At 40.5% G+C, this 284,576-nt stretch overlaps 1 protein-coding gene across 1 annotated transcript; it reads right to left on the bottom strand.

The window, feature by feature from the left end:
• Positions 1–84,565: 84,565 nt before the first annotated feature.
• ZSWIM6 (zinc finger SWIM-type containing 6) lies at positions 84,566–264,342 on the bottom strand. The gene is made up of 14 exons (XM_020289985.2): positions 263,667–264,342; positions 151,959–152,315; positions 137,790–137,938; positions 134,348–134,498; positions 110,262–110,441; positions 105,642–105,818; positions 105,224–105,370; positions 101,730–101,876; positions 100,167–100,427; positions 96,026–96,161; positions 92,550–92,707; positions 91,742–91,905; positions 89,967–90,048; positions 84,566–88,484 (listed from the first exon to the last, which is right to left on the bottom strand). Exons 1-14 carry the CDS (start codon positions 264,325–264,327, stop codon positions 87,622–87,624), a joined length of 3,633 nt encoding a protein of 1,210 aa, XP_020145574.2. The 5' UTR covers positions 264,328–264,342; the 3' UTR covers positions 84,566–87,621.
• Positions 264,343–284,576: the final 20,234 nt, after the last annotated feature.

Raw genomic sequence — 284,576 nt, 5'->3', positions numbered from 1 at the left:
TGCAATCCTACACCCAGTCCTCTGGTGTCTCCCGCCCTCTTCCCCACGTCTCCATCCCCTGCTCTCCGAGGCAGCTGATACACAGACGCTGTGCATGTGACACACCCAGGCCACGCCCAGCGGGGCGGCAGCGAGCCAAGCAGCCGATTACGTGTGTGCCCGTCGCTTCCCCACGCCCCAGAGTGTCTTCCTTCTTTCAGAAGAATTCACTCATATCTCACTGCATTTCTTAGTTCAGTTTAACCCTACCATAGACTTCTGGCCTGGAAACTCTTTATTATTTATAAAAATAAAGAAATGACATGCCTTCACTTTGGCTCACACGCATTGGTCACATGAGTACTTTGCATCCACTTGGTGTCAAGCGCCGTGCTAGGAACTGGGACACGGTCAACCAGATAGACACAGTCCCTCCTCAGGGAGGTCACACCTAGAAGGAAAAGCAGACTTTAGGCACGAATCACTGTTTAGTTAAGATTGTGATTGGCTATAAAGAATCTGTTCAGGGTGACATGAGAGCTTGAAAGGAGAAACCTCCTGCATGAATGAGCTTGTTGTGGGGGTCAGGAGGGCCCCCTGAGGAAGGGTCATTTACAGGGGTCTGAAACCCAACTAGAGTTAGTCAGACAGGAAAGTAGAACATCCTGGGCACAGAGAGCAATGTACACAAGAGCCCTGAGATTTGAAAGAACTTCTAGAAACCACAAAAGCAAAAGCAAAAAAAGCCTAACAAACAGTAAGCATGAAGAAGTCTGCATGAGATGGAGCCAGGAGGGGCCTCCCCTACCTCACCTGCTTCTCCTTCTTCTCCAGGAAGAGCAAGAACGACAAGGCCATAACCTCAGTCTCACTCAAGGGCTTTAGCAGAAACATCACTGGCACTAATTTGCACCTAGAAAGATGTGTCATTACCTCTCGGCAGCATCTTGATAATGTCTTATCTTGGGAAAGTGTATAGCTTTCGTCTTCTTCCTGATACAGAACGGCCTTGTGCTAACCAGCCATTTGTGTCCACTCAGCAGTGGCGGATTTGCAAAGTTGGCTTAGTGGATGGGATCTGGCCACGTCTCCCTCCCAGGGAAACGTACCTTTTGCTCACAGCAGTGGGCTCTGCAGCGGTGTGCTTCCAGAAGCCTCCACGGGCAGTTGCTCTTCTTCCTCAGTTCCTCCAGGTTGGTGGTTCTCAGCGGGGACATTGTGGAAGCTGGCGGGGACAGTTTTGGTTGTTCCCAGGATTGGAAAGCACCACTGCATTTACTGGGCAGGAGCAGAGCTGTGGACACTCTGCAATGTGTGAAACAGGTGGTCACAACAAAGAACCACCCAGTGTCCCACATGACTCTGAAGTCCCACCAGATATGGATGTAGGTGAAAAACCTATTTGTGGCTTTCCGAGACTAGAGCCTGAGTTTTGCACATAAACACAAAATATTTTTTGCACAGTTCAATATACACTGAATTATTCAATAATGAAACCATGGTGGAAATGGAGGGAAGATTTACCTTGATTGCTTTAAATTTTTCCCCAGGGTTAGTCACCATTTCCAAAAGTCATATCACGGTGTTCGAGTCACCAATGGGGCACACCTGTATAAATCTGCCTTTGAGACTGTCACATGCGTGGTGAGTATGTATATATGCCATATTTCAAAATGCCAACTCTACAGAAAGTGTTGTCTATATTCGGTTAAATGTTTTACTTTTCTTAAACCCAAATGTGTTCTCTGTAAGAAGAGGAAAGTGCACGTGCTCCTTTGGGAGCCTCAGTCCCTGCCACTAGAGGACTGGTCACACACCAGCGGCATTGTGTAGCCCGGGACCTTGTTGGAAGGAAACATCTCAGGCTCTACACAGATCCACTGAATCCGAATCTGCATTTTAATCAGATCTCCAGGTAATTCGTATGCACATAAAACACCTCTTCTAGGTTCCACTGGCCTGAGCATTGAAAAAATACATTCTTTTATTACACTTTCCTTTTATTTCTCCTCTTTATTACAGTTAGGACATTACATTAATTTTTCTAATTATATGTAAAGGTGGATTATACTATCAATGAATCTCACCTCAAAAAAGTGGTGGGAGTCACCAAACGTATGTTAATGAAAGAGAGTGTTGGCTCTGACGGGGTTGAGCACGCTGCTCCAGGACCCCAGGAATCCAGTGGAACTTGGGGGCCTCCAAACAAGAATAGAACTTCGGAGTCAAATTTCCCTGGACTTTGCCATTTATAAACTCTAACGACTCCTACATCTGTATCTCCAGCTACAAAACGACGTGCCTCCTCTCAGTGCGCTCTGGACACAACCCTGCTTTCTAAATAAACACCGGCCACGTCACACAGGAAACCTTGCTGTTCCTACAGGGCCAGGCCACGCCCAGTTACTTGTTCTAGAAACGTCTGTCGATTCCTTTGCGCATGGGATGCAACGTCACAGGGCTATGAGCAGTAAGAAGGCAGAGTCTGCCTCTGTGGAGCTTAGGACAGTCTAGAGCAGAGCTAGGAGGCTCACAGACATGGGGATAAAGAGAAAGTGTTAAGTGCCCTGACAGAGGTACGAATAACACAAGACCCCGTGAGAGTGTGAGAGAGGCAGAGATCACTCACAGACTATGGGAAGGTCGCTGAAAGCCAGTGGAGCCTTCCACAGTCGCCCGGAAACCCAGTTTCCCTCAGCAGCCCCTGCTCCGTCCCCCCTATGCAGCCAGGTAAGCCTTGTCTATTTTTCTCAGAGCTGGTTCGATACATCTGCCCTCTCAACCTCATGAGTTGCCCTTGTTTCCTTCTTCTCAAAGTGAAATAATTCACAAGGCAGGAACTCCTTCTAATTCCCACCATTGTCTCCCCACCCCTCCTACCCACCCCCACCCCCACCTGTGGCTGCGCCAGGACTGTCCCCACCCCTAGCTAAGGCTTCTCTGCGTACACCCTGCTTCCTCCACACCTCTCCGCTCCGCCGGTCATTCTCTCCCTCCCCTACAAGGCCAGCATCGCCCTTTCTACGGGGTCCTCCCTGTTGACTCTAGAACACTCTTCATTGTCTTCCAGTGTCATTTTTAACCACCACTCAGGCCGCCTTCCAGCCAAACTGCTGACCTCTCCTCTCCCTCACGACCAGACTCTTTTAACAACACAGCACTGAGTCGAGTCTGCTCTCTAGCTCCTCTACTCAGGTCCCACACGTTCTTCAACCCTCTGCAACCAGCTTCTGACCCCATCATGCCACAGAAACCCCTCTCACCCACGTCCAAAACTAAACTAATTCGTCCTCTCCTCCCTACCTGATCTTCATCCCTTGACCTCCATGCAGCGGATGCCCCCCTGTTTACCTCTTTGCCACGACTAGAAACAGGGGCATCATCCTTGACTCTTCCCGCATCTCCATACCAAATCAGTCACCCTGGAGTCCATGCCTTGCACTATAGCCAGAGTCACTCACGTGCCAACACCATTACCTCACCACGCTGCGTAAAACCCACCCATGGCCTCCTCGGTATGCTCAGGATAAAGTCCAACCCCAGGGCACTTCTTCCAGTGCTTCACTTCCTTCTCATGCATCCTCCAACCCCAGACTAGCTGGATCTTTCTAAGGTATCAATCTGGTCAAGTGGCCCTGCCCACACACTTCCAGAAGCTCTCATGTGTCCCCCATTGCCAATAGAGCCAAACCGAACATCTTAACGTATAAGAGTCTGTTAGTAAAAACACGGAGCGCTCAGAATGGCTGGAGCGTTGCTCAGAAGGTCTGTGGCTCGATGTCCTTCAGGGAGGGAACGGGATGAGCTGAGAGGTGCACGGAGCCAGGACAGGGAGGGCCTTGATGGCCAAAATAAGGGGTTTGAGCTCGTCCCGGGAGCAGTGGAGAACACAGTTTCACAAGGGTTCAAGAAGGTGAGAGATTTTGTATAGCAGCCACCTTGGCTGCCCCACACCTGGGTTTCAGCCTGGGCTGCGGTGGGCCTGAACTCAGTGTGAATGCAGCCGTCCCTGAGAGCGTCCAACGGCAGGCATGACCCACCTCAGCTTGCACCATGCGCATTTCCGCCTTCCGCCTCTGCGCATCCTCCAGGACAAAAAGAGTCACAAACTGTGTAAAAATACTCTGAAGAACTGTGTGTGTGCACATGCATGTGAACACACATGTGCGCGCGCGCACACACACACACACGATTCCCAACAGCTACAGGGTAAGGGATGAGGGAGAGGCGAGGCTGAGTTCAACTGTTCAAGCCTGGATGACTGGAAAGACCCAGGTTCTGCTGACAGGAGCAAGGACAGAGGCAGCTTGGGGTGTTGGGGTGAGAAAATCGACTGGCACAAAAAACAGAGGCAGGGAACCAGGTCACAGGAGCAGAAGTGGAAGTAGCTCAGGAAGTTCAACCTGCAGGGGAGAAAACTTGGGGAGCACACAGAGCTCTCTTCAAACACAGGAATGTCTGTCAGGAAGGAGCATCCAGAAAGGGAGGGGTGAAGGATTGCGAGCGAAGGCAGAAAGCACACGAGGTGGCTGTGGCTTAGTCTGTGAAAGCACCTTGCGATCTCCGCTCTGACTATGAGGGACACAGCACCCCGTCCCAGGGCTCCTCACACGGCTTGTTCAGGAGGCCACAGGGCAGCCTCCAAATACCAGAGGGAGGTTGAGTTGGGAGAGGTCATGTCCAGCTCTGAGGGTCTGGAGTTCTGTTCTGCACCCTCCACTGCCTCCTCTCATCCTGCCGCTCCTCTCTTCACATTTGTGGTGAAGAGCACAGCCTTCACCACAGCCTCAGCTGGCCCTGCCCCAGGAGCAATCCTGGGCAAGTCAAGGAAAGAGAAGGAGCTTGCCCTGAGGCCCCACACACTGCCCTCCCCAGAGATCTTCCCTCCCCAGTGGCCCCTTCCACCCAGGCACCCAGCACGGTCCTCAAGCCCGCCCTTCACACCCCATCCTCACACCCCATCTGGGCCTGCCCCCAGCACTGCACACCCAGGCTCACTAGCGCCTCCAAAACATGTCTGTCTGGGTGTCCTGCTCTCTGGGGTGAGACACTCTGATAAACAGAGCTGTGCTCTTGACTGGAAAAGAAGTGACTCCATTTGCACACAATAAGATAGAACAACGAGACAGGCGCAAGTGGTCAGGTGGAGCTCTCAGAGCCCCTCGACCACAAATACACACACCAACCTATTCTCCTGGGACCCCCTCGTACCCTGAACTCTGTGTGGATATTTTCTGACAGTGGTTGCAGGAAAGGGCAAAGACTGCTTATGCAACATGCCCTTTGTTGTCCTTTTCTGGACAAAGGGGGGTCTTTGACTCAAAACATTTGTTTAGGAGAACAATACACACACACACACACACACACAGAGAGAGAGATAGAGGCAGGGGAAAGAGAGATCAATTTGTTTTAAAATCAAATTGGCAAATTCATGATCCAGTCTTCCAGGGAGGAAAAAGTGTCTTTGAACAAGTTCTAAGGAAAGAGAAATTATTTCTGGTCCTACATTAAATAAATATATTTTTTAACACCTACAGTGATCTAGGCACAAAAGGGGACAAAAAAAGAATTTCAAACACATCCCTTGTCCTTAGAATTGCATTGTGAAGAAGAGACACACAGGAAGCCAAGCGGCAGGAGAAGGTGAGGGTCATGTGTCTGGACAAACCCAGTGGCCTTTAACCCCAGGGTGCCTAAGAATCCTTGGGGTGCAGAGTCATTAAAAAGGGGGAATCATTAAAAGTACAGATTCCTGGGCTCTGCTCAGTAGATCAAATTCACTAGGTCTCTGGTGAGTTCCAGAAATCCACATTTTAAATATACTTTTAAATAATTCCAATACAGGTGGTCCACAGACCACCTCTGACAAGCCCTGATCTAACCAGCAGTCCTCTGTAGATGTCCAGAGGGAGAAGGAAGCCCACTGGGCAGGCCCTGGAAGAGAGCTGTTTTTGTGTTTAGACATTGAAAAGCTGACAAGGAATCCTTTGCATTCCTCCTCTGCACAACTGAGCATTTTGAAGGGGAGCCAATACCTTGCCATTATCTGGAGAATGTGCAATTGGCAGCAGGAATGAAAAGGGATGCACGCAGCTGAATCCAGGACTGACGAAACCAGTTTATCTGAACCTGATTCCAGGGCATTTTGATGCTGAAAGGTGGTGTTAGGACTCACTGAAGCTTCACTTCTATTGTTTTTCTTTTCCTGGGTGGCTCTGCCAAAGACCTTATAGATATCATTATTTTCAGATTACTGTTATTACACACATTCCTCTTAAATCAAATACTACTTTGTTTTTATCTCCATAGAGCGAGACCAAATCTCAGTTGTTTTCTTATCTTTATATGTAAAACAATCCCAGTAGTTCATTCTCAGATGGGAAGAAAAATTAGCTAAACCCTTGGGCAGAGATGCCCAGCCTGAAGGCTGACTTAACAGTTACCACATCACCAAGGGGACAGGGCGGAGCCCAGATCCCTGTGCATGTGCCAGACGCTGGGCTCAAACTGCATCATGAGCAAATAAAGTTGGATATGAAGAAAAGAGTTTCTGCAATTTAGCAAGAATGAGTGATTGACGAGTAACACTGTCCAGAAACCGACAGATTGTCAAACCCGCCTGCTACCTCTGGGTCACTTCAGCCATGGAATTTCTGGCCCAGTGAAAGCAAAGTCATTGCTTTCTCCCTCGATGGATTTCTCTACAGAGAGTGCAGGACACAAGGGAGAAATACCTGCAAGCTTTCTGAAAGCCATGGGGAGGCTGTGGGATTTTGTGTGCTGGGAATGCCTCAGACTCCATTTCTCTCTGCAAGGCAGCTCTAGTTGTACGTATTTACCGAATTGTTTAGGCTCTTGGGGCAAAGGGAGAGGGAGGAGACACTTTAATGAGTGAATTACAAGCTGAAAGTCAAAGGATTTGTTATGGCAAGTGATATTTTATTCAGTACAGAAGCTGCCCTGCTGACTTGGGACCTGGCCTTAGGAGGCTGAGTCAAGGGAAGACACCTGTCTGATTTGCTTTGGCCTAGAACTTGGGCTTGTCTCAGGCCAGCTGGCTCCACATGGGCCTTGGGAATAGGGTGGCCAGATAAAACACAGGGTGCCCAATTAAACTCGAATGTCTTTAAAAAGAAAAAAATATTTTTCAATGTAAGCTCATCCCATAGAATGTTTAGGATACTCATATGCTAAAAAAAGGTATTCATTGTTTTTCTGAAATTCAAATTTAACTGAGCATCATGTAGTTTTATTTACAAAATCAGGCAACCCTATACTGTCGTGGTATGTAAGTAAGCACCACACTTCCCTTCGTTCTTCCCCAGCATCCAAACCCTGCCAGGGCCTCTCAGAGTGGCTGAGTCAAGGGAAAACACCTGCCTGATTTGCTGAGTGGGGTTTTTATCCATTTGGGATGTCCTGAGAGCTGGCATTAGTCATGAAGGAGGGGACCCTGCAAGGTGGAGACCTCCAGGCCAGTTGTTTCTGCTTCCACCCTGCCCAGAACAGCATAGATGAAAGCAAATACCTAAAGGCCCTCTACAGGGTGGAGCCGGCCTGACACAGGAATTATTATACAAGGCCAGACGCAAAGACTACCCTCTGCTTTGTGGCTAAGGGATCCCAAAGCACAGGCCACTGCTAGCCTGACTGTACTTGCTACTGTACTTCTTAAAGATTGTGAGTTCCAGTTTTTCTGAGGTGCCCATCTTCTCAAGAGACATTTCTGAGCTTCCACTCCTGAGCCTCAGCCTCAAGCCCCTAGACCCAGCAGCCATCCACGGAGCGCTGCATATGGACACTCGGGGGTTTCCTTCAGACACTCCCCACCCCCAGCCTCAGTGCTACACTTCTGTATACATCAGCTTCCTGTGGTGCCAGGTGCTCTCGAATAGCACCCTGCTCAATCTCCTTCTCTTGCCTGGTACAACCTTGGTAAGCTGACCCCAGATCTGGGCTGCTTGCCCTGGGCACCAGTTGGCTACGTGTCAGGGCATTACTGCTGGGATTTGCTCTGGACTCTGAAATATGCCACCGCAGCCAGCCTAACTCCCCAGATCCCGCCAGCCTGCTCTGCCTGGAGACAAGATGAGACACTAGGACTATTCAGTGTCTGTCCATGCCTTCTCCTGGGAGCATGAATTCTACACTCTGTCACACATTGTAGGAATAATGCCTCCCTCTTTACCCCAAAAAGTCCCTTAGGCAAGTTCAACCCCATGTGCCAGTAGTTCAGAATTATGCAACCATGCTCTGTTTACTTGACCACCCCTTGGCCCCGGGTGGCCAGGGGTGTGATGGTGTGGAAGCCCAGGAAGACATTTCAGACTTGGCAATCTTCAGTCTCCTCTTCTTGCAGTCCCCCTCCAGCTCTGAGGGCACCCCCTTCTCTAGACACATCATCCTCAACTATATTAGGGATCCCTGGGGCAGGTGCACTAAGGTTTGATAGAAAGATGAGGTAATGTCACATTTTCTACCTTATTAACCTGGAAAAGCTTAAGCCTACCAAGTTTGGGGAGCCCGAAGCATATTCTAAACAGACAGCATCTCCTTCCTGACCCACTTCTCCTACCGAATCGTGGGAACCTGTCCGTCTTAGCGGCCACACTTAGCGGCTGGTATTTCTCAGTGTTATCTTCTAGGGCTGAAGCTGCAGTTTTCCTGATTTGACCCTTGCATATTATTTAATTGTTTATCTTGACATACAGGTTTGTCCCAGAGGGGGATGCTTAAGAAGCGTCCTGGCATCCCTGGCTATAGAGAGAAATGCAGCTACACTTACCTTGGCCTCCCTCCTGCCAGACTCCTCCCAATTATTCTGCAGGCTGCTCTGCCCCGAGGGCAGTTTGCAGCTCCAGGGGACTGGAATTGGCTTAAAAAAATTCCTTCCTCTCTGTGCCCCATGTGAGGGGGCATTGTGTGCTCTCTAAATAATAAGCCTGGCTTTGTGTGACCTAACTGGGCAGGGCCCTTTGAGAGATTTTTCAGTTGCAGAGAGAGCAGTCAGCTGCACCCTAGGAAACCAAGAAGTTTCCAGACCAAGGAGGGAAGTCAGTGACAGCAAGACATTTTTTTTTCCCCTTAAGTTGTATTGTGAACTAATTCCTCTCTCCCCCTCTCACTAGTGTTTAGAGTAATTAGGTTAAAGTGCAACAGAAGAATCCAAAGGATCTAACAAATCATCACATTTAATCAGATGCACCCTACCCCACCCATCACCACCAAAACAAAAAGCAATCAACAGATCACTTTAGGGCACTTCTATGTGCAAGGTGTTGTCACTGATCAAGGTAGTTATTTCTTACATTTGCTGTCAGGATGCAGCACTAGCTAGAAGCTAAACAGAGAGACGTAGAAGACACAGGCCTTAGCCTCTGGCTGACAACCCATTAAGAAGAGACTGGAGTTTTAACTGCTTCCACTGTGCTAGGAATTCACATGCATGAACTCATTCAACACCTCCATAACTCTGAGGGGAAGACAGTAGCTCTCCATTTCACAGACGTGGAAACTGAAATCCAAAGAGTGTGTATATAATAAGAGGTAGAATGATGCCTTCCCTCCTTCAAAGATCCCAAAGCCTGTGACTATGTCACCTCAAAATGGCAAAAGAGGCCTAACAGAGATGATTAAGGATCTTGAGACAGGTGGATCATCCCAGATTATCTTAGAGGGCTCAATGTAATCATAAGGGTCTTTATAAGAGGTAGAAAGGAAGGTCAGAGTCACAGTGATAGAGACGACAATGGAAACAGAGATTGGAGTGATGTGTGGCCAAGAGCCAAGGGATGCAGGAAGCCTCTAGACACTGGGAGAGAAACAGATTCTCCCCTGGAACCTCCTGAATATGCCCACCCTGATGACCCACTTTGGATTTCCAGAACTTTAAGGTAATTGTCTTAGTCCATTTTCTGCTGCTGTAACAGAATGCCACAGACTGGGTAACTTACAAAGCACAGAAGCATATTTGGCTTGTGGTTCTGGAGGCAGGGAAGTCCCAGATCAAGGGGCTGCATCTTGTGAGGGCATCTTGTGATGGCAGAAGGTACCACATGGTGAGAGAACAAGTAAGAATGAGAGAGAGGGGATGAGGGCCAGAACTTCATCCTTTTGTCTGGAGTCCACTCCCCTGATAACTAGCCTACTCCTATGATAACAGCATTAATATATTTGTGAGGGCAGAGCTCTCATGACCTAATCACTTTTTAAAGGTGCCACCTCTCAACACTGTTATAATGGCCACCAAATTTCAACATGAGATTTGGAGGGGACATTAAACCATAGTAGTAATAAATGTATGTTATTTTCAGCCACTAAGTTCATGGTAATTTATTGCAGCAATAATAGAAAACTAATATAGTGTGCCCCAAGTACATTCCACAGTAGAGTTAGGTGGTCATACAAGATTACTACAAAGTGGTAGAGCCAGGCAGGGCTGCCATACATCTAACTGGCCCCTGGAGTTCTGCAAGGCAAGGGCCCTAGAGCAGGAGTCAAATCAAGTCAGTGTGACCTTGTAGACTGTGTCCTTTCTTTTTTGCTAATCTACTTCTTAAAGACAAATTTGGGGGCTAAAATGAGTAAAATACCAGAAGAGAAAAATTCTATAACATGATGTTTAATGAATACGCAAGGAATTCAGGAAATGAATGGGTTCCAGAAAAGAGTTACTGGTGCATGCTAAAGTGATCGGGGAAGACCTGGTAGAGGTGGCACAGCTTACCCTGGGCCCCACAGCATGGATGGATTGGAGGTGCCACTAGAGGTGAACAGAAGGTCTCACAGATGAGGCAGTGACCTGATAGAAGAACTGCCCCAGAAACAGAACAGACAAACCAAACTTCCCATCCTACATCCCTTCCTTCTACTCTCACCCCATTCTCTGCCTGTGGGTTCCATTGAATCTTCCAACCAAAGTCTTGGCAAAGGCCTTGGACAACGTCCTGTGGTCTGTCTTGCCTTACGAATGTCAAATCTTGACCCAAACAGGCATAGTTTGTCTTTCTTGCCCACAGTTGCCCAGCAGATCAATCCTCCCAGGCCATTGCTCCCAGGAATCAGGAACAAAGTGTTCTCAGTTATTTAAGGGCAATAAGCATACACTTTGCCTGTAGGTGGCCAGTTAGATTCAGCATATCCAGATGAGGGATGTTTGGATTAGAATTCCAGACTTCAACCTCAGGGTGACAATTTCATAAAACACGGGACATAAGATCAGAGATATATTTTAAACTACCTTTACTTTATAATTAAGTAAATTATAAGAGAGGTGACATATGATAAAAATGACCCTAGAGCAGAAGACCCAACCTCTCCATTCCCGTGTTCTGCTGTCACCTGCAACATAACATTGAGCAAACTCTGATACATCATCTGTGAAATGAGAAATTTGACTTAAAATTCTCACAACCAGTTAAGATACTTTGGGTCATAGGCAACAGAAACTCTGCTGCAAACTGGTTTAAATATCACGAAAATGTATTCTCCTGGAGAACAGAAAGTTGAGCGGCAGGGCAGCTTAGGGGTTGATTAATTTGGTGGTTCAACAATGTCATCAAGAACCTGGATTCTTTCTATCTTTCCCTCTGCTCTTGCCACCTGAGTATCAGCGTCAGCCTCATGCTGGGAGTAAGGTGGCTGCTGTGATTCTAGCATCACATTCAGGCATGGAGCATCTGGAGGAAAAGGAGAGAGAATTCCCACCCCCAGGCCCCAGAAGACATCCCCTCACATGGCCACAATTGAGTGACATGTGCCCATTTCTGAACCAATCACTGCAAAGAAGACCCCTTAAGAGGTGGTATTTCAGCCTCTCCTGGAGACTAACAACTGAACAAAATCATACTGGATAGAAAATTTACAGTGACCTCTATTCTTTCAAAGGTCCCTTCCAGCTCTAAAAATTCCATAAATTAAAAGACTTCTGTTTGCCTGGTATGGTTTAAGCCCCCAATCTACACACCTACATAGAACCCCTGCGAGACAGGGGTACAGCAGCCATCGAGAGACTTTCGTGGAGCGTTTGGTCCAGGGGAGCCTGCCCACACGTCGCCATGGCGGTCAGTCACATTGCTCCAGCCCTTGCAACAAGTCATCTCTAACGTGATCCTGGATACGGCCCTGTAGTGTTGGTTGTGTAAACAAATAAGAGAAAATGGTTGCTATTAATTTATGCAAATTACATTTGAAAAACTAACCAACCAGCATCCCTGCTCTCTACCCTCAAACAATCTTAAAAAAACTGTATGGAATTGAACAGTGACAAACAGAGTGGTAGATGGGGCGTTACATTTTCTTAGAAGTAAATTCAAATTGGCTACTAGAGTTTTTGACTTCACATTGACCATTGGCAGACTGTGTCTTTTTAAACTCATTTCCAGAGCACTTGAATGAGGAATGACATTTTTTTCCCCTAGTGTAGACCTGGTCCCTGGAGTTATTTCCTCCAGCTACAATGACTTTTCTAAGGAAAAGAGAAAATAGAGATGGATGGATGTTTGATGGAAAATTTTACACTTCTCGTTAGTCTTTTTTTGTGGGGCTCAGTGTGTTTGCTCAAGTCCAATTACCTGTGTCTTTCTTCTCTGGCTAGATTAGTAACTATTCAATTCAACCAAAGCATAGAACACTGTCACTAAAATGATTGTTCTTCTCCCAGCAGGATACTTAGGTTTTGACTGAGTAATCAAACTCTGTAAGAAATTTCTCCAAGATATTTATTATACCAAGTAATGGGAACAGGAGGTATGTTTTGTTATATAATACATTATAACTAGCTAGAAGAATAGAACAACAACAAAAAAAAAAAACACAAAAAACTCTTCCCTTAAACATGAAAGTCACACTACCCATCTTCCTTAGCACACGTGGTGATAGATGAATGTGCCCCACCTCGCAACAGTTTTGCCAGACGACCAAGAGAATAAGAAGCATGCAAAGCAATAAGTGTATCTGAATGAAAGAATAAAGCATTTTTAAAGTTCTAATTTTTCTACCTAATCATTGCTGCCAGTTGTTGAACTATGGGTGGGGAAGGCATTCTGTCCTTGTCATGAGGCTTGGATTTGCCATGCAACACTGAAGTGAATTCTATCAGACCTGCAGTGACACTTAAAATCTCTCTTTCCCACCATGCAGCTTCTAAGCAGCCCCACTCGCAGATGCTACACTGCCTCACAGGAGGTCCTTTTCCATGTTCTGTGCTCGGTGGTGCTGCCAATAAGCCATGAAATGGCCAAACGAGGAAAAAAAACAAAGACCCAGGATCATATAAGCTGAATAACTAGTATTAATACTTGAAAAATGGTGGGCCCAAAAGTGACCACATGAGAATAGGCCAGATTTGTTCAATTTCTTTCAGATTCTCATTTCAGGGCCTGGCTTTGTCCTACCTCACAGGCTATCTCATTGAAATAGAAGAGCACATTAATTTGGTGGAGACTTCTTATTTCATGCCCGTAAAATCACATATAGCATTGATTTTTTTTTAAACAACATCTTTCACCTTTCTGCTTGAGGTCTCTCCTTGGGTGGAAGGCCTCTTTAAGGTCCTTTGCTTTCCATTCTCCTAGGATCTATGCTCTGAGCCTTGATGCATTAGTCACAGTTCCAAGGTGGGGATAGGTCAGATAACTTTACAATCAAAACTCAAACCTAAACAGATGGCTCCTTTATTCCAAGAAAATGCAAGGGCTTGTAGGGCTCCTGTGGTAATGGGATTCGACCTGAACATTAAGGGATGCCAGAGTCAGCAGCAGGAATTCAGGTCTGGGAGCCAGGCACTGCGGGCTTCCTGCTCCATTTCAACCAGGCCAAGTGACTGCAGGGTCTTCCAGCCCAGCGATTACCCCGGATGTGCTAAAAAGACAAATGCCTGAGAAAACCATAGACAGGCTGACCACATTCTCCAAGTGTATCCCTTGAACTACCACGTACATCAGTTCACCTGAGGACTTGTTAAAAATGCAGGTTCCTGGACCCCATCCCTGGCACTCTGAATCAGCCCTGGATTCTACCTATGCAAGAGGCTCACAGGGGAACTTTTATGCTCACTGAAGTATGAAGATCACTTCTAGGCTCTTGGTACTCCAAATGTGGTCCTGACATGAGTGGCATCGGCAGCACCTGGGAGCGTGTTGGAAATGAAGACCCTCAGGCCCCACCCAGACCTGTGGAATCAGAACTTGCATTTTAACAAGATCCCTAGACAATTCCTCAAAGGTTGAGAAACATGTAGCTAATATCGTTTGGCCTCATAATCTAGTTCTAACCACCTGGGAAGAGAGATGCAGCTAGGAAGATCAATGCAAAAAGGGGCTTCTTCTCAATCCTAACCTACATATTAGGATCACTAGAAGCTTTTTTACAATACCGACATCAAGACCCCACTACAGGCCAATTTAATCCAACCTCCCGATTAAGAGCTCCACGTCAATGCCAACATGCGGCCAGAGTTGAGAACCACTGTCTTCTTGAAGCAAAATTCAGAATCAAAGCTTAGAGCCCTAGATACTGACCATCTCCCCTAAAAAAGCAGCCAGGCATTTGCCTATTTAACAAGGGATTCTTAAAATATTTGCCCTTTCCCAGGAAGAGGCAGCATCAGCCTTCTGAATGGCTACTCATTGTCCACGCTTCATAGAAATATGCTGGGCCTCCCCTGCCCGGGAGCTCAAAAGCAGCGTTCCCATTCCCTTTGTTGACCAGCGCCTGGCTCTGGGCATCCTCGGGATGGGAAATGGCTCTTTCTGAGGCAGCATTTCTCTTTGGTTTTTCTGCCCCCGGGATTTGTGATTCTGGACAAGGCATATGCCTTCTCACCATGTCATTTTCCTCATTTGCAGAAGGAAAACACAGTGTCCATTGATTCCTTTGGTTAAGCTGACTGCTGCCCCTGGCTCCTGGCCAGTGACTATTTCTCTTTGCAGCAGCCCTCAACTGGGGCCGAGCCAGGAGGGCCATGGCTGCCCACTCGGAGCACAAGCCCCGAAGGCTCTGTCCTGTGAGCGCTCCAAATGCGGGCATGTTCAGCTGACTCACTTCAACGCAGGGAGGTCCATCAGAAAGCCTTGGAGCAAGTTTGAGAACGCAAATACCACTGGGTTCCTGTGAAATGTGTTAGTTCAGCTTATGTCCAGGCTCCAGTAGATCAAGGCTGTAGGAATAGAAGCCCTTCTTTTCACAGGAAACCCTCCTAATTGGTCTGATGAACTCTCTGAAACTCAAACTAAACTAGAGCCCAGGGACTTACCACTTTAGTGCCTGTAATCATTGATAAAGTCCGAATTACCTTTTGTTGTCTTCATGTCACATGCTGTTGCAGTCATCCTTGCTAACGTCTCTCCACCTGCCCACAAATAATATTGAGTGCTTGCTGTGTGCCAAAGCATTTCACGGTCAGAGTATCACTCTGTCCTCCCCATTTGGGGAGTTAGGTACTATCATTACTCCCATTTCACAGAGGCAAAACCAAAAATAAGTTAAATAAACTTGCCCCAGGTTCCACAGAGGAAAAGTGGCAGAAACTGGCTTCGTGCAGATTTTTGTCACTCTGCTGTATGTGGCTACAAATGGGTCTTGTTCCTAATGTTTTCCAAACTCTCTCCTCAAGTCTCGGTGCTTCCTAGGGGCAGGGTCTCCTGCACCAACCCCCACTCTGGCTCTGCTTGTTTAGGAACTGGCTATAGCGGACAGCAGAGTTGAACAGATTCAGAACCAACTGCGAGGGCAGAGGAGTGGGGCAGAGAGTAAATTTAGATTCCTGTTTCATACCAGATACCCAAAAAATGTCACATGAATTAAAAATGTAAATGAAACAATGGAAATACTAGAAGAAAATACAGGTGAATAGTTAGAAAATCCTGAGGTAGCAAAGGATATTACAGAATGTCCCCAAGGACAGAAGCCACAAATTAAACTAAGAATTTTGACTGCACAAGATTTTAAAATGTAAATTTAAATGTAAAAAGAAGTCGGCAAAAGGGAAATAATTGCAAAACATGTAACAAGGGATTAATAGATTTATTTGCTGGGGACAGTGACTCACACCTATAATCCGGTCACTTTGGGAAGCTAAGAGGGGAGAATTGCTTGAGGCCAGGAGTTTGACACCAGCCTGAGCAACAGCAAGACCCAGTCTCTACAAAAATAGAACATTTAGCAGGACATGGTGGCATGTACCTGTAGTCCCTGCTACTTGGGAGGCTGGGGCAGGAGGATCTGTTAAGCTCAGGAGTTTGAGGTTGCTGTGAGCTAGGTTGACACCATGGCACTCTAGCCTGGGTGACAGAGAGAGAGAGACCCTGTGTCAAAAAAAAAAAAAAAAAAGAAGAAGAATTAATAGATTGAATACATAAAATATTTTTACGAGCCAGTAAGAAGTAAGAAAAAGATTAATACTCCAATTTAAAAATAGACAAAGGGAAGAGGAGGGGAAAAAAAGACTAATATTCACAATGGATGAGGATGGAATTCTGGCAACAGACTTTTGCATTCTCTGCAGGTGGGAGTATGAATTGACACAACCTTTCTAAAGGTCAAGTTGACAAAATGTAGTGAAACTTTTTAAAAATGCAGAACAGTTGGCCCAATCGTTTTGAGGAATGGATCTTAAGGAAATAATTAAGAAGGTACACAGCGACCCAGCAGGAGGATGACCCTGGAATGGTGTGGACAGAAGTGAAAAAAAAAAAAAAAAACTGGCAACACCCTAAAAGCCCAGTAAGGGAATAGTTGAAAATATCACACGACATCCCTGCAATGAAAATACTGTATAATCATTAAGGAGAGAGTCTATTTATTAAACTATATTCATTGGAAAGATGCTCACATGGAAAGATATTCACAATACATTGTTTAGGAAAAGAAAAAAACAGTTATCCCACAGAATAACTGAGTTAGTACTCAGGATATCCAAGAAAGGTTTGTCTCCAGACAATGAGAGTACTTTATTTGGTTTTTATTTTCTTCCTTTGGTATGTTTGCATTTTTCATTAATTCTACAATAAATATGTACAGCTTGTAACGAGAAAGAAAAACACAATAGAAGTTGTAAAAGAGGAAACCTCACAGAGCCCCAGTTCTAGTCCCTGGGTGGCCAAGAGAGGGAGGGTCTGGACTTAATCACAGCAGGAACCCTCCCAAGAGGACGGCTGTGACCAGCCTGGGAACTAGTCTTGCCCAGTGTCCCCAGGGAGGCCTGCCCTTCTTTAAAACCAATCCAGGAATCAGCCCCAAATGTCCCCGCCATTCTGGACGGAGGTCTGGGCCAGGACCAGGTCCATGCCCTGCAGAAGGTACCCAGGAACTGGAGGAGTGGAAAGGGGCAGCCTGCGCCTGCGCCATAGGCCGGCAAGACCCCCCAAGTCCAGTCTTGGCCTCTCTCTCCACCACATGTGGGTAGCCATTTTCCAGAGACATGTTGTTCTCCTTTTCATCTGCCTGAAAACACCCTTTGACTCTCTGGCCCTTGGTTAAGATTAACCAGTGACGCAAGGTGGCTACCTCTCTGCAAATGCCGGTGGATCCCCCAGCCTATTGGCTTCTGCCTCTCAGTTTCCCTCCACCATCCAGGAACAAGCCTGACCACTCCTCAAATTGTCCCTAGGAGGCTCGAAAACAGATGTGCCAGCCAAGAGCCAGAGGGGCAGCGCCGTGGCTGCAGGGCGCAGGCAGGGCGCAGGCGAGCGGATTGCTGGGAGCCCATTTATATCCAGCGACTGGATCCCCGGGCGGGGGTCCCCGGCTGGAATCTGGAAGGTGCACCCCCGGGCCTCCTGCTTGCGGGGATCCCTGTTCTCCCACTTCTCATCTCAGGAACCCGGGGTGCCCCCAAGCCACTTGGACGTTGGTCAGGGGTCTCTGGGGCGCGGCCGTCCGGGAACCCCAGTTATCGCCGGCCCAGGATCCCCGACATCCTCGCTTAGGGAAGCCGCGCTCCGTGGAGCCCTGGGCTCTCCCGGCTCTGCCTCAGCCGAGGCAGCGTCAGAGAGGTGAGGACGCCCCGGCCCCGCCAGCCTGGGCTGCCCCGGCCCCGCCCCGCCCGCAGACACGAGGGCACCTCCTTGCACCCCTCCCCTCTCCTCGGCCAACCTAGGGGTCTGGGGCAAAGCGCAGCCACCACCACTGGCCCCCGGATCCCGCCGCCTCCTCGGGCGGGGCTTCTGCTCCAGGGCTCGCCGAGCCCCGGACTTTCGGGGACCGGCCGCCGGGGGTCCGCCAGGGGCGCTGCGGGGCCGAGGTCGCTGTGTCAGGTGACCTCTGCGCTTCCGCGGCCCCCACCCACCGCGGGACAGGAGATCGCCTTGGAGCACAGCGCCGCCCCCGCCCTCATGACCCCGGGGGGCAGGGAATGGGACACAGGGGACCCGACACAAGGCCTGCTGGGTGCGCCTGGAGAAACTGACCCGGGCCTGGGGCAGGAGGCGAAGACCCGCAATCCGGCCACCTCCGAGCTGCGGAGCTCACGAAAGGCTAGAACTACTTTACTAAAAGAGAAAATTTTAAGGGGAAATTTGAGACAGTTATAACAGCAACATCATCTCAGACAACTGCAGAAAAAAAAAAAAAGTTGTGAATCGGGTTTTCGCGCAGGGACTCCGATTTTGCTATAAGCGCTTAATTAAAAATAAAATATATTGATGCGGTAGGCAAGTCGCGTTCCTGGGAAGGTAAAAATACAGTGGACTCCCCCACACCCCAGATGCTCCACCTGCCTGCTGTAATTACAGGGCTTCAGAGAGGAGGGGAAAAAACACGACAGAGAGAAATCTGCTTGCATATTTTTCTTCTATTGTGCTGGGCTCATTTGAATTATAATGTGTTGCAGGCCAGAGTAGGAAATTTTGTGCGTTGAATAATGAATCCCCCTGGAGCCCAGGGTACCTGTACTTCTCTTCAGTGTCCACTGAGAATAACGTGTTCGACATTCAAGTGACAACACTGGAAAGGATTTCAAAGCCCTGGAGCCCCAGAACGCTGTACACCCCGACGGCTCTCCTGCCTGCCCTCTCTTTGGCTTCCAAATGCAGCAAGCTCTTTCTTTGCTTAAAATGTGTTCATCTTTCACACGGGTCCTGGATATACCACAGAAATACAGTACAGATCGGCAGGCTCTTGCTTCTGAAGCTGAGCTAGTGCTGCCACGCACAAAGCTTCAAAGCTGCTGAGGTCCAGGATACTATCCAGGTATTTTTTAAATGGATAAACTGGGAACAGAGAGGCTCAGTATCTCGTCCCAAGCCAAAACAGGCTTTTCTGGTCAATGATCGGTCCACTGGCTCAGGCTGGCTTTTCATAAGAAAAGGTAATAAACATTTAGTAATTTAATAAGACAAACACCATATAAGTCACAGTGCTATGCAAACCTTTGGGACACCCATGGTTCTGAATATCTATTTGGTAGAGGTTTTATGTTAAGGGGTAAATGCAGAAAAAAATCTGAAAATCCCAGTAAGATAAGGAAACAAAAGCTGTACAAAATGATGGAGGCAAGTGATCTCTCATGCCTACACTTCCAAACAAGTTTTTGTTTGTCTGTTTTTGATTTTTAGTTGAGCATTCTTTCTGGTTTAAAATAGATTCGGAAACCTTTTTACAAACAAGTTGCTTTTGGACAAATGTATTAAGGTATAATCACATAATGCCATAGAACCATTAAAAGAAAGTTCTTTACTGATATAGAAGGATTTCCAAGATACATTGCTAAGTAAAAAAGCAAATATACTACTATTTGTATAGGGTGAAAAAATAAAGAAACATGTGTTTACATATCTGTTTGTATAGCCATAGACTACCTCTGGGTGCCTATTGCCTTTGGAGAAGAGATTGTAGGAGAACAGATTTCCCCCCCCTTTATCTGAATCCTTTGTTGTTCTTAAACAATGTAAATGATTGTTTGTTTAAAAAAATAAATTAAATGTAATAAATATTAAATTCTTCCATGGATGGATGGAGAGAGGGGTGGATGGGTACTTGTTAATCTTGGTTTTGACAGGTAATTGTAGTCATCACGTCCTCATCTTTTCATCACGTCTGTTAACCACTTGCCAAAGGAAGCTGGTATGAAGTTTCGCCTCTACCTGCCCTCCGCTTGAACATAGGCACAAATAGGCAGGGAAATGACCCAAAAATGGGATATAGAAAGAAATGAAAAGCAGCAGCAAGGCAAGGTTTAATCAGCAAGTGAACAAAGACAGCTGACTACACTCATTTACTTTCTGAGCTAGGGACATTTCCTTTGTGTCCTGAGAACTATTTCAGGACTTTTTCTAAGTTTCTACTTATTAACATTCTAAGAGTTCTGAGCTGAAAAGAAGAGAACCCCAAGGCCTGGGAAAGGCAAGAACTCTGCCAGACCTTTTGGGTCTGGCTGAACCATTTTGAAATAGCTCTTCGGAGTGTGCTGTGCCACTTCCAGCAGCCACGAAGAGCAGGGAAACTGAGAGTGTCACCTAAATGATCTGAGTTATTCTCCCCAAGAGCTCCCAGTCCTGCTGTTCCGATGCTCAATCCTGCAAAACAGCTAATACTCAAGCTGTCCAGAGAGTGAGCCCAAAGGGCCCAGCTGGGCCCCGATGGGAGACCATCCTCCCTAAAGATAGCATATGACCATCCTCCCCAAAGACAGTATGTGACCCCCCTCTGGGATCAAGCCCGCCTACCCAAACAACAAAACACAAACACAAAAATCCACTTCTCCTTTCACCTGCTCTCCGAGTCCCTCTAACAGAGCCCAAACCTTTCCCCTCTCAGAGCAGTGTTTCTCCACCTCAGCACTATTGGCATCTTGCACCAGATAATTCTTTGTCATCGGGGGGCCATGTTGTGCACCATGGGGTGTTCAGCTGCAATCCTGGCCTAGCCTCTGACTACTAAGTGCCAGTAGCACCCTTCCCCGAGTTGTCACAACCTAAAACGTCTCCAGACATTGCCAAATGTTCCCTGGGGAGGGGGCCAAATCATTCACAGTTGTGAACCATTTAATTAGAGGCTAAAATCCAATACTTCTGAGAGACGTAATGACTTTCTTGCTTAATAAAATGCTGAAACATAAATAATATTTATTTAAAAATAATTACCAGACAAATAAAATGCAAATAAGAAGGCAAAACTATGGAAAGGGAAGAGGCACAAAGCACACATATGCAGGCCATTTGGGATGTACGAATTTGCTGGGAGTTAGAGATATGGTGGGATTTGGGTGCCATTAAGATGTCATGCTGGATACGATCCATTTACCCCATCTGCTCCTCCAAATCCTCTCTCCACCCCTGTCCACCTGCTCTGTGTCTCAGGAAGTCGACCCTCCTGGGCTGTATTGACAGGCTGCACCATCATGCTTTTTGGCTTTGCTTGAGTTTGGCCAATGGGAAGAACTGGCGCATGGGATGTGGGAGGAGGATGAGGTTGATTACTCCAGATGCCCCCTGGCCAGATCATGGTTGGTTCCCTCTTCCACCAACCATAGCTCCTGTGGGTCGGGCATCTCCCAGGCATGCAGGAACTGCTTCCTCCCTTGGCCCTCAGGCCTAGAAATGGCACGGGTTCCCTGCTGTTGCTAGCACCAGGATATTACATTGTCCCACACCGGTTTCCCTAAATTTTGCCTACACTTTTATGAATCATCCCTTTATCAAAACCTCCTCCAATTATTCAGTTTGAACCATCTGTTTCCTGCTCAACAATGACCAATATAGGTGATACAGAAAATCATTCAAGGAGAAGGTTGCCAGTCTGGGACAGGATTTAGAAATTCTTGGATCCTTTGACCAAACACCAAATAGGTTGCAATGCCTTGAACCAAGCAGGTTGCGGTATCTCTTCTCTCTCTGCTTCTCCTCCAGTTTCCAAAGCCAGGCCTGAGATCTCCCACTCACTATTTGCAATATGAGAAAGTATTTGCCCTTCTACCAAGAGTAGATGTTGTCCAAGCCACATTTGGCCTCCTCCAAACATATCAGGGACTTAAAACAGGCATCCAAGAGAGAGAAAAGATAAAAAGGCCTTCCCATAAGAGACCACGCTCTATCTCCTTTATCACTTAAGTTACAATAATGGAAGCAGAAAATATTGATATGTTCTCCCCTTTGAACATGCACTATCTGGAAAACCAGGGCAAATGAGTATCCTCTAAATTAGCACAAAATTTCTTCTTTAGTCATAGAGTTTCTATGTTAATATGTTAATTCCAACATATCTAGAAGGAGAAGTGGGAGCCCTCTTCACTGGCCCCCAGGGCTGTCTGGGATAGCCAAGGGGAGATCTGCTGTTCTAGGCCTCAGCTGCCAGGGGGTGGGAAGGAACAGAGCTCCTGTATGGTGCTCACCCACGAGTACCCAACGATGAGGACGGCAGGTGTGGCAAGGATGGGCCCAGGGAGCCAGCCCGGCGTCTGGCAGCGGTGCCTGTGGGCCAGGCCAGGACAACAACCTCGATTGTCCCTCTCAACAGTAGCCTTGCTGATCCCAGAGAAAAGAAAGGCATGGGGCCATTTGGACCAAGCCTCTGCAGGAAGAATGCTGCCCTTTCTCTGCAGCTCTGATCCCAGAGTCATGGAATCAACAGCTCAGAAGCTGGCAGCCCCCTCGGAGGCCTGGGCAGCCTCCCCCATGGTCACACGGCCCAAGACACTCTGTTCTTTGTGACAGCTGCTTGGCGGGGTGGGCTGAGGACCTCTGCAGACAAAGATGCTTCAGGTGCCCCCAAACCCCCTGGAAATTGATGAACAATTTCCTTATCTGCGCCCCCAGCACGCCCCACTCACCTGGCCCCTGGGCCTCCCCCCAGCCTGGTGCTGGACTGCTACTCACAGTAGAAACACAGGCAGCATCAGACTCGGGGAGCACGAGGGCAGCACAAACACCTCAGGGGCTTTTGCCTCATGCAGCTAACGTCAGAGATGTTTTATGAAAACAAGATTGGAGGTCACATTGCTTCTTGGATAAAAGGAACTTTGCTTCAAAGAAATTTACTTAGTAAACAGAGCTAGGAAACTTGCCAGGACATCCCTAGGCACAGCTCGCCACCTTCGAGGCCCCAGCGTTTCCAGAGTTGCTCACACTGCATCAGGCACCCAGAGGCCTGGTCGCTGAACCTCTGGGGCCCTCAGTTTCCCCCCCGTGAGAACACGAAGCTTGGCCTAAATGAACCCCAAAGCTATTTCCAGTTCTATGCTCCATTCATATTTAGGAACATCCTGTCTCTTGGCACCTACTACGGAGAAGTCAGCCAAGAAGAAAAGGGGGAGGCCGCATAACCCTGGAGCCAGACTGCCCAGGTTTGAATCCCAGATCCTTAACTTACCACCTGGGCCACATTGGGCAGGTTATTTAATCTCTCTGTGCCTCAGTTTCCCCATGTGAAAAGTGGGAATAACTTTAGTACCTGTTTCATAGGGTTTTCATGAGGGTTAAATAAAATAACATAGGGGAAGCATTTAGAGCAAACCTAGCATGGAGTGGGCACACTTAGCACTTGCAATTTTCATGACTCTTTTCACTTTCATAGAATGCCATCTGAGTCTTTTCCTGTCACTAGCTCAGCCTTGCTAAAAGCAGTTTGGCAAACAGGTTCTCACAGGGCAGGGAGTGGTATTTTTCCGGAGGAATTGAAAATAATGCCAACCGTGTTCCCTTCTGCGCTAGCATTCTCCCGTGCTGGGAAGGAGAGTTGGCAGGGGGTCTGTGGCTCCTCACAAAATCAGGCAGGACTGTTTCTCCCAGCGCAGAGACAGAAACGCAACACAGAGAAGGGCCTCCCCAGGGCCTCCGTGCAAGCCGAGGCCAGGGCCTCCGCCAAGCCCTGAGCCTGCGGCAGACGCCTCCACCCACCCACTGCGCCCCTCGACCTCCCCTCGGGTCCCAGGTCTGTGCTGACGGTACTCGCTGCCAGGGAGACGTCTCGTCCCATTTCATGAGACCCAGAGGCCACAGCCACAGCAGCCACAGTGCAGGGCAGCGACTGCAGCCGGGTGGAAGCTGAGGAATCACTGTCCTGAGAACCAGGAGAACAACCGCAGAGGGAAGGGCAAGTTCGGAGTCTGCCATGGTTAACTCCCAGGCAGCAGAGGGTGAGAAGGGACCGTGACCTTGGAATCCCAGCCCATGCAGGGCCTAAGAGTCCCTTCTAGTTAGCCAGTGGGTAGCCACCCCATTCACAAATACAGAGTATTTCAGCTAGGCGCTGGCTATGGCCACTTCCCCTCTCTACACCCCTCCACCATCCCTATCCCGCCCTCTATGCCCCCCCTCCCCACACTTTGTAGAAAGTGCCTTCAAGTTCCCTTGTCCTCTGGCTTCCAGTGGGTTTGGCCAATAGGAGGCAGGACCGTGAGAATGGAGGGGAAAAGGAAAGTGAAGTCAGTGACTTATTTCCCCCAAAAAGTCTCTTATTCAGCCCCCTGGGGTCTAGGAGCCAGGGAAGCCTCCTCTGTGACTAGCCCTGGTGTTTGTCCTTAACCTGGCCCACGCCTCTGCCAGGAGCCCTAGCCCCCCTCAGCCCCCGCCGGAGCCCGCAACTGCTTCCTGTGGGGACCCCAAGGTAGGCCAAGAGCTGGGCTCAGGGCTCATCATCCATCAGCTTGGCCTGCTTTTTTTCCTTTTCATACTTGTACCACAAAAGAGTACACATAGATGGAAGATGTGAAGCTAGGACCCACGTTAGACATATAGAAAAGTATCAATACCTTTGAAACATGCTGTTTTAAGACCACCTCCCCGTCCCCAGAGACACACACACGTGGGTGCACACGCATGTCCATACACGGGCACAACTCACCATAGCAAAAGGCTTGGAGAAAAAAATAATCACCTTCCTTTTCTACTTGTCAGGCCAGGGTTGGCATCTCAGCTGGCCCAAGACGCTGTATCCTGGGAGTGCCACGGACCCTGAGAGCCACACAAAGCCAGACCCTCGATGGGCAGAATGCTGGGGAGAGGGAAGGCTGGAGGAATTCTGATCGTCCCCTCTGCTTCCTAATGGGGAACTAGGACAGAATGTCACACACCCAGGGCTTTGGGGCCGCTTCCCTTCCTTCCTGCTGCGATAATCATTACTATATGCAGCCCAGCAATTTGGCGCCTCAGCAACCAGACTCCTGGTAGGTGCCCGGGCTTGACCATTATAGGGGGATATTATGATCATGATTACAGGATGACTGAGCCATCCAGCAAAGTGACCGGTAATTTGCAATCTAATGGCCATTCAGTGGTGGGTAATATTATGGACCTTACCCTGCAATTGTAAAACAACCAGCCCCTCTCTAATGTAGCAGTTTTCCCATCAAAAGCCCAGCCTTTGCTTTTGATTTCTGCTAATCAGTAGCTGTGCCAGCTCTGGCTTTAGATTTGGAAAAGCTAAACAAGGGAGCATGAAATGATACACTCCTCTTTAGAGCCCCTGAATGGGAAGTTTAGGCAGCTCTGTCAAGTGGAGGGGAAAAAAAAAAAACAAGTGCGAGAAGCATCTGGAAGGCAATTTCATTTCTTAAAAGAGCAACCGCAAAAGCTTTGCAGAATGTAGCAAGTGTTGCCTGGGAATCTGGGAGACCAACAAAGCCAGGCATAACACACACAGACAGGTGTGTGCACAGTTCCAATCAAGCGTCTGCCATAGCCCACGCCCACTTGGGTACACGCATGCACACATATGCACGTGTGTGCACACATATGCACAGAAGAATACAATTTCCTCCAACGCAGGGCTGCCTGCTGGCAGGCTCCCAGGTTAGGCATTGAGGATCTCTCCTGTGTTCTGTCCACAATTCTGCTCATGGGCATGGCTCAGTTCCATCTGTCCTAGGGTCAGTGGGCACTGTCAGGAGAGAAGACAGTCTGAGTAGAAGCTCAGGTCACACTTGGGTCACAGTCCACGGGGACATCTCAATTTTATGCCATTCCTCAGAAACTGCCAGGCACCCATGAGTTCAAATCCATCACTAATGACCAGCTTGACCTTGAGTGGTAAGCTTAGCCACGCTGGCACAGCGGAGCAAAAAGAATCCGTGATTAACTTACTGCACAGTTAATGGCTTCGTTTTTCTGAACCTCAGTTTCCTCAACTGTTAAACAGGGATGATAATACCTTCCCTGTCTGTGAACCAAATGACCTCTCTTCTGTGCAGGTGTTTTAAAAAATATAACAAGACTACAGAGACTAGAAGCATTGAGTACTGGCCAACGGGGGGAGTTGACTACACATTCTACTCAACTCCAGCCTAAGCCTCAAGCCCTTGCACTTATCCTGGCTCTTATGGAGAATGTCCCAGTCAGTGGTTTGTCAAATGTCACCTGCATTCCATGGTGACAGGACTGGCCCTCCAGCTATTCATCGCCCCTATTGTACATCACCCCCCAGCCACCACCACCAGGGGAATATAAGGAAGAAGGAAAGGAGAAGAGAGAAGAGTAACAGAACTTGGTCATCTCAGCCTCTGACCATGATATCAGAGCTAGAGAGTAGTGGCCTCTCAGCACACATGGTAGGGTCTTGTCTCTCCCATTACTGGCTTCTTCCCTGGGCAGAAAGGACAACTTGACATGTCCCTCACTGTTGCAAGACATGGTGGGATTCTCAACAAAGCAAAACTTCATGAGCATAGAATCGATATCCTTCATTCTAAACCCTGCACCAGGTTGCTCCCACAGCAAGGAGTTGGAAGGAGCAGGCTGTTGACCGGTGGTAACAGCTTCCATTGGTACTTGGTGGTAGGACTTAGAAATGAAGGTGCCTTCCAATTCTGGTTACAAACTATCCACATGGTCAGAAAAGAAAGGGAGGAAGAAGGGAATCATGACATGTAATCCTTCCCCCAGCCCTGAAGCTCAGCTCCAGCCTGGTCCTGCCCATTCTTCTCTGACCTGCTCCACTGGAGTGTCTCCTTCAGGGGCATGAGGCCATTGAACATTTACCCCAATGGGATGGGGACGTGGGAACAAGAGTCCAGAAGGTAGATGGATCAGGCCACGAGAAACAATGGACAAGATGTGATCACTGTCCTTCGTGACCTCACTGGAGTCTGGATTTGGGGTGTCCATCAGCAATAAATTCACAGGAGGGGTTGCAGTGGAGCTGGAAGTTAAAAGGGGAGATTATTGGCAAATAGCTACAGAAAAGGAGAATGACTGAGAAAAAAATCAGATTGATCACACTATCAAGAAAACAGATAACACTGGAAATCATGGCGAACATTGGATTCACTTCTCCAAATCCATTTCACCACAGATGATTAATCAAAGCCAATCAAGTAATCCCAGTAGATATGCGACTCAACCAGAGCCCAAGAGACAAGGGAGGAAACTTCCTTGCTTATAAGGGAAAGCACAGAAAGGAGCAGTCTCTTTTCTTCCTTTGGCGATCATCACATCCACTGTGATGCCTGGAACAGATGCAACCCTCTCGCTACCAGCCAGATGATGACATTGATATCCAAGATGGCAGCAGGGAGAAGCACAAAGAACATGGGTCCGTGGTGATGCCATTACTCTGAGGAACAGCCAAGCCTGAATCTATCCTACCTGGATCTTCAAGTTATGTAAGATAATATAAATGCTTTGTTTGAGCCAGTCTCAATGGGTTTTCTACTAAGTGCAGCTTAGAGCACCTTAATAGAGATAAGAACCCAAGATGGGGGAAACTGGAACATTAAGGCCAGAGTGGACCCACAGCCACACTCAGCACTGATCTGCTGGGAGCTGCTTCCAACCCACCCCTATAAACCCAGGTCAGCCCCGGCACAGCCTGAGCCAGCCGAGTGTACAGGTGTGGAGTTTCCAGCCTCAGCTGCCAGAGAGTCGAGAGGGCAAAGAGCCAGCCCATTATAAAAGCCCTTTCAAGGGCTTCTGGAACACAAATGTCCAGGCCAGTTGTGCACTTTGCCTTGCTTCTAGGAGCCTCCCCTGAGCCTCTGTGTCATCCAGACCCCACAGCTGCCAAGCGCAGAGGCCAACCCCAAATGGGGACAGTGCTCCATGGAGCCCCTCTCAAGACGCTATATCCCCTGAACAGCTGGGGCTTTGGGGCATCTGTCCCCTGTGGAAAGCCCCCATTCCAGGGCAGTGGAAATGCACATCTCACGGCAGCATCTCTCGGACCGTGTTCCGGGCGCACTGGGGATGGTGAAAAGGTCCCGTTGCGCATGTCTCTGGCAGGAGCCAGTGTTTCTGACTCCGTTTAAGCACTGAGTGCCTACGCTCTGTGGCGACACTCTTCCAAAGACACGGGCGGTGCAGGGAACGTCAGTGTTGACTTATCTACCCTTCAGAGGTGCGCAGGATACCAAGAGTAGAAAATCTCAAAAAGTACAACTCTCAGTTTTACAGGGGACTAAATAGAGGTCTAGAAAGGGAGAGAGGTGCACAGGGTGCCCTGCAATCAGCGACTGATTGTCCTTTCTTTCTTCTGCTGATACCGCCACGGCGGGGTGTCCAGAACGATGTGGGTACTGCCTCCGCATCAGTAGTGCCTCTCCGCAGAGCCCTCGGGGATAAAGCTCCTCCTTCATCTAATAATTTTATTTTTTAAGTCCTACGTCGGGAGCAGCAGCATGGGTGCATCGCGCTGCTCAGTGGCCAACAGGACCTGCTGCGAAGGCCGCTTCACACTTCCCGATTCAAGGGAGAGGAAGGGGCTGCGGCCAGCGGGGGTAGAGGCCAAGCCGCGTGCAGGTCGTGCGGCCAGTGCAGTGGGCACAGAGCCAGCCAGGGCGTCCTGGGCTGTGGCAGCCACACCTCCCCCAGGACAGGCTCTAGGAGCAGCCAGAGTCTCAGAGTTGACCCCATTCTGTCGGCTGGCTGCCCAGGAGGGGACGCCTGGGCCACGGCCGTGCTCACATCGTGCCGTGCTGGGCCAGCCTCCCAGAAGCCAGGGAAGCTGCAGCCCACCTTGCTCCAAGACAGGGGCCACAAGACCTAGCACCGTGGATCCCCAAGCTGGCTGCATGTTAGAATCGCTTGAGGGAATTTGGCCCTGGGTCACCGCTTCTTCACCGCTCTCCCAGCCAGACCACTGCAGTGGGACTGTCTTGGTGGGGCCCAGGCTTCTGGACTCCTCAGAGCAGCCCCAGCGATTCTAACCTGCAGCCGTGGGGTATGAATCCAGGGCTGGACAGTGTGGAGTGTGCACCCCCGTCAGTGGCATCCTAGGCAGAGTAGAAGGGACTCTTTCTACTTGTGGTGAAATGTCTCCTGGTCAAGAGGACCTGGGTATGGGCTAGATATGGCGTCATGTAGGCCTGCAGTGAATCTGCTAAATGCAGGTAAGAGTTGGCTCTGGCATGAGCACACTCCTCTGGGGGCGAGGGGCACCGTACAGAGTGGGACCACAGCTCACCATGGGATCTCCTACCTCCTGCTCCACGAGATCAGGAGCAATGTGGGCATTTGAAGTTCTTTATCCAGCGTGGTGTCACAGGACAGCAGGGAGAGGGGTCCCCATTCTCACCTTCTCCCTGGCTTCCTGGAGGAGCTGAGATTTTAGAACTGGAGGAAATCTTAGAAAAGGGGTCAGTGGCCCCAGTGCAGGACTCGGGAGCAGGATGAACTGGCTGCTTAAGTGTCAGAGACTTATGAAATCCAGGATTCCAAGCCAATCTCCAGTGATTCTGTTTCAGAAAGTCCAGGAAGCTGCGTGTGGAAGCTCTGTATGTGCTGTGGTAAGACACGGAGAAAGCAAGGCGTGGTCCAAGGCTGACGTCTTTACCTCTGTCCCCCTCCTGCCTCTTCGGTCACCTCATCCCTCTCCCTCACCCCTCACATCCAATAGAAGGCTCTCAGTCTGGTGGACTGCCTCTCACAAATGTCCCTAAATGCATGCCCTTCCATGCCCACTGTGCCAGCTCTGTGTGGACCCTGCCACAGCTTCCCAGTTGCTCGCTCGCTGCCTCCAGCCTGGCCCCTCCAGCCTGGCCCCTCCATCCTGGCCCTCCAGCCTGGCCCCTCCAGCCTGGCCCCTCCAGCCTGGCCCCTCCAGCCTGGCGTGTCCTTACACGCAGACGCGGTGGATCTCCTCCCTTCCACCATTACATCCCTGCAACCACTCGCCGTCGCCGGTGCCTTACCAGGGTATCCAGAGTCATTCCCCACCATGCTTGACTTCTCGCGCCTCCTCCCCTGCAGCATCCCGTCCTCCCACCATACAATGTGCAATTCTTAAAATGCACCATGTTTCCTCCCTTACCTCCCTCCCCACACCCCTGCGCCTGGCCACAGTCACACACTATTTAGCAAAGGTGTCGCCTCCTTCGCGACTTTTCCTCGACTCCCCTCCTCAAGCCCAAGTGTTCTCCTGCCGTCCGTCCCCTGCCTCCCCCAGCGGCAGGCTTCTTGCCACGCTGCACTCGCATGGCACTTCCGGTGCACCTTCCTTTCTGGGAGAGGAGGGCCTTGACCTGTTTCGCCCCTAGATCTCCAGAGCCCAGCACCGTCCCGAAGCAGATACCGAATAAAATATTTGCCTGGTGAACAAACAACAGCACTCACCACAATGTGTCAAAAACTATCTGAGCTCATCGATGGTAAACTCTGTGTGCCAGGTGCTGAAGACACAAAGGCGAATTGGACAGTGTCTGGAACGCAGGGAACACTAGAAGAAAAAGATGCCAAATGAGAGGACGGGAAGACTCTCCTCCTCTTATTGTCCACTGGACCAGCCCACGTTCCAACCATTGCTGATGCAATGCAGAACGTCCCACAGCAGTGACTCAAAGCTAACGAAATAGGTTGGGGAACACTGCTGAGATCATCGTGGAGGTCAAAGAACTTCATTGGTAATCTAATTTGCCATCAGAGAAACATAAACCACTTTGAAAGTTAATTCATTTTTTTTCAAGGTATGAGGAGTACACCCTAAGGAAAATGTGATTTGGAGAGGAATATTAGGTAATTTATGTGTCATTTATTAGTGTTGAGGACCAGCATTCCTCTAAACATATGTAGATTCCACGAAAGAATATAAGCGTCCTCTTCTTTGTCTTTATTGCACTAATCACAATTTGCAAAAGCTTATTTAGCTGATTGTTTGTTAAATATCTAACTCTGTCACTAACCTTTAAAGCTATGGTAAGGGCAAGAATAATGTCTATTTTATATCCCCAGCACCCAGCACAGTGTTCTAACACTTAGTAGGTGTTCAATAAATACTGGTTGTCTGAATGAATGAATGAGCACACAAGGAAGACAGCACGGGAGCTCATTCATCATTGGAAAGCTACTACTGAGCATTAGATAGAAAAAAGCCATCATGAAAACACTTTGAAAGACAAGGAAAACGAGCAGCGGGATAAGTCAAGGTCACTAAGGAATCAGATTTTAAAAGAAAGAGAGAGACAACTAAAAATACAGAAGCACGAAGAGACACGCTATAATAGACCATTGACTGATAAATTCAGAGCGCCGTCACACCACCGAGCTGTGCATAAAATCCTGCTTGCCTAAACCGCGTTAGCGAGTTCATGCATTGTTTGTGTTTTGCTCAGATGACAACACCACGGCTGCCCCGTCAGCCTCCATGCTCGCCTGTCCCAATCAACTGCCGACTGTAATTAGGGAGTGCTGGGGAGAGGACGTTGGAGACAAATCAGCTTGCATATTTTTTCTTCCATTGTGGTTGGCTCATTTGAATGATAATGTATTGCAGCCGGGTGTCACACTGACTACACTGAATAATGAGGTGGCTCCGGACGTCCAGCACCTGAGCGGCCAGCGGTTAGTGGCCAGGGACAAAACAGGAGCAACATCTTTGGGCGATAAAAGGCTGATCTCAACGTGGCAGGAGACAGATGCTGGGAAATACCCCATCATAGGCGCCATCCGGAGCTTCCATCATTGGAAGCTTCATTTGTTTTATTCATAGTCATTTTTCCAGCTGAGAGACCTTGAAGGCATCTGGCCAGCGGCATCCTGAGGTGATAAAACGCTGGGGTAGGTCCAAAAGAGGCTCAGAATCCCCATCCCTGGGGAGGCTGAACACCCACGGAGCCTGCTCCCTGGGTTCCAGGAAGCAGGGATAAATTCGGTTCAACTCAGGGGACAAAACCAGATGACAGCTGAGGGCCCTGCCAGCCTGGAGATTTTCAAATATCACTTTATTTTTAACAGGGAGATCCCTTGAGAGACACCCACATGTGCAGACACGGGGCTCTGGACACCTGAGGGCAGGTACCGGAAGCCGCATGGTAGGTCTCTGGATCCAGCCTGCCTGGGTCTGAAGCCTGCTCTGCCACTTCCCAGCTGCAGGACAGTTGTGTTCCTCAGTTTCCCCATCGGTAAAATAGAAAGATGATAATAGCACTCCCCTCATACACAAGGTTGCTGTAAGGCTTAATTGTGAACAGCAGTGTAAAGCACTTAAAACAGTGCCATATACATATTCAATGCCCAATTAGTATTAGCTATTATCAGTATTGCTCTGTGCACGTGCTAGGAGACACTTGACTTCCAGGTGACAAAGCATGACATAATGAGTCTAAGGGCTTAGCTCAGCAATCATGCAGCTGGGTGACCTTGGGCAAGTGACTTAACTTCCTGAGCCTCTGTTTCCTCATCTGATAAATGGGAATCCCTCATAGTAACTACTTCATAGCGTTGCTGTGACGGATTAATCAAACAATACATGCTCTCAACAGTATCTGGCACATAGTATGTACTCAATAAACATTGGGTAAGAATAATCATGCTAGTATTATGCTGCTATTATTGTGATTACAAACCACCGTCAGCAGTTTGATCTTTAGACAGTAGGCAATGGGCTGTCACTAGATGTCACTTGAGGAGTTTATCTCTCTGTGTCATGTGCTGGAAATCTCACTCCGGCAGCAAGTTAGAAAGGGGACTAGACAGTGTAGCTCTAGAAAGTGAAACCAGATCAGCCAGAAGCTTCTGCAATGGTCAAAATCCTCAAAGCAAGGGATGGTAATCGCAAAATCATCCTTAAAAATTCTTGAAATAACCAGGACCAAAGCACTTGCAGTTAACTTATTTTATTTCGGTTTGTTTTCCTGCTATGCCATCCCTTTCCCTGGGGTTCTAGTGGACAAGGTCTAGTTTACTTGGGAAGAGTGACAAGGTAAATGTCTCTTTCTCTCTTGCACACAGCTCACTCCAGTACCTATTGTTTAATTTGTCTCCGCTTAAATGTGTGGCTCAACGCTATTAACAATATATCACACGGAGACTTCCTACAGCCTTTCTGGAACAAGACATGGTATTGATACACAGATAAATCATGGCAGTGATTTGGGGTTGGGGAGTAGGGGAGGGAGTGGCAAGAGGCAAAGACGCTTTGAACCTGTACCTAGACACCTGCCCTAATGGGCGCTGTGGGTACCAACCCCGTAAGTCCCCTGGGCCCAGAGTCTCAGAAACCTCTGCAGCTGCTTCCCTGCCCCCATCTTTGGTGCCTGCCCCCACCCCATTTCCATCCAGCCGACCATCATCTCCAAGTGCTCGTTCACACGGGAAGTTTGGGCACATCCCATTCGCTCCCCGCTGCCTGCCGCCCCGCCCCCCAGCGACAGGACACACCTTCTCCATCCATCCCGGGCTTGTCGGCTGAGCCAACGCGAGTGGCAAAGCGTGCCGGCCCGGAGCCCGCACGGTGCTCATCATCCTGTCACCAGGACAAAGGGAAGGAATCCCATTATGTTACCTTCCACATGCAAGAGACAGCGACAATTCTCCCTGTAAACTCTGCACTGACACTGTGATGATGTGTCCCAAGCGCTCCTCATCAGTATGGAAGGGGAGAGACTGCGGAAGTTCCTCAGCCTGAAAGATGCCATTCAGCTGGAACTGTGCTCTCCTGTTGTTATTGAAATGACCTGGCTGGGAGCAGCCACCACTCTGCACCCATCACATCAAACATAAATGTCTGTGTGGCATTTTCTCTCTTTTCAAAGTACTCGCATGTTGTTCATTTCCTCTTGGTGTGCGCCGGAAGTCAAGAGTAGGTAAATTCAGCCACCACACCTTCACCTGTATTTACCCTTTGCCTTCTCTGTATTTTCTCCCTGCCAAACTTTAAAGAGGGAAAGGGTTTTTATTTCTCCAGGACGTGCTTTACTTTTTCTAGTTTGGAAGAGGGTGGAGACGTTTTTATTTTTATAACTTCTTCTTGCCAACAACAGAGATGGGCTTGAGTTTCTAAAGTGTGGTCAACACCATCCAAGTATAAATGTGTTCTTAGTTTAAAACCTATTTGCTCTTTCCCTACAAATTATTTATTAATTCCAAAGGAGTATTAGGTACCTGGCAGTGAAGAAGAAACGTGGCAGTCGCCACTTAAACCACGTGGTCAAACTTCACATCATCAGGACTGGGACACACTGACATCACGTGCTTCCTGATTCGATGCACTGAGGACAGAGCACCACGCCTGTGATGTTCCTGCCAAACATGTGTGACCTGAAGCAAATCATGAGGAAACACAAGACAAACAAAATTGAAGGACTTCTATAAAATAATGTCTCTATTCTTCAGAAATGTCAATGTTGCAAAAAAAAAAAAATTGAGGAACTAGATTAAAGGAGACTAACCAGGACTATATGACAGATTGTAGTCTTGTGTACATGTTAAATTTCAAGACTGTGATGATCGAATGGTGGTTTTATAAGAAAATGTCCTTGTTCTTAGGAGATGCATGCTAAACCATTTGGGAGGAAATGTCGTGATGTCTGCAACTTATTCTCAAATGATCTAGCAAATAATAATAAAAATGTGTATATGTTTGTATAAGGATGCATACAGAAAGAGAGGGAGAAAACAAATGTGGCAAAACATTTGAGAGTTGGTGGGTCCACCTGAAGGATCGATGGGGGTCTGTTGCACAATTCTTGCAACTTTTCTGCAAAAATAGCTGCAGATGTGGTTCTCTCTGCCTTTCCAACAACCAAATCCTGGACTCCCTGACTTTCTCTATTCATCCGCAGACACACCAACTGCCTCTTCTGTCAGCTCATCTCCATGGGAGAGTAGCAGACAAATGCCCAGGAGGACATTGGGCACGGTCAGCATGCAGACCCTGTCCCCGGGTCTATCCAAGAACCCAGGGCCGGGGTGGGTCTGAGATCCTCTGGGCAGCCTTTGGAGCCCACTCAAAGAAAGACAGGGTCCCAGGGTTGGGCTCATGGCTCAAAGAGCTCCTTTCAGAATTTTCTTTTTCTTTTATTGCCTTCCCATAGAAGATTATAGATAGCTGAAGTTTGTGAGTTGGATTACTTCCATCCATAAAATAAGGACTATAAAATCTTTTCACCCTAATCAGAAAAAAGCATCTTTTTGTCCCACTGTATTCATCAATATGTCATATTTAACAGTTACAATTATTGACAGGTATATAAAACATTTCATGACAGAGAAAATAGCTTCCTATAAAGTGTTTATTCTTTTTTATTGATAATAAGTTGGCTTCCCTAGCCCTACCAAGAGAATACAGACCACTAACAAGAGATCAAATCCATTTATATGACTTCCTACAATCACTCGTTTTACTCTGGGGCTCTGGTCTAGGCCCTGTCTTTTAAATTTCAGCATCAGTGGGAGCCTGGAGCCCCAAAGCAGGGTTATATTACTTCTGTAATGAGGAAAGTATAATTCTAATAGCATCATTTACTACACTCTTTCATTTTTCTTCTTCAAGACAGACTGTGCTACTGTGTGCCTATGACTTGAATCTTTAAAATAGAAAGATTTCGACTGCAGAGGAATATAAATCAACAGATCTGTCTGCATTCAGTGCCAGGTGGGGGCCGTGCATAATAATAACAATGATGCATTACTAATAACTATAAATATAATTCCTACTTTTATTTAAATGCCTACTCTGTGCAGGGCATTTTACCAAGGCCACGATTTACAGTTGTGCCCTGCACAAAAGTGTCTGGCTGGGTGGGCACATGGGGACTGAAGTTCACTTGCCAAACCCTTTGTCCTTGCACAGGCTGTGCTCCCCCAAAGCCAGGGGTGCCTTTCTGTAATGTATTACGCCACGTGCTAGTAGGTGCCCTGCTTAGGTATATGCTATTTCTGACCCCTAGGACACTGATGCATTTCACTAATAAGGAACCCCAAGTTTTCCTGACTCAAAGCTTACGTGCTTTCTCTCATGCACAGATAGAATTATTTTTTTAATTCTAAGGGAAGATCAATCAGAAATGGAATTGATTCTATTGGAATTGATGCTTGCATTTCACCAATACTTATTTAATCTATATATTGATATATGTATTGATCTATCTATTGATCTACTAGTAGTAACAGTTCATTTCCCAGATTCTTACTCACCTGCTCTGTACAAGATGTCTCTCAGCATAGTCTGTGGACGTTGAAACCCACTGTGGTCTTTAGGAGCTTACATTCTCAAGAGAAAGACGAGATGACTGGGCAAATAATTACAACTCTAAAGAAGATGGAGTTCAACAGAGGGAAAAATCTCAGCTCTGTGAAGCTCAAATTGAGTGAAGCCTTGAAGGATGAGAAAACTGTACATACAGAGACCGTGCTATGGGACGAATTCCAGCTGAAGGTGAAGAAGTTCCCCCGTGAGATAGAATGGACCCTCCCTCCTCCCTGCTCTGGCCTCAGCTTCCTCACTTCCTTAACACTGGTTCGGCTGGACCCTTTCCGTCTGCCTTTTCCTCCCCACCGGGCTCCATGGCCCCTCTCATTGCTCCGACACAACACCCTGCAACACTCTCGGCTTTGATGAGCCACCGGCCCCGTTCTCTGCCTCCACACCGGCCACTCTGAGGTCTGCGAGAGAAGAGGGCCACAGGGGTGCCGATGGTTTCCCCAGCTCTGTGTCCACCCTGCTCCGGCCCCTCAGCTGTGCCCCAGGTCCGTGGGAGCTCTCTTCCCATCCCTTATAACTGCTGAGCCCAGACGGTGGCTCCTCGAACTTCGTGTCCTTGGCACCTAACGAGAAGCCGGTGCGTAGCAGCTGCTCCATGCATGATAACGGAAGCATTACATACCCACATATAAAAATTGTATCAGTAGTTTTCATATGTAACTACAAGCCGGGCATTATTCTAAGCACAGTTCTGCTGCACATTATCTTAGCTCATCCTCTCAACAGTCATTCAAGACAAGTACTAAGGTGATCTCCACTCTTACCAAGGGAGAAACTGAGGTAAAGAAACTAAGCAATTCACCCCAGTTCACACTGCTAGAAAAATGCAGAGCCTAAATTCTACCCCCAGTATCTTAACCATCACTCAGTAGGACCTCTCCACATGGTAACATGCATAAGGAATGTTTTATAGACGAGCAATTAGTAAAAGAAAGGAGCTAACATTTGAATGCCTACTCTACACCGGTACCTCTAATACGTCCTCTAACTGAATTCTTACACTGCCTCCGGACCGCATACCTACTTGATATGATTGTGCAATAACTCCACTAATGTGACTGATATGCTCAGGGAAGTTAAGCAATTTGGCCAAGGTCACACAGCAAGTAAATGGTGGTCCTGATTGAATCCGGAGCTTTCTAATAACGAAACTCTCTTTCCAGCACAGGATTCAGTGCTCCCTGGCAGACACTGGGGGCTCAGCACCCTCTGGGGATATGTGGGCTGAGCCCAGCACTTTGGGAGGGTGGAAAATTCTCTCAATTTCTGCAACGTAATCAGCTCCTTTCAAAGTTCCTTTCACAGGAGCTTGAAAGGAGAAGAAAGCTGGCCTAATGCTTCCCCTTTTCACAGTTAACGGGCTTGGTTTTGTTTTGCCTTGTTTTGCTTTGCTTTTTGTGCCTCTAATTCTTATTGCTTTAAATACTAAAGTGTGTACTAGACCTCACTGGGTTTTTAACATAAACTTCTGGTTCTAAACTCAGGCAGTGGCTTCTCTGCCTCTAGGAGGCGTTATTTTGCCTACATAATGGTGCAGTCATCATGCTCAAGACCAGGGGTCCTCAAACTTTTTAAACAAGGGGCCAGTTCACTGTCCCTCAGACCGTTGGAGGGCTGTTGGAGAGTGCGGCGCACATTCCACACATGCGCACTGTGGGCCTGGGTTGAGTTGGCTGCTAAGCAGGACAGGCAGCGGCAAAAACACCCGGAGGGCCAGATAAATGTCCTCGGCGGGCCGCATGTGGCCCACGGGCTGCAGTTTGATGACCCCTGCTCAAGACACTGGGGGGACGGGTGATCACAATGCTCCCCCTTCCCAGATACCATCTGAGAAAGAAGGAGAGCAGAAGGGTGAAGCAGCCTCCTTAAGGGCTCCAACTTGAAAGAGATTAAATGTTTACAAGGCAGAGACAGTTCAAAATGAGCAGACAGAGCAACCATTGACAGGCACAATATGTTTTTTCCGTGCTGCCCAGAGGAGTGGGATGGGGTGGGAGAGAGGGTCTTAGGCTCACAAAGACATCGGTCTGATCCTCAAAAATAAAGAAGCCACATTTTCTTTTCTAGGCGTTGGGGAAGGGGCAGCCAGCATCCCCCAAGCCTCTGCCTTGGTTCAGGCTTACCAGGGCAGGGTGCGCTTGCCCAGGTGTGGACTTGGCCTCCCAACGTCCGCAAACACTCTCACTCGGGCTCTTGTGCCTTCTCCACCCCATTCAGACGGGCACTCCACCCCCTGGATCGTGAGACCCAGCTCTGCTGAGACTTGGCCGAAATCCTCTGCTCCAGGAAGTGAATAGTTTTCCTCATTCCCACGAAGTAAAAATGTCATGAGAAATGCAGGGGTTGCGCTTGCCCAGGCGGGCCGAGTGCTGACATTCACAAGTCATGTCCGGCGCAAGAGGGAGCTCCCCGTGGCCAGGGGGACCTGGCTTGGGTGGATGCAAGTCTGCAGGCTGGGGAGGGAATGGGCGGGCTCCCCTGTGCTGAGCAGTTGCAAACAGGCGGGCAGCAGTTAGGGACTGCGGTGCCTCTCAGCCCTGGCAAGCATCAGATACACCTGGGGGCATCGCAGAAACACAGACACCTGGGCCCCGACCTCAGCGATTCTGATTCAGCAGTTCTGGGGCTGGGCCCATGAATTTGCATTTCTAGTGAATGCCCAGGGTTGCTGCTGCTGGTACATGGTCCACACTTTCAGGAGCACAGCTTTACTGCTACACTCTGTCCCTCAGCCTAGAGCTACAGGAACCAGGAGGAGATTAAAACATTACAAACGCCTGCCTTGTCTGGTTGCACAGTTTGTGCACTGCCCAAAGGTGCCTGGATGAGAGGCTGAGAAGGATGCAATTGAGTTCATGCTCTACTAGCCAAGCTGTGTGCTCTGCCAAGAGGCAGTGTTGGCCTGGATAAAAGGGAGCTTGTGTGTCCTGAGAGGCTGCCTTTTTCTAATCCATCCACCCAAAGGCAGTACCTTTTCCTAATTTACACAAAAGCACACATAGGCAGTGATGGCCTCAAATAAATGCCGCTTCCTCACCAGTACACATAACAGGACATCCAATGCCATACCTACTCTAAGATCCCTGGAAAAGTCAAAGGTCACAGAAGATTCCGGTGTTCGGGAGATAGGGGGAGAGGGGATGGCATGCCAGTCTCAGTTCTCGCCTCACTTTGAAGCTCTCAGTCACAGGAGGGACAAGCCATTTCCGCAGCCTTAAGGATAGTCAAGGCATGTGGTTCTGTCACTTCCTGCACTTCCTCAGACCACTAGGCAAGGAATTGTTGCCCCAGACAGACTGTTCTATAGCTAAACTGTCTCAGCTTCCAGTAGCTACCACTTACGATCGATCGCCATTGGCTAATGCGCCCCTTCCTGTCCACCCAGCCCCTCCCCTGCTGCCGCAGTGGGTGGGCCTCCCGGCTGCACCTCCCCTCTAGTCTAGGACGTCAACTGGACAGACTTGTGAGCCGTGTGCCAACCAAGAGTCTGCCATGTGAGTCCCCAAGCCTCCTGATGCCAGCTGCGTGTGTCACTGTGATCAAATAATTTAATTAACTATCCTGTAAACCGGTAAAATACAAAACAAGAGAGAACTTTCTGTTTCCATGAAAATTAAGTCAATTGCTTTGGAAAAGCTCAATGAAGGCAAGTTTCCAAAAAAGATTACTATCAAATGAGATAGCAATGGAGGAGACAAATGTAAAAGATTAAGGAGGGGCATGTGAACATCTAGGAGACCTTGGGACTCAGATTGTTCACCAGGCGTGTTAAGTTCTCCATCTAGAGACACTGAGGCTAGAGATTGTAGGCAGGGCACTATGGGACTGGGCCACATGAGAGGGATCGGGGGGGGGGCAGTCTGGAGTCAGCAGAGCCCACACCTAAAACACAAGGCTTGGCCCCAAATCGAAAGGGTGAGGAACAAAAGTGCATGCATAAGTTTTAAGTAAAAATGCATTTAAGTTAAGAGAGGTAGCAGAGAAAGGGTTGGGAACAGCTAAATCAGGGTGCCCAGGTCGCTCTGCCCCTTTCCAGCTGAGTGACATTGGATAAATAACTGCTCGAAGCCTGGAGATCCTGGCCTGTAAATGGGGAGAAGGCCTTGTGGGAGGAGAAGCACGAATGCATGGATATGGAAGATTCTCGGCTGTGTGCACAAGCCGGGTCCACGCGCCTGCTCCTGGGGACTGCGGCGCTCTGTTTCTTTGTGAGGAACCACCCCTCCCTGCCCTCAGCCTAGGACCTCTGCAGAGCACCTGGCTCAGGATGGGCGGCCCTGGCACACGCCCTGCTGCCACCGGGACTGCTTCAAGGGTCTGCACAGTTGGGGACGATAGGACGCAGTTCTCTCCAGGACTCTGAGCCGTCAGGGAGTTGGCGCTCTGCTTTCTCCCCTGGGTAGGACGTCGTGATGATGTGAGCCCCCACCTGCCTGGAGGGACCTCTGGGAACACTGGAGGATAGAGGCAAGCCAGATGAGAGCCCGGCGTGGGGGGCGGGGAGGGGATATCTGAAGCCTGAATTGAGCCAATCCTGAAGCCAGACTCTCTAGTGCATGAGCTAAGAAATTCCTTTTTTACCTTGAGACAGTTTAATTTGGGAGTTTTAGTTTATTTTTCCCAGAAGCAGACCCTAAGGCAAAAGCTCCACTGCAAGCAGTTTATTTGGGAGACGATCCCAGGAAATGTAGGAGGCGGAAGCGTGGGGGAGTGGGCTGGGGACGCAAGGAAGCCAGGAAAGCCTCATTGTCGCAACAGTGCCGCTGGGTCAGCTGGCCCACAGCCCCCAGAGGAGCTCGGGGAAGCAGAGGAGAACACACCTCCTCGAGCTGTCGCACCTGAGGAGCATGGGAACAGGGTATTTACCCACCAGGCCCCACCTGTCATTGGCTGAGGGCTGCTCCGGGGCAGGGATGAAGGGCATTACCTCCCCAGCACTTCTGGCCTGACCCAAGCACAGGCAGAGTGGTCCTTGACTTCCAGAAAAGGCTCTCAAAGAGTTGCAGGAGCTGGCAGCTAGCAGCTGAGTTGGTAGCCACAGAATAATAGGCCAGGAGGGTACATGGGCATGGCAGCATCTGCTATAGCGGGCTTCTCTGTCGCTTGCAACTGAAAGACCTCAAGGCGCTTCGCTCCATGCCTGGGATGCAGTAGGCACTCAAAACTTGCTGTCATCATCTATATTAGTACTATTGCTACTGACCGGCAATCGGCAGTTATGACCCAGGCTGTTATATAATTACAGGCATTCGCTTTTTAACCTAAAAACTCTTCAGGTAGAGATAAAGAAGTGGTGTCTCACAAAGAGTCCCTCCCCAGCTTCCTGGGCACTCGGACCCACCACAGATCCGGGTTCAGGACACTCCAGCCATTGGCGAGGCCCTTCCTGTGGCAGAAGCCCTGAGCCAACCAGAGCAATCGGTCCCTTCCAGGGTTGCTTGTCGCTGGGCTCCCTAAGCAAGCACAGAGGAGACATGGAGGAGCCGGTTGAGGAAGGGGTTGGTTATAAAGGTTGAGAAGATGAGTACAAAAAAAGCCTTTTTGTCCTTTTTTCTTCATCCAATCTTGGTTGCCATTCCTGCTCTTCTTCTTAAAGCCTGGATGGAGAAACGGATAGAATGTTGAAGACGATGACTCATTAATAATTAATTGGTTAGAATAAACACAGTTAAATATTTTAAGGATTTGGCCTGAGAAGTTTTGCTACAGTACTCCAAAGATCTGTCAGGATCATGCCCAGTTGATCTGTTTGGGTCTTGGGCTGGGGCTGGGGCTGGGCGCCAGAGCGGCTGCCTGGGTTTGGGCGGGGCCCACGCACTCCCAGGCTGGCGGGAGAGGCTACCCTCCTCCTGTGTTCCATGGCTCCTGAGTCCCCAGGTGGCATGTTCCAGGCACTTTTGTAAGCACTCTAATGCTCTGTGAGGTAGGATTATTATTATCCCCATTTTACAGACGAAGAAACTGATGACAAACAGGCAGATGATTAGTGAATTATAAAGCCAAGATTTGAACCCAAGCATTCTGTTCCAGAGGCCACTAGGCTGTATGGACTATCATGGACTATCATGCTTTGAACACACAGTTCACACAAGCCTTCTCCACCCCACCAGGAGACTGGAGATGTCTTCCCGAGGTCCTGCTCTCCCTGCTGCCAGTAGTGAGTCTGGCTGACCTGCTGCTTTGGCATTCTTTATGTTTGAAGTGTCCTTCAAGGGGCCACCATTCTCCTGCAGTTTTCTCCTGCAAGCCCCACCTAAGTAAGGCAGGGTCTAGATTAGCCTAATGAGCTGTGTATGCTGTAGAAAAGCGGTAAGTCCCATATTTGAAGAATCAAGACAAAACTTTTTAAGGGAGGTTAGGGAGGAAGGAGGACGTTAGCAGGGACTCTCAAAGTAACAGGGAAGACCATGGCATTGAGTGCTCATAGAATCAGCCAGACATAAATTCAAAGGGCAGCTCTACTCAATAACATTGGGAAAGTGTCCTATTCTTTCAAAGCCTCAGTTTTTTTCTCAGCTGTAAATTGCAAACACGAGTGCCTATTTGGCAGGGGTGTTGCAAGATTTGAGTGAAAGAGCCCAGGCAAGAGTGGCGCTAAGCACAGGGCATGGCATACAGTGGGCTTCCAATAAGTGCTCTATTCCCTTTGTCTTTCTTGGCATAGCAAAGAAACGGGGCATGCAGAAGGTTAATTGTCCTCCCATTCCAGGAAGAGTAGAAATGGTTTTGCTGATGTCATGGGAAGAAAAGCCTCACTGGGAATGGACGGCGTCTGGGGAAGAAAGCCCAGCTCAGCATCTCTACGTCGTGTGTGGATGACCGGGCCCAGGCTTCCTGCGAGCCGCGGCTGCGAAGCGACCTACGGCAGTTGCTGACTTGGCCAGGGGAGGAGGGAAGGAGAACAGATCCTCTGCTCACATCCCCACATCCTCAGTCCACACGCTCACCTCCTGGGACTCCAGCTTTGGACTGGACATGAACCCTGCAGTTTGTGAGTTTGTTTGCTTTGGGCAAATAATGACTTCCTGTTTCTTAGAAGACAGAGCAAAGCTTCCCAAGCTTCTCTGCCAGGCAGCAGCTCTTACCAAACAACAGGAATGCGCGTGGGGTAAACAGAACGGAGACATCAGGATGGGGCCCGCCCACCGAGCGGCCTGAGAAGTAGAGCTGGGCTTTGAGAAACAGACCGGGTGTTTCAGCTTCCCCAACCTCCCAAGTTTTAATGGAATCCCAAGAGCGGTGGTTGGACTCCAAGGCCTTGCCCACACACACTGCATCTGCGCTGTGAGATTCTCGCTGGCCCTCCAGGAGTTGGCACAACAATTCCTCTGCCTCCCAGACCACTTGGCAGCTCTTCCTACCCACCGGGCAGTCTGAAGCCCTCTCTGTCCAAAAAGCATGCCAATCTCATTTCCATCTCCGAGCCTCATAAATTGTCCCATTTGCCTTCCCATTCTTCTCATATGTTCAGCTCGCACCTCACTTCCTACTGGAAGTCCTCTGGGATTGTTCCTCTGAGCTTCCTGTTCACAGCCCTTAGCACCCAGTACTGTTCACTAAAGTTAGTCTCATTTCCACAGCCCCAAATTGTAAATTGTCTGAGTGCAAGGGTTTAAAAAATAGCCAATAGATGCGAAGACCTTTACAAGTTTGACTTCATTTAAACCTTCACAACCCTTGTGAGGTAGGCACGCTCAGTGTCCCCATCGTACAAACAAGGCAGAGGCGAGGCCTCAGGAAACATAAACAGCACTCCCAAGATCAGAGTTAGGTGGTGGCAGAGTCGGGCGATGACCGGGCTCTGATTCTAGCACCTATTCTCATGAGCACTGCCAGGTGGTGCCTTCGAGAGCAATGTCTGTTAAATGATTGGTTGACTAGACGGGTGGTTCTCAAAGGGGGGCTCCTGACCAACAGCATCTGGAAACTTGTTAGAAATGCAAATTCTTGAGCCCCACCCTAGCCTTACTGAATCAGAAACCCCAGTGGTGGGGCCCACCTCTTTTAAAAGATGTGTTTTTAAAAGCCTTGCAGATTTGCAGACTGACTTTTCTGATGTTTGCTGGTATTTGAGACCAGAGCTTGCAAACTTTTTTCTTTAAGGGGTAGATAGTAAAAATTTTGTATCCTGCAGGTCAAGAGGTAAAATTGAGGCGAAAATGTAGGTACTTACAAAATAATACAGAAAACAAATTTCCACAAATGTTTTTTTGATAAAATTCAAAATATGATAATAATCATTGAGTGTGATTTTTCTTTTACAATACAGGCCTTAATAATGAGAAGAATGTAATTCATTTGCGGGGGCGGCGGGGGGGGGGGGGATGTAACATTTTGCTAAATTGGGCTTCAGAGTCAGTGTGTCCTGTGATCAAGTCAATTGCAAATGTTCCTTTGTGGAAACCTTCCTTCACTCCCCGTGCGCAGCAGGCAGCGGGGCAGATTTAGCCTGCAGGCTGTCATAAGCGACCCCGACTAGACCATCCCAGCTCAATCAATAACGCTGGGTACACTTGGGTCAATTCTTGTCTTAACTGAGCAGTCACTACAAACAACCAGTTTGGTGATTCCACACCTCCAAGCTCCCCACCCCTAGAACAGTTGCTCAACCGAATTGACAGATTTGACCAGGCGCTGTGGCATCCCGTGGCTCACGGCGAGGCTGTGCTAAGTCAGGCAGTCCTTGCCTTACATAGCTCTCGACAGGGAGAACAGCTGGTCCAGCCAGGTGGCTGAGCAGCTGCGAGAAGCCTCAGCCCTACTCCCGCCACCACCTGTGGCTTGCGTCCCTTCCTCATCTGGCCCCTCCCGGACTTCCCTGGGGCCAGCCCCATGGGGCTAGCCTCTCTCCTGCTCCAAGGGAAGTGGGGGTCTGGAGAAGACAGAAACTGACCTTCCCCTCCCCCACTTTTATCCTTGGTCCGGCCTTTTCAGCACCTGTCTGAACTCGTAGCTGGATGGGAGACTACAGGGAGCCGACAAAGAGAAGAAGTAGCAAGAAGCTCACAGCTTTTACAGGTCCCTTTAAAAAGGGCAGGTAGAAGTAATAGATGCACTGGGGTTGACTTTTGTCCCCTATAACAACATATTCAAGTTCTAACCCCCGGTGCCTTATTTAAAAATAGGGTCTTTGCAGATGTAATCAACTGAAGATGAGGTCGTGCTAGACTAGGGTGGGTCCTAATGCAATGTGTGGTGTCCTTTTAAAGGGAGGGAATTTGGACACAAAGATACACAGAGACACAGGAAGAACACCACGTGGATGGAGACAGATATTAGAGTGACGTGTCTACACGCCAAGGAATCGAAGGTTGCCAGATACTGTCGGGATTGAGGAGAGCAGCATGGGACAGATTCTCCCTCTGCGCTTCCAGAAGGAACCAAGCCTGCCTGCCCCTTGATTTTGGACTCCCAGCCTCCAGGACTGTGAGAATAAATTTCTGTTGCTTTAAAGTTGCCCAGTGTGTGGTACGCTGTCACGGTAGCCCTAGGAAGCTAATGCAACTGATAATAAGGGAACGGTAAAATACTGCAAGAGATATCAGAAAAATGAATGAAGAAAAATCATTATGCTTTCAAAATTCCTTAGCATTTGAGGCTGGGCTTATGACATAAAGTTAAGGAAAAGAAGCAGATTTCAAAATTAATTCTGCAATTTTAAAAATTAAATTTTTAATTAATTACATAAAAAATTTACAGTATATATTTATACATACATCGATACATAAACAGAAGATTAGATGAAAATGAAATATACTATTGAAACCTTATAATCTGTACCCCCATAATATGCCAAAATAAAAAAAAAAAGAAAATGTAATATGGTATTTGCATTATTTATGTCTGGGTGGGGACTAAGGTGAACATGGATTCTTAAAATCAGAGAAAAAAGGTAATTTAAAATTTTTTTTAATTAAGTAAAGTAATAATAGATGTTTACCCTGAACAGAAAACGAAAAAGCATGAAAGCAAAAAGATAATAGTCTAGAATCAGAGCAGTTGTGAAGCGGGGCTCCCATCAGCCTGAAGACTGGATTGCAGAGAGGCAGCTGGCAAGCTCCTATGAGAGCAGCTAAAATAAAACCAGACATCAAGACCACTTCTCAGCACATGTTGCACATTAGAGTCACCTGGGGAGGGTTGTTTTTTTTTTTAATAAATCAATGCCCAGGTCAACTGAATAACCCAGGAAAGGCCACCTAGGATTGTATGGAATTTAAATATTATTTCCATCAGTCTTTGTTTTGAGAAAATTCTGCATGAAAAACCCTGAGTTTGGCCTTAGCAGTGAGGTGAGGTGACACTATTTATAACAGGTACCATTTGCTATGTGGCTGGCACTATTCTAAATTATTTACATGGATTCTCTCCCTTAAACATCATAATAACGTCAGAGTTGCCACGATTCTGCCCATTTTAGAGATTAGGGAGCTGAGACCCAGAGGTGTTAACCGTCATGGCCAGGGCAACACAGTTTGCGAGTGGCAGGTGGGAAGTCTAACGCTTCACCACCACTCTGGGTTCCAACTTTAAAGCTTTAAAGCTTAGGACATGAGCGTGCAAGTTGGAAATGTCAAACGAGGTGGCAGCTGCTCAAATCCAGAATGATGCCTGGAGCCCTGCCTCCTCCGGGCTTTCCACAGCACGGTCAGGGTATGACAAAGCACCTCCTTTGGTGTGTGCGATTGATTCAAACATTCAAAATCAGTCGGTTTCCTGGGCAAGCTCCACACTTTCAGAAATGAAGACGCAGGACTTCTACCCTTAAAGATCTTCGCTAAGCTGCGCAGAATTCCCTGTTGATGGTGAACCAGCAGAGAAAGTTCTCTGTGATCTCAGGACCAGGGACTGCAGGGCTTCTCCTGGGAGACGTGCCCATGTCCCCCATGTGGACAGGAACTCTGGCGGCGTCACTTCACGCCTGGCTTCCACTTCCGTTTCCTGCCTGTGTTGCCCCGCTATCTGCATTTCCTCATCCATGTGTTGCTGATTCTCTTCTGCCTTTCCGTACTGTAGCTACCATTATACATCACTTAAATCAGTGACCTCAAAACTCGACTGCACTTAAAATCGCCTGAGGAGCTTTAAAAAGCCCGGATGTCCAGGCTGCACCCCAGACCACGGGCAGCAGGGCCTCAGCGTGGCATTGACCCTTTAAGCTTCCTCAGGGGCCGAGGAGCAGCTAAGTGTTTTCAAAATTCTTCCTGGAAAAATAGGGGGCAATAAATAAGTAATAATATAGCCCTAGGCCATATCAAGTTTCAAACAGCCAACTTACAATCATTACAAGCACAAATCATATATTTTAAGTGTTCTCCCTGCCCTTTGACCCTGAAGCATTTGTGTTAACAGGGACGGCCACAGAATTCTGCCTCGTCCAATTGACTGCTTCTCTTTGAGTCGAGCCAAGCCACGTGCCTCTTCCCATTCAGAAACCCCCTCCCCAACGTTTTCCAACGTCTGTGCCTCCACCAGCGACTGGAAGACAGCAAACCCAAACCACAGCAAGCCGCTCTCCTGTAATTTGCTGAGACGTCAGCCTAAAAATGAGACTAAATATCGCCCTTTTTCAGTTGTTTAAATGAACTGTGAAACAAACCAAAGTTGTGGTTTTGTTTTCCAGAAACAGTTTAGTTTAATGCAGAAGCAAAGACAATATACTATTTAATTCCTCAAGAAAAAAAATTCTCCAATAGAACTAACAGTGTATCCCTTTGAATCACACACACATACACACACACACACACACACACAGATAAAATGGGGAGGGGTGGAGCAAAGCCAAGTATAAGAATGACTAGTCTTTGAAAAGCACAGCAGAGGAGCCCCTGAAAACTGAAGCATAAACTAAGCATAAATGCATAGTCAGGGCAACACCTTAGTGCATAACTTTTCATAAATATTAATCCGCCCTCTCCCTTCCTCTAAAACCCTCGCCATCCTTCATGCCCTTGGCCTCCTCTCCTGTTCAATTCTGGCACATTCTTCTCAAGAAGTAAAGCTTAAGCCCAACTCACTGGGGACCATTCACCTTGAGGTAAGGATTTGTTGGTCATCAACTCTGTTCCCTTCTCTGCTCTGCAAGCCACAAAGAAGCCAAGTAAAGTGACATTTAGTCATGCAGACAGCATGTGTGCCTGTGACAGCTGGAGACGCCGAGACGCAGAGACGTGGAGCCAGGGGCCCCATCCTCCGGGCTCCCACGGTCTCGCTGGGGAGCACACCTAGCGTAGCTAAAAGAGTCACGGGCGGCATTAAGTCCTGTAGCAACATGGTTGAGCACCTTCGAGGCCCCAAGCTTACTGGGCTAGACAGTCTGTGCCGCAGGAAGTCCCGAGGCCCGTGTAAAGCCAGGCTGGCGCCACGGGAGGGTACAGGTGAGCTGGGCGGTGGCGGAGGCACTGCCACACCCAGCTCTCTCTCCAACTCGTCCTTGTCTTCTGCTCCCTTGTTCCGCTCCAGCTCCTGGCGTCGTCCTCCAGTTCCTCAAGCAAGCCAGGCTCTCTGTAGACTCATAGCCCCTGCCCTGCGATTCCTTCGCCCTGGAGGACCTTCCTCCAATCTTTGTGGCTGTGACTTTTTCACAATGTCATGTCTCAGCTCAGGTGTGTTATCAGATCATCCGCTGCTACCCACTCAGAGGAGAGCCACTCTCGTCATTTCCTGTGTCTGTTGCTTATTGGTTTTTTCCTTCACATTGCCACAGTTTTAGCTGACTGTATGCATTTGTCCTGTTCGTTGGATTTATGTCTGCCTCCCTCCTTGAAATACCTGCTCCATAGAACCATGCCCATCTTGTTCCCTGTGTCTCAGCACCTGGGGCAGTACCTGACACACAGTTGATGTTCTTTAAATATTTGTTGATTGAATGAATGAATGAGGTGATACAAATCTGAATACAACCACGGGTGATATCAAACATTTAAACAGTGCACGTGCCATATATGGTTCTAGATGCATTAAATTAACTCACTAACACTTGAGATGAATCTTGAAAGACGAATAGAAGCGGTTAGGAAGAGATAGGAGGTGAGGGTGTTCTGGGCAGACATAGCAGCGCGTGCAAAGGCCTGGAGGTGTGAAAACCCCGGCACACCCAGGAGCTGATGACAGGCAGGTGGGAAGGGTGGGGGAGTGGGGTAGCAGAAGTGGTCAGAGACAAGCTGGAGGGGAAAATTCAGAAGCAATAAGAAGCTTTAGGAAGGAAAGATGTGATTTCATCCTGATGCCAAAGTAGAATCACTGAGGAAAGGTTTGGAGATTCCTCTGAAATTTCATAGCAACCAGTGCTGACAGTTCACCTGCCAGCCCAGGGGACCTGGTTACCTTTGTGTGTTTACAGGAACATTTCTCCATTCCAAGTCCCACTCCAGCAAAGCTGTACACAACTATCGTGATAGTTGACTTTATGTGTCAACTTGACTGGGCTGCGGGGTGCCCAGACACTCGGCCAGGTGTTATTCTGGGTGTGTCTGACTGAGGGCACTTCTACAGGAGCACTTTTGAATCTGTAGACCAAATAAAGCAGATTGCCCTCCTCAGTGTGGGTGGGCCTCACCCAATCAGTTGAGGACCTGAATAGAACTAAAAGGCTGACCCTCCTGTAGGTAATGGAGAATTTTTCCTGCCCTCAGACTCCAGCTGAAACGTCAGCTCTCCTGGGTCTCTTTGCTTGCCACTGCACCCTGCAGATCTGGGGACTCGCCAGCTTCCAAGATCATGTGAGCTGATTCCTTATGATATATCTCTGTCTCCATCAACATGCATCCTGTTGGTTCTGTTTCTCTGGAGAACCCTGATGAATACAGCCATTCCTCAAACCTTGGCATTGGGGTGATGGGGTGAAGGCAGAGGGAGAAGGAAGGAGCAGCTGGGAGTGGGAGACAAGAGTGGGGAAGACAGGGCCAAGCAGCCAGAGGCCACCCGCCTCACCCCTGGCCACTCCACTCCTGCAGTCAGTGGACAGATACAGGGCCCAAACGCACTGCCCAAGAGATTCTAAATGGCATCCCCTGTCCCCACACTATCAAGCGCTGGAATCTGGCCACTGACCAGGGCACCAACAGGAAGCACCCCTGCCTGGGTTTCTTAGCAGCACCTGTAGATACCCGTCCTCCGCACCCCGACCCCTTCTCAAGGACAAGGCTTCTGGAAAGAGGAGTTTCCAGGCATCCATCACCTTTTTCTTCTGTTCTGCGCCCTTATCCATTGCCTCAAGCATGTGGGAAGTGGCTGGCACTGGAGGGTCCCACAAGGCGTGGAGACAGAGAGGGTGTTCCCTGAAGGGGCAGCCCAGACCTGGTCTTACCACTGACCTAGCCGTGGACCCTGAGGCAAGTCTCTCTCTCTGCCTCTGAGGCTCTGTTTCCTATTCACTGTGATGCAGTGTCCCCTGAGGTCCCCGTGGGTCTGACATTTAAGGAGTCAGGACCTAGGCTCCACATCAGGTGGCTGGCTCAGGATCCAGGGTCAGTACAATGCTAACAAAGGCTTCCAGGATCCACAGACGGGCTGCTCCTTGTTTGTATCTGGGACCTAGAGTGGCAGTCCCTCTTGTTCATAGGAGGGGACCTATTTGTCTTGAGCAGGGCCATGCGAGATCACTGCAACAAGAAAAGATAGCCAGGAAAGGGACCAGCACATCTGGAGGATTCTAGCCACTCTGAGTGACCTGAAGTCATGATGCTTAGTGCACAGAGCAGGGGCTTAAATCCATACATGTGATTTTTATTAAAATACCAGATTTAGAGTCAGCGAGCCTGTGCTTCAATTCAATTCAGTTCTGACACTTGCTTACTAAATCACTTCAAGCAAGTTAATTCTGTGCAAAATATGTCAAATGAGGCTCATAACTCCTACTGTAGTAGATTGAGGATGGCCCCCAGTTCTCTGCTACCCCTGCCACTGAGAGGGGAAGTGTATTTTCCTCCCCTCAAATCTGAGCCAGCCTTGGTGACCTGACTGACCAATAGAATACAAAGGAGGTGACCCTCGTGATCTGCCGTGGATAGAGCATATGGAGCCTTGAACTTGAGTCGTGGTCTCTTGGAACACGCACTCTCGGACGCCCCCCCCCCAGGACCCAGGCGCCATGTTCCGAGAAGCCAAGCCACATGGAGGGGCCACCTGCCGTCGTTCTGGGCAACCAGCCCCGCTGAGCTCCCAACCAACAGCCAGCGTCGCCCGCCAGCCGTGCACATGTGCCATTCTGAGTGTACAGGCATTAAGTTTGGAGGAGTTTGTTACACAGAAATATGTCATTGGAACATCTCACTTGCAGAGCAAGTGACTACTATGTAAGATTAATTGTTAAGATGATACAGAAGCACCCTGTAAGCCATAACGTGCTCTACAAACATAAGGGTCATCGTCAATATCGTGAGTCCCTGCCCTGTCCTTCCCATCCTGTCCCAAAGATCACCTGTGGGCCCTTGTTCCAGCCCATGGCAATTTCCCCTGTGCCTTAACTCTCAGATGTTCCAGGTGACCTTCTAAGAGAGGTCAAGATTGCAGAGAGTTCCCCCAGGAGTCCCTGGGGCTGCTTATCTGAGAATCCTGATCTACATGCCTGCACTCTCATCCCGACATCTGCTCACAGCTGTCCTGTCAAACCCTGGGTTTCCCAACATCCAAAGACAGCTGGACACAGGGATACAAGCTCCCCTGGCCACTTGTGCCCTCAGAATGAGATACTCTAAACTGTCCCTGAAGCTAATGTTCTCCAGCCAGAGTCTATGCATGTTTCTCCTATGGACAAGTATTTATTATCATGGTGAATCACGGAGTCCTACATTCAAACAGAGGGTCACAGTGACAGTACAGTGGATATATGACCATAATTAGTTTGCTATGATTTCTTCTCTGATGACCTTAATAAACCCACTGCTAGAGAACTGTGGGACTAATTCTTCAACACAGTTTGTTCACTGACACAGATTCTTTGTCCTGAACCATCTTCAGCAGAGGTCTTTATCTTTTTCAGTGCTCCCTATATGGCATCAAGCATTGAAAAACTGTTGCCAGTAGACATTTCCTTTAAATCCATTCAACTGTTGAAATTTTCTGATCATCTAGAGTAGAAGTAAATGAAGGGATCTTTTTATCTAGAATCCAGTTCTTTGGATATATAATTAACAATTCTTTCTGGATTTTCCACTGGGTTAGTGCTTGAAATTGGGTCACTCTTGTCACCTGTCCCTCCATTTCCTCAACCCATCAGTGCAGACAGAGGACAAAGGGTCACCCAAGCTGCCTCACAAACCTGATGGCATCAACCCCCACCTCTTCATGCTCTGCAGTACGCAACACCTGTGGCATTATTTGTCTCACGTAATCTTTTTGCTGGTGGAGGGTCTTGCCTTGATATTGATAACTGCTGACTGATCAGAGTGGTGGTTGCTGAAGGTTAGGGTAGCTGTGGCAATTTCTTAAAATAAGACAACAATTAAGTTTGCTGCATCAATTGACTCTTGATTTCTTTTTTGTTAATTTCAGGAAATTATGAGAGTATAAGTATTTTGGTTATATTTTATATCTTTGCTTCTCCCTAGCAAGGATTAGAGGCATGCCCTTCCCCTCTATAATGCTCACTGTGTCCTTTAGTTGTGAATTTACCTCCCCCCCCCCCGCCCTCTAATCCCTGGAGAATATTACTACCATGTGAGCACCATAGTGTTAGTCAGCACCAACTTGATGGCGAGTACATGTGGATTTCTCTGTAGCATGTAATGCTGTTTGATAACATTTGCCCTAAAGTAGAACTTCTTTTGAAATTGGAGTCAATCCTTTCAAATCCTGTCACCACTTCATCAATTCAGTTTATGTAATATTTTAATTCTTTTGTTGTCACCTCAACATTGTTCACAACATCCTCACCAGGAGTAGAGTCCATCTCAAGAGACCACTTTCTTTGCTCAGCCATAAGATGCAACTCCTCATCTGTTCAAGTTTTATCATGAGATAGTAGCAGTTCAGTCCCATATTTAGGCTCCACTGCTAATTCTAGTCCTCTTGCTCTTGCCACCACACCTGCAGTTACTTCTTCCACTGAAGTCTTGAACCCCTTAATGTCATCCATGAGAGTTGAATTCAACTTCTTCCAAACTCTTGTTAATATTGATATTTTGACCTCCTCCTGCATTATTAATGGCATACAGAATCCTTTTGAGAAGGTTTTCAATGTACTTTTCACAGATCCTTCAGAGGAATCACTACCTATGCCAACTATAGCCTTATGGAATGTATTTCCTAAATAATAAGACCTGAGAATCAAAAGTACTTTTTGATCCATGGGCTGCAGAATGAATGTTGTAGGCATACGAAAAAATATTAATATCCTTGTATTTTTCCATAAGAGCTCTTGGGTAACCAGGTAAATTGTCAATGAGCAGTAATATTTTGAAAGGAATCTTTTTTTCTATGTAGTAGGTCTCAACGATAGGCTTAAAATATTTAGTAAACCATGCTGTAAACAGATGTGCTGTCATTAAGGCTTTGCTGTTCCATTTATAGAGCACAGGTAGAATAGATTTAGCATAATTCTAAAGCATCCTAGGATATTCAGAATGGCAAATGAGTATTGGCTTCAACATAAAGTTATCAGCTACATTCACCCTTAATAAGAGAGTCAGCCTGTTCTTTGAAGCTCTGAAACTAGGCACTGCCTTCTACCCCTCAGCTGTGAAAGTCTTAGTTGGCATCTTCTGTGAATAGAAAGCTGTTTTGTCTGTATTGAAAATCTGTTGTTTAGTATAGCCATCTTCATCAATTATCTTACTATACTTCTGGATAACTTGCTTCTATTTCTATATCAGCACTTGCTGCTTTACCTTGCACTTCTGTGTTATGGAGATGGCTTCTTTCCTTAAACCTCATGAACCAACCTCTGCTAGCAGCTGGCTTTTCTTTTGTAGCTTCCTCACCTCTCTCAACCTTCATAGAATTGAAGAGAGTTAGGGCCTTGCTCTGGATTTGGCCTTGACTTAAAGCCTTTTCCTTAAGGAATGCTGTGGTTGCTTTGATCTTCTATCCAGATCACTAAAACTTTCTCCATAACAACACTAAGACTGCTTTGCTTTCTTATCATTAGAAGTGCAGTAGCACTTCTAATTTCCTTCAAGAACTTTTCCTTTGCATTCACAACTTGGCTAACTGTTTGATGCACGAGGCCTACCTGCCAGCCTATGGCTTCTTATGTGCCTTCCTCACTAAGCTTAATCATTTCTAGTTTTTGATTTAAAATGAGAGATATGCAACTCTCCTTTTCACTTGAACACTTAGAGGCCACTGTAGGGTTATTAATTGGCCTAATTTCAATATTATTATGTCTCAGGGAATAGGAAGGCCTGAGGAAAGTGAGAGAGATGGGAGAATGGCTGGTCAGTGGAGCAGTCAGAATACACACATTTATCAATTAAGTTTGCCATCTTATATAGGCTAGGTTTGTGGTGCCCCAAAACAATTACGGTAGTAACAATAAAGATCATTGATCACAGATCATCGTAACAGATATAATGATAATGAAAAATGCTTGAAATGTTGTGAGAATTACCAAAATGTGAGGCCGAGACACAAAATGGGCACATGCTTTTGGAAGAATGGTGCTGATAGACTTGCTGGATGTAGGGTTGCCACAAAACTTTAATTTGTTAAAAAACAAAACAAAACAAAAAAAAAACAGTATCTGCAAAAGTATGGTAATGCAAAGCACAATAAAATGCCGTTTTTTCTCCTGTGGCCCTTCTGATACTTCTTGTTCAACAAACAAATGCCCGCATTGAATTCCCCCTGTTTGATATACATAGAGTGGTTTTGATTTTCTTTACTAGACCTTGCTGCTACTCAGCAATCTAAGCATCTACAGAAGACAGTTTTTATTGCCTACTCATTATCCTTTCTCCCTATCTTTCTTGTAAATGGAATTCCAATTTTGATCAGATCGGCAAGTTTTCCAGATAAATACTTACTTTTCCAGTAACCTTTACAGCCAGGGGTGACCATGTGATGGTTTTGGCCAATGAAATATAAGAAGTTTTGGGGATTTCAGGAAAGATTTTTGCTGTCCTGCTAAAATTAAACAGACAGAACTAGTGCCACCACTTCCACCCTCTTCCCTGTCTTAAGTGTAGAAGTGATGTTTGGATGCAGTAGCTGTCTCACATCTACGAGTCACAAGACCTAAGGAAAAAAGGCAATACTCTAGGGATGATGTAATGGTAAGATAGATGGAGTCTGAGTCCAGGATGGCATTGTTGAGCAGCTAAACCAACCCAGCAACCACCTTAGCCCTAGGGTCCCTGCTTCAGTCCCACTGTGCGACAAACCTGTGTCCCGAAGCTGTCCTTTTAAGTTCTAGCTCTTTTCAATAACTTCTGCCTTCATTTGACTCCATAGGAACATTGGAAAGTGGCCTCCAGCTCCTGCTTAGCTCAGTTGGCATGGGTACTCATGTAGGGCTTCTTCAAAGAGGGAGAAAGGGGCAGTTTCAGAAAATGAATAAAGGAGTATTCCCACAAACAGGGGAGTCAGTGAGAGAGTGTGTCTGGGCAGAAATCTGACAGGAGCAGCCCGTACAGTATTTGACCTCCCTGTTCTCATTTTGAGTTGCCCTTTATAAAGGCTCACCACACCATTCTCATTAGAGTCTCTGAGATAAGATGGAGTAGGTCAGAGGCAGATTATTTGAGTCATGGCCAATAATACAACATCACAAATCCTTTCCTCTCACCCTACTTCTTTCCTTTTCTTTTTTTTGCCAAAATTGGCTTTGGAGCCCCATTTTCCCAGAGCGGCGAGCTGGTGATCCCTGCTGACCATGGTTTCTCTTGGCAGCAGGTCTAGTTTGATCAGTACCCAGTATTGCTGAGTCTCTCCCTGGGAGACGCCCGCCGCCTGACCATGCTTTAATTAAGTGGACATCTCATTCCCGCAGAGGTTGTGCAGCTGCTGTGTTTTGCTAGTATCCTGAAGCCAAATTAGAATTTTAAAAATCCTTCACGTTTATTTGCTGAGTTCCTTGATCTCTTGCGGGAATTGCACCCCTCGTCCATCCCCCTTTCGCCTCCCGCCAGCCATGGTTCTTTAGGAAAGGTGGCGAAAGGTCACGGGGGAGGGGCGGCCCCCATGAACCGGTGGCTGGTCACTGGCACGCGCCTTGTTAATGAGTGCCCTATTTGTGAAGAAAGGGAGGAAATGAGGAGAAACCTCATTTCTCTCCTTCGATTTGTTTTTTAATCAAATCAAATTCTTAATTACATTTGGCTGAAATGAAATTATGCCTCTGAAGAGCTTCCAGATGGAACTAGGAAAGTGACTTCAGCTGAACTCCGCAGCCATTGTGGTCAGCATGAAATGTTTTCTCCCAGAGGGGCTGCCAGCCCAGGGCTTTTACTCTGAGGGACAAAGGGTACTTCTTCACCCTCTCTCCCCCTAAATGTTGCTTAGAGACTTCTTTCCTGCGTGGGCAAGGGGACTTCTAAGCTTAGGGGTTCCCTAACAAGTCAGCTGGATAGGGACCCCACAAGGCTGTTCTGTGAAGACCTTGTGGGATTTGTCACCAGAAAGGCCAAGTTCAAGTGCTGGCCTCACCAGCCCCATCATCCTAGGCACTGCATAACCTCTCTGACCCTCATGTCCCTCAATAGATTTCTCTCACCTCCTAGGATTATTGAGAAGATTAAATCATATGGTTTGTGCCTAGCATTTATTTCTTCTTCTTTCCTTGTTTTCCATCTATTTTTCTCAGAAGCTACCCATTAATACAATTGAAATAAAGCCTAAGATGCTGCTTTATTTAAAGAATCTTTGTGTTATGATCCACTGTTTCAGGATTTTGTGAAACAGGCCGGCAAACATAATGTTGGTTCCCTTGAAGAGATTGAGCTCTTCATCTTAACCCGGCCCCTGCACAAGTCTTGAAGTTCTGCTCCCCTCAGAGGGGTTTATGCCGCTTGTGTATTCTCTCTCCTCTCTCCAGAAGGCCTGTTCCATACCACCTCTAGAAGTTATTTCGATAAAGCAAACACAATTCCATCCAAAGGGAGTCAACTGAGAGTGTAGCCTTTGGGTGCCCAGGAAGGATGCTCAGGAATTCCTCTTTGCTGCATCTTGAGCCCACAGGGCAGGTAGAGGGGAGGGAAGGCAGGAAGAGAGCAGATCTGGTCATTCCGGGGAGAGGAAACTCATATTTTAACCATTGGATTTCTGGGATGTGACAAATTAACTACCTAATCCAAAACTGAAGATATGACTCCCAGCCATATGACCAAGTGTGCCCAACACCCAGTGCAGACCCAAGCACACAGGGAAGATGGCAGACACCTGTCACAGAAACCTTCAGAGCAGGGCAGCAAATGTGCTGGCACCCAAATTGGCCATTCTGTTACCATGAGCACATGTAGATTTCCCAGAGAGGACTTGTATTGGAATAAGCTTTTAGGACAGCTCCTTTTATATTTTCATCAGGAGCTTATGCCAAACCACCCTAAAGTGGCTCATCTGTTTCTCCCTCAGCCCAGGAGTTATTGCCAGGAGGAACCAAAGTCAGAGGCTGCTCCATTTTCTTAGGAAAAAGAAGACAGATTCTACTCTTTTCATTTTTCACCATCTTCTTTGCTCCCTGTCTCTCAATTGAACTGAAACATTATGAAACGTTATGCTTCTAAATAAAACATTATGAAAAGTCCTCCTGAGATACCACTGTACGCGGAGCATAGATACATTGGGGTCTACTATTAATTTTTGGGTTTAATTCACTGACTTATTAAAAACAGTACATATGTATGAGTTCTCGAGCTTCAAAAATTCCAAAATGGTTTTCAGAGTTGCAGCAGGTACTACAGAATGGCTTGCCTGATACCCAATCTCAACTACATTCTTCCTTACCTTTCTCTAACATAGAAGCCAAAAAGCTACATGCACCTGGTCCCTGAATCACTTTAGGATGGTGGGAAAGTGATACGCATTCAGCAGAAACTATACTTCAAGAACCAATACAACCATTCTGTTTTTTCCTGTCAGTACAATATTCAATAAATTACATGAAATATTTAACACTATTACAAAATGGGCTTTATGTTAGATGATCTTGCCCAACTGTAGGCTAATGTAAGTGTTCTGAGCATGTTTAAGGGAGGCTGGGCTAAATTGTGATGTTTGGTAGGTTATGTGTATTCAATGCATTTCCAACTTACAATATTTTCAGTTTACAATGGTTTTGTTGTTATGCGACCCCATTGTAAGTGGAGGGGCATCTGCGCTCAGTTTTCCTAGCCACCTTCCCACCAGGAATGGCCATGCTCTGGTCAGTGGAAGCCACAGGGAAGCACTTCTTTCCAAATAAAAAGAGAAAGCCTCCCAAAGACAAGGCCCTGGCCTTCCCCTTCTTCCTGCCTGGAAACAGTCTTGCAGACAGGAAGCTCGAAGCCACAACGCTAAGTGACTAAGTGATGGGACAGGAAGATGCAAAGAAACCGACAGAGGCAGAGCAGCTGTCCCAACCCCACCCTGCATCCATCCCCCAGACTTCTTGTTATTTGAAGAAAATGGAGCCCAACTCAGTAGTTTAAGTCTCTTATAGTTAGATTTTTCTGTTATTTGTAACAGAACTTATTCCTAAATTACACAAGGATGATCCCACAGAGATACCGAAGATTCAGCATATTTCTTTCCTTCTGACACTAAAGAATCACAGATTAAAGTGATGAAAGCGTTCGTGTTTGTTTTGGTGGTACGGGGGAAGGAGCAAAGAGGAAAGGTTCAAAATCCCCTAAGATGTCGAGAACTGGGGTTAATGCAGTTGGTATTGTGTTGCTTGAGTTACAGACTTCCTATTCCTTTGTATGGAGGGATTTTTCAAAATTTGATATTTAGAAGGCTGGATGAGACTCAAGTCTCCTGACACAAAAACATGAATGGTTTCACTTCTCAAACATTTCAGTTGAATGTTTGCCAAAGTTTTTATCTCGGGGAAACTATTTGCTGAGTTTCTAATATTATGTAAAATACTGAAGCAAGACTTCCCCCAGGGGATTATATTACTATTTAGTTTTATATTTCTTCTGATGCCTCCAATAAATCATGAACTTCTTCAGAGATGTCAGAGGGCAGCCTGTCTCTTCGACTGCAAATGACAAGCCATGAATAATGCACACAGGTCTCTGCAGAGAGGCTCCCGAACCCTACAGCCCAGCCCGTTGTTGCCTTTGGGCTCTGGCTTGCTATGGGGCAATCTGCTTCGGTGGAGCCGGGTTTCTGACTGGTGCTGGGTGAGCTCTGGGCCAGCTACTCGCTCTGAGTCCCTGGGGTCAAGCGTGCCACCAGGGAATCTGGAGTGTCAAGAAGTGGCTGCAACTCACAAAAGAATAACACTAGGAAACTCCAGAGAAGACAGCCAGTGTGTTCTAATCTTTTCAACTAGACTGAAGGGCAATCTTGGTTCCCTACAATTCCTAAAGTATTGCCTGGACCTCAGTGATGGCCTGATAAATATTTATTGTATGGAAGGATGGATAGATGGGTGGGTGGGTGAATGGATACATGGATGGAAGGATAGATGGGCTTACATAGAAAAACTAGCAGGAATAGGACAACCAGTATATAAAACCATACAGGCTGGACGTGGTGGCTCACGCCTGTAATCCTAGCTCTCTGGGAGGCCAAGGCGGGCAGATTGCTCAAGGTCAGGAGTTCAAAACCAGCCTGAGCAAGAGCGAGACCCTGTCTCTACTATATATAGAAAGAAATTAATTGGCTAACTAATATATATAGAAAAAATTAGCCGGGGATGGTGGCACATGCCTGTAGTCCCAGCTACTCGGGAGGCTGAGGCAGGAGGATTGCTTGAGCCCAGGAGATTGAGGTTGCTGTGAGCTAGGCTGACGCCACACCACTCACTCTAGCCTAGGCAACAAAGCAAGACTCTGTCTCAAAATAAAATAAAATAAAATAAAATAAAAATAAAACCATACAGAGTAGAGACAGCAGTGAATAAAAGTGTGTTTACCAAACAGTGGTTCAGAAGAAATTTCATGAACATGGCAAATGGAGAAGAGAGCAAGTATAGCATTACCTTATCTCATAAAAAGAAAGCTTAAGGAGACTCCTCACTTTAAGGTAGGGCAGGTACAATATCATCTCCAGTGTTCCTTATCCTAATAAATATTTTCATCATCCCTTCTCCCTTCTTATTTTTTATTGGATTCTCAAAGGAAGAGTATATACTTACCACCAACACAGAATGTTACAACCTGGCTTTCCCCTTAGCCAGCCTGGGGAGTCTGCTTTCAAATATCTCATTTATGGCCTCAAAGTGCAATACCCAATATCCTTGTCTAAGTCACCTTATTTCCTGAGTTTTGACTCTTCTGGCCGCTCCATAAATTCCCCTGTGTTCTCCTTTCTTGATTTCTACATCTCTGCACCCTGTCCTTATTCTGTCTTCTTTTTCATGTCTCCTGCCTCCTCCAGACCCTGCTCCTTCCCAGCCAATAAGTGTTTGTCACATGCTGCCTTCACCCTCTTCTCTTCTCGAGCTACACTCACCAGGTGATCTCATTCACACCTATGGCTTTGAGCACCCTGTTTTGGTAAATGACCTCCATGTGATGTCTTTGACCCCAAAGTCTAGACTGAATATCTTTATCCACCCATTAATTAATTTATTAGTCAAGCATTTATAGTGACCTTGTCATGCATGATGTTGCTGAAAATTAAGACTACCAAGAAAATATGACTTTGTTTAAGGAAATCAAAGTTTAGAGAAAAGACATATGGAAAATGACAATAATGCAGGATAACAATTGTCACCATAGAGGTGTGCCTCCTGAGAGACCTCCAGGGGACAGCTGGGTCGGGGGTGGCCCAGTGGGTGTGATGGCGAAGGCCATCCTCGGCAGAGAGAAGGATAGGAGCGTGAAGACTCCAGAGACCACGTATTGGTCAACTAACATTTATGAGTTTTCTGTCAGGTGCCAAGCACTATGCTAATGTTTTCACAAAATAATCTTATCTCACATTTACTCAGTGATTGTTAAATACCAAGCACTTTTCTAAGTGTTTATTATATGATATCTTATTTAATCTGCATAGATCCCTAAAAGAGAAATGTTATTACCCTCATTTTACAGATGAAGAAACTAAAACCCATCTGTAAAGTGAGCTCGGTGACTTGGTTAAGGCTCACAACTAATAAGTGGCATGACCAGGGGCTTAGTTCTGATGTTTTAGCTCCATGAAACAGAAACTCTTCAAGTGAGGGAAGGAGAGAGAAAGCAGCTGCCTTGGTCTGATGATTCTCAAGGCCCTAGTTCCGGGTCCTCACGAGACTTACTGTAGTTCTTCCCTTTGAGTTCTAGAAGATATCCCAGCCACTTTATAATAAATCTGCCCTTACTTAAGTTCGCTTGAAGAGGTGATTCTCAGTGCAAGAAGCCTGAACTGTGCACAGTCCTCACAATGTGTCTTTTACAGTTCACCTTCCAACCCAGGTGTTCTGAGTTCAAGTCATGCTTTTTCTCTATCCCACACTGCCTTACCTCAAGCTAGACATATCCAAAGTCAAGGTGTATCCATTTAAACAAGTACCACTTATTTTCCTATTTAAATTAATGACTTAACATCAGCTCCCGCTTGTCATTTAACATTTCAAAGTTAACCTCCCTTTCCTTAAAACCCAAATCAAAACTCCTCTGAACAAAGAGCCTCTCACTGACCCTAGGGTCTTTCCATCAGTTAAAAAAATGCCCACCCTATTCCAAGAGCAAACATCTCTCCAATCTTGCCACAAATCAATCTGTAATCTAGTATGCATTTTAAGAAAGATACAAGGCAGACTTAGAAACAGGCACTTGACGAACACAGGAAAGAAAATCCCCGTTGGCATGAAATAGTTGGGACTTGATCTGGATTTGGTGCATGGAAAGAACTAGAGTGGCAGAGGCAGTTCCAGGCAGAGAGACTAGATTGAGACCCTGAGGTGGGGAGGAAGGTCTGTCTGGGAGCAGAGTCGCATGGTAGGAGTGTGGGTGGCTGTGCATGGGTGGAAGATGAGCTCAAATAGCCAGCCAGGCCAGCCTGGGGTGGGCTGCCCATGATTTTGCACCATTCTCTGGCCATGAAGGGACTTTGTCAGAGCTGAACTTGGTGGAGATGACTCCTCTGGAAGCTGTGTGGCCTTTGAATGGAGTGGCAGGGCTGTGAATGTGTACGTGCGTGTGTTGTGTGTGTGCGTACACGCTGGGGGAGAGGTAGGGTTGTAAGTGATGAAACTGTTGGCAAAGAGAAAATACAGAAACTACTGCAAGGTCATGAGACCTAGGGCTAAGGGAAGTAGCGGGGAGAATTAAAAGCAAGCAGTTGCCTCAAGAGACTTTGACCAAATAAAGGGTAAATATCATTTCTACAGGTGCAATCCCTTAGGGAGGGAGGTTAAAGAGAAAGTGCTGTTGGACCCAGAATTCTGATGTTCAACAGATGAGTCAAGAAGCACCATTCACAGATGCAGCCCCACACTGCATCTTCCCCACCCCGTCTCTAACTCCGGCACAGACACTGTGTAGACACTGCAGCCCATTCAGAGTTGGCCGTGACGATTCAGGGCAAATCCCACATCAGGAGATGCCTTGGAGATCCATCGTGAGCTCTTTCAAACTAATTCAAGAAACTTGATCAGACATTTCTGCTTGCCCTCTACCTTTGTAAATTTAGTTTGAAATTATAAGTTAAAAATTTAAAATAGGAAATATCTTATATGAAAGTCCAAAAATATGAAAAATTATTCAGTAAATATTTCACTCTCACCGTGTCCCATATCTGTCCAGCTGCTGCCTGGCCCCTCACATGTAATCACTTTTACTATGAACATTTACGGAGTTTCTCATCCTTTCTGTAACCCTGATCAGTTACCTCTTCATTTTACTGAAGTCTCTTAAAGTCATGGCGCTCCTTCCATTCCCTCTGCTACCTCTCTCAAACCCAAAGCCTCATGTCTCTGTATTGTCACTTTGCCACCATTCTCCTCCCTTCACCCTCAACCCTCCCAACATGCATGTGCACACACACACACACACACACGTGCACACTCACAGCCCTTTCACCCCATTCAAAGACCACACAGCTTCCAGCATCACCTCCACCAAGGGCGGCTCTGACAAAGTCCCCCGACGGCCGGAGAATTCTGCAAAAGCGTGGGCAGCCACCCCAGGCTGGCCCGGCTGGCTATTTGAGCTCAGTCCACATGTGCACACCCACCCACACTCCTGCCACGTGACTCTGCCACTCCTGGACAGGGTCCCAATCTCGTCCCTCTGCCTGAAATCGCCTCTACCTTGCCTGTGCTCCCCATCTACCAAATCCAGATCAAATTCCAACTCCTTCATGCCAATAGGAATTTTCTTTTCTCTGTTCTTCAAGCACTCTTTTCAAAGTCTGCCTTGCGTATTTCCTATAAAGTCCACTAGCCTTCAGGTCCTTACATTAAATGCATGTGCTGTGATTGGACCCCATCTTGTTTCTCCTGATTAAGCATCTACTTAGCATCTTACATAGTAAGCATGGGAGACAGAAACTGCTAGCTGTTCCCTAACTTCCAATCTGTGCTTCTCTCTTCCGGTACCAGAAGGGCTGCCTTCTAGCTGCACACATGGCCACCTGGTAAAGGTCACGTTTCCTGCCTCCCCTGTGTTAGCTCTGGCCCTGGGTGTAAGTTCACCAATGGGAAGTGAATCAAACCCGCGTCAGCTTCCAGGTTTTTCCTTTAAAAGGAAGCGTGGTCTCTCTTCCTCATCCTCCTTTCCCCTGGCTGGAATGCAGATGTGCAGGCCAGCGTGTCAGTGGCGGCGGAGGTGAGCAAAGCACACCAGTCACAGGAGAGAGCAAAGACAGAAAGACCATCCCAGCTTGCGCAGGGCGCCTTCCTAGCTCCCTGAGCCGCTTATGCACAGGTGGGCACACGAGAGAAATACCTGTCCACTGTGGTTAAGCCACTGTTCTTTCAAGTGCACCTTAGAACAGCTGCATTTATATTCTAACTGATATGTTGGGCTGAATACGTGTTTGCTGAATTAAATGCATGGATGCTACATCCAAGCTTGTACAGGAAATAAGAAAATTATGGGGATCTTCCGCCATGTCTTTAGATTTAAGGTTCAAGCAATTGTACCTTGCAGAACCCATCCCACGATGTCCCTGTCAAACAGAACCCTCATCAGAAACGGAACTAACCCTGTACGTACTTCATTATTAAATGCACTTGTGCCAGGATCAAACAGACTCTAGTTGTGGCAGCAATTAGCTTCCTTGGTTGGGTCGGCTGAGTATGGTGATTCTCTTTACCTGGGAGGCTTTGCCACATGGGGGAAAGGAAATAAGAACTAGACATTTACCAGAACGCTGTGACCAAGTGTGGCTGCTTCATCAGGGCCCAGCAAGTGTCTTTTCAAAAACTCTCCCAAAACCCAGTGTCCTTTGACTTTCTTCTGTGTTTGATCTTCTGATTTTCCAAAGTGGCAGGAGCTCCAAGGAGTCAGAGCATCACAGTGACGAAGACCCCATCTATTAATCCAGCCACTGTTCAGCCGCCCCCACCTTGGAACTGATCCTCTGAGATGCTCACAAATGAGCAGGCAATGCCCTGGCTGCTCCTGGGCATGGGACAAGGCCCCAAGAGATGGTATGTGCTGCATCATTTAGCGGGGGCACCCACATCTCCCTGAACTGTCACCTCCCCTGCCCACTGGGCTTGCATCACGCTTTTTACAGGAACTGTGCGCCACATGTCGAGTGAAATAGGAGATACAGGAAATGAGCCAGATGCCCGGGCCGGAGGGAGGGCTCACTGTTAACCAGAAGGGGACGGACAGCACAAGCGCAGCCACGTGCATTCCCAGCCCTGGCAGGCTACGCAGAGGAAGGCTGTGCCACCCATTCTAGAGACAGTTCAGGGGTTGGATTCTGGACAGCTAACCTTTTTTTTTTTCCCTAAGCAAGAACAATTGGAAATACAAAGTAGTTTCCTCTCTCTTCCTCTACATGTATGATGCACATGCACATGTGCACATGGCTGTTTCAAACATGGCTGTGGGCCAAACAGTGTGGGGGTTCTGTAGACATTTAAGAGACAAAGTGAGCTCTCAGTACACAGCCCAGCTCTGGACAGAAGTCCAAACGTGAGGTCCAGTAAGTGCCCTGACTCAGCAGCTCTAACCACACGCCCAGCCCACTTGTGGCATTTAACATTGGGATGACAGGATCTCCAGGGAGTCTCAGCATCCAGCTGTGGGGGTTGCCCACATAACTTCATCCTCTACCTCCTCCTCAAACCTGAATCGCTGACCCCTGAGTCCAGACCCTCCTACTCTGAAAAAAATTGCCAAACTCTTTTGTGCTTGCTTTATTCTTTTCATTGCTCTTTAGTCTCCCTTTCCCCCCAAAACCATGCCCATGCATGGTCCTAGCTCCTCCAAGGGCACTGGAAGCCTCCTGGAAGGGACTCAGCTTCTACGCCTTGGCTGTCCCCACACGGTGCTTTGTGACGCTAAGTAGTCGATCAGCAGGTCTGGAAGGATGCCTTTTCTCCATACTTTACGAGACAAGTGACATAGTCAAGTCACACCCACTGTCAAACCCAGAGGCCCTTGCTAGGTTTGGGCTGCCTGTCCTTGGGTGTGAGAGAAAAGCACACTGAGGTCTCCTCGCTGTGGCCCAAGGCAAACTGTCCCCTCTCTTCTCTCCATATCTTCTAGCTTCTGGGACAAAGCCAGTAAACAACTTGGCCAGTAGAACTGACTTGTAACAATCAGAAGGGAAATTAAATGATATAAACTATAGTACTTGTTGGTGACAGTTCAAACACAGCTAAACTGTCCTCATCAACAGGTGACGGGTGAGTCGGAAGAGACTGCACCAGCCCCACTGTCTCTCCTTGGGAGGCTGTGAGACACCCCAAGGCCCACCTGGAGTATCTCCAGAGCTCAAGGCCACGTTCCCTAGGGGCCCCATGGGGACAGGGACTTCTTCCTACAGGGAAAAAAACTGGCTCTACACAAAATGGCTTCTTTCCATAGCTGGAGGAGGACTGGGCAGCTTCCACCTGTTGACATCAGGACAACACTGACCTTTTGACTTTTCTCAGAGGACCCAAACACCTCAGGACCTGCAGCCCTGGGGCTAGCATGTGTGTGAGAGCTGGCCCCCTCTCCTCACCTGGGCTCAGCTCTGCGCAGGGAGCGGCAGGGAGACCCAGGTGCATTTCCGTCCTCTCCCTCTGCTTGCCCCCTCCCCCAGTGCTGCGGCTCCCACAGCTCCTCAGACAAGCCAGGCCTGTCCGTGGCCTCTGCCCTGTGCCGCCTGCCTGGCTGCTCTCCTCGCAGGGGTCCCCATCCAGCTGTGCTTGCACTCGCCCTCTTCGGCAGCTCTTTCCTGCAACTGTGGGCTGCGTCCGGCTCTCCACTGCTCTCATCGCTGCTGATGTGCCGTCCCTTTCCTCACTCGTGGTGCCCATTGCCCCCTTTGCCCTCTAGAATGTGAGTCCCATGAGGACTGTTTGGTTCTCTGCCGCATCCTCAGCACCTAGAACATGCCAGGTAAATAGTAGACGCTCAAATGCACTAAAAAAAAATTATTAAGTAAATGAAGGAATTGCTATCATTACTGTTGTTAAGCACGTGGGGTACGAGTCCCCCTTGGCATGAGCAGGGGCAATAATCCCCCAGGAGCAGCCCCCAGAGGTGCAGGACCCATGCTGTGGGTTTGCCGGGGCTGCCCTAACAAATGACCACAGACCGGGGGACTTAGCAGTAGCAACGTCTTGTCTCACAGTCCTGGAGGCTGGAAGCCCGAGATCAAGGTGTCAGCAGTGTGTGTACTTTCTGAGGAGAGTGAGAGAAACTGTGCCCTGCCTCTTGTCTAGTTTCTCCTGACTTGCTGGCGATCTTTGCTGTCCCTCGGCTTACAGAAGCATCTCCCCAATCCCTGCCATTAGCTTCACTATCTGGCATTATTCCCGTGTGTGTGTGTGTGTGTGTGTGTGTGTGCCCCAATTTTCCCTTTTCATAGAGACACTAGTCATATTGGATTAGGGCCTGTCCTAATAACCTCATCTTAACATCTGCAATGACCCTATTTCCAAATAAGGTCACATCCTTTGGGGTTATGGGGGGCTGGGGGAGGGGAGACACAATTCAAGCCATAATACTTCCATCTTGTCTAGAGACAGGAAGGTTGCCTTTTGGGCAATGTCTTGTCTTCACAGCCCTCTCACTGCTTCTCAAGGGAAGGAGCATGGACATCAGATGGAGTTGGCGGAAGACCAGCCTAATGCCTATGTCTACCTTCCCAGGCCTTCCCCTTGCAGGACCACTGTCTGGGCAGTGTAGGCCTCCTGGTCCTCTACTCCAGCAGTCTCCAACCTTTTTGGCATCAGGTGACAGTTTCATGGAAGACAACTTTTCCACAAACTGGGGTTGAGCAGGAGAGGCAGAGCTCAGGTGGTGATGCGAGGGATGGGGAGTGGCTGTAAATACAGATGAAGCTTCACTTGCTCACCTGTCGCTCACCTCCTGCTGTGCAGCCTGGTTCCTAACAGGCCACAGACCAGTACCAGTCTGTGGCCTGCAGGATGGGGATGGCAGCTCTACTCCCTGCAGTCCAGAGAAAGGCCACCTGCCCACCCAGCACCCTGTGGTCCCCTGATTGTGCAGCCCCTGGACTGGATCCATATTGATTCCTCAGCAAAGACGACTCGAGTCCCTTCTGTCTAACTACTGCCCTTCACTGGGGAGAGCATGTCAGCGTCCCAGTATAAATTTTGCTCAAATAGCACTCCTTAGTGAGAGCATCAATGCTGAAAACCCAGACTGAGGGGATAAGCACAAATGAATCCCTCCGGCAAGTGCGGGCTCGTGGAAGATGAGCTGAAACTGCGGCTGGGGACAGGCCGGGAGGAATTTCCTGAGAGCCTGGGGCAGGTAAAGCTGCCAGTACCTAACTAGGGCACCAGGCATCCGGTTCCTGATACAAATGCTTTGAGAAACAGAAACGATAAGATTTATCTTGAGCAGCAACCAGTATATCCTCTGCAAACAGCGCACAGATCTTTGAGACTCGGTGGGATTTATTAGAGTTGCCTGTGAGCATCACACACATGCGATCCTGGTGTGGGTGTCCCACCATGAGCCCCCATTCCTGGTGTTCTATAACCTGCAGTAAGTCACTGGGGCAGTCCCTCCTGGAGCCTCACCCAGGTTTTAACCAGCGTGCATTTGCCCCCAGAAAGGGCACTAAAGAACACTGGGAATGCTGTCATTTTACAACCCGTGGCATTTTGATTTTACTGGAACTAAAACTGGAATTTCTGAAACCCAGTGGTGTAAGCCTGTGTGTGTGACCTCAGTAAAGCCTGAACCCCCGTTTCCTAGTGCTGACTACAAAATCATTCTTCCTTCACTGCTGGTTGCAGGGATGAGATAACCCTGTGCCCTGCACATAGTAGGTACGTGCTAAATGCAGACAGTCTCAGTTGAAGAAGAAAAAGCTTCCAGGAACGTTCAGGAACATGCTAGCAGCCACATAGACGGGGCTGAGGGTGGGGGTTGTTTTCACACCCCCTTCCCCGTTCCTGTGGTGCTGGCTGCAGCCCAAGGCGAGAGCCCAGGAAGAGTTGGGGGTCTCAGCACAATGCAAGTCTGTGGCACCTTTTCTCCTGCCCAGATTTAAATTAAAGTACAAAATTTGCATTCAGTCCCCTCAGGGCCTGGCTTGGTGACCAAAGTCTCGGGTTTGAAATACTTCTGCTCCAGGGAACTGCAGGTTCCAGCCCCTGAGGGATTTCTGCTAGGCCTGGCATCGCTGGGAGACTCGTCATTTGAATAAGTGCAGGTTAGGGAAGGCAGCCCTCTGCAGGAGGCTCTGGAAAGGAGAGGTGGAGGCTGGTGGGAGGGTGTGGAAGGTCAGAGCTTTCTCAGGGTGTTCCCCGTGTCCTTGCCAGATGTCACATGTGCTCGTAAAACTTTAGGGGGACCAGAGAAAGCTCAGAATATCTGCATGCCGGGCCTAGCTCCCTCCTCGTCTTTCCTGCGAATCCCCCAGCATCTGCTTCCTTCCCACCCCCCTCTGCCGCCCTTCCAGCGGAGCTTCTGAAGAATAGGCGAGCTTCTGCCGAAACCCTTTCCAGCCTGGAGATCGGCCTTGCTCTCTCCCGGCCACAGCCTGTGGGTGGGTTAGTCTAGCTCAGCGGTGACAGCTGTGGACCGCAGAATCAGCTGGCTGGTGTGTAAATCTTGGCTTTCCCAGTCCTGCCTGTGTGGCCTGGGGCATCTCCTACAGCCCACACCAAAAAGTAGGCTGGATTCTGCATTTCCGAAAACATCCCAATTATCGACTCTAAGGCATCACTGCCACAGTCCCCAGCTGCCCTGAGCTCGGGGACTCATAGGACAAAGGGGTCTCCAAGCAAGCTCCCCAGTAGCCTTCTAATTGCCCAGGCTGGGGGAGCACGAAGCACCGGGGTGGCAGAGGCTCTGTGACACCTGAGCTGCACACTCACAAGCCACTTCCATTATACTCCCCAAACTTCCACAGTCACGGCAGGCTGAGAATTTCCATGGCTTTGTAGGGACCATCACTCTCAGGGCTCTGACATGCATGGGGGAGTATAGAGGGCTATGGAAAGAAGGCAAGAGGCGGAGCAAGAGACAGACCCTGTCCCAAGTTGGATTCCCCAAGAAGGACAGAGAGTAATGTGCAGAGTGTTAATTAGGGCAGACACATGGGACCGATGCCTGTAGAAGGGACAGGCAGGTGGGCAGAGGGGAAGTTGGGCTGTGACATGATCTCAACAGAGGCCTCAGCTGACCACACAGGAGGTCCCATAGCTGGAGTGGCCCTACAGAGTTGTCCCAAGTTGGGGAGGGAAGCCAGGCCTCCCACCTCCCATGCGGATCAGTCACTGGATGTGCCCTGCCCTGGGAAGAGGGCCTGGCTCTGGGTGGCTCTCTCAGCGAGGCAGAGCCCAGAGGCAGCGCAGCCGGCCAAGGGCTCACGTCCTGCAGCACGCCCGCACCTGGCAGTCTACGCCTTGGGTCCTGAAGAGAGCTACCTACAGACAGCACATCCCAGTGCCCACCACCTCCACGCCAGGACTGCCTCCTCCTGGGAGAGCAGACACCTCACTCACACTGGGGGAGCCAAGGGGCTTTAACCATTACTACAGTTAAGAGAGGGAATTTCATCTTGGCCAGGGGTGCTCCCAGGCCTGACCTGCTGAATTCTACGACTATGCCCCAGTCACCCAATGCCTTGACAAACAGCAAGAAGATTTCAAATCGTAGATTCCTAGAGTCAGAAAGAAATGGGGAGATCATCTTATCAAATTCTCACCCAAGGGGAAGATGCCCACGGCATTCCCAGCCTCTGCCTGAGCCTCTTCATGCCTAAGCAGGGGTGGGGGTGGGGTGGGGGGGGTAGGGGGCTCCTTCTACCACAGGCCTGACACCACTATTTATCAAACCTCTTGGGAAAGATCACACTTGTAACCCACAAAAGAAATCCCTCAGTCATAGGTCATCCTTCAGCCGTTAGAGGACAGATATTCTGTTTCTTTCCATGGGCACCAACCAGTGCCTCCTGAGCCCTTGTTCATTCATTTGACAAGCACCACCTTTGTGCCTGCCTGCCAAGCCCTTTCATGTACATTGAGTCATTCAGTCTTCATAAGAGTCTTCACAAGGATGATGCGGTCAGCATTGTTGTCCTTGGTTCTTGCCCTGGGAAATTATTAAAGTTTCGAGGAACAGGGGGACATTGAGTTGGCTCTGGAAGCATGAATAGGAAGTCTCCTATCCCAGAAGAAATGGCATTCCCGGCTGGGGGTAGGACTTACAAAGACCTGGAGCATCGAGAGCTTAGCATGTTTGGGGAAAGCTCTGGATATGGCCGGAGCAGTGGTTCTCAACTGGGGACAGTTGCTCCCTAGGGGACATTGGGCAATGTCTAGAGACATTTTTGTCATAACTTTGAACCTGCTGGCCTCTAGTTGGTGTAGGCCAGTGATGCTGCTCAACAACCCACAGTTCACAGGACAGACCCCACAAAAAAACTTACCTAAGCCAAAAATGTCAGTAGTGCCAAGGGTGAAAATGCTGGGCTAGAGCATCAGGGAGGGCAGGCATTGTGAACGGGTAAACTGGAACTGGATTCTGAAGGGCCAAACTCAGAGGCTTTGTATCTCCCCAGTGCTTGCAGGATTCAGAGCCTAGATTTGCTGAGACCACGGAAGAATGATTTGGAGTAAGCTGAGTCTGAGATCTGGGCAATCACCTAGGAGGCCATTCATCCTTTCACTCATTTATTAAACACGTAATGAGCATCTATTGCACACCAGCCTCTGTGCTAGTTCCTGGGACGTAATGATGAGTAAAAAAGCCCCAGTCCCCGCCCTTGTGGGTTTTACAGTCTAAGTGAGGAGGAGAGACACTATTTGAATAAGCCCACAAATGTGTCGCCACATACTGGCAGGTGCGATGAGGCTACAGTAAGGACTGATCAAGGACGGTTCCAAAGAGAATGAGAGTTTGCAGCCACTGTCAGAAAGATAAAGAGTCCAGGCAAGAGGTAAGAGTCTTTATGGGCAAAAACAAAGAGAGGATGGGCCAACTCAAGATAAATGCTGAGGCAGAGTCCATGGGACTTTGTAGACTTGCTGTCACGGTGAGTGAAGAGAAACCAGGGCCTGCCTGGTTCTGGTCCCAGGCACTGCATTGAGGGATGGCCATATCAGGTCGGAATGGTGGGGGAAGAAGAAACTGGGTCAGAGTGACACCATTGACCTGTAATAGACAACTTTCCAGCACATGGGGGTTCCTGGCAGCCTTTGGGACCTGTGACACATGGAAGTGATTCAGTGACAAGCCATTTGTCAGAGCTGCCTTCTCCCACTCCCATTTATTTCATTTTAACCTTGTTGCTTCTGGAAGAGCCCCTGAAGATGAAGCCAAACTCCATTTTACACGTGAAGCCCCTGAGGCCAGAAGGGGGGGCACCCCCAAGGTCCCCCAGGCAATTAGTGGTTCAGCCAAACCCCAGCCCTGAACAATGAGAGCAAAGGCAGAGCCCTGCCCTCCACACCCACATTTCTCATCCCCCAAACCGAGGTGCCCTGACCAGTTCTCTGGCCAAGGCAGCTTGGGCTCAATTGACTCAGAAGCATTTCAGCCTCACGTTGTCTCTTCTCAGCAGTGAGGTCATAACAAGAGAATGCGGGGCTTGCAGGGAGGCCGAGGTCCCCCCAGGAAGCAAATACAAGCTCTGGACAAGGCCCGGGAATTCCACCCGGGAGAGGGCGCGGAAGCCTCCAGGTCAGCGCACTGCCCCGCGGCTCGGCCAGCGCCTGGGATGCAGGGTCTCCTTGGACACTCCTCGTCTAACCAGCTGGTGAACAGGACTCTTCCTGTGGCTGGGTGCTGCCTGAAGCCCCCAAACTGAGAACTCTAGGTGAGTCCCAAACTGAGAACTCAAACCCAGCATCCAGAGCGAGGCGTTGGACCAGCTAGCGAATAGCCTTCTCCTACCCTGGCGGAGGCGCTGACGGGCAGGGCTGCAGAACCGGCGGGAGTCGCAGGTCCGGAGCGTGAGGAAGCGGTAGGAGGGACTTCCTCCGAGGGGTGGGCTGGGTGGGAACCGGCTCCTGGGCATGGGAGACGGAGGAGGGGTCGTCAAGGAAACGCTCTCGAGGACAGCCTGGTTGTGCCTCCTGGCCTGTGGTGAGGTGGTGCCTGCTTCTGGGTGGGCCCTAAGAAGCCCTCGGCCAGCCTGGGGGAGGAGGGGGCGGGAAGGGGCCTCCAGCAGAGGGATGGGCTTGCGGAGCCCGCGGGCGAGGCATTGCCCACGCGAGTCCCTGCATGTGGGAGAGCTCAGGAAGGAGCGCGTCTCCAAAGAACCCACAGAAGCACCCACATTTGGGCATCCCTGCGGGCCCTGACCCCAGATTACAGCCTCATCATCTGGATTCTGTGCACTTGGCCCCCTTTGCCCTCAAGCTGGCCCCCAAAAGGGCCAAAAGAACAGCGATGAGGTGAGTGAGAGAGAAGGTGGGACAAGGAAGAGAGACCTTCCCACTGCAGGCCTCCGAGATCAGGATCGTGCTGTACTCACACACATGCATGTGTGTGTGCATATGTGTGTACATACGTGTGTATGTGTGTACATATGCATGTACACGTGTGTGCGCATGTGTATTGTGAGTATGAGTGTGTATGTGTGTGGGGGTGTTTGTGTGTGAGTGCATGTGTGTGCACCTGTGCAGTTGTGAGCGTCAGGCAGGGTTGAAGATTTGAAATATGAGTGAGTAGAGCTTTGATTAAGATGTACTAGATTTTTAATATTTTTGGAAAATTAATCCATTTTGGATGATGAAACTGAGCTCCAGTGGAAAAGCCCTGTGACCCTCAGAGACGTGCACGGAAGACTCAGGCCGCAGCACCTCCACAAGCGCAGCTCAGACAATAACCTGAGCACATCCGTGCAAAGCAGCCTGTGTCTGGGCTGCTCACACCCCAGCTGGGCGCTGCACCTGGAGCGAAGAAAGGCCGGCCAGCGTCAGGAGGGACAAGCCCAGTCCTGGGCACATTGTGGCCTCTCTGGGGACCGGGGAGCCTGCCCAGAAACCATGTCACTGTGCTTTCGGAGATCAGGATGAGGAGCCAGGGCTGTGCTTGCCAGAAAGAAAATTCCAGGCCTCAGAACCAAGCCCAAAGCCCCGAGAGGGTCTGTGACTGCGGCCCAGCCCACTGGGCTCACTCCTGGCCGGGAAGTTCGCCTCCTCCCTCCTTCCACTCGGAGCAGTGGAAATGGCCTTGCCTCCCCCAGTGCCGAGGAGAACATGCCGGAGAACATGCCGGCTGCAGCCTCTGCAGGCATTTCCTTCCCAGGAAGCTGCTGTGGTCACAGAGGAACCCCTCACCTAAGCACCGTCCTGCTGGGTGCTGTGACAACAATGCCTGGGGCCACTTGTGTACTAACAAAGCAGGAACTGGCCCCGCTTAGTGCCCAGGGAAGGGACGGGCAGGGATGGAGAGTTTAAACCTATAAACACCTATTTTGTTATTGTGAAATAGTAAATAATTAATTTAATTGAAGCCATATAGATGGGAGAAGGAAAGTGGCCCTACTTAGATTATCTACAGCCTCAAACTTCTCATTAATTTATTCCTAGTGTCCCATTCCAAATCCAAATTCTAAGCCAAAGGCCCCAGCACCCTCCTTGTCCCCCAGATCATAAAGGGCGGACGCGGAGGCGGACGGCTTCACACTCAGTCAATAGGCCCTGGCGATTCCTTGCTCCCACAGTGACTTTAGCACTTGTATTTTGTTGAAAGAGAGACAGGGAACGAAGAGAAAAAAATGCATGTGTATGGTTAAAACCTCAGCTCCTGATTTTGAATTCAGTCAGCCCACTTACGATTCAAGAATAGTAGCATGCTCAGTGATGTAAGAGCTAGAAATACAGATAATAATAAGCACCCCATAGGATTGCCGTGGAGACAGATACGAGGGTGACCCAGTTGAGCGGAGTGTAGAGTCGAGTCAGGCGGAAACAGGCCTGTGTCTAAAACTTCTTGAAACCTCACACACCAGCCTCAAAAGGCCACTGTGAAAGATCAGTTATAAACTTCCCGGTGCGGTGCCTGGCGTTCCTCGGCCTTGGTGAATAGTAGGAAATGTGAGGCGTTTGGCACTGTGCTGGGCACAGCCGCAGGTCCCAGGGACGGCAGCAGTCAGGTGGCAGGATGGGGGTGGGAAGAGAACTGGAAGGCTCCCTGTGGGAGAAGCCGGGGAAGACCCGCTGGACAGGCAGGTGGCTCAGTCTGGCAATTTTGGCTTCAGATCTCACAACGGAGGCAGTTTTCTGTCCTGGCTGGAAGCTTTCAGTGGGGACAAGCCCACCCCCAGGTGCCTTCAGGGGGAGCAAGGTGCTCCATCTCGGGAGCCTGGCTGGAGGAGGGAGTCTGAGGTCAGGGAGGAGGGCACGTCTCGATACACATATTTACAAATATAAGAGGGGACTAAACCCCGAACCACGATCGGCCACATTTGCCCTCACCTGGCGGCGGCGGCTGCGCTCCCCAGCCCATTCGCAAGGTCCGGAATTCTGCAGGACCCACGGGAACGCAGTGGCTCGGAGGAGTTCACCACCCAACTCTTCTCCTGTCTCAGTCCGAAGCTTCTATTGAGCTCTGAGATTCGATAATAAAGAAAGAGGCCACTGCTTACATCCTGAGTCTTTTGTGCATACTGTTCCTGCCCCAGTGGGTTGCAGGTTTTCTGCAGAGAAAAAAGACAGCCACTTCTATTGAGCCTCTTTGTGGTCCCCAGCTTTTCCTCAACCTTCTTGATGACAAGGTTCTCTCCCTCCAGTCGCGCACCTTCATCTCGGGAGGCAGAGTGGAGAGGTTTCCATATCAAGGCGAGGGGACCTGGTCAGGGGCTATAGGTGGGGCGGTGGGCTGGGCTGGGGCTGAGAACTAGGGAGGATATCTTTCTAACAAAAGGTGGCTCTCACCAGGCCTTAAACAGTCTGCGATGAGAGGAAAATGGTGCGTGATTCTTCAGGTGGACTTAAGATGATAACCCGGAGGTAGCAAAGCTCACTCAGAGCCCAGCTAAATAAGCGGGGTGGGGGAGGGCAGAAAATGGAGCAACCCAGGAAAATGGTTAAAGAAAAAAGTGGTACAAACCTGAGGCTCTTAAATATGTATCAAAACTTGGGTTAAAAATAATTTGTTAATTAGTTCATGTAAGTTCATGGTATAAAATTCTAAAGATAAAAATGAAAAGCCTCTCTTTTATCCCTGTATCCTAACCAAGCAGATCCCCTACCTAGATGAACAATTTTTTATTTCTTCTCCTTGTTGACCATTTCTTGTATATTCTTTGAGAGATAATCTGTGCATCTATAAGCATATATATTACATATAGATTATATATATTATTTGTATATGTAGAATCTTCCCCACTCCCTAAATGAAAGTAAGCTGCATGTATTGTTCAGACTTGCTTCTTCTCTATTTAGCAACACATCTTGGAAACTGTTCAACAGCTCTAATTATTTATATTTAAATCTATTTACCTCCTTTAAAAGTATCCTTTGACCTCCAGCTCTAAATATTTGGAAATCAGTGTATTTGCCTTCTTTTTCCCTTTCAGAACCTCACATCCTGCTCAAACACATTATTTCTGCATTGCAACGGCATATGACACTTGTGCTCTGTATTGCACCCATCATGCCCACAAGTGTTTTCTTAATGATTCTCAGTCCTGCCCTTGAATGAATTAAATTGCTCACCACCTCTCCCTTTGCCAAAGTTTCTCCACTGATCTCTTGGTTGACCAAAATTTGCTTTCTTCAAAAAGCAGCTCTATCAACAGAGCTACTGGTCTTGTCTCCTGCTTTTGTACTTAATCAGCATGCTTTCTGGGAAGAAAATTCTTGGATTCCTTACCTTCTTTTCATGATTTGGAAAAGTATGTAATATTGCTACAGAAAGGTTTAATCTCAACCTGATGTTTTTTTTCCTATATAGGCAACTTTTCCTCTTTGCAAAGATGCTCCCAGGATTCTTTCCTTATCTTTGAATTCTAGTTACTTTACTGTGATTTGATGCTTAGTGTGGCAATTTTTCTTGGAACCTGATATGTCTTCATGGTATAAATTCAAGTCTTCTTTTATTCCTGTCAATATTTTTGGGTCAGATCTTTGAGTATCCTCTGCTTCGTTCTTTTCTATAGGATGCTATTTGTAGATCTCATTGGACTGACATCCTTATCCATTATTTTCACATTACTCTTGTCAAACTCTTCTTCACTTTCAATTCATTTCATCTGCTTTTCAATCCTTTCCTTCGTGTGCTCCTTGTGTTTTCAGCTGCATTTATTCCCTTCTGTGCCTATTCCAATGTGGCTTCAGCTCTCTGTGTCTTCTCCCTGGGCTCTCGTAGCGCCTTAGCAGTGCAGCGTGGTTAAAAGAGAGAGCTCTGAAGTCAGGGTTACAGGGATATAACCCCGGTTGATTATTTGACTTTTGGTACTTCGTCTTTAAAATGAATAAGATGAGAGCACCTACCTAAAGTGCTGTTGTAAGGATGGATAAGTTAATACGTAAAAGCACTTTGAACCATGATGGGCACATTTTAAGGTCTGTTTGTGAATTAACAAAAGGAGATCATAATAATAATAGCTTATTCTTCCCCGAGCTTTCATATTTCTGCTTGGAGTTCCTGGATTGATGTGTAATATTTTTTGAATTCATTCATTTTTTTAGTGGAATTGTGATTTTCATCTACTTGATGGCCACATTTTTCTTGATGGCCACATTTTTTTTTCATTTGTTTTTCTTACTCCTTTTCTTGTGTTTTTCTTGTGACATGTTTGTATAGATCATATACTAATTCTTTCTTGATTTATCTTTCAATGAGGCTGGTTCTCCCTGGACCAGCCTTTTGCAGGACATTCCTAGGGGACAGGCCAACCTGGGCTTCAGACCAACGGAAATTCTCTGCATACTCGTAGAGTTGTGCATGTGAGTGAGTTATCTTATCCTCTGCAGAAATCAACAGTTTCAAGGCTGTGTATCATGTGACGTCTCTCTTCCCCATCCTCTCCAGCAAATTGCCTCTTCAAACATGATTTATATGTGCTCCTCATGTGACCTCATATCTCTGCCCCTTGCTGGTATCAAACAGGGGCCAGAGAAGATCCTACCACCTGCTGAAAAGTACCCGATTGCCACCGATTCCAACAAAAGAGGGGTGGTCGTGCCCTTTGGGATATGGAATATGATGATAGAGGATGAGTTTCTGTTTCTTGGTTTTCTTTTTACTTCTGGTAGGTTGTGGCTTTCGGGGCTTATGAGAGGAGAAGGAGGAGCCCTAGCAACGCCTTTGTCTTCAATAGCATTTACGAGACGTCCAGACCCCGTAACACAACCACACGGGGACAGGGAGGCTTCCAAGGACTACGGAGTGACTGAAGGGCTTGTGTCATTGGGAAAGCGACCTGCCCTGTACAGCAAAGCCCACCTCACCATGGTTTTAATAATCATAGATCTAGACCCTGCCCTGGGTGAAATAAAGCATTTCTACCATGTCACACAATCTCCTTCCTGGGCTTATGTGCTTCACAACCATTATTACGACCTCTGCCTTAGTGCTAACTGCAGAATCAAGACGAGCCAGGTACTTTGTTTCAGTTGATTTATTGTTGAAAGGTTACATTCACTCCCTGACTAACAGACACGGAGCCTTGCTCCCCTCAGATTTACCAGAACCAGAAGCACTACCTGACTGGGTAAAAGTCGGATGGGGATATTTTTAAATGTCTCCTTAATTAAAAAATATTATCTCCTTAAATAAAAAATATTAAAAAAAAAAAAAAAGCAGCAGCGTCTGAGGGCTTGTCTCATTCGCTCTTTGCTGCACTCGAGCAGGTCAGGCAGGGACTCCTGAGTCACAAGTCAGTGAGGCAGAAAGTCATTTGTTACCTGGAATGAGAACATTGGTTGGAAATGCCTTGGAAATGCAGATGGTCCCTGACGTAGGATGGTTTGACTTAGGATTTTTTGACTTTGCGATGGCGTGAAAGCAATACGCATTCAATAGAAACTGAATTTGGGGTGCCTGTACGACCATCCTGTTTTTCACTTTCAGTTCAGGATTCAATGAATTCCATGAGGTATTCAACACTTTAATGTAAAATGGGCTTTGTGTGAGATGATTTTGCCCAACCAGAGGCTAATATAGGTGTTCTGAGCGTGTTTAAGGTAGGCTAAGCTAAGCTATGATATTCGTTAAGTGTATTCAATGCATTTTCGATTTATGATATTTTCAATTTAGAATTAATTTTATTCTAATAAAATATTTATTTTATTTAATTTTATTTAATATTTATTAAATATTAATAATAAAATAATAAATTTAAAATAATACAATTAATAATTTATTGGGACATAGCCCCATCATACATCTAGGAAGCCATCCTATAGGAAGCCACTTTCTCTACCGAGGTTCCTGTGCATAGAAGACCAAGTCCCACCAGGAAGGCCCCAGGGGGACAAACCACTGCTCAAAGACACTGACTTTATAAAGCGTATGGTGGGACTTCAGGGCTGTCAGACAAACTGCTCAGAGACAGAGGCACATGAGAAGGTCATCGAGCCAGAGAGAAACTCACCGCCCCAGTTCAATTCCACGTGAACCATTGGCAGGGTACTCATGAAAACCCAGGGGACCTGAAGGGCAAAGAGACCTTGACTGGGAATTCTCTACCCCACAGTTTAAAGAAATGTGTTTCACACATCATCTTCGGTTCTGAGTCCCCCCAATCTCCTAGAGTGACAGCAATCAAAATTGATTTGGGGATTTCATCCACAAATTAGATTTACCGGTTCTTAATATGGAAGCTCGGCTTTGTCTTGCTGCCAGTGAGGGGACCTGAGGGTTTGAAGCGTAGCATGTAAAGGACAGAAAGGCATTTGATCAGCAGGCGCAAGCGAACGGCTTAAAAGTAGATGCAGGTGCAGCTCTGGGAGCCACGTGACCTGTCAGGACCAGCACGACTCTAGGAAGACTCATTCTTGCAAGGTTACTGCCTAATGTCCTCCAGGATCACTGTTCTCTTTAGGTGCTGTGTCTATGGGCTAATGCTTCTTGCCATAGGGAGCCATTCTTGTGTAAAGTTGCGTTGCAAGAGAGTTTTTTCACTGATTATTTTTGGTCTCTACTCGTGGTTTTCACTAGGAGGAAGCTCTGCCAGCATCTAGCCTATAGGTGTTCTCTCAGCACACGTGGCATCTCTGTGCAGCACACCCTCCGCCATGGCGGCACACGGTCCCCCTGGGTGTTGGGTGGAATCCCAGAGAGAGAAGCGCTCCTGTGCAGAACTGCTGGCAGAGAAGGCGGCAGGGTTTGACACAGGGGGCTGCGATCTAGCTTTGCCCAGAACCCACCCTCAAACCTACTTTTCCAGTCCATCTTGTTGCATTATCGACCCTTTATGTAATCCTTGGGAATGCTGGATGTGAGGGCAAAATAAAAATGATCTTTAAAACCATGCTGCTGGTACAGAGTCCTGGGTTCCCCACTAAGAGTCAAAAATCTCGGGTCTGAGTTGGGAACCAGGAATTAGCCTGTCTCGCTGCCCCTCAGCTGGTTCTGATCCATGAAGTCCACGGACCAGGCTCCAACAAACACTGCTAGCCTAGATGATCCAAATATTAAGTAGATTAAGAAAATAATAACGGGTTTGTACTCTCCTTCTACTATTGGCTACTAACCACTGGCCAGAGAGCAGATGTGAGGACAGAATCTGGATTAGTCAACTTGGACCCAGAGGTGGGAAATGAGGATGGGCCCTGGACTGCACTGCCAGGTCTAGTACGCTTCTATTTCATTTCAAACACACACGTGGACAGACAGACATGCACAAAATTAGGTCTCCTTGACGCTAGTGAGAATGCAATTGATCATGTTATGTCTTTCTATTGAGCAAAAATGTCTAAGCTGAGAGAGTTGTTCAAGAGTTCCATCCACCCTGCGTCACTCATTTTTAAATTCATTTTGACAACTTTTCTTGAGGGTCAGAACTATGCCTTATATTTCTTTGGATCCTCGACCGTGCTAAGAGCATAGTACGTGCTGAAAAACACAATAATTAGTTCCACAAGAAGCAGGAGAGCCTGATCACTTATGAGTGTGATGTGGAGCCAGTTTCCTGAGTTTGAATCTGCCACTTATTTTCTCTGTGACTTTGGACCACCTTTATGAGTCTCAGTTTCTTCCTTGGTAAAATGAGGAGGATAATAACATGTGCCTCATAGGATCTTGTGAGGAACAAATGAGTTAATCCATATAAAATATGGTACACAGTGTGAAATGTGGTTGCCATGATGATGATGATGATGGTTATTAGGGTGGTAACAAAAACCATATTGTAGGACCAAAGTGTGGTTCCTGCTCCCTCATGTCCTTTCCATGTCTGTGGATTCTAAAACAGAAGCAGTGTTCATACCACCATTCTGAAGGATATTTCATCTCTTCTACATTTTGTATTACTTAAAGGAACATACTTGCAAGGCAGCAGCCCATTTAAATACCACCCATGGAGGAAACGCAAAATTCCTCTATACCAGCCTCTGTTTGAAGGGCCCACATCCTTCAAGTTAGAATTTATCAGTGGAGCCAAAGGATTTTTTTTTCTGAATGTTAATACACACAGTGAAATAAAGCAATTTCTTTCAAAAAGCAACATTTTTTGCCCTTCTTCATGCTTCTACCTTCTACCTTGAGTAGTAAGGTGTTTCCAGTTTGGCTCTGAGAGTGAAGTGGAGAGAGGCGGTTTGCTTCCTGTCCCGCTTAAGACCTGGGTTCTCTGTCCAGGAGCGAGTCGCCTCCTCATAGCCCAGATTTTTACACAGAGGGGTCTAGTGTCTAAGACAGAGTCACCAGGCATGTGAATATGGATCACCAAAACACACTTCGAGTTTTACAGCATATGTGGACATTTAGGAAGTCACGTTTCTCAGTTTGCTACTCTTTCAACTTTTCTGTATTTTTGAAAATTTCAGAATAAGAAGGTAGAAAAAGGAAAAAAGAAAAGAAAATTTAAAAAACGACAGCAGGGAGGAATAGGGATTACTGCTTTCTTATCTAACGTTAAGCCACCAACATTCTCTAAAATGTAGAGAAGATAAAATTCTTGCCAAGTGACAGCACAGGGTAGGCGAAGTTCAAAATATTCCTAAGGCAGTTATATTTGCAAGGCTGCCCATCAGCGGGCTATTATTGTTCCTGGCACAGAAGACACAAAATGATGATTACGCAGCTGAAAATAAATCTCCTCCCTGTAATCCCACATCCCAACAAATACGGGTGCCCTGCTTGGCCATGTCTGACCCTCCTGTTTATGTCCGGGGCCAAGCCATGATGGGGTCTTCTTCCGAATTTTCCAAACTAGAACTCAGAGAAGACAGTCTTCTGGCAGAGAAACTGTGAGTTGTGAGGATCAGAAGCTTGTTTTCTACCCATGGAGAAACTATTTTAAGAGAATAAAGTCAACATGCAGAGAACAAAGATAAGAAGAGCTCAGAGGACTGAGTGCTGGAACGAGCTCCCAGTGAGAGGTCAGGAAGATGAAGGAGGACTGGCAAAGGTTTATGTCCCACTGACAATTCAATCAGGGAAATGAACATTTTCGGGACTATTTTGGACCAAATTTTCTTTATTCATTCCCTGTCTCATGGTTATATATAACACTGTAAAATCAAAGACTTCTGATGTTTATATCCAGCCCTGAGCTTTCTCCTGAACTCACTCCTACTGGACAGCTCCACTTGGGTGTCTTACAGGCATCTCAAATTTAACATGTGCAAAACTGAACTCCTGGTCTTCCTCCAAATACACTTGCTCCCAGAATCTTCTCCATTTCAGTTAATGGGAAGTTCTTTCCAATTGCTCAAGTTTAAAATGCTAAGGTCATTTTTGATGCCTCTCTTTCTCACATGCTAAATCTAATATCAGAAAATGGCTCAACTTTCCAGATATGCAGACTCTAGCCACTATCCCCACTGACCTCGCCAGGCCAAGAGCCATCATTTTTTTTTTTTTTTGCCTAGATTATTCTAATAACCTTTTAGTTCATCTCTCTGCTTCTCTCTTGCTGTTCTAACCACACAGCAGCCAGCCATTGGCTTCGCATCTCACTTATAAGTCAGATCATATGATGCCTCTCTCTGCTTTGGAGCCTTCAAAAACAGAAAAATCCTTACTATGACCTACAAACCCCAATGGAGATGCAACTTGCCCTTCCCACTTTGTAGCCCTACCTTCTCTCCCTCTCTGCCCACCTCACCATTGTCCACCCCAATCCGTAACCACAGTGCCTTTGCTGATGGTTCTCAGGTGAGGCTAGCACATTCCCACACTTCCACTTCGGGATCTTAGCACTTGCTGCTCCTTCAGCCTTAAACACACACCTGCCACTCCCTTACTCCCTTTAGGTGTCTATTCACATTTCAGTACATCAGAGGTCTCCCTTGACCATTCTACCTAAAATTTCATCCCTTTCCCCTGCTTTTCCCTGTAACACGTATCAGTAGGTAATACATTTTATGTCTCCCTCCTACTAGAATTATGTGCTCCATGAGAATAGGCATTTTGCTTTATTCATTACTTGTCCTCTTAATGCCTGGAAACATGCTCACCAGTTGGTAGGTGCATAGAAAACGTTTGCTGAATGAACCGTTCAGAATCCTTCCAATACATTTCCTCTTACGCCCAAGCTAGATTGGTCTACAAACTGGTATAAAACAATTCATTGTAAATTTTACTTCAGTCACACACTTTTCAAAAATGTATCAGATTACCTAAATGTTTTTTCTTATATTTTCCTGTCTGCTCACTGACCATTTGTTTATTCCTAAACCAGCTGCAATTTAACAACTTTTTTAGCAATTTAGAAAAACCTGAGCTCTCCTTTGCTACTATATTGTACTATAATATTGTGACTATAGTGACTTCAGTTAATTTTTATTCAACTGACTTATTAATATTTGAAAGTCATGAAACATTCATTTTCCCCATGAAACTATAGCCCCTATTCTCAAATGAAATCACAAATCAAGAGCAGAGAAATGAAAAGAATTCCAGTCCAGGCTCCAATTAGGAACAAATTCTCTTGCCTTTGAATTATCTAAGCTTGTCACTTCTATTTCTTCTTTCTGCTACTCCAATTTTAACAACCTCAGGACTTTTTCTAGCACCAGCTCATTGGAAGGGAAGAAAACATGTATACATCAAATCCATTTGTCTGCTTGACCACAGTCATGACAAAGGAGTGGCAGGTATGGTGGTTCTGGAATGTTGGTGGAAAATGGGGGTGGAGGAAGTCACCTGAGTTCATTTGTCTGTCATCCTTGGTCTTCATCTCCATCTCTATTCTAAAGGCCCATGGTAACTGTAAGATCTCTCTGCAAAAATAGCCAATGAACACAGAAGAGTTTCCAGCAGGGGACATCTCAAAGTCCTGGCTATTAGAAGTCACCTTTCTTCTTCCTTTGAGGCCACTTCTCCTGACTTTTTAGCATTCTACTTCATTATGAAATGCCCCAGTGTTTTAGTGGACCCACATAAAATTGTATTTGTCCCCAGGCAATATCAACTTTAAAAAAACTATGAATAATCTTACAAAAAAGAACCAACCATCATACCATTTCATAATTTTTATTTTTATTTCTACTTGGCATTAATGGGATTTTAAATGTCACCATGGACTCATTTATTTTAACTTCCACCTATTGACTTAACCTCTCGACATTTGGAATTCACTGTTAAGACTGGATGTCAAAGAAAAACTTAAAATATTTCAAGAGAGCCAAGCATTCTGAAAATTGTAGCTTTAAAAAAGTATTTATCAATCCCACTTCTGAGTATATATTCACAAGAACTGAAAGCAGGTCTCAAAGAGGTATTTCCACATCCATATTCACAGCAGCATTATTCATAATAGCCAAGAAGTGGAAGCTGCCCACTGATGGATGAATAAACAAAATGTAGTATATACATACAATGAAAAACTGTGCAGCCCTAAAAAGGAAGGAAATCCTATCATATGCTACAGCATGGATGAACCTGGAGGACACTAGGCTAAGTGAAATGAGCATCACAAAAAGACAAATACTGTGATTCCACTTGCATGAGATAGCTAAAGTAAATTCATAGAAAGTAGAGTGGTGTGGTTACCAGGGGCTGAAGGAAGGGGAGAAAGGGCACTCATTTAATGGGGATAAAAGAGTTCAGTTTTGCAAGATAAGAGAATTCTGGAGATCTGTTTTACCACAATGTATTATAAATATACTTAACATTAGTGAACTATACACCTAAAAAGTTAATTATATGATTTTTTTAACACACATACACACAAATAATTTGTATCATATTGCATATAGCTCTTTGATGGAGATGGGGTAGTACACATGCTTATATTGTATATGTAGCATTTATCTCTTATAATGTATTTTCTTTTTAAACCACACACAAAAATAAAACCCCGCACAAACTCAGCTTTTATTAAATATTTCAAGTCCTGAGCATCCTAAATTATAGTTTATTGGTTAGGGAGGAATGACCATGTGTACAGACTGGAAACAAATAGGCTATTCTGTCTCCTATTTTATCTTTGTGGTTATCTAGTTTATTCCTGTCTTCTCCATTAAGCAGACAGTAAGCCCCAAGGTCTGATTTTGTTCACCATTATATTTCCAGGGCCTAGCACAGTGCCTGGAAAATAGCTTATAAATATTTCCTGGATGAATGAATAGAGTACTAAACACTTCAAGATGCAGGAACAGCCAGGACCCTGATCACCAAACTCAACTGTAACAAGAGATATATCATAAAGGAGGCAGAATCAACTTTCAAAAAACTAATTTTAATCAAAACAAAAATTGTTGATCATTAACAAGTTTATAAAACAGTGATTTAGTTACATAAATAAATTGATATCAGTGTATCAAATCTTAATTACTTTCAACTTCATGAGCATGTTTACATGGGTGATGAAGTACAACCTTTTTTTTTTCTTTTTACCTATTATAATAAATAAAATGGAGCGCATGAAATAGTTCTTCTAAACAAAAATACCTACAAACATACCTCTAGCATGTTCTCTAATGAAGGGAACAAGAGACACTGGACAACTTTTGCACCAAAACATAAAAATTGCTTTAAAAAGCACAAGGTTACAGAACCATCAGCTAAAGTAAAGACACTATACTGTAACCAAAGTTGGTATTTAATAATATAATGAACAGTTTGGTAGTTAGATCTCCAGTTTGGTTATTTTAAAGCATTAAGACAAGGCAAGATAGAAGGCTGCTTTTGTTTTGAGTAATTCTAGAGAAAATAAAATATATTAAAAAAAAAAGAAAGAAAACTGAAAAGTAGAACAGTCATACCTACACAACTTTCTGTCCTGCACAAAGTCAAAATACCTATGCAGAATAGATATATAATATATATAATGTTATTTGTGCACAAAGGTTAGCTTATTATTAGCTCACTGCAAAGGCGTAATGTATCATATGTCAATTGTTTTGGAAAACATTTTGCGTTTTGTGTCAAAAGGATATTTCTTTTAAGTTTCCTAGGCTAGGAGGCACGAACCCCAATTCCGGCATATTGTATATTCTTAATGCTAAGGCTTGCTGCTCTGGCTGTGTATTTTGTTGTCCCTCTTTATTCTAGTGCCTGTTACAAGCATGTGTGGTGTAGTGGTTGTTGTTGGTGTGTGTGTCTGTGTGTATACATATATATATGTATACATAAATTGTATAAATATATATACATATATAATTTCTCCCAATAGATCTCAGTCCAACCATGCAATCCAAAAGGTGGCTCTGCATAGATGCCCAGCATGAAGTTCACCGCCTGAGCCAACCCTGAAGCAAGGCGCACTTTTAGTCCTTCTGATAGGTTTTCTCTCAGTTTTTTTTGTTTTTGTTTAAAACCAAGCTACTGCAGCTTCAAGTATTTTGCATTACATAGAATATTTTTTTATAAATTAGTTAATGTTATATTTTCAATATTCAGACATATACTATAATATATATACAGTACAATAAATGCTCTCATTCTTTTTTTTAATTTTTTTGGATAAATCCCTGAGAATGTATGTTGACAGTCGCTAAGTTTCCACATGCACAAGCATCGTGTGCCATGCTTCTGGACGAACAGCACTGCAAAGCCACATGGGTCAGCCTTTTACTATTAGTATTTCATTGTGTTGGTTTGTTTAAATATGCTGAAAATGTAAAGATGAGTTACAAAGGAGTAAAGCTGAATCCATTCGAGGTACTTATCACAGGATGGAGGTGTTTTGTTTGGTTTTTAAAGCCATTTCAATTATTTTTTTTTTGAGGCTGTGAACGTATACAGAAAACAGGAGAGCTATGTGGACTTTTGCCACTTGACAACATATACTCAGTGTAAACCAAACCTTTTTAACCTCTCTCTCATACAAAACCAAACAAACAAACAAAAAAAAGAATTAAAAAAAAAAAGGAAAAAAGAGAAAGGGAAAAAATTAAAAACAGACAAACTTTCACAACATGACAACTTAGTCTGCAAACGCAATATAACTATACACATATAATACCGGTGTGGCTCTGTTCTTTAAGTTAAAAAGGGTACAAAGGCAGGCTCAAGTAAAAACAAACCATCCCTCCCACCCCACCCCCCACCCCCATTCATACAAGTTCTATCAACCAAACCTCTCCCGAACCAACATCATCAGTTTCTTTTTGCCTTTGTAGATTTGTTTCAGGTTGTCGATGAACTGTGTAAACTGAATGTGTCCATCATGCGCCATTAAGAAGGTCTCTCGGGCCTTGCTGAGGAACTCTATGAACTCACTATAGTGCCGAGGACTGATGTGTGTGAGCCGTGAGTGTGTCGTGTTGATGTAGGCCCCGATCGTGGCATCCAAGAGTTGCCTCAAAGGCGCTTTGTCCAGTGACATGAGCTTACCAGAGTTCCTCCTTCCATGAAGTCCCACCATGCCAGGGGTGGTCAGAGTGCACCTGCGCAAAATGTCTGACAGTACCGTTGCGCACTTGACGCTCTTGACCACCAGAGGTATTATAGCTGCAAGCTCGTTTTTACCAAGGGAGTGGCTAAGCGCACAGGCCCACAAAACGTCATTAATGGCAGGGTGTGTGTCCTGATTATAGCTCAGGTTGAGATGGGTCATGGCCAAGGTGGCCAGCTTGTAGGCCCTCATGGGGTACCCGCGGTGCTCCATGTACCGCGCTATTGTAAAGAGCTGCGTGTAGCTCATGCCGGTTGTAGCAGCGTCAAGGACGATTTGGTATGCCGTCTCAAAAGCTATGTGATCCTTTTCACAAAGGGTTAGCGCAGAGAGGGCACAATTCTGTGGATCCTTCATGGCACACTGCAATGCGAGTGTCCGGGCACTGCTGGCCAGCTTTTCCTGCTGGTGGCAGTCCAGGTGGAGGCGGACAATGGTGCTGTTGGACATCACGGTGGTTGCAACTATACTTGTGGCCTCGGTGGGAGTGAAGAGGGTAAACCAGCTCTGCATGATGCTGTCCAGGGCATAAACACCTGCAAGGGACACAAATAGGCCATATTATTGACCAGGAAGCCGGCCAAGGCTCTTGCCTTATTTCCAATTTTATCATCACTGCTTACATTTGTTAACCATAAGCTAGGCCAGAAAATCCTGTAAGGTAATGTACCTGGGAGCAACCTTTTGGAATAAGGTCATTATGGATTATTATTCATTGAGATGCCTGAAAGGAATATGAACTTCCTAGAATAAAGAACTAATCCTCTCAATGGCTGGTATTTGCACTGTGCTGCTTGCCATTTCAGACAACGGCTTTTTTCAAATGAGCTCTAGGTTCACTGGGGCCTCCTGTCAGAATATGGGGCAAAAAAACTGCAACACTCACCAAAACAGGGACTTTACATGGTGTGTATGTTTGTATGTAAGTTTAAAGTACCCATAATACAAAATTTTAAGACACATAGAGAAGCAGGAAAATGTGACCCACAATCAAGACAAAAAAGTTAATAGAAGCAGATCTACAGATGACTCAGATATTGGAAATGGCTGATCAAGTCTTTAAAATAATCATTTTAAGTACACAGACCCAAAATGCCTCACTTGTAGGAAACTCTTCAAAGTGAGTGATTTGAAGAGAAAGTACTAAATCTCAGAGAGAAATCAGGTATACATCTTGGTGCAGGAGTAGAAGAGTTGTATGGCAGTTCTTCAATTAGTGTTATCTTTGTATTGCTTCATCAAAGTATGACTTTAATACTCTAAACATAATGTTTATATTAAGACCAAGTTCATTTTTTCCAAAACAATAAACCATTACCCATGAATAAAAGTAAAATAATAAGAAGAATGATTTTACAGTATCTGCTGTGTCAGTATCTAAATACTGAGATGGCAGTGTCTTCTCAGCAAGAGGTGTGTATCCTTTTCTGATGCAAATAGGAAGAAAGAAAGACAGTTTAACCAACATTTATTTTAAACAGCCACCATTTGTTTCTGTTGGCATTCTTGCTGGGACTGTACAGTTTTCTTTAGTATTGACCTATAGCTGCACAGGAGAAATACTTGGCTGAAGAGCCTCACAAATTGCAGCTTATGGGGAACTAGAGGATCTTCTTATGGCCAGCTGCAATTTCTCACACATCTGAAAGCTCACCTAAATCACAACTAGTGGACATCATTTCCTTGCTAGATACCACGATGTATGCCCTCGGACGAGGAAGAAAAAACTCAGAGACATGAGGTAACTTTATATGAACTAGATGACAAGTGTTTAACTCACTGATTTATTCCATTTTAAATAAGAGGTTGGAGCTCCACAAATGTGACAGTTTGGAAGATGAACAATGCAAGTGTATATAACTCAAGGTTAGGGTGGGGAAGAAGGAAGCCCCTATAGATTGCTAAAAGGAGGAGCCTTGGAGATGTGAAGGTAAGAGAGTGAAAATGTTCTAGTATCTGTAAATGAAGTTAAACCCTACCATGAGGTACCTGAGCAAGCTTCTCCAGAGTTTACCTACCAACTTCAGTAGCACACGTTACCAGCCACCTCACCATCTCCCGCCGTCGCCAATTTAAGGTTGACAATGTCATGCGCATAACCTGTAAAGGCAGGATAACAAAATGTTTTGGAAAATTGTCTTAAGTCAATAGAAAAAAAAACCCAATTCATCCCAATGTACGAACTACGAGGCAAACTCTTTACTACTAGGAGGATGAAAAGCATTATTTAGAGTAAAACTCTACATATAAATTTGGATTTGTCTATGGCTTTGCTAGGTGGCCTTGCCACAGCCTGGATGGCAAGAGTCCTAACTCCTGGGCCCACTGCCCAGCTGTGGCACCCTAGGCAAGTCATTCAATTTATTTTCTCAGTCAGAAGGCTGGACTCAAGCATGAAACACAGTCCGTGTCTTCTCTTCCTCCCCAGCTTTAACATTTCCTAGTTCAATTTCCAAGGCTCCTATGATTTTATCCAACCAGGAATTCTCAGCAGGCAAAGTATTTTAAAATAAGCATTTTAATTATTCCTTCAATCTCTGGTAGATCTTTTCTGGTAACTGTGAAGATAACCCCAGGTCTATGGAAAAAATCATCTTTGGCATCATTAGTGATCTGATTTTGTTTTTTACTTTCTAATAAGAAGTCCTAAAAGAAACTTACCTACTTCATCCTACTTTCCCTGTTCCTTAAGATTCAAAACATCTAGGGACAAGATACTCCAAAAGCCTTAGAAAGGCCCTGTGGAATTCCTTTTTAGGTTCTAGAAAGAATGACGGTAGGACTAAGCTCTTACCAATCTGCCATTTATCCAGAATTCCAAATAACAGAAAGCTCATATTCTGCATCATATTTAAGATGAGGCAAAGGATAACAGAAGTAAGCCAAACAACAAAAATTTATCTTTAAAAAGAAACTTCTAAACTGTCATCATATAGCTTAAAAGCAACCTCCTTCCTACACTTTCTGCTTATACAATACTGTATGTCACAGTGATAGGTACAGTTTCCTGTGGTCCAATTCTTTAAACTTTATTAATCACTGTGAGGGAGAATCCATAACTGAAAAAACAGATTAATCATCTAACCATGGCATTCTATTCCCCACATTTTAGGTATTCAAGATATGACAATTTCTTTCGCTGCTTTTTAATGGGGAAAAAAAGCAAATGTTAATAGGGACTCCATGAGAAAAGTAGAAACAAACTTTTTAGTTCCTGGTTTATACGGTCATCTGTTCAGAGATTATAAGGAAGCAAACACCTATCTGCATGACTAACTCAAAATGTTCTTGGCATCATGTCCTGCTGAAATCTGAAACTGGATTCTGGCCCCATCACCGTTCCTTTAGTTAATTTTCTCAGAGTTATAAAAAGGAGTTAGAACTGCCCATCTATTATGAAAATGCAAACATCAATAAAAATTTATACTTCCTCTAAAAATTTAACCCTAACAATTGAATCTTTATTATACATGCCAGCTTTATTTAAGTCTCTTGCTAGCAATAATTTTTTTCCATTCATTCAAGGGAGAAACAGTGCTGTTAAGCCTGTAATTCAGAAAATGATTTTTTGATTGAAAGACACAAATAAGGCAGGTCCCTCCCCTCACACAGCAGTCTGGTTCAGCAAGGAGCAACCATGGCTCTAAAACACAGTGCTCTCCTGAAGTCTGACAGCTGTGCACTCCAGAGTCATTCACCTGCACTAAAAAAATCCAAACAAACAGAAACAACCCTAAAAGGCAACTTCATCTAGCAGCCTTTGATGCCTCTGGGAAGACGACCAGTCATGTACCTGCAGGCCCAGCTCCAGAGACACTTTCAAAAGAGTGATGTCTGGCAAACTGTCCATGAGAGTTGCTATTTTAAATGCATCTTGGGCAAGCTTGAAGATGTGTGATGAGGAGTGAATGTTTTTCTGGATGGATTCTAATACTGTTTCCAGCCTCCGAACATCGCCTGTAATGAACAAGGAAAAACCAAACCAAATCAAATCAAAGCAACACAAATAAACAAAAAACCATACAACCACATACCCAAAACACACACACACACAGAAAGAGGAGAAAAAGGAAACAAAACCAAATGTAAAGCACAAGTTAATTTACTTAACATGTTCACAGGTGGCACGGATGTTACAACTAAGGGTCCCATAGTTACTGCAATGTCTGTGCATCTTGGCCTCGGAAAAAAGATACACCGAGACACATTCTAATGACTAAAAGCACACATAAACCAGAACCAATGTAAGATAGCAAATAGCTCTCCTAGTTCTTACTTATGCATTTTTGGTAAATACTTCAGGAAGAAAAACATGTAACTGAATTTTTTAATCTACTGCTGAATCTCAACCATTTACATTTTCTTGTTATGGTAACTCATCTAAACTCTGCTGGCAGCAAATTCAATGATGCAGTCAGTGAGGAAAATGCCAGGCTCAAATTGGTAGCACCTGCTTTGCCTCATAAGCTAACATCTAAAGAAAAGGATCCCTTACAACCTGACATTAACATCACTATTGAGAATTTGATAGAAAACATGACCCTTTAAAAAAAAAAAGCAAACTAACAAAACAATTATGAGGCCTCAGGACAATACAGTACCTTTGGCTGCAGTCAGCATGGTGGATGCCAGCTCACACTGCTGGGATTCAATGTGGCTTAGAGTGAACCAACGAGGGTAGCGGTTGGGAACAACTGACGCAATGTGGTGTGGGCGAGTGAGGTCTCCCGATGGAGCAGTAGATTCCAATACTAGTAACCTGCCATAAGAAGACAAGGAACGTGGCCCCTGGTTATTACCTGTCCACCGACTTGGCCACAGGATTGGCCAGCAGAAGCCAGAGGACTGGGTACATGCTGGGAAAAATTGTTCAGGCCCCAGATTCAGAAAGAGCTGGTACGACTACACTCAGCTTTCTGGATGCCAAACATCCAGATGCTTGGATTATTAATTTGCATATTAATAATAAATTGCTCATCACCCAAACCTAAGAGATTTCCTTTCTTTAGCATCATTCAGAAAATTGCAATATTCAGGGAAATCAAAATATGCAGCAATGAAGAACTTTGAAACACAAATCTTGATGCCTATCTATCATTTCTGAATCTTATTCATTCATTAAAAAATAAAAATCAACAGAAACTCACAGTGAAATGGATGTTTAAGACTGAGATTACACAGGAAGAAATAGATAGTTGAGATAAATAAGCTTAACCTATTAAAAAATAAGAGGTGAAAGTAAAACAAAAATGACCTCCTTTTCCATATATTCATACTTTCTGCAGAATTAGTTCCTTGTGACTCCAAAAATTTGAAGTTAAGAGTATGTCGGAGAAGATGAATGCAACTGATTCAAGCATCTGTCCTTTGACAGTTTTGCATAAATTCAGTGTGATTTCTCATTTTAATCAATTTATTTTTGATTAAGAATACGTTGACAATAAACAATTCTCAAAAGCAAAGTACATGCTTAGTGATCTCTTCTAAATATAAGTACCAAAGATATTTGAGGCTACAACTGAAATAATTCCTATACAATTATCAAAACACTGGCCTTTGTTCAAATACACCAATGTTAGGGACTATGGAAAGAGCTGGGGACCAAGAGGTGTTATTAGTTAGCAGGGTCACGAAGTGGTGCTGGCCTCAAGGCCCTACACAGTAGAGTAGTTATTACTCTGGTAAGCCAAGTGACTCACCATCTTTCCTTTTATCTAGGAATAAAGACACATTAAGCACTAGAGAGAGTAGCGAGGTAGGCAATTAAGTAGTAGGAATATTGGCAGGTTTGCTATTTAGCTTTTCTTTTTATAAGACAGAGTCTTGCTCTGCTGCCCAAGTTAGAGTACAGTGGCGTCAGCCTAACTCACAGCAACCTCAACCTCCTGGGCTCAAGCAATCCTCCTGCCTCAGCTTCCCCAGTAGGTGAGACTACAGGCATGTGCTGCCATACCCAGTTAATTTTTTCTATTTTTAGTAGAGACAGGGGCTTATTCTTGCTCAGACTGGTCCCCATCTCCTGACCTCAAGTGATCCTCCCATCTCGGCCCCCCAGAATTCTAGGATTACAGGCTTGAGCCAACTGTTCCCAGCCTGCTATTTAGCTTTTTTAAAAACTCAGAATGTCCCCGTATTCATAGGCAGATCTTGCCAGAGAGACTACAGAGGAAACTAGTTAACATCCTGGGAAGATGAGAAATGACTGCTGAGATGCCCTTCCTTAGCCTCCCCCTTCCAGAAGGACTAAGAAGCAAGCAAGCTATACCTCTTCTCCTTTCTGTTCCCCTGGCTGCCTTGAAATGCTCTGGTAGGTCACATGACCTCCATCCCATGGCAGGCCTTTGGCTGGGTTAGTGGTAGCAGGTAGAAGAGAAAGGTGGAAAACAGTTCCCCTGTATCCTGCTAGTATTCCACATGAAGAAACTGTCTTGGCAGCAACCAAGGATGAATATAAATGAGTTTCTGAGCAAGTCTTTCTACTTGGCACATATCTTTACATAAGCCAGAACCACACAGAAACCTTATGCTATTTTACCCTTAAACTTTACCAGTGGTAGTAGCAATAGCATCTGGTGGCATCATAACATTAACATCTTTCCTTTTAAAACAAGAGTAGAATTCCTAGGATTTGAATAAGTATAGAGCTGAGCATATGTCTTCATAAAGACAACTTCCATGTTAGCTTCTAAAAATGGGAATAGGAATCTACTTATTATAAAACTGTGCTCTAAAATACAAACCAAGTGGTATAATGCAATTTGGCGGGGAACTTAGTTATTGATTTATTTTTTTGTATTTTAAAAAAGACAAAAGAATATTTATCAGGATTCTCTAATAGGTTAATAAGATTTTATGTTGCCAAGGAAAGCACATCAAATTAAAGAATGCCAGCCTTAAAACACACAGACACACAAGTGTACACACAGACACACAGACCACGCCCCTTATCACTGCATAAAAAAGAGGCTTCTTGATACGTAGCTATGTGCAATACTTTCAACACAGAGTAACTTTGGGGACATTGGTACTATATAAGCAAGGATTTGTTTTTGAGTCTACTACACTGATTGCCGACAGAATCTTTGATGAAAAGGTTCTTATTGGGCCAAACTATTCTTCAGCACACTCAGCTTTTATGTCTATACATGGCTTGTCTTCAGGTAATAATGAGGGTGTCAACCTGTAGTTTCCATTAGAAACATAGAAGTGTTTAATTAATTTTTAAAAAATAAAAAAGGAAGAAGAGAAAAAGCTGATGTTTTAAGAAAGGTGGATGTTCCTTTTAGGTCCTTAAAGTTTAAGGACCTAAGTTTAAATACAAAGAGTATTGAAAAATATAATCTTGAACTCATTAAAAAATACTTGCCTTGAATAAATTCATGATAAAAGTATTTGGTGAGTTAACTTTAAAAAGGGATATGCAAATAAAAAGGTGAGTTGCAGAGAACATATTCCAATTATTATTACTGCAAAGGAGGACCAATATTCGATGGAAGCAGTCAGAACTGAGGCAAGCAGATTCTAGAGGCGCCCAAATAGCGGGTCCTTCGACACTAGCCCATCTTTACTCGGCCCCCAGTTGATCACGAGTGTGTCTTGCTGGTACAGTGAGTGGCCTTCCTGCACTCTTGATGGAATGTGGGATTACAGCAGGTGTGAAGGTCTCCCTCAATTATTATATTCAGTCAAGTACATTTATTATTTACCAGCTTCAAAAATCTGATTTTTTCAAAACAATTAATTATTTAGGAAGGTTTCAACTGTGGCTGTCTCATGATTAAACTTGGCCTAAAATTGTGCTCTATCCCCAAATTCTAGCTTCAAGAAAAAGTAGGAAAAAGTAACAAATGAGCACGTGTTTGACAGCAGTCAAGGATACAATTCTTCCCTTACTTTACAACAAAGCAAAACAAACAAGCAAACAAATCACCTCCACAACAATCCAGGAAGCGTAAATAATTTCTTTAGATTTTCTGCTGCCTACAAGAAACATGAATGAATGAGAAATCAGTCGACAGCCATGCTTTCCAATGGGGAATTTGGATTGCCTCTGCCTGGCTGGGCTGTGAGTACTTACCGCATTGCTCTCAGTGCAATTTTGTATGCCAATTCAGCATCATGAGGTAGGAGAGAGGTGAAGAGATACTTGGCAAATGTGTGCATTGGAACACTCTCCCGATGGATGACTTCGCCCAAACCACTATATGGTCCGGCTGTGGGAAAGAGCATACACATGACATGTTACTAAAAAATGAACTTACACTTCTTCTAAATTATACTTAAACATCCTCATGTAAAGTTATAACATCTATAAGCTAATCTTCTATAGGGTACAGTATCCAATACAGACTACACTTCGTGAACAATCCCCCAACTGCCCCACAGCAAAAATGAAACCCGCAGAACTAAGAGGCACAGCTTGTTCACAAGTGCCTTAGAGAAAGGAACCCTTCTGAAGCATAAAACCCTACTGAATTTGGAAACATCCTCTCTCAATGTGTGACATCTGAGCATCCAGATTTGCAAATGTACAAATGAGTCCGCAGTTTAACTGTGGAACCCGCCCCTGGACCCAACCGGCCAAAGGGGAAAAGGTGTGGGAGGATGCTCCACCACAGCTCTCGATACAAAGCCTTCACACATTGTTGCTTCTGATAAACAGAAACAGATATTCATTTCCAGAAAGTGACCGTTACCAAAAAGAATAGTTACCACCATTTGATACTCACCACAGGCAAAAGAAAAAAATTAAAGTAACTGGAAATCTACTACTCTGGGCTCCAGAAGGCCAATTTTAAAAGCAAAATTACATGTAAACTGTCAAAATTCACTTCTCAGTAAATTCTGACAGGCATGGTGGCAGATCTGACTTCCCCTGTGTGCTCCCTGAGAGCTGCTCTGAGAAGGGCAACACAGACTTTTAAAAATAAATTCTGAAAGGAAACCACAGTGGTTAGTTCAACCACTTTGCACTTAGGTACTCTGAGGTTTAGTTACTGTAAAGTGTTTAATAAATTAGTTTCCATGTCACCTTTGGGTAACATCTGTTTTACGATTTCTAGAATTATGAACCATGACACACTGCTGCTCAGAGAACATACTATATTTGTTTTCCATGAAAAGAAAATCAGTCTGGTGAAGACTTTAGAATACAAGAAATGCAGTTCAGAAGAAATGCTAAGAGGAGTTACTGAACTGGGCGACGGGTAGGAGCAAGATCCATTCTAGACTATGTTAATGGAGGTTATTTTTAAAAATCCAATTGGGCTTTTGGTTAGTATTTTTGAATTATTCCAGTACTTTAAAAACCACATAAATGATTTATTTTTTACCTAGACAAATTAAAATTCAACCTAAATTTCTAATTTTATCATATCCATTAATCCTTTTCTTTTCTTTAAGACATTTTAAAATGTTTTAGTGATTTAATATTCTTCAAAAGTTGATATGGCATTATACTTGCACTTTTAGTTCATATAGAACATCTACATTATTGATGTTACTAAATACGTGTGCGTTCCCACATTTCACATTGAAGCCCTAAACCCTAATGTGACTAAGCTGGAGATAGGACCTTTTTGAAAGTAATGAAAGTTAAATGAGGTCATAAGGGTGGGAATCCTGATCCAACAGGATTAGCATCCTTATAAGAAGAGATACTGGAGAGCTTGCTCTCTCTGTGTCATGTGAGAACACAGAAAAGGTGGCTGTCTTCAAGCCAGGAAGAGGGCCCTCACCAGAAGCCAAATGGCCAGCACCATGATCTTGAACTTCCCAGCCTCCAGAATTGTGAGAAATAAATTTCTGTTGTATAAGCCACTCAGTCTATGGTATTTTGTTATGGCAGCCCAAGTGGACTAAGACACTAACTCTATTTTACTTAAGGACTAATTATAGCAAATCTGTAGATTATCCATATATTCATTTCTTCTCCATTTCCTTTCAATGTTTCTTTTTAAACAATCAAGTTATCTTTTTGTACTATTCATGGAAAGCCAGGATACATAATCAACACTTTGTTATGTTACCTTCCAACAAGCAAAACATTCAGTCAGATATCATAGAATTATTTGTGGATTAATAATTAGGGTAATCTTTGAACTCCAGTGTACCAAATAATGAAAAACTGACATTTGCACTAAGTTTCCCCAGAGGTGAGTTTCCAACATACCAACTGATCCATCTAGTATTGTGGCCAGGAAAGATTAATACACAGCAAAAAATAATGGGTTACTGCTTTCTTCTTTTCAGATATCTGGGCCTGCTAGCTAATTTGCCCCTGAAATTGTCAAAGAGTATAAATACATGAAGAACTTAGTGCCTGAGTATGGTTAACTCAGTCACTGAGCTCGTATCTTCTGGAGTTTATAGAAATGGTCCCTTAGCCCCCTCACCTTGGACTGCTTCCTGTCCTGCACCTACCCACTCTTTGTGGGCTTCTTTGCAGGGATGGGAAAGGAGAGCAGGCAGAGGTGAGTCAACAGTGCTTTTTCGCTAACACAGTTTTCATAAAAATATTTGAGGGGATGGATAGACTAATCAGAGACTACGACAAAGTTCAAAAATAAACATGAGTAATGAACATGGAGACATATTTAGAAAGGTAAATGATAGATACCATACACTGTCAGCTTTGAAAACCACACAACCTCTTCCTAAATTTCAGTATAATGGAAATCAAAAGTCAGTTAGCAAAGCCAGTGACAGGCATTAAAGAAATGGTTGTGGCCAATGAAATTACTTATATATAAAAAAATTATGCAGAAGGAAACTATGGGAAAAAATAGTAATTAAATAATGAGGATCACTCTTGAAATTTGCTAAGATGGAATTTTTATCTTTAGGAGAAAAACAAACAACTTCTGGATGGTGTTTCAAAAAATTGATATTAGGAATTTTTACCAAAATTAAGGATACTATTAAGAAGGTTTACACCGTAAGAACATTTTCCCTTTAAAATGCATTTCTGAAACATACAAATGTATAATGTATTTGAAGAAAATATTTTCTTTCAAATAGATCTTTTGCTTTGGACAAACAAGAGGTTTTGAAATGCTATTTTCTCTAAATCCCTTCCCTCTATGTAGCAGTTCTGAATATGAGATAAAGATACGATACTTTATGAACCTTTCAATCATAAAGAATCCCATGACAACACATATGTATTTCAGAGATAGAAGCAATTTCATCAATTAGATATCACCTAAATTTCAACAAAAGATTAGACTACTATACTATTTATATTTAGCCTTTTTGAGAAAAAAAAAATCTGAAAAATAGTGCTAGCCAAAATTTGTCAGGCCCTTTAAATCCTGAGCTTATTAAAAGAAGAAAATTAGACTTTGCCTTACAGATCCTATAAAACTTTTTACTTGGTGAATCTATGCCTAATGAATGATCTGAAATAACTGGTCAGCACAGAGGAAATTCACTCCTGCAGCCTTTAGTCCTTTGTTAGTGTGTGTATACGACATATTCAAAACCCAGACATCATGTAACAGCCAATTAACTTGGAAGAATGCCAACCAATTTCTATTTTATTATTTAATTGATCAAGCAAACAGGAACATGGCCAACAGTAATAACTCACTATCAAAATTACATTTATCTCAGGAACAATACAGCCTAAATAAAACTGGTTCTTTTTGGCCGGTCTTGGTGGCTCATGCCTATAATGCTAGCACTCTGGGAGGCTGAGGCAGGAGGATCGCTCAAGGTCAGGAGTTCAAGCCCGGCCTGAGCCAGAGCGAGACCTCGTCTCTACCAAAAATAGAAAAATTTAGCTGGGCATGGTGATGCATGCCTGTAGTTCAGCTACTCAGGAGGCTAAGGCAGAAGGATGGCTTGAGCCCAGGAGTTTGAGGTTGCTGTGAGCTAGGCTGACGCCATGGCCCTCTAGCTCAGGCAACAGAGTGAGACTCTGCCTCAAAAACATAAACAAAACTGGTCCTTTTCAAAGCTTTGTGGCATTAAATGAGGCTGATTTCTAACAAGCTATCCTATATAACCACCTAAATCAAATGATACAAATCTAAACATCCGTACTTTTTTATTCAGTGACACTACTTTTTAGACAGTGAACATGTCTTTGACACTCCATGACCATAACAATCAGGATAACTACCATATTAAATGAATTCAGACAGTACTCGAAATAAGAAAGATTAGCACCTAAATCAAATTGGCTAAATAAGTGGAAAACTTCTTTGTCAAGCTACCTTCTAATAGGAAGACTGCTTGCTTGCGAAAAATTTTCACCAGTGTGTCATCCAATTCAATTTCCTGAAGCTTAGAAATGAGCTGCTCCTCATTCCGGCAAACTTTCTCTTGTGTGTATAGCCCATCAGGCATGATACGCTGCTGTCCAAGCCCTATCAGGGCTACTTCCACAGCCAGCGTTAAATAGGATTCCCCTTCTTCTAAGAATTTGTGTGCAGGTAAATGCTGGTATTCCAGAGACTTGCACTGTCCCATATTCTCTGTAAAATACCACAAAAGAGATCAAAGTTCAGAAACTACTTCTGTAGGAGCTATGATAGGTACAAATATTTATTCTACTCAGCGCTAGTAAATGAATTATTGACTTAATGCTGAGAAAGCCAGAAAACAATGATTTTTTTAGGCTAAAGTACATAGCTTTCTAATATCTTTTTAAAAATGACTATGATTAATTGAATATGTATGTTTGGGAGCTAGGATATTACATATATTTTTCTCCCATTGAAAATGAATCACCAAGGAAAACTGTAAATCTAGGAGGACATAATACCAAGAATATTTATTTAAGAGAAAATAATTTTAATTACACCATAGTAAAATTACAAGACAACTGTAATGGCTAATAATTTTTTTGAATCCTGGTATTTAGAAAGTTTTCATAATTTTATTACAATGTTGAAATTTATAATGAAAACAGTAGGGAACACAATATACATAACAAGATTTCAAGGTTCTTTTTGTTATCTAAGAGTCATCAGTTATTACAAAAGGAGTGATTCTTTGAGTATTCTCTTGTCTCTATTAAGGTGCTTTTATTAGAAATTATAACTAACTTCAACCATCAAACTCCCAAGGAAAGTGAATTCAGACTCATACCTTTCACTCTCCTGACAGCGTTTGGGTCACCCATAATCTATTAAGGCAACCACTACAGGGGAAATTATGAAACGGGCAAGATAATTAACTATCTGAGCTTACCCAGCCATGGAAGCAACAAAGGGACAATCCTTACCCCCTTCCTTAGCTCCACCCACTGCTCTTGGACAGTCAGTCTTTTGAGGGATGATTCTTAAGTCTTAAGGGGCCAAAGAAAAATCTCAAAACACAGCTTTAAAGGAATGTATGGTAAAACAGTTTTAAATGGCATTTAAAATAGACTAAAAAATTTAATTGACATGTCACTTTCAATGCAAAGACAAATTTAAAAAGCACCTAAACTAAATTTCCTAGTACCAATGCTATGATCACATCCCTATTTTATATCTTTATGCTAGAAAATAATCATAATGCAGGTAAATTCTTATATGCAGAATCACTGTTAGAAGAGAGTAAATATTTCTAAGGTTCTTGACACATGCTGCCAACTGTCAACTCTAAGATTTTTCCCAGTTTGTTAGCAGCCTGCCTGAAATGTGTGGGGTGCCCATTTCCTTGCTCTCTTGCTAACCACAAGTACTGTTAACTACATGGATACATAAACCATACTGTAAGGAAAAACAAAATCTAATGCCATTCAGCATTTAGGGAAAAAAAGCACATGAGATAAATGTCAATGGCTTTACCTGTAAAATCTGAGAGCCCAGAGAAGTTCTCATCATCAATGCGGCAGGCTTCCATAAGGCTACTGAAGAGAGTGCCCACAGGGTCCAGGGGATGTCCGACCCAGCCCTCCAGATTGGTGATCGAGGTTATACTTTTATGGGGTAGCTCTGTGTAAGAAAACGGAATTGAGGGATGGGGAGTAGAAGGAAGATGAAAGGAGAGAGGTGGGGAGAAGAGAGGCTTTACCATTTAGTAGCAGCATCTTGACTAATTAGTAGTGAATTCAGTAGGAAATTCCCTTTTAATTAAGGAACCAATCAACAAGTACCATCCCCAACTTATGGACTATTATGAATTCTAAAGGTTCATTTGTAAATCAATATAAATGGTACTAATTCCCAGGATAAGTTTCAAGCATCTATTTAATTCTCGTGTCCGGGGTACTGAGTTACTAACTCAATATTACTACTTATAATTTCTAATCATGTATGGGGAAAAATAAATTCCAAATTTTCTTCTGGGAAGCTAGGGAAAACTCCCCCAACTTCCCTAGGAGGGGCATTAAGAGGACTAAGAAGTCCCACTGGAATTATCAATTGGTAATTCTACAACTATATTAGAAAGATGGGCAGGCACAGAAGCGCATGCCTATAATCCTAGCACTCTGGAGGCTGAGGCAGGAGGATCACTTGAGCCCAGGAGTTTCAGGTTGCAGCAAGTTATGATGATGCCACTGCACTCTAGCCAGGGCCACAGAACTAGATGCTGCTTCAAAAAAAAAAAAAAAAAGAAAAGAAAAAGAAAAGAAATGAAGATATCTCTTGAAGTCAGTGTTCACTGGGTCTTCTAAATTGAGGATTTGAGGACAGCTGTAGCCTAGATTAGACTTACACTCCCATATGCATATCACCAAGTTATCCCCTTATTGTCTTTTGAAAGTCTTTCTTACTGTGGATTCGTAAACCATATGAGAGAGAGTACCTTTGCCACAAAGGGGAACAATAGCAGAAGATAACATAATTTAGATGAAACATATTCTTTTAATTTTCTTCACAGAATGTTAGCCCTTTCAAGTTAAATTATGGAATGCTGAGAAAAAAGCTACAAATATTTTAAGACATATTCCATTGTTGTAAATAATGCAATATTCTGCATTTAAGTGTTCACTAAAGTAATAAATAATAGTAGCTCCTTCTTTACTTAAAGGAAAATACAATAAAATCTATACACAGTATATAATTTACAAGAAAAAAATTGGCTTGAAAATAGCTGTAGAGCCATTTCATGAACCCAAAATTCCTTCAGAAGTCTTCTGATTTTGAACTATCAACTATTAGTATATAAAAATAAAAAATAGTTTGGCACAATGTATTAAAATTTAATTCCAGTCACGCCTAGATTCCTTGGAAAGGTCCTTCCCTACTTTGGTTTCTGTCACTGGCTTTCATTAACATAACCAGTATTGAAAAAAAAAATCAGCATTACACTTGGGAACAATCAAATATATATGTTCAATTAAAAAATATGGATGTGGTTAAGGGAAATGTGCTCATACAAACAAATCAGTAGAGTTAAGTGGTGGAAATTGAGGAAATGGAATAAATAAATAAACAAATAAATAAGGAGTATAGTTTTTTCAGAAGCAAGAAGCTAACACATCATGCCAAACAGTACTGAAAATGTACAAGATATTGCATTTACTAATCTTGGTCTATAACAGGTTAATTGTTATGGCACTTTGGACTTGAAACAGCTATGAAAAGCCTATTCTTTAAATATAGACAAATAATAACAAGAAAAGTAGGGAAAGATACAGATATAAATATGTAGTCCTTGTAATACTTAAGAATGGTCTGAAATAAAAGTTTTCATTGCTTGCAGAATAAAAAAGAAATAACTCTAAGAATGGCCTAGAGGCAATTATACACTTAATATATATTCTAACTAAATGAACTCATATTTTTATCCTCCCCCTTTCAAGATATTCCAACCCTTTTACTAAACAGATTTTTAAAACCATTATTTCTTGATGTGATTTAAAATTTATGGTAATGTTTTTTAAAAATCAGATGATCATCATGAACTAGATCTCTTTCTGCAGTGTAATAAGTGCTACACTGTCTGAATATTATCCTTTATACTATTCAGAAGTAAATGCCTTTGTTCATAGATTGTGTGTATATTGGGGGAAGGATTTCAGAAAAATTTTGCAAAGAACCTAGCAATACAGCATGCAAACACCAGTGACAATGTGAAGAACTGGACAAAGTAAGGATTATATTACATGCCAATACCATCTGAGCTCCTCCCTTTCTTTGGTTTAAATTGTAACTCTGTAATTTTCTTTCACCATATAAATAATAGTGTTAGTTAACAATCATAATACTTTCCATATAGAGGACATTAAAAATTACAACAAACACTTGTTCCAACCTCCAGCCTGTTTCAACAACTTTTAATAATGCTTAGCTGTACTCTAGTATGTGTATAATCACCCAAGGATTAAAAGCAAAAACATAACCAAAAAAAGAAAAAAGAAAAAACCACAAAAAAAACCAAATGAAAATCCCCTTAACTGAAACTATTCCTCTTAATAAAAAATAGAATCAGAGTGAAAACAAAACAAACTTGCCAAAGAAACATAAAAATAAAATTTATACTTACAGAAGGAACAAGAAGTACATGGATTAATCGGAAAAAGCGTAAACAATTTTTTATCTGATCAGGGTCTTATGCATGTAATAACAACCCTTTCAATTGTACTATTACTTAGTGATGCTTATTCAAAATTTGAAAGATTAATAAACTGGGATAAAGAGAAGACAAATGTGTTCTTACTTGACAGCTCATCAAAGGTCATTTTACAGAACTTGAAAAATCCAAGAGTTCTGTCTGGTCACTTTAAATAAATAACATGTCCTTATGTACAAATTATTACAGCTAAAAAGTTTTAGAGTGCATACACATTGTGCCAGGCCTTGTTTTAAGTGCTTTACAGAAATTAACTGGTTTAATCTTCTCAACAACTCTTAAGAGATAGGCCCTCTACTAAGCTTCATTCTATAAGAGAACTCTAAATCACAGAGAGATCAAGTCATTGCCTAAGGTCACACAGCTGGGACCTATTGCTGGGACTCGGGCATGGACAATTGACCCCCACCCTCAGTCTTTATGGTTAGAATTCAAATGCACTTCACAAAACAAGATATTTGGCTAACATGAATTTTAAATAATCTAGACACACTAAATAGTTATTAAAACATTAAAAATTCTCCTCCTTAAAAAGTTAACTAACCTAGGAGTTTTTAAGATAAATCTTTTCTTATAACATTCAACTAAGAAACAAAATGCCTAAAATTTCTCCCATATCAGCTCTTAAATATTTTTAATGAGTGGTGAGTAAAGCCATCTCTGTCTCTAGTTTTAAAAGCCATCTCTCCCAGAAGAACACAAAACTCAGTGATGTCGTCACCAAGAATCCCATCCCAATGGAAACAAACTCCTTCACATTCACCTTTTTTTTGAGTTCGGAACATTTCCAACTGTTTCTGTTGCTGTCGCCTTAACGTATTAACAATAGCTATTGCAAGTCTCAGTGCTTCTCTGGGGTACCCATGAGAACGTAATGCGTCCACTCTCGCACAGGCTGTAGGAACATGTTCTAAAACAGAAAGTCGGGGGGTAAAGTTGCCACTGTCAGATATATCTATAAAAACGGATTTAATAGTAAGATGTTTCTCCCAAAATACTATTAAAAAGGCACGAGAAACCATTTCTGAACTTGGATTTGAATGAAAAACTCAGCTCCTATTGCCAAGCATTCATCCATCTCCCATTGAATCCCAGGATTCTCCACCTCCCACTCCAATAATGCTATAGAAACTAAACAAAGAAGTAAGTCATGGAAATGTCTTTCCGGTTTGGCCACTTACCATGCCAGAGGGGCCACCCGCGGGAGTCAAAGAGGGAGTTTTCAGTGTCGTCATGGTAACAGTAGTTGGTGTATAGGTCACTGCTGATAATGTGCTGCAAGTGGCTATCCTGCCAGTGGAGATCACATGCCTCGATGGCTCGGGTGAACACTGTCCGATGTGGCCTGTTCGATGAATCTGTTTTTTCCACAATTCAGAAAGCCGTGTCAGCTATTATTCACATGTAAATAAATCAGTCATACCATTCTGTGGCCAGATGTTCATGAACACACCCACACACATTGTCCTGCACCCCTAAACAGAAGGGTGAATACTCTCACATCCTAAGTACTAGAAGGCAAGTCAGCCCAAAGAGCCACCATTCACTCACTTTTTTTTTTATCAAACACAAACATTCTGCAGCCATTAAAGCTAAGGTTAAAGGCATCCTGCAAAAAGAATCTTCAAGTCTAGTTTCCATGCCAAATACACTGAAAGGAGGCACAAAAATCACATGAAAACTCACTGCTCCCCACTTCTGAGGTGCCGTGTGGGTGGGCTGCCCCGAGGGGATCAACAGCTCTCACAAACACTATGCAAGAGATGCGACACCAGCCATGGAACCTTTCAGGAATATGCAGTCAGCCTTTAAAGATATGCATAAGGGTTGTGCTTTTGGTTGTATTTTTTAACTATATTGTGCGGTTTTGCACAATTAAAACTATTATGCTTCTTGGGATATAATGATTAAATGCCACTATATATCCCAAAGGGCATAAAGGCATATATTTAACATTTCACAAAGCCACACAACATAGCTACAAAACAAACCAGCGCACTTACCTTGCCCCTACAGGCTGCCTCCTGACTCCTGGGCAGGTTCCATGGCTGGTGTGATGTCCCCAGCATAGTGTATGCCGGGGCATCACAAAAGAGCAGAGGCATACACTCCGAAGAGGGTTCAAGTTTCAGGACCTGACGGAGAAAAAAAATGTTTGGGGAATAAAGGATATTCTTACCCCAACTCCTGGGCTTATTCAATTCCTAAGGATGATATGCTTCACATTCTACCTGCAATCCCACCCTTGGGTCCCTACTCCAAACTTACCTTCACAAACCATAGTAAGGCTCAACTGGAAATCAGGGTAACAAACTATTTTTATTTATGTGTACCTAGCTCAAGTCTAACCCTTCACTGTTATGAGAATTAAATGAGAAGCAAACTCTGGAGCTTCCTTCGTTGGTAAGGTTTCATCTTCCTGTCACTGGACCTTTGGCTGAGCACAAACACAAGGGAAAATACAAAAATCAAAGAACAACTGAATTGAGAAGAAGAGACTGGAGAATTCATTTAGTCCAACTCCTTTATTCTGCTGATGGAACTGAAAAGCGAGAGAAGGAAAGTGACTTGCCAAGGTCACACAACCAGGCAGTGGCAGTCGGGATCAAAACACAGATATCCTTACTGCACACTCAGCTAATTCAGCTGCTCAGAAAGACTTTGGGAAGGTCTTTAACAGAGAGACATTACTTCAGTTTGTTTGCACATCAACTTCCATATCTGTATCTGAATGGCAGACATATCAAAATGCTTAGATGATACATAATTTGAGAGGTAAAATTAATGATGCATCTGTTATGGCCCCTGCCCAGACTGCATGCTAACAGCAGACAGATGTATAAACTGCAAATGGGAAGGGTGAGCCTACAATTTAAAGGGCCTTTTGAACCTATTAGAGCTTTATGTTGAGCTGAATAAATATACCCATATCTAGAAACAAACTGGTTCCAAGACCTCTCATAGTCAATTGATCAAATGTACCAAAATCCAAGTATAACCTAAGTATTTTAAAGTGGCTTTGTCATTTCATTTATTTTGTTTCACTCAAATCATAGAAACAAAATTTAAAACTAAAATGAGACTTTGAAAGAGCAACTTATATTGTCATGTATGTATTAATGAGCTAACTTCTGCCTGATGACCTGTGGCACCAATAATAAAAGCAAGTTGTAGAATATGATTTCATTTTCACAAAATAAAAACCTGAGCTTCCCATATGTGTATATGTGACTATACAAGTAAAGAGAAATGTAGGGGACACACACCAGGCTTTTAACATTGTTAGTTCTAGGAGACCAATAAAACCAATGATAACAAAAAAGGCTAAATACTCACAAAATGATATTTAAATGAAAACATAGGATATAAAGTCCTATAATTACATGGAAAACACAAAAATTGAGTATGCATCTAGACAATGACTAAAAAGATAAACAAAAATATGGTTTGACTAGGTATCAAAATTATGGTTGGTTAATTTTTTATCTTGGATGTCTTTGGTTATTCAATTTTGTAGTGAGATTGAAAAAAGCAAAATAGATTATCTTGACTAAAGTTCTAAAATGATAAATACACAAATTAGTAAGACTTGTTAAATAATGTATGTGTAATATTAACACATGCTGACTAAAAAACACTTGGGAAATTCAGAAAAGTATAAAAGGAGAGAAAGTCTTAGTTCTTTTATCAAAAACGAATAAAATTTAAAAATTGGCTATCATTCTGGTATATTCCAAAAAAACAAAATTACTTTTTCAAAGAGTATAGATTCTAATATTGTTGTTATTCATTAATTCTAACAAATTATCTCAGCAGAGGCAGGGCCTGATAAGCCCTTCATATTCACTCTAATGCGTAAACACATGGATTCTGTCCACAGTCCTTACCATGTGCACAGTCAGTCCAGTTGCAGTGGCATGGCTGCTGGAATCTGCTGGCCACTGCAGGCTCCCCTGCTGAGTAGAGGCAATGCAGGTGTAAGCACCAGATCCCCTTTGTAGGGATGTCTCATCTAACAGCCCCTCAGAAGGATGTGGGGGTATTCTGCTAAAAGCAGGTACCTATAGGCATAACAATTATAAATATTGCTAGGTCCTGATTTTGTACTACCTGGGCCAAACCATAAGTGAAATGAACTATTTAATCTAGAGGCTGGACCACTTCTCACTCTCTTTCTAATGCCACAGAATATTCATGTTTAACCAATAGTAACATAATAAATGGAATTTAAAAAGTAAAGTGTAAAACGTTAGTATGGCAGTCCCAAAAAGCAGGAGGGAGTGAAATGAAGAGAAACCTCTAAGCATAAGTAGAAGGGAATAAAAGTTATTGCCTATGTAGATGTAGGCATACCCTTTCCTAGCAATGGAAGAGAATAAATGTTGAACAGCTAAACTTAATTCTGAGCGAGGACGTTGGTACTTTAAGACAGAAGTCTGCCAACCTCCTTATCTTTGCAGCAAATTAATAAACTTCTTTTTCCTTCTCATAAAAAACAAAAAAATTCTGAGCATCTGGAAAAAAACTAAGGGTATGAGGGGTACATTTATTTTCTTTGAAGCTACTAAATAAAATCATCATAGGCAACAAAGATATGATAGATTTCAAATACTGAATTCTCAACGCAAGTATCTCTAGATAAAGTAGAGCCTGACAATCATCTTTCATAAGTCCTAACAGTTCTTTTTGATTTGAAAAGTCTCTAGAGAGTAATATATATCATTTTCTTTCTTTGTAGAGACTGAAAACACTATGCTAACATCATAGTCAAACTCAGCACACTGTCCAGCTCTTTCTAGTAGTACCAACTCCTATGTGGCCGGCACATAGAGAATGATGGTCTTGATTCTAGATCTATCTGACATTATTTAATTCTCATGTTGTTTCTATCATGACTTTAAATTAGTCTTTCAAATTTTCTCCAAAAAAACCAGTCACAAAATCATGTAAAAATAATGACATGAATTAGTGAATAAAATTTTTATTTGCAAAAGTTAACTATTTAAAAAATTGGTTTTAAGAAGGAGGAAAAAATTATGCAGTGGATAGAGCAGAAATGGAGCCAAAGAAGGGTTTTTAAAAAGATGTGAGGGACTTGAGCTGAATAAATGGATCCAATAGAGAGGAAAAGCTAAAAAAACAGGATAGAAATGAGAGACAGAGGTTCTTTTGGAAATATCTGGGAGCATTTCTTAGTAGTCCCAAAGCTCAGAGGGCACTACTAGCCTACTACTAGTGGGGACAAGTATGCTAGCCAACCCTTCAAAATGAAGAATTTTCCCAGTCCAAATGCCAACAGCATTCCATGCCCATCAGTTGAATCATAGTTTCCTTGCCACATTTTAAAACCAAAAATTTTTAACTGATTAGATTATACAGAAGCTCAAATATGAATTGACCAACATAGATAAAATCACATAGTTCCTTAAGTCTCTCAATACTTTCTTTTACAAAGTACTGTATTTACCCACTCTACTCCATGATTTTTAAATTAATAAAGAAAATTCAAACTGAATCACTAATAGGCTATTTTTAACACATACTAATATATATAAGTATTATATCCATCTGTATTCTGAGGATATTTTTTAGAAGTGTACAAATATCTCAGGTAAAGTTAAAACACACACACATACACACACACACACACTCTCTCAAAGTCAAATATATTAAATCCTTGAGTTACAGTAAGTTCTTATATGGGTAAAATCATTTTCCCAGATATATTGTAAGAAACCATTATAAACATATATGCACAACTAAGCAGACACAAATTGAGCAGAACATTACTGTGGACTCACCTTGGTTGGCATTTGCACCCTGAGGCAGAGCGTTGGTTAAGTTGGGTAATTCGCTGCCATGATTTCCATCTTCCCATGGACAGACATCAACACTGTTCCACTTTTTCAGCTGTTTTAGCCAACTGGCTTTCTGCTCCAACTTGCAGTGGGGGTTTAAAACTATACACATCCACAGAGCACCTAATTTAACAAGTGAGAGATAAGTAAGTTTTTAAAAATCATAAAAACATCCAATTCTAGTGGCTAATGACAAATTTTAAACCACTTCAAAATGGAGCCAATTTTCTTTAATGCAAGCCATAAATCTCATATAGAGTTCAATAGGAGAAGTGCAAAAACCCGAAGTTTGAACCAAAGATCCAAATACTGTTACCACATAAAGATGAAATATATTTCAAAAATGCTAATTGTAATCACCTTCCTACAAAAAAAGCCAAAAATATATACAACCCTATGGTCCAGTTTACAAAAAGATTTACAAACAGATTCTATGAATAGATGCTACAATATATCACTCCAAATGATGCTGCACAAAAATTAAATTTACTTTCCAAGATTACTTTTTACAATAAAATCATAAAGGAATATAATAGACACAAAGAAACAAATTCTAATCTATAAGAATTTCAAAATTTACTGTATCTATCAGTATACACATCTATGTGTCAATGAAGTGTGAAGAGTTTTGGGCAAAAAAAGCCAATAACACAGATCTTTTAAAAATAAAATTCACTTAAACATTCGTCTCTAAATGATTTAATCAGGAATTGATCTTTACATGAATAAAATTACCAAATTTATGTCTTTATATGAATAACATCACTAAATAGTAATCAAAATTTCAGTAGTTTTTCAAAGGAAAAGCAATAATGAATTTAGAAGAAAGGCATAACTTATAATTGAATTAAGGTACATAAATTTATTATTCCTTTCTACATTCTTCAAAGAGTTATTAGCAAATTCAAGCAAGTATCTCACATATTTTAAAAGTCCAGGTTTTACTTTACTAATTTCAAAACAAGACAGATTCCAGTACTCTAAAGCCATTCACAACACTTTTTCTTTGAAAAGGTACATGTGCATGCCTGTGTGCGTTTTAATCAGTTATTTTAGCAAGTGAATAATAAAGGTAAAAATCATCACTGTTTATCTGTCAAAAAGAGATCTTTATATTCTTCCTTGCTGAAAATTAGCAAGTTTCTTCAATTAGAACATCTGTTATTAAAAATATCAAATAAGTTTTACCAACAGGAAACAAAAATGGCCACAACCTTTCTAAGTCACAGATATTTACAATCAAAAAGGGTTGGCTAAGCCCAACCAAGAAACCAAGCCCCAAATATATCATAATCAAATTGCTGAAAAGCAAAGATGAAGGGGGAAAAATCTTAAAAACAGAGAAAAACAAAATACTATATATAGGTGAACAGTGACTCAAATTCAGATTTCTCATCAGAAATCACATAGTACAGAATAAAATAGGGAAAATATCTTCAAAGTGTTAAAAGAAACTCAAATATCAATCAGAATTCTAAATATAGAGAAAATATCATTTAGGAATGATGATGATGTATAAACATTCTCAGATCAAGGAAAACTTACAGTATTTGTTGTCAAGAGACATGTTCTAGAAGAAATGGTAAATTCTTCAGGCTAAAGAGAAATAATACCACAGGGAAACTTGGAACTTTAGGAATAAAGGAGCAATAAAAATAAAAAATATTTGAATAAATATACTATTTTGCCCTTTTAAGTACTTGAAAAACAACTTTTTCAAGTTTAAAAAAAGATACTTTTTCGAGTATCTTTTTAAAGATACCTTTAAAAAGGTACCTTTACTATAATACTGATATCACTAGGAAAAAAAACAGGAGAGACAAACAAAATAGACAATAGAAGTTAAATTAAGTAGAAATTAAATTAAAATAAAATACTAAAAAAATTCAAATAATCCAAAACAAGCAAGAGAGAGGGAACAAAGGAACAGAAACACAGGGGATAAACAGAAAACAAATGATTAAATGCCAGACCTAAATTCAAGAACCACATTGCTAATTATATCAAATATAAATGGCCTAAACATACCAATTAAAAGAGATGGTCAAAATCAGATTGAAAAAAAAGGCTCAACTCTACATTGTGTTTAAGAAATGCACTATAAATATAACAATACGGATTAAATATAAAAGGATGAAAAAAGATACACCATGAAAACACTATCAAAATAAAGCTGGAGTAGCTATATTAGTATCAAAGCAGACTTCAGAACAAGGAATGCTACACAAGGGATAAAAAGTGTGACATTACATAATGATAAAAGGGTCAGTTTTCCAAAAAAGCATAGCTCTAAATGAGTATGCTGTACCTAACAACACTTCAAAATACATGCAGCAAAACTGACAGAATTCAAAGGAGAAACAGACAAACCCACAATTATATTTGGATACTTCAATACTGCTCGCTCAATAACTGATTGAAGGAGCAGACAGAAAATTCACAAATAACCTGAATAACATTGCTAGGGTTCGAATGTGTCCCCCAAAGTCCATGTGTTAAAAATTTAATCCACAAGGCGACAATGTTGAGAGGTAGGACCTTTAAAGGGTGAATTAGGTCATGAGGGCTCTGCCCTCATGAATGGATTAATGCCATTGTGGCCAGAGTGGGTTAGTTATCTCAGGAGTGAGTTCCTGATAAACCTATTATTGTGGCCCCCTCCCTCCCCTCCCTCCCTCCCTCCCTCCCTCCCTCCCTCCCTCCCTCCCTCCCTCCCTCCCTCCCTCCCTCCTTCTTCTTCTTCTTTCTCTCTCTCTCTCTCTCTCTCATGTTTTTCTTGTCCTTCCACTTTGTGCCATGGAATGATGCAGCAAAAAGGCCCTTGCCAGATACAGGCCCCTCAATTTTGGACTTCCCAGCCTCCTGAACTGTAAGAAACAAATCTCTCCTCTCTATAAATTACCCAGTCTCAGGTATTCTGTTATAGCACCACAAAAAGGGCTAAGACAAACACTGTTAACCAACTAAACCTAACTGACATTTATAGAACATTTCACCTAACATTAGCAGAAAAGACAAACAAAAACCTACTATTATAAAATGCACAAAGATCATTTACTAAGATAGTCCATACTCTGTGCCATAACACAAACTTTGACAAATTTTAAAAACAAATTATACAAAGTATATTCTCTGACATAAAAGAATTAACCCAGAAATCAGTAATAGGAAGATATTTGGAAAATTCCCAAATATCTGCATATTAAACAACATCACTTCTAAAGAACTCATGAGGCAAAGAGGAAGTCAAACACAAGAGAAATCAGAATATATTTTATACTGAATAAAAATAAAAATAAAATATCAGAATTTGTGGTATATGGCTAAAAAGTGCTTAGAGGAAAATTTATATTATTAAATGCTTATATTAGAAAAGAAAAGATTCAAATCAATAATCTAAACATCCACCTTAAGAAGACAGAAAAAGAACAAGAAACTAAAGCCAAAGAAAGCAAAAGAAATAGATCAGACATCCATGAGATTGAAAACAGGCAAGAAAAAATATCAACAAAACCAAAAGCTGGTTCTTTAAAAATATCAATAAAATCAATAAAGTTATATATAGCCAGGCTGACTGAAAAAAAAGGGAAGATGCAAACAACCAGATCAGGAATAAAAAGAAGGCACATCATTAAATATTCTAGCGGTATTAAAAGGCTCATTAGGGAATATTATGAACAATTTTATGCCCATAAATTCTACCACGTAGATGAAGTGGAAAAATTCCTTGAAAGTCACAAAATATCAAAGCTCACTCAAGAAATAATAACTTGAATAGTTATAAATTTATTAAAGAAATTAAATTTTCAGTTAAAAACCTCTAACAATACAGGTCCAGATGTTTCCCTGGAAAAGTCTACCAAACATTTAAGAAAGAAATAATACCAATTCTACACAAATATCTTCTAGAAAACAGAAGAGAAGGGAATGGTTCTCACCTTATTTTATGAGGCCAACATTATTTCCCTGATACTAAAACCAAACAAAAACATTACAAGTAAGTATACTACAGATCAACATCTCTCATGAACAGAGAAGTAAAATGCCTCAACAAAATATTAGCAAATCTAATTAAGCAATATCAAAAAAAGGACAATACACTACAACAACATACAGTTTATCCCAGGAATGCAAGGCTGGTTCAAAAATCAATCAGTGTACTTCACCATATTAATTGGCTAATAAAGAAAAACGATATGATCATCTCAACAGATACAAAAAAAGCATTTGACAAAATTCAAGATCTCTTCATGATAAATAAAGCTCTCAGCAAACTAGGCATAGAAGAGAACTTAATCTGATAAAGGGCAACTGCAAAAAAAAAAAAACCTCTACAGTAAACATAATGATAAAAGACTGAATACTTTTCCTCTAAAATCAAAACAAAGCAAAGATGTCTGTTCTTACCACTTCTATTCAGCATCACACTGGAAGTTCTAGCCAGGCCAATAAATCAAGAAAGGGAGGTTAAAGACATAGATTAGAAAGGATAAGATTACAAAGTTTCTATTCACACACAACTAACCTATGAAAAGCTCCTAGAACTAATAAGTAAGTTTAGCAAGGTCATACATACAAGGTAAAATGCAAAAGAACCCTCAAAACAAACAAACAAAACAAAACCTGTAGCTCTATATGTTAAATATAAACAATTGGAAATCAAAACTTACCCAAAAGATTTTGGTATCAAAAGCACCAAAAAATACGAAATATTTAGCTTATAATTCTAACAAAATATGTGCAGTCTTTATGTTAAAAACTACAAAACACCAATAAAAGAAGTCAAAGACGATCTTAAAAAGTGGCAAGTTACTATGGTTCATGGATTGGAAAATTCAATATTGTTAAGGTGTCAATTTTCCCAAAACTGATCTATAAATTCAACACAATCTCACTCAAACCATAGTAGGTGTTTGTATATGTATATAGATAAGAATAAAAGTAGAATAGCCAAAACCATTTTAAAGAAGGGCAAAGTTGGAAAAAGGATAAAGTTGGAACCATAGTACCTGAATTCAAGACTCTATGTGCACATAAGGAAGTAACATTCACCGAGTGTTTGGCAGGTGGGAGGGGATGGGTAAATTCAGACCTAATGAGTGTGGCGTGCACGTTCTGGAGGATGGTCATGCTTGTAGCTCTGACTCAGATGATGCGAAGGCAATACATATAACCAAAGTGGTTGCACCCCCATAATATTCTGAAATGAAAACTTTTAAAAAGTACTACATGCAAAAGTCTTAAGATTATAACTTTAATGTTGAATATTAAATATTTCTTAAATATAGATAATTAAGTTCCATTTGGTAAAGAGATCAAAAAGCCATATTTTGTCATTTATGATATCAAGTGTAATGGTCTTGTATTATCTATAACTGCTATGTTTCCTACAATGAGGGTTAGAGTTTTCTGGGTTTCTTAAACTACATAAAGCCTATGAAGAGCTGAAGTGTGATTATACTGGCTCTGCAAATATTGGGAAGAGTTATGAGTTTGCCATTAGTGTAAGAAAAGCTTCAAAATATATATGCAAATTTGGCAAATTGAGTTGGTTTTCCTCATGGTCCTATGAATAAAAGAGACATTTTAACAAAGCATAGATTCATAGGGAAAAAAGAGACTTCCTATAAAGTTACAGTAATCAAAACAGTAACTATTGGTGAAAAGGTAGACAGTGGAACTGAATAGAGATTTAAGAAATAGACCTACAGAAATACAGTCAATTCAAGGTTCAAAGTCAATTCAATGGAGAAAAGGTTAAGTCTTTTCAACAACTGGTGCTGGAATAATTTAGATGTCTATGTGAAAAAAATGAACCTAAATCCATACCACACACCTTATTAAAAAACTGACTCAAAATAAACTATGGTTTTAAACTTGTTATATTTAAAATTTAAAACCATAAAACGGCTAGAAAAAAATATAGGAGAAATCTTTGTGACCTTAGGATAGGCAAAGGTAATGTTCGATACAATACCAAAAACATAATCCAATAAAGATAAAATTGACAAATTGGGCTTCATCAAAATTAAAACTTTTTGCTATACAAAAGACAGAAAATGAAAAGACAAGTCACAGCTGGGAAAAATATTTGGGAATCATACATTTGACAAAAAGCATGCATCCTTCCACATAGATTTATTGCTTTTTCTAAAAAAAACCTTATACCAAGAATCTGTAAAGCCTTCTCAAAATTCACTAAGGAAATGAATAACCCAATAGAAGTGCCCCCCCCACCAAAAAAAAAGAGTTATCAAGCCATTGAAAAGACATGGAGGAAACTTTAATGCCTATTACTAAATGAAAGAATCCAATCTGAAAAGGCTACATACCGTATGGATCCAACTACATGACATTCCGGAAAAGGCAAAGCTATGGAGATAGTAAAAAGATCAGTGGTTGCCAGGGATTAGGGGGCAGGAAGGGATGAATAGGCAGAGCATAAAGGATTTTTAGGACAGTGAAACTCTCTGTTTGATACTGTAACAGTGGTTACATGCATGTCATTATACATTTGTCCAAACACATCAAATGAACGCCACCAAGAAGTAACTGCTAATGTAAACTATGGACTTTTGGTGATAATGATATGTCAATGTAGGTTCATAATTTGTAACACATGTATCACTCTGGTGAAGAATGTTGATAATTAGGGAGGCTATGAGTGGGGGCAGAGAACATATGGGAAATTTCTGCTTAACTTTTGTGAACCTAAAACAGTTCTAAAAAATAAAGTCTGTTTTTTTAGAAAAGGGCAAAAAATTTAGAACAGACACTTTACCAAAGAAGATATACAGATGGCAAATTATAAACAAAAACATACTTGACATCATCATCAGGAAAATGCAAATTAAAACCACAATGAGATGCCACTATATACCTATTATGATGGCTACAATTAGAAAAAAGTTTCCACATGACAACAACTACTGACAAGGATGTGGAGCAACTAGAATGCTCATAAATTGCTTCTGGGGGTGTAATATGGTAAAACCACTCTGGAAAACAGTTTAGCAGTTTTTCATGAAGTTAAATGTATATCTACCATATGATCCAGCAATCCCACTCTTAAGAATTTGCCCAAGAGAAATAAAAATTTATGTTCACACAAAAATTTGTGCATGGTTTCACATGGATCAATACCTAAGTGGACATACAGGAATAACATTTATCTGGTCTCAGGCAGATGGAGCGGGGAGGAGGGAATGAGTATATACACACAAAATGTGTTCGATGCACACCATCTGGGGGATGGACATGCTTGAAGCTCTGACTGGAGGGAGGGGGGCGCAAGGCAACATATGTAACCTAAACATTTGTACCCCCATAATATGTTGAAATTAAAAAAAGTGTGTATAAGAATTTTTCTAGTAGCTTTCTTTATAAATGCAAAAGACAGAAAACAATCTGAAAATGTCCTTTAACAACTGATGCACATTCATATAATACCTCTCAGCAATAACAACAAAACCCACTGATAAACACATAACATCTCGCTGGGCGCGGTGGCTCACGCCTGTAATCCTAGCACTTTGGGAGGCCGAGGCGGGCGGATTGCTCGAGGTCAGGAGTTCGAAACCAGCCTGAGCAAGACCCCGTCTCAAAAATAGAAAGAAATTAATTGGCCAACTAAAAATATATATACAAAAAATTAGCCGGGCATGGTGGCGCATGCCTGTAGTCCCAGCTACTTGGGAGGCTGAGGCAGAAGGACTGCTGAGCCCAGGAGATTGAGGTTGCTGTGAGCTAGGCTGACGCCACGGCACTCACTCTAGCCTGGGCAACAAAGTGAGACTCTGTCTCAAAAAAAACAAAAAAAAAAAAACAAAAACAAAAACAAAACCACATAACATCTCATGTGCATTATTCATGAGAAAGAAGACAGAATCAAAAGGGTGTGTATATACACACATACACACACACTTTATTATTCAATTTACATCATATTTTGGAAGAGGTAAAACTAAAGGGACTGAGAACAGATCTGTTGTTGCTAGGGATAGGAAGTAGGGACAGCATGAGGGAATTTGGAAGAGATGATAGAACCTTCTGTATCTTAATTATGGTGGTGGTTACATGACTATATGCATTTGTCCAAACTCAATACTGTAAACAAAAATTGTAGTGTATGTATTTTGTAATAAGTATTTAAAGTGTGCATTTTGTAGCACAGTAAGAACTGTACAACCCTAAAAATTAAATAATATTATTACTATTAATAGTCAATATTTATTGGGTGCCCACTGCATGGCTAGGCACTATGTTTAGGGCTTTGCCATCATTTCTCATTAACTCATTACTATTTCCATTTTAAAGATGAGTGTCTTAGTCCATTCAGGCTGCTATAACAAAAATATCATAAACCTGGTAGCTTGTAACAGCAAACATCTATTCCCCACAGTTCTGGAGGCTAGGAAGTCTAAGATCAAAGTGTCTGGTGAGAGCATGATCCTCACGGATGGTGCCTTCTTACTGTGTCCTCACGTGGTGAAAGGGGTGAACAAGCTCCCTCAGGCCTCTTCAGGGCACTAATCACATTCAAAAGGGCTCTGCTCTCATGATATAATCACATCCCAAACGCCCTACCTCCTAATGCCATCACCTGGCAGATTAGGATTCCAACCTATGAATCTGGCGGGGACAAACATTCAGACCATAGCAATGAGGAAACAACTCAGAGACGTTGAGGTCCTTAAAAGCAAGGTCCTCCTAAATATTCTTGGCAACTTTAAACAATGGCTTCCATGACTTTGAGGGGAAAAAAAAAGTCCACAAAACTCATCTTAGATTTGCATGCTTACATTTCTCTAATTAGAAAATTTCCATTTTGCAGAATGAGAAAATTTTTAAAAAGCCTTTATTAATTTGCCTGTAACATTCTTTTATTGCTCACCTCCCTAAAGAGAGGTTTCATCCTGAAAGGATGTTCTTAATGTTAGATTCAAGTTCAGAGCTATAATAGATATGGTCTTTTATCTTAACAGTCATCACTACAAAAGCTGTAATTAGCCTTAATAACCAAGTTAACCAAATTGAGTAAGTCATTCTCCAAATTTTATTAATTCTGAGTCCCACTTTGGGCATTTATCTCCTTCCCCTTCAACATGCCTGAAACATTTGTAGCTTTAAAAATACAGCTCTTTGATGATTAAACACTTCATTCTGCTGTCCTTCTGAAATATTAACCCTGTTAAGGACTCAGCCAAAAACAGGACAAGAGCTCAGTGAGAAATCAGCATTTTCAGCACTTAGCAGAGGACCTGCCCCCTAGTAAGGAACTACTGGTTCTTTTATAAAGGATGTTTAATTATTTGCTATGAATTATAATGAAAACAAATTCAATACTTTAAAATTGCTTTCCTAGCTGCAATGCCTCAAAGTATATAAATAAAGGCAATTATTAAGTCACTGGTGTGTGCATCATTCAGTTTCTGAACTATCCATGGCACATATGAGCTCTAGCTTTTCTCCATCACCCCGCTTTTACTTTCCAACACTCCACCTAATTCACATTCAGTGATTTTAGCAAAAAGACACACTTTAACATATGAGGCGAAGTAAACCAAAAGAAGGAAAGTAACCCCTCCAGGGAAGGAAAACAAAAGCATTTTTCACACAAGGTAAATGGTTCCAATCCACTTAGTGGGCTTAAACCTACTCACATCCTATCATCCTATACCTGACTAAATAGTTAGAGAATGTGGGCAGAATCTTGTTGAGGCAGAACACAAATCATCATGAAAGCCTTTTGGTTACTTCTGCATTCCACCAATAGCAAAACAAGAATCTATACTCTCAGCAAAGGTGAGTAACAAGAATTAACTGTATTCCCCATAGGCCAATCTTTTCCACCCAACATTTAGATGTACAAATTATCACTACCATTTTGTCCCATCTCATATTTTCATTGTTTTACATTTCCAACTAGAAGATTTTTTTTTAAATCAACAAGCTCTGATCTATAAAGGGCAAGATATAGATTACCGGCCATAAGACCCTGGGCGAGCACACTAAGTCTCTCTGTGATGACAGTTCCCTCATTTAAACAGTGGGGACCATAATTTCTTCCTACCTCATAGGGCTGTTTAGAACTATGTGTTTGTGCTAAACCAGCTCCAAAAGGTCCACTCCCGCAAACCACTGTGATGGAAGACTTCGATGTTGAGGAAATTGTGATGCGAAGGTGAAAATAGAATTGGAGTACTCAGACTGCACGAGATTCTCTGAACACCATGATAGTATTAAATTTTTATATTTAATAAAATAAAACAATTAAGATAGCATATTAAATAAACAAAAAACCAGTGACATTAAATACTTCTCTAAACTAGTAATAATGAGTTCTTGCATTATACAATTATAATCACACTTGCCATCCAGAAACACTGCAGTCTCTCCTTTTCCCTCAGTTTCAACAAGAGGCTTTTAAATGTGTTTTCTTTTACTGTAGACATTATTCTCTGTAGCCTCCCAGGCCCCTACCCTGGGCCCACAGGCTAAGAGTCATGTAGAGGTCGGTCTAAGATGCTTTGGGTAATTACATCCTTACCTGCTTTCACCAGAAGGTATTTCTCAAACTCATCCCCAACTCAAAAGGGTTATTTAACATTTTCTCTGTTCATGGTAACTTCATGCCAAAGGATGAAGTACTTAAAGCCTGAAATGACTATTCCTTCAGCCTCCCTCTCCCTTGGCCACCTCTCCCCTTGGTATCTTTTTAAAACACTTCTAGTCTACCATACACTCTGCCTCCCTTTTTAGTTTCAATGCCCAGGTTCCATTTTCTTCTATAGAAACTCAAAATTAACAGTTATCAGAACTTATTATTATGAGGGGAAAAACCCAGAAGTCAAACCAGGTGAAATCTGGAACAAGAATTTGAAGATGAGGAAGAATTACTGTAAAAAATTTATAAAAAATGAAGATGAATAATATTCTAGGATGGTGTTATACTATTTCTATAGATTCAATTTTGACAAACATGCAACTTAGTCCAATCAGAGGGATAAGATGAACTAAAACAGATAGAACTTCAGTTTTATACATCATTATATTTTATATTTCTGGGGACATCTGACATTTAGAGAATAACCATTAGAAGCATGAAGTACTATCAGAATCATATCTATTGTTCTGGCTATTTATTAAAAACTACCTTAAAACTTAGTGGCTTTAATACAACAATATGTCATTACATCTCACAATGCTGTAGGCCAGAAATTCCCTCCTCACCACCCCCCCCCGACTTTTGCCCTGCCCCAACATGGCCTCTCCACATGGACAGCATGGTCTTTCTCACAGCATAGCAGCCTCAGGACAGCTAGACTTCTTACACAGAAACTCAGGGCTCCAAGATTGATCATTTCAAGAGATAGGAAGTAGATGCTGCCAGTTGCTTAAGGCTTGGGCCTAGAACCTGGCCCAGCAGTATCCTCTGCCATTTTCTGCTGATCAAGCATTTATAAAAATCACCCAGATTCAAGAGTAGGGTACATAGACTTCACATCTCAATGAGAGAGTAGCAAAGAACCTGTAGCCATCTTTAATCTATCACAATTACCAAGAAAGATTATAAATCTGCTAGATTACAAAATAGAAACTAAATTATTTGCCAATGAGTATGAGAATGTTGTTAGTTAAAATAATAAAGTTCAAGTAGACTATTCAACATATGAGAAGAGCTGTAAGTTGAGCAAAAAAAAAAAAAAGTCATTACGAAAACTTAATAGTATAAAAGGTATCCCAACACACATAGCAATATTAAGTGCTGGTTTGTATGCTAATTTTTATCCCTTCAAGGAAAATCCTAACAATATCAGGTAACACATGTTAGATTTCTAATTAGATTCTACATGTAAAGTTTTTAAATGTGTCTTTAGGGTACAAAGATTGCTCCATCTAATTCAGCAAACATATTTCTAAAAGTGAATGGCATCTACATTTACCCACCTGACAATAATTGCTGCTATGTATTGAATATTTACCTCACACTAACCTTGTGCTAAATATTTTACATACATTATCATCACATTTCACAAAAAAAACCCCACTTTATAGATAAGGAAACTGAGGTTTAGAGAGAAGTAAAAAGGTAGTGATGCTACTAAAAAAGGGAGCCAGGGCCTATGTTAATATTCTTAAATATGATGGTATTTAGCCTTCCATCTAGCTATGTAGTCAGAAAGTTCTTCTGTAAGTTAGGATTTGTATGAACAACTATGTATATATGAATGCTAAGATTAATGATTTTAGTCTTTTGACAGAGTCATCAAGACATTCCTCATATTTCAGAAATATAATACAAATAGTATATTTTCTAAAATTATGAAGTATCCTCAAAGGTATAGCTAATAAACCCTGTACTTTATTTAAACCTGTGTTCTTATGTACTTAGAACATGTCTCTCCAATGTGTAAGAAAGCACATCCAACAAAAACTTATGCAGGTCCATCTAAAAAGAGCCTAATTAAACAAAAGAAAATCGCATTTTTCAGGACTGACAGGCATAGCAAATAAGTAATTTCACTGTAGATTAAAACAGCAGATAAATAATCAAAAGCTCAACTTATGATTCAAGATTGATTATTCAAGTCAGAAGAAATCTGTTTTCTCTGAAAACATTATGATTAGGTCTGTTAGAGTCAAGTCCGTGTCAGCATTTCTGGAATAATGCACATGTATGTGGCTGAATATGCTCTCTGCCCGCTGGGCTGTATTGCTGGATAGAGCATTGTGTTTGTGACTGAATATAACACTATCTATTGTTATCCCCCACAGTCAATAAAACTTGTTTTTCAGGTTCCTTCTCCTTCATGATTTTTTGTTAACATCAAATCCATTCAGCAATTAAAACAAAAGCTCCACATTTTTGTGGGGTTTTTTTGAAAAATGAATTGATTCATTAAAATAAAATCTACACAACTTTCTATAAAAGATGCACTTGGAATTTTTAATAAATGTTGCCCTTCTCACACTTCGCAGGAAGATAACTACATTTATAATGCTACTGGAGAGAGCACTGGGCAGGGACAGTGCAGAGCAGAGGAGGGCAACCAACACTACCTTCTTTAAAGGTGAATAAGAAAGGTCAGTGGCTCCTTTTCCTCTCTCAAATTCGGAAAAATGAAAGTTATCATAAATGCTAGTTCTTATGAAATAGTAGCAGACAAAGTGAAACAATGCACTTTTGGTATTCCCTGGCTTCAGCAGTTATAAAACAATTCATAATACTTATAATATTTATTTTTGTTCTCAGAGGCTATTATAAGAGTTTAGAATTTCACGCATGATCCAATTAACTAATTATACTTATTTAGAGGCCATGAAATGCCTAATTGCAGTCACAAATAGGAGATCACTGGCATAATTAGTTGTGCTAGCAAAACTATAGTCACAAAATTTCTTGGGTCAAACTACACTAAAACTGCAACCCTAATTACAGTATTGTTCTCAGTACAATGCAGTGTTAATACATCAGTCACCGCTATGTTTGGAAAGTAAGTAAGTAATGTAAAAATATTCTGCTTTAAATTTGATAATGCTAGTTTCTAATTCACAAAAACATTTCTGGGAAAATTTCGAAATAAAACCTCAGGAATACTGTAACGACACAGTTTTTGAGATTGCTCAGGTCAATCAGGGCTAAACTCTCAGCTAACTGGTACATAATTGGTTATCATTTAACCAGGCTCTGAGAAAATTCTAAAGTAAAATACCCATCTTCTTGTTGTCAAGAAAGAAAATAAACCAGGGATTCTCAATGAACTGGTACTCTGGGTATGTTCCTTCTCCTAAACCTGTGGCCCTTTATCTGATATACAGTCTTCCCAAGCATTTGATATGTCACTGCTGTCAGTCAACATGCAAGGCTCATCCAAAACAGCAGGATCTCATTAGGAGCAAGCTCCTCCACCCCTCAACCACTCTTCTCCTTCTCAAGGAAGGGAGGAAGGGAAAGAAAGAAAAAAATTAGAGAGGAGAAGAGGAAAAGGGACAATGGCAGATGGTTTATTTTGAGATACAAATGGGGCAGTCAACGGGTGGTAAGGTGAGGGAATGTGAATTGTGGGAACCTGCAAGGACATTTTCCATTTGGTCTGCACTGGCTGCTTAATTAAGCCTTCTTCATAAACAGTCCCACGGTTTGTTCAACAGTCCTGGCTCCAAAACTATATAAATCTCTTTCTGAAAAGGTTCAACTGACACACAGTAGTGATTTATAATAGTGGCTCATTCATTTTAATACATAAAATGTATTAGTTCTATGGTCAAAATTTTCTGAAACATATCCTACATTATATAACGTCATTTCTATAGTTGTCTTATGCTGTCTTGGGTTGCTTTTTATTTTTTCTATTTCCTGACCAGACTTGAAGTTCCCCAATGGCAGTGCCTACCTCAGGGCACTATAAACAGTAGGTTCCTGTAAACTTATCTACTATTGAGGTAAGGCACTCAACTGTCTACCATCCATATTTACGTATATGTGCTTTCCTGAGCAGTTTATACAATGACCCTCCTTTCATTTGCCATGGAGAACCAATTTAGGACAAAAGATAATCAAGAGCCTACTAAAAAATAACAAATTTACCAATGGTTATTATTATAGAGTACTGATGGTCAGGTAAACATATTAACACTATACTTGTATTAGAATCCCAAGAAAACAGGTTTGCAATATTCTGTAAGATTAGAACTAAAATTGTATTCATAAAAACAATTCCTTAATGCACTGACTTTTCTGTGGAGTTCAGAAAGAACCTATGATGGGTGTTGGGTTTCTTGGAGAACAGAATGTTTCATTTTGCTCTAATTCATTCTATTACTGAATTAAACTTTGATGTATTGGTCTTGACAAGTGCTTCATGCTGATTGTATTGTGTATGATAGTATAATCACTCCCCATGCATTTCCCACTGGCTGGCTGATTAATGCAATAGATTACCTGCAGCATTGATGGCAAGGGGGAATCATTGCCCTTCTGTACTCTAAACTGTTTGCATTTCAGTCTGCGTGTGTGTGTGTTCATGTGCACACAGGTATGAACATCGTACACACGGGCAGAGAAGGCTGGATAAAGAAGTGTAGGAAAAGACAAAATTGAAGACTCAGTGAAGACTGATGCCTTTTAAGCATTGTTCTTAGTACACCGAAAATATTTACTATTTAATGCTTCCAAACAGGGTCAAGCATAATACTTCAATTATTCATTCACAAATACTTACTGAGCATCAACTATATGCCAGCCACATTTTTTGCCTTACAAGAAAAATAACTTTAAAATTTGTTACTTTCAGTACTCTAAGTAGTGGAAGGGAAGGGAAAAGGGACAGTGTGTGAAATTATCAAATGGGCACTAATACAAAGATAAAAAGAGTACTAAAAAAATGGCTATGAAATTAGTTTAAATGTCCCAATAAAGATAGCAACTGACAATTAAAGACTATTAAATACAGTGAGTGGTTTAATGGTTTCAAAACAAACAAACCTCTTGGATTACTTGGTCTACATAGGACCCTAATGTTTAGCAAAGAACATCTTCTAACGTATGATCAATCTTGTTTTGGTGAACAGGCTGTTGGATATAGTAATCTCATCTTGAAATGGCAGGGAGAAGGCGAGATATACTTTTGTGCTCTTGGTAGCATTTTGAAAGCATTCTTCCTAGCAGGATTTTCTCTCAGTTCCAAGCCTGTATTTGACCCAAGTGCCTTTGTTTGGAAGTCTTGCATCCAACTCTTAGCCCTTGCTCATCCACAGGGTAAGATTGGCTTCCAATCTAATTCCTGCCTTATGAATGCTTCTCTCTCTCTTCTCCAGGTTTGCTGAAGCCAATTTTGAAATTTACTAATGTCCCCTAGAATGAAAGGGGCCAGGATCATGACCTAGAGTCAACAAGTTCCAGCTGGTCATAGCTCAAAATCACAGAGATTTGGCTATTTCAAAGGTTATCTTTGTAGCAAAAAAGCACAGAAAGTTGAGTGAGTTAGCCACATTTCAGACAACTACTATCACTACCCCTGGCTATTCTGTCACCAGATCAAAGCCTGAGAAAATAGCCCTAAAACCAGTTATTAACTCAGTCGAGAAAGTTAATATCAGAGGCATTGGCATTTCACTATACAGAGTCCTATTCTTATTTCAATTTTGGAATTTTAAAATAAAACAATGTTATGCAATTTTCAGGCAAGTTTTAGCAGCCTCACAAAAATTCACTTGCTGCAAATCACCAGCTTTCCTTCCCCTAAAGTATTTAAGAAAATATTATTTATATACATAAAAAAGTCATTCTTTGTTATATCTCTAGCGAGAGTGGCTATTTAAAAGCCTATTGAAGATAGTGATTATCAAGCATGTATTTTTAATATCAGAATCCTTTGTTCCAGAAAAATCTTAATGAGAAGCCTGATATTAGACATGGTGAAAGTCACACTGCTCTAAGTGAGAAGGATCTCTCCTCCTTCCCCTCTGCCCCAGGGCTTCTGCAGGCCAGTGCCTGAACACCTTGGGCTCTCCTCCCCCTCATGAGCCTACCTCAGCTTGAATTAGCTGTGGCAACATTTGTAAAGCACCTTGCTTGGTGCTGGCACACATGGACAGCAGCCTGAGGAGTTGCTCCAGTCCTCCCTTAGCTTCCACTTCTTTCATTCTAGCTCCTGGCATCCCTGATTCCCGGTGAAGCCCCTGGGAATCCCAGATGGCCTAAAATGAGGCTTCTCTGACCTCGTTAATTTTTGTAAGCTGCCACTTCAGGGTAAGAAATGGTGAAAGAAAATTTTCCCCAGCTTGTCTTTCTTTATTTTCACTCTCCCTCTCTCCCTCCACCCTACCACGATAGTACTCTCTAGATCCACAGTTTAGCAAGGAGACTTTTTCAGCCAGATTTCCCTTTGGTGGATATTTCTTGAAGGCAAGTGCAATTAGTACTAGCTCTTAAGAATTTGGAAAAGTAGGAAAAGAACTTTTCTAAAAATTTTGTGAGGAAGAAAAGAACACATCTACCAATGCTATGACATTCCTATTAGCCACTAATGTGAGAGGAGTATCTACTGCCAATGGACTCATGTTATAAATAGAAAGATAACAAAAAAGTCTGTAACTAGAACCCAATGCTTGGTACAAATAATACTACCAGCACACTACATACATAATACAGTAACACTAAAGTGTACTACAATGAACCATAGGCATTTAACTCCTAATCAAATCTCCATGGTCTATATTTAGAATAGAGTTTTATAAAAACACACAATAGGGTGATCTTCAAGTATTGTTACAAATTATCTTGTTCTAAACCTAAATAATTTAGAAATGAATGCCATTAAAACTTTCCAGTTGGTTAGATAAAAGGATCAAGTGAACCATAAAGACCTCTTTTAATCCTAAGAATCTACAATTTCCTATTAATGCATATTTTAAATTTTTTTCTCTTTATTTCCACTCTTCCCCATACAGGGTATATTGAATGGATAATTAAACCCCAGCAGCTGTAGTCAAGAGAAGGATGGTTTCTAGTAATACACAGGAAGTATTTACCATAGGTTTACTCACTGTACAGAAATATGCATTCTCTATTTTGGTTAACTTCTGATCCAAACTAGAAATTACTGTGCCTACTTAAAGAAGCAGAGAATAAACCCCTCTTCCCACCCCCATAGCAGGGCAGAGCTCAGAGGCTTATAACCCAAGAATACAGAGCTCTTAGTTATTTTTTTTTTAATTTCAGAATATTATGGGGGTACAAACAGTTTGGTCACATAAATTGCCGTTGTAAGAGACAGAAAGCAGTAGGACCGCACAGAGAAAGAAACCAGGCCCCAGTAATGAGGATCCAGAAGCAGACGGGCCTCCTGAGAACAGTGCTGGAGGGAAGTAAAGCCTCCTGAGCAATACAATTGACAAAGCCTCTGTATTTAGAGGGAGCTATGAACAGTTCGGGCAGAAGCAGATATTGAGACTGGAGTACACAACTGCATTACAGAACAGGACAGCTCATGTGTAAGAGGGGTCTGCAGAGCCTACAGACTGCATGAGATAAATAAGTGTTGGCAACTGTGTTGTCATTATTAGGGCCTGGTACAGGCCAGGGCAAAGACAGTGAGCTGAGGGTCTTTACCAGCTCCTTATCAAGGGGACTAGAAAAGGGGATCAAAACTTTATTGTAACCCATGTAAAGCATGTAATATCTGTATTTATGATAAGCTTAAGTTTATGATATAATACAATTTCTCAATCAATAGCATGTATTTGTCTACTCTACATCAATGTATTTGTTTTCTCAAGAAATCTGAAGTTAGTGAATCCCTGTAAACACGGGTGCAGATGGGTGACTAGACTAGGTAAGCTCAGCTGACTACTGCAATAAGGATTGTGAGACCATGGGTAGGCAGACCAGGCTAGGCAGCTTTTACAGGTTTTACTGGTACCTACAGGAGCTTCACTTTGCCCCTGTACTGCTCTGAGTAGAGAGACAGCCTGGCAAAGAGATACTTAACAACTTCTTAAAATAAGGTGAGGAAGTTCTTTGGTTTGGTGGTTAAATTTTTGAAGTCACTGACACCTGAGATCAAACTCCTGCTCTGCTACTGTGACCTGAGGCAAGTTATCAAGAGTCCTTAAGCCTCAGTTTTCTAGGCTGTAAAATTAGGGCTAATAAGTATACCTATCTCACAGGGTTGTTTTAGGGATTAAAATAACACATGCATTAAGTGCTTAGCATAGTGCCTGACAAATAAATGTTGGCAACTGTGTTATCATTAGTAGCGAGACCAAAACTGGAAATAAAACAAGGCACAAATCTAGGTCCTATGATGCTGATCTGCTGCCTCCCTCTCCTCCCCTTTTAAGTAACAATAAAGAACAGCAAGGTTGAGTTGCAAATCTTAAAGACAACATTTTTGATAATGAATTTGACTGTTCTAACTTATCCTTTAGAATCTTATTTCTGTGTACAAAGACCCAAACACTCTCCTAAAATTACTAAGAGTTTCATTTTGAATGTGTGACTTAAGCATTATCGGGTCTCCTAATGTTTGCATCTCTCTACTTCCTCCTTACTACCAGTACCATCACCAACACTAAAATCAAATAAGTAATACATCTGTTTCTCTGGACATAGCAAGTGCTTAGTACATACTGATAGGCCACAATAAGACTTCTGGAAAGAAGATGAACGATACGGCACCAACAGTGGGGCATAGTGGTAGAGCTGCATTCTGTCTGTGCCCAGGAAGACAAGTTGGTAGATAACAAGCAATCTCTGATATGTGGTTCATTAGGATTACATGCCATACTCACTGCTATCTGGAAGTTTCCACGTCTGTACTGACATCTTTTTGCTGCAAGAGAGCTCTGGGAATTGCTGTTTTCTCCACAGCACTAGCAAAGAGGTACTAATACAGCAAACTACTTTGGTATGCTTTCTAGTTCTCAAAAAGAAGTTACTCCTTCCATTCATCAATCACCATCAGCTTTAAAATGTGGCAAGCTTCAGTTAGTTTGAATTTACCACAGAAACTAAGTAAGGAGCTCAAAACAGTGGGGAGAGTTATTAAGCCTATTGTTTTCAGAGATGTAAGATGGCATTCCCCAGAAATTTCTCCACAATTGCCTTAATCCTTTAGAATCTTATTTCTGTGTACAAAGACCCAAAGGCTGTCCTATATTACTGAGAGTTTCATTTTGATTGTGTGACTTAAGCATATGCTTTCCTTCTTATTCAAGAATAATGTGGGTGGGTACAGAAGAATCACTACTTGTGACTGGGATGGGAGATGGGACAGCATCTGGGTCCATGGAAATGGACTCAGGTAATTTTGAGCATTTTGCAATAAATGTGGTCCCAATGGGTGGGCTGAATTCCCTACTGCTGAACATAGATTCACCCTAATTCCAAGTGCCCTGAATCTATATATCACTCAATCTAGCAACCTACCAAGGAACGTCACAGCTGTTGCTTGATAATAAGTGATCTACCTTACAATAAAATGCAAACTAGAAGGAAAGATCTAACTCTGGCTATTTCTGTTCACACAGAGTTAGGTCTCCAGATAGGAAGCTGTGAAAAGAACTCTGAGAGATACCACCTTGTTCTTGTGAACTGAGTAAGCAGAACTCAGTGCAGCAGGGCCCTTGCAGTAGCAGCCCATCCTCTCCTTAAGAAACAGGATTTATATACTAGAAAGCATAGCACATGACTCAGCTCAGAGAGAAAATGTTTAAAATTTGGGGGAAAACATTATGTAATACTTGAAAATGAAAATTTAAGAATCTTTCCCTGTGATAAAACTGTAATTAAATGTTACTTAACTGTTTCCTCTAATGACATCTATTTTAATTAGGTTTTAATAGACTGGCACCCACAACCTATAGTTTTATGAAGCAAAGTAAAATTACAGTCTAGGAAGACATTTAAGGAAAGAGACCCATCAACACAGATGAGAGGTTACAATATGATCCTCTTATCCCTAAAGACCCCCACAGTAACTAAGTGTGCTGAACAGACAGCCATTAGGGCTAACAGTAGGTGTGCTCGCCACCAATCAGCACTGGGTTGTTCTTTGAAATCCAAGGGTTATTTCTGTGATCTGCTCTCCAGAAAATTTGCATGTCACTGAATAAAGGAAGCAACTGAAGAGGTGTATGTTCTATAGCTTCTACTAAATATGCAGCCTCTATCAAAAGTGCAACCTCTACCATTGCAAGGGGACTTTCTGTTATAAGATTTTAATACACACTTTTTCTCATAGCTGATTATGGTACATTATTCATGTTGAGAACACTGCCTTATGTTGGGAAAATGAACATCATGTAAAGAAAGTAAAATTAATATTTGAAAAACTGACTCATGTGCAAGATAAATGTTCTGCAAATGAGATGCACTAAACAGGATCTTAATAGTATGCATCTGTATCTATTTCATACTACATTATGAAAATCAGGGAGTAAATCACAAAAATTAACTCAGACCAAATGAATATCATAGGCACTTATATTATAAAAGAAGAACTGAGAATAATCAGTCCCTTTGTTAGCTGGAGACTTGGGGGGGGGGGCACGATTGGGCCTGTTGCTACCACAAATAAGTTCGCATACATTTACTTGAAAGAGAGAAAAAGTTAAAATGAGTACCTTATTTTTAAAACTAATTTTGAAACGTCAACACTGTTAAATTTTCATAAAGCACATGTAATCAGAAAATTGTAAATCTTAGGGAGGGGGATATCTGGTCCTGTGAAAGAGATTTTGTAATCTTCTGGCCAACAATCTGATGGATCCAAATCCCTTTGCCAAGAAGCAGAGTTACTTGGCTAAGATACTCTCACTTGTACACTTTCATCAGATTAAGGCTTTCATGCCAGAACCTTTTTTTTACTGGTGTATTGGCCACTGCCAGAAATGGACCCATCGAATCCACTGGTGCTAAGGAGTTAAGCATCTGAGATTTAATTTAACAGTTTCAGCTTTATTAAGCTGTCACAGAGCGGCCCCACTTTGATAACAGTAGCTGCTCCAATTATGGCTTGGTTTAGGGTTGACAAGTATAATGATTCATTCGTGGCACATGAGAAGCAATAAAAGGTTGTTTTGCATTACAGCTTTAAAAATGTGGGCACTTTTTTCATTTAATTTGTCACTTAGCTTTTGCTAAGAGGACATTTAAATTGCAGTAAAAGGCAAATGGGGCTTTTAGTTTAAATGTAATCCCCATATTTAAATGATCTGTAATGGCGCAGTGTTGGAGTGGGAACACTATTGTCTCACAGTGGGTCCTGATGGTGACATGTGACATTTGTATTCAGGTCCTGTATTATCCATGTGGCTAAAGGGCTTCCAATTTCATTTCACAGCCAGAAGCCTGCAGAAAACACCAATTAACTTGCAGATCCCATTTGCCGACAAAACTCAGCCTCTTCTCAATGTCTGGCATCTGGCAGTGCTCAGCATTTAATTCCAAAGCAGAGCCTTGAAGCAATGTGAGCCCTATGTAAGGGCACAAAGTCAAATTCCCCCATTTTATTAAGAAGCAAAAGCCTTTCCTTTTGTAATCCAGAAGCAAGGTTTAGTTAATTTTTTGGTGAATGAATATTAAGATGTGATAGTTACTGTTACTTCTACAAGAGATTCTTCACAGAACTTAGAGCCCATTAAAATGGCAAGTGATCTCTGCTTACCATCAGAGTACATAGAAGAATTTCTAGCAGTCTTGTAATGGGGCACCGGGGAGATGAACTAAAATCAAAGAACTTGTATAAAGCCTGGCCCTTAATTAGAAAATAGTCCATCAGAGGGTAAAACTAGAATCAGCTGGTGGAAACTTCCACCTCATGAGAATTTATACTTTTGATTGAGGGTTAAGGTACATAATTTTGAAAACCAACTTGGAAAAGTAAAATGTGACTATGAATTAAATGTGAACACTGCAAATTTTATTTGACTGTATTACTCATGCTTTTTTGGTAACCAAAAAATTTAGTTGGTGTTTTCTTCCTAACCAGTTATTTGTAATTCTAAGTTTCTCTAAGTACCAAAGCTCTTTAAGTTTTACTCATTTAATATTAATCCAATACTTTTTCCTTAAATAATCCCCTTCATTACAGTTTTTTAATGCTAGTCATTTTTACTTTTATAAACCAGCTAGTCAATTCAACATGCATTAATACTACAGAGTTATAAAATGGAAGAGGGTTTACTTGAAAAAGTAAACAATTCAGTATTCTATAAAAATATTAGTTTAAAACATGCATTACACTGTGTTCTCTAACCATCACATTGTGCCCCCAAGTATCATTCCAATACATTGAAACTATCTACTGTAGTCATAGGACTGATTTAAATTTTGATTGAGGAAAAAGGCCACTACCATTATTTCAGGAGTGCTAAGGAAGTACCAAGATTAAGTTATTACAATATACTTAAGATAAAATGCCAGGGAAAAGGGTTAACAATATCTAAGAGTAGTCAAGTAGCAGACATATACAAAAAAAATCAAGAGTTTCTGTCCACAGCCAAGTTTTTGAATGCACATCCTACTAACAGGAAAAAAGAAACATGTCAAATTCTTTACCAACTTGCTTCATCATAACCCTAGATCACACAATGTCATCTTGTGGAACTCTCCTAACCTCCTAGCTTAAGTTTCTTTATCTATGAAGCAGTTGATCTCAAATGTCCCTTTCAATTATGATCATGTGGTATCTTCACAGAAAAAAGTTTCTCTTGGTCTGGACTAGACCTGAGATCAGTCAACATGATGTGGTCCATCATTAGCCAAGAAAAATTTCACTGAGACTAGGATCGTCTAGTAAATATAACCAGAATTTTCCTCTCCTAAAATTAATACAGGCACTGATATAATGTTTGTCAAAAATTTCATTTGTCCCTTATAGATTTCTTAATAGAAAGATAAGATAGCAAATACATCATTTATTACTTCACTAGTAATGAGCACTGGGTAACAAGATTCATCCCAACAAAAGTCCCAGTATTCTTTCAGGGAACATAACTAGTAGACTTCTCATTTTTCAACTACCTGTTATATTTATATCTTTAACTAGCAAGGATTTAGGAAGCAGTAATATTAGAGTTTGCTTTTCCATTCTGAAGACCAACAGTTCATCTAAATCTATAGCAGCCAAAAATAATATAAATAGCCAAACTACTTTTGATAATTCCAGTGTGGGGAGAAGGAGAAGGCAGATTCCAGATTTTAGCTGAATTGATTACAATATTAATCTACAAAGCAGATATTTTAGAATAATACAGCTTTTTTCTCTGAATATTTAAATGTGTATTCCTGTGCTTAACTTCCTCAAGATCAGGCAATTCACCCAGAACCCTGCCAAGGCTGTTTTCTGTTAATGCCAGCCCAAATCCTCATTCTTCCTGTTCTTCTAACCAGTGTATATTGACTACAAGTTCCATGTATGCGCAGCTCTCTCTCCAGCAATACAACAACCATGTTTAAAACATTCAACTATCATGTTTATCCATACACAACTGAATGGCAATTTGTCAGGAAACATACTTACCCAGCTCATCCCAGAGCTGCCTATATTTGTCAGTCATTGCAGTGCCTTGTTGCCTCCAAAGTGACAGGCGAGGGTCAGCCATGAACTGCTCTGTTATCAAGGTCAACATGCGAGCCCCATTGGAATCCCTCATCTTCAACATTTCCCGCACCTAATGGGGATAACAGACCTTTAGAAAAATGTTCAAAACAAAAAACCAAAAACAACCCACACAACACAAGAGACTTTTCTCTATTTCTTCCTGGGAAATGGAGGTTAAGCCTTCATACCAGCCCTCTTAGGTAAACAAAAGTATGTAGGTAAAAATCACTTAAATAGCAATTTAATCAAAGAAATTACCATTCATTATTTCAAATTATGTTTTAATATCCATATAAGGAAAAGATGTTTCTCTAACTTCTCAATTCCAAAATAATTTTTGGATGGGTCTCATATATCTGATTAAGGTGATTAAATCTCGTTTCATATGTCCAGTACAAACATTTTTCTCGAGGTCTTCTTCAAAGTATCTCTCTTATCTAAACCAAGTACACTTTGTGATTCCAGATTATGCTCCAACAAAGTAGGCATTCATGCTTTGACAAACCACTGAAGCGAAATCTGGCACTGGAAACAGGTATCTGAACCTAACTAGTTTAACAAAACAGGTTTTAGCAAGGTGCTCCTGCTTCCTTGCATAAGATGAGATGCCATAACTTTGCTAGCCTAAAGAAATACAATACCAAAACAAACACAGCAAATAGTTTGGCACCTTCCTGACTCTCTAACTGATTGTACTTATCACCACAGAACTAGAGCCTGAGCAGAGTTCACTGAGAACACTTTAGGGATCTTCTAAATAGATCTGATAATGATAGCATCTGTTCTTCAGTTTTTTAAAAAAACAGTTTTATTGAGACATAATTCATACACCATACAATTCACCAATTCAAACTGTAGAATTCAATAGTTTTTAGTATATTCACAGAGTTGTGCAAGTCCTTCAGTTTTTAAGATAAATTAGTAATTTTAGTAAGTTGTTTCTCACTGAAATTTTTTTTACATGAAGAGCAGCAATATACTTCTATTCACTCAGATGGCAAAGTTTTTGCAATGGTAAGAGGAAATGGGCAGGGCTATAAGTTCAAGAACTCTCTTCCTTTATATGAGTGATCCATGAAGCAGAATAACCACTTACCTAATAAGTTAACTTGGCCCCTCATGCTGAAACCTCAAGTTCTACCCATTATTTTTGTGCTATATTTCCCAAATAAAAGAAAGAAAGGAAATACAAGTCTCTGTGTTTCCTAAGTCTCTCTGTAGGAAACCCTAAATGAAACCATCCATTCCAAAGGTGTGTGCTACTGTGTATTCAACAAATGAGAATCCCAGCTGAACAACAGTTGTCCATGTAGGAAATTACCAGAGCAAGGTCATAAGCAGTAAAAGGGGAAGGGGGGAGGCTTTTCTCAGGAGTTTCTCTATATGAAGGACAAATAAAGGAGAAAATGGCAGATCTTTAATAAAGCAGCCCAAATGGAGGAGGTCAAGAGATCCTGTCTCAGGCCTTTCCTCTGAAGAGCAATGGTACTCCCTCACCTGCTTTAGAATTTGAGCCTTATAAAGAACTCAAAAGTACTTGTACCCTGAATCACAAAACTTGTGCTTCCAGAAGGATTATTTCAGTAATCTTACAAAGAAGTATATTCCCAATATCGAAGCACTAAAAAGTCACGAACAGGTGAAGACTAGGAGGAAGAAGAGGAGTTGCCATTTATTGGATATCATTGGGTTTTGCATTTATACTTACCATTTCATCTTCACTAAAACTATGTAATGTAGGCCAGATTATAAACTTCATTTTATGAATTATAAAACCAAGCCTCACAGAAGCAAAGTAACTTACCCAAAGGACAAAGGGAATCGCTGGGATCAGAACCCAGATCTTCTTTAACTCCAAAATTTATGCTATTTTTAAAATCAGATGTTGCTATTACTTTATATGGCAAATAGTGTGTACATAATATGCAGGGCAAAAATAACAACTTCAGACCACTTTAATACTACATCTTTCACATGGCTTCTCCTAGGCCACAGTATACTCCTTGCTGAAATGAGAATACTGAAATACTTCCTATGTATCTAAATATACCAAACCTTTTACTAGTATATCAATGAATTTGATTTAATATTTATTTAACTGATAGATTTCTAACCTATTGCTCAGCACCAGCAATGAAAATAAATGCTTTATTACTAAGCATATAACCTAGAACTCTATATTAAGTATATCTCTACCCTAACGGTAATTAATTTTCAGACTGTTGATTCTGAGGCATTACAGGAGTTTGAAGTGCTTGTGAATTACCAAAGAATTATTAAATCATGTATGAAGTAGTTTCAGAGTTAAATGTATTTTATTGTAATCTAATTATTAGAAAATTGGTAGTGTACATATGATATAAGGGATAAATCTTTATTAACAGGGTATTGACTAATCAGAATATACTATTTCCTAGTTATACTCGATAACAGAGTTTACTCCAATTCTTCTGAACTAGAAAAATCGTTTAATTATTTTTAATATTAAAGAAGCTATTTAACAAACGTATCAATTAACACAGTTATACATTCCCTTTAAACCATTTTAATACATTATCTATAATGATGGCTATATGTCTAATGAAAATAAATATATTGATTTAATATTATTTAAAAAGTATTTTATCCATTATTTAGAAATGTGTTTACGGAAGTCAAAAAGTTCTGTATAAAGCAACAGACATAGTTTCTGTTCACAAGGAATTTATGACCAAAATGATTTTAATTCTTGGGCCATCAATTTTTGGTGATGAAACTGAATGGCAGATACCAATATTTAACACTATTATCACAGCAACTTTCATAGATATGTTATTATTAGCTAATTTCATAAAAGATAAGGAAACTGACAAATAATTTGCTAAGGTTCATACATTTAGAAACATCTAGTACTTAGACTTATGCTGAGAACTGTCTGACTCTAAAACCCATGTTTCTGAAAATAACTTGAAGATACAATGACATTATTAACCTAAATATACAAAGCACATTTTAATTATATTTAAAGATATGTTATTACTTGGGAAAATTAACAAGAAAAATAAAAAACTTAAAAAGATGGCATTTTAAATAACATTAAGCATTTTATTTGTTTTTACTATTGAAAGAGCTTTTGCAAAATTGTATAAATTATCACTATTTCATTAATAGGACCTGAGAGACAAAAGTCTTGTCTAAGGTTATCTAAGCAAATAAAAGCTTGCATTACACCCTAAAAGTTTCTATTGGTCCATCAACTTAGACCCTGTTCTTTAATTTTTTTTTTTAAAAAGTCTTTATGCTATTGTAAACATGGTCATATATAGATCGTTCCTATATGTGTATATATTTGGAATATTTCTTTAAAAATAAACAGTCATACCTTTGCAAAGAGTAAATTAAGCTGCTTCCCTGATCCGTGGTACCCGCCCTGGGAAAGGAACAGTTTAACCTGTTCTTGAACCTGCTCTTCATCTAAGTGCCAGCAGTTTTCATCATCTATACTAGCACCTGCTGTTGGATCAGGAGCACCTAGAAATAGAAAGAAAAAAAATAACACATATGCTAGATAAAAACTCTGTGCTAAAAGGATTCCGAAGTAAGATTGAAAATAATTATGATTCTCTAATTTTGCCTACTTTTTAATCCAATCTCAATTTCAGTTATACATACAAATATATGACTGAAAATAAAAACAGGAATCACTCTTTTATTTCCAGGACCTTGCTAATTTGTGCTAAGCCAAATGCAGATTATTTCAGAACTGAGATGTTTCCATTTTTTTAGGATCAGAGACTCTATCTTTGGAGATGAGTTTACCGGTTCTCTAAAGAATTAAAAAGTCACAAATGTTTCATTGTAAATATGTGATGTTTATAAAGCTCTACTGTGTAGGACATGCTAGAAAAATGTCTTTCAAAGACATTAGAAAAATGTGAAACAAGTAAACTTAGCAGAATATTTCTCTTTTTATATGTTAATTCAAGAAGTTTTCACCATTATGTTCTGCTGTATAAACTACATGCTGACATAAGTCTTTAGTTGCAGAAAACCAAAGATTAAAAAGGGAAATCAAGCCTCATGGGAACAGGCAGTGCAGCTGTTGTACTAAACCAGGTTGTAGTATCACCTTGCCAAACTGCATAAATATTTTATTGCTGAAGTACACACAAAAGGTAACAGCTATATAATAAGCACTATGTGTATAGTCTACCTTAGAAATTCAAAAATTACACAGATATTTAGGCAGGTAAAAATTACATTTTATTATTCATAAAATAAAATAAAATGGTATTTTTTAAGTCTAAGATCCATAAGTAATACAAAACATTTTAAATCTAAAAACCATTCATCCCTAGTGTTTTATCTCCTTATCAACCCTTAAAAATACATTTGCAGATGGAGGTTTGTATTTTGTTTTCTTGTCTTCTAATGATAAATGCAGATGCCATTAACCAAGGAAATAATCACTAGCATCTGCTTAGAACAAGGATCTACTAGTCCCTACTATTAATAGTTCCTAGAAGGCAGGTCTATGAACATCCCTGGAACAGTGTATGTTCATTCATTCTTTCATTCATTTAGCCAGTCAGCATATTTACTGAGTGCCTGAAATGGTGCCCGCCTCTCTGCCAGACTTGGGGATAGAATGGTGTACAAAATAGACAAGAGTTCCTGGTCTCACCGAATTTACAATCTAATTCAGAGGCTTTCAAACTTTTCTGACCAAGACCCACAAAAAGAAATACATTTTATATCATGCCTAATAAACTTATGTGTCTGGGTGTTTATATGATTATAGATACCTATTTATCTGAGCAAAAGTTTGATGAAAAAAATCCTTACTATAAGTGAAGAAGTCTGATATTTTCTATTCTATTTCATTTTCTAAAAAGGGCTTGCCACAATTTTATAAACTGATTTCATAACGTATAATGGGTTGCAACCCACTATTTGAAAAACACTGTTTTTCCTGCTCTATTTCTTTAAAAAAAAAAGAAAGAAAAGAAAAACACTGTTTTAAGTGATCCAGATAAAATATCGATCTAATAATCATAGACATAAATGTCTAATAATAAGTGGTAATAATTACCCAAAGGAAGAAGACAGGATGCTGGAAGACTCTCTAGCAGAGAGCTCTGAGTTGGCCTTGGATTGCTGGGGTAAGCATACCTTGAGGAAATGGCACCAAGCCAAGATCTGCCTTAAGTAGATTAGAAGTTAATTAGAAGCTAACTAAAGGCAGGGAAAGGAGGGAACAGGCGTGCATGAGAAATGAAGAAAAGAACTTGGACAGAGGATGTAGGAAGGCAGAAAGAAACATGATGCATTAAGGAGAAAAAAAGGCAGTCCACGTGATCAAGAGTAGAGAATGAGGGGAAGCACAATAAAAGACAATCCTGGAAAAAAGCAGCAGGGCCAGACTCTGAGGGCTTTGGCTTTTGGTGAGGAGCTTAGATTTTTCCCTAAGAGTAATGAATGGGAATTCATGACAAGGTTATCCAAAGCTGAAGAATGGGCTACTCTAGATAGTAAAAAAATATAAAAGGTATTTTCTCCTGATGTGCATCAATTTCAACATTCCTACTGTAAGAATATTATGCAGCCATAAAAATGAAGGTAGAGATTTTTCTACATACTACAATGGAAAGATGTCCAGGATACATTGTTGACTAAAAAAATCTAGAGGAAAAGTACATATAATCTACCACCTTTCAGGTAAATAATTAGGTTTTAAAAAGAGCTACCTGTATCTTCTTGCATATGCATGAAATAGCTTAGAAGGACATTTAAAATGAGTACAGGCAACCTAGTTACATGGGTGAAGGAGATGCTTCCTTGAATACTTTTTATACTTTAAAAATTTTAGAACTATGTAAATATATATTTATGTATCTAAAAACATCGCTTTATCTGAAATGTGAAGGATGGGTTGGGGAACAAAAATACATAGTAATAGTATGCTATTTTGATGGTCTGCACACAAGATCCTGATGATAGCTTAAAATATGGCAGTGGGAGCAAAAATGGAGAATCAGACAGGATTTTAGGCAAAACACAAGACTTGGTGAAGAAATGAATATGTGAAGTATGGGAGATCAGAAGTGGAAAGAGACACGGGTTTCTGGATTAAACAACTAGACAGAACACTGGACAACTCACTGACACACAGACCACCAGAGAAAGACCGGGTTTGAGAATGGGAGGGCAGTGTGGTCACGAGTTAAGGTTTAGACACGGTGAATTTGAAGTACGTTTGAGATAGCAGAAAAGAGGAGAGAGGATTTCAAGCAGGGAGCTGGACAAACTATGGGAGGCAGTCCTGGTTAAGAAGAGTATCTAGGACCAGGTCCTAAGGAAGGCCAACATTTAAAGGCTGGGTAAGGGAATGAGTAAGGATGGCAGAGGGAATGAGTGGTCTCTTAGGAAGCATTAAAGACCAGCTCTTTCAGAAGTAAGGAAGAAAAAGTTGTTCGAAGCAGGGACTGGACAACTGGTAGATGTTTAACTCCATGAGAGCAAGAATTTTATTTGCCTTGCTTACCATGGCTTCCTAACTCATAGCCACTATCAGGTAATCAAGTACTGGGAGGAAGTGGGGGAAAGAGGGAGGGAAAATGGCATATATATGTTTCCTCCCCTGGGAATGGATTCTTCTCACACAGGATGATGATGATTTTTCTCCTCACAATGTCACCTGGAGGCAAGTACAGATCATGATTCCCATTCTACAGGAGGAGAAATAGGTTCCAAGTGGCTGTGACTCATCCACAGCCACACTGCTACATCCAGTCTCCTGATTTTCTTCCCTGCCAATGAACAGATCCCAGAACCTTGGAGCTAAAGTTGAGCCCAGAGGTCACCAAGACAGGGGTTGTCAACCCTAAAGCAAAGATAAATTTAAGGAAGCGTACTAGTATGTTTACAGGCATTTGTTAGCATGTTTCTCTTTTACAGGAAGCTTTAAGGACACACAATGCTGTGAAGAGTTAACTATCAGGTCTATACCTGTATCCCACAGAAATTCAGAGCTCCTAATCTGGCCCATCTCTTTAATTCTAGGGAATCTCATGAGTGCATGACACACACACACAAATACTGCTACACAAAGACAGCTATAGATTCTTCACCTGAATGTATCAAGAGACTTTCCAAACAACCAAACTACAGGATCCAGACATAGTATTTTTAAGTTCTTCCCAATATCTTCTTGGAGATCTGACACATCCATCCTTATCCTCTTCTTAAGGAAAACTCCAGAATAGCTACTAATCATTCATTTCCACTGTTCTCCTGATAAACTGAGCTAAATAAATCCAATTTCTATCCTCATGGTGGTTATTTCCCTCAATTTTTGTGATTTTTAAAGTTGTTGTCTGTTGGGTGCTGAGGGCCAAAGTCCACAAGGAGTCTTGCCCAGAACTGCTCATATGGGGGCTGACTCCTATGACATGGCTGGAGACACTCAGCTGCTTGGGTCACAGCACGTGAGACTTTAGGTTTAGGTTTGCCACAAAAATAGCTAAATATTAAATTATTTAATTAGAATGTCAGTTGGGCATCCTACTTAAAAGTAGATCTGAATATAAAGTGGAGAAAATCCCAGTCTTGTCCTATGGCCTAAATTGGCAGAGTGGTCTACATGCATATATCCTCTGAAAACTTCAGGATATACTCGGGTTTTTTATGCTAAGAGGGAGAAGTGATATAAAGAAGAATCCAGAAATCACTCTTTACTTGAATTATATAATGTATTTTTTTCCCTCAAAATCTGGTAAATTTTAAAAACACTATCATTTTTGTAAAAAAATTATGATAGATTTTGAAACTGCTGTAATGGACCATCTAATTTATATACATACAGATTTTGGTTCTTACCCAAGTGCTGTTAGAAATGTCTAATAGCAAATGGATACATAAATGAATTGTGTTTTCTCAAGTTTTTAAGAAAATTAAGTGCTATAGTTTGTGTATCTGTCCCCTCCAAAACTCATGTTGAAACTTAATCCCCAATACGGTAGTACTGAGAGGTAGGGCCATTAAGAGGTGACTGGATCATGAAGGCTCTGCCCTCATGAAAGGATTAATCCATTCATGGATTAATGTATTAATGACTTAATAGTCTAATCAGTTACCATGGGAAGGAAGTGGCATCTTGAAGAGAAAGAGAGCCCTGAGTTAAGCCTGAGGCTGTCACCAGATGCAGCCCCTCAACACTGGACTTCTCAGCCTCCATCACTGTTAAGAAATAAATTCCTTTTCTTTATAAATTAACAAGTTTCAGGTGTTCTATTATAAGTAACAATAAACAGACTAATACATTAAGGTTTTGGTTTTTATTTTTTATTTTTAGGTAAGCTAGTATTAGAATGAACTTACTCTTGAGAGTATTGGAGAAAGGAGGAAGGCACTGGAGAAGAAAATGTCTCAAAGTTTACACATTAGTTGAGAGGATGTATAGAGCTCTTAATCCTGAATTAGAAACTTAGTTCTAGGCACCATTTGGAAAAACTATGCATCCTCTAGCAAATCACTTAAGCTCCTTAGCTCACCATTTCCTCAACTCTAAAATTCTATAATGTAGAAATAAAAAATTAACAGAGGAAAAAAATAAGAAATCTGCTCATGTAATATAGAAAACTTCCTAACTTAGTATTAAGAATGCAAGCAAAGATAACTAGCAGATAAATAAAACATAAATTTACTCTATATACAACTCAACATTCTAGGAATAAGACATATACACTATACACTGCAGACCAGGAAATTAAATGTCTATAACGATAATACTCACCGAAGTGAAAATTCATGTATTTAACTTTAATGCTAAGATTTAACTATTTAAATCCTAATGTCTTGATTACATGCATTATACAGTATTGCCTAAGCCTTATATAAAATGTAAGATTTGTAAAATTTATTTCTGCTTATTAATGGCTGTCTAAAATCAAAGGCAAACCTCTCAGCATTTAGCTTTGGGAAGGCAATGCAGAAAGAAACATAATTCATGGATTTATGCATTTTCTATTAGATATTCCCCAAGTTGGGCAGGAACCAGAATCTGTATGTAAGTAAATTAAATGGTCCATTAAAATGTTTTAAAGCCTATCATGTTTTTTACCCTTATTTATATTTATAATTATAAATGCTATAATATTTACAACTATATAATTAATCTTTGTGGGCATTTTATTACAGAGGCTTAATTTTTCAAAGTTGCAAGCCTTCAGGGAAAGTGAAATTATTTCTTGAAAAAAGGCAAAAGTTTGTCCCTCATTCCCAGATATGGATGTACAAGTTTGATTTACCCTCCTACCTTGATAATATAATAGCACATGGGGAAAGTGGAGGAGAACTCATGGACATGAAGAGCCACTAAATAAGTCTCTGGCTTCCTCTGTCTACTCTTAATCTGGTTCTAATTTAGTTTTGATTTATCCCAGCATCAAAACTCTCTTACCCCAGTAGCTCTAAAAATTAAGAGCATATTAAAGTTCCTAGAACTGGGCATGCTGGCATGTGCTTATAGTCCTAGCCACTCTGGAGGCTGCAGTGGGAGGATCACTTGAGCCCAAGAATTTGAGTCCTGCCTGGGCAACATAGCAAGACCCCAGACCTTTAAAAAGAAAATTCCAGGGCCCGGCGCGGTGGCTCACACCTGTAATCCTAGCACTCTGGGAGTCCGAGGTGGGGGGGTCGTTTGAGCTTAGGAGTTCGAGACCAGCAAGAGCGAGACCCCATCTCTCTCTCAAAAAAAAAAAAAAAAAAAAAAAAAAAGGAAATTCCTGAGGCATACTGTGAAAGACACCACTTCAGACCCATTGAATCAGAATCTTTTCCTGGTATAAAAAATGGAAGGGAGAATTGGTATTTGGAGAGACCGTTAAAGCATGGTGGCCCATTCTGGATCTTAATGAAAAGTAGTCACAATCCTGAGGTATCTGACAGACAGCTCTCCAGTGTATTAAGTGAAGCATATTTAAGACATACTGAATGAGATATCTATCTCATGCCATGGATACAGCCACTTCTAAGCATTAGATAACACCAAATTACTCTGCAAATTTTAAACGAGCTATGAAGACATCTTCACAATTGGCTTATGCTATGTCTGGTAGATGGAGCTACCCACAGCTTTGGGTTCTAATGGGGTGCTTAATGCTTTCTCTTTTCTTACTCTGCTGGAAAACAAATTCAAAACAAGAAAACAGTGAAAGGCTCTAGTTGACATAGTTAACATTTTCATCTTAACCATGACCTAACTGCAGTAACACTGTTGTCCAAATAATGCTTCTAACCATTTATATTTATGTAGCAGTGCCTCTTTTTGTTAAAATTAAATTGTCGAATTCAGTCTATTTAGGCATAATGCAGGCAGCAGATGTCTACACTGCAGAGGTGATTAATTCAGCCTCTTTCGGGGGACTTACAGAAGAATGCCATCTCCTACAATTTTAGTGTTTGCTGTTAAAGCTGGGAAACATTAACTTGGTGGCTTACAAAGGCATTGGTTCACCTGTCTTACAAGCTGTAAGCAAAATCCTGACATCAACTATTGGCACTGAGAGGGAAAAGGAAAGACAGCAAACTTTAGTAATTCAGACTTAAAAAAAAAAGTCTTTCTTTAGAGCAAAAAGAATTGGAAGCCTGCTGAAAAATAATGTGCACTGAATAAACACACACTTTAGAAATGCTTTGAATTTTAACCTTAACTAATTTCTCATTTCAAAGTAGTGACTAACTAATGCCTTCATTTCAATTTATAATCTTGTTATAGCTGAAACAGCCAGATCCTTCATCACCTTCTGTCCTCTATGGCCAGTCCATGTCATTCTACTGCCATGATACAGTATAGTGTCCTCTCAGAGAGCTGTTAGAAAACAACCTGTTTTCCTTATGGTGTGGGCTAATGACAGAGGAAGCCCTGGCATACCCCAGGTTCTGCACCCCCAACAAACCACCTTCCTTTCAGCTAAATGCCAAGGAAGTAAATAAGCAACGCTGTCATCGGCATATAACTCAGGGAACTCAAATAGACCTGTCAGGGTTTATGGCCCCTCCTCTATTACTTTCCTCTCTTCTGACTTTATTACTCATCTCTTACTATCATTTAATTTACTTGAAGAGTTCAATAGTATACTTATTCATGTACAGAAATAATGATGTATTTTATATGGATAAAAAGCAACAAAGTATTTGTATATTCTTCAATGCTTATTAAAAAGTGCAGAGTATAAACACAGAGTGCATAACAGGTAAGTCACTTTCCATCACTAATCTAATAAATGTATTAATGATTACTTGTTATACAAATATAAATATTAAATGCAAAGTTCTCAGAAAATCTTGTTTTTCCATAATTCAACTTTTTAGATTTATTAAAAGATAATTACCATGTTTGTAGGCTTTAAGAACAGTTTGCTATTATTTTTAAAGACTTTAAAAACTGTCATTTTCCTCATCTATTCACCATTGCCCTTGAAGACTCACAGCAACTGCCACATCACAATGATGGTGGTAATAGCAAGTTGTATTTACTACTTTAACCATACTGATCTTCAGAAATAGGCACTTTTTATTGTCCACATTTTACAATTAAGGAAACTGAGGCCTGAGGAGATTCAATTACTTGCCTGGGGTAACAAAGCTAGGAAGCAAAGGGCCAGTGTTCTAACGAGCTGTCAAATTTCAAAGCTGGAACTCTTAAATACCCTGAAGAGTCCCACACTGGGAGGTATGAGATGCCCATGTGTGGGGGAGACAGGAATAATAAGTTCATGTGGCCAACATGGAGAGACTCAGGGGTCAGTTAAAAGACAGGGATGGGTGAAGAAACTGCACACAGTTGCCAGTAATCCTTTGTAAATTATGATAGTTGGGATGGTGTCACAGACGACAGTGTGAGGGAAGACAAAATTTGGAGGTGAAGACAGGATGAAGGTTATTGGGCTAAAAGTAATCTGGCTATCTCCCCATTACCCTAGCAAATTCCTTATGGGCTACAGATTTGTGACTTTTTCCAAATTAAGAGATTAAAATATTTCTTTCGCCCAAGTAAAATGTAAAAATTTTTCATGTGACAAAAATAATATCATATATACATGATCATAGATTTCCTCAATTTTTTTCACAAAACATACTTAAATCATATTATGAAAACATCAAGTTTTGATTATAACTTAAGGGTTAAACTAGTAACTTTGGAAGGGAAATTTGGCAGCAATGACAAAACCCAAATTGCACATACCATTTGTTCTGGCATTTCCACTACTAATAACCTATTATTCAAAAATATTTGCAGAAATTCACACAGAAACATACTACTGCAACTTTAATGCTCTCCTATAGAATGCATTTGCTAATTATACTGACCACCAGGAGATTATACCTTTGTTTCACCAACTGTTAGCACCAGAATGTTCTACGTTAGAAATTATGTGCTTTTAATAATCAAATTATCTCCCTAGGATACTTGCAAAAACGGGTTGCTAATGCAAGCTAAATTACAATGAACACAACCATCCACAGGGAAATAAAAGGAAGAGAGATCTGACATGAGGCATCCATGAGATAATTCCAACTGTCACTTCCTGGTAGACATGGAACACGTATGTGTTCATGTCCTTAAAGAATAAATCTCCAAGTCTGTATTAAGAACAAAATAGAATGAAAAATGATAGTGTTACTTTTTGTTTAAAAATATGAGTGCTTATTACGTCATAAGTATTGTGCTCAGGGAGGCTATCAAGATACACAGGCCATAGTTTCAGCCCTGATGGAGCCTACAATCAAATGAAAATTAGGAGCTATGCAATGAAGATGGGACTGCTGAGTAGATTTGCTTATTTATTTGCAAATATCTAAGAGAACCTGAACAGACTGATATTACATAAGTTGGCTGTAATACAAAGGCAGTCAGAGGCTAAGAAAAGCAGGACAGGTAAGTATGAATGGAATTCCTGGTCATGGTTTTATAAGAACCATGGGCAAACAAATGGAAATGGAAGAACACCACAGACATGCACACCTGAGTAAAACTGCAAGGAGGTACAGTATGGTGCAGTATGGTGCAGACTCCTAGGTGTCTCCTATGTTTCTATGCATATATCACCAGCAAGGACACAGACTCAGAAGTGGAGGAGATCTCAGATGTTCATATGTTAACCCTCATCTGACATGTGAATAAATCCCCTCTGCATTTGGCTGACTGACATGGAATCTCTGAGCACATGACAGGGAAGTGAGGGATGAGTCCAGCCTACTTTGGAGATTGGCTCAGGCCCCGGGAGTAAAAGGATCACTGAAATGATCCCCCCCACCCTTTTCCTCTGTGCTAGCTTGGGGCCAATGCCATAGTTTCCCTTCAGTCTGTCCTTCTTTCTTATAGTCTGCCCATAGGGAGATCAGATCAGTAAAAGAACAAGAACAAGAGAGAAAATAGAGGAGGAGGAAATAAGTGCCAGAAAATCAGGGGAAAGCAAGCTGACCTCCAACTCTAACATTACCCATCCCTCAACTGGTTCCTGCTCTCTTCTTAACTGTGAGTACTTGTAGATACCCAATATGAGGGAAGCTCCTTCATCTTTTTTTATTACACATGTATACATCTTATTAAAATTCTCCAACACTGTTAGAGAAGATTATGAGTATTTTAAATATGAGAAAAAATAATTCCCATCCAAAGTCACAGAGATAAAATGCAGTGGAGACAACACTGGCCTTCAGACCTCCAGATTTAAAGTTCAATGTTCAGTCCCTACACCACAATTTACCAATCTACAATACATCTCCTTTAACAGGAAACATAAATGACAAGAAAAGGTCAAGTTGATTAACTAAGAGAGTGAGGTTAGTACTTGAGAAATCAATAAATCTCTAGATAAGTACTTAGCAAAGATACCAGCTACTTTTTGTAAGACTATGGAAGCTTTTATTAGAATATAAAACTAAGAGCAAACAATTTTGCTTAAAAAATACAGAGCTACAACTGGCAATCTCCTTAGTGGGCCATTAACATGAACTATCTTACAATCACTTTTAGCATGCAGTGGTTAATTTTATAACCTAATTAAAATTATGTGGAAAATTTTATGAAAACACATAGAAATATAAAAGGTCTACTGACAAGGACTAAACTATTATGATGACTAAGTCTATATTCTATTCTGTGACCTTGGGTAGGTCACTAACCCATTATGCTTAGTTTCTTCATCTACAAACTATTGCAATTACACATTTGCAATATCTAGCTTACAAAGAAATTGTGAGTGACAATGTGCATGCAAGAGACTTGAAAAAGCTTTCAATTCCTCAGGTCAAAATTCTTAAAAAATAAAATATTTCAAGATAATAAGGAAAAGCAACCAACAGAATTTTAAGAAACATTAGGATAAGTTCACAAGGAAAAGGAGAAAAACCTGCTGTTATCAACATATTCTGTATTTACTTAGAAATATTATATCTTGCTTCCAAGAAGGATTTCGGTAAGCTAAATCTCACCTTATGATACCAACTAATCAAGTCTAAATCATATCTTAACCCCATTTATCTAGTAAGGTGAAAGTGATGCGCTTCCTTAGAGAAAAATTAAACCCTCCCAATATTTATGTTCAAGACATTTTTCTCAACAAAAAAATTATACCCGCAAAACCATATAAGAAAGTACTGCATTAGAATGGATATAAAAAGAGAGAATGCCTTGGGTACAGATGTTTGGAGGCAGGTGGGACCGGGTAGTCAAAGAACTGCAAAACATTTTTAATCCCACCCCCTACTAAGTCATTAATCTAACAGTTAAAATAAAACCCACCAGGGAGCAGATTTCCCATTTCATCACTTAAGGTCATGGCCTGCTTCCTACCTCTTCTTTTTTACCACTTGTCAAACTAGAACGGAAGGCAGGAAGGCAGCTCATGTAATTGGCCCATTTCCAGGCTGGAAGCAAATCTGATGATAAATTAAGTGACGAGAAAGCTGGTGGGATAAACTGCTCAAGTTCACTGCTCTCATACACAAGCTATTTGAAAATCACATTGAGTCTACAGCTAATTTGTATTCTGTCCTTGATAGTCCCTTAGATATCTTTTCTTTTTTAATTTTAGAAATTATAAAAGAAATGTCATATGAACACATTTTCACATACAACTTTAGTGTACATTGTTTCATCAGTCCCACATTTCAACAGAGAAATAGATTTAAAATCTTTTAATAAGGAACTTTTAGGGCTGCTATTTCAAAAAAAGCAAGACAAATCCAGAATAAGCAACTAATTATTGATATAGACCTTTGGTCAAACTAAAACTCAGAGAACAAAGTAACCCTAATGGATTACGTGACCTGGGGAGAGAGGGGAGCAGGGAAGGAAAAAAATTCAATGCATAAAAGTTTGAAGAAATGGTATACCCCATTCTTCTGCCTCCACTGAACAATTTCATAAACCACAGATCGGCTCCTGAGAAATCTCTGGGATGATTGTTAGCTGGGCTGAATCTTCACAAGGCAGCAAGATTCGAGACAGATGATTTGACAGAGCAGAAGCCTACTTGAAAAGCCCTTGAATACATGTGCTTTTGGTGGGTTGAAGGTACTTCTGTGGCAGAATTGTTTATACTCCTGTTATTTAACATTGGCAGACTCTACCAAATCAAATGCTTTATATACCTTATGATAGCTACTTTAATAAAGCTAAGCCTGATATGGGAGCACTAGAAGAAATATAACTACATGGATTTTCCTCTGACATAAAAACCATCTTAAAAGAATCTCAAAGCACCAGGAGACTTGTAAAAGAATGTTCACAGCAGCTCTATACAAGAAAAGCCCATCAACAATGGAATGGACAAATAAAGAGTGGTATTCTCACACCGTGAATACTCCAGTGCTGTGCTGTCTCATGTGGTAGCCACTAGCCACGTGTGGCTGGCTAGTGAGCACTTGAAGTATGGCTACAGTCTAATTTGAGATGAGTTGGAAAGTGTGAAACTGACACTGGAGTTCAGACTTCATATGAAGAAAAAGTTAAATATATCAACATTGTTGCTGAATAATAATTTATAAATTTGTGAGATCTATTAATATGAATATGTTAAATCAATATTTTGGATATACTAAGTTAAAGAAAACATACTCCCAAATTACTTTTACTTGTTTCTTTTTACTTTTTGAAATGTGGCTATTAAAAAATGATCTCAAACTGCTTTCTTTAAACATATTTATTTGCTGTATCAGCTATTGACTTTGAAGAAAACATAAAAGAATCGGGTTGAATGACTTGTCCTATATCCCAAATCAATATAACTAAAGAAATGTAACGATGTTAGGTCCCTGATTTGCATGGAAAAGACAGCATTACTTTCTTCAACATATTCTTTTTTTTTTTTTTTTTGAGACAGAGTCTTGCTTTGTTGTCCAGGCTAGAGTGAGTGCCGTGGCGTCAGTCTAGCTCACAGCAACCTCAAACTCCTGGGCTCAAGCGATCCTACTGCCTCAGCCTCCCGAGTAGCTGGGACTACAGGCATGTGCCACCATGCCCGGCTAATTTTTTTTATATATATATCAGTTGGCCAATTAATTTCTTTCTATTTATAGTAGAGACGGGGTCTTGCTCTTGCTCAGGCTGGTTTTGAACTCCTGACCTTGAGCAATCCGTCCGCCTCGGCCTCCCAGAGAGCTAGGATTACAGGCGTGAGCCACCGCGCCCGGCCTAACATATTCTTATATATTTAAAAAATTATGTCCAAATCTTTTAAAAGCACCAACAACCTATATTTTGGCAATATTATTTATCCTATATTAATATACTATATGCAATAAGTGGTATACTATATGAAATAAGTGGTGGGTATATTTCTAAAAAGTTATACATATATTCTTGTGAATTGACATATTTTCCATATATAAAATAAACACTTTATAAATGTATTTATAAATAAATGAGATCACATGTTCAATATATAAAAATTTTAAAAGAAAGATTTTTTTTGTGATTTCTTATATAAAATATTATACCTGAAACTCTCTCTAAATAAGTTGTATTATTTTTCTAAAAATAATTTATTTTCTTAACATAAGCCAACCTGTCAGAAAATTTCCTGGAAAATAAATATTGAAAGAAAATGGAAAAATTCTGACTATGCACCAGTTTACTGACAAGGGTGAATTAAATGACTCAATCACCGATTTACAAGCAAATTGTGATGCAAAAAAGAAATAAACCAAGCAAACCAGGGACATATTTCCAAAAAGAGTGACACCTCCTCAAGTGTTTTGCATAACCAATATCTAGCATTCAATGTAACATTATTAACTGTAAAGGAAGTATAAGAGCCATGCTTTAACATGAGTGATTTTTCTGAGCACTAAAGGCTTGCCACCTAACATGAAACACTTCAAAAGAAATGTTTTAGTATACAAAGCTAAATAAAATCTCTTTCAACTACCTAAGAGCAATGCTGATGACCTATTTCACATTTAATTCATTTGTAGAAGAATTGAATTTATAAATGAAAAAGCATGCAGAGAAGAAATTTATAGAGTCAATGTCTATACTCACCATGAACTTGGTTGATTTCGGAATTTTGGGAAAGAATTTCATCTGCTAATTTTTGAGCAGTTGGCAAAACTTCTGTGTGGTGCACTGTGATCAAATACTGTACAAACTTTTGTAGTTGGTCTCTATTCATTTGAAAGAGAGTCTCTGAAATGGGAAGATGCAGTTTGACCTGATCTGGCTTGCGGATGCGGTATAAAGACAATGCCACAACGTGGGCACAATAAAATATGTCCTTGTTTCCACAGCTGCAGGTCACTGAGGTAATCTTGCAACGATCAAAGCTGATGGCCACGTTGCAAACAGTTTCTGGCTCCGATTGTATTGCAGGTTCTGTCACTGTGCCACTCAAGTGGAAACCTATGTGAAAGAAAGGGAGTGTTAGCTTCTGCATTTACATACTATGAAATACTCCAATTCTTTGAAATGTGTGGGACTTGACAGAAGCAAGAAAAAAAAATATGACAGCTTTCATTTTCAAATAAAAACATTCAGGCCACCCCCTCCTTCCCCTTACAGGTAAAAACAAATGGTATTTAACAGACATGCTATAGTATTTTATGCAACCATATGAAAACATGCATTGTAGTATACCACCATCATACCTACAGGAAGTTGTTAGATCACAGCACTAAGAAGCCATCATTACTCCACTCTGAATCTATTTTGGTATATAAGACAAAAATCTGCTAGGTCAGCAGGATCACTGGTTTTCTTGTTTTTATTTTTTAAAGTAGAGTAAGCTAGCTTAAGCTTTCTTCTCACAAAAGCCCTTTTCCTTCCCTCTACCGCTATTCCAGGGAGTCACCAGCTGGCTCCAACAATGCTGCAACTCTGAGGGAGTCCCTTTCACAAACTTTGATCAGAGAAATTTTTAAATTTCATAATCCTGTCTCTCTCTCTCTCTCTCTCTCTCTCTCTCTCTCACACATACACACACACACACGATACAAAATCACCAAGAGGGAAAGGGCCTAAGAGGCCTCATATCTTAAACTTAGGCCCACACAGGAATCCTCTACAAGCTCCATGACCAATGGCCATTTGGCTGCTGCTTATAATGGTCCAGACATGAGACCCTCACCCCTCTTGGACAGCCATCCTCCCTTCAACAGCACTATCTACATCTGATAGCTGAAAACCATAAGTCTCACAACTGAAAACTGCCTCACACCACCACTGCCCACCAGACAGTCCTGGCCTGCTTGGCCAGAGGACAAATCCTCCACTTTCCTTTTCCCTGAATGCATGGGAAGGTTATCCTGAATTGTTGGGGAAGGAGGTGCATCCATTCAGTTGCACCCACTCTCTCTGAAAGCCACATTCAGTGGCCAAGGATAAGCTTGAAGCTATGGGAAAGGGATCCAACCTACAGGACTCAATTTTACCAGGATTTCAGGTGCCTGCTAGAAACTTGAATTCTACAATGAAGCCCTGGGCTCTCAACCTTCCACTACTTACCCTACTTTAGCAAAATTCAGAGAGCTGGCCACTGTTTCTCCCAGTTCCCCTTCATTCTCAAAGACAAGAATCTTTACCACGTGGGGAAATCTGGGAGAGGTGGTACACATGGAGCTGCAGAGATGAAACTTGAGAGTGACAGACAATGCCAAGAATCCACACATAGGACATCCAAACGCCACTTACTGTCTTCCCCCCACAGAGCTACCCAGGCCAGAGAGTCAGAAGAAACACTACTTGCAAGAAATCTTTCAGAGTAATGTAATTCATAGTCTGTAACACTTAGTGGAATTAGAAAAGTGTTGTAATAATTTTTACCAAATGAATCAATTAAAAAAGAGCATTCCCTTAAAACAAGTTACTATTATTGCTTATGATAAGAAATTTTGAGAACTGTCATAGAATAACCTTTGATTTTCTTCCACAAATACTATCCCTGTTTCAGGATGGATATTCCAGTCTCTTTTATCTCTTTTAATCAAGAACTTTTTCTGAAAAACCACAATTAAAGAAAGAATACATAGTAAATATATTCTTAAAATTTTTCAACATCTCTTTTCCCATGAAGAAAAAGTCATGTGAAAAAGTAAACACCCCAGCAAATCTCAGAAGTGAAGAATAAGAGCAGTCTTGCCTAACAGGGGCATTATAAAGTTACAACAATTAAAAATCCATGGGACAAGCACAGATTAAGACAAAGAAATATCAGTGGATCATAAGAAAGAGTCCAGAAAGTTCCCAGGTACATTCTGTACATTTAGTTCAAGGCAAACTCTGTTTTCCACCTGTCACATATATGCTTACACAGGGAAACCAGTTATCACAATAGGAAAATAGTTATCACAAACTGTTTAAATCGATTTCTTCCCACTTAACACTATCATAGCTCTCCTTGCCTGCCAAGTCAACATATGTATATGTCTCCCCACAAAAGTGACATTGCAGAATTCTTCAAATCGCAGGCAAAGCCAAGACAATTGAGGATCCAAAAGAGTTACACTAGTTAATATTTAAAGAGTCAAAAGGAGATAACATGATAGGTGCTTCGAAAGAGACTAATTTAGCTATCAAAGCAGAGGCCCTTATGAAAACTCATGAAGCCCTTAAATAGTTTTTGCAAAAATGACCTCTTTCTTTATGTGAGTTATACGGTACAGGCCAGAAAAAAGTAAAGTATATTAAATCCTGACATCATACAATTATGCTGGGGGAAAATTCCACACACTCTCCAATTTTGTTACTGAATATTTACTATTCTTGTAAAGGTTTTTAAAAAAGCAAACTATAAAATATTGGGACCTCCAAAAGAAATTATTCCAAGAGATATGACACAAATAAACACATATATGTCATCTAGAATAACACTTCATTAATCTGATATCAGCAAAGATTAAGGTGTTTTGTGAATGTTCATTTTTCAAGTAACTCTAGATTACCTTTCAAGTACCCACACTCCTTTACAAATTCCAACCATTTTTGACAGAAATACTTCTTAACATTGTAAATGCTACCCTGCCACCCTAATTAGCTGATCATTTAGGGGGTTACCAAGTGAGTGGGGAAGGAGGCCCTATAACAGACAACTGCAAGTAGCAGTGTTTTTAAAGTAAGCTCTTTTTGTTACTATTTTTCGTGACCAGCTATCAAGATGACTCCTACCCTACATACTGCTAGCCTTTTTTGTAGAAAATTTTTTGCCCTCAGGTCAGCTGCACCTTCAATTGGCTAGCTTTGGGGCAGCTATTTAATACTCAGAGGCCTATTTGTTTTGGGAGAAACGGGTTTCCCATACTTTTAGGTGAGAATGCTACAGGTGAGTGACTTTACCTTAAATACAGGAAAATTACATACACACATAATAGGCAGCTGGTATACTGCTTTCTAAGACTAAGCAATACTGAGTCACTAGGAAGGAACCACGCTTTACTTCAGGATTGTGAACCCTCCAATATCACAAACCTTCTTTGAAATTCTACCAACTCACTCTCTGTAGGTCCTAAATCATACCAAAGAAACCCTACAGGAAAAGCAAGGAGAGTATTCCTCCTGCAACAATCCCAAGAAGGTTGTAAGACATCACCTCCCACTCTGACCACTACCTGCCCTAAACCCCAGCATGTCTTATTTCTTAGGTTTTGTTTCAAAACAAAACAATGTGCCTGAGAAGGGATTTTGCCTTTCTGGAGTTCTGACAAATTATGATGACCAGTTATTTTAGTACTGCAAATGTAGACTCTTCCTCTGGGGGAGTTAGCAGTTCTATGTAACAGAAGTGAGCACACAAAAAGGGACAATCCTGCATTCAAAGGTAAAACATAGACAATCAACTGCAGAAGTAAAAGTAAAGAAATTATAAAACCTTTTCTTAAAAATACATATTTATTTCACTTTACAAAATACAAACTTCACAGGGCAGTCAAATTGTTTTATCATCATGCTGTCACAAGAACCCAATAAATTGTTAGTATCCACATTCTCAATCTGCAGAACTGAAGACTGAGAAACACAAACCAAGGCATAGCATCATATAGTCCTTGGGAATAAACTTTGGTTTGGATCAGGTTCTGCCACTTAAATGCTGTGTGCCTTGCACATGTTAAATATTTAACCTCTCTGAGTTTTACTTTATTTGTGTGCAAAATGTGGCTAGAAATACCTCCTAGGGTTGTTTTGGGAATTAAAATGAAATAACATATGCAAAGCACCTGGCACCTAGTAAAAGTGCTCATTAAATTTTATTGCCCTTTCCTTCCCTTCTCAGCTGGAGAAACAGGGGAGGGATATCAAACACATTCCCTTCCATCCATAATGCTTTCTTTTTCTAAGCTACTGGAATCTTGAAGGGAAGAGGTCTAACTCAATGTAGTGGTGTGGAAAATAAGAGGGATCGCTGAGAATGTTTGAGGTGAGTAGGGCGACACGAGAAGAATCACAGCTATTGGATGGCAAAAACAAAAAACGTCAGAGTCACTTACACCTTTGCTTAACCCACCTGTCTTTCCCCATTTTCCTATTCTGCCAACTTACAAATAGTTAATTTTGTGAAAGAATGTTACTTCCACACACATAGACACTAAAATATTAGAAGAGAGGTGTGTGTTTTTTGGTAACCATATATAGTTCTAAAATGTTATAATGCAATGATTCTCAAAGTGTGGGCCTGGAACTCCAACCCCCCAGGTCCTCAAGTCCCTTTCAGAGAGTCTACAAGATGAAATTTTGTTTCATAATTCTATCTGGACATTACTGACCCTTTAAAAATCTCTTTCATGAGTGTACAGTTAGTTTTCCAGAGGCTACATGATGTGTGACGTTGTAACAAATTTGAACACGGAGACAAATAGGAAAAGCCAGCTATCTTCCATTAAGATAGACATTAAAGGAAATTTGCAAAGATGTAAAATAATGTTACTCTTTTCACTAACATATTTTTTTTTGTTTTGGGGACTACATTTGTTCATAAAACTATGTTATTTACAATAGCATGAATTTATTACTGTTATTTAATAAACATTTTAACTTTTTCTCATTTTTAATTTCACATATAGTAAATATCAATCAATATATTTGCCTATAATCCTCATAAGCAAAAGCACTATGGGCTCCTCCATTATTAAGAATGAGACCAGAAAGCTGAAGAACTGCTATTGTACACACTGCCAAGACACAGAAGAAATATCTTCCCTTCTCTAAATTGTCTTTGATGTGGCATTATTTACAAGTGGATTTATAGCAGGTCAATAGTTAATAAGACTCAGTAGATAAACACTATAGAGGCAAATTTCTCACAATTGAACATATATTTAAATCATCTACATTAATCTCACATTAACAAAGATTAAGATTTCAAGGAAGTAAATATTTAATTCTTCACTGATATTCTAAAATAAGCTTTCCTTGAATAGTTATTTTTCATATCTTAGGTTAAGTTTTAGTTGCATTTTAAAGGAAACAAGGACACTCATACTATCAGACTGGAAAGAAAACTTTAAAATACACAAAAAGTTTCTAAAGATTGCCCATTTTGTACATATATGTACATGTACTCACTTAACTGAAAAATGGTTATAAACTCATAGCATTAGAAAATTTCTAAGCTAAAATAAACTGGCAGACATGAAATAAACATGCACAGTAAAAACCATTGCTTTCATGGCACATTCTTTTCAGAAAAATACGCGCCCTGTGCATGAGGCACTCAAGTAACATATTCTTTGTTGAAAAGGAATTTAACAGAAGCACTGGTGTAGTGCTTACACAAATACATCTTTCACCCTTTTCCTAAATAAAAAGAACCCTCGGGGAAATTAAAGGCAAAAACCAAGGCAATGTAATGTTATGGCTGAAAGGGTGGCAAGGCCTGTGAGAGGTTTTTCTGTAATTTTTTTAAAGCCAAGTCTAAAAATGCAAAAGTGTTAACATTTTAACATTCTCATGACAATGTATTCATTGGTTAACTAAACCCACTACCTTGGCTAAATGTATAGTAAACTGATACTTGATTATTTGGCCCTAGTAAAATAGATGAGTTAATCATTGCCCAAAAAACCTAACTTTTACCTTTCCTAACTCTGAGAGTTACTACACACAATTCAACATCCCACACTGCAATAATGAATGTTAAAAACAAAAAGTTTTAATTCAAATCATACACAATTTTAGATCAGCAGTACAGACAGTATGAGGGCCCAAGATGGAGGCAATAAATGCAATTCAAAAACCAACTTGTCTAAAATATAATATTCCTTCTTTAACTACATAATTTTCTCAAAGGGAAATCCTAAATTAAAGAGACTGCATCCTGTGAGCTGGCTAATTAAATCTTCTAGCCCTAATTTCTAATACTAAGCTTAAATAGCTTATAGAAAGGACATTAGATTTTGTCAGCAATCACTTAATGAAGCGGTTTCCATCTTTTGGAAAAATTATTTTTTAAAGGAAAAGCTTTATTTTAAGTCCACCTTAAAAAAGTCTATTTGTAATAGAATCAGTCCCACACTTCATTAATATTTGAGAGAAAGACAATGGCAAATTAATGCAAAGGCCAGACTGTAAACCACAGCACACCATATAAACAACATAAAAATTTACGGAGCATACATTGGATGGGCCCAACCAAGAGTTCCCAGCGGCATGCTGTTCATTGTCAGGTTTGTTTTCTAGTTAATGTAGATTCTTACACTATTCCATACAAGGATCCATATGATCAGAATACCTGTGTTAGATATAAGTGGTATTAGTGCCACAGACAGATAATTTAATATTATCTTTTAAAATAGGACACTTATCTACTAATTTGACTATCTGCAATGGGTACCTAGTTGTAGCACTAGTTTAAGGGGAAAGTGTTGGATTAAAAAAAAATCATCACCCATAATATGCCAAAATAAAAAAAAAAAAAAAAAAAAAAAGGAGAGAGGAAAAAAAAAAAAAATCATCACTCCATGTCATCCCAAATCCTGAAGTACAATATATAAGGGTTCCCCATCACCACCACCATTACCGTCGGGTAACTTTCTAGAATGTGTTTGTATTTTAACGTGCATATTTGACGGAAACAATCATTGCCCAAGCCTGAGATTCTGGGTGGGGTGTTGGGGGAGGTGAGGAAGATAAATTTTTCTTATTTTTTTTTTTAAGTCAGCGATCCCTAGAATGCATAATAAAAAAAGAATTGAGTTCTTTTCACTCCACAAAATGCTTAGGAATATAAACTATTCACCCCCATCTTTTAAATTTAAGCTGCTTTCTCTGATGCCAACCATTTCTAATATAAGCAAAGCAGCTCTGGCCTTCTACCCTTCTTAAAGTTGGAGAACAGCCCGGCAAGCCCTTCAGCAGCCTGCAGGACCCCACTGCCCCCACCCCAGTCCAGTGCTCCTTCCTTTCCGACCCCCACTCCAGCCTTTCACTTGGGCCCCCAACTTCTGAAGTGTAGATGAAGTTTATTAAAGCCCTTTGGTACCCAAACATCAACTCTTAGCACCTCTGCACACCTTTGTCTTGCCTCCCAGGACCCACGTCTAAATGAGGAAGAGACAGAAGATCCTTTTACCTATTTATTTCCTGTTGTTGCTCACAGCAAAACAACCTTTAGAAATGCTTGGTTGTTTGCTTTAAGAGCAGTGGTAAGGGGAAACTGGAGACTAATTCTGTTTATCAGTGCCAAGAGGTAAAAAGAGTAAGGGGAGAATGCAGGCCTCAGTAGCCAAATCTTCCACCCACACCTAGGAGCCTGAACCCTCTCCCTAAAACAAGCCCACACATTTTAGCCCCAACTATTCCTAATGCCTTGTCCCATGCCCAGGCTCTAAACAACTTAGTTCTCACAACCACCCTACAAAGTAAGCATCCTATTCCTTTACAGGTGAAGAAACTTAGGTTCTCTAGGAGAGGCAGTGGTGGAACACATTCTGCAGTAAGTAGGACCCTGAAGGACTGGAAAGAACACAGAGTTTTTGCAATTCAAACAATAAACTTGCACAAATAAAACCTTTCCACACTAACACATAAATGATTTAAAAGGACAAGGAGAGGCAAACTAATAGATCCAGACATTTAAGTACAACACTGCTAGGGTTTAGGATCCTTAGAGGCAGGGCAGTCTTTCATCTCTGTAGCCCAAGGATCCAGCACAGCTCTTAGAATAAGCCAGGCCCTTGAAAGTATATGGAACTCATGGGGTTCCCCACCAAGCAATGCCCACCTTGCATTGTAAGAGTCACAAATAACTAAATGCTTTGGCCCTAAGCCCAGGACACTTTAGACTATTTCTAAGAGTCCACTCCTCTCCTACACTCCGAGTTAAGGTGGAAGCTCAGAGATAGCAGAGGTCTGTGGCATCACAATCACACAGGCCCATTTTGGAGGAGGTACTCAAGAAGAATTTGTTAAAATGAAAGAACACACAAACACTCTTGATATGTGGACCACATAGATCAGTGGTTCTCAAACTGGAATATACATCAGGATCACCTGGAGGGCTTATGATAACACAGATTGCTGGGCCCCCCAAGTCTAGAGTTTCTGTTTCATCCCAGGTTGATGCTGATACTGGGAAACCAGGGACCAAAGTTTGAGAACCAATGACCTAGATAATTAGAATTTCAGCCTAAACAGGGCCTTTCTAGTCCAAATATATCTAAGTAATCACACTAAATGGAATAAAGAATATATAACTTATAATATAAGAAATATAAACAATTTCTAGCTTATTATGTAACCTAAATGTTCCCATTCTAAAAAGTCACATAGGGGATATAAAACTGGTCTGAGCATTACAAAAATAAAAATTGTTACTATCTTAATTGTTAATACTTATAGCTATACCATCCTATTTTAAGTAAAACCTTCATTTAAAAACTAAATTAAAATATAAGGATGTTTAAATGGTTAATCAGAGAGTATTTACTCTTGCAAAGAGATTGTTTTACAGCATTCCAGGGATTCCTCATAATTGATGGTTTTGTATTAGAAACAATTCAATTAATGAAAAAAAAATATGGCAACTATTTTACTAACACATTTTTTGCCTGAAGCAAATTGTACCCTATATAAGAAAGTCAGAGGCAATAGGATGCAGGATAGCACAAGGTGGGAAAGGATTTTAGACAGAATTAGAACCTTCTAAAATAAGATCAATCTTCCTTCAAGCTCCATCGCCATCTCAGTTAAATGACTTTAGGCAAGTAACTAAGCCTTAGACTCGATTTTTTTTCATCTATAAAAGGGATAATAATACCTACCTTGCAGGGCCACTGCAAGGACAAGAGCCGACTTACATAAACTACCACAATTCCTTTTATGGAAAACCTGCTGCCATCATCATTGTAATAGAAATGGCACATGCTCTGGGAATCTTGGCATTTTCAACATGTACACTAAAACCCTAGCCTGTTAGTGTGAGTGCACATGCTGTTGGAAATGCCAAGCTCTCAAGAGCATGCTGGCATTCTATTACAATAATGGGCAAGGGTTAGAATATACTAACCTATATTCTAATATAGTCATACTTCCAAATTAATAGAACTATTATCATTTTTTCTTTTGTTCCTATTTTACATAGCACATTTTTAAAATGTGATTTGATTCCAAACAGGAGAAAAAAGAAGGTGATTTAGAAGACTTAATTTTGCCTCAAAATAACTTTTAGTTTCAATAAGTAAAAGAAATGTTTCACTCTTCCCCTTGAAGATCTCTCTACTAAAATATAAAACATCCCTTTTATCCCTAATATTTACCTTCCATGTAAAGTATGTAAAATTATTTTTATAGCTTAAGTCCGTCTCGTCACTGAGCTAATTGAAAGTTGGATACAACAGTAAGGAGACGTGCAATTCTGTTGTGGGGAAAAAAAGTGACCACAGTTTTTCGTTTTTAGTAATTTATGGCCTGACAAGCAAAGTGAAGTCAGAGCTCCTGCTCTCCTCAAAGAATCCCAAGGAACACTAGCTTCTGCCAGGACTGTAAATTATTGCGATTTCCCTTGCTGTGGAGATCCAGCTGAGAAGAAACTTCTCTCTGGTTGGGGTGTATGTCCTTTAAGAACAGTGAGGTAGGTGTATTTATACCTTAGCTAAATCATACACTTTTTTTCTTAAATACATTAGTGATAAAAGAGAGCAAAGAGGTCATCTGTTCAAAATGTGGATAAAACTTCCTAAGTCATTCCCACCTGTATCTTAGACCACTGTAATTATAGGTTATTTTTTATTTTCCTTGTTTTAGTTGGTATGGGGAAGTGTTTTTTCCTGAAATTTCTACAATGAACACATATTACTTATGAGGAAAAACAGTGCTTTCACTGACATTGAAAAATGTGCTCCAAGTCTTCCTAAGTAAATAATTTGAAATATAAATGATTTCCAGCACATGTTCTGGGAGTCTAGTAATAACCACATGCCTAGCACAAACACTGATGGTCATCAGTGCAGCTTTACCTGACTGATGGGCCCAGCCTGCTACAGAAACAGGACACTCCAAGGCTCTCCTTAACCACTGGATGTTCAGCCCACCTTATGGTTTAGCCACAGTCTTCAGAGAAAAATGGACTACACAACTCAAGGACAAGGCACAGAGAGACCAGGCTCTTGATGCTAATTTCAGCCAATATCTAATTTTAGCCCCAGGGGCAAATTACTTAATATCTATTTCTTGTTCCCTCTTCTTTTCTCATTTATTAAATAAGGGAAAGAGACATTAGATGATTTCTAAAATATTATGGAAGTAAGCGGCAGTAATGGAGAGCCACTCATGACAAAACAGGGGTTGTAGCTGGCATACTCACTCATTTGGCAACAAGACTTTTGACCTGCCCTGGCTACTGCAGGCTTGAATCAATGGTCATCTTAAATGACCTGGCAGCTTTGGCTCAGAAAAGGAAAGAGAAAAAGAATATATATTGCTATAACTGTAATCATAGCTATGTCACTGGCATTTGGGAGAAATTTTTTAAAGCTTTGAAATTCAATATGAAAGCAAGTAAACATTTAGTTTTTACCTAAATAATTTTTACCCATCTGCCTAAAACTGGGATGCTTATGGCATTATTTCTTTTTGTTGTATTCTACATAGCTGGTAAAACTTCCAGCTGTATAAAAAAATTTCAGATTACATAAATATAGGTAAGGTTTAGCTATGCAAAACATATAAAATACAGAATAAATAATATAGAAACTTAAAAGAAAGCCCTTTTAAAAATGGAATAAAACCAGTGGATCATCTTGTCTGCCTCTACACCTAAAAGGATGTATTCTTTCTCACATTATTCATTATACACTATGAACATGAGTGGCCATACCAATCAACAACCACTTCTCTAATCCCCTACTTGGTAACAGGAAATGTACAAGTCTCCAGGGAAGCATCCATGAATAACACAGGGTTCCAGTTCTGAGAACTCACCAGATTATTCAACAATTTGAGTTAAGAAGTCAGATTGGAATTGGATCCAGAAATAAATAAGAAGTGATAGTACCTAATACAATGTAAATTTTTAAAAATAGGAAGAGAAACAGAGTATAGATCCCCATTTCCCAAACTGTTTTATGTATGTTAACACAAGGGGAGGAGTTCCCAAGGTCATATAAATTTGGATTAAGTTGCATCTAGCACCACCCTTTTAAAGATTCAGAAAGCACATGAGAATGGTAACTGCTCTAAGAACTCACACAGTAATAGGACTCCTACTAAACTCTGTTTACTAGAACTTTAAAGAAGAATGGTAGTAAAAGGTCTCTAGGAGTTCACCTGGACATGAGGGAATTACAGGTTGGAGATGCCTCATCATCAATATCCCCCATACATTGTGAAAGAACAAATTATTTATTGGTAAAGTCAATCATCTTACAATGCAATACAAAAGAAAGTACACCAGTGCTGTTGTTATTTACACCACAACTACAGTCAAAAGTTCATATGGCATACTCTGTACTACAAAAATCTATTAATATTTGATTAAACAAAATACCACACACTCTTTATCCATATGGTTGATGTAAGTGTTTACAATATTTTATATCCAAATCCTTGAAACTTGAGTGGCAACGTTTAAGTATCTCTTGGTGGGAGGACCTCAGAGAGTCTAACGTTGCAAATGCTGCATTAGAGTCTATTTTATAATACAATGAGAGAGATGGATCCATGGCCCTATGAAAAAAGAACCGTTAACATCTTGTGGCACTTAGAACAGTGCCTAGCATATGATAGACACTCAATATTTATTGAGTAATCTAATAAATGAATTAAAAAGTAAAATTTTTATTAATAAGAGGTTAAATGAAATCTGAAATACTATAGCAGATTGCTCTATTGTGGGAAGTTGCAAGATACCTAGCAAGTATATGTGAAGGAGTAGGTACTGAGAATTAAACTCTAATTGTAGATAATATCCCTAATTAAAAGTGTGACTTTTTCAAAATTAAACAAAAATACAACTAATACTGTTATGCTACTATACACAAATAAGAATTTGTTTTTATTTATTCTGAAAGCAAAGTATTTATAAAGTAAATGATGTATTTCATTTTATTCTACAAGAGTATTTATTGGATATTGGTGATAATAATATTATAGAAAAAAATCAGAAAAATTCAGCTATTGGCCTAGATAACCACAATTTTCCTTTCAATATCAAATAATTGTCAAAGTTATTTGTGAATACTAATGATCTTATGTTGCTAAAGTTCTGAATTTAAAAAAATTTACCATAGATAACAGAATCCCTGTGCCAAATTTTTGACTACTGTTCTTTTTTAAAAAGAAATGTAAACCCAAATGGCTTCAAATGTGAAAGAGTGCTAATTAATAGCAATTATGTACATAGTGTCTTAGGTTTCAGAATCAAAATATGTGTCTGAGGAATGGCAGTATAAATGGAATGAGAACTGACCTGGGAAAGAGACTTGAGTTTTAATCCCAGCTCTGCTACTAATAATTAGCTGTTTAACCTTGAGTCTTTGGCCTCATTTTCGTACCTGCAAAAGGCAGCTAAATGACTAGATCAGTGGTCCCTTACCTTCTTTTTGGGGGAGAGGTGGTAATCATAGATCCCTGGAGAATCTGAAAAAGGGCAATAGATACGCACAAATATGCACAAAATTATGCAAAGTATTTCAGAGTTTAGGATCTCTGTTATCTACTCATTTATTTAGGTTAAGGGCATCCTTACAAATCTCCCCACAGACCCTAAAACTCTAAAATTTCTTGATTCTAAATAAGTCAAAAGCAGCCAAAATATATATAGTCACATTTAAAATGCAAGGTGAAAACCTAGACTTTTGCCTCAAATTATTTTTTTTTGGTTTATAATAAACTTTTGAAGACATTCTTTAAAATTAATTTTATTGTATTTAAAAAATGTATCTTCAGTATATTCCCAAGTCATTTAGAGGCAACTGGAATACTTATTCTAGTATCCATATACTTGGAGGCAAATATACTTACCCAAATTCAAAGGGACTATATTATCCATTCTTAAGAATAGGAGACTTAGGCCAGGCGTGATGGCTCATGCCTGTAATCCTATCACCCTGGGAGGCCGAGGCGGGTGAACTGCTCAAGGTCAGGAGTTCGAAACCAGTCTGAGCAAGAGTGAGCCCCCATCTCTACTATAAATAGAGAGAAATTAATTTGCCAACTAAAATATATATAGAAAAAATTAGCCAGGCATGGTGGCGTGTGCCTGTAGTCCCAGCCACTTGGGAGGCTGAGGCAGGAGGATCGCTTGAGCCCAGGAGTTTGAGATTGCTGTGAGCTAGGCTGACGCCACGGCACTCACTCTAGCCTGGGCAACAAAGTGAGACCCTGTCTCAAAAAGAAAAAAAAAGAATAGGGGACTTAAATATAGCCCACATAATATGGGGCATCAAATGATAAAAGAAGAATAATTCTATAGCAGGTTTTCAATGAGAAGTAAAGAGGGAAAAATGAGAAATAACTGAAAGAATATTTACGACCCAATGATTGATTACTACCCTATTTCATCATAAAACTAAAAAAACATTTTAAATACAGATAAAAATACAGTACTTCAACAACGTAAGATATCAGTCAAAAGATATGTGAGCCACTTCTTTAATCAATCACAATTTTAATGTTCATAAAAGCTGCTTTATTTGCCTAAACTATAAACATATTGAATATATGGTCAGGGAAACTCCATAGTTAAAAACAAAAACAAAACAAAACAAACACTGCCTCAGAACTGAACTATGTGGCTAGTTTTCAGGCTCTGGAATTATGAGGAAAGGCAAATGGCCATACATTTATAAATCAAACACATTAGCTCAACAAATGTTTCATAATAGTTCAAACTAATTCCTCTGGCAGAATATGAACTCTGTTACTTTGAGATTGAAATAAATTTGCTGCTTCTTTCCGAGGTAGAAAAGGAGTCATATTGTAAAGGACTAATCTCCAACAGAAATTTATTTCCCTGCTTCATAAACCTATTATATAAATGCTGAGATTGTACAATATGATAGAAGAAGAGCAAAGAAACAATAAATGACAGATAACAGCAGTATCTTACTGGTCTGTTTCTTCTCTTCCATTTCTCTCTCCTCCTCCTAACATTTGTTCTTTCAAATTCTTTCCACACATACAACCTCTACTGAACACTTTTGTACCTTGCCTCTTTCCCTTATCCTTCACTCCACTATCAAAGTTACCTTTATATCCACCTGCATAGCAGGAAGACACCCATTTGAAAAGGCTAAGAGAATCTGTTCTTGTAGGAGCTGTATTCCCCAGTAACTCCAAACTCTACCTGGCCCAATTCTAAACTAGGCTTTCACAGCCTAGTTCAGGCTGCAGTTACTCTAAGAATAAAGTTTTTTTTTCCTATGGGGGGCAGTTCTGCAGATCTACTAGGAAGACAAGCCTAAGTTTACAAATTTTTTTTTACATATCAAAATTCAGCATTTTGTTAAACAAGAAAGTAAAACAAAAATCTAGCCAGACTACAGAAATATTAGCCTTAAAATATTTTCTAAGAAACTAGGGAATCCCACTTTGTTCCCTTTGATGATTCTCCTGAAACAAATTCTGATTTTTCTAAAGAAGTATGTAAAAATTATATAGATATTCTTTTTGAGAAGCCCTCTGATACATAAAATCTTTCTGTGAAATTTAATTCTCCTGGTGGAACAATGACAGCCTTACTAATGATATAATTTTTAATGGAGAAAATCCAAAATGAAAGGTTGATACCTTAAGGGAAGACTAAACTAGCATAATCACATTAAATGAGGATCCAATTTTCAGGATCATGACTTTACTAACCAGTAGTAGTACCATATGCACAGAAACTTTGGTTCTTAATAATTCTGAAGAATAAAAGGTTCAGCCTGAATAACTAAGGGATGGTTTATCCTTAAAACCAGCACTTCCATTTTACCAGGCTGAAGAAAGTCTTTTGAAAGTGTATCAACACTTTCCTAGCTTCCTAAATAATACTGGGGGGGGGGGGGGATCTAACTTAACACTTGCTTATGACTCAAAGTTATCATTATGAACAAATTTCCCGTACCATGTCTTCCCAGTAATGCCCTCACAGCCTCACTCAGCTGGCTTACTTTCTACAGAGCTCTGCACTTCCCTGCTGGCCAAGGGCCTTGTCTCTTCTGGCTTACTCTCTCCTTCCTTGCAGAAGTCACTTGCCCCTTCTCATTGCTGACATTTTGCTTAATAGATGCATTCCCTCTGGTTCTTCTAAAATGCTGGTTTTAAATCTTCTAGTTGTTCAGAAACTAGATAACCTTAGTTTTTAGAGCTGTGTATACATAAGAGTAAATGAGGTCTGAGTAGGTCTGAGATTTTCTCCTGAGTTAAGGCTTAAGTTTTTAGTGTTGGGATACTGGTGAATTTAGCTCAGCAGCTCCACAGGCCCTTCCTTTGTCTTTGTTTCATCGTTCTCAATTGTATCCCACGTAGAAAATAAAATAATCATTTGAGTAAAATAATTATTGTTTTTCAAGTTTCTTACGAAAGTCCCAAGAACCTGAAAAGGTAAATTCTAACGTTCCTTTTCGTTACTAGAAAACTATGATGTGGTACATGTCTTTAATCACTACTGGCTATGTTAACAAGAAAGAAAACTAATTTTCTTACCTGTCACCATATGAATCTCACTTTTCTTTCAGGAAGAAAAAAATGGCTTTGAGGATGAACTATTTAAGTGTAACATATGAAAGTTATACTTTTTCCCCCAAGACAAATACCTATTTAAAAAACAAACATGCCCAGGTCTCAGTTTCTAAAAACCATTCCCCAATAAAAGGAACCAAGGCTCCTCGGAGAAATGGCTGATTCTAAGGCTGGAACAAAGAAAATATAAAATGAGCCTGGAAAGTCTGATAGTGCCAGAAAGGAAGTGCTTAAAATTTCTTAGGGAACTGTCCCAACCTGCAAGAGCCCCTGATGGCCAGGCTGCAACTCTTTGAGTAACAAAATAAATGACAGTATTACATTGACTCAAAGAATACAATAATTATCCATGGGTCTATATTGATATAAAGTATTAAATAAATAAATAAATGGAGAAGGGATATATCTTCCTTAAAGAAGAATTCCAATTAATAAATGTAGAAGGAATGAGGGAAATAAAAATCATCATCAGAACGCCACAGTAGGCCAAGTGCTGTGGCTCCTGCCTGTAATCGTAGCACTTCGGAAGGCCACGGCGGAAGGTTGCTTGAGGCCAGGAGTTTGAGACCAGCCTGAGCAGGAGCAAGACTCTGTCTCTACAAAAACTAGAAAAAGGTGCAGTTGCATGCCTATAGTCCCAATTACTCCTAAGGCTGAGGTGGGAGGATGATTTGAACCTGGGAGTTTGAGGTTGTAGTGAGCTATGGTGATGCCACTGCACTCTAGCTCAGGCAACAGAGTGAGACCTTGTCTCAAAAAAAAACACAAAAGACAAAATAGAATACCATAGTAATAACTGCTGCAAAGAAGATACACTGATAAATGATAAAAGGTAAAATTGGTGTGAAGCTTTAAAGAAAACAATATTTACATAGCCTCAAAGTATCTCCCTTCCAAATATTTATTAATACCTGTGGTGATTTTAGCATATAGTCACAAATTCTTAAATACTCCTCTCTCCTATATGTGGGGGCTTAATCCCATCCCCTGAGTGTGGGTTGGATTTGGTGACTCCCTTCTAATTCAAAAAGCATGGATGTTCTTGAAAAATGCTAAGAGAGTGGATGTAAAGTGTTCTCACCACAAAAATGGTAACTGTGTGAGGTTATACATATGTTAATTAGCTAATATAGTAATTCCATCATGTATATATACTTCAAATATCATGTACATGGTAAAATACATATAATTTTATCTGTCAATTTAAAAAATAAACTTAAGAAAAAAGAAAAAGCATAGAAAACAAAAACAGTAACTTTACAGTGGAAAAACCTGGCAGATATCACCTTACATAAGCAAGGTTAGCATAGCCGGTAAGTCATATTGCTATCATATACCCCCCTGACATGATACAATGAGAAGTACATGACATCATTTCTGTGGTATTCTTGCCAAAAAAAAAAAAAAAAAAAAAATACACAAGACCAATGGAACAGAATAGAGAACCCAGAAATAAAACCATATAGCTATAACCAAGTGATTTTCAACAAAGCAGACAAAAACGTTTATACACTGGAGAAAGGGTACCCTATTCAATAAATGGTGCTAGGAAAATTGGATAGCCACATGCGGAAGAATCAAACAGGATCTCTATCTCTTGCCATATACAAAAATTAACTCAAGATGGATTAAAAACTTAAATGTAAGACCTGAAACCATAAAAATTCTGGAAGAAACTATAGGAAAAACTCTTTTAGACTTTGGCCTAGGCAAATAATTTATGACTAAGACCCTAAAGGCAAAAACAAAAATAAATAAATGAGACTTAATTAAATTAAAAGGTTTCTGCAGAGTAAGGGAAATAATGGAATAAGTAGACAACCTACAGAATGAGAGAAGTTATTCGCAAACTATACATCCAACAAACGACTAATATCCCAAATCTACAAAGAACTCAAACAAATCAACAAGGAAAAAAAACGATTAAAAAGGGAGCAAAAAACATGAACCTAGTTTTTCAAAACAAGATATACAAATGGCCAGCAGACATGAAAAAATGCTCAATATCACTAATCAGAGAAATGCATATTAAAACCACAATGAGATACCACCTTACCTCTATCAGAATGGCCATTATTTTAAAAAATCAAAAAATAGATGTCAGCATGGATATGGTGAAACAGGAGCATTTATACACTGTTGGTGGGACTGTAAATTAGTACAACCACCATGGAAAGCAGTATGGAGATTTTGTAATTATTTTAAAATAAAAAGTTTAAAAAAAGACAACCTGATATGGGTACTTAGTTGTGGCAAAAAGGTCACAAATATCTAAGCCACAAAGATCCACTGGGCCACTTAAGGTATACTCCTAATATTTTCATTTAATGATTAAGATGATTTTTAATAATCATAATAAAAAGCTGACAACTTTTATTACAAAATTGTAGACTAAATAAATTGTAATATATTCACACGGTAGAATACTATACAGCTATGAATATGAATAAACTATGAACACATCCATTTTGATGAATCTCAAAATATAATATTTTAAAGGGGAAAAACTGGAAAAAAACAACAAGTTACAGTATATAATGGAAGAGGCAGGGCCTTAAGTAGTAAATTATTTTCTTTAAAAAAAAACAAGAAAATGAACATAAACTCAGGATAATCTCTGCAGGGGGGTAGGAAATGGAAAATGAAGGTATCTGAAAGGGGCACAAAAAGGGCTCAGAAGGTATCAGGAATGTTATATTTTTCAGGTGAATACAGGGTACAGAAGTGTTCTTTGTATCATTTTGCTTTATAATCTACACACATATGATATTGTTTTGTATATATTATATTTTTTAATTATTAAAAGAAGGGAAGAGGCTCACTTTTTAACATATAGCACACATCCTGCCAAATAAATGTAATTCATTAGGCACTACAATTTTTTCCATCTCTATAAATTCCAAACTAAAAAGTTTACATTCATCTTTCTTGAATAAATCTACAATAGAAAACAGCCATTTCTAAAAACCACTACAGAAAGTGTGACACATCCACTCAGAGTCTACAGTATAAAGCAAGCTTAACTAATTAATGAAGACTAATGTCAAATTGGGAAATCTGCCTTTTCCCTTTAAATAAAAGAGCCATTTCCCTATCTTTATTGTCATCCTTGAATGAAGTAAAGTATTGTTCCTCCACACACACACAAAAAAGAATTGTGAGTTTCTGTACGCTGGGAAAGATAACAAGAGAAACCCATCTGAGCTGCCTCACATAATTCTGAATATCCTGGCTTCCCTTATAACCAGACCAAAGTTAACTCAGCACTCCAAGTAAAATGTCTTAAGATTTTACAGCATTTTATGCACCTCACTTCTCAAAAGCCTTCAAAAGTTATTCATAAAAAGCCTTCAAAATTTAAGATTAAATATTAGGATTTTTCTTTTCCATTAAGATTTCTAGAGTTACTACAAAGGTTAGTTATCACATTTGGGTATAAAAATTCAATATTAAAATTCAAGGTAAGAGGGTGTTTAACTTTTTAAATATCTCAATGATCAATAATAATAAAACGAGTAGGTTTGCCTGGTCTTTGGCTTTGGCCACTAAAGTGGTCTTTGGCTTAACACCACACCTCTAAGTATAGTATTTCCAAGAAAGCTGATTGGCCAAAATCGATCATTATGACAAGGCTGAGCTATAAGATATCAAAAGTATGCTTATAAAGTGCTAATTTGGGTTAGCATTAAACATTTTTTAAATTTAAGTTAACTCACTCTAGGTTTCCTATATCCTTGCTCATTGAGAAATACTTCATTCTGCAAGAAAATAATCATTTACCTGACGATTTCTAGTCAAATTCTGATTTCAAAGAAAAAAAACCTCAATCACCAGAGGATACAAAAGTATCCAAGGTAAAGCTTACAGCTGTATTTCCGTTTATGGGGGGAATTCATACTGCATTGTGAAATTCTCCTTCTGAAAAACTATAAAATTGGGAAATAAAGGCTACTGGAGAAATAAATACATAAAAACAAATAAATAAATAAAATAAAATAAAAACAACTTTTAAAAGTTTTTTTTATTACTTCCTATAGGTCTCTTTAAATATGAGTATTTAAACAAACTTTTAAATAATGTATTTAAATAGGATAACTATTTAAAGCACAACTTGGATTTAAAAAAAACAAATAATCTAGTTATTCTGTCAATCTAAATTACTCTGATATTTGTACCCTGACTTCCTGAATCTAACTAAAACATTCCTGCCATGATGCCAGCTTCCTAGTCAGGCTTTCTGAAAGGTCTAAGGAAGCTCAAGTTCCCCTGGCTGAACAGGAGCCAAAACACAAACCACTGCCTCTTCTGTACAGTTGTAAGCAGGATAAATCACTCATAAATCAAAGCAGTCTTTATTGATCACAATGACAACAACCACACTAGCCAAGAAGTCAGCCACTTTTCAGGAGTCAGGACATACTTTTAAGGTAACAGAAGATTCAAACTGTAGACCCTGGAAACAGACTTCTTGGAACCATATTATCTTTAAATAAATAAACCTCAATTGAATAACATAAAATTACAGATCGCCCTAAGAAATAAACTTGACTACTCAAGTGTTCCCAAAATGACCATGGCAAATGTTCCTAGGGTTCCTCTTCCCTGTGCTCATTTATTTCTCCCTTGAGTGCAGACTTATCCTTGCCCTAAGCTTTACCTTCATAAATCATTTTGCTTAGTTCACAAGGTTAGGGTAGTATTTGCTGTGTATATTGCTTACTAATTTGGAGTCCTGTAAATATTTCGTAACAACAATAATCAACTGATTATGTAGATAAAGCATTCACAGTTCAGAGAAGTGTAATCATAAGATCACCACCAGGAAGTGATTTTTAAAAAACACCCCCAGTGGCCTATCCTATCAGAAGGCTTTATTATTAACAACCCACTGTGGGGAAAATGGGGCAATGTGGCAATTCAGTGGAGTGTATACTTTTTAGCAGCCCTTATTTGGTGTAGCAATTTTTTTAAATAAATCACACAAAAGAGAAATCATTTAAAGCAAGAGTTCATGAGTCTCTGGAATGTACTCCCATTTGGTCCTAGCCCTTCCCTTTCCCAGCAGAATGGGAAGGCTGATGAGTCACTATTAAACCACCCACAGACATCATTTTTTCACTGCCTTCAGCAATACCCATTTCATGTACGGGGCAAAGAAGAATTTGAACAAATCACCATTCTTCCTCCCACCTTCCCAGCTACTACCAGATTCTTGGAGGGGAAAAATGAGTGGGAAAGATAATCTTAAAAAGGGGAGAAACAAAGGCAGACAAGGGGATGAGGATGTCCAAAGACTAAAGAGGCTCCCTCACTGCTATTATACTCACAGTTTCTAAAAGGAAGCTGTTCTTTCATTTCACTGAGGTACTGTGTTTGGCATGGTCATTCCAAACTGTGCAGCACCTCAACTCAACTCTATGCGTCTTTCTGATTAAGCTGGCAGTGAGGTGACTGATTATTCATACTTCCAGTCAACCTTCCTTTATATAGCTACTGCATGATCACACCTGGAGATCAATCGGGAACAGGTGTTTCACTGCGACTGCCTTCCCATCTGCTTCACCCTGTTCCTGTCCTAAAGTACTAACACTTAAAAAGGAAAAGAGTATGAAAGGAATGGAGTGGGTCCCCTACAGAGCTTTTTACAGTCAGCATTATGGTACACTGTCAATCCCACCTATGGTGGGCATGTGACTTCTGAAACTATGACAACAAAATCCCAGTAGAACCAAGCTACTAAACACATTTTGAGGTGTAGACAGACATAATTTTACCAGAGGAGAATTGTACCATAGTACATATAGCCCTATTCAAACCTTGGCTGTTAACAATCAAATAGAAAAGTACTGCCAGGCACAGTGGCATATGCCTTTAGTCCCAGCTACTTGGGAGGCTGAGGGAGGAGGATCACAAGAGCCCAGAAGTTGAGGCCAGGGTGGGCAACAAGATGAGACTTCGTCTCTAAAAAAATTAAATTAAATTAATAAAAAATAAAAAAGTTTTAAAAATCGGGAAATCTAAAGAAGTAAAATTTAAAAATCAAATTGCTATGAAGTTATATAACCTAATGAAGAATTCTTGATTACACACTTTCAGAATCTTAAATATGAAGGCCAATGTGTAACCTGTTTAAGCAAAAAATTGGGCCTAGAACTCAAACAGAAATAAATGATTTTCTCTCATTAAACTCAACTTGAGAGAACTAGAATAAGAAACCAATGTGACTATAAAGTAGTAGGCATATCCTACTGGTGTCAGTGCTATTTTCTAAATCACTGCTATCCTGCATCATTATGATGAATCAAGGACCATACAAAACATTTACCAGCAGTCAACATTCTTAACTGTAAATGCCAAATTGGAATCTTACAGGATGGCCAAAGGACATGAAAGGAGGAAAGGAGATGATCTATTTACAAAGACTACCAGTGTGATACTGTTATCATTTTGTGAGGTATCCCAACATGTTCCCCTTCTCAAGTACATAATGTCAAAATATTCTGTATATACCCATTACTCTCTTTTCCCACTGGTACTGTGATTCTCTCAGATTACTCTAATATCAGTCAAGGACAGTCTCAATTTCCATTCCCAACTATTGACTTATCCTTACTCTTCATTCCTAAAACATGCTTATTTCTGACTTACACATCTTTACACAAATAAATCTTCCCACCATGCTCTCACATATTTTGTGGTTCAATGCTTTTATTTTACTATCTCTAAGTGCATCAGATTAGGACCAGTAGGTCTCAGGTTGCAAATCCCCTGAATAATTTCTTTAAGAATGCCTAGCAACACCACTAGGTGTTCTGTTTCCCCAAACAGAAAAGTTTTATGTTCAAATACACTATCTCATTTCCTGGAACTCTATGGGATTTAGTAAAATAAAAATTAATTTCTCTAAATTAAGAGCCAAGCACCATGTTAGGTGTTTTTACATTTAAACGTTTTACAACTCAACAAAACACATATTATTTTCCCCCTTTTTGCAGACAGGGAGAAGAAGAAAACTCAGAAGGTCTAGGATGTAAATGTGCTACTAAGTAGCAGTTCATCTGACTGCTACATCATGTTGCCTCTAACTCAAAAAGATTAAGTTTTCCAAATCATAACTGCAGTACATGTAAGAAGACTGACCTGTGACATATTCAAACCCTGGGCATACAAAACCTGTGAGTCTTACGCACACGAAAAAGCCTGGGCCTAGGCAGTCAGAAAACCTGTTCCTTGTACATCACATTCTCCCCATCCAGCCCCACACTGCAGATGGGCTGTGTGACCTTGGACAAGTCATTTAACAAATTAGGCCTTAGTTTCCTAAATATAAAAATGTAAGAGGCAGACTAGATCATTTCTAAGGTAATGTCTGTCACTATTTTATTTCTCTGATAGTAATATTCAAAAGTATAGATTTAATTTTTTTTTACAGTTGTAGGGGGAGGGTTGAAAATCACTAACCTATAAAAAATCAAGGACTAAGTTTATTAAGCTCCTCCTTAGATACCCCTAAACAGATGATTTGTATTTAAGCATTTAATAAGTAGCTCTGAGGGATGAAAGATGAACTCACTTGAGTCTCACCATGAAGCTATCCCTCACCTCCAGGAGGGCCCCAAGTTGACTCTATTACCAAACTCTGGCTGAGAGAAATAATGTTATGAGTAATGTGTATTTTAATAATTAAAAAAAAAAAAGGAAAGGCTATCAACTTCAAGCTTGACCTCACTGTCGTGACATTTTAACTTTTATACACCATATAACTTCATGTAGATTATCTGTAATCTAGATGAATATAAACCCATTAGCTCATGCAATTTCCTCTGCCAAATATGCCCCTTGTGCTAAGTCCCTAGTCACCTGTATGATCTCTTTCAAACCCATTCCTCAACACAGTAAAAGGCCACTATTACCTAGAACCTCACCAGTCCCCTACACGCAAAAATTTATTCTCTCTTTTGTGCACCAAAGTACTTTCTGCAGATTGTTATTATGTGCCTTAGCACACAACACTATGGTGAACTGTCTGTCTGCCTGCCTGTTCCATTGGACTGTAAGCTATTTTATTTATCTTTGTGTCCCCAGTACCTAGCAGGACCAGGCACATGGCTGGCACGCATTAAATGTTCACTGAATTGAACTGAATAAAACAGAAAATTTCCCATTCACTCAACCAACATAGCTTTGGGCCTGAACTCCCCAAACATTCATGCTCGATATGTTTTAGATGGCAAGAGAAAACTCCAAGTACCCAGTAAATTCAGTTCTCAGACAGACTAGTGGGGAAAGGTATTTAAAAAGCAGTTTTTTAAAATCCTTCATATTTGTTATGAATTTGAAAGCCAAGAAAAAGTCCCTGGCATCCTTAATGCTCTGCTAATTATTCTAATATTCATGACATTCTTTTTCCTGTCTGTGAAAGTAAGAGAGGTTGATTATGTGAAATATCCACTACCTCCTATTATCTGTTCTCCTACTATGTGAAGAGTTAGTACTTTACCACCTTAGGTTCAACAGTATCTTTTTTTTTCTTTGTTACACCAATGAAAAGCACCTAAGAGACTGCCATTTTTCTATTTCGCACAAAATCCGAAAAAAGATCTGGGCCTTATGCCAAAGAGTTGTCAATTTTTCAAACAAGATTACCCTACCAAATCAGTCATCTTTCTTCTTCCATTAGGAAAGAGATTAAAATAGAATTACACTTCAAAATGTGAGCTCAACATTTTAAAACCACTAAGCTCTTTGTATACTTAATATACTGTAGCTTTTTTTCCTCACCTTTTCTTCCTAGCATTAAACAAAACTGTGGCATAATTTCCAGTCTCAGAGATCTTTCCCATATTCCCATATTTCCTGATTTGTCAAAGACTATTCCAATTACCACAGTAAACTACTAACTCATGACTTGGCATTTCAAGCATATTTCTGGCAATCTAGAATAGATAGAAAGGACACTTGAGCTACATGTTAGTTACATATAACTATTCCCACCACATTCTCATAAGAAAACCAAATTCTATGAGAAAAAATACATGACTTTAAAAATCACCAATGTGAAAAGCCCTTCAAAAGTCTTTTTAAATTGGAACAATCACTTAGAAAAATAGCTTGTCTTTATCTAGTAAAGTTAAAGCTACATATATTCTCTATGACCCAACTATTTCTAGGTGTATGACCCTAGTTTGTGTATGCATATATCAAGATACATGATTGAGAGCACTTGGCATCATTGTTAATCATAGCCCATAACTGGAAGCAACTCTAATGTCCATCAACAGTAGAATGGATAAACAAAGTATGGCAACGATATAAAATAGGCAATATATAGTAATGAGGATACCACAAGCAACAACACAGATGAAGCACAAAATGTTGAATAAAAGCAGCAAACATAAAAATACATAAAGTATAATCCCATTACTATCTGTTCAACTGTGGACATATGTTTTATGTACTGTTCTACATGTATTTTATATTTCACATTAAAAAAGCAGTCTTTTAGCTTAAAAACTCTATCTCTATACATAAAATCTCTCAGTTAAAGCATTTATAAGTCTGTCATTCCACCAGACTACAAACTGCTTGAGGGTAAAGATTGATTTTATTCATTTTTGGCTCCCAGAAAGTCATGGCACACAGATGTTCAACATCTACTGACTGGATACAGGGGATGAATGAATTATGGACACAGGGAAATCTCAAATAGCAAGGGATTCTCCATGAGGTAGAAGAGTAAGTCACTTGCCTTTTCCAATATAAATGCAGAAATCAGTTTTTAAAAGTCAGCCCCAAATTTCAAACACCTCAAGACATTATCAAATGCCTTTTTCTAATAAATTACTCCAATTTGGGAATAGGATAGTTTTAGTATGCATTTTCTCAAAAGTGCAAGATATTCCTGAGCTCAGTTCAATTGCCAAATTCTGCTTTTCCCTTCTGCAATACAGCTGCCAGACTCCTGGTTGTCTAACTGTATTAATAATTCCTTAATTTAAATACAAAAACACATTCACAACCCTCTTTATGAATTTACCCCCAAGAGTTATAAAATGTTTCTCCATTAAAAAGCACATCTCAGCACATCCTGCTGTTCTTGGAGTTGGAATGCTTTCCTCCTTTCAGTCCTCCATCAGTCTCCTATGGACCATAGGACTGAAATTAGCTATTCATTACATGTGAAGGAGCGCTGGCTGGAGCGGAGCCCTGCAGAGAAATAGTGCTATTTTACATGTCAATTTCAGAACCAAAGCATCTGCTACCTTACTAATATGTATATTTAATGTCTCTGCATAACATACAGAATTATATGCTGTTCATTGCCTGTTTGTTCTGGTATTACATACTCTTACGTAGCATTATTCTAAATTATTCTCTTTGAAAAACACAGGACTTTTTCTTAGGTCTCTTCCCTGGTATGGTCTATAACAGAAGGGACAAATGAACAGCATACAGAATACTGAAGAACAACAACAAAAAAAAAATTACAAATCAGAGTCAGATAACCAAATACGACAAGTTTCTTGATCTGCAATTTACTTTGTATTCTACATTCCTTACTCTTATATATAGTTTTACATTAAGTTGCCATGAGGTAGGGGAATAAAAGCAGAAGAAATGTAAAATTTTCAAGAGCTGCTGGTAAATCCAGAATGCTGGAATTGTTCTTTTTCTGGAAAATCTGTATACTTATATTAAATGTCATATTTCTAGCATATCTATCTTTAATCAGAAAATCATTCCACATTAAAGATGTCATTTTTCTATCAATTGTGACATGACACTGAATAAGCTTTTAAATGGGGTAAGGGTAGTTGAACAGGATATATGAGGAAAATAACAATATATAAAGCTAGCTTTAAGTTACAGTCCTGATAGCATAAATTATACTTGCTTTTGTTCATTAACCTTCATACTCAACAGGAAACTGAGAATGTTCAATATTTAATAACCACCCTGGATGCCAATATTATATTAGTTAAGCCAAAGTGATACTACACTTACATAAAGAATTAATACATATGTCAAGAGAATTAAAAGTGCCATACTGGCACAATAATCTGGATTGCTTCACTACAGTTAGTATTGCTGTAGTTAATGACTTGTTCAGATAAATAAGATTACTCTAGCTTTATAAATCATCCATATTTTTAGTGAACATTCTCTTATATTAATAGATCTAAGAGGCGACTGGTGGATTTTGTTTTTATATGTAGTCTGAAGCTAGACATTGGCTTGTTGGTGTGATGTAGATCAGTTGCCACCTCCGGTGACCATAGTGAATGACTGGCATTGGACCACTGAATTGTGCTCATAAGTTCCAAAACGTGAGTCCTCAAAATTCAGTTATCAACTTTTAAAAGGTTAATCTATTTTCCTCTCAGATACAGAAGTTTATAGTTCAGTAAAATTTAAGTTCCAAGTTTAGATTCCAAGAAAACAAATCCACAAATGTACATTCATCACCACCCAACCCACAATACGTTTTACAAGCTCCCAAGCAATCCTTTGGCTGCTCACACAAACTTGGTGCCTCCACTTCCCCCTCCCTTATGCTATATCTTTTTTATTTAGTTTTAGTGGCACTTTATGCCAGCTAATGTCATTGAGAATGTGTGCCCTTTCAAGCAGATGCTCATACTCTTGGCTGGCAGAGGTGGCAAGGGCAAGATCGAAGAGTGGCTCTAGGTCAACAGGCAAAACACATGTTAAATGAAGGGCAGTAGAAATGACTGCAAGCTGATAGAAATAAAATCATCAAGAATATTTCAGACTGAAAATCATTATAACCTGGAAAGGCAGACCAGTTACACTGTTTTTATATTGAGATACAGAATTAGCTCTATTTCTGAGAAGCAAGATCAAAGTACCTCTACTTTCTGATACTTTGTCACAGCTGCAATTTTATATTTGTTTTATATTTAACATTTATCTTTCCAATAGAAGATACGCTTCAGAGGATAATGGTCACCCATTTGTCCTAGCACAATGCCTAATATTGAGTAATGATGACTCAATAAATATTTGTTGTGAAAACTGTGAGCATGAATGCTAGAAATAAGTAATCTGAGAGTTGTTAGGAACTATCATACAAACCCCTGGAAGTAGACAGAACGTATCATCAGGCCAGAAAAGTTGGTAGTGATTACAGCTTCCATGAATAACCTAGTTCATAGTCTAATGTGCAGGATATAGAAGATTTATATATTTAATGAATAGTATGGCACCTACCTAGCAAAGATCTTAAGAAATAAACTATCACACATCTAGGAGGAGAAACTAAGTTAAACTAGAGAAAATATTCTCCAACAATTTCAATGTGTAACATTTAAGACTAAGATTACTACTACTGTACTGTTTAGTTAAAGCACAGGTCCTCTGATGTACAAGTTGCTACCAACATCTCATTTGGTGATGATTAATAATTAAAGTTTTTAAAATATCATAATTGCTCATCTTAGATATCCATTCTTGACTAGAGATCAGAAAATAATTTTTAACTGGTAATATCCCACCTTTAATCAGATTTCAAAAACTAAAAAAATAAAACTAAGTTCTTTGTCATCTAAAACAACTACCAAACACCAACCTTAGAAAATATAATAAATCAGCTTCTTATTTAATCAACAATGATTTTAAAATGTAATCCTTAACAGTTGTTTAAAATATGCATAACTAGGTTTAGAATAGTTATCCTGATTTAAAGCAAAAGCACATCTGTTTATGAGTAAATAAATATAGTCTGACAGCAATTTGGAACATCTATCAGAAGGAATCAACTGCAAACTTAATAAGCATTATTTGTATTCCACATAATATTCTATTTGTTCTTTCTAGCCACTGCAGTAATAAAACACACTCAAACTCATTTAGTGTGTACTAAATTCAAAGTACCTAGGCAAAACACTGAAAATTCTATTTGGATGGTTCCCAGCCCATATAGCCCAACTTTTTAAAGTATTACTACCATCTGGTTACTAGTCTGTGTTTATCAAAACAGTAGCTGTGCACACATTTCTGTAACAGCTGTGGTCAAAAACTTTAAATCAATCCATTTGGCTAAATGAAAATTCTTCAAGGGAAAAACAAATAAAATATTTTGAATATATACTTAAAATAAATTCTATTACTGGCTTTAATATTCTCCAAAGACAAAAATAGTAAGATTTTAAGTGGTATTTGAGACATCTTTGTATTTTCAACCATTTATCAAATGACAGAAGGTCCACAGAAGTCAAGTGAATTGCCCAAGGTCAATTCATCTAGCTAAGAGCTAGATTCTGTACAGAACTTAGGTACTGTATCTCTTAGTTACCAGTACAAGGGTCTTTTCACAAAACCATCTGAATACCGGGGTCCTGGGAGTTAAATTGTGTCGAGAGATTTAATAAATGCAAGTTAAAAGTATTTTAGGAGAATATCCAATTTTCAGCTCATCATAAATTATAAAACTTGACCTGTATTTGTTTCAAAACTGTGGTAAAGAGCTTTTAAAGCATCCTGTAAAAGTTATAAGAATTTTAATATTATAAATATCTTCCCTTTGTTTCTTACATCCTGACCCCAACCCCTCCCATAAAAACTAAGTCTAGAAACCAATCTTATTTCTGTGGTCAAGGGGCAAAGCTATTACATACTTTAGATGCAAAGTTAATTTCTTAGCTTCGACACAGATTTTATATATATATAAATACATAAAATCTCCACGTACTATACCTAAATGCCACATAACAAGCTTTCATGTAAATAAAGTCTTTTTCTAATTAGAAACTATCAAACTTTCAAAAAATCCTTTTCCTCCTAAGAAACAATCTAATCCCCTAATATAAATTAATGTAGAAATTTTCTATGCCTTGCTTAGAGGGGGAATGAAAGGTGGTAAGCCAAATGTACTCTAAATAAATCTTTTGTTGTTATAGTATTAGAAATTTCTCTAATAAAACTTAAGAAAAACAAATTTTCAAGAGTTAATGTGAAATATGTTAAGTGTATTTGTGTCAATGAGCCATTATCCTTGCTTAGACAAAAATGAATTCAGCTTCCTTCTTCCTTCCCTTTTGGTGATTCCTAAGAAGAAAAAGTAAAATAAAGTAACAACCCATCAAAACAAAGCATGTATTGCACCCTTCTATGTGGAGTACTAAACTTCAAGGGAATATAAATGAACATTAAATTATTTGAGGATACGGGTATGGAGGGGTAGTTTATATTTACAGGTAGATTTTGTTTTGTTGGCTTCCTGATTCCTGGTAATTTATTTTAGAACATAAGAATCCAATGAAAAACCAAAATTCAAAACTTTTATCTACTTACTTAACATTACTCCCAGGAAAAGAAAAATCAATGTCAGTAGACAATCCAGAACAAATTGGGGATAAGTTAACATCATAATTATTGAGGCACCATTATCTCATAGGTGCCTCACAGTAGCCTTGTCCAGAGTTGTTAGTGGAGCAGGACAAGCAGTATTATTCCCATCTGACATAAAGAAATTCATGGAGATTATGATGATGCATCTGGCCCCAAGGGTAGCAAGCCAGCTGTGAAGCTGTGATGAAAACCCAAACCTTTTGGTGCTCAATCCAGTAGTCATTCCACAACGCTGCCTCAGTTCCTTTCACCAGTTTCAATTAATATGCAAGAATAATAATACAAAGCTATGAACAATGCTTCACTCTGCTCACTTACTGGTTTTGGTCTTCCTTTCTCTCTTCCTGGTAAACACTCTATGAACTCGTGGCTTAGCTTAAAAGCTGAATCCTATAGTTCATTTTGCACAGGTGGTCAGGATTCCATTTAACCACTTGTGCATACACAATTCTTTCTAAATTCAAACCTAGCACAGGCCGAAATTTAATTTAATGTTTTAGAAAAGAGGGAAGCAAAATTGTTTTGAAATTCTCTGTGAAAAGCAGCCTGTTGTATTAGAACAAACAGCAGCTTGTTCCTATCAGTCCTTTGTTTGACAAGTCTGGGCTGGCTAGAAAGGTCATTTATGCCTCAAAGCATCAAATTAACATTTGAAGACATGAATTTTAAAAATGGCTATTTGCTTCTATTCTGTGAATGGCTAACGTAGTTCACAAAAACAGAAAGGAGAAAAACCCTCTTAGTCCAGTCCCAAAAAGACCAAAAAACAATAACAAAAACAGAAGAAAGAAAACCTAAAATTCTCCTTAGGCAAACTGAGTGTTGATTTTTATGTCCATGTTAACACATGCTGACTGTGTCTTAATTGAGCCTCATTCTTTAACAGAAGAATTAGGAGGGAAGCCGAAGTAGTCAAACTTTTAACCGTACAGGAAGAAAATAAAAAACATGATTAAATTACCCTAAGATAACTTTCTGGCACATCATGAAGACCATTACATAAGTGTCGTTCCTTTCATTTATAACCCTTCTGCCCAACACCAGTAATGACTGTATAGAATAAACTATTTAGTATAGTCTTCATTCAAATAGAACATTTTTTTCCTTAAGTTCCTATTTATTTTCCCAGCAAAACATTCTGATATATCTGAAGTATGAGCCATCATTACTAACTTAGACCTTCAACTATATATAAATAAAGATCAGAAAATATTTTGGTGTTATTGGAATGATCAAGGTATCTGAAGTCTTCATGCATTTTCATTATAGATCATTTCTACATATGTGTGCTGGGAAAATCAGTTGGTCCCTCAGTGTATGAGGGGATTGGTTCCAGGATTCTGCATACACTAAAATCCATGCATTCAGCCTTCTGGACCTGCACATACAAAGTGGGCCCTTCGAAACACAAAGGTTTTGCATCCCACCAATATTGTATTTTCATTTCGTGTTTGGTTGGGAAAAATCCTGGCATGGGACCTGTGCAGTTCAAAGCCCATGTTGAGTGATTTGTGGTATAGGGTCAACTATACCACAAACAGTGTCCATAATGCAAAATATAAGACTTAATATACAATTTAACATAATAGGAAATAAAATAAGAACCTTACTAATTTCCCAAAATATTCCAGAAAATTTTGGAAATATGAGGAAAATTATAAAACACCACTATCAACAATAACAAATAAACTCCAAAATGCAAAATTATTTTTATATAATTACCTTCTCTAGAAATGTTCTGTAATGTCAAGAAGTTAATAAAAATCACATCTCAATAGTGCTATTTCCTCAAGCCACTTCCCTCCTCTCTTCTCACTGTTTAACCCTTTGCAATCTGGCTTCTACTTCAAACATCCTATGGTCAGGGTTATAAATGCAAAGCACAAAGGTCTCCTTTCAGGCTTCATCCTCCTTGACCCCTCTACAGCATCTGACATTACACCATAAAACCCTCTGACTAGCCTTCTGTAACACTGCACTGCCATGATTCTCCACTGACCTTTCAGAACATCTCCTCTCAGTACTTTTCACTCATCATTCATGTATCTAAATGAAAATGAAGCCTGAATTCCCTCTATGCAGAGCTACCTCACTGCACAAATCCTGGGGACACCATTCATACAAAAAACAACATGACTGGTACCCACTGTAACTGACCAATGGAGTGGCCCTGTCCTTGGACTGTCCTCAGGCCTAACCACAAGTAAGGCTTCCTCTTCCTGGACAACAGCTTTCATCCCCACATCTTCTGCCACAACACACACGTATGCACATACACGCATGCTAGGCTGGCTCTAAAATATGCATCTTCATCCATATTTCCTTCTGATCACCAGTCCTTCCTGACCAAATGTTTGCTGGCTATCTCCATTTGGATCATCCATATTTACATCCACTAGGACCTCACACTTGACATGTACACAGCTAAATTTATCTCCTGCCAAAACATGTACCATTTCTACACCATGTCCTACCTTTTGGCCACAGCGGACCTTGCCAAGGCCTTCCCCTAAATTTCCTCTTATCTACTGCCTCTTTGTCATTATCAGTGCCTTTCTCTACCAGGCTTCACCTCTCGCTTTAAATAGATGGGTTCTCTGCCCCCACCATCTTGCCCCTCCAATCTAGCAGTGCCACTAAAACACAGGTAGGAGCACAATATTTCCCTATGCTAAAACCAATGTGATATGTTCTGCCACAATTGGGACTATATTCTGTAGGAAAATTTAAGGCCTTACGATTCTGACCTCATCTCTCTTCCAATTTCCTTCCTTTTTATATTTTCTACCTCAAACTCCACCCTACATTCCCAGCCCCATTTAATGTATGTTGTCACCGTCTATAATAAATCCAGATAACTCAAAGCTTCCTTGATTGAATCCCCCCATGCAACGTTTGGGAGACGGACACACTTGAAACTTTTACTCAAGGGGGAAGGGGGAATGGGCAATATATGTTACCTTAATACTTCTACCCCCAAATATACTAAAATTTAAAAAAAAATTCCCCCATAAAGAATTATTATAAATGGTCATGTGCAACAGGTCAACTCTGATTAATGTATATTATTAATTAACCATATCTAAGTGTATAAATTTCCAATCAAAAACAGTGCTAATTAGTTCAACTATTTATTTCTAGACAGTTTTTGAAAAAATAAATTTTAACACAAAAACACGATAAGCATTTCACCTGATTAAGGCACGAAGCACATCATCATTTTCTCGGTAACAAACCCTACCCCCTTTAGGGGAGAATAGTGCTCCATGCAAACTAGGCACTTAATAAATGTCTTAGAATCTGAACCTCAAATGAGTAGCAACATTTTCTGTCCCTCCTACACACAAACAGAGGTTTTATTTTTAACTGAGGTTTTCCTGCCACTTCAAAACATGAAATAATAAAGATGTAATAGACCCAAGAAATTGAAGTAAATTTTTCTCTAAATCACTAAAAATCTGTTTTATAACAGTGGCAATCAGCTTATGTTAATCATTCAGTGTTTCCTTTTTCGCCTCCTTATGACTAAGAGTAACACTGTCAGTCAAGGTGATGGGCATAGGCCACAGTCATTAAATAGCACAAAGCTACCCAGAAAACAAATACATAAAAGACCATCAGTGAGAACAAGTAAGGAAAAAAGAGAAAAAATTTAAACAAAAGACTAAAAGCTAGAGCAAGGGAAGTTGTTATAAAGATATTTAATGAAACATGACTAGGTTCTCTATTCCTTCAAATGTTTCTGGCATTCCTATAATTTTTTTAAATAAAATAGCTTAAGAGAACAACCAAAATGGCCTTTAAAAGTCAGGAAAATTACTAGAACACCGACTTCAGCTAAGAGAACCAAACCAGGCCAAGAGATTTAGTTCACAGTATTATTCATGTCTACTGTGTCTTACTTTTCTATCTGCAAAAAAGATGTGACATTCCTTAACACTTGAGTCAAAACAAATGTCATTCTTGCTACAAACTAAAAGATTAAGAAAGTTCTGTATAAAATAATTAGAGCTTCCTTAGGTGCTGTCCACTATAGACATAAAATCCTTTGTGGTTCCCTCCACAGCCAGTGTTGAAATCTAGAAGGCTCATACCTAATCTGTCCGGGAGCCATCACCAAGGTATGCAGGAACTAAGAAAGCCATCTTCAGTAGCTGGGAAAGGGATTCTCAACATGGAAGAGGTGGTATGCACAATAAAATTCCATATTTATGGACTGGGACAAAAAAAATCATGTTAGATATAAGAAATTTGACAATTTAAGATGTTATTAAAAATAGTTGGCCGGGCGCTGTGGCTCACGCCTGTAATCCTAGCTCTTGGGAGGCCGAGGCGGGCGGATTGCTCAAGGTCAGGAGTTCAAAACCAGCCTGAGCAAGAGCGAGACCCCGTCTCTACTATAAATAGAAAGAAATTAATTGGCCAACTGATATATATATAAAAAAATTAGCCGGGCATGGTGGCACATGCCTGTAGTCCCAGCTACCCGGGAGGCTGAGGCAGAAGGATCACTCAAGCCCAGGAGATTGAGGTTGCTGTGAGCTAGGTTGACGCCACGGCACTCACTCTAGCCTGGACAACAAAGTGAGACTCTGTCTCAAAAAAAAAAAAAAAAATAGTTGTTTGATTACTATCAAAAATAACCTACATGATAGAGAATAGTTGGCCCTCCACATCCATGGATTCAACCAACCATAAACTGAAATTACCGGGGGGGGCAAAAACATTCCATAAAATTCCAAAATGTAAAATTTGAATTTGCCTCACACCAAGTACTACATTGAATCTACTTGATTGAAGTGATATGTAAGCATTATATTAGGTATTATAAATAATCTAGAGATTATTTAACGTATACAGGAGGTTATGTATAGGTCATATGCAAATACTATGCCACTTTATATACAGGGCTTAAGCATCCAAGGATTTTGGTATCTACGGCAGGTCCTGGAACCAACGAATGCCTCATGAATACTGAGGGATGAATGCGCATATAAACACCAAAAACTTTTTAAATATAGACAGTTTAATCATTTTGCAACCATTGTAGTAAAGATTAGTTCAGCATGAATCATCAATAGACGTCAAGTATAGGGGGAAATTCTGAGGAACAGCAAGATATTTTCAGATTTTAAAGTATTTCCCCATAGACTGCTTATTATTCCCAAGAGAAAAAATAGTATCTATGTAATGAAGAAGTTGGAAAACATTTTGACTGAGAGATGATCACAATACTACTAATAAGGGGCATTTGATACCGTGAGAAGGACACATTACTTATATAGTATTTGGGCAGGGAATGCATAATCCAATCATGAGAAAAAACATCGGCAAAACCACAAAAAAGGAATTTTCTATTAGAAAACGGTGGGAACTCTATTCTTTAAAATGTCAATTGTCATGAAAGGTAAAGTCTGTGGAAATATTCCAGAGTAAAAGAGGCTAAAGAGATACTGAGAACGAAATGCAATACCTGATCTAGACTGGATCCTGTTACTGAAAAAGGAAAACAATTCCTATAAAGAATAGTATTGGGTCAATTGACAAAGCTGTAATATGGACAGTAGATTAGTTAGAAGTTTTTATCAATGTAGTATTTACTGAAGATGACAGATGTACTGTCTCTGCTGTGATTTTGAAGAAAATATCCCTATAAAAACTCACTCTCAAATAGTTCAGAAAAAAATATATTTCTTGTGTATGTAAATGTGTTTGAGTGTATGTGTGTGTAGAAAAAGTTATCAAATAATAAAGAAAATGGGGTAAAATATGAGTAAGTTATTAGATGTAATAAGTTTACAGGTATTCCTTGTATTAGTATTCTCCCAAGTTCTGAAAATTTGAAATTATTACCAAACAAAAATTTTTAAATATAGATTTATATGCATTATACCAATATTTTGCTACTTAATTTGGTAAATATAGTATTTGCATTTGAATAGCATTATGAAAATAAAACTTCATTATAATATCCTCTTACAACCTTACAAATCATGCAATGGCCTGAATTGCCTCACTGTGTCAGAGAAGTGTTAACTATATCATAGGTTTAAAAAGAAGCCTCCAGATTTCCATAACTGAGTATAAAAGAGCAGATCCTGCTGCTATAAGGCATAACCGTATAATGACCAAACAGGAGGAAAGAAGAGCTCTCCTGCTCACATCAGCCCCCCGTTATCTGCTCATTTCTTACTAGACAGAATGGAAAGTTCAAACTCCCTGGCTTGGCATACAATCTAGGGAGCTTACCTCTTCAGATTTATCTGCTAGCATCACCACATACACACCCTCAACATTCCAGTCATGCTTTTATAAACCTGGTATCTTTGCACATTCTGCTCCTTCGGCCTACAGTGTCCTTCTCTAATGGCCTTCTCTTTCTGGTGAGCCCTTCCTTATGCTTCCTGATTAAGCTTCAATGGCACTGCCTCTCTGAAGCATTTTCTGACTCCCCCGACAAAAGTTAGACCCTCTGCTCCCAAAGAATTGAGTACCTATTTCCAGGTTGTATGGGAATTTTTCTCTTTACATGAATTTCTCCAAGACTAGAACATGAGGTTTCTCAGAGCATGGATTATGGTCTAAAACTAGTGTCTTTCAAGCACAGTGCTTCATATAAACACTAAATTAACTTCTCTAATTGGCACAGGGTCAACAATAAACAACAGCTAACTCCAGGAAATTTATTTTGTGTCAGATACCAGAGTAAGTGCTTTCCAAATACCAATGCATTTCTCACACCAATCCTAACAGATAGAGGTGCCACTGCCCTATTTCACCAATGCTATGCATATGCACCTTTTTCTCCATTTTAACCTCTCTGAAACTAGGATGTATCTTATATTTAGTGATGTATTATAGTTAAATGGACAATATCTTTTTATTTCTTAGTGGTATATAAAGCAATAGTGTATCTTACAATCAATGGTCTTAATTTGATAAAATACAGTATTATTCCCTCACATTTACAGATAAAGAAACCAAGGCACAAAAGAGAGTTTGATTAACTTGTTGAAGGTTACACAGGAGGACCAAGATTCAATCCTAGGCAGACAGTCTCCAGAACCTACTCTTAAACTACTTGATATAGTATCTCTCCAATAAGAGATGGAGCATGGATGGATAGACTTTTGGCACCAGAGCTGGGACATTACAAAAATGAAGCTTGCTCTTTGAGATTTACAAGATCTTAGGAAACAGTTTGGATAAAGGCCATGATTAGAAAGAGACAGTGAACTAAAATGGACCTTGAAGTAGCTGAGGAAAAAGCCAAGCTCCTCTGCTGTCTCTAGGCAAGGCTCAGGTCTGAGTCATGACTTCATCTCTCTCTCTCATCTCAGGAGACATTTTCTATATATTTTCTCCCTTACTTTTGCCCTTAAGTTCCCAATAAATACAATCATAATTCTCTTGGAGCTAGGAATTATATAAAAAAAAAAAAATGACCTAATCAAGCCCTGTGCCTTATATCTTAATCCCTGTAACATCATTTCTGGTAAGCAGTTATCTAGCCTTAGCTCAAATACTTAAGTAGTTCCTTTTATTTTTAGAAAGATGGAAAAAGATACTCCTTATATGAAAATCCATCTCCTAACTTCTACTCTTATGTCTGCCCCCAGAGCCTACATGGCAAATTTTAATTCCTCTTCCTCACCGTAGTTATTGTCCTTCTTCAAGAACTGTACTCTTGAGAAACTGTAACCCATAGGCACCCTGCCTGCTTCAAAAACTGGCCATCAACCGAGATGATGGCAGCAAAGAGAATTGGCAGTAACAAAGTCTTATATAACCAAAGGGCTAAGGAAACAGAGAAGTGGGGCTGCCCATATAAGGGGGAGGAGGTAAGTAAAGATTCATAGAAGAGGGAGCTTTTCAGTAATAAAATGTGCGACAGTGCAAAATTCAGTATTATACTAGGGGGAAAGTTCTAATGAAAATTAAAAGCTGAACTATTAAACATATGAAATCTTTTTGGTTTCCAACATTCTTGCTTTCATTTTATGATTCTGGGCAGAAGGCTCATTGGCTTGTACAATTTGTGCAGTGCTAAATGCACAGATAACCATCCTACTGACAGTGGAATGCAGTGTTGGAATAAACAAAGTGAAACTTACCATCTGGGTGGTACCATCTGATTTGTAGCAATGTCACTTGCTGAAAAATTCTATGCATATTCTTTACTAACAAAACGTTGCCTCAGTCATTTCCTTTCCCTTCAGCTAAGGTAAGAAACAAGCACAAATGCAATCTCTGTAACTGCTTCCTAATAATCAGTGACCAAATCACATTGTTTCAATGTTCAACTCCCCACATACTCCCCAGTAACCAAATCACATTGTTCCAATGCTCAACCTCCCACATACTCCCCCCATCCCCAACTCCCCACATACTCCCCAGTAACCAAATCACATTGTTCCAATGCTCAACTTCCCACATACTCCCCATCCCCACTACCCAGCAGCCTCTACTCCACAGCAACTTAGCAGTGTATAATATGGATAATGCCTAACGCCATTCCCCAACTCATTGTGAAGGCAGAAAACTGCTATGTATTTTGGTAAAAATACTAAAAGCTTCTGTATGGAGAACATTTTAAAACCTAATTATAAGCGATCTTTCTTCCCATCTGATGTTAAATCAGTCACCTACTGGTCTAGGAGCAAGTGAAATATCTACAATACTGTTAAAACTTTCAGATACATTGTAAGAAGCTGGGGGTACTGGTAACATTTTGTAAGTCTTTAATATGGTCCATAACTTAATCCTATACTGTCATTAGACAATTTGCTGATCTCTAAAACATGTGTTAGCTTATTCATATGGTAATTTTCTAGTTCTTTACCGATTAGTTCAGTGTGATGCCTTCTAAGCAAAGATGAAAGAGTTTGAAGATTACTATGGCAAATTAAAATTTTTGGTGTTCCTACGTAACCATAAAAAATATTTGAATAGACTTTACAGTTTACAAAGCACTTTCCAGTATATATGACATTCACAACAATCTTGTGAGATATGATACTCATTTTAGAAGTGAAGAAACTAAAGTTCGAAGATGTCAAATGGTTAGCCCAAGTCCATGTTGCTTATAAGGGGCAAAGGCGGATATCAACTTAGATCTTTTGATTGCAATTTCTAGGATTTTTCTATTGATAAAACCATGGCTACTTCCAACCCAGTGCACACCTAACTCTAGCCTTGATCAAACCCATTATCTGTTGCATATCCCCTTTTGTAATGAATGCAACCAAAGGGCAATAGCCACATACTATCATACTGAAGAGCAAACCCCTCAGAAGAGATAAGCCTTTTGGAGAGGCTCGCATCATGCAGACAAACCAAGATATTTTAGACCAGCACTGTCTGGTAGAACTTTCTACAATGACAGAAATATTCTATGCCTGAGCTGTTCAATATATTAGCTACTAACCACATTCAACTACTGAGTGTGTGAAATGCATAACTGAGGAACTGAATGTTTAATGTTATTCAGTTTTAATTAATAGTCCACATTCAGAGCACCTAACTGGACTGGACTGGACCGGACCCATATGAATGCTTCTTTGGGAACCTGGACCTATTTGTACTAAAAAAAAATCCACTTTGAAACTAAACTTGAATGATTTTAGTTGGCATAGTTGAGTAATTTTAGTTTAGTAATCTTCTAAACCCCTTCAATGTAGATAATATATATTGAAACAAAACCCTCTAGCAGACATAGGCAGTAACTCCTTGTGAACCGTGAGTCCATTTCATTTCTGCAACATAGGCAGATGCTAACAAAGATATGTACTATCTCTTTGTCTTTTTGTCTGTCCTTCTTGTTTATTCTCTTCACACCTGTCCACTTTCCTCCTTTCTTCCATATGGGCTTTGTGGTTTTTCTAGTTTTACCAATTTATTTGTGTCCATCTGTCTTTTCAATTCTGTCTCACAATCCAATGGTGGTAGCTGGCAAGGCAGCTGGCTAGTGCTAGTGGACTATGTGAAGAAAAAGAAGTGGGCAGTAGGGGGCAAAGCTAAACTAAATCACACATAGAGGAATGGACCTACAGGTGATCAAACTCTTGATTCATCTCATTGGCATGAGGTCCTAATCACCTGGCTAAAAGGCCTACCTGCTGGCCACTCATCACTTCTGAGAGAATCAAAAAACAGGATGTTATCACACCCCCAGGAGGAGACCAGAGGTGTATAAGCTCTAATAGGTATATAATCAGCTAGGAGGAAGATCAAAAGCAGCATGGTATCAGAAGCTGTGGCTCCTGGAAATTACTGCTGAAGTATTTGAAATTCTTTTTTAAAATTTTCAAGAAGTCTCATAGTTTCCAAGGGGGGAAAAGATGAAGCTATATGAAGAGAAATTTCACTAGTAAGGAAAGTGCAAGGGTTACTAGAGTTGCCTCATCTTAAGAAGGCCTCAGTGAGTTATCAACAGGTAAAATATCAATGTGCCCCCTCCTTTGTCTTCACATAGTCCACTAGCCCTAGCCAGCTGCCATGCCAGCCATCACCACTGGATCGCAAGACAGAATTAGAAAGACGGATGGACACAAATAAGTTGGTACAACCAAACCCTTCTGTCTCCTTCCTCTGTTCCTTCCCAAAATTTGGATTAACTGAGCAAAAAAGGAATTCCTTTTGTTCTACAAGCTCATGTGCAGAAAGAGTACTTCCATCTAGCCCTTTTTGTCTCTAGTGATTCTTAGGATCTGCATACTTCTCTAACCAACCCACATGTAAGAAATGTAGATGTAGATTATGATCTGTGCTTTTGGTTTTATAGTAAAATCAGACTGCTGGTATTCTGAGCCCTGATAAGCTTATCTTGAATAACTTAAGCTCCCATTACATTTGGCTGGTAAATTTTTTATGAAGTCTTTTGCCCTTAAAGTTCTCAGTTGTTTAAAACAAACCAAAAAAAAAGTTTTAAAGCCCTAACTATTCCTTCTGGGGTAGAATGCAGTATATGTATGTATAACTGACTCAGGCTCATCCAGTAGCAGATACCAAAAGATGCCTTATGGGTGACTAGTGATGCTATCTTCTAACTGTGAGCTTTGTGAACTGTAGAGAAATAGGGCCCAGAACCTTTCTATGGCCAATCACAGTTCTCATCTCATATCCATCTCAACACACAAACATATTCTTACATAGGAATCAGTAAGCTTTCCTATCCTAAATATTCTTGTACCATACATCAAAATAACCTCTTCATAACATATCAAGTACCTCTATATTACTTTATGGCCTCCATCTTATACATTTCCTATCCTAAATGAACAAGCAAAAGCCTACTTCAGCTCCACCACTTTACTCCAAAAAGCCTGCAGAAACACAGAACTACTGGTTCTGTGTTGCAGCCACAGAGAACAGTAATTAGGAGCACCAGCTTTGTGGCAGATCAAACCTGGGTTCAGATCCCAACTCTACCATTAATAACTGTGTATCTTCAAGTAATAACCTTTCTGCAACATAGTTTCCTCATCTATAAAGAGAAGATTCAAATGCCATCTATTTCACAGCCTTGATGTGAGGATTAGGTTTAAACAAAATAATGCAGATTAAGGGGTTAGATAGTGCAAGGCACATATTATTTAACATTGTTGTAGTTTATATTACTTAGGTCACTTCTGTGTCCCTTCCTAGAGGTGTTTGGTCTGTTAACCTATGTGCCATGTTCCTATCTTCAAGAAATCTTATCTTGGACTAAACTCCACATTTATAATCCAATCTAATCTATATAATCAGGTATTCAGCTACTTAGAGAAAAGTACCAAGTGAAGCATTATTTGTTGTTTCACAGTCACAAACTTATTAAGTGGCTCTATCAAAAATGTGTAACTGGTTTTAAGGAGAATCACATGAGAATATCTGGACGTATTAGTACCAGAAAAACAAATCAAGGGCAGGCACTATGAATACATAGATGGCATCATCTGGAGGTATGAAAACTAACATTATAAAACACCAGCTTTTCAACCATCTATCTCATAGAGAAATGTATTAATGTTGGAACAGTGTCCTGACTTAACAATGTCCTGATTTTAGCTTGTGTTAACAAAAATATAGCTGTACACTATTTTAATTTTTATGTACTACTCAACTCATAAATATCTATTTTTAATTTCTACTTCATTATTTTATTGTATTATGCCTTTTTTTAAGCCACCTAAAAGTCCCTTAGGGGAAAAGAATCTAAAAAATGAGCAAAGAAATGCTTAAAAATCAATTAATCAAAAGAGTTACTAGATGCTCATCCAATGAAACATAGGCAATTTTATTTGATTTGCCTCCCAATCATATTTATTCAGCATAGCATGGTACTCTCATGCTGAGTTCCTCAGTTTGAGGGTTTGTTTGTTGGGCTTATAACTATTATAAGATATTTCCCCTTCCACAGAGGAGACACAAGTCTCTGGCTATAAAGTAATTCAGTCTAACTTAAAATCCTATCTTCAAATTTAAAAAATATAACTAATTCGATAGGGCAAAAGAAAAAGGATTTCAGCCATGCTATCTACCTGACTTCTTTGTTGAATAGCTCAAACTTAGGTTCAAAACCAAACTTCTGATTTGTCATACCCCAAAACTGTTCCTTTCCCCACAATTCCCCCTCCATAAACAGTCACCACACCTGATGTCACAATAGAAACTTGGAAATCACCTTGGATTCTTTTCTCTTTTTTCCCTACCTCATCCAATCTCATCACTAAGCTAATATTGAACTATTGCAGCCACATTTTTACTAAACACCTTGCTTCAACTCTGGCCCTTGCCAATGTATTCTCCACACAGCAGCCACTACACTTAAAAGAAAAGTCAATTCCTTACCTCTTTACCATGCTCTAGAATCACCTCACAGGACTCCTTGTCCCTGTCCATTTCTCCTACCCAATCTGGTACTACTATACCCTCATCTTCCTCTGCTCTACCACTTATACAGGGTTCCTTTCAGTTCTTTGAATACATCAAGTCCTTCCCCCACTCAGGAGCTTCCTTCACATACACTTAACATCTTTCATTGCATTAGACTGCAAGCTCCACAAAGAAAGAGAATATGTACCCAGCAACAGACATAAAATCTGGCACACAGTAGCTTCACATAGGCATTTTTTTAAAAATCTGACAAAAGAATGAATGAATGAGAATAGAAAACAAATTTAGATGACAAACACCTTCAACAATAAAATGGAAAACAATACAAGAAACCAGCCCCAATGAGAGAAAATTCACAATGAAACATTTTAAATTAATATTCAAGATGGACACTCCTAAGAAAACAGATTCTTCAGCAGGGCTCTTAGGAACCAATACAGAGAATTACAGAAGAGTTTCAAAAACTGAGCACAATGTGCTTCTTTTCTGGTTTTGACAATTTGTTTTCACTGCTGAACTTTCTCTCTTCAATTCCATCTCAATAGAAGCCAAGAAGGAGGCCATAAAAGGAATATGCAAATAGTTCAAACACTAAACAGAACTAAAGATACAAATGTGCTGCCAGCTTTCCCAAATATCATAAACACTAAATGCCTTCACATTACTAATTCCTGATATACAAGGAAATATGAAGAAAAGACTCTAAATTCAAGCCCTAAAATATACTAAAACTACAACAGCCTGAGCTGTCAGCCTTCAAGGGACCAAAATAAGGATGCTTGTTCTCCTCCCACCCCATTTCCCAATAAATAAGATGCCAGATCCAAAGTATTACAGTTGCAATTCTAACTTACCCAACAGTTCTTATTCTTGCATACAAATGAGCTCAATTTTCTCCTGTGAGGTTTTTCTCTTTTCGTCACAAGGTCTCAGCATAGGGGTCAGTCTCAATTTCCAATGTCATTGGAAGTAATGATAAGGTATCTACTTGTTTTTGTCCAAAATTTCAAACCATCTAATAGAAATTATAGATTTACTAGGGATTACTAATAAGGCTAACAAATATCAATTTCTCATTTCTTGTGCACTGAAATTAAATCAACTCAATGTGGTTATACTGGTTATTTGAGGCTGTTCAGCATGGGCAGCCATACTATGTATGGTTAATTTTCTAAAAGTTGAACATATAATAATTACAAATGAAAACATATTCTATGATCTAAATGTTATGTTCCCTATAAAATTCATATGTTGAAATCCTCACCTCCAAGGTGATGGCATTAGGAGGTGGGGCCTTTGAGAGATAATTAGGTCATAGGGGTGGAACACTCATGAATGGGATTAGTACCCTTATAAAAGAAGCCCAATAGAAACCTTTCACCCCTTCCATCCACAAGTGAGGACACAGCAAGAATGTGTCATCCATGAGCCAGGAAATGGGCCCTCACCAGATGCAGAATCTCCTATCACCTTGATCTCTCCAGAACTGTGAGAAATAAATTTTGATTTTTTATAAGCTATTCAGTTAAAAGTATTTTTGTTACAGCAGCCTGAATGGATTAAGACAACATAGATAATATCTTTCAAAACGTGTTAACCAGACAAAAGTAATGTTCTTATCAAAGATACAGTTGAAACTCCCTGAAATATATTAATACTATAGTTTTTGGGCAGCAAAACTACATGGTATCTTTGGGCAAAAGCTTCTAATTAGGAGGTTCTTTTTTTTACTAACATCAAGACTGATGGACAGCAATTTTTGCCATCTTTTATAACCCCAAATCTGCTCACCTTAGTTGGTATTACATACGGTTTAAAAAACTAGGTCATACTTTCCTCCAACAAAGTCCAAACACAGACTCATCCAACAAGGCATAAGTATTCAATCCATATTTTGAGGAGACTGTATCTTAGAGGAACTGATAACTACTTTTACAAACACAAGAAAGAAGGAAACCTTAATTCTAAACACACACTCAAAGCACACAACACTCCACTTTTAGTGCACAGGGCCTCTGAGAAAGGACTTCACAACAGTGGTGCTGGAGTGCTTCAGACAAGCAGGAAGATGGTCAGCATCTACATCAAATTTTCATTTGTTCTGATCTATTCCTAGCATGACAAACCATAGTGTATTATTAATCAGAATACTCTTACATTTTGATAATAGCCTTTTTTTCTTTTGCTGTAAGTCTTATTATAGGGGAACTAATTAAAAGCATTTTCCTCTGGAGAAACCAAGACACAGCAAGATTAAGGGTAGACAAAGTCTTATAACTGGTGACTAGGCAAACTAAACAGAATTCATACCTCATTCTTAATTCAGTGTTTAATCTACCAAATATTCCTGTTGGATATTCCACATGTTAAATGAAATGATCTTAATATTTGAGCTCAATGTAACAGAATATTTTACAACTCCTTATGCTCTTAGTATTATTCTACATGAAGTATATTATTATCAAAAGATTTCTAACTGAAAAATACAAGTCCTTAAAGTCTAATCTGATGCTTTAAAAAGAAAACACACCAATTATTATGATACTATTCACAAACTCAGAACACTGTGCAATTGTCATTTTAGAGGTGAGCACTCAAGCATTTGGGCAAGGACAAGTAAGTGGTCTCTTGCCAAAGAAAGTCCTGGGTTTTCGTTGTTTTGTTTCTTTCTGGTCCATAGGCTGACTTCACCTTAGCTGGGCTGCTCCACATAGGTGAAATCATAGTAACTGTGAATGTCAACAACATCTAAGGAAATGATCAAGATGATCTAGAAGAAGCTCCATAAGAAGGACAAATAAGCATAAGGCTTCCTCTCACAAAATGCAAAAGCATCCTGTATCAACAATCGCAATACCACTTTTATACATGTGGGGTTCCTGAAAGTTACTCAAAGCCAGTCAATTAAATTAACTACACCAGATAACTTCAGAAGCCACAGTAAGAGTCTTCCTTTAATGACCTGGTCAAGTAACAAACTTTTTCATGAAGATAACAGCTCCTTTTAGATCCTTGTCTATGAACTTGCACTGCACACCATGCTTACCTTCCACACCTCTCTTGGACCCACATATCCCCCTCCACAAAAAGCTAATAAACTTGCATTCCTGACTCTGACTCACATTAACTATGAACCAGAAGACTAACAAAACTGTTAGAGATATGACTAAGCAAAATGATCTAATTAATAAATAGTTGAGAAAAGTAAATGTTTTTAAAAGTAAAATTAATCATCATGAAAACAGGATATGGTGGAGAAAAGGGAATATAGATAGTTCTAAATATGATCCTTGCAAGATGTTGCCAAGAAAAAGCCCACATTTCTCTTTAAAGGCTGAAAAATCAACAGCAATAACCCAAAGCTATCATGCCCCAACAAGGTTTTAACAGGGGTGTATTCAATTTTGGCCATTTTCTCCATAATTTTTCTTCTTTTTGGCCTTTTGTTTTACAAAATTGTACTTGAGAGTTTTTACCGTTTATTCCTAGTACCGATTCTGAAATGAAAATGGGATGTAGTTAAGAAAAGTTGAGAACCTCCGTATACAGCAAAAATCATCTCACTGGCCCCTTCACTGTTAAAAATCACCAAATTTTTTGCTGTTTCTCCCCTACATTCTGAAACAAAAACAAAAAAAGGCCCTTGAAATTTGACATTTGATGTTATAATTATTTAACTTTATGCTTATACTTACTAAACAATCCAGAGCCCTATCTTTCGAAAACGAAAATAACAAACTTCCCCCTTAAAACAAAGAGAATCTATAATCAGAATTCAGTAGTATTCATGAAGAAAACGCCAACTCCGCGTGCCCCGCCTCTGCCCGCTCTGTCACACACACACACCCTCCCGCCCCGCGCTGTCAATCACGCGCAGGCCCCGCCCATCCCGCCCCCGCGCTGTCAGTCCCCGGCTCTGGCCCGCGGCTGAACCGGCGGTGCTGACGTCAGCTGGCGACCGCGGCCGCATTCCTAAACAGTTCAGACAAACCCACTGGTGGGAAGCTTCGAAAGCCCTCAGCTGTAGTGAGGAAAGCAAAGACTTGGCTGGCAGCCAGACTCCTGAGCTCAGCATTTTGTAATGCACTTCCTTTTTATTTAACAGCTTGCATAATGCCCTTAACCCTTCCTTTACCTGCATCACACCTTTAACCCCTTCTTTTCCTGGTCGAACTTCAAAGCAAACCTCGGAACTCGGTCTCCCATGGGGTTTTAATATATTCCTCACCAATTTACAACAGACTGCTTTTTAATACTGCTGAAGAGGCAATTTAATTAAGCACATATGTTCCCCCTAAACTGCCCACTTTTTCAAACAAGGAAGCTAAAACATTTTATTAAAACAATATAGTTTAATGTTCATTTTTAAGACACTTCTTTCATAATTTATCATTTTGAAATTATTTTTTAGAGATAATACCTTCAAGTGGTCCAAACCAAGAGTATACAGTGGCAAAATCTCCCTCCAACTCGGTCCCTCAGTTGCCCAGTTCTCACTCCATCATAAACTAATGTCATTTATTTCCCTTGTGTTCACGCAGAATTATTTTAGTTATATATAAGGAAATATAATATGTAAGACAGTTTTTCCCTTTTTTACACAAATGCTAAACACTATATATTCTGTTCTGTACTTTGCTTCCTTATTCTTTTTTAGAACTACATAGAATTCCACCACAATTTACCAGTCTCCTATATGTGAGCATTTAGGTGATTTCCAATCTTTTTGCTGTTACAAATTATGCTGCCCGGAAAATCATATATGACTGTATCTCTAGAATAAATTCCTAGATGAGAAACTGCTAGGTCAAAGTAAACGCATACATTTGTAATTTTAAGAGGTATCAGCAAACTGCCCTCCACTGACGTTGTATCTTTTCCCTCCTACCCGTGCAAAAGGATTGACTATTTCCCTTTTGCAACTCAGGCTGTCCCTGAAGTAGAGGCTCTCTCCCAAGCTTTTTTATTTTTGGAAAACAGATCTGTGAAAAATGGTATCTCAGTGTAATTTTAATTTACATTTCCCATATCATGAATAAAGTTGAGCATCTTTTTATACATTTAGGATCCATTTTTATTTCTCTGTGAATGTTAAATCTTACCCGTTTGCTCATTTTTCTATTTTTTCATCATTTTCTTACCACTTTATAGGAGCTTTATATGCTTTTAGAAAAATAGCCTTTGTGATAAGACTTTGAAGGATCTTTTTATATATTAAGAAAATTAGCCCTTTTGTCTGTGATATGATTTGCAAAACAATCTTCCAGTTTAGTAAATTAGTTTGCTTCTGGTGATTTCTGCTATACAAAAATTTAGGGATTTTTATATAGCTTATCAATCCATTCTTTCATGGCTTTTGGTTATTGTATCTATAGATTGTCCTTCCCTCCAGGCAGTTTATAAATTTTATTCCATGGTTTCTTCCAATATTTTTATGTTTGAAAGCTTTACATTTCAATATTTGGAGTCTGTACCTTATTTTTTCCTGCATAGATACTCACTAGTCCCAACACTGACTGAATAACCTACCTTTCCCTCACTAATTTGAAATGTTACTTTTATAATATTTAATAACTTCTCTGATGTAAAAGTGGAAGTAGAGCTCAGAGGCTTTTTATGCTGTGTTTATATTACTGATACTTTTAAAATCTAGTAGAAAGTAGACAACAAGATCCAGTTTCAATAAATAAGACTGGACTTCAGGAACTGTGTTTGGTATTTTTAACCAAACTAAATTCTTTTTAAGATTTGTCGGATATATTGAAGCATACTATAATTGGACTACATTTAAAGACTGTAGGTTTTTGAAAATAAATGTCCACTTAGAAAAACATTACTTCTGACCAATTATGGAAGGTACTTTTAGTCTTCATAAAGACTTTAGATAATTACCAGAAACATTTAAAATATTTACAACACTGTTAAAACAAAATTTTTATCCTGATTATAAACAACTTTGCTTTTTAATATATTCTTTTTTTTAAAAAATGAGTGAGAAATGAGGATGAACTAGTCCTTTCAACTAATTTTTACCCTTCTTTCAATACCTGTTAGGAATTACTACACCAGGTTCCTCTAAGTTTTACATTTATGTAAACCATCATATTGATACACAAAAGCATATATTATATTAAATATGCGATACACAAAAGCATGTATTATATTAAATATGCAAATGTTTTCAGCTTTAAGTAGATGTTAACAGACAGTGATATGCAACATTAATCAGTTGTAGAAAACAGCAAAACACACTGTTTTGAACAGGACCTCCAAAGGTTAGGCAGGTGGTCCCCTAAAGGGACAGAAAATCACACAAACCTTCAGACATAAGGTTCCAAGTACTTGTGTGTTAATGGGGAAGAGGAGGACTGGTGGGAGGAAGAATTCTTCTAAAGCAGGGAGAAGCCTCAAACGCTGAGATGCAGAAGACCCTAATGTAGCTCAGGCTGTCCCTTGAATGTCCAGGCTATCATTTATTTCACAGTAGTCCCAAGTCCCAGACCTCACAGGACCACTGTATGTCAGGAGAAAGCCTCTAAAAATATTTTCCTTGTGTGATACGAACACTTTGCACATGTGTATTTTTTAAAGTTCTAAAACATAACTCAAAAGACTTTAATCTTCTAAATAAGATATAGTGCAATTATATTTATAAAGTTACTATTTTAAACTCTGAGCCCACTTCCCTATAGAAACTATGACACATAGAATAAAAGTCCAAACAGAAATGACTTTAAAGCTCTTGATACCCTGCCTCTAATCTACTTTTCTACTCTTGTATTTCAGAGCCCACACTTTGGCCCCATGGGAGTGAGGCCTGCTGTTTCTCAAACATGCCTGTTGACTTTGCTCACATTTTCCTATCCTCCCAACAACAGAATATCCTCCCAACAACAGAAAATACCAATCTCTAAACTCGGATCTTCTCCCATCTTTTAAAGGCTCAGCTCAAATGCTACCTCCTCCTTAGTTTCTTCTTCCTTGGAAGAGTCAGCCCCTCATAAACTCCATTAGCCTCTCCATGATGATAATGATGATGGTGGTCAAGAATGTGAAGAAGAAATGTCATCAAAATACTACTTGAGCCAGGTGACATGCCATGCACCTGTAGTCCCAGCTACTTTAGAGGCTGAGGTGTGAGGAGAATCACTTTAATCCAGGAGTTTGAGTCTAGCCTGGGCAACATAGCGAGACCCCTGTCTCTTTAAAAAAAATAAAAGTTTAGGAGTCATCTATTAATACAGAGATGAAAGAAACTAATGAAATATTGTACTCCACTATTTGGACCATTATGAACAAGAAAATTACAGATCCTATTTATAAAAAACTCAGATATCCCATTTATGTAAACCAAGTATAAATTTTTTACTAATCCCACCTTTTGGGGTGGGGGGTTATCAGCTTACTCATTACAGCTTTCATCAACAAAATTCTTTTTTAAAAAGAGATGGGGTCTCACTCTGTCACCCAGGCTGGAGTGGAGTAGCACAATCACAGCTCACTGCAACCTCAAACTCCTGGGCTCGAGTGATTCTCCTGCCTTAGCCTCCAGAGTAGCTGGGACTGCAGGCATGTGCCACTACACCTGGCTAATTTTTTAAAAAATTTTTTTTGTAGAGACAGGAGTCTCACTCTTGCACAAGGTGGTCTTGACCTCCTGGCTTCAAGCAATTCTATGGCCTCAGTATCCCAAAGTGCTAAAATCACAGGTGTGAGCCACTGTGCCCTGCCTCCATCAACAAATTAAAAGAAATATAGAAGAGGATAAAAGTGAATATACCTTAAAAATGATATTATAGAAACTGACCCCCACAACAGGATGATTATAGGTAAGTTGAACTGCTCTCTCCTAGAAACTCCTGCTATCAGTTCAGGGAGCCCTCATACCTGTGGTCCTATCTGTCATGTTGTCAGGCCTACCATTTCAGCTTCTGGTATGGACTCCTGTGATTTAGGGCCACAAACTCCAAAGGTTAGGAGGAGACACATATCCCACAGTTTTCAAATCTAATTGACCATCAAAATCACCTGAATAGCTCAAGGAATATATAGACTCTCAGGGCTCAAGCTCCAGACTTCCTGAAGTATAATAGCTGAAGGGAGAGCCCAGGGATCTATTTTGTAAAAAAAACAGCAAAAAAACTCCCTAGGTGATCAAGATGTTTGGGAATAAATAGTTTGGAAAATGAGAATATGGGACAGAGCCATGAAGGGACAAAGAAGGCTAACCGAGGTGGTGAGAAGCCCTCTCCTCTCTTGGATTTACCTTCTCTCTCCCAGATCTCTCCTCCAAAAAAGAAGAGGCAGCTACTGGAAGAAAAGAACAGCAGCAACAAGAGCTATAGGTATAGTGGTTATAGGAGTTTTCTCTTGGAAGCCCATTTGCCCTCCTCTACCATAAGGTCTGCTGCCCACCAATAAATCTGAACCAGAGAGAGTAAAACAGGTATAATGGGAGTTCCCTTCATGGGGTGGTAGCCATGACTTAGAGGAGCTGGAGACAATATGAACTTCAGGAGGGTGATGTCAGCCTTTTCAGGTTTTCCATCTGCCTCATTTTATGCCATTCTTTGCCTAAAGATTGGAAAGTAAAATTTAACCATTGGGAGCAAGAAAAAAATGTAATCATTTTAAGAATTCAACTGATAAATGAGAAAATGAGGAAGAAAAGTTTCCGTGTGGTATAAAAAATACTTTTTTAAACCTCCCAGGATGGCTCTTTAACAAAGACCTCAAGAAGCCACCCACTTCATCTCTGTACAGACAAGACAATAGTCAACTATCCAGGAAAAGATTTAAAAATATACTACAGGAGTTGAATTTTCACATAATTTAATTTCCTCACTGTCAAAACTATCATTTATTAGCAAGAAGCACACAAGATAGGAAACTAAGATGAGAGCATTAAAAATTGCTTCCTTTTGTGACAAAAATTTACACTGGCCAAAAAAAGTTTTCAACTCCCATGCAAGCAGTCTTAGCATGCACTATTTTATACGACTCTAGAATCTTGTTTACATGCGTGTTTTCCCTTCTATTCAAAAGACTCTCTTTTCTTTTCCAAGTGTACTTTCTAAGTCTGAAGACAAAGTGTTCCTTTTCTCTGGCTCCTTCCCTGGCCTCCATGTGATGAAGCACCCATGCGAAAATAAAGGAGCTATAGGGCTCATAGTGGTCTTACTTGTTAGTCTGTGAAAGACTGAAGCTGCCAGCTGCATATGGATTAGAATTTTCCTGTTTACAATGGCACCCTGCTCTATATCAAGAGGAATGGGACTGACCACAGGTCACATGGCTTAGAAACCCTAGGCCATTTTTTACATTTTTGTTTTATTGTTCTAAACAACATGGCTTTAACTACTCAAAAGGAGTTCTGAACTCTAAAAACTCTTGATTTCAAGTAATATAAAAACGGTAGCCCAGGGAATAATTACTCAAGCTTAAATGACTGCCCTGATTGGAGGATTTTTTTGATAAATCCTGCTAACAGTTTCAAGACTAGTCTTCAAGGACTAGAAAGATATCAAAGACGTGTCCTCAATTAAGTCTGAAATCTTTGTTTCTTCTAAATCAAATATATGAACTTGGCAAGTAAGATCATTTATAAATAGTACATTATTCCTGGTGCAATGCACAACTACTCTTTTAATTTTATCATGGGGTCCCAAGTTACATACATGCACTTACCCCACATTACCTAAGCATACAACATAAGAGCAGGGATTTTTGTTTCATTTGTTCATTTCTGTATCTCATGGGCCTACCTCACAGTATCTGTGAAAACCATTATTGATCAATGAATGCCCAATTAAAGTACATAAAAAAGAAATTAATTTCTTTCATTTAGATATAAGGCTCATCTATACATATATTGAAATACAAATTAGATATTATACCCCACAATGCAAATTCTAAATCTTCCAACAGGGACAAAGTAATAGACATTGTGGGAATAACAACTTTGAATTTCCTAAGTGGGGTACAACTGGATACTTAACCTTTATGGTGCAAAACCTTATGTGTTTAACAAAATTGAAGCCCATTAGTTTCAATTTCCACATATAGTCCTTGAGGACTGTAATCTAGAAACCATACAGTATCTTGTTCTCCAAAGAAAGTCATTATAAATACCTTCATTTGGAGTTTCTGACTTAGTATTTCCTATATTTTTCTTACTGGAAAAAAAAATAGAATCACTAGAATCTATGTTGCAAAAGTTTTAATGTAAGCCTATACTTCAAGGAATAAAGGTTTTATATAGATTGGCAGACAAATCTAATTAAAGTAAAATTCTAAATATAATGAATGATATAGTGGCAAAATTCCATTGAAGTTTTTTAAAGATTTATTGTAACTAAAAATTACATTAAAATTTCAAGCATTTATGGATATATCTTCAAAATCGTTCTTACCAGTGAATCTTCCTTTCCTAAAATGTACTTACAATGCTTATAGTCATCTTTTCTAATCCTCACAAATAAGGTCCTTTAATTCTACAGAGCTTGTGCTCTATTACTGCTTGATACTTTACACTAAAGGACATTCCAAACACAGAAATATCTACTGTTACCACAACTCACAATGTATGTATTCCATAAAGGACATTTTAAGAGTGACAAAATGATAGGAAATCGTTTCTTGAGTTTTGTCCCATATTTAAAGAACTCTAGAATATGTTTTCCAATCTTTCCTTTTACCCTGGGGGCTGGGGTGAAGAAAAAGGAGAAAAACGGATGTTTTCTTATATACTTAAGTATGGCTATATACTTAAGCATACAGATATGTACGTATGGGGGGGTAGGGGAAATGGGGGAAAAACAAAAGAAGTGTCAGCAAGGAGAGAGGACATTGTTATTGCTGATTCATAAAATGCTTGGCTTAATGGGACATTTAGGCAGTGATAATATTTTGAAAACATTTATGCTAAAGCTTCTCTTATAACACATCAAACTAAGAAAAGGTCATATAAACTGACGCAAGTAATGAAATTCTATTACAAAGTACAAGTTACAAAATACAAATGCAGATGTGGCTTACTCTACATAAATATCTCCACGTCAAATTCTACCACCTCTCTGCAGACAGATCAATAGAACTTCTGTAGTATTTTGGATATAATCATTATCCCATTACACACTTTAACCAATGTTTTCTACTAGCTATTTGTCATGTAAATTTCTTTCATATTTTCAACCTATCTCCTTAGTACCTATACATCCTTTCTTTTCTAAAAGGTAATTTCTCAACATATAGCATCCCTCAAAATATCTAGAATAAGATTTCAGGATGTTTCGCCTTATGAATTGCATTTTAAACTTTCAAGCCCCATAGAATATATTTAAACTGTCTCAAGTTAGTCTTTTGAAAAACCTTGGCATGTACTTGTAGTGATACCACTGGAAAAAGACTGGACACCTTAATTTAAGAGATTTCATCCTTCTGCTGGTCTACTAGCCCCACCCCCTACTCAGCACTCAAGTATTAGGTACTCCAGAAGTCAGGAAATCCTGGGGAGACTGTGAATGCAAATTTTAAAAAGGTGGGGGGTGGCTGGCAATATTAGTAGAGCCCACTAAAGCAAAAGCTAACTAACTAGGAACATAATTTGGGGGGGGGGGGGGGAAGCTAGCACCAGTAATCCAAATGTATACAAAAATAAAACAAACAGAATTTTCAACATAAATTGGATAAACTAATGAGAAAACAAATTATTTTGAGTTCTAGGGCTCAAACCAAGGCAAATTATATCCAACCATTATTAAAAATACATTGTGAATAGAAGTCTGGACCACTGTCATGATTCCCCACCAGTCAAATGTAAAGACAAGAGAAAGAACCCAGCAGTCTGCCACTACTTGACTCGACTCCAGTTGACTTTGCCCCGGTCAACATGTTCATCAACCACGTGGGATGGACTCAGAGGCACAATCAGCGAGAATGAGATGACAACACCTGAGGGAATCACTAATACCCTGAGCAGCTGGAAAGTTCAGAAAGATTCATCAGGCCAGAACAAGGAACAGATATTTTAAAATCTACAAAAAAGCACACAAAACATAAAGCACTGCTCAGGCACTAAAAACATAAGCTGCTCCTCTACTTCACCTAAGGTCTTGCTTATGAGCAATTCATGTGAAAGAAAACATCAGTGATGTTATAGACAGATTCTGTCTACAAAACAAACCAACAAAAATCAACTTGGGCTGTACTAATGAAATTATAGTTTTTAAACCATCCTTGCATGCCCTGTGCTGGTTACACCCTATCTGTATGCTTTTCTAAGGACCATATTTTAAAAGTAGCAATGAAAAACTGAACATTTCACAATGCCAGCATGATTGTGAAGAGTCTCAAATCATATCAAAGAGGGAGGGTAACACTAGGTGTGGTTCCTCACGCCTGTAACATCAGCACCTTGGGAGGCCAAGGCAAGAGGATCACTTGAGGCCAGGAGTTTGAGAACAGACTGGGCAACATAGTGAGACACCGTCTCTACAAAAACTTAAAAAAAAATCAGCCAGGCACAGTGGCACACACCTGTAGTTCTGGCTTCTGGGGAGGCTGAGGCAGGAGGACTGCTTGAGCCCAGGAATTTTAAGCTGCAGTGAACTATGATGATGCCACTGCACTCTAGCATGGGCAACAAAGCAAGACCCTATCTCTAAAAAAATAAAAAATAAGATGGAGAGTAGACAGAGCTTTGGTAGCACAACCTAGAAAAGGATCAACATAACTCTTGTTCACTATCTGAAGATTGGCCACATAAAAGATGGAATAGATGGATTGGGACTGTAAGAGGGCAAGGAATCCATACAACATGAAAAGCTACCAAATTTTAAATTGCTCAAAACTACCTTAAAAATGAAGGGTTCCCCATATTGACAGTGGAAGTCAAGCAAAGGCAGAATGAAATAGCCAAATGGGAATGCAATGGCAATCTGCCAAGGATGCTTCAAAGAGTATCTATGCTCTTCTGGAAGGTTTGCACAAAGCTACTTCCAATCCTCTGATTCCGTAACTCTGGAGATCATCTGTAGCCCCTGAGTTTATCAGTAAGAGAACTGAAGCCAGACCTGGGAACTGCCTCATTCATATATCAAAATCATAAAATAACAAAACCAGAACAAGAAGCCAGTTTTATGGGCTCCTAGAACTGTGCTCTTTATTCTGTTCCATCTTGTCACTCCAAGTATCAGAAAACATTGATCGGGTCACCCACAGACAAGGCATTCTCAGCTCTGAAAAAGTTTGTTCAGACTTTGAAAAACCAATCACCTTGTTTAGGACAAGAGATTTTTGTGTTTTTCATTTCTTTCTGTAATGTTCAAAGTTACTCACTCCAAGAAACACTTAATGTGCACTGATACTGTACAAGTATCCCCACTAAGAACTCAGCTCTGAGGGCTTTGTGCCCAAAAGACCCAGGTCCCGCAGGCCCACCAAGAGGAATGCCTCACTGTGCTCAAACCTTTCACCCAACTCAGTGTTGATAAATTTAAAGTCAAAAGAGGATCTTATTTTTCCCCTTAGAAAGACAGATGGAATCTGCACTGGCAAAAAAAAAAAGAGTGGATTTCAGTGCGTAAGAGAAACTAGAATGCCAATGTCAGTAATTTTCTCAACCCAGTCACAAGTAAGAATTTAATCCATAATCAGACATACTCAGTGTTTTCAATCAAAATACATTTTCATATAATAGGCTTTGATTGTCTTTTTAGAAAACCACACACAACTTGCTCTCCTGCCCACTGAACTACCACTCAGCCATAAACTCAAGGTCATCCTTCCTACTCTCACTAACAAGCACTCTAATGACACCAGTCCACAAATTCAGTTTGCTCCCTAACTCAAAATTATTCTCAGAATTGAAATCACACAATGCTTGCTTTAATCCTAAAAATCACAATTATAATGAACCTCTGCTGGGGCTGAGCAAGTAGACAATAGTGTGCTAATAAGCACTTTATAAGCATGTTGGTAAGGTAAATATTACCCCCATATTACAGATGAAGAAAACAAGGCTCCAAGAGATTAATAAGTTACTTGCCCAAGGTCAAGAGCTAATACATGTTGGAACCAAGACTGAAATGCAGAACTCCAGGCCCCAAGATCTTAACCATCCTACCGCACTGCCTGCCTGACTGTTCAAGGAGAGTGGTGCTGTAAGCCTCCAAGCAACAACTGGAACCACAACAAGGAAGGGAGGCCCAAGTTCACTAAAGAGTTGCACAGGTACCAGATGCCAAGAGGTACTATTCTCTGAGATACTGCTGAGATGCTGTTTTGTAACCAAAGACTTAAAATGGCAGTAGGTAGGACTAAGTGTAGACATGAAAATGATATTCTTTTGTTTTGAGGGTAAACTGGAAAGCCTCTAATAGTTATGTTAATAATGGTTAAATTTTATTTCTTTATGTTTGCTAGGCTCAAACTCCTCTTCTCCCTCTCCATGTGGAGTAAGTGGACTTTGACAGCTCATTTTCTACACTTGGAGTTAGTAAACTAAACCAGCAACAAGGACCCCATCCCCTTCAGAAGTCACTTACACAGCTTGGTTGTCACTGATGGGCTGCACGTGCCACAGTCCCTGGAGGACCCCACCCTGGGGCTGATGATTCACAGCACATGCAGACCAACAAAAACAAACTGCCATTTTTCTCCTGAAATGAGGATTTATAATTATGACTGCCACCCTCGTGGGGCACTTCACTGACTCACCAATGTAACACTCAGGTAGATTTGGTTAAGATCAAATTTGTCAGTAGTAAATCCAATGTATTTAAATTTTAGAAAATGCATTTTGATTGTTGTTCTATACAAAAACATTTTTATAAGATGTTTAAGATATATATAGTATTACACATAACTGGGATGGTTCTTTTGGTTTTTCTTTTGGCGGCGAGTGCATTCTGAACTAATGTAATGGATTTTAGACTGAATCTAAGTCAACATCCAAAGCTGAATAACCTGATCACTTTGTACAAACTCAGGCAAGTACTAACAATAAGGCACAAGTCAGAAGACCTGGGTTTTATTCTAGGTCTGCTCTTACTATTGACTACTGGGGCAATCATGGATAAGTCATTAACTCTCTGAGAACCAGTTCCCTAACCTGTAAACTGGTAATAGTCATTTAAAACTCTACAAGAGCAAGCAAATTTATGGGTATTATGTTTATAATACTCCTAAGAGATTATCTTCAGTTCAACAATTCAATAAGGAATATATGGAAAATATTAGAAGGGTAACTCATTTAACCCCTCTTTCTTGTCCTTCAAATCTGTTGTTTCCTGAATATTTTTATTCAGCAACAAGTAAAAATTTTAACCAAATATTTAATTTTAAAATGTTTAGTTAATTTATAAATGTAGATTTTCCCCTTTGTTCTTTAAACTATTTCAACCAGGCCAATCTGATTAAAGTTAAAATATTGTGCTGTGCCACTAAAAAAAAAACCTGCCACCAACACTGCCATCTTACATTTGTTCAGCATTTTTCAAGCTAAACAAAATGTTTACTCACATCCAAATGAAAGCATCCAATTCTCACAACAAACATATACAGTCAGGAGGGTTATGTCTTGTTGGGATAATGAGGAATGTTTTTGCAAATGAGGAATATGAAGATGATGAATATAAGTAATATATCCAAAGCACACAGCTAGAAGTGGTGGATGTGTAAGTGGAAGCCAAGCTTACCTTGTCCACCCTGCCTAAGATAATGCCTGCCTCCAAACACCAGCCAGGACCTTCTGATCTCGGTACATACACAGACTTGTAAAGAAATACAAACTTTCCAGATTGTTTAGTTTTCAAGCAATATACTGACTTAGCCTTAAACCAATACCTCCCCCTCAAAAAAAAAAAAAAAAAAAGAATATGTAGAGCTTAATCACATATTCAAACAGCCCACTGACCTCCCCCACTTAATAAGGAAATTTTCTTTACCTGAATAATTTTGTACAGAAATAAGTTCTCTGAGAACACATTAATATCAGATTACTAATGTTGTCCATAGCCTATTGTGTCTTACTTATAAAACTTTGCTTAAAAGGTAGAGTGAATAAAATGTCTTAATTTATAAATTAGAAATTCTAAATCTTAATCTCTCCTGATACATCAAAAAGAAGCACATTTTTTTTTAAACAAGTGTTTTTCAATTGTTGAAATCCATTTTGTTTTAAACTCAGGTTTTAAAAAAATCAATTAAGTATTTACTGAGCTATCACCATGTGTCTAGCCCTGTGCTCATTTAATCAATTAAACCATTGATTTTTATCTTAACTCTGATATTGCTTAACTCAGTATTCAAAGATGACACCCTGACAGATCCATATCTGTGTGCAGGTATGAATGGGGAAAAAAAAATCAATACACAGCAAAAAGCCTTTTTTGCACCACACAAAGACTGCTCTTACTCTTTACATAGCTGCTGTCTGTCCTGTCTTGGGCTATCAGGCAAGATTGTGCACGGACAGGACACATTGTGACCCTCCATACACCTGTATACCTTCACCAGGTGAGATTTCTGCAGAAGAGTCTTTTCGGCACTGAAGAGTTATACAATCTGTCTGAAATGGTGTCCCCTTTATTAAAGGATTCTTTCTCCTCACCTTCTGGGCCATGATCACATTGCTGAGGAGATGAGTTGCATTTTAAATTTACTCCCTCTGGTACTAATGCTTAGCACATCCCCTAACTTATAAATATAGGATTTTATCACTCCCTGAATTGAGCACAATGGGCTTTCATTTGCTCATCATGACTGTGTCCATAAATCAAAGTACAGAGCTAATTAAAGTCTTGTAATGGCACCCTCCTGTCCCCAGAGGATCAAGTCCAACACCTCATCCCAGCACACAAGGTCTACTATGGTCTGGCCTGCCTCTACCATCTCTTCTCCTCACCACTGTCCTCCAACACTCAGTGCCAGCCATGCAAGCTGTGCAGAATATGAATTGGAAGAAGGGGATCACTGTTTCACACCTCCACACTTTTACACAAAATTTACTTGATGCCTAGAATGTCTTTCCATGCCCCCTCCTCTGGCCAACCACCTCCCCCGCCCCACCCAGTAGGATTTGCTTGACCAAGTCCTCCAACTTGCCACTACTGAATCCAAGTGTCCCCTTCTCTTTTGGAAGCTTTCACAGATCTCCAGGGAGAAATGATAACTCCCCCCTCATACACATCACTCAGAGGGTATAGAATGTACTGTTAATCAGGCTATATGCCTTGAAGCCATCTTACTTTCCACCCAGTAATCCCCAAGAAGATGGGGAAGGGATTTGTGTCAGCTTTGCATTCCCAGGACTTACCCAGTGCTGGCACACATCAAATAGTCAATAATGGGGAAAGGACCAATATTGCTCAGCAGCCCGGGGAACTCTTTCCATATTCAGTACCCAAGCAGTCAAGACGTGGCTAACTCCTCATTCTTTGCCTTGGAGAAGACACTGAGTGGCCTGGCAGCCCAGAGAGCAGCCCCAGTAACAAGGGCACACTCTCCCAAAAATGAGCACTACAAGTGGGACATGCCAGCCAGGGAAAGAATGAGGAGGCAGACACTGCACCAGCACTTCATGGGGTGAAAGCACCTCAACCTGAAGGAGGGAATTTCTTTAAATTATAAAAAGCTTTTCTTTTATCTCAATTTATATGGCCTTGTCTCCTACATTCACCAGTAAATTGCTGCTTTGTAAGAGAAATAATTTAATATAACAGAGCTTCAACATAAAATAATATCCCCCAAACTAAAAAAAAATGTCCTTATCTATGCAAAATTCAACCAGCCAACAACTTTCCTATTCGGTCCCTGTATCACTGGAACACTCCGGACTGTGACTTGGGGACTGCTTGCTTTTATTTTATACATCCTATAGTAAGGCTGGTTATCTTATTTCCAAGCTCTCTGCAAATTAAAAACAGCATATTTGAGAAAAGAGATAAGGCAGATGAAAAAAAGCCTATAAAAAAAATCAGACCCAAGAACTCCAAAGTCCAGAAAGCTGAACCACTTTGGCCATAGGATCTGGATGCATCATACAAATCTAAAAGGTCACAATTTAGATGCTTAAAAAGGCAAATCAACAACCCTCTGGAAATGTCTCACCTATACAAAATTACACATTTCTCAATATGTATAAAGTATAATGTTAAAGTATAGTTAAAGTATAATGACATTTAAAATAAAATTATATAAGCAATTCCACTTCTAGAAATTTGCTCCCAAAAAGAAATGGGTAAGATGAATAAGCCTATATGCTCAGTGTAGAATTGTTCACAATAGTGAAAAACTAAATACCTATTAAAATGGCACTGAGCAACAGATTATATGTATGAAATGGAACACAACTCAGCCATTTTAGAAGATGATGTTCATTAGCACAGGAAGATGGCCACAACAGTCTTGAGTGAAAAAATGAAAGCTGGTAAACAGCATGTAAAGTTCTAAAACTTCAGTCACATTACATCATGAGACTGTCACACATATGTATGCTCTGGTATGTGCATATGGGCATACATGCATGCTTATTACCAAACTGTTAACAGTGATGTTTGCTTCTTCACAATTTTTTATATTGTCTGAACTCCCTACAGAAACATAACATTTTCATATAATCAGTAAAAATTATTTTTGAAAAATATACTCCAGCACAGGCACATTCACCTCAAAGATCATTTTACGGGGCAAAAGATACAGGAGAAAAAGGCAAGCAGATGCACATATATAGCCAATCTGGATGCATCTACCATGTTTTGCTTACCATCTATCTGCTACAATAAAGAAATCAGCAGAAAGCTATAGACTCATAACTACCAATTCATCGACACTACTAGAAAACACAACTTTGAAAGTTAGGTTATTGATACATAAATATATCTTATATATTGCTCCAATTACCCTATCAAATTCAAATAGTTTCTTAGCTCTACCTGGAAAAACTACTTCATCAAATGTTCAATGTTAAAACACACAAGCATGTCAATCTATAAGGAAAACATAATCTTGAAGGAAAATATATGCAAAATGAAGGTAGACTTATAAAAAGCCCACTGGATGGCAAAGGGGACCTTGGCTCAAGATGTTTTGAAAATACTATTTTTGAGATTGCTACCCAACTGACAATGCCCATTCATAACATTTTTATCATTTGTGGGCTCTCCAAAGCAAGAGGCAAATTCAGGAGGGCACTGGGGGAAAACAGCACAAGGAAATAAGAACCTACATTTTCACTAGAAAAAAAAAATTTGGAAAACTACTATGTTGTCATAAGCTCAAATTTAATATTGGGAGAATAAAGTATCTGATATAAAAAATTATGATTTGGGCACAATGATAGTCATACTATTTCTGAATTCTAGTAATTTTCTCCCTTATAAAAGGCACAAGAGGATAAAAAATATGTTAATTTGAGTAAACTTCTTAGTTAAAATAAATAATCCAGAGGGGGCAAAAAAGAACTTTTAAAAACAAATACAGGAAAGCAGTGGTCTCCAACATTTTTGGCACCAGGGACCGGTTTCATGGAAAATAATTTTTCTACAGAATCGGGGCTGTAAATGCAGATGAAGCTTCACTTGCTTGCTGGCCACTCACCTCCTGCTGTGTGGCCTCTTTCCTAACAGGCCACAGACCGGTACCAGTCTGAGGCCTGGGGTTTGGGGACTACAGTGGTAAAACACTCTGAAACGTCACACTTTCATTATAGCAGACTAGCCACCCTTAAATACTTCTAGTGAGATGGGATGTACGCAAAAATGCATCTGCAGGTCTTTTAAGTCACAAAGAATAAAGAAACACTGATCTAGAATGAGTGGGGGAAAAAAAAAAACAGGTTAAAGGCAGTCTTTCTGATGACTAAAGAACTGAGTTCGGAATTTCACAACTTTGTCAAATTTCACAATTATTCCTACGTCTATGTAAACAGTATGGATTTCCATTTTAAGGTTTCCCAGCAGCAAAATGCCCAAAGCAACAATTCCAACTCAAAGCCTCTCAGTCACTACACAGCAAAGTGGTTAAGAACACACAGTGTGCTCAAATGCCAGCTCTGCCATTTACCGGTGGTGTGACTGTGGGCAAGTTACTTAACATCTGTGCTTCGGTTTCCTTATCCATCTCACTGGTTGTCAGAGGTTTTAAATAAATTAATATGTGTAATGTCTTTATTTAGAACAGTACGTGGTACCTGCTATAGTAGTAATGACTATTTTCAAGGTTTCTTCAAGAAGTTATGCCTATTGAGAAAAGTTTTTAAATACAAACTCTTCCATCTTTCAAAGAGAAAAAGGAAAAGATGGTTTTGTGGGGTTTTTGTTTTGTTTTTCAAAATGTAGCTTTGACAGGCCATTAACTCAAACTAATATTAAATACATTTTTGCAGTGTTCCACATGTTAAGTGCCTTGGCCTCACAGTTCTAGGCTGTTAGAAGCACCCAATTCATTAAAAAAGCAGCACTTTTTTTACACAAGTGTTATTTTTTCCTTTTTTCTCTATCTCTTACATTTAAAATATCCCATCATTTTTTCTAGTGCTGGGATGTTAATTAAAATAACTGTAAGTTTCTCTAGCATGAGACATGGAAGAGAACATGGAATGGACACAAATCTGGTTTTCATACAACATATGTAAATATGCCATTGGGTTGAGGCAGCAGATTTACTGTATCTTATTACTGATATTATCCATTTGCTGATTTGGGGAAAGTGTAGGTTTCTTCCAAAAGCAGATGGTCAATCTACTGTAAAGAGCTGTTTTCAGACATAAGCAACTACCAGCAGAAAAGTAAACTCTCAATAATCAGAACAAGCCCTTTTGAACTCTATGTAGTGTTCATTATCAATATCATAAATAACACAATAAAAGGCAGCAAATGCTACCTTGAAAAGAGTCTTAGCAACTAAAGATAAAGAAACCTGCCGCCCATAATTGAGTGAGTTCCATAGAGGGCATTTGGCAGGAGCACGTGGATAAAGAGCCTCAAAAATAAAATGAGAACCAGTAAAGTTCTTTGAGAAAAAAATTGTTCAAAGGTATGAAAAACATCTTTAAAACCCACACAAAGGGATTTTTAAAACAGGAAAATCTATTAACCCACAAGTTGTTGGATTATTTTTCTTAAGTACACACATGTTTTGGAAACTTCAGAATCTCAAAATATATTCCTGATTAGCAACACTCAAGTTTCCAGCTGCCTTTACATTTGTTCACTTTGTCAAAGCCCTAATTCTACCAAAGTTCTTTGTCCTACACAAATGCCAGCTCAGCTCACCTTACTGGAAAGGCTCTTCTGGTTTTGTCAGCTGTGCCTACAATAAGCAGCTGGGAAGTATGGAAAAACCATTAACTACAGACTGAAAAAGAGTGGAGACACAGAGTTTCACCATTTGTTGCAGAAGAGGTTATAAAAAATGTAAATCAAAAAAATGAAATTAAAAAGACTATTCATTGCCCCACACCTGCTCAGAAAGGCTTTACAATCAACAACCCATATAAAATAGCCACAGCTCAACTAAAGGAAGTATTAATCCTTGTTTAAACAGAGACAAAAAAAACTGCCACAAAGGCAAAGGCAAAGGCAAATCACTCAGAAGCAGGAAGAGAAATGTTCACTGATGCACTGGGGATAAACCAAAGGTCTCGCTGAGGTCTACAGTCCCCTGATGTAGTACGCGAAATAAATGGCATAACCAGGGCAGATAGCCATCAATTTGGAATGTAGGCAAGAGAGCTTTTCACAACTTCAAAGCATAAAAATGTGTTCCTAATTAGCATATAATGTATAAAAGCCAAATGCAGACTAGGCCTCAAATACTTCCCATCTTTAGCAACGTTCAACTGCTGGGCAACAGTGCCACTGATCCCATTATCTCCCATGCCTATCCATGCCCCCCGCTCTACACCTGTGGCTATATAGGGAAGGTTCTTCCCTGAGCCTGAACAAGAACCCCCAGTGATGAGTCCCACATCCAAAGCTGGCCATAAATCAAACCTGACCAGGCACCAAGAGTCTAGGGTATTTAACTCTACTCAAAAGACAGAGAGCCAGGTAGCTGCTCTGTAAAACGCAGGCAAGTTGGCATGATCACCATGGCTAGCTGGATTATGCACAACCCTCTGCCCCTGGGACACAGAAGGTAAGGGGAGTTTCCCAAAAGAACTGAGTTTCAGGTGGATTTTCAATGGAGAAGTCAACTAAACTACTCTGCCTGATCATTTGAGACAATATGTGCTGTATAGAATATGTGCATTCCATTATAAAACAATGAGGGAGAAAAGAGCCATTAATTAACATCAATAAAATGCCTATGCAGGGGCCTACATACTAGACATAAATTATTTCAATTAATGCAACTGAAGCCCAGAGGAATTAAATAACTAGCCCCAGGTCACAATGGTAGTAAGAGTTAGAACCAGAATCCAAACCCAGACCTGACTAACTACAAATTAAGTGTTCTATCAAATCTCTTATCTTTCATTATTTTTTTTCCATCATCACCCTGCCCTGAAATAGGTAACTTTCAACTATGAGTATCTATAAAGGTGGTTTAAAACTCAAGAGGGAGCTTAGCATTTTCCTGATAACCCAGGAGTACACACCGTGTTGGGAGGACTCCTTTAAACACTAAAATGTTTCTCTTTTTACACTTTTAATGAAAATCTTTTTCAAAATATTTAAATACCTTCTTGAATAGAATATACCCCACACTATTAATCAGTAAATGTGTGTCCTACGGACATGGTGTTCTACCATTTGGTATGAGAGAATGCACTGCACCATGCAGATAAAAGAGGTCGCACAAACCATTTAGTCAAATCCCAGGACTGCAGGAGTTTCCTCCTAAAATTCATCCAAGTTATAGGGACAAAAATATGAAAATAAAGCCATTTACATATGACTCAATGAATCTAGAATTTATTTAAGCAGTTTTTGGGACACAAAGTTTCCAATAGCCCATCTAAATTCAAAGTCACTCTGACTGGTACTTGAGTTTCGTCCCAGCAAACAGAAATAATGCCTTGCTATAGCCAAATTGGTAACCTGTCAATCTTAACATTTCCTCTTTTGGGGGGCAAGGGGAGAATGAAGAGAGGGTCTCACTCTTGTTGCCCAGGCTGGAGTACAGTAGCCTCATCATAACTCGAACTCCTGGGCTCAAGTGATCCTCCCACCTCAGCCTGCTGAGTAGCTGGGAATACAGACATACACCACCAGGACCAGCTAATTTCTGTATTTTTGTAGAGACAGGGTCTCATTCTTGCTCAGGCTGGTCTTGAACTCCTGGCTTCAAGAGCTACTCCTGCCTTGGCCTCCCTCAGTGCTAGGATTACAGGTATGAGCCACTGCTCTCAGCCTAATCTTAATATTTTCTAAACCCTATAATCTCATAAATGCAAATTCAACTGTACAATATGAAAATAACTGCTCATAAGGTTTTATGAGAGTGGTGGTTTGTATTACCCTTTGTATAGCCCCAGACTCATGGGGCTATACTTTTCACTACCATGCTTGTTCTAAAAACTTTTATTCCATTTCGAAGACTTCTTATCAATAAAGGTCAGAGATCCTCTGTTTTAGCAAAGGGAACAATGCTTTTCTTGGAAGATTTTTCTAAATGTCAGTAAAGTAGCAGTTTTTCTCAAAATATTTACTGACTTCAGCATTTTTTTCATTTTTTGAAATAAGATGTTCTATTACTTAAACCAATCCCAAAAAGAACTAGCAAATGTAAGAAAACATTCATATACATCAATAGGTAGCAGATTAAATAATAAATGTTAAAATAATATTATTATTCATCAACCTATTCAGGTCTTCACTGACTCAAAATAAGATCAAGATTTCAATTACAACTACAGCCAGCTGCTGAAGTGAAGAAAAAGCCAGCCAGTCACAGGGTTCTCCAGTTCTATCACCTGCCTCTCATTATCCTCCTACCTCCAGGCTGTCCAGATCCTTAACCCAAAGGGGAGGGAGCTGCTTGTCAGCTGCCTAGTCTCTTTGTTGACTGTACAAAGTTGTTTTAGCACTATGCCTGAAACTTAAATGGAAAAATCCTACATAGAAGCAAAACACAGGGCGTCTGAAAATTCAAAAAACATAGGATAAACATTTTTAAACAGTATTTAAATTATATTTTCAGGTGGGGCGCGGTGACTCATGCCTGTAATCCTAGCACTCTGGGAGGTCATGGGAGGAGGATCATTTGAGGTCAGGGAGTTCAAGACCAGCCTGAGCAAGAAGAAGACCCCCAGTCTCTATTAAAATAGAAAAAATGAGCAGGGTGTGGTGGCACACACCTGTAATCCCAGCTACTTAGGAGGCTGAGGCAGGAGGATCACTTGAGCCCAGAAGTTTGAGGTTGCAGTGTGCTATGGTGCCACCACTGCACTGTCTCAAAAAAAAAAAAAAAAAAAAAGGAAAAAAAGAAAAAGGTAAAAGGTAAAAGAAAGAAATCGGAAGAATTTCACCTAGAAAGGTGTTTGGAGGTTAAAGAAAACTATACTGAGCACGTTATGTAAAGGTAAAACAAACTAACATACCGTTTAAAACTAAGCTTACCCAAAGACTTTGTGGACACCCTGTATCTTAATCCATTACAAATGAGTTCCTTGTATTTCCTACCTACCTCCCGTGCACCCCAAATGCCACATTTATTCTTTCTGTACATAAGGTATCATGGCTTTACTGCCATAAGGTAGCACTTTTAGAAACTGAATAAAGTATTTAAAGAAAGAGAATTGTTGACACCATTAGAGTCTCATTAATTTTACTACTGATTGCTATGTAACTCTAGGTGGGTACCTGATCATAAATAGAATGCATCTGTTAAGATTACAAATGTTGATGGGAGTGCCAAGGCAAGGGGCAGTAGAGTACTCAATTTCTGTGAGAAAATATCAAAGAAAAGATGAGGTAGAAAGGATTATCTCCCTCCACTCCAAGATATTAAAGACGTGTATTCTGGCTATTTTTATCACCCAATGACAGACAGCTGTGTATGGAGAGAGACAGTGCGTGAGAGAGCACGCAGGACCAGCCACCACCAGTCACACTTGTCTACCAGATGAACACGATGCTACTTAGTCTTGGTCGCATTCATCTGGAAAGGACCAGCTTTTGGCCTGCATTCCAGTTCTCATTTTTCTCCTGTATCAGTATCACTCTACTGTCTATCCCTCAACAAAGAACAAAAAGTTTAGCAGGTGGACCTTTACTAGTATAACACATGTTAGTTACAACCAACTTCATCTGTTATATCAAAAAAGAAAACCACATTCCACTTCCACATGAAAAGCCCTAGTAAATTTTACGTTTGTTTTGAATGGATTGTATTACATGTATCCACACAGTCAACTACTACATAATGCACTATGATGGGGGGATCTATTCACTCCACACTGCATGAATACCTCAATTACTAACGGGGAAAACAGCCCTTCTTGTGGCATTCAAAAGGTTGGCTATATGGAGTTTCAGCTAAACAACAGAGAAAAAAATATATCATTCTCATGATCAAAGAGGTAATATACTGTACTTTAGTTCTCTACAGCGAAGTGGCTACATGCCACAGACTAAAACCAAAAAAAAAAAAAAAGGAGCAGCAAAAAACTACAGACAACTGCTCACCACTGAGGCATTTATGTACCTTTCTTCATACTTTAAGCTAAAGTCATGACATGCATCATAATGTTAGTTACTTTGAGCTTCATCCAGGACAGATGTACTTTGCTTTAAGTAAATTCAATATAGTCATAAACAAAAAAAAAGGAGATGAGTTTTACTTTAAAAAAGAATTTGCAATGGTATTCTTTAAAAATAAATCCTAGAATGATTCATTCTACAAATATATTTATTACATACTATAAGGAACAGTAAGTGTTTACGCACATTTACTGTTGATGAGTTTATGCTCGCTGTAACAATTCTAAACCAGGGGTTGGTGATCACTGGCACAAAAACCAAAGACAGTGGAAGTCATCACCGAAGAAGACTTAATGGCCAGTGCACAGGAGTATAATCTCCTTTGGCTCCAGTCAACATTTTCCATTAAACAAATGTTTCTTGAGTGCCTACTATATGCCAAACAACCTAGCTGGATCAGCACTTCCTGCACCTCCACCTCCTGACCTGACACACAGAGAGGACTCTCAGTCTGTAAATGAATGCTGACCACCATGATACCTTATGTACAATATGCTTAAGCATAAGATTTTGAAGTTGTAAGAACTCTGAATGAGTATTACATTACTAGTATTTTTAAAAACTAGATTTAAGTCTAGTGAGAAAACCAATCTACAGATGTTAATTGATAGGAAAACTTCCTGGGGCTCTACTACTGCAAGAGTATTTACTACTGACTGTCTAAATTTTGAGAAGAATTTAAAGCTATACAAAATCTAGTACAAAAATAAACAGAACAAAATAGTTCCAAGGCTATTCAAAGTCATAAAGAATATGCAAAGCCATTTTCTCATCTTAAATATCACACAAACAAGCTTAACATTTTGCTTACTGTCTATCAGATATAACTTGGCATTTGCATTGCTAATAGTCCTTTTTCAAAGTGTGCTCACACTTCCAGTTCCTTTTGAATGGCAATAACTGATCTCTTACCTACCCTAGGACTTGGACATTCTAATAATGTCAAGCTGCAGATAAGCATACTTTCATGTTCAGTTTATCAGCAGAGTACGAATTGTTTTGGAGAGAGGTGTTTCTTTTCTTGGGAAGGCATTGTACAGGAAAGTTCATACTGCTTTGTTCTAGTTTTCACTTGATAATCTATAAAAGTTGAGTCCAAATATAATTTATCCCTCATGAAAGACATATCTCACAAGACAAAAACCAATGGAAATGAAAAATCCCTAAAAGAGTTGTTTTCTGATACGCACTAGAAAAAAGGGACTTCACTTCTTTGTGGTATTAAATTCTTTGTCTTCATACAGTTATCAACTCAAAACTAGTCATCGAAGAACCCTTTGGAAAAATGAAACTGTAAAAGGCAATGGATTACTCAACCACAAGTAAATCCCTACAATTTTAAGATGACAGTATACTTCTGTGCAGTCGTTTAGATGATAAAGATTTAAAGGAAAAGAGAGGCAATAAAACACACTTCACAAATCCAAAAGATCGCTCCCTGGATAAAAAAAAGACTTCCCTTCACGTTTAGCCTTAAAATTGCAGTAAGAAATAAAAACATTTCTGAATTAATAAACTGAAGACACAGACTTGATGTTAACTTCTAAACTATTCTTTATTTATGTTTTTATTTAATTTTTATTATGGCTTAAACCTGGGAAAGTATGAATGGGTATCTTTGTCTCCTGTCTGTCTTCAAGGCAACTTAAAGTTATCATTTTCTTGTGAATCCTTCCAAAATTATCACATGCATAATATAAGTAACATATAACTGTTGTATATTTATTTTCTCCTTTCTACTCAAATGACAGCATAACACACACTATTCTACACCTTTTTTTTCATTTAATAAATATCTACATATCATTCCATATCAATAGTTTCCTCACTCTTTTTTATAACTGCATAGTATTCCATTTTGGATGGACAATATTTAACCAGTGTTCTATAATGAACATTTAGGTTGTTTCCAATGTTTTGCTACTATAAACAATGTTTCAATAAATTCTGAGTATACTTCATTTCAATTTAGCACAAGATAAATTTCTGGATGTGGAATTGTTAGGTCAAATAGGTCTGTCCATTTATAATTCTGATGGATCCTGTCAAGTTATCCTCCATAAAGACTGTCCCTATTTACATTCTCACCAGCAATGTATGAGTACCTATCTCTTCACTCAGGCTAACAACTTCTCAAATTTTTATTTTATTTTTATCAATGTGATGATGAGTTTTTTTTTTAAAAATGACATCTGCCATAGTTTTAATTTTCATTTCTCTTATAAATCAAGTATGCACCTTACCCTCTCATGGTATAGAGCCATTTAAATATCATTTTTGTCAAAACTCCATATATATCCTTTGTTCCATTTTTCTAGTGAATTGTTGGTCTTTTATGTATTGATTTGTAGAAATTTTTCATACATTAAGGAAATTTGCCCATTATCTTTGGTTAGTTGTAAATGTTTGTTCGACTTGTGTTTTGACTTTCCTTGTGGTAGCTTTTGATATGCAAAATTTTTATTTTTTATGTACTCTAATTTATGAATCTTTTTATTTTATTACTTCAGGATTTTATGTCAAAAAACCTCCTTCATTCTAAATTATAAAAAAGTCTCCCTTACTTAGTTCTATTTCTTTTATGACTTTGCTTTTTAAATTCAAAGTCTGATCCACTTAAAATTCATTCCAGTAGAGGTATAAATTATAGACCCAACTTAATTTTTCTCCAGATGGCTACCCAGTTATCCCGACACCATTTAATGAATAAATTTCATCACTAATTTCAGATGCCACTTTTATCATATCGTAGGTGTTTGGGGGTATCTTTCTAGTCTTCATATTTTATTTCATTGATATAGATCCATGCATGTGCCTTCATCACACAGTTTTAATTATTATAGCTTAATTATCTTTTAATATCTTATAGAGTTGGTCCCACTCTCATTACTCTTCTTTTTATAATGTTCCTATTATTATATGCTTGTTTCTATATTAATTTTAGCATTAGTTTGTCAAGTCAAAACAAATCCTGTTGGCATTTTCACTGTAGCTACTTCCGATTTACAGACAACATTAGGGAGCCTTTAAGAAACAGCCCTAATACCTGGCAATTTTGTTTTACCAAGTACAAATAACGTGATTTGTGGCTTAACAAGAATATTCATATTTCATGTTAGCATGTCTCCAATCACAAGACGATGGTCTTCCTCACAGGTAACAGCAGTGTTTGGCATTAACCTCTCTCCTGCAGGCAGAAAGGCATTAACCTCCTCCTGCATTAAGAAATGTATGAATGTCAAGAGTAATGTTAAAATAGGGTATTCCCTGAGTTTATCCGTACATTAAATACAAACAGAAAACAATTCTATGGTCACCATACGCTTTCTTAAAATGGAAGCTTAAAACATAGGCATAAAGAACTGAAAAAGACCTCAACAGATGATCCAGACAGGTTCTAAGCAACCTTTTCTTCTGAATATATCACGCCTATCATAATGGTTTATTTTATGGACTGCTTCCTAATTTTCCATTCAAAGGGCACTCCAAATTGGAAAATCATGTCCATTCTACTCCAACATTCCTACAGAATTACTACCACATGCATAGTATCTTTTATCATCATATAGATGGAAGCAAAAGGAATGAAAGATGGGAGCCAACAGTAAATAGTATTTTATATTAAATTTTACAGTTTACAAACACTTTAACAAAAACTATCTCATTTGATACATATGCATAAACTGAGCTACCTAATTATGAATACATAAAAGTGATAATTTTTATAAGCAATATTTTAAAACTTTAATTTGTACTACGTTCTATCATTTTAATGCTAAAAATCTTAGATATCAAAACAGAAACATGTTCTCTGTTAAAGGGTGGGTGGGGTGAGCAAGATATGAGATTAAAAAATTTGGCGGGGCCAGATCACGAGGGCCTTGTAGGCAACAGTAAAAATATTAGATAGATTTTGGCCTTACAAATGGTGAAAAATCAGTAAGAAATTTCAAGGAAAGAACATGATCGTAACTGACTTTTAAAGATAATGTGAATACACTGTGAAGATGGGTTTAGTTGTAGGGTGGCATGGGTAAATATATACAGAAAGAAAGAGTTATTGGAATGAACTAGACATGATTGCTGGACATAGGGTAGTAGCAGTAATGATGAAAAGGATTCATTTAAGAGATACAGAGGAGGTAGAGATAATAAAACACTCATAACTTTCTGGCTTGAAAAACTCAGTGGATGGTGGTGCCATTTGCAGAATAGGAAAAGGCAGGTATGGAAGGAAAATAGGTACCTCCAAGGCACAAGTGTGACAAAGAAGTAAAGATGTCCTGTAAACCAGTGGTCCCCAGCCTTTCTGGCACCAGAGACTAGTTTCATGGAAGACAAAGGAAGATAATTTTTCCACAGACTGGAGCAAGGTTCGGGGAGATGGTTGCAGGATGATTTAAGTACATTACATTTATTGTAAACTTCATTTCTGTTATTATTACATTATGATATATAATGGAATAATTATACAACTCATCATAATGCAGAATCAGTAGGAGCCCTGAGCTTGTTTTCCTGCAACTAGACAGTCCCATCTGGGGGCGATAAGAGACAGTGACTGTAAGTACAGATGAAGCTCCACTCTCTGGCTGCTCACCTCCTGCTGTGCGGCCCAGTTCCTAACTAACAGGGCATGGACCAGTATCATCCGTGGCCCAGGGGTTGAGGACCACAGCTGCAAATAGCTGGACTACAGGAGTCTGGAGTTCAGGAGAAGTAAACACTTGAACCTGGTGCATGGTGTTTTGAGAGTAGATAAGAGTTAAGAAAAGGGCCCAGGAAAGTGGGTAGAAGAGGGTGGCCTCACTAAGATGATGAATTCCCAGAGAGGTAAGAGAAAAACCAGGAAAGCTTGGATTTATTAAAGACAAGTAAAGACTTACAGGAGAGAGTGGCCAGCTACGCTGAGTGCTACTGAGCTGTCAAATAAGATGAAGAGAAGGAAGAGCCCACTGAATTTAGCAGCACTGGTGCCTTTAGCAAGTCCAGCAGAGTGATGGGGGCACAGACCAAAGTGCAGGGTGTTGAAGAGTGAAGTGAGAGGTGAAGAAATTTGGACATGAAAAAGAAAAAGAAAATAGGGAACTGAGAGAAAGAAAGAGGAAGAAAGGCTCAGTGTCAAAGGAGGGCTTTTTTTTCAAGACAGAAGAGATTTCTATACGTTTAAATGCCCTTTATGTATGACAGTAGAAAGGGTAAAGAATAATTCCTTCCTTTCAATAATGCCCTAAAGTTAATATAGGAAACAAATTGGAATGCTGCTCATTTCTGTATTATGATAGTGAAAAACCTCAGCCATTCATAAATGGAATTTGTTAACCCCAAAAGACAATTAATAAATCAACAAAAAAAAAAAAACACTCCTTCTGCAGACATAAAAGAGTTCATAAGGGAGATCTGCTTACTTTTAAATCTTAAGGGAACTTTTAGAACATTCACATCAAAGTGGAAAAGTGGAATTTAAAGTTCACATGCGTAACGTTCAATCAGTAATCTGTAAATTCTAAAATATGTTCTCTCAAAATAATCAGGTGAGAGAGAATAATCTGTGAATCTAATAAGTCAACTTGCTCTGATTCTTCCACAGATTAAAGGTTTTACAGATGCTTTGAAAGGAAAGAAAACTGATGACTACATGAATGGTTTGGTTATTTATACCCCTGGAGGCTCATACATAGCACACCTAATGGTTTTGCCTTGAGGCAAAAGATTTAACAGATTGCCCTCCTAATTGCTCCCTGGACATGTTGTACACAAGCCCGTGTGATCCTGAGGTACAGATTCCTATATAAAACTCACTTTAAAAAAAAAAAAATCAACGATAAATATCCCACCAACTACTTCTGAACAAATAAAACTGTTTACGATGCCCAAAACCTAACAAATCGCCATGCCAAGCACTAGCTAAAATACCTAATAAATTCTGACCTGCTTCTCTTTAAAATAAAACCAATTTAGGTAAAGACATTAACAAATTATTTAAACAACATCATTACCTAATAACTTCTAAACATTTAGTTGTACTACAAAAATCCAAGTGCCAATTTTAGAATTTCAAAAGTGAGAAATACATTCCTGAGGAATGTCTATCTTCATAATAAGCACAGACAGTTGGGAAAGTCAACAATTTTAAGAGTTTAAAATATAAAATAAAATCTAGGTAGAATAAGGCAATAAAAGAATTTTCTAAACTTCAAGAAATATAGAACTAAGGATTAGACATCTGGGTACGTAAGGAAACTTTTCCAAATTTAGAAAGAAATCACAGTGGAAAACAATTTTGAATTCATAAAAATAAAAAATCTTCTACTCCTCTGTCCCCAGGAATGCCCACATTCCCCACCCCTGGAGGCTGAGCCAAGATGCAGCCCTGGCAGTCTGTCTGCAGGGCTCATGCTGTCCACCACTGCAGCCCTCTACTACCTTTACCAAGAGATGAAGAGAAGGATAGGAATAAAGCTCATGAAACAGAAAATGCAAAAAATAAGCAAACATGGGAAAATAATTAACTTCATGAATAACCTTAAATTTTCACATTAAAACAGTAAGTAACTTGTTTTTCACTGTTAAATTGACAAAAATATAAAACTATCATAATAACTAGTGCTGGTAATTGGTGTGTGAAACTGGTAGGCAATTTGGCAATATACATAAAGAGCCATAAAAAAAAACCCAACACACCTTTTGGCCCACTACTTCCTCTTTTAAGGGTAAAAAAATGTAAAACATGGACAGAGTAAAGGGCAGTGCTTACTGCACATGCACAAAAATGCTCATCTGAGCTTTATGCATAAAATGAAAACTTGGAAACAACCTAAATGCCAAAACAAGACATTGGGCAAATAAAATATGATAAATCAACTGGTACAATCATTAAAAATAATTATAGAATGAATATAACATGGCAATGCTTCACATATAGTATCAAACCAAAAATAGTTAAATAGAAAAATGTACAGATGATAAAAACCCTTTTTTAATGCACAGGAAAATACAATAAATAAAAACACTAAAATACTATGGTTGGTTAACACAATAGTACAGAATGATTTTTTCCCACTATCTTGCAAACGTTTCATAATGTGGTTTCATTACTTCCATAATTTTAACACAGCTTTTAAAAATGGGGGGGGGGCGGGTTCATGGAGGATTTGAAAATTTAAAATATAAGAACATAAATTTCAGTGTTCTTTGAAACTTATTTCCAAAAATGAAACATAATAGTGCAAAAAAGATGTCTCATATAATTCATTCTATATGATCCAAGTTCCACTGTACAGAGGATGCAAAATAAAAAACGGTTGTGAGCTCATTTAGGGCCTTAAAAGTTATCCCAGAAGTTATCTATTTAATTGTAAATGCAACTGAAAATCCATTTGAGTTTTAAGTTGGAATTTTCCATACTCTGATTTATGCTATAGCCTTTATTTCCTAACTTGCTTTTTGGTAAAATCTGGCATCCTAAATGCTCAGCAAACTCTTTGCTAGAAAAATAAAAATCATTTACACCATCTGACTCTTGATCAATGTGAAAAACTAACATCATTAGATAAAAAATCATTTTTAATAATATTCCAAATCTTAACGCCTCCCCTACTAGATTGACAGTTCCTGAAGGAAGGCAGGGATACATCTTATTTAGCTTGATGGTTAGTTCTAGCACAAGCATATAAGCCTGAGGAGATATACAAGAGGAAAAACAAATGTCCCACAAGTCATGATAGTCACAAACCACCACTCAAGTAAGCAGACATACATAGCGCTGTCCAAGTCTAAAGCTCGGTAAGATATTTAAATATTTAAGAGAACAGGTGGGCTACACCAAACTAAAAAAGGCCAGCCAAGCCCCCGGGTCACTGGGGAATACTCAATTCTAGCCAACCATAAAGTATACATTTATTACAATGGATTTTGAAGATTTGGTCTTTTGTTTATTATATAAAATGGTGATTAACACAGAATGATTATTTATTGGGACATATCAAAAGAATGTACTCAAGTTTGATCCAATGGTCAAATTACATAGTTGATTCTACAACAGTAGCTTGGCTTTCACTTACTTAAAATCAAAGATCATTTTGATTAAATTTAATATTATATGAGATAAATTCTCCAATAGCGGACAAGGCATTTAGTTCACCAGGGCTGCTGCATTTGCTATGAAAGGCACTGGGTCTTTAGGTCTTATAACAATACAAGAGGAAGAAGCTTATAATCTATATGCAGTACCCAACAGAGTGAAGTACATCACTAAAAGCACCAATGAACATTTGTATAAAACACACAGCTTAAAAAGGGCATCACATATAAAATATTATTTGAAAACTATTAATGTTTCTGGACCTTTCTTTATAGCTTTTAACATGCTTGCTTCGCACACTCTATGCAACTTCACATTCAAACAAGCCTTTTTAATTAAGCAAGGCAGGTATATCACGCCATCATAGATGTGTTAAGCTAAGGTGATTTGCAAAACTTCATACAGCTGCTAAATGTCAAAGCATAAACTAGACTTTGGGGTGAAAGACACTAACATTTGCCTCTCCTCCCCATGCCGGATCTCCCATTAGAGAGCAGACCAACTTGCATCTTGCCCAGGCAACATGATCTAAGGGAAATCATTTGATGACATACCAGAGTTATGTCCTTTCTTGATATCTGGCCAGAAGTTAAGAGCTGTTTCATCTACTAACACACATAATAAGAAACTCAAAGTTTTTTACCCAAAAGGCAAACTGATAATTTAAAAAGTCAGTCTCCAACTGAGCCAAAGCCCAGGGTCTAGAAAAAAAAATTTATTTAAAAGTTCAGGACTAACATCTTGAAGAACAAAGGTATATTTTTCAGGGGTTTTTCCCATTTTGTCTACTGTTTATATCAAGCAAGACAACATCTCAACTACCTAAAATGATTATGCCAATTATCCTAACTTATTTTAATAAATGATGACCGCTTTTAAGCATCAATACTTTGAAAATATTTCAACTGAGTAAAATGTTTCTAGAATTTAAAATATCTTTTTTTTAACCCCTGCAAGATTACAGTCATTTTTTAAAACTCTCTTATCTTTTTAAATATAGAAAATTACTGGTGTGTCTACTATGAATCACTATTAATTTTATTTTATATAAAATGTAGTAGCTAACATGTTCTGAGTTTTTACCATGTTCTTGGCACTGGGCTATTTATATACAAAATCTCCCTGAATCCTCACAGCAATCCTATGGTGTAAGTACAAATAACTTTTAAATCTATTTCACAAACATGGAAACAGAGGCACTAAGTATTAGTTAACAAATCAGAAGGTTGCAGAACTGGGATCTGAAGCTAGAAAGTCTAACCAGTACACTACATCAGTGGTCCCCAACCCTTTTGGTATCAGGGACCAGTTTCACAGAACACAATTTCTCAATGGGGGTAAGGCAGGGAGTGCAGAGCTAAGGCAGTGATACAAGCAGTGGGGAGCAGCTGTAAATACAGATGAAACTTCGCTTGCTCACCCAGCCAGGTTCCTACGTTTCAAGACAATTTTTCCGTGGGGCAGGTGGTGGCAGTGGCGGTGATGTTTCCTAACAGGGCCGCAGTGGGTTGGGGACTGCAGCACTACATGGCCTCCATGCCCTTGAGATAATGGGAAAAGCACAGACTCTAGAATCTGACTACCTGGGTTCAAATCCTAGCGCCTGTGCTGACGAATCTTGGGGAAACTAAAGAAAATGCGTCTCATTTTTCTCAACAACAAAAGGCATATAAGAGCTGGCATAAGAGTTTCTGCATCATGGAATTGTTATGAGGGGAAAAGGTGATGCTTAGAAAACAGTCACTGGCTCATGCTAAGGGCTCAAAAATTTCTGTCAGCAATAAGAGAGCAATTCCTCAGGGGACAGTGAGGTGTTTGGGGCTATAGTCCCACACCAAATGGCCTCAAACTGTTCTTGTTGAGTTCTCAGATTTTTTTTTGTTAGTTTTATTTTCTCATGCTATCATTTAATCAAGCTGGCACTTTGGCTGCTGATATGCCTGTACATCGGCACAGGCACATACCCTTCTCCTCTTCCCTCTTCTATGCTTTTTTCCAAACACACTGTAAACTAGAAAGCTAAACAGTTAAGACTTTCTAAAACAATTTCTAAGTAAGAATATTCAGGATCTGAGGGAAGATTCTAGGTCTCCCTAATGAGTTAAGTGAAAAACTTTAGTGTGTGGATATTTTAACATATAGTTTTGGCTTTCCAGAGTTCTTTTTTGCTTATTCAGCTTCTCTGCAGGGTTTGAAGAGTGTTAAGGATACCATACACTTAACCTATACATAACTTGGCCTTGCTGGAGCACACTAAACTGTGGCATGGACACTATCCCTGACAAATCAAAGACAAAGGGAGGGAAAGGGGCTGCAGGCTGGCATACCGGATTGCTTAAACGAGCCATAAAAGCATAAGCAGCCTTCTCTTCCTAATAAGGGTTAAAAGAGGTTAAAAACAACAATACATTTATTCAAATCTTAAAATCTGTACCCCCATAATATGCCGAAATTAAAAAAAAAAAAACAATACAAGATAGGTTTTGGATTTTGAGGTGCTGGTCAGAAAAGGAACTATATTGGCGCATGTCCTCATTTTAGACATGTTTGCCAAACTTACTGCCAAAAAACAGGTTTGACAGAACAACTAACTTTTCTGCACGCTATGCCAGCCCAGTGCTATTTACATACACTCTCTAATAAGTCGGCAAAGGGAACTGACCTCACCTTTCAGTGATGAGACCATTAGACAAATGTAAGTACTGAAAACCACTAAGTGTTAGAAGAGAACATGATCACACTGTTTACTGTGAGACAAAGACAGTCTTCACTGGATTAAAATAAAAGCACACAAGGGAGGGTGAAATGGATCATACAAAATGTATCTGAGATGCTTCAAAAATAAAAGCTGTCAAATCTGAAACAAAGTTTAGAACGTTCCACTCTTATTAGAGTAACTATATCAAGCACTATATTTCTGTTAAACCACTGTATCAGCCATTCCCAAATATTTTTCAAAATTTAGCAAGTCATCCATTCCCTATCCAAGAAGCCAGTCTATAAACTCTATATTATATATAGGAGCAAATTCATGTTTATAACCTCTATATCCTCCTTACTTCCTATCTTTATGACCATGATATTCCATATTGGAACTTTTTAAAATAATCAAGTTCACTGATAGAACTGATTAAATGCATCACATTCTAAAAAGCTATGAACCATGTAAGGCCAGGGGTTAGCAAATTTTTTTTATAAAGAACCAGATGGTAAATATTGTAGGCCTTGCAGGCCATAAAGTCTCTATATCAACCACTCAACTCTGCCATTAGACAATGAAAACTATCACAGACCATATGTAAACTGCTATGGTTTGAATGTTTTTGTCCCTCCAAAATTCATATGTTGAAACCTAATCACCAATGTGATAGTGTTAGAAGGTGGAACCTTTGGAAGGTGATTAGGTCATGTGGGCAAAGCCCTCAAGAATGAGATTAGTGCCCTTATACAAGAGGCACAAGAGAGACTTCTGATTGTTTCCACCATATGAGGAAACACAGCAAGAAGGTGCCATCTATGAATCAGGAATATGGCCCTTACCAGACACTGAATATGCCAGCACCTTGAACTTGGTCTTTCCAGCCTCCACAACTGCGAGAAATAAATGTCCATTGTTTATAAACCACCTAGTTTATGGTATTTTATTATGGCAGCCTGAAACTAACACATAAACTGATGAGCATGTATGTGTTATAATAAAACTTTATTTATGGACTCTGAAATCTGAATTTCATATAATTTTCATGTCACAAAACATGTTTTTATTAGTATAAATTTATGAGGTACAAGTGTAATTTTGTTACACATATATATAGTGGTGAAGTTAGGGCTTTTAGGGTATCCATCACTTGAATAACATACATTGTGTCCATTAAGTAATTTCTCATCATCCACCCACCTCCCACCCATGCCCACCCTTCCTTGTCTCCATTATCATTCCACTCTCTACCTCCATGGGTATTTATTTAGCTCACGCTTATAAGTGAGAATAGACCATATTTTTATTTTTCTGTCTGAGTTGTTTCACTTAAGATTAACAGGCTCCAATTCCATCCAAGTTGCTGCAAAAGAAATGATTCATTCTTTTTATGATTAAATAATACTACATCATGTATATATAATACATTTTCTTTATCTAATACCTATTGATGGATACTTAGGTTGATTCCATATCTTTACTATTGTGAATAGTACTGCAATAAACATACAAGCATAGATACCTTTTCAATATGATGATTTATTTTCCTTTGGGCAGATACCCAGTAGCTGGATTGCTGAATTAAATGGTAGTTCTAGTTTTAGTTCTATGAAAAATCTCCATACTGGTTTTCACAGTAGTTGTACTAATTTATATTCTCACCAACAGGGTATAAGCATTCCCTTTTCTCTGCATCCTTGCAAACATCTGTTATGTTTTGTCTTTTCATTAATAGCAACTCTGATTGGTATAAGATGATATCTCATTGTGGTTTTAATTTACACTTCTCTGATGATTAGTGATATTGAGTATAGGCTTGTTGGCTATTTATACATCTTCTTTTGAAAAATGTCTATTTGTGTCCCTTGCATGCTTTTTAATGGGATTATTTGGGGGTTTTTGTGAAGATCCTTGTAAATTCTAGGTATCAGTCCCCTGTCAGATCCATAGCTTGCAAATATTTTCTCCCATTCAATAAGTTGTCTGTTTACCCTGTTATTTCTTTTGCCATGCAGAGCTTTTTAGTTTAATTAAATCCCATTTGTCTATTTTTGGTTTTGTTACCTATGCTTTTGAGGTCTTCATCATGAATTCTTTGCCTAGATCAATGTCCAGAAGAGCTTTCCCTAGGTTTTCTTCTAGCATTCTTAGTTTTAGGTCTTACATTTAAGTCTTTAATCCATCTTGAGTTGATTTTTGTATATGATAAGAGATGAGATTCTGGTTTCATTCTGCATATGGCTATCTAATTTCCCAGCACCATTTATTGAAAAGTGTATCCTTTCCCCAGTGTATGTTCTTATCAACTATGCCAAAGATCAGTTGGCTGTAAATACACGGGTTTATTTCTGAGTTCTCTATTCTGTTTTATGTGTCTATTTTCACACCAGTACCATACTGTTTTGGTTACTATAGCCGTGTTGTATAATTTGATGTCAGCTAATGTGATGCCTCCAGCTTTGTTCTTTTTGCTTACAATTACTTTGGGTATTTGGGCTCTTTTCTGGTTCCATATAAAGACTTTTTTCTAATTCTGTGAAAAATTATATTGGTATTTTTATTTAGTATTGATATTTTTATTTGCTATAAGCAGTATGGTCATCTTAATGATATTTATTTCTCTTTATTTCTCTTTTATTTATGTTTTTCCATTTGTTTGCATCATCTATAATTTCTTTCATCCACATCTTTTGTTTTGTGGTTTTTCTTGTTCACCTTCTTGGTTAAGTATTTTCCTAGGTATTTTTTGCAGCTATTAAAAATGGGATTACCTCCTTGATTTTGGTTTTCAGGGAGATCATTATTGGTGTACAGAAACACTACTGATTTTTGTACATTGATTTTGTATCCTGAAGCTTTACTGAATTCATTTATCAAATCTAAGAGTTTTTTGGTGAAGTCTTTAGTGTTTTTCTAGATATAAGATCATACCATCAGAGAACAGGGATAATTTGACTTCCTCTTTTCCAATTTGGATTTCTTTTCTTTCTCATGCTTGACTGCTCTGGCTAGGACTCCCAGGAGTGGTGAAAGTGGGCACTGATGTCTTGTTCCAGTTCTTAGAAGGAATGCTTTCAACTTTTCCCTATTCCAATGATGTTGGCTGTAGGTATGTCATATATGGTACTCATATTAGCACACTATTTTTAGGTCCATCTTTGGATATCTTGTGTCTCTCCCTAACCCCCACAAGTCAACTAACCCTTAAGTCACTATGCCAATTGGAAATTTCTATAATGTGATAAAAGCTATTTCCTGAAGCTTCATTAGAATAAATAATGTGTTGGGTCTAAAATAAATATGAGAACACTATAGGATCAGAGGAGGCTGTTAAGAACATGGGATCAGTCAACCTTCTATGAACTCAGTAGAAGTGTACAAGGTAAGTACCTATAAAATCTTTTAGGCAGTTGTTACTATAGAGATATTCAAAATTAGTTCCATGTGTGAATGCATGAGAAAGTATTCTTACCAATTCTGTATAACAAACAATTCTGAATAACACAACCAAAAGGTTGCTCTAATTTCATGGTCACTTTCTCCAGGAGTTGATGTGATCATTCTTATATGGAATAGCATTTTAAATTGGTGCTGTTAACCTGTACTGAACCTTTTCCATTTAGTTGGCCTCAGTGGGCTCTGATCAACCACCTTCCCTGTGTACAGTGCCTCTTGTAGGTGGGGAGAGGAGGACACAGTCACAAATAGAGAAAGGAAGTTTCCTCATTATGGCAACTTTGTTCGAAAGCAGGTGTCAAAGATCTGAACAGGTGGTAAAGAAAACACAGCTCTTCATTTTGAACCTCAGGGGGATTAAAGAGACAACTGAAGCCAGACTAACCCCAGGCATCTGAAAATCAGTGGTTCATCCAGAACACACATACTTTGTCTTGGCATATTAAAACATCTTAAGTCAGCATTTGGAAGGGAAAAAATACATGGGCTGAGCATTTGTTTTGGACCTAGGAATACTGATTGGTTTCATTTTTAAACTAGTCAAAATTATCAGTAATTCCATTTATCCAGATCTTACTCAGACAGGGAAAAAGCAAAACATGCTAGTGGTTGAATTATCAGTGACCTAGATAAGATACAGTCCAAGAAATGCTGGCTTTCTGATATAGAGAAAAACAAGAAATTATTTCATACCTTCTTTCATTTTATAATTATTTATTGCACGCTAAATATTTATCATCTCCAAATATGTGAGCAGGCTCCCCACAACCTAAGATATCTCTAAAACATCTCCAGTGGCTCAAGAACAGTGGTTTTAAACAGTGGGTCATGATCGGGACAGATCCATCCTGTGGGTCACAGAGAGCATTTTTAATTAAAATGAAAGAGAATATTAATGGAAACAAAACAGTATTAAGTATGGCATGTTTTAAAGATAAAGTCTTGCCTTATGAAACTTGTTTCTGTTATTTATAGTAATGTATGTGTGTACTAGGTTATGATGTGAAGTTTCTTACTTTAGAGGAGGGTGGCTGTCTAAAAATGGTTTGAAATGCCTGCTGGACCAAAGTAGACATAAAAGATAAGTAAGCAATCAGGCGAGCAGTCAGACTTGGAAATAAAAATTGCAGAGTCATCACTTAATGGCACTGAAAGCTTTGGGATGGCTGGCATCATTTAGAAAAGGCCATCAAGTTGGAGAAAAGAACCCAAGCCTCAAACCCTGCAGACACCAAAGTGTAGATAGAGGACAGATACCCAAAGAACCACTAAATCCAAATGAAAGTGTGGGCAAAGAAGTAGGAGGAAAACCAAGGCCAGTAAAATGAAAAGTTAAAAAGGAGGCATATCCCTTTCAATTTTCCATTTTTGAAAAATAAGGAAGGGTTGGAGAATGTTTATGAGGTAAAGATGGTTAAAAAGAATCTACAGAGCCTGGAAATTTCCTTTGCTGATACATATGTAGGAATATTGCTTGGTATTTTATGGTGAGTACAATACACCAAAAGAGGATGTGGGTGTCCATTTAAACCATCTATTTGCATGTTTGAAGAGGTGGGAGAATAACATAACGGTTAATTTTAGTGTTGTCTGTTGGCTTTCCAAAGGTATCAAACCACATCACAGTGAATCTTGTCCTTAAAATATATTTTCCACTATCCTCTTGCAAATCTGACACTAAGTCTCCTGCAAGGAAAGGAGAATTTTTAATAACCTGGAAGCAAATGCTCTCAACAGAAGTATAATGGAATAACAGGGCTGTCCTTTGTTTAGACTAGAGTTGTTCCAAAGCTATTATCCTGAGCCCCTGTCAATAAAAGCCACAGCTTCTAAAATGTTCTGGGCAGCACCGTCATTTGGAGGTAATGGGGCTCCCTTGAAATGTATATGAAGATCTATCATCATGACTATTTTAAATGTCTTTGCTTTGGTTCGTAACTTCTTACAAATAGCATGTTAGTACTGTCCATCTTAATAAAACAGGACATTTCCTAAAGTGGAATGGTAACTTCCTTTTTCAATATTTACTTAGAAAAGAAGCAACTACCACTGGGGACCATCAGTATGTTATAGAATCAGGATGATGGTACTAGAATAGGCCTTAAAAGTTATCCTGCCAGCTTCCCTCACTTAACAGGCAAGAAATTAGAGGCTTTTCCTAAGTGGTCCAGAGTAAACCACCTGGCCGTCACAGCTCGTCAGATGAGAGTTTCAACCCCAGTTCTATCACTTGTTTATTACACAAAGTTTCTTCATCCAACCTCAGGATTGGTGTGAAGCACACAGCAGTGCTGGCACATGGCAGATACTCAAAAGTGAGTCCCTCTCCTTCAGTCCCATTCTCTTTTCCTCCTTGCCCAGGGCAGAGCCCAAACAGGGACCCTACTCCTCTGTGACTTTACCACACACAAAAAAAGGAAAAGGCCACAAGAATATATACATACTTGATGTTTTTATTGGTCCTGATTTAAACATAAAATTCACATTAAGTAGCTTCTTGTAACACATCTAATCCAAACTCAATCCAAGAGAGGGCAATAGTTTAAGGGATGGGAAGAGAGACAAGAAAACCAAGGAGCCTCAGTGAGATACGGGGAAAATGAAGCAAGTCCAGCATCACAGAGGTCAAAGCTAGAATTCCATATAAATGAGTATGGGTATCAAAAGCCAGGAAAATATCAAGGGGAAATAGAAACAAATAATCCATTGTATTGGCTATAAAATCAGTGATGATCGTGGAGAGGTTCCAGAGGTGAGGGTGAGAAACTAAAGCCAGTAACAACAGAAATAAAAATAAGTGATAGATAAGCAAAATCAATGGAACAGTCACTCACGTGAAGTGTTCAGCAATAAGGAGACAAATCAAATGATGACCATGTGTAGAGACAAGATCAAAGAATAGGAGCTGAAAACACAGCCTGAAACCAGACTGCCTAGATTCATACCTCAACTCTGCCAAGTAGTACCTGTGTAACCTCAGAAGAATTACTTACCTTCTCTGTGCCTCAGTTTCCACATCTGCAAAGAAAGCTTAAAAATAGTATCCTTAATGCCAGTTATTTTTCTGTTGGTTCTCATCTCTTCCCTGTATTACAAAGGGCTGGAAGTCTATAACCTACATTTTCCAAACTGGCTTCCAGATGGATTCTGCCCATGGGACATACTGGCAGGAGACTGCAAGGTAAGAGAAAGAAAATGTCTATTTTGTTTCCTGTTTCTAGTGATACCTCCAACAGCAGCAAAAGAACTGCAGGCTCCAGCATCATCAGTGGTGGTTTCAAAGCAGCAGAACCAATGAATATCTCCAGCAAACCTGTAGAGCATGCAGTTTATATAACTACTATTTGATAACATCCCTTTCTCCTTTTTGCTCCTTCAATACTCACCAACACCCACACATACACCCATATCTTTTTGCCTTTCTGTTCCAAATTTACTGTGCCAACACACACCTTTTTCTTTTTGTTCCTTCAGCCCTTTCAACATCACTATAACAAACTCCCTGCATTAAATCCTTCTCTGCTCAAAACAACTAGTGGGTTTTTTTGTTGTTTTTTTCATTTTCCTGACCAGACTCTAACTGAGAACACCTACTTCTTATAGTTGTTTTGAGAATAAAATGAGTTTAAAAAGTAAAGAACTTTTAGATCATTGCCTGGTACCTACCAAGCACTTTATAAATATTAACAGTTGTTGATCTGCAAGCATCTTTAAAAAACACATGTCCAAAATCAAGCCCCTTGTCCCCTACACAGACTCTAACTCTGAAAATGGTCTCTTCAGCCTTTCCTTCACCCAGGCTCCAAATCTGAGTTACTATTCATCACATTGATGAGCAAAATCTGTGGGTTCTCTCTTCAGCGAGTCCTCCTGTCTCCATTCACCGGGGTATAAAACCTTTATTATCTCTTAACTAGCCTAGATTAACACCTTCCCCTCCCCAGGATCCTTCTGCTTGCAGGCTCCATCCAGTTCATTCTAGAATGCCCTGGGAGGATTTATTGGAGGTTGGGGGGATCTGATCATAATATTCCCTGAGTAAAAACTACCAGTGGTGCCCAAGGTCATGAGCCCATTTGTCCACATAAAGACTTTCCTGAAGTTAATCCCTCCCTTTCTTAACAATAGCTCTCACTATACTGCTTCCTATTTGCATCCTCAAATCTTACACCCCAACCACTTCAGAAATCTAACCTCTCCTAGTCTCTCCTAGCATTCAGCAAATTACTATTCTAATGTGTCACCATATGTATTATAGGTTCCAAGTATTGAGCTCCTAATGGGACTGAGATTCATTACCCAATAAATGTCCTCCATACACCAGAACTTCCCAATATGAGAGATGAAAGGTGCAAGATACTGACACCTCAGCTCTTGGGCCAGCCAGGTGGGGCTGCCAGCCCTCAAGGCCAGTGGTGTCTATCTACCTGCCTGCTAGCAGCTTATCTACAGTTAGAAATCACCACCTTCAAAGCCTGTAATCCTAGCACTCTGGGAGGCCGAGGCGGGAGGATCATTTGAGTTCAGGAGTTTGAAACCAGCCTGAGCAAGAGCGAGACTTCATCTCTACTAAAAAAATAGAAAGAAATTAGCTGGACAACTAAAAATATATATATATAAAATTAGCCAGGCATGGTGGTGCATGCCTGTAGTCCCAGCTAATTGGAAGGCTGAGGCAGGAGGATTGCTTGAGCCCAAGAGTTTGAGGTTACTGTGAGCGAGGCTGATGCCATAGCAATCTAGCCTGGGCAACAGAGTGAGACTCAGTCTCAAAAAAAAAAAAAAAAGAAAAAGAAAAAGAAAAGAAATCACCTCCTACTCCAGTGTATACAAATTATTATTCTCTGTGTGCTATGAGGTAAGATACTAGAAAACACTGCTCTATAGCAAGGGTCCCCAACCTACGGTGAGTTGTATAATTATTTCATTATATATTACAATGTAATAATAATAGAAATAAAGTGCACAATAAATGTAATGCACTTGAATCATCCCAAAACCACCCCACTTCCCCAGTCCATGGAAAAATTGTCTCCCATGAAAATGGTCCCTGGTGCCAAAAAGATTGGGGACTGCTGCTCTATAACATCTATGTCAGCACCTTACACACAAAACAATAGCTCTCTCCATCAGAGCTCAAGAAATAGGACTCCTTCTCCATTTCCAAGTTTTTACTGGCAGCATTCCCTTATATAAACACTTACAAGTAAAATGAAATCTATACCAGTTCCTCACCTATCTCCAATTTTTTTCTTAACTTTTGGAATGTGAATACAAGAAAGTTAATAAATGAAAGCACAGATCTTTTAAATATAAGAATATCTATTCCAGACTTATTTGCATTTGTCAATATTAGATTTTATTTGGGGCCATTAAACACATAATTGGATTACAAGACAGTCAACTGGAAATCAGAACACAGTCCCCTCTCAAGAGGGAAAATTGTGGTTAGCTTCTTAGGTTTCTGCTTCTTATAGTTTAAAACAAGACTATTTCAAATAATAGCAGTTAAATATTTGTGTCAAGGAAAAAACAGACTAATTTAAAAGAATGAGGGAAATGCATGATTTTTTACAGATTTTAAGGGGATCTTCAAGACCCTTTTCAAGGGCTTAAAAAGTTAAAGACAGTATTTCTAACTTTGGAAATCTACAAGCTCCATTGTCCTTGTTATGGGCTTATCATTATAATTATTCTTCTATCAGCCTTGATATAATTACAATTGAAACAAAAAAGGGAAAAGGAAAACACTAGAAAATTGAAGGTGGGGAAGGAAATACCAGCAGCAAAGAGAATATATAAAATGGTAGAACTTGGGTTTAAGCAATGACTGAAAGGAGGAATGTGATTAGGATGTTTCAGAGTTGTCAGAAATTGAGGCAGAAAGTTTCCTATATCTGCCAGAAGATGGCGCTAACAACCAAAGACAGCTTGGTAACAGCTCAACTAAGAGGATTAAAATAGGTCCCAGAATGGACAGGAAATAGTCTCTCAAATGTAGAAGGTAATGTTTCTCAAATTCACAGATGTTTGTCCCTGAAAATATTTCCCTGGCCAACAGTAAAATGACAAAAGGACAGTTTAGCTTTCCTAAAGCTAAATTTATACCATTAAGAAGACTGTCTTCTACTCTAAGATTATTTTATAATATTAGCATGCCCTTTAAGTTTTTTAATTATATTAGAAATATCGTTTTGTCCTAAAGTGCAATTATTAGATGAGCCAGTTTGGGGCCTGTCTGTCCACAGATCTACTCTTTGAGAGCTCTTTATCTCAGGAGAGCTGCTCACTGCCAGACATTTCTCAGGCTCTTAGATCAGTTGGCTTATCTCTGGGTTCAGCCTATGAGAGACACTGGTAGAAAAGTGGCAGGTGGGAAGGAAGAAGCTAGGATTTTCTCTTCCTACTTTTCTACTTCAGGCAGTGTTCCCCACAATGGCTGCAATTCTTCCATGGCTCCAGCTTCCACTTCCCCCTGCCAGGAGGTCCCAATCTCCTCATATAAACCCTGGCCCCTAAACTCCCATACCCCTACCCCTAGCGGATGTATTATCTTCCTTCTGCTGTTAATCTTTAGGTTGCCTTACAATTCTATCTTGCTGTCTAAGCTCCTCCATCACCTGCATAACCACCCCCTGCACTGAATTCCTGGCTTAAAAACTTAATGAGTGGCTTCTCTTTTCCTGGGTGGAACTGGACCAGTATCTTAGGCTACGTGCATCAGAATCACCTGGAGGGCTTATTAAACCCCAGATGTTTGTCCCCATCTCCAGAGCTTACCAGTCAGTGTATCTGTGGTGGAGTCCAGGAATGTGTGTTTTTAACAAATTCCCAGGTGATGATGATGCTAATGAACCAGAGACCATATTTTGAAAAATACTATGAAAGATAAAACAAACAATTGGCCATCTTATGTTGGTATGCTGGTCTGTTACCCCTACTTTTTTTTACTGGATAGTAAAGTCAAAAAAACATTTTGAAACTCAAGAAAACTCCACTCTTCAGTCTTCATACAAAAAATTAAACCTTTAAGACAGCTTCCTTATATTACTATAGAAACTAATTACGTTTTAAGGATTCAGTTTTAAAAGCACCACATCTCAATTCTGGCCTGCCACATTTCAAATGCTCAAAAGTCACATGTGGCTACCACATAAAACAGCAAAACTATATATGAATAGAAATTTGCCAGTCTCTTTAATGAACATATTAATACCTAGCATAGTGGTAGCGTCTTATTATGCTTTTTTCACAAATTGCGAATTATATTATTTAGAGAATTTAAAGTTTTAAATCAGGGGTCCTTAAACTTTTTAAACAGGGGGCCAAGTTCATTGTCCCTCAGACCTTTGGAAGGCTGTTGGAGAGTGCGGTGCACATTCCACACATGCGCACTGTGGACCCAGGACCAGTCGGCTGCTAAGCAGGACAGGCAGTGGTGGCAAAAACACCAGGCAGGCCGGGATAAATGTCCTCCGTGGGCCGCATGTGGCCCACAGGCCATAGTTTGAGGACCCCTGCAATATTTGTACTGTTCTCAGACTAAGCTACAAAATAAGTTAACATTTTGGCTTCTGCCACCTAATATTGTATTTCTTTTAAAAGGTCTCTCAAAAGAACCCCATTGTAAACAAATAAGCTATCATAACTGCTATTTTACTTGTGTCCCAAAGGCAGAGGATATCTCAACTTGACTTTCTCCAGCCCAGAGGAAAACTTAGCAGCCACTATAGACTTCCAGTGGTACCTAGACTAAGGGATCCTCATCTTCTGGGATTGTGAACTAGGACCTAATCATAAATACAAACTAAATCCTCAAGCTTAAGTATCTGGTGCTTTGACAGGGGAAACTGATATAACCTGATCACTTTACATAATTCAATAGCAGCACAGTTAACTCACTTAATAGGGCTTATAAAATTGTGATAAACAAATATCAGTCACATTTTAAATGGATTAAAATATCCTTTAATGCTGAATTAAAAGTAGAAAGGACAAATCAACTTGAGGTACTACCTGTGATTCTTCTCAATTTGTAAAATGAGACCAGACAGGCTATAAAATTAAAAATCTAAGTGGATTCCAAAAGAGTTTTTACTTTCAATAGAAAATCAAAGTACAGCATGTATTACCTTAATTAACACAAGTGATGATCAAAATAGAGTCTAAGAATGGAGTATATAACAAGTCACTGAATACAAACTATTAATATAAATCACAAGCATGGTGCTCTAAGAAACTCCCTAAACTCTCCTTAATATTTGAAATCCAGAGTATGATACTAGCTTACTCTAGAATCCAGTGGTGTATGAATTTCATTTAGGCTCTAAAGAAATGCAGGGGGCTTAAAATGGTACTTCTAATACCAAACAACCTCTGAGCCCTTCAAAAATAATGGACTGTTCATTCACTTATCAGAAAGTGAATTTTCTTTTGCACATAAAACTCTTGCCATAAGCATAAATGCACCTGTGTGTATGTGCAAGAGTAGTGAGATAATTACATACCTTTGGGGCTTAAATACATCTGGTGTCACATCACACCTTTGCCATACAGTGATTTCATTTTGAACCATTCACTCTGGAGAGTAATTACTCATCCCATAATTTGGTCATAAAATGCAGAGCTTACTCAGTATTTCAACAATTGTATAGCATAGTTGGATTTTTATATGGTACTTTTATAATTCAGATAATCAAAACATATACCTTAATAAGTTAAAGTGCTAAAATTATGACAAGTTATACAGACTTCCTAAGCTTTTAACTTGTGAGCAGTCTACACAGAAAACCGCAAATGCTGCAGACAGACCCAGCTTTAGAATACAAGTTGAACTTGTAAGTAGTTCATTCATTTGAGGAGGGGTATGGTGGCAGCAGGAATGTGGTCACAAGACACAGAAGCATCCAAAAGACCCAGGATATTGCCTGGAAAGACACATCTAATATTCCCTCACCTGTAAACAGAAGAGTTTCCTAAAAGCAAATGTGGGAAAGAAAATTTTAAGGCTTGCTCTAAGAGTTAGACAGGTCTTCAGGCTATAATTTGTTAGAAAGACACCATCCACAGCACTTTAGCAATCTGCCGAATCTCTCCATCAATCAGGCTGCTAACACAATCCATGAGCACTCAAAGCTCAGTCTTCCAGTAACAGAGCTGTGTGCTTCCACTGCCTCACACAGCTTCTTCTATACTAAACTTCTCTTGGCAGTATCTTCCTACATACATTGCCCCCAAGTCTTCCACAAAAATCAAGGGATCAATGAAAGAGACAATAGTAATTGTTCTAAGCCAAACTATTAATGTCACTAAATGCTTTAATTGAAGCTATTTTTTGAAAATCCAGCAAAGAAAAATCATCCTCAACTGAGTGTATTATCAGCTCCAAAACTCAAGAGGGTACTACTTCACGGATGAGTCATATATCCATTTCTACTATCAAGGAGAATAAAATAAAACAGCACATGCAGAAGTAGTGGAACACTGTTCAAAAGTCAGGGAGCTGAATTTGAGTAGTGTCACAGACCAAGGAGTTCTCTGAATAAGGTTTTCCATATGTACCTACGAGAAGATAAGTTGCCTCTAGCAATGCTTGTTCAAGAAGGTGGTATGATGAAAAGATCCCACTTGAGAGATGGAGGCCTGGGTGACAAGGTCTCCCACAGACTGGCGGGGTGTTCCTGAACAGTGACTTAGCATCTCATGTCTGTTTCCTCAGCCATGGAATGGGAAGAAGTCCTTCTTCTCAAAGTTATTACCAGGACTAGAGGCACAGAACTGGTACTCAAAACATGGTAGATACTATGAGCTATAACTACATAAAATAGCAAATGAATACAAGTTTCAAATTAGAGCTGATCCCAATCCTCAACCAAAACAAGATACCGAAAAAACTTTGTTTTTCCAAGACCACTTTAATGGGATACAAATAAGTTTATGTGGCAGATACCTGATAAAAATTTTTTATATGCATCATTCTAGCCTGCTACTTTTCAGTTTGATTAACTTGAGTAAGAAAAGACTAAAATAACAAAAAAAGACTGAAAAAGAAAAGCTCGAGCAGAGGCAAGAACACACAGAATAACTGACAGGAAAAAAAATGTTCAGACAGCTTTGCTATGGTCCACAGTGACGCTGCACATGAGCTCTGTCCAAAGCCAGTGCCGTGCCCTCCATGCCCAAACACAGCTGCTCAACCCAGAGAACTGACAAAAAGAGGAAAGAGAACTGACCTATGCATGTGGGCAAAAGAGAGTCTCCTGTTCTAACTATACACCTATCATCCTCTTGCGACCTTTGGCTGCAAACATAGAGCTGGTTTTTCCCCGTAACATGTGCCAAACTGAATTTCTCAGTCCCTGTCATACAAACCCACACCCCAAGAGAAATGACCCTGATAAAGTACTTACTGTAAACAAAATAGCAGAGTTTCTCATACTCTTCTAAGAAAAGTCCAACTACAGAGATAAATGGAAGTGTACCTTGGGGGAATCTGGGAGTGGCCCAACGTGGCCGCAAACACAAAATAAGGCTGTATTTTTCAAACTGGCAAATTCTTTCTGCGATAGATGTGGGGCAAGAGATACATGGAACCACTTAATACAGGCAATGCCTCCTCCTGTAGAGCATGAAAATATTCCCAAAGTAAAACACCAATTCCTTCATCCATTTATCCAACAAACTTTTATTGGCAACTACATGTGAATGGTTGTACTAGGGGCCATGAATACAAACACATGTACATGTACATATATACACACATATGTACTACAGTATCTGCCCTCATGGAGCTTACAATCTAATGGGGAACACAATTAAAAAAGAATCGCACAGGAAACTATAATTACAAAGGAGAGAATTTTATGCTAGGGTATTTCTCTGAGCCAAGATGACAATTAGGAAAAGAACCAGGCATAGAAGAGCATTCCAGGCAGAAAAAAGAACATGGGCAAAGGCAGGTGGCCAGCCAGCTAGGACGCAGCTGCAGGGCAAGGGAAAACACTGCAGGAGGCAGATGAGGGTCGGGGCAGGACCATGCTGGGCCTCCTACACTCATGAATGACTTTAGTTCTCTGAGCAAAGGGAAGCCACCAAAGGGCGGCACAGGGCAGGTACAGACAACATCATCCTAGCTGCAATATAGATTCTAAGAGCTGATACCTGCCTGTCTAAAGTTTACAAGCTGATCAACACTCTTATGCATACATAAAGTCCATTCTTACACACAGATGTGTTCACACACATAAAGAGCATATAAGATTTTTTTTTAAATAGCTCTATAGTACAAATTAGAAGTGCAGAAAGGCCATTAATAGGTCAGAAAAGGGAAAACTGCATGATGTGGTAGCTAATCCAGAGTAAACTTCACTAAACACATTAAACTTTGGATAGCTAGAAAAAAAATGTGGAGTAGGTAGTCCAGGTCGTATCACCACAGCTTTCCAAGGCAAGGACTTATGAAAACACCCAAAAAAAAAGAATCGAAAAAGCAAACAATGAAGATTTGAGTTCATAGGTAAGCTCTTCAAAATTTCATTTGAAACCATTGTTATGAATATTTTATTTTTAAATCTTTAAATTAGGAGAGAAAAGTTATCCAACTCTTTTCATTTACTGATGCAAGTCTCTAAAAGAAGATAATGTAGATCTCAGTGCAATCATATGACTTAAGGAATTGAGAAACATAAATCTGAAACTGAAAGTTTTATATCTCCTTCCATCTTCCACTTGTCATGGTACAAATTCAGGGAAGCCTAGAAACTAAACTCCAAGAGACTAGGTTAATCCACTGTCCATTCTGTAAGAACTGTTCATTCTATTCATGAATGCCATAGAATTGATTTTAGCCATCTGCTTTTCCATTTTCAGGAGAACTGTAGAATTCTAAGTGAAAAAAAAATTTATCCATCATCGGGGTCAAAAATAAGAGAGACATTAAGGCATAAGGCATAGCACACCTTTTTGAGTAATATATGCTCTGTTTAGTTACACTAGATCAGGCAATAATTATAATCATAATAAACTATTAACAAAAATAAATCTGTGGAGAGTGAAATTAGTGTTTAATGGTAATGAGACAGATTTTTTTAAAACAATGTTTCCCTTCTCTAATTACAAAATCAATGTATGATGATTGCAGGGTTTTTGGAAAATACAAAAAACTAGAAGAAAATACTAAAAAATGGAGGAAATTAGGTAAAACTAGAAGACTGCATAACAATAACATACTTTCCTTTTGTATAACTATTTCGAATTCAAATACTTTCATGTATTCCCATGTGAGCCTCTTAGCAGCCTCATGATAGAGGTAATTATTCCCATTTTATAGGGACTCTAAGTTCAGAGCCAATATGTAACCTGTCTAGGGACAAACAAGTACTGAGGCAAGACCCAGCAAAGAGTACTCTATTCTTTGGCTCAGGCACTTTCCCCAAGCTCATGACCATGTGACACATTCACATAAGTGGCTAACTAACTGCAAGTACCTAAAATGAGCAGTACTTATGAACATCAATCTAAGAAAATATGGAAACAGAATTGTATTATTAATACAAACACAGGCTAAAACAATACTTCATATGAGAATATGAAAATTTTACATATCTTTGAATTGTCAAAAAAGGGGCATGGGGCAGAATACATCAAACCTCCATGGAGATTGAGAATCTCTTAACTGCTTCTTTTTGGTCTGAATAAGAACCCAAACAGAAATCATGTATTACCTATTGGAAAGAGACAGAGGGGAGCCCACTCACAAAGATCAGAGATAAAGCAATGGTCTCCTTTCAGTCCCAAACTCCTCCTGCCTCTCTTCCTCTCTCCCTACACACACAAGCACACACACAGCATAATTTTAAACCCATTTATTTTTTGCCCCCTTCTAGGAAACAAGATATATGACTATGGTAACTATAGACTTGTTATCATCCAAACTGGAACACTTCTAAGAGTTAAAGAGGTGACTGTCCAGGGAAAGAGGCATAAACCAAGACTGACTGGACACACAGGAACTAGTGATCACCCATTATCTGGATAACCCATATCTCTCAGGATCCAAGCATTGGGAATACACCTCCACTGTAAATTATTGTTAAAAATACTGCTTGAATGTACCCCATTTTATGCAAAACTAAAACTCAAGCAAATTCAATCTCAAGGGAAAATCATCGGCATGTTGTAAACCAGCTTAATAAACTACTCCTAATAACCAATGTCCCTTCATAGTGTTTAAAATCTTGTGGGACATTTCAAAGTTACATGTGCTTTCCCAAAACTAAACTAAATTTAGTTTTACCAATTTGTTTAAAAAGTGAAATATCAAATAAAAGGAAAAAGCAATCTCTTAATCCCACAAAGTTATTTATAATTCAAAGTTATTTTTCTTGAGTAACCAAAAGTACTGTTCCACACAGGAATACCCGAATTATTTCAGGAATCATCTAATAAATAAATTGCTTTCATAATAGCTTTTGGGCTGATGTTATTGTTAACAAGTTAACAAATTCAAAAAGTCACCTCAAATGAGAAAAAAAAAGAAACCTTACACGGTTATAGAAATACGCTGATGATAAAACCTAAAACCAAGCTTCTTATCCAGTGGTCTTATTCTATTCACCTTCTTAAAAGGCTAAGTCACAGCAATTCGGATTCAGAAAATTGAACAAAAATTAAAAATTGAAACTTTTTTTCAACTAAGAGAATATCATACAGACATCCACAGGACTGGGCTATCATCTAAGACCATCATTCATTCATGTGATATTTCGATGTCTACTATGCATACAATGTACCAGCACTATTAATATAGTAGTTGGCTGTTTTGGATTTAAAATTTGCCAGTATTTTTTTTTCCCAACTAGCAAATTCATCTTTCACTCCAAAAAGGAACCTTATATTTAAATGCTCTGTAATTCTCACCCTTCCCCCCAAAAAGACTAGAAATATCTGCTAAACAATGGGAAACTCAAAACAATGACTATATAACAGTGTATGACAGAAAATATTTATACATTTATTTAACACTTTATATTCTGAGTCAATTTGACTAGCCAACTGATGCTCCCTCTATCAAAGATGCTTAGAAATCTGCAATTCTACTAAGGATTTGTTTTGATATTTTCGATTACTTGAAAGAAACAGTCCCTTATTTCCTCCAATTTTTACATTCCACAGTTGTATTCTCAAGTTTGAAAATAACCATGAGTCAGGCCACGGTCAGTCTCTATAACAATCCCATAGGAATTTCAGAAGGTCTACCTGCTTTCACTGGAGAGAAAGACACTGCCCCTCAATCTAACAATAAAATCAGATTATCTAATTCCATCTGGTCTACTATTAATGATTTTTTTAACGGTATGAATCTAAGACACAGAATCTTCTAGATTTAATAAATAAGGCTTCCTGAAAGAGTCAGGTTCAAAGCTCAATTCTAAGAAAAGGCAAATCAAAAAGGAGGAAAAAATTAATTGTTCCACAATTGTAAAGGACAAAAATGGAAAACAGCAACTCAAGAAGTAAATTTTTAAAACCAGCCACTTAGAAATGTGATAGTCAATACATCCCTAAAATGACCAAAGATAAACTGTCATATACTGAACTTTTCAGATTACATTCTGAATTGTAATGTCTCCTATCTTTAAAATATAAACAGAGAAAAGAAGTAAAAAACAAGATTTTATGCAACATTAAATAAGCAGTCCAATGATCTATAAACTCCTGAAGGTAGGAGGAGAGATCTCTCTGCATCTGAACATAGCTACTTAAATTTTTTGTGCTTTTCTTAACTTAAAGACCACCACCAAGACCCCAACACACACACACACACACACACACACACACACACACTGTTTAAAAAAAATACAAACCACAATCTTATTTGTCAAAAAATAAATTTCATTGAAAAGTTAAAGAACTAAGTTTAATGATTTATCAAAATCAAAAAACAAGCCACTAAGCTATGAGCTACTAAAACAAATTCAGTCCTAATTACATTTTGAATAAACTCATCATCGTCACTAGCTCTTATACCACCAACAGTTTACTAACACATCTAAAATTATTCAAAACTATGAAAATAAAATGTTTAATAACAATAAACAGTGAAAAATCTTGAATGAATCTTAAATTTATAGAAACAAGAATTTTTTATTGCTTCTTAGCCTTTTGGCTAAGATCAAGTGTAGAAATAAGAATTCTTTTTAAAAATCCATCTATTTTAAAATAAAAATGTTTTGCTACAAATTGTTAAAATGACTAGAGTTTAAGTTCCCCCCACCCCCCACTATATCAGTCCTTCTTGAAAGCAAAATGCAATATCATCCAGGCCTTTGGAATTTCCTGCTATTTATGAAACAGCTTAAACCTTTTTAATAAGTTGGTAAGAGAGATCCATGAAAAAACTACAAAGAAACCGCTCTGACAAGTTCTAATAAGGAATGTCATTTGAGAATTTTTCTTATAACAGCACTAGTCAAACTACCTACTGGGCTTTGGTTTTAATCAAGCTGGTTAAACTAGAGCTGACATCACATATATAACTCACCTAAATATAAATTACATTAAGGGTCCATAAGATAGTCACTTAACCTACTACCATCTAGTAGATTACAATGTTCTATGGATCATATTAAATTATGCATATACACATATCTATAGAGATACTTAGATCAAACAACACTCTATCTCCAAGCCACTTCTGAAATATCTATCATAACCTCCAACTGCAGAAAGACACTATATGGTATACTTACTCTACTATGGTATAGTTCAATGTACTTGATAGTCTATCCCTGAGATAACCTAGTTATATCTCCTAATAGTTTTTTGTTTTCACCCTAAAAGAAATGATATATTGGATCAACATCAGCAAACTGCCCAACTTGCTCTTATTCAAAATGTTTTAAGATGTAAAAATGCGAGTATATTCTAAAACACCGCCTGCTATAGACTATTAGACTAGCAATTTGCCTTTCACTAAATCTCTCAACGTAAGCTCTCTTATTTTCACAAAAATGAATCCAGTAGATTTCATCCAGTAACTGCCTTAAAGACAAAGTGAAGAAGAAATCAATTTGATTCCATTCCTAGTTATTTTGGCCAATTATTCTGTGCTACCCTTAAGAAGGGTGACAGATCAATGCACTAGCTCAATGTTATTCTGCCATCCAATAGATCTAAGTCCATTACACCAGCCATCCCCAACGTTTTTGGCACCAAGGACGGACCAGTCTCATGGAAGACAATTTTTCCATGGACCAGTGTAGGGGTGGTTTGGGGATGATTCAAACACATTACATTTATTGTGCAGTCAAACCTCTCTGCTAATGATAATCTGTGTTTGTAGCCGCTCCCCAGTAGTAGCATCACTGCCTCAGCTCCACCTCATATCATCAAGCTTTACAGTCTCATAAGGAGCATGCAACCTAGATCAGTAGGATTTGGGCTCCTGTCAGAATTTAATGCCATTGATCTGACAGGAGGCGGAGCTTATGCATGATGCAAGCAATGTGGAGCGGCTGTAAATACAGAAGCAGCTTTGGTTGCTCACCTCCTGCTGTGCGGCTGGTTCCTAACAGGCCATAGACCATAGACTGGTACTGGTCCACAGACCCCAAGGGGTTGGGGACTCCAGCATGACACCACTACTCATTGAATAAGTGAATAATCACCACTGCTTGTATTCATATTCAGGGTAATCCAAAGTACACTATAAATCATCCCCTAACATACCGTCAGCTTTTCTATATACCATTATAGAAAGAACGTAAATATTATTTCTCTTACCAAAGTCGCTTCCAAAGACACAATTTCCTACCGTGACATTTTTACATCTTTCCAAAATTATTCAAGAACAAATATATTTTTCATTTTGAGGGATACAAATAATCAAATAAGTTTTTAAATTCACACATGCATCCAAAAGTTTAAAACTCAATTTGCAAATACAATCTGCATAATATTGGCTCTAGAACATGCAGAATCAGACTCAGATACTGGTATTTCAACCAAAACCTAGCTGTTTCCTACAATAGTTAAGTTTTTAAAAACGGATTACTAGAGCATCAATCAAATCTAAACATACATAAATGTGTTAGCAAACAGAGCACTGACAACTGTAGAAAAAACAGTATGTATTTTTTAAAATGTCTGATGGCACCTATAATTATATAAACCAATTCAGACTCCACCAATTTCAACAGCAATGGTAATTTGAAAGATGCCTGAGGCATAGTAAATAAATCAGGCAAATTTCACACCTCTTGGTGCCACAACAAAACCAAAAGTATTGAGATGGATATGTGTCTGACCTGATAGAGCAATTATTAAATCTTTCTCCTGTCTGAAATAAACTACATGTTTCTAGTGTTTTCATTTATGATGACTACTTTTAATGATCAATCTTTTCTAAAAGACATGCACATCCTATTTCAAAAAAGTATAGGTAAAAAGAGTCGCATAGCACAGAGTATGTCTGAAACTTAGTTCAGTTTGATAACTGAAAAGTTAAGTTTTTGACATTTGCCAGCAGTCCCACAACATGCTGGCCCTGTGCCATCATGGCCTGGTGCCAGCCTGATGTAGGGCCAGGCTAAAAATAGCAGCTAAGCAGCAGCTGGAACACATAGGGCCTTCTGACCTCAGCTTTATTTCCCTAAATCAAGGGGGGTCAGAGGAAGGTGGAGACAACTGCAGGGAATGAAGAAAATGGAATATACTCTTGGGAGGTATTTCTTACCTCTTCAAATTTGTCATTTTTTCTACCACACCCTTGTACTCCTCACTTCCCTTTCCCTATTCCCAAAAGAAAGGAAAGGAGAGAACAAGAGAGGAAAGGCAGTAAGGGAAGGAAGGGAAGAAAGGAAAGGAAGAAAGAAAGAAACTGAAGCTCTGAGGTAGGCTGGGTTCAGAGCCTTCCCCCACCTCCCATCCCCAAGTCTCCCTTGACACTACACAAAGCAGCCATTGGTCATTTCAGTCCTCAGCTTTACCACTGTCTAGAGAAAGTATAAACCACAATCTTGAAAAGACTGGCCAGGTTAGCTGAGGTCTAGCAGACAAAAATTACACAAGTGATATTTGGAGGAAGTAGGGAGAGCTGTGAGATGGCATGGGCAATGTAAGTAACCTTAACACTTGTACTCCCATAATATGCTAAAATAAAAAAAGAAGAATACAAAATCCTAAGTGCTAAGGAAACTTGAAGAACACTAAAAAACCAAATCCTAAAGGAATATGGCTAACATATTGAAAAGTTTGCTCATATAAAACCATGAGATTATAAATTTCTGGTACTTGAGTTTTAGGATCTTATTTTATGACAAGTATTTATAAAAATCATGACCACCTTCTTCATAGAAATGAGTTACTAGAAAAATGCAGTAGCAGGAATAAAGTTTCAACATGACCAAATATAGTGCTGCCTTCATACTCTGCAGGCCTTTACCAAGAAAGACCAACAGCAACACTAGAAGAGGCTCCAGGTATGCCCTTTACCTAAATTATAGAATACCTATACAATACTTCATTCATAAAAATGCTGATCACTGCCAGCAAACATTTAACAGGCACAACTTGGCACATACAAAATTCAAAATTATGCTGATGTAATTAAATAAGAGAATTTAAAACTTGCTTCTATGGACTCATTCTACACGCTATCTTTTTACACATATTTTCTATATAATATCTTCCAACGTTAGAGATTTGACACCAATTAACAATGAAAAAATGTTTTAAGTAAACAGTGAAATAAGGTAGCTAGTCACCTGAATTTTAAGCACATTAATTCACTAAATGAGCTTTATCTGATCAGCTTTTATTTGGTTAGAAACAGTTTAAATGTACTGACAGGTTCTACTGCATCCTTCCAATTAACACCAGGGTTCAGCAATTGCACAGATGAAATTATCTCTTTCAAAGATTGTCAAATCTCTTCACCAGCAACAAAAAATAATAATACAATTTTTAACTGTAACATTTAAAAAGGGCCTTAACATGAAATATATAATTTCCTAAATATGCTTCAAGAACATACCTTTGCTGCATATATACCATTAGATCTAACCTACAAGTTATTTCTCTTTCAAAACATAACATCTTGTGGTAGACAATCAAAATCACCCAACACAATCATTCTTCAAAGCTGTAATTCACTCACAAAAGACATTTTTAAAATGTAGTGTTTTTAAAGTAAAATTTTAAAATATATTATTTAAAAATCAGAGCTATGATTACAATTTAAAATTTAGGCCAATGTGAAAGTCACTCTATAAACCTAAAGATAAACCTTCCTGAATAGATAATGATGATGTATCAGGGGCAGTATTGCTTACAGAATAAGAGCACCAGCCAAAGAAGCTGAGTCTGGCTGTTATTTACCTGCCTGTGTGACCTTGGGAAAAGTTATCTGTACTTTTTTCTGTGTTTCAGTTTCCTCATCTATAAAATAAGAATAGTGCTTATCCCCTCCTAGGGCTATTGTTAAAAAATATAAAGTGGGTAGAGAGAACAGTATATGGCACATGGTTAAGTGCTATGAAAATGCTAGCTCTTGTTATTAATATTACTATTATTAAATGCTATAGTACAATTACTAGTACTATTACTCACCATAAATTGTAACCAGGTGGTTTAGTGAAGAACTGCCCCAAATCACATAAAAACATCTTTAAAGGTTAGAAAGGGTAGTACAGTTTGGAGGCCACATCAATTACATGAAAGAAGTATGTACATGTATAGGTATATTCCAAAAGATTATGCAAATACTACCGGCAATAAGGGAAGAGGCACATTAACAAAAACAGTGAATTACATACAAAAACAAGTCAAATATAGATAATACTAGACAGGTTTTCACATACACACTAAATTCTGAGCACACTTCTGTTGTTCTGCATAAGCACTTTAAACTTTCAGTAATTATTACATGAGTATATGTGTACAATCACATACAGTAGATATTCACTTAGAAACATATAATGAAACCAATTTTACTATAGGCTGATTGATATAAATAAGAGTTAAGTTCCTATAGCCTATTTCTGGTCACAAAATCATGACCAAACTTCTAAATAAAGACCCAACACACTTCTAATATTAAACATTGAAATAAATGTAAGCTATACATACACTTAAGAAAGATTAATAAAAACAAGTAAGATAATTATTCCAGCTCAAGGCCGTAAGTGACCAGAGCCTATCCCAGCAGCCCAGGGCACAAAGCGGGCACCAACCCTGGTCAGAACGCCAGTCCAGCACAAGATGCCCACACAACCCCACACTCGCTCAGACTGAGACAATGCAGACACACCAATTCATCTAACAGGCGCATCTTTGGGATGTGGGAGGAAACCACAGCACCCAGAGAAAACCCATATGGACACGGGGAGAACATGCAAACTCCACACAGACAGGGGCCCCAACCAGGAATCAAGTTTTTTTTCTCACTAACGTTATAATGAAAGAACACTATCCAGGACCTCTTGAATATTCACCCAGCTGTAATACAGTTTTGTACAGTTAGCAATCATAACTAATTTTTCCTGAACTTTCACCTCATAACATTACTGCAATTTCCAAATGCCTACAAATGTTTTACACTAGCAAGTACTTGCCATGCTAGTACCATTGCTGAACTGAAGCCATTAGAATGTAGCCTGAAACTAAAATGCTATCTAAAAACACTTTCATAACATTCAATAAAATGTTAGCCAAATAACCTCTCCAACAGTCTAATTTACATTCAAGAATATGCTTGTTCTGATTTCTTAGACTACCAAACATTCCCAGCAAACTAAGAGACAGCCTAAACAGTGGAAAAATAGATTCAACACTGAGCTTTGACATTTACTATGCCACGCTAGACAATTTACTCAATGTGCTTGGGCCTCCATTTTCTCATCAGCAAAATGGGAAAAACTGGAATTAATGTTATCTTTTCATCTCTAAAAATCTCTATAGCTCTACAAGTATATAATACCTATAATGCAACAGTTATTTTCAAAAACAGCTTCTCATCTTTCAGCATATTTTGAGAAGAAATGGAACAGTGCATCCATACACAAAGGTCACTGAAATATGCTTCAGATAATGATATTCAAATTATACCCGCTTTAATATTCTCTTTTTCTGCTCACTTATGAACATATTATATGTATATAAATAAGCTGACACAAAACCAGTTACCACTTAAGAATTCTACAGCTATAAAACATTTAGCATACCCTTAACAAGTTTATTTAACTTCAGCTGAAAGTCAATCTTTCATTAAATTGAAAGTTCAAAATGATAAGCAATTCTGCACTGCATTCTCTCTAAAGCTTGCTTTAGCTACCTTTTCTAGTTGAAAAAATTTAAAGAAGCATCATATTTTTAAAGAACTAAAAACCATGTATTAAAGCATATTCTTAGAGGAACACGGCATTGAAAACAAAAACTGAAGACACCCAGGTTTTTTAAACAAATATAAATCTAACCAACACCAAACAAATATAAATCTAACCAACATATTTTTGAGAATGTGGGTAGGGATTTAAACACAAAAGACTTTTTATATGAGACAAAACTAGGTAACTCTTTCCCCGTAAATTATCATTTAATACTGATGTCTCAGAAGGAGATGCATTTAAAAAAGGAGGTAACAGTTCATGTTTTCAAATTTACAGTAATCTTCAAACATTTACATGTCAAAAAATCAATACACTAAGAAAACTAAATTAGACTTTTTATTGTGCAAAAGCACCATTTTTAAAGTACACCATGGTAATCTGAAGGGTAATTAAAAATGGTTTTGTGGGCTTCATGTAGTTTATAACCTTTTAAAATATACATACCGATAATCTGCTTTCATTTCTAGGATGTTTGTGCTCTTAAATACAATAGTTTAAGTCAACAGCAATTTGAGTTTAATGACTGCCCCTACAAAAATTTCTAACACTAAATGAGTTTGTTTTATCATATGTACACATATGCATCTTAAAATAAAGGCACCAAATTCCTTTTGCCTCACTGAAGAAAATTTACACTCTAACACAAAAATATAAAACATGTAAGCACATGGAAATAGTACAAACCCAATCTTGTGATTTTGTAAAGGGGCAGCTCTTTTAAAAGAAAGCATGTCATTCCTCCACTGCCATACTGTTCCCTAAACGTTGGTATTAGCTAAAATTACACATTCTTAATTAACCACTTAGGGGGAACCTTGCCCACAGCCGGCACTCAGTCTGCACGATAGTTTGTGCTGTGCATTGACGACAAACCCATTTTGCTCTTATGTGATGAGGAAAGCTTTAAAGCACTGAAAGCTTGCTTTACTTTACAGGCAGCTTTACTTATAATGTAAATCAGAAAAGGTAACATATACATATATGTTTTCATTACGTTATTTTTAAATGTTCACAATTTTATTTTGATAAATGAAAAATTAGAAAAGTCACATCACGGCTGTCCGCTAAAGTCGCTATTCATCTGTGGCTGTCAACTACAGTCGACACTGGTCCCAAAGTGGTTAAACCCTTAATGTAAGTGTGAGCAGAAGAGAGATGCTGGCTTTCATCTTTCCATATGAAACATTTAGAGTTAGAACTGAGATAGTAACTGATTATCCATTGTGAAAAGAGGCTGAGAATAAACATCTTAAAACTTAGCGAGGACAAGGAAGTACGTAAGGCCAATGACTTGAGCCAGGCACAGTGGCTCACACCTATAATCCCAGGACTTTGGGAGGTCAAAGTGGGCAGATCACTTGAGGCCTGGAGTTCCAAACCAGCCGGGGCAATATAGCAAGATCCCATCCCTACAAAAAAAAAAAAAATTAGCCAGGCATGGTGGTGCGTACCTATAGTCCCAGCTACTTAGGAGAACAATGGGAAGATCGCTTAAGCCCAGGAGTTCAAGGCTGCAGTGAGATATGATTGTATCACTGCACTCCAGCCTGGGCAACAGAGCAAGACCCTATTTCTAAAACAAAATTAAAATAAAAAATAATAATGATTTGAATTATTCAATCAATTGCAGTAATTCTTCTCTAAAGGACACACTCCACAGGCATCCACAGGTTTGCAAAATGTTACATCTGCAAAATGAATGAAATTCAACACAGAGGGGGAAAAAAAACAATGGGGATGGCCTTTTAATCCAAGGATATACTCATAATACAACTGTGCAAGAAGAAATTAAAGACTAAAGAAAGAGTAGAAATGTTTGCTTAATCTAAATCAGCAGTTCCACCTTCCATTGTTGTTATAATCTTTGGACTACGAAAAAATATTTTGTCTCCTGAACACTTTGAATTTCCTCACTGGATCATTACCAATGATCAGAGAACCAAATAACAACAAATTCTAAGTACTCCTCAGCTAAAACTGAAAATTTAACTTTGCTCAGAACAATGCTGAGGACATCTGAGATACTGAAATACTTTCAAAAATAAATTATAACCAAATCAAACATCTCAACTCACACAAAAGAATTAAAAATTACATATATGGCTGGTTTCAAAATTTCTTTTGTGTATTTTCATCAATCAAAAGGCAGAAAAAGTGTAAGATTTTATACACCATTTTTCTATATTACTTTAACTTTGAAAATGCATTCAATGAAATGAATGCACCATCAATAAACAAGAATCCAATTCTGAAAGTGCATTTAGAATCACATCTTTATAGAGTAATCTCTGCACTGTAAAGAAAAATCAAAATACTCAAAAGAATAATAAATTATATGACTGAAATTTATATTCATCTTAATTCTAATAATGATACCCTTTTACTGCCTTGCCATCCCCTAAAAAACACAAAATTTTAAGTTATGAATCTGAAAAGAGTGTAAGAATATATTTACCAAAGTGTTAATAGAATTCAGGCAATATTCTTTTCTCCCAAAAATAGCAAAAAAAGAGAAAGACAACTGTTAAAACTTATCTCCTTCCTTCAGAAAGGACATGCCTGCTCACCCACTCAAGCACACACAAACACATACCTGCAAACACAACAAAACAAAAAACATAAATTAAAAACTCAAGGATAATTTTTTTAAGTTTCTTTATTACAAAAATATATGCTTTTAGTTTCAAAAATAATCCAACCATAAGATAGGTATAAAATGTTAAGAAAAATCCACCATAAGATAGGCATAAGGTAAAAAGTAAAATTCCCCCCAAAAAAACCTTGACCATTCATTCACTTGACTCCCCTTCTCCAAAGATAGCCACTATTCAATGGTTGTTTCTGTTGCATTACAAACATTTTTATGCATCTACATACAAGCCTATTTTTCTTTGTTTTAAACACAAATTGTGGCATACTAAATGTAGTTTTTGACTTTTTAAATAAAGTATTCTGGTCAGTATATATAAAATCTAATTCATTTTTCATAGCTGCGTAGTATTCTGTTGGGTATTTCTTAACCGTTTCCTTCTGATAGAAATTTAGGTTGATTCCAGCTTTCATTCTTGCAAACCATACTGCAATGAGCATCACAAGAGAAAACATCTTTATGGACTAATATCAATATTGTCTATAGAATAAATTCCTAGAAATGACAAAAAAAAATTGTGCCAAGCAGCAAGGTAGGTGGCATCCTTTTCTCCTAACTCTGCAAACAATTCTATTATCCTTTTAGTTTTCAGCAATGTGATTGCATAAACGTTATCTCATCTTTACTTGCTTCTCTTTATATGAGTGAAGATGAATATGTTTATTAAGCATTTGCATTTCTTTGTTTCTAAAATGTGCTGCCCATTTTCCTATTAGGTTATTCATATCTTTTCTTATCTATTTTTAGGATTTTCTACCAGCCTTTGGTCAAATGTGATGTAAATATTTGTCCCAGTTAGCTACTTAACTTGGTTTATAATGTTTTTGCCCTACAGATTTTTTTTTCTTCTTGAGACAAGGTCTCACTCTGCTGCCCAGGCTATCGGACTAGAGCGCAGTGGTGTCATAATAGCTCACTGCAACCTTGAACTCTACAGCTCAAATGATCCTCCTGCCTCACTCTCCAGAATAGAGGGGACTTACCGGCACACACCACCACCCCTACTAATTGTTTTTTTATTTTTTGTAGAGACAGAGTTTCCTATGCTGGTCTCGAACTACCGGCCTCAAGCGATCTTCCTGTCTTGGCTTCCCAAAGTACCAGGATTACAGGCATGAGCCACTGCACCTTGCCAGAAATTTGTAGATTTTCCAATTAAATGTATCTGTATTTTCCCTTATAGTTTGAGTTTCAGGTCATACTAGGGAAGCTCTTTCCCAGGCCAAAAATTTAGGAAAAAATTTTTATTTAACTTCTAAATCATTAGTTAAATGATGTCAGTACTATTAATACTTATATATTAGCACCTTCAGAGACAGCTCCCTTCCAATATCTTACTTAACAAAAATAAGCTAACTATACTTTCTCTAAAATTTTCCTATAATCAACTGATGGGTATCTCTATACCAATTAAATACCGCTTACATCTACTATACCAAAGATTTAATTTTTTTCTTTAAATTTCTTCTTAAAAATCTAGGAGCTGAAAAATAGTAACTACCAAGTAGGTTTAATTTCTGGCAAGCCCCAACTCTATGTCCCTCAATAGATAATCTTCAATAGCATAAATGTAAATAAAAAGTCCAAAAACTAGATTTTCCCTGTTGTAGCTATAATTTAGTCATCTCTACAAAAGTCAATAAATACTTCCTATATAAACAAACTTGTAATTTTGCAATACCAGAAAATTGCTTTATGGTGCTCTCAACACAATATTCTGTTCTTTTCCATTTCAGGTTCTGAAGCAAAAATAAAAAAGAGTTCTACCTCAAATCAGAATTATAAAATAAGCCTCCTGAGTTAGTGAGTTAGTATACCAATTCAATCCACCACTTAAAGCTAAATTAGATAGTTAATCTAGCCATCCTCTCTCTGTTCCCCATAAAGGGGGCAAAAAACCCTTGATCATAAGTTTTCTATCTCACAGTACCAGCTGCCAGGCGTTTAACAGCCTTCCATCTCTAAGCTGACTGGCACAAGTAATGTCACTTGGAAATTAAGGCAAGTGGCAGAACTTAGAAGGGGAAAAAAGAGTATTTTCCACAATTTATATAGAACTTGTTTATCATGTATGTGTTTCCAAAGTGGGGGTCAACTCTTCAAACTACACTAGAAGCATCATACCACTTCACATCAACCAATGCCAGTTTCATTCAGTGGCCTCCTTCCCCTTTGGGAAACTATTCAAAAAGTTACTATTTTCTTTTACAACTACTCACCCAGGCCTCTTCCACTGATGAAAGCAGGCAAAGCCCACGCTGTGTGTCTGTCTCCTAGAGAAGATTGCATCTTTTATTTATCGCCCCTTGGCTTTATTTTCACAGTGAATTCCTGGCTTAAATGCAATCAGCCAAGAAACCCTCCCTATGTGCTCTCCTGTCATTCCTCATTGCTTGCAAGCAGAGTCAAGCACAGGGGAAGGGGGGAAAAAACCCTCCACACTGCCAGCCAAGCCATAAAAATTCGCAGACTCCAGTTTGTTATACTGAGAAACCATAGATGTGCTTCAATCCGTTTCAACCGGCATGAAACACACACACAAAAAAAGGTATAACTTGAAAGAATGTTAATTAGATTTTTTAAGGTGGAAAAAAGGATAGATGGATAGCCTCAAAAGCTAAACCTAAACCCCCTCTAGACATAAGGAAGGGTGCCCAGCATAGAAAAGGCAAAACTGGGGCTGCCTTTGCAAATAAATGACCATGCAGAAAATCACGTTTGCAGATTGCATTAGAATTCAAATTAACCAGACAGGATTAAAACAAATCTTAATTCTCTCTTGGGGCCCCTATCCAGACCCTCACCCCACTCCCAAAGAAGAGAAGGATAAAAGGAACTGACTACAGAAAGAGAGAAAAGATTAAGTTAAAAATCAAAGAGACAGAGATGCTTCCAAATCTGTCCCCATTCATTCGGTACCAGGTTCACCACACTACAATTTCAAGTAGACTACATATGGGAGGGGGTTAGAAAATACACCATTTGCAACCAGGAGAAAAACATGGGGAGTTTCACTATAGCATTGTTCTTTTCAGTCCGGCTCAAACATCCCCATCGCTATGGCTGAAAAAGATATCTCGACAGAAAGGGGGAAAAAAAAATGGGGGGGGAGGGACAGGGGACGCTTTTAAACTAAGCTATTTTAGAAAACTCTCATGGTCTGTCAAAGAAAGGAGGGTTGTTCAGCTTTAAATCACAAGTCCGTCTCTCTCGCCTTTGTCAAATATCTTCTACTTTACAAGCCCTGAAAAGAAATAAAGAGACTCTTTTGTTTGGTTTCCCCTTTTCGGAGGACGACAGAAAACGGAAAGGGGCACAAATAAACCCGAAAATGAGAACAAAGTGCTGGGTCGCGCCGGCCGGGCGGCTGCGCCGGGAACCGGGAGCGGCCGCCGGCCCCTCCGCCTCGCGCTCCCGCAGCCCGGCAGCGAGCGGCGCGTCGCTAACTGCTCGCCGCGCTCGCCCGCGCCCCGCGCCCTGCCCGCCCCGCGCCGACAAAACTCAGGCGGCGGGCGCCCGGGCTCGCCGCGGCCCCACAGGGGCGTCTGGCGCCGGACCCACAGAAAAGGGAAGCGCGAGCGGCTCCTTCTCGGGCTCGCGCCCTTTAATTAGGGGGCGTCCTCGGGGCGAGGTCCCTCCGGAGAAGGGGTCCTGCCTGCCGCCACCTCTCTCCAGCGCTGCTCCGAGACCCGGGAGGCGCGGGGGGAAAGACATTTAAACCTGGGGCGGCCGGCGGAGCTCGCCCGGGCCAGACGCCACAGCGACCCCGGAGCGCCGCAGCCGCTCGCCCGTCGGAGCCCTGAGAGCAGCAGCCGCCGAGTGGCGTTAAATGTATTCCCCTCCCCTCGAATCGCGGGGACGGGGCGGGTGGGGGCAGAGAGAAAGAGGCGCAAGCGACAGACAGGGGGAGCGGGGGGCGAGCGCAGAGCGGCCCGGCCCGGCTCGCCCGGCCGGCATTGTCTGTGCGGCCCGCGCCCCCTCCCCCGCCCCGCACGGCCCAGCCACACACACCCTCGCGGGAGCCCGGCCGTCCGCCCGCGCCTTTGTCCACGTCCACCCTCCGAAGAGGCGAGCAGCCCTCCAGGACGTGCTCCCTGGGAGGAGGGCGGGCGGCGGGGAGCGGGCCGGGGGCGCCGGCCCCGCGGAGGGGCGCGTCCTGCTGATTCATTTCCCACTCGCGCTGGCCCGTCCGGGGAGACGGGGGGCGGGGAGGGACGTGAGGAAATGGGCGCTCCGCTCGGGCGGACGGTCCGAGCCGGCGAGGACACCAGGCGGGGTGTGGGCGCGCGCCGGGACAGGGGCTGCCCGCAGGGGAGGAGCGCCCCCCCACAGGACTGACGGACGGACAGACGGCCCGCAGCTGCCCCGTGACTCACCGACTTGCAGGACGTTGTCTACGCAGCCGCTCTCCAGCAGCGCGATGCCCCGGCGGAAGGGCAGCCGCGTCTCATCGCCGCCGTCCGCCGCCCCGGCGGCCCCCACCGACGGGGCCCCGGCCCCCGCGGCGGCGGCGGCGGCGGCGGCAGCGGCGGCGGCGGCCGAGGTGGCGGCCGGGGAAGACGAGGAGCCGCCGCCGCCCGCGCCGCCCGCGCCGCCGCCCGCGCCGCCGGGGCCGCCGCTGTCGTCGCCGGGGCCGCCCGCGGCGCCGCCGCCGGTGTTGAAGGACGAGTACATGCAGATCTCCCGCTCGCTGCGGGGGAAGGACCAGTAGACTATGCGGCGCTGCACCGGCTCCGGGATGCGCTCGAAGCGCTCCTCCACGCGCTGGAACGGCCACTTCTCCGCCACCCTGCGCGCCGCGATGTCCAGCAGAGACTCGGGGCTCTGGGTCTTGCCCGGCGGCAGCAGCCCCAGCGCCGCGCCGCCCCCGCACGCCGCCGCCACCGCGCCGCCCGTCCGCGGGCCGGGCCGACAGGCAGAGCTGTAGCCGCCACCCGCGCCGCCGCCGCCGCCGCTGCTGCCCCCGCCGCCGCCGCCGCCGCCCGGCCGGCAGCAGAGCCGTTTCGCGGGAGGAGGCTGCTGTCCGCGCTCCGCCATGACCGCGCCGCTTCTAACCCGACAGCGGAAGTGCCGGGACCCTATAAACGGCACAAGGAAGCGCGACACGCACACGCCGCGGCGACGCCACGCTGCCATCTAGGGCCCGCCGCTCCTTGTACGGGCACAAGAGGTGGGGCCTCCTCCGTGACGTAGAGGCTGGGGCGGGGCTCCGATGGGGGGAACCTAGGGCCGGGGGCGGAGCCTATGCAAATCGCTGGGCTGAAACATAAATAGAGCACTCGGCGGACACGGGGGTGGCGGGGGCGGGAGGGTTGCGTGCCCGGTGGGTTGTGAGAATGTCAGGCTGCTGTGACGCGGGGGGCGGGGCTCAGGCGGGGTTCCCGCGGGAGGGGGCAGGCTGTGGGCCCTGGCCTAAGGTGAGTGGGTCTCTGCGCCCCCTGCCTGCTCAACTTCCCCTCCAGTTCCCTGCCTCCCTTTGAAGTCCGAGTGAGGACGCGCCTCGTGGGTCGCCGCGGGGAGAGGGGGAGACGAGGGTGTGCTAAGGGGAGGGGTCCGAGCTAAGTGGGGGGCGGGGCCCGCGGGCCTTGCCCCACCTCCCGTCAGCCTGCCCTCCCGGGGAAAAGCCTCTGAGCGGAGGAGGCGCTTTCAAAACAAAGAAATGCGGCATGGAGCCCGGGGGACGCGGGTGGAGAGGAAGGCGGAGGAGGTGCGGCCGAGGCCGCCCGGCTGCCCGCTTCCCCTCCAGCCAGTCGGGGGAACTCCCCCGCCACCAGCTGAGGCTGCGGCGCCGGGGAAGGGGGAGGAGGGCTGCGTCCGGCGGCTGTTTTCCACTTCACTTTTGCAGACGCGGGTGGAGAAGAAGAGCGCGCACTCCGCTGCCCCGCGTGGCTGCCGCGCACCCAGCCGCTCGCCCCGCGTCTGCTCAGTCCTGGCGGCCGGGCTGCGGGCCGAGCCAGCCAGGTGCCGGAAAACGCGCGGAGCGCTAGGAGCCTGCCCCGCAGCCGCGCGACCTGCGGCCGTCCCGCCCTTGCGCTCCCTCAGCCCCTCGGGCCAGGAAACCAGCCCAGTGTTCGGAGTCCGGAGCCTGCACCGCCCCTGCCGCCCCCGCGGCCGCACCGCCGAGACCCAGCCCCAGGCCCGCGGTTCTCCCACTCGGGGCGGAACGCACACCGGGCTGTGGATATAGCAAACACACCTTTGTGAGTACACACGCCGCGGGGGCGAGCGCAAACCCCACGGGCGCGCGCACACCGCCGCGCCGAGAGCGGACGGCGCGCCAGGCGGTGGACGGCTGTGCGAGCGCGCAGGTGCGCCCTTGGGGCTCGGGCGACTCGGGCTCCGGCCGCGCGGAGTCGGGGCGCTCGGGACTCGCGCCGCCGCTCTGCAGCCCAGGCGGCGCCCGGACGGCCGGTGCTCCCGGCAGGGCAGCGCGGCGGGGAGCGAGCGGAGAGCGCAGCTCGCTGGGGCGCGGGCGCCGGCCAAGGCGGACGAGCGATCCGGGTCTGAACCGGGAGCCCTGCGGACATTGTTCTTCGCGCTCCACAGAGCCGGGGCAAGTCCGCTTCCAAACCGCAGACTTAATTACCACGTCAGAAACACCCCTGCTCCGTGCCCGCCTCCTGCTTTTACTGTGAACGGTGTTACTGATACTGTCCTATTGTTGAAGATAAACTATGTCTCCTTTGACACTTTCGCATCTTTTAAGGTTTTTGGCTGCTACCCGCCCGCCTGCCTCGATGCCTGGATTTAAAGGGATAGAGTCCTTCGGCATTTTAAAGAGAATTGCCCGCTCAGGGCCGAGGCCCTGGAGACCTAGAGCTCCAAGTCGGGCTTTAACAGCCCCAGGCTGCAGGTCCCTGGGGTTGGGACGCAGGCCGACTTTCCATAGCTGCCTTACTTGTTAGGAAAATTTTGGTGATATTACGTTTTTGTACATTGGTCCAGTATTTTTCTGGGCACCTCCTCAATGCCTAGGAAAAGGCCTGGGCAGAAAACTGGAAGATCTTTATGGGCAAATAGAAGGGGACGTCTCTTTCCTTCAGTTGGTTCGTTTCTGGACCTCTTAAAAAATAAAAATAATTTTAAATTTTTAAAACATAGGTGGTAAGAAAAAGTTGAAAGTAAAATAAATTTGGACTCTATTCTGTCCTCAAAAACAGTCATAATAGGCTGGGCTCGGTGGTGCATGCCTGTAATCCTAGCACTTTGGGAGGCCGAGGCGAGCGGATTGCTGGAGGTCAGGAGTTCAAAACCAGCCTGAGCAAGAGGGAGACCCGGTCTCTACTATAAAAATAGAAAGAAATTAATTGGCCAACTAATATATATAGAAAAGGTTAGCCGGGCATGGTGGCGCATGCCTGTAGTCCCAGCTACTCGGGAGGCTGAGGCAGCAGGATGGCTTGAGCCCAGGATTTTGAGGTTGCTGTGAGCTAGGCTGACGCCATGGCACTCACTCTAGCCTGGGCAACAAAGCGAGTCTCTGTCTCAAAAAAAAAAAAAAACAGTCATAATAGGATTTAGGCTTGTATAATGTGTAGATTAGCAAGCATTTTCATGTACATACATACAGAATCACTGAACTAGAACGTTAAAGATGACAAAACTAGTGACCCCAGACAGGCTAGGTGACTCATTCAGGGTCATACAGGGTGTTAATGGAAGAGGTTAATGCACGCACAGGAAAACAGACACCTTTGGAGATGCCTAACTTAGAGATTTGGAAAGTATAATGAACCAGAGAGACTGGATTTAAGTCATCATCCTTTCCTGGAGGGATCTAGTTCAACTCTAAAGAGAAATCAAGAGCCACCAGTCTGGTCTAACTTGCCCTCCCTGCAGTCAGTGACATTGTGATCACTCTCTCCCTCTTGGACTGTACCCCTCCCTAGGTTTCCCTTATAGTCTGCCACCCCCTCCACTCTTGACTCCTCTTTCACTGCCTCATCTATGAGCTGCTTTTCCTTCAAACTGTCTAATGTTTATCCTGCCCTACATACAGCCTATCATGGTCCTCCTCTCCGTTTTTGATGACCCACCACCCCTTGGAGAGTTTCCACCATTTGACCTGCAACAGTTTCCCAAAGCACTGTCTCCCTTTCAACTCACTTATTTCTTCCTGGTGGCCATCACCATCAGGATGCCCATGGTCACCTCAAACCAAAAGTACCACCTCTTACAGAATCCAGATTGTCTTCCTCACCCTGTATTTTTATTACTGTTGCCACCTGTTCCTAGGCCCCAAGCTTTTTCCTTTGTCTCTGCCTTTTGCCTGCAACTCCTACAGTTTACTTGCTGTGTTGTCTATCCCAGCCCCTCTATAGCTGCTCACAGTCAATTATTCCTCCTCTTCACTCAGCAAGAGCCACCTCAGTGGTGTGTCTGTGTAGCCTTTCCTCCTCCACATCATCCTCCACCCAGCTGCTGTGCTTCCTAAAGTACATTTCTGATGGTGTCACCCTCCTGCTCAAGTCCCTTTAAATGGCTTTCTGCTGCCTACTGGAAAAAGTCCAAATTCAGATCTGATCTTGACCAAACCCAACTTTCCAGCCTTATCCCACTAACAGCCAACAGAACTTCTCCCAGTCCCCCAACAGAAATTCTGGTATGTCCCAACAGGACTTCTCTGCTTCACGCATTTGTTCAAGATGTTCCTGCTGCCTGAAATGTCTCTCTCTTCCTTTGCAACTTGTCAAATTCCTACCCTTCCTTCAAGAATTTGCTCAAATGCCACTTCCTCTGGGAAAATCCACCTGTATGTGTGATCTCTCTCTCCTCAAGCCCATCTAACACTTTGTATCTTTCTTGTGACATTTATACCATTCTGCCTAGCATCACAGTTAGGTTTACATTTGCCTGAGCCATTGTCCTCTCTCTCCCCTGGTTAGAAATTCTATGACGGTTGGGTTTATGCCTCATCCATCTCTGTAGTCCCCGAGTGCCCAGCTCTATACTGCAAGGCTTCTCCCCAGAGCTTAGTTACACCCATGAGCCAAGGGAGAAGTGAGTGATGATATGTCATCTTTGGCTGGTGCTAGTGCCACCTCTCATTTTGGGGGTATTTATGGTGTTTTTTTTCCTGGTGTGCACAGAAATCATTACCAAATTACTTATAACTGCCTTTTTCCAGCAGGCCTCTACCCCAGGGACCAAATCAAGGGTAGAGCCCTCTCCAAATGTTTACCATTAGGCAATGATAGGAAATCAAAGTACAGAAAGTCTACAGCTTCCCATATGCAGTGACTCATCATATCACAGAACACCACACCACATCAGCCACTGTGGCCAGGAGCTGGGCTCCCTGGCCAGCTTCATAAACAGCACTCCCAGTAGCTAAACAGATGCACTCAAGGAAGAGAAGACTCCCCAGCTACTCCCAAGCACCATTTCCAGCACCCAGTCCATTGCAGTCAAATGCTTAGATAGGTGGATGGACAAATAAAAGGCTAAGGAGTTTATTTGAGAAAGGTAGTGGGGTCCTAGCCACTGATCTATCATAGCCACTCCACCCTCCTTTAATTTAAAAATGAAAAATTTGAGCACAGCACAATGGCATATGTCTGTATTCCCAGCTACTTGGGAGGCTGAGGTAAGAGGATCACTTGAGCCCAGGAGTTTGAGACCAGCCTGGGTAACATTGCCAGACCCTGTCTCTAAAAAAAAACAATAAAAATAAAAATTTTGAATTAAAATCGATAGAGGTTTATCAAATTCCTAGAGCAGTAGTTTTCAAAGAGAGACCCCTAGAGTGTCCCAGAGCAAAATGCACACAACTTTGGAACTGAGAACCAGAAATTAACACATGTAGCAAGTACCCCACATGTGTCTTCTTTACACTAAAGTTTGACAATTACCCTTTGGTGACAAGAACTTCACACGGTCCCAGTTCTTAGGAGGAAGCCTGCAGAAAGAGAAAAATGACATTGCCTCATTATTATTGCTAGTCATCTCAGCCAATTAAGACAATGATTTGCCATTAGTAGGAAGATTCCAAGACATGAAAATTGAATTAGCTCTAAGGAACTTGAAATCATTTGAAGATGGAAGTAAAGTTATGCTCATTTCCATTCTTTTTTTCATACTGGGGATACTTAAAATATTATAACCAACACCAATTGTGTTTCAGGAAGTATTACTTAAATTATTTAGAGGGGAATAAAAGCCAAAAACAGTAAAGTTAACCTATGAACCAGGAGTTATTCTTCCCTCCGGTGGAATGACAAAGAATTCTATCCTGTATGGCTAAAAGGGGTGAAGAATGAGGTATTCAAGATGACACTTTGTCAGTGAGAAATGTTCAGTAACAGAGGAAAGTGCCAAAGGAGTCAGTCATTTCCACCAAATAGATTCTTGGGCAGAAGAAGAGGTGGGCAGAGAATGATCAATCCAAAAATGATCAATTGGAAACAGTCGCTTCATCTTTGAAGAGCAGAAAAATTGGGTCCATTTTAACTTTGTTAAATCTTGGAGAATTAAGCCACTGATATCTTACTGTTAATGTTTTTAAAAAAGTGGATATAGACACAGTGCTAGGTCCTTTACAAACAGTAACTCATTTGATGCCCGAGCCCCCTGAGAACAGTGTATTCTTTAAAGGCTTAGATAGAAGCCTTTAAAGTTACAGTCTGGCATTTTGAAAAATAAATCATCACATCTCAACACATACCAAAAACCAGGTTGACAATTTGCTTACAAATAAATTTGTTTCAAATTTTGTAATTTGGACAAAAATTCTACTCTCAAGAGGTAAAAGGTATTTGCTTTTATTAAAATTAGCATAAATACAGTCTGTGTACAATTTTAGTATTGGGAAAAGTAACCAGACTGTTATCATTCCACTATTTACTCCAATCCAAAGTACAGTGGTGAAGGTCTTATGAAATGAAAACATCTCCAGACTGGAATGTTTATCAGGCCTCAGAACAGGCTTAGAATCTAGTGATAGCCAAAAGAAATAGGAAATGCAGCATTTAATTATAACTTCTAGTATTTCCTTTTGTTTTAATAACTAACCTTTTATGAGATATTTTGTTAAGATTGCCACAAGATAGACAAAAGCGTACCATTTAATTGGATAATGTAAAGATATTTACTTCAGTATTTATTTACCTATGTCAACTAGAGAGGGAAAGCTCCCATTTTAAAACACCAAAAAAAGTGGTCCTATAGAAGAAAAATTTAGAAAATTTATGATTGCCTCAAAATTTCATCAATCTACCAGTTCAGTCTTTTACAGATATCTCCAATGTGTGAGGTAGTACAAGAAAAACACATTTAAGACATTAAATAACTATAGTATGAACATGTTCTCTCAGTAATCAAAAGATGCTTTAACATGTATGAAGGATGTTACTTTCAGAAAATAACACCATTCCAAAAGTCATCTTGTAAGCATATAGCATGAGCATTTTCCAAAGTGATCCAACAATATTTCATTCATTCTCATCCCTACGTGGAGGCAGTAGAGATGTAAAATTTAGACAACCAGGTGACTTTAGGGGGCAACTTACGCCTAAAGACTATGTGCATTTAAGAGACAAACATGAAAATTAAAGTTTAAAATGTGATAGCTAAACTTTAAATGGATTTATTAAGTGCATTTTATCACCCACAATATTTTTAAATATTCAAGAACTCACTCCCCGTCAAGAATAGCATCATGACAATATAGATGCGAAAAGTGTCACTTCCTATGACTTTGTTCAAACCCGAATTAGATAACTTGTGAAAATGAAGAGGTTTCAGCAAAATCTGTATATCAGACATTTTTTCAATGTGAAATTTGTATTAACTAACACTCCTACAAAACTATACCATAGTAAAACTATAGTTATGCAGAACCTTTGTGAAAGCCACCCAGAATGGACATGTTTCCCAAAGAGCTGAAGACACACTTTTTAAGTATAATACAAAAACTATTTTTAAAAGACTAAACTCTGCAAGGCATGGTAGTTCACTCCTGAAATCCCAACACTTTAGGAGGCTGAGGTGGGAGGATTACTTGAGGCCAGGAGTTCGAGATCATCAGGGCAAGATAGCAAGACCTTTTCTCTACAAAAACTGAAAAAAATTAGACAGGCTTGGTGGCATGCACTTGTAGTCCCAGCCACTGGGGAGGCTGAGGGGGGGAGGATCTCTGGAGCCTAGGAGTGAGCTATAATATAACCATGCCCCATGCCACTGCATTCCAGCCTGGGTGACAGAGCAAGACTCTGTTTCTTGGAGAAAAAAAAAAAAAAAAAAAAAAGGCTTAATTCATTATAAACACAATGATGCCCTTAAGATCTACTAAGGTATGCAAGGTTGTTTGTTCATAACTAAAAGCCCTGGTTGATTGATTGATTTCCTTCTTTCCTTCCTTATATTTTTTATTTAGTTTTCAGTGTTTATGTCCTTTTTTCTAGATTTTTTGGGTCTCCTTTACAGTTGTGCTGTCTCCTGTTACTTCTGATTATTGTCAGATAACTACCCATAATGTCCCTCCTCTCTTTCTGATTTGTTGCTGTGCCTCTGCTATGGCCTGATAATCCAGAGAACCTGCTTGTTACAATTATGTGTAAAATCACATCAACCAAGTATTTAATGAGGATCTCCCCTCTGGTTAAAATATGTACCATCTTTGTCACATTCATTTTGGTTTCTTGCAGACTTCCTGGATCCCAGCTAGGTCCCAGATAATGGGGAGATTATTAGGTGGCCAAACTCTAGCTTCTGAGGGGTTAATATATGATGGCAATTGAAATTCATGATGATGACTTTCATGAGGTGCCTGCTGAATCATAACACATAAAATAATATTTATTGAATATGACTTAGGTTTAAAGCGTTTCATGAAATTATAACCATTGGAACTTGGGTTCCCCCTGGAATCTATGGCAATGTTCTCACAGATTTCAGATGAACCAGAAGCTGCTGTTCCCATATCATACACAAGACCTGTCTGCCATGCATTCCTGGTGTAGGGAGGGTCAGAGACCAAATCCCTAACAAGCAAGACTCAAGACGGTGCACTAGGAATGAACTGGCCCCTGCTCACCTCTCCACTGGCCTTGTCCCAAGTTCAGTCTCTTCACTCCCTGGGGCTCTGCCAACACAGGCTATTCAGCCTGCTTTCAGTTCCTTGAACATTCACTTCCTCCAGAGGGCCTTTGCCCAAGAGTTCCCACTGCCTGGAATGCTCTCCTTCCCCAGGCCCTGCAACCACTGCCTGGTTTCCTCCTACTCAGCTTAATCACACTTCCTTAGGAAAGCCTGGCTGCCCTGACAGGTCAGTTCTGCCTATTACACACTCTAGTTGTTGCATGTGCTTTTCCTAGGAGCTCTTTACTGAGTTGTAATTGTTCATTTTAGTTGTATGGAGGACAGATTACCTAGAAAATAGTAGGTGCTCAATAAATATTTGTTCACTCCACTGAATGGGGGTAGCAAGGGTGCTTCAGCCAGACTGGCCTCTTCATTGTGTTAGTTAGCATCAAGGTGTGCCAGGAGAGCAATTTCTAACAGCTTACATTCACTCAATTGCTGCCAAGGCCCATGGGTCTTTCCTTTCCTTTCCAGAAAAGAATAAAATCTACTCGATGAACATTCAGCAGCATGGTGTGAAGCTATTACTGCTACATTCTGGAAATCATTGCATTATTCCAAGCAAAGAAATAAGAAAATCTTCCCAAACAAATGTCAAAAACTTTACCACACTGTCATACATGCTGCCTGTAACATTTGTCTTTGTTAATTTTTTTTTTCCTGGCTTTCGTCTCAAGTGTCTCTCAAATTTTGGCAATTTCAAGTCTTCTAGTTACCATAGAAATAGGAAACAATGATCTTTTAGAGATGGAGAGGGGGAAGATATCCACTGTATTATGGTTCTAGAGTTTTCTTCCTTTGATGGTATTTGCGAATTGAGAGAATGTGGATTTGGAAGTAGTGCTTCTTTGTCATCAACAAATATTTATTTTTGTGCCTATAATGTGCCAGGTGCTGCTCTCTTCCAGGAATGTCTCCACCACTAAACTGCTATATTAAAGATAAACATGCTCTCCCAGATGTGGACTCTCAGGTTTATTCTTAGGTGAAGTTCAAGTTGTTGAGCATGAACTATTACCTCTAAGAGAGAATCTTTGCCTTTCCCCTCTAGGCATCCTCACAACACTTCAGATACTTTATAGAGCTCTTTGGACACACTGGAAATTTGAGTTACAAAGAACCATAGTACATACATCGTCAATTTTTTTAATTCTCTACTTCACAGGTAGATAAAAATTTCTTAATTTCCAAAGCACGAAATAAACATTTGATGTTACTTTCTGTTGTTGTTCTGTAGTCTTAATAGTTGCTCATATCCACAGAAAACTTGACTATAATAACCAAAAGTTTTGGAAATCTGGAAAAGGAAGAAAATAGTTTACTTATCTCCTTAATAGTCCAATGTTCACAATATTACATCTTCTCAAAATGCCTTAATTTCTTTCAGACTGTGAACCTAGAACCTACATACCTGTATATGACTATTTAAGACTTGGTTTTTAACACATTATATAATACACTGCATTGTAATATTCCACATCCCATGCCGCCAGAAAGTTTCCAAGTTCCCTGCAGGATAGATATGGAAGATTCTAAAAACAACTCCAAGTTTGTTACTGTGTGGAAGTTCAGCCTGCTCGCCTCTCCCTCTCCATTTAAGAGTTCCTCCTCCTGTAGAAGCATCCACTTGATGGATTAGTCCCCACTGCAACCCACCCTCCTCGCTCGGTATTCCTTTTCTTGCCTATAAGTCTGGCCTTCGGAATAGCCAGTGGAGACCTCTGTATGAAAAGTATGTTTGAGCAAGGCCAAATTTCCAGACTAAAATATTCCCCCCAATTTACAATTCAACCATTAGAGACTTAGTTCTTTTGCACCTTCATAAGCCCCCTTTGAAAAATATCAACATCCCCTTAGGGCTTAGACTTGAGTCATTAACAGTATGCTCCCAAGGGATTGCTTAAACTGACCCAGTGCCAAACCCTGGTGGAGAATTAAATGCAGTACAGGCCCTGGAGGGTGGCGCCAGTATATGGGAGGTGCTGGTCGGGAGGAAAGGGGAGCCATTGGAACTTCACTAATTCCACCTGGGACTTCACACTCTTCAATTCACGGACTGTCCTGGAGGGTCCCTTTTCCCTTCCCCCTCGCCCCAGTTCCACGTTTGCTCCTCCTGCCTAAGTTTACCTGCGTGTGGGATTGTGTGTGCACACTACGCCTGCATGTGCGAACGTCTGCATCTGTATCCCCAAGCCTGTCTTTGTTCTGACACGGGCTAGTCTAGCAGTGGTAACCATAAAAAATTAATTCAGATTACTTGTTGGATGATTTAGATATTTTCAGCTTCATTAACAGCTAATCACTGCACAATGGATTACTCAACCAGGGTTTGAAATATGCCTTGAAGGTGGCTAGACTAACTGGAATGATCAAGTCAGGGGACTTCAGGAGGGTATGGTACACACACAGCTATTATGTCCTTTGTGGGAACATGCATTTGCCTATGAACTGTCTGTGCATGTTTTTGGCAGGTGCCCTTTCTTATTCTCCATTCCCTGCTCCACCCCAGCCTCTGCCAGGTCTGCCTTCAGATCCCTCAATCATGAAGCCTCCCAGAGAGGGGTAAGGGCTCCTTTCGGTGTAACAGCACCCTGGGAGGAGTGTCCCCAGTGTGCCTGCAGGTGTGGCAGGCCAGCCAACTGTACCCCAACAGGGTTCAGCTGGGAGGTGAAAGATGTGTAGCAAGAAGTCTTGGAAAGGCGCCACTGGGGACATAGCCAGGTATCTTGCCGCCCTCAGAACATGCTCCTCTTGCCATGCCCTGAGGAACAAATTAGAACCAGTGACAGAAGTAGGACCCTGGAGCCAAAGTCTTACGTGAACTCTCTCCAACCACTGAAAATACTTTGGTGGATATGGGGGTCTGGTTGGAGCTCCCCCTCCCACTCCCGCCATTGACCCCCAGCTCCAACACTGGCTTTGACCAACAAAAGTCAGTTTAGCCAAAGTAGCAGCAGATTGAGGCGGTGCACTGGGCATGAGCCTCGATGTCTACATCCAGGTTCTGTTTTTGCAGGTCTGACACAAACTACTAACTCCTCTGGCCACACAAAGTGCTCTGTGAGTAGGACTAGTCCTGTTTGCTCTTGACGGGGACCATTTTCAAGGGCTGGTTGGATTTGTGAAGGGTTTTCTCTTAACATTTATCAATGACCATTGTCAGGTGTTGCTAGGGTTGCAGGAGAAAAGTTTCACTTGATTGGCTAAGTAACTGTATTCCTTAACCAATCCAAATGCTCTGCCTGGGGGAGGGGGGGCTTAACAAGATAGAACAATATCAAGCACAGGCAGACGCATTCCGTGTACTAATAAGGCGTCTGGAAAGATGGAATTATAGTGTGCAGGAATCTCATGTCCCTCTATAGCTCCAGCCATGGCATGGTTGCTGTTCAAAATGTTACAGCATAAGTTAAAGTCATTCCCACTGATCAGAGGATATCACGATTTCAAAACAGGGGAGTAGCAATTGTAAGGAGGAAGTAAAACTCCTTGCTCATTGTGTTTTACAGCCTTCCTTAGTAAAACTGCTGAATTGTAATTTAAAATATTCCACCCTTTCAAATAAATTAAGTGCAGCCCTTAAAAACAGGAAATGAGAAAGGCACACACACATATTGTCAACTGAACATTTACAGTCCTTGTGCCACAAAGTAAAGTTGAAAATCAGAGAACAGTCTTATGAATTCATTTTAGAACAATGACAACAAGGGTCACCACCAAGGGAAGTGTTATGCCTCTGGCAGTGCACTCTTGGGCTGAAACCCTGAATGCTAATTAGGAAACAAATGAAAGACAAACATAAGCTTGAAGGGAAATTTGGATCTTGCAATCATAGGTGCTCAGAGATTCAGATAAACCTTATGCTACTCAGGAAAGTAAGAGCTACGGTAGCAATGGCTGAACCCTCCCTTCAGAAAACAAAATTGCCATTACGCCAGATGTTCCTGCTGAACTCTCGCAATATATCAAAGCAAACACAATTATCTTGCTTTAAAAAATAAGTCAAGCTTATATATAGTACTGATTTCCCATTCACTTATCAATATCATCACCAAATTTCAGCATTTTTATTGACAGTTTTTATTCAGTCACAAGAAAAGTTTCTTTAGTCTTCCTCGCCATGCATCTCCCTCTGCTCTCAGACCTGCACCTTAGAAAGATGGAGCTGCCACTCAAGAATACTAGTGCAAAGGAGGAAAGGACGTAGGAATAGAGGGTAGAATGGTGAAAGGAAGAGAGGATAGAAGGGATGGTGGGAAGGAAGGAAGAAAGGAAGGAGGAAGGAATGAAGGATCGGTGCGTGTGTTCTGACGTGCCATCCCCTATTGTCTATTTCCTCCATCCAACCCAGACCCTTCTGCCTATGAAGGACCCGACAGTCAAGCTCAGGAGCTTGAGCTTAGTTTCCGGCTGAAATGGTTTTTCGGGGTTCTGCATTTTACCTTCATGTACATTTTGATGTAGCTCAAAATGAGAGAAAAAGGATAAAAAATTTCAAGACTGAATTTTGGATAGTTTCCCTTCCCGCCTTCATTGGTATAAAGCAGTATATTTCATGAACAGAAAATGATTTTTGAACAGGGCTGGCAACAGGTCTGCCCTAAGAGTTGCACAGAAAGTAGAGCTTCACAGTCCTCCCCCACCAAAGTTGGGTACCCACTTAATGCTACCCACGATGCAGGCCAGTAACACCTGTCCCAATTAGACTTTGCCCTACATTCTCCAGTGACTTAATGGAGAAATTATAATAGCAGGAATTACTATTCCAAAGGGGAAAAAACTTGGAGAGTCTGTTTGGTTACTTCTTTGGTTGCATGTGATGCTAAATGCAGATATTTGTGCTGTTGGCAACAACTTAGGAAGTGATTTAACCCACTTGCATAGCCAGGCATAATGTGTCATATGGCCCTGTGACTTAAACCTCATTCATTTCTCCCTTATGATTACTTCCATCATTTTTTTGTATTAATTACTTAGGACACATCTTTATTTCAGGGGCCCTGAAGTCTTACTTGATATTTCTAACTCAAAATCTAGGCTTTTCTCATCCTGGCCTTATCTGCTGTCTACAGAAACAGATCTGGGAGGCCAGAAAATTTACCATGAACCTTTAATCTTCCCACACAAGAAATTGGCCCTGGAGTGATTGGTTATGAAACTCATCATTATCCTAGTTCCTTTCCCAGCCTGGAAGGCACACCCACATAGTGAGTATTCTCTAGGGTTCAAGCTATCCACGGCTTTGCGAATTGGTACTCTCTCTCTCTCCATATTTCATATTTCAAGGTAACTTCTAATGAGAATCATAGAGTTCATTTTTATTAGGTCATTAAATATGAAATGTCTGGTTTCAAATCAAAAGTTTAGTTTATTATATCTCAGACAAGACCAATTAAATAAAGTATGCACCTAAAGTATCCACACAGTGTTACCACCATAGGTGTAGCTTGTTTATGCCGGCAGCAAAGAAGCCTGGAGAGCCAGTGGTGATGAAATTGCAACAGGCGTTTTCCACAGTTTGTTGAGAATTGAATATTTTTCCTTGCAAGAAGTGGTCCAAAGCCTGGAAGAAGTGCAGGTCAGTTGGTACAAGTTCTGGTGAAGATGGTAGATGACAGAGAGTTTCCAACTTCAGCTTCTGTGCTTTGAGTAGTGTGTTTTGTTTGTTTGTTTCTTGAAATTTTGGTCTTGCAAGAGGATTTCCCTGTCTCTATTGATCAATCTTGGCTGCTTCATTGCAAGTATCCTCATCATTTCACCAAACTGGTTGCAGTAGACATCCTCTCTAATCAATTGACCAGGTTTCATGAAGATTTAGTGGATAATACCAGCACTGGGCCACCAAACAGACACCATTAACTTTTTTTGATGAATATTCAGTTTGGGGCTGTGTTTTGGCACTTCACCTTTATCCAACCATTGTGCCAAATGCTTGTGATTGTCAAAGGAATGCATTTTTTCATCACACATAACAAAATGGCGTGGAAATGATTCATCTTTATGTCATGACAGCATAGAAGGGCAAACTTCAAAACAATTTCTCTTCTAATGCTAGTTTAATTCATGTGCTTCTTTACCTTGCTGATTTATTTCAAATGGTCCAATATTGTTGGAATAGTAATGTCAAACCTTGCAGCTAATTCATGCATAGGTTGATATGGATTCGCTTCCACTATTTCCACTTTCAGCTCATCATTATACACCTTGGTCTCAGGTCACCACGTGGCTCATTTTCAAGATTAAAATCACCAGAATGGAACTTCTCAAACCATCAACATATTGTGCGTTCATTAGCCACATCCTCCCCAAATACTTCGCTGATATTTCAAGCTGTCTACACAGCATTGATTCCATGATGGAATTCATATCGATGGTTTCACAAAAATTGCTCTTAAAGAAGTTTCAAAGATTTGAAATTTTCAAAGATTTCAAAAATGTTCAAAAGTTTCACAAGGCCAAAACCATGTTTGAAAGAATCAGGATGTACCTTCGCAATAAAAATAAACCAAGAAGTGTCAAAGTGCAAATGTTAGAGGTATCAACAGTCAAATTTAGTACTTAAGGAAATCAGATATTTCATACTTAAGGACCTAAAACTTTATAAAAGTCTACTAGATCAACAAAACCCAAAAACATAACCTCTAATTTCAACCTGCAACCAAACAGCAAAATTCACCCATTTAAGTTGTAACCTCTTTCTTTCCCTGAATCACAGTCTCTAATAAAGGGGGGAGGGAGTGTTTGAAGATAAAAAGTAGGAAAGTGAAGAAGTAAAAGGCCCGAGATGCACAAGTAAAGAAACAGGTGCAGAATATTGATGATCACTGGGAGAAGATGGAATCAGAGTGGCATAGACTCAAGGGAGTTTGCGTGAAAGTTTGAAAGACCACATTCAGCCCGCACCCTCAAGAAAGCGTCTAAGGGAAAGTAGGCCAAAACAACAATGAAGTTAGAGTGAAAAAGATGTGAGTTTAGTTTTCAAAATGTCATGTCTGTATTGAGTGTCCCTTTGGTTCAAACAAGAAACAAAGGGAAAACTCAAACAGCTTCACTGACAAGCAGAGCAGTTGGCAAAGGGTCTGGGGTAAAATCTTGGGAAAGGCTTCAATGTGCACCCTAAAAACAGGTCAGAAGAATCGCAACATCCTTTCAGTTGACCTCTATATTCCCAAGTTCTGCTTTTCTCATAGCAGACTGTTACCATGTTTAATCAGGTCTTGATTTTGCCCCACGCCATCCTGACACCTGGGTCTTTCTGTGGATTTCCTTCTTTTAATTTTTTAAAGCCTTTCTGGGGGAGTCTGTTTTTTATTTGTTCATGCCACACATTAAATAACCTACTTATTGCTAGGTGCCATAGCTCACACCTATAATTCTAGCACTTTCGGAGGCCAAGGTGGGAGGATCCCTGGAGACCAGCACTGTGAGACCAGCCTGGGCCCCAGTGAGACCTGTCCCTTATCTCTACCAAAAATTTAAAAAACTAGCGCATGGGCACTTCTCATCCCTGGAGATAAGCAGCCAGAGGGAAGGACTGACACACGGGACACGCACTTCCCACCTCTCACAAAGGCCAGCTCCAAAAAATTATTCCTGAATGGATGGTGAAAGGGGCCACCTTTATTGAAGTAATGGTGACCGATGGGGAGATCATTCTTTGCAGAATGGTTATTTTAAAGGCTCTAGGGCCGACTTCTTCGAAACAGCCCCCTAGCTAGGCCTGGACATAGAAGGTCCAGGTGTGGTGGCACACACCTGTAGTCCCAGCTACTTGGGAGGTTGAAGCAAGAAGATGGCTAAAGCCCAGGAGTTTGCAGTTACAGTGATCATGCCACTGCGCTCCAGCCTGGGCAACTGAGTGGGACCCCCATCTCTAAAAAATATATAAAAACATTAAAATCCCCACTTATTATTCTCATAAACATAAAGGCTGACTTAATTCCATACTAAGGCATGACCAGGTGTTTTTTTTATCTATAGTGACTCTTTCCAGCCATCAAAACAGAAGTCTTCTTATTATAGAACAAACTGAAAAGGGAGGTACAGGCTTAACTTCTTTCTTTGGGGTGCTCAGCCTCCCAAATAACGGGGACCACAGATGCATGCTAATTTTTCTATTTTTTGTAGAGACAGTGTCTTGTTCTTGCTCAGGCTGGTCTCAAACTCCTGATCTCAAGTGATCCTCCTGCCTCAGCCTCCCAGAGAGTCAGGATTACAGGCGTGAACCACCGTTCCTGGCCTGAATGCTCTAATTTTTAATGTTATATTAGCAGATTATAAATATAGAAGATGAAGGCAGGGATTGGAAGGATCTCACATATCTGACTTCTTTTTCTTTACCAATCTAGTCTTTCATATCTTTTTATTTTAGTAGACAAAAGAAGCTAGGAAATGGTTATTAGAGAAGAAGGGTGAGGGAAAAACCCATGACCTTAAAAAACAACAACAAAAAACCCTCCTACTGTAAAATATTGAATATCAAGAGCAGGCATGCACTCCGGACTTGTAGAATCAAGAAATTAATGAAAACACCAAGACTGCATCCTCAGGACCACTGAGGAATGATAATTACAGACAGTATTTCTGGAGCAGACACATAACCCTGATTCCCAGGATAGCCCCTAAAGCGCTATAATAGTATGCTATTTGTGGAAGGTTTTTCCACCTTTAATAACAGAGAAATAATGTTAGAAGAAAAGAAATCCCTTATTTAGCCACTGGGGTGCCATTATTGAGCCCCAGCTGAAGGCCCCCTTAAAAGCATCCATATGGTAAAAGAACATGTTTCTCCACAAAATCAAAACTGAGTACATCTGAGACTTTTGAGCATCTTTTTTCTCGGATCTTAAAATGGATTTGTGCATATTTGTGAAAAAAATTTTATGATGTGCTATCTTCCAAAGTGAATGGTTATTTATAATTCATAAAAGACCTGAGCACAGGAAAAATTTTCCCTTTTATTAGCCCTGTAAAGTTAGACCAGCTGATCTTTTAGTACACATTACAGACATCAAATTCTCCGTATGGTTGAAGTTTCTCTCTTCCGCCTAAATTGCAAAGAGGCTCTGCTACTGAATCTGTTGTTCAAAAGCTGGTGGGGTCCAAATCTCTTTTGATTAAATGTTAAATAAACAAAACATCACTCTCAGAGCCGGTCTCTAAAGACACAGAAGGGAAAATACTTGGAATGCTAAACATACTTTTTAAATCTTGCACAGGCTTTGTAAAATACAACAGCATATTTTTCAAACGGATTTTCTTTTCTCTTTCCAGCATCGAAACAGTCATCACACACAGTTGCCGCATCACTTCCTTCCAGCTGCTGCTGGCTACTTGTGAGTCAGAGTCCTGATACCACGAGCAGCAGTGACTTGGGTTGAGGAGTATGGGCGCCAGGACTTGGACGAGGGACAGGAGTCCTGCTGCCAAAGGCTCCCAGGCAGCTGCACCTGCACCTCCCCCGCCAGTCATGATATCACAGAGAGCTATTTCCTTCCAAGAAGCCAGCTTTCTTAGCTCACCCTGCCAGGATCACAACCATCCTGTTGACTGGTGTGCCATGTACCCACATAAGAGAGTCACACAGAATTTTTGGAGATCTATGTCAAATCTGAAAATAGCACGTTTTTCCTTTCTTTGAAGTTCTCTGCTCTCTAATATTCCAGATGAGCCTTGTAAGCTCCATTATAGAACTATCTAAAGTTAGACACTCTTTCTGTATCCTGACTTTTAAATGCCTTAACTTAAAATATAGATTGCTAGGCTGGGCGCGGTGGCTCACGCCTGTAATCCTAGCACTCTGGGAGGCGGAGGCGGGCAGATTGCTCGAGGTCAGGAGTTCGAAACCAGCCTGAGCAAGGGTGAGACCCCGTCTCTACTATAAATAGAAAGAAATTAATTGGCCAACTAATATATAGGGAAAAAGTTAGCCTGGCATGGTGGCGCATGCCTGTATTCCCAGCTACTCGGGAGGCTGAGGCAGAAGGATCGCTTGAGCCCAGGATTTTGAGGTTGCTGTGAGCTAGGCTGACGCCACGGCACTCACTCTAGCCTGGGCAACAAAGTGAGACTCTGTCTCAAAAAAAAAATATATATATATATAGATTGCTAGTTGCCAAAATGCTAACTCACTTAGAGAACAGGATCCCTGGCCAGAAAGAACTGCCACATTTTCTATTCTACATCCTACCCCTGCCCTGCAACTGCCCACAGTCAATGATTCTCAACCAGTTCTAAAGTTCCTGCTGAACTGGGTGATTACTTGATCATATAGCCTGGTCAAAGTAGAGTTGAAACCAATACTGAACTTCCTTGCTTCTGAGACTGGAGAAGTCCCGTCAACATTGGTTGGCAAAGGGATTGAGAGTGAAGATGCAGTTATGGAGGCTACCATTTGATGGGCAAACCACACCGAAGGCTCTCCTTAGGAAGAAAGACTGGTTTTTTGACAATTCAGTCTTCTGTTTTTCTACTGACTCGTTGTTAGGCTTTTAGCTGCTAGAGAAGGGTGTAAATGCAGGGACAAGGGATGGAACGTTAAGTGCTTTTTGAGCAAGTTTTGCATCATCTTGTGCTGCCTGCCCCCAGCCTCTTGGTGATCTGCCAGAGGCCCTGCGTGGTACCAACAGTGGGAATAGAGAAGGCAACATTTACTCAGAGGGCCCTGACAACATCATCCTTAAGTCATCCGTCCACTCCTAAGTGGTTTGCATTTTACAAGATCCAGTGAGTGAGAGAGAGGCTCCACCAGCTGTACTAGGCAACTTTTCCCTTTCCACCCTCATGCTCCTTCAACATATCTAGGCACTGTTTGGAAAAAATTAGATGGATATCAAAACCAAATATGCCCCGGGCAACACAGTGAGACTCTGCCTCAAAAAAAAAAATATGCGATATGTTGTTATATTAATTTTAGTTTAACACATCCAGAATTAATTTTCCTGTCACAAGAATGAAATCTTTCAAGTCCTTCCTCTTCATCATCGACCACTCAAAACATGAAATCAGGGCCGGGCGCGGTGGCTCACGCCTGTAATCCTAGCTCTTGGGAGGCCGAGGCGGGCGGATTGCTCAAGGTCAGGAGTTCAAAACCAGCCTGAGCAAGAGCAAGACCCCGTCTCTACTATAAATAGAAAGAAATTAATTGGCCAACTAATACATATAGAAAAAATTAGCCGGGCATGGTGGCGCATGCCTGTAGTCCCAGCTACTCGGGAGGCTGAGGCAGAAGGATCACTCGAGCCCAGGAGTTTGAGGTTGCTGTGAGCTAGGCTGACGCCACGGCACTCACTCTAGCCTGGACAACAAACCGAGACTCTGTCTCAAAAAAAAAAAAAAAAAAAAAAACAAAAAACATGAAATCATGACATAGCACAAATGTTAATCAAGTATCTGTGGCAGGCGTCCTCAAACTACGGCCCGCGGGCCACATGCGGGTGTTTTTGCCTGTTTGTTTTTTTACTTCAAAATAAAATATGTGCCGTGTGCATAGGAATTTGTTCATACTGTTTTTTAAACTACAGTCTGGCCCTCCAACGGTCTGAGGGCCAGTGAACTGGCCGCCTGTTTAAAAAGTTAGAGGACCCCTGATCTCTGGTGTGTCACATCCATCCATCCATCCATACTATAAATATTCCAAGTACTTGGTGTGTGCCAGGCCAAGTGGAGACACAGAGATGCGATGTGTGATCCTTGCCCGTCAGGAGCTTTACATGCAGACAATGCGCTCATCTGTGTCTCCCACGCCTTCATTGAACACCGCTAACTTTCTGCTATTACCACCCTGGGGCGAGAAAGCAGGGGATACAACTTTGCCACAGACAGCGCCTCTAGGTCCCTGAACCTGGGCTACTTCATTTTTTTTTTTTTTTTTTTTTTTTTGCTTGCCACCCACCCTGTCCACAGAAACTTGATGCACAGACAAGAGAAAAACTAATGTTTACTGCAGTGAGAGAACATTTCAGGACACGGCTCAGCTAAAACACAGAATAATGTCAAATATTCACTTTGTAATTTTAAAATGGAAACAGCCACTTTCAAGGATAGTATATTTGATTTTCTCTTCTCCTTTCTCCTCCCTCAAAACTAGGCCTTTGGGGTTACCCTGTCCTACCCTTCAGTTCAATCACCTTCTTGGTCTCCAGAGAAAAGCCATGAGGTTCTTTCTTTGGAAAGGGGGGACATACCCTAAGTGTAGCTTCCTTATC

This window comes from Microcebus murinus, chromosome 11, assembly GCF_040939455.1.
Source record: "Microcebus murinus isolate Inina chromosome 11, M.murinus_Inina_mat1.0, whole genome shotgun sequence".
Classification (NCBI taxonomy): domain Eukaryota; kingdom Metazoa; phylum Chordata; class Mammalia; order Primates; family Cheirogaleidae; genus Microcebus; species Microcebus murinus.
This window is presented reverse-complemented; position numbering and strand designations above follow the sequence as displayed.

Bases quoted from the DNA above. Each gene is read 5' to 3' on its own strand.
- ZSWIM6 (XM_020289985.2), bottom strand. From the start codon at position 264,327: ATGGCGGAGCGCGGACAGCAGCCTCCTCCCGCGAAACGGCTCTGCTGC. The intron at 137,939-151,958 runs GTGAGTATAGAC...TTCTATTTCTAG, and splicing joins CGAAATCAACCAAGTTCATG to GTGCTCCTGATCCAACAGCA. The intron at 110,442-134,347 runs GTAAGTATGTTT...TTGTTAAATTAG, and splicing joins GCAGCTCTGGGATGAGCTGG to GTGCTCTGTGGATGTGTATA.